Source organism: Ambystoma mexicanum, chromosome 10 (assembly GCF_040938575.1).
Source record: "Ambystoma mexicanum isolate Mex_15411 chromosome 10, UKY_AmexF1_1, whole genome shotgun sequence".
Classification (NCBI taxonomy): Eukaryota; Metazoa; Chordata; class Amphibia; order Caudata; family Ambystomatidae; genus Ambystoma; species Ambystoma mexicanum.
In genome coordinates this window covers 1,218,370,071-1,218,658,428 of record NC_090932.1, presented here as the reverse complement: position 1 = coordinate 1,218,658,428, position 288,358 = coordinate 1,218,370,071, and positions in this window count along the sequence as shown.

Genomic DNA, 288,358 nt, shown 5'->3' with positions numbered 1-288,358 from the left:
GACACATTAAGACGGGAGCATTGTTACCAAATGGGATGGGCCCACTGATGAGGTCTTGCTGGGGAGCCTGACTTGCGGGCTGAACTCCCTACATGGAACCATAACAGCTTAGGTCCATGCCTCCCCAAATGTGTTGGGTTATAAACAAAGTGCCTGCAAAATTGTGCCTTGGAAACCAAAGAGATTGAGGTACGCCCCGGAATCCTCAATCTCCATCCACTCGAACCGCAGGACTACAGGGACATATAGGCCAAAGATGACCTCGGAAGCCATCCAAGGGCGGGACTTATTTCAGAAGGGCCCAATTGAATCAGAGGATGTCAACCGAAACACACCATATGATCATGAAGGCACTCGGCTGTTAGGAGAAAACATGATGGCCAAGTGCACAAACAGCTCTCTATCAAACATCCTTGAGAGTCTGCCCACTGACCGGATAAATCCAACTTGGAGACTCGAAGCTAACCCCCAGGCAAAACTGACTGCCCTGGAATACATGGAAGACTTGGCTTCAGCGGCAAGACTCACCAAAGATATTGCACATTTGGTCTTGAGCCTTTCCAAGGACTTGAATACAAAAAAATGAAAAGATTGAATGTGGCTGTAAATGAAGATTTGGATCTGATGACCGGGATTCCAGCTAAAAAAGCTAAACTAAGCAAGCCTCAAGATGCCCTGACACTATTACGTCACAGGGAGGGCCTCAAAAGCCCAAATATAATCAAGAGATCAGAAGAGAATCTACTAGTGAAGATGCACAAAGGAGTGAAACTTTGAGTGCCGAATCCTCCACAGACTCTACCCAGGCCGACATATTGACCTGGGATCAGAGAGAGTGATTGCCCGGAAGGCAGTCACCATACTTGAAAAAAAGCGAAGGCAGTATGAAGCAGTCCGACACCTGGAACCAACTAGAAGCAAATATTCTCTCCACGGTTACAATTACCCTAGCTCCCTACTTCAAACTGTACGAGTCCCTAAGTGATAACCTTACAGACCAGATTATACTACTTGCACTCATGAACTCCAAGTTGGTTTATGTAGAATATTTCATTGAGTCGATTAGAGAGAGAAAAAAGCAAGAGAAAAGAAAATGGAGGGGTAATACTAAAAAGCACTAGTGGCCCTGATGCAAAATGCAAAAATTGATAAAAGGATCTTTCGAGAAGGGGTTTGTGAAATAGCGGCTTGTTCCTCCAAATGAAACTTAGTGCAGAGGGATAAAGGATCACCACAGGAACATTCCCCTGACAGAGGAAATATTTGTGATTGAGCCCAAAAGTCAGATTATGAACTCTACTGAAATTTTGGCCAGGGATTTACCCAGGCCTGATTGATGATCTATTTCAAAAGAAGGGCCAACTGAACCGAGAACAGTGAGAACCTCTAACCCAGCGGTCATGGCTGATACTTTAAACACCATAACAGTGGAGACCTCTGAAGCCCCAAGTGCATACTGTCACCGACATGGAAGCTAGAGTCCCTCCTCTTGCAAACTAGGGGAGTTCACTCGAATCTGATCCAGATAAACTGAACTCCTTCTCCATATTCGAGCAAAGAAAAACAAAGGGAACAGACCTGACATCATAGAAAAAAGGTGCGTGTGTGATGAAGTAAAAAAACATGATGAAACCAAGGAGGGTGAAACCCTGTGGATCAAGACGCTTTCTGAGAAATCTTAAAACCATTCTCCTGGGCCTGCCTTCAACAGTGGAGATGAACAAGGCACATACCCCCCTTATTACAGTGGTTGAGACGTCCGTGGCATCTCTGATGACTTCAAAAACCCCAATACAACAAAGAGAACACTTAGCAACAGTCGCTGTAGACGACTCGTTGCTCGAGCTTTCGGTCTATGGAGACGAGGACCATATAGACCCCACGGATTGGTCGAAGATTTAGAATCCAATGCCATGGGAGAGGTTGATTGTGATTCTAGTTGTCATGTTGTTGACTGTCCCTCGCCTCCATTTCTTACTATGGCTGATAAAGGAGATAAAATTGGCAGAAGAAAAGGTCAAGGAAATTCTCTGCAAAGTAGCTCATTAAAAACTGGTCAAATTATGAATAAACTACTTCTAAAATCACAACAATTGCCCAGCTGCAAAAGTGGGGGAAGATCAATAAGAAGCTGTAAGGATATATTTGGGGATTATATTGACAGTATGCAATATGCAATATCTAAATGCAGTCATTTCAAAATAGGTGCACAATAGGTACAAAGTAGTTTTCAGTAACAGCCAGCAAGCAATTTTTTAGAGCATTTAGTAAAATGTTTTAGCACAGTGTGCTGTCATTTTAAAATGAAGAGGTGCACATTTTTTACAAATTGGATGTTTTCATGTGTGTGAACTGCATTAGAAATACATAATTAATTAACCTTGTACTAACTGCATTACTAATATATTAACCCCAATCCCTCTAACATTATTAATGCAGTTTCTGTGCACAATGAAATGCATTCTATATTTTTACATGCATGGTTTAAAATCCACTTCATTTTCCATGAAGAGATGCAAACTCTGAAATTCATTCCATGTGATTGTTTTCCGTAGAGAGCAGAAATATGCCACTGGCAGGAAGGCAAAGGGAACAGTTGCTTTGCAGGGCTGAAATCTTAATTGTCTTGAAAAAACGAGGGCTGGCACATTATTTTATTCTGATTGGTAGGGATTGGAGGTGGATGGGCCACGTCAATAGAGGACTTAAGGAATAAGGCAGGGGGAAGAGTTCCGATCAAGCTGGGACGGAGGTACAGACGGTGCTTCCAAGGAAATACTGCTGGACTCCATGTGGGTGTGAGTGCTGGCTACAAACACAAACACCTGGGAGCTCCCCACACAAAGAGGTCAAGTTGCTGGCTTTGATGCAAAGGAGTCCTTAGCACTGGGTCTGCGAAGCAGCAAGGTCGTGCAGATAAGGTCCTGACAACAAGGGTTTCAAACTTCACTGGCCTGGGTGAGTTAGTGAGGAAAGGGAATGAATGGGAGATGACATAATTTGTTGGCAGTGCAGGGAGTTAAATAAAATAATAATACTCCATGTTCATCTTTCTCCATGTTTTAAAGTGCTGAATGCCATATTCGTTTTTTTGCTTTGTGCCTGTGTTTTCTGTTCTCTTTTATATTTTGTAGGCTCGATGCTGTGATATCATGTGGTAAGATGTATTTCTGTTTATAATGCTTATATAATATAGAGTGTACAAAAAACAAAGGCTGGAATTTTGGTGTCATTTCATGCATCCGTGAATCATTTCTACACAGGGGAATCACAAGGGTTTGATGTGTATACCAGAGCGGTAAAGCATTTGCTAGTTTACCACTGTAGCTAAAGTAGCAAGCAAGGAAAAGTGAATAAATACCTGCAAGGTAGGAAGGTGTGTGTAGGTGTTGTGAGTGAGTCCTTCTTTGCATGCGAAAAAGAAGGCAGTGTCAGATGAGACACATATATTACTGGATGTAAATAAGCCAGTAATGCCAGCCACATACAATAGGTGGTGTTTTGAATAAACTCACTGAGTTCTCTAAGGGTGTGATAGGTCTGGGGAGTTCTCTACAGAAAACCAAAAGATATTCTAATAGAGAGGAAAGATTTGTTTTATGATGGGGCTGTAGTACATAAAGCCATGCTCACCATTATACCACAAAAATAAGGTAATTCAGAAAATACCACAAAATAACACTATATTATCACCAAAATAGGGTAATACTAAACTATCTCTAAATGTAAGTCCAGTTTACCACCAATTTACCACTAAGATATCATGGTAAGTAAATATCGACAAATCCCAAATTTGCCCCAATAAGACAACACCTCCTACAAGACTTAACAACACTCAAATGGTGAATGAAAGGGGATCTCAAGGCGTAAACAGGATGACAATTCATGGATCTATTGTGACACTTGAAAGGATTCTAAGAGTGGATGACGGTCTGATTTTAAATCGCTCGAACATCATGAGCCTCCTACATCATGTCCCCAAATTGAGAGTAATTAATACCGATGATATCAAGATCATGGACTTCATTGATGAGAGAGAAAATGACAGGGTCACCCTACATATGGGGTCTGCTTCCTTGAGCGTGTTGCTCTTGGAGGCTAGTGACGAACATTTGCCTTTGTGCTTGGATGTTAAGAGAAATGAGAACATGAGAACACTACAGAGCAAGAAACCAAAAACAACTGTTGTGAAAGCAAATATAAGCAGTGCTGGATTTAAATCTGGTACTATCAGAACAATTGACATGCGTTTTCAAGCTCCATTGCTTGCAGTGGAAGAAGGATCAACCAATACAAATCACATAAAGATCACCATAAAGGGGAAAAATACTGAAGACAAACAAAGAAGGGTGATGTTTCAAGACAGGGAGGGGAAACCATCTGATAAAGAGGTGCAATTGTGGGCTTGGCTTGCCAAAGCCCTGGCCCCGGGTGACAATGAATAGGGCCAGAAGTTATCCAACACTAGGAGCCTGTCGCTTGGGTCATGGAACACTCCTGGCTTCACCCTTCCCTTTCAAAGTATGGATCCAGTCATCACCTCTCTGGACATAATCTGTATACAGGAATCCTGGCTCTAAGAAACACTGCTATTGGATGGTTTTACCCTCCACTTTAACAAAGCAAAAAGGGGTAAGCAGGGCAGATCATCGTCGAGGCTCCTAACAATTTTAAGAAATGGGCTTGAGCTGCAACCACTTTTAACCATCAATACAAACCCTTATATTCAAATCATGATTATCCAACTGGATGCAAATACCAACAAGAGCAGGGACTTGTTGATACTGTTCAATTTGTACTGGAATCCAGAAACTGAAGAGGGTTCTTCCTTTATAGCTTTGGTTTCTGAGTGGGTGGACAAAATGTATACAATACAAGTAGATCCACGAATAATAATCTGTGGCTACCTTAACACTGATTGCCTAAAACTAGGAACAACTGACTCAATTTTAAAAAAAACAAAGAAGCCAACAATGGCTTGACAAGATGGATTAGAGAGTAATTCAGATGCTAAACAGGAACACTAAGGGTGATATCCCAGGAGCAGTAACGTGGAGAAAAGGAAAACAACTTGCATCTCTGGACTATTTTTTTGTCACGAGAAATCTACTCCCCAATGTCTCACCTCTGATAGTGACTCCAGTTATTAGTGACCACGACCCCATTATGATATGATAGGTTATTTATAACACGCTTAATACCCAGAGGTTTCTAAGCGTGGAGCTGGGGATCAAACCTATGATGCTCTGTGTCATCTTGCTTCCATGGCAAGCACGTTGCCACTGAGCTATCCTCCAGAGACCAGTCCTGAGATGTGTCAGAATGTTGACAGAAAATAAAGCGACCTGGAAGGAAGCAGTGGAATTGGAGGGAGGAAGAAATCGATTCCATATACCATCCAATGAAATCCCAAAATGAACAAAGGCCTTATCATTATGGGAGGATTGGGATGGTGAGGGAGTCGAATATGATAGTGGACTGATTGCCTATAAAGAGAGCCGATATAAAGACATGCGACCCATGCATAAGCCGGTCCATACTTACGAGAGGGAAGAGGTAGCCCAAAAAAAACATCTTAATAGGGACCTGCGAAGACTAAATAAATTAAGATCAATAAACAAAGAACTCATAAGGAAAGGAAGCAAAGTTCCAGGAATTGGATTAAATCTCATAAAATTATGATCATCCAAAATGATGTGGAACGCATTCTAAAGGCTCTGACAGCAAATAACAGCAACATCCTGTGGCAGATTGTAAACGAGCAAGAGTAATCCCGAACTTCCTATCAACTAAATCCCATCCCAGCGGATACTTGGGTATACCACTTTAGGAAGCTGTTAAGACACAACACTGTGGAAGACGATCTTGACCAAAATTGGGAAATAGACCTGGACAGAGAGGAAATATTGATGTTAATTAAGAGGGCAAGCAGCTCACGAGCCCCAACCCCAAATGCCTTACCAATGCCATGCTAAAAGCCACCCCGGAAGCATGAGCCGACTTCTGCCTGGTTCTGTTCTGTAGAATTCTTTAGAACTGAAAAATCCCAAAGTCATGGAAGGCAGTACCGATTTTCAAAATGGGAGACAGAATGGCTCCTATAAACTATTGCCCAATAGCCCTCTTGGACATCTTGGGAAAGAGTTTTGCCATGGTGCTCCTAAAGCATTTAATTTAATGGGTGTCAGAAAGGTATGACAGTTGCCAAACTGGCTTTGTAAAGGAGGTGGGCTTTAACTTGAACCTATTTCTGATCAATCTCCTAAAAACGCGAGTAACGAAAGGAGATGGGAAAATCTATCTTGCTTGCATAGACCTGGAACAAGCCTTCGATAGCAATGATGGAAAATCAAGGCTGCCCCAAGGATCTTCTTTTGGCCATTAAAGAGGTTTGCAGGTCATGCTTTCGAAACCAATGAACAAACTATGCCATTTCCCCTTTTTTCAACAATTACCAAAACATTTTTATACTGGAGCTGGCAAAATGTATTGTGGCATCATTCGAACTGCAATTAGTTATTTCAGTTGCTTAGTTTTTATAGTTGTTTGCTTCTGAGTGTGGTGACTGGTAGGGTTCAGCAACGGTACAAAGTGTTGGTGGGGGCAAGATTTTATTCCAGTTATCTAATTCAAGTTGACTGCTTTTCTTTTTATTGATATGCAATATCACACAACTCATTTGTAATATGCAAACAAAGAAAATCTATTTCCGGGTAGATTACAGTCTTCCATATAAGGAACAACACTTACACGGATGTAAAAAAGAGTTACCTTGTTCCATGATATTATGGCAGAATGAATGCGGTTTTGTCCTAGATCCTGTGGAGTGTGGTATGGTATTGTTTATTTATAAAGCGCCTATACACAGGCAACTGTTTCAAAGTGCTCAATTTGTTGAATATGTAATGAAACACGCTGGTTTGTGGCTGTGAAAATAAGTTGCAGACAGTAGTGTTCTTCCACGAAAAATACGTTATTTAATAAATTACAGCACATCTATTTTCAGGGACCCTTACCGATGGTTAATATCATCTGAAGACGTAGCATAAAGACCTGCAACAGATATGAGGAACAATTTCTTCGGATTCATACTGTGTCAATTTCACGTATCCATCACTGCTGTGCTTCTGTCTCCTCTGTCCAGCCAAGTGTACTACTCCAAGATAATGCAAACAAGCAAAGTAGTGAGAACATTGGCTTGGCCTATTTCACATTAGGAGCTCACGGCAAATGGCCCAGTTATACGGTCAATTTAACAGTTTGCTTAAATAGCCTTGTCAGAAGCAGCCCTCCGTGTTTTACTTTCTATACTCTGCTGTATTTCATGGGCTAACCGGAGGCTTGCTTCTGACACAATGACAACCATAACAAAAAGGGTTTTCACAGCCACACCATTCGTTTAAATAGCACGCATGGTGTGCAGTCACAGCATAACAGAGCAATACTGCTTCCAGTTTTAGGGGTGGGAGATTGGTTAGTAGTACAAACTGGCATTGTATGAAATAAGATCATCTTCTGCAGCAGAGAACATGTGTGAGAGTGTGTAATGTGTCTGTGTCATACGTTTGTGCGCCCTAAGTGTTTGTGGCATAAGAACGTGTGATGTATAAACATTTCGTTTAAGAGAATGTGCCATAGGTGTGTATGCAGTGTAAGTGTGTGTGTCTTAAGTGTCAGTGACGTGAGTGTCATCAGTGTTTGTGTCATAGGTATGTGTGTGTTAAGCATGTGTCATAAGAGTGTATGGTGTAGTAACGTGTGCTGTGTGTCTCATAAGTGTTTGTGCCATACGTGCATGTGTCATAAGCGTCTATAGTGTGGGAATGTGTATTGCAAGTGTGTGTCATATGTGTATGTACCATACAAGTGTGGTTTGTAAGATTAGTGTAAGGCGTATGACTGTTTAGTTTGTAAGTGTGCTCTCCTGCTCCTCTATAACTATCAAGGACAGCATTGTCTCCCTTGCTCCAGTCGTGACTGATTTCTGAAATCACTCATTTGCCACTGGATGCTTCCCCTCTCTCCTCAAGCACTCCCTTGCGCATCCTCTCCTCAAAAAGCCTTCTGCCAAATCTTCTTGTCTGGCTAACTACCTGTTAGGGAGAATTCTCCAGAATGGCTAATTTCCCTTACCTACTGAGTCCCTCAGCAGCTTTGCTGGATTTCTAGTATTTTTTTTTCACCTGGTAAGAGTGTGAGAAATGTTTCCCACTCTTACATGTGTTTTGCTGTGTGTTTTATATTTCTGTGTTCATACACTATGGAGTCTCACCTACTCCATAGGCATCGTCTTTTTACTGTGTGTCACACAGCACCTTTAGTGCAGTGACACAGGGTTGTCTTTTTCAGACTTCCCAATCTAAACTCCATTTTCTGAGGCTGACTACCGTCCCCCAGAACATGTAAAGTTGCCATTGACTTTATTAGTCTTTTTAAATTCACAGACCCAGTACAACCTATCTTACATAGAGTACTGGAAAGGGTTAATAGTTATCCCTTTTTGTCTGCCTCTCATGGAACATTATTTTGTTCCCCTTTCTTTAAGATTTGGCTGGTGGCAGTGGTATCTACCCTATTTTTCCTACCACGGTCTATGTAAATTACCTTGGTACTGTTTTAGACTAAGTTAGTAGCCTCAAACTTAAATCCGCTGGACCCCATTTACTTTTATTTGGTTCCGGCTGGGTTTATTCGCCATTTCTTTTTGTAAAGGTCTTTCTCGTGTTTTACTCTGTGCGCCAAACCAGGTTTGGTTCCTTTGTTCACCGTCCTTTGGCGGGCTTCTGCTCAGAAGCCCTCCTTGGGTGCCTGAATGTCTGAATCCCCCCGGAAGACCTATTGTTTCAGGGTACGGATCTATATTGGAACCTTTATGTAAGTTTGTGGATTATTTCATTAAACCCATCAGTATTACCACAGAGTCATACATCAGTGATACGATGCCCACGGTTCAAGTGTTCGAAACCCTGGATTTTGATCGACAAAAGCATCTACTAGTGACTTTAGATATCAAGTCACTTTACACAAGTATTCCCCAACAAGCCGCTATTGATTGTGTATATGAATATCTTACTGCAACCAATAGGAGGACCAAAGCTCCACCTGAATTCATCATTGAAGTCATGACACTAGCCCACTGCAAGAATTTTTTTTGAATTTGACAAACAGTTTTATCTACAGATCAAGGGAACTGCTATGGGGGCTGCATTTGCCCCGAGTTTGGCAATCCTTTTCATGGCTAAATTTGAACAGAATTTCATATTTAATCAAATCAATATGTGGAAGGACAACATTAAACAGTGGTGTAGATACATCGATGACGTCATATGCCTATGGGAAGGACCAGAAGACATTGCAAAACGTCTTTGTCTGGCTGAACACCTGCAGCACAGACATACAATTTACAATGGAATACAGTAAGACCACTATTAACTTTTTGGACTTGACGATCGGACACAATCAGGGCAAATTAGTTTGCAATACTTTTCGCAAACCGACTGATAGGAACACCCTATTGGATTCCAGAGTGATCTCCCGAAACACATCAAAGAGAACCTATCATATGGGCAATTTCTGCGGATATGCATAAACTGCACCTCTTTAGATGATTTCTACCATGACGCCGACTTGCTTAGTAACAGATTGTACAAAAGAGGTTACCCAAAGAAGTTGGTGTCCTGGTCATTGAAAAGGGCACAATTCACATGCCAGGACTCACTCCTCACTCCCAAAACTCGAGAGGAACCTCAAGACCAAATTACATGTGTGATCACCCATGGCCAACATGCCTTCCAAATCAAACAAATTGTTCACAAATACTGGCCCATTGTCAGACTGTGCCTCCCGGACCAACAGAAACCTTGATTTGCATACAAAAGGGCACAGAACATCAGAGAGCACTTAGTGCACTCCATGTACATCAAAAAATCCTTGCAAAGCAATCTTTGGAACTTACGACCATTAAAAGGACATTACCCATGTGGGTCCTGCTCGGTCTGCCAATTTACATGCAAAATACAGCAATTCCGATTTGGACAAAAAACCTGGATCCTTAATGACATTTCCAATTGTAAAACCAACCAAGTGGTTTATTGCATAGAGTGCCCCTGCAATCTACGTTATGTTGGGCAAACTATGCGCAACATTGGTACACGGATCTCCGAGCATCGGTCATGGATCAGGTGTAAAAATTTCACGTCCCCTCTGGTTCAACATTATTTGGACAAAAAACATACCACACAAGACATCAGATGGTGGGTCATTGAAAGAGTCCGTAATGGGCCTAACATTCAAGGTCGACTCCTGGACCTAGAATGCAGGTGGATACATAGATTGGACTCTATAGAACACGGGCTCAATGAACAACAAATCTTCCCGCATTAATGGATTCGACTAGCTCAGCTGGGATACTCAGACTAACAATCTATCAGTGGGCTTCCATTTTGCCTTTAATGAGTTTTAGCCCACGAATGAGGTACCCCGACCCAGGAGATACCTCTTAGCCGCAATCTTTCCTGAAACGCTACTCCTTTGAAAGAGCATGTAGCCCATTCAACTCTTTTAATACACATGGGAAAGCCATAACTCAGCATTAGCACTCCCCTGTGCATCGCACCGCAGGCATTTTCTGCCTGCTGTCTATGAACACAATGCCGACAGCAGCAGGACTTGATTTTGGGTGTGTGGCACTGCCTCCAATCAGAGCACAGCCCCTGCTGTTCACTGTGTGGAGAGCTGCCACACCCATTTTTTCTGATTCAAGACCGGGCCCATGCTCACACACATAGTCTCCTCTACAGGAGCAAACTCTCACGGCACACATTCTTCAGCCTGGTGCCTTCCAGCGACCCTTACACCTTGTTGACTCTGCTCGCTGGTTGGGCTGGCTTCATCCTGAGTGGTTACTCCGCCCCCAGGGCCTTCTCCAGTAACATCAAGTTGGTTCCGCATTCCTGATGCAAGAACCAAGCAGGCCATTACACTCCCTACGTTTCCATTGGCTGTGAGACATACACACCTTCCTTATCTACAGACGCCAGTATTGCAGACGCCCTCAGCCTGCAGCAGAGCGTCGGCTTGGAACTTGAAACCGAAGCCCGGATTTTTCCACTGCAGACCAGACCAACAAACGTGTGCTCAAGAGCATATATGAGCAACGTTAGGCACAAATTTGAACTACTCCCCAGGTAATGCTTATAGCTTGTGTCTTGTGATATGGTCACCACAAGCATCCTCTTATACCCTTCAATGAAGGCCTTTGTCTCCTCTATTTTTCTCCGCACATATAGGAGCATCCAGGCACCAGCACTTTAGCTGCCAGAGTTTTACCTCATTACGGCGACGCTTTCAAGAGAGGCACGCTCGGACCTCTCTAGCTGTTCTCCTACAAAAAGACTCAGGGAGCAACCCAAGAAAAAACCCAGGTATCTCTCTATCTGCATTCTCAATTTATATATAATGCATGGGTACTCCAGACAATTCCTAACAGCTTCCCACCCATTCCCGGTGGGCACACATTTTTAAACAAATTCAACATGTCACTCCATGTTTGACTTGCACTACTGTTCTATGTGTGCAGCACGCAGCTCTATAAAGGCTCTTTTTAAATATAAGTCTTTAACCATTTTTTTCCAGAGCACGCCGTTCCTGTGCTGCCCATTTTTGGGGTCTTGCTGCACTCTCTCACTGCCCGCAGAAATATCACAGTTTGACTGGTTGGGCCTGTTTGGGGAGCCTGCCCCACAGAGAGATTCATTACAAGGCTACAGTGGTGAGTCAGGCATTCTTTACCCCCACCACTCTCATACTATAGGTGCAATTATTTCCACCTTTTCCTGGTTTCAGCCCCTTATTTTACTCAATTGATTTTAAACGCCTGGACAACATTGTGTCCTTTGAATAATATGTTTGTTGTTACTAATTAACCCAGTTATGTCGAGAAGGGATTAAGTTTCTGACCAATAAGAATTTTATACTTATTTCTTCCTTTCTTTTCCTTTTTTTCTTGTCGTTTCTTGCTATAGGGGCCACCCATCTGCCCTGATGAAGGCGGTTCTCGTATAATAATACACATCCCTCTGATGTATTCTCAAGTTGGATGACTTTACCGCCGAAACGTGTACTATGTGCAAGGGGGTTGTATAAACCCATGTCTTTGGGGTTTTGTTATTATATATTGTGTATATAATGTCCACTTTTGTTTGCTGGCTAGAATCTAATATCTAATCCTGGCCCCGTTCCCCCTGCCACGTTGGCACCTGAAAGACTAGATGCTTTGACACCTGAAAGATTAAATACTTTCTGCATTTAAGCTACTTTGGCACCTGTAAGACTAGATGCTTTGACACCTGAAGGATTAAATACTTTCGGGTTATGCCACATATTGCAAACTAATAATGTACTGAAGACGATTTGAAATTCAGTTTTCACCATTTGTCTATGCTCAGAATATTGAATTCTGTTATATTTATGCGTTCACAATTGCCGTTTGATGTTTTTGTCACAATTGCGTTTTGATGTTTTTGTCTCAATACAAACTATGTATATTCCCAGTCTTTGATGTGTGTAAGTTTCTGTTTCTCTTCTGGACAATTTCATGGGTTATGAACTAAGGGATTCAATCCATTAGTACTAGCATACCAGGTTCCCCAATGTAAATTACTTGTTTTGCTTCATTTATTGACAACAATTGGTGATGAACCTTGGCAGTAGCAGTTCTACCTCCTTTTTGGTTCTGTAGTCTTATGCCCGAGTCTGCTACTAATCACCATGGGCATACCAAAGTCCTCAGTATATAATGAATGTCTGAGGGGGGACACGATTTGAGGGAGGGGTTTGAGACTCCCTACACATGGTCTCCTTGGAGAACCATGTTGCACTCTGTATGATTGGCTATGGTGACTGTCCCGCCAGGACAGCCACCCTGCTGTGTGATTGACAGCCAGGCTGTGTGAATGGGGTAAAACTGCATAAAAAGCAGGTCTCTGGGACATGGAAGGCAGAGTCGCCACTGGATCGAGAGAACCGAAGAGAAGCTGAAGGAAGAGGATCACTGCCATGACTGAACCTCCCGGTGAAGCCCTGCTGCGGGTCCAAATCTCCAAACTTCGACGACAGAGAAGATCTGCAAGGAATGTTCTTCCCTTGAGCTGGTGGGACAAACCAGTTTGCCAAACTCCAAGCCAGGCCTCCCTCCTCTGGTCGAATTTGCTGTGCACAGCTACAGTGAATCGGATAGCCAGGATGACCAGACCCGACTTGGGTTATAAGGAGTGCACCTTTTATTTGTCGCTTATCTCTGCTGCTAGCTGTTAGGCAGAAACCTGTGCAGTTCCCTCAGGGACCACTGCAAAGGATTTAGGACTACAGGTGTTTGGCAGTAAACCCACTTGGTAGCAGTCTGTACCACACAGATTCACTTGGTAGCTGTGGCTGAGCAGTCACACTTCCCTCAAGAAGAGTTAGGCAGTACACAGAGTATTCACAATAGGTCAAGAGCACACAATAGAACAAGTAAACACTGAACAGGGCTTGGTGTAAAAGAGATATAATTATTTATTTAAAACCACATCTAGAAAAACACACAGGCACTAATATTAAGCAATTCAAAAACACGGTCACTAAAAGATATACACTCCCTTAAAAGAATATTAGACAAGTCTTAAGAAAAGCCCCACTTATTTTCAGACAGCGGTGAGCGCTTAACGTAGATGGCACTCTAATAATTTGTTTTTAAAAAGGGAGAGAAAAGCAGAGAACAACTTGAAACAGATCCCAACACTTTTACAAGAACAGAACAGGAGGGGAAGGCAACGTAAAACCGTGAATTCAAAGTCAGTAGGCCGGATCCGCTTTAAGAGGATCGAAACGAAATGTGTCCAAGGTCACACGGTTGCAGTGCACAAAAGTCTTGTAATGGTTCAAAAAGGAGTTGGATCAAAGAAAGGGACCGGTTAGAAGGTCAAGGCGGCCAACCCAGTCCAGAAGGTTGAGGAGTTATTATTACCTTGTTGCAATCTTTAGAAAGGGAGGCCTGGCGGACACGGTACCTTAAAGTGCTGAGAACGCTCCAGCGGTGGCATTTGTTCCTCGCAGCGGATGCAAGTCGGTGCTTCGTCCGGGGGAAGAGAGGATCTCGTCGTGGAAGAAGACAGGAGTCTGTTGCACTGCCAGGGAAGAAACCAGCCGCGGAGTTTCTCAGGTACAAGGAGCGGTCCGTGATTCACGGTTCAGTGTTGAGTGGCTATCCGGCTGCTGGGGTGCTTGGCACGGGCAGTTCGACCACAAACCGGGCTGGGGTGCGAAGAAAGAAAGGTAAACTGGTTGTGCCCACCAGTCAGGGGAAGAAGCCTCTCCAGCCGGGAGATCTTCTCTGTCGTCGGGAAGTGGTGAGTCGGTTCTGCAGGGCTCCACCGGTGGTGTCGTCGTGGTAGGTTGGCTCAGGTTCTCCCTCGTCGGATTCTCAGGTCCTGCGGCGACTTCTGAAGTTCCAGTCCCCAAAGCCCTGCTTTTATGCAGCATACCCCATTCACTCAGCCTAGCTGTCAATCAAACATGCTAAGTGGTGAGCCGGCCGGCTCACCACTTGGGCCAATCACACAGGAGTGCGACTTGAGTTACCAAGGTAACTCAGTCCAGGGTGCCTAAACCCCCTCCCACACCCCCTGTGGTACCCAGACAGAGTGGCACCACTTTTGGAGGCTTCTGTGCAGAAGCCCGCCAAAAAGTGGAACAAAAGGGCTCGACTTGGGTTGGAGTCACAGAAGAGAACACAAACGCCATTTTAGAATCGAGTCGTGGCAAAAAATACCAACCGGAGAATTAATATTATTAAATAAACCGGCGGTATGTTTGAGGCTATGAGAATTAAATAATTAAAGGTGGTAGCCTCGAACAATGGAAAAATCACATAGGGAAATATTCACGGTCGAATATAAAATGTAGTTTCCACTGCCACCAGCCAAAACTCGATCAGGGGGGACGGAGACGTGCCCCCTCGACTAACAGACCCCGGGGCAATCGAATTGCCCCGACCAGTACGTCCACAATATGATGGTTTGTACTGGTTTATGTTAATAATTTGGGACTAGTAAAGCCAATGGTGACTTTACATGCCCTGGGAGACAGTAGTCAGTCCCAGGGTATGGAGTCTATGGTGGGGTGTCACTATGACACCCCTGTGTTACTGCACGGATGGTGCTGTGTAACACACATAGGAAAAACACATGAGACCCTATGGAGTAAAGAACCCCATAGCCCATAAAACACATTACCAGTCAAAGGAATGCCATAAATCATGTCCAAGAGTGGGAGAAAAAGAGTCTCACTCTTGGCAGGAGTAAAAAACAAACTCCAGAAATCCAGCAAAGCTGCTGGGGGACTCACTAGGTTAGGAAATTCAGCCTAAAGAGAGAATTCTCCCTAACACTAGCTTCTTCCCTGGGCAGTGCAGGACCCTCCAGTCTTCCTCCTTTGTGTCAGTCCGACAGTCGCTTCAGGAACCGTGAGCCTGCAGGTTCTGCCAGGAACTTCTGCTTCAGCTACAGAATTCTTCTGCTCTAAAGGTACTGTGCAAACCCGGTTGTTTGTTCCATCCACCCGCGGTGAATGTGTTTGAAATCTTTCACCAATCCGAGGGCTTGTCCTTCTCTACTCTTTTAAGTAACTTTTCTTCTGACCAACTTCGTTTCGAACTCTTGGCAAAGACTTAACCGCAAACTACTCTGAACTGTGTGATCCTCTGCAAAGACTCTGAACCATAAACATTGGCCCAGGCCTATTGAATTGAATCCTCATTGTAGCAAGCCTTTTCTAGATTGCCCTGCCTACTTACTTGTTGGTGCTGCTTAATTGTGAATAACCTTGTCTTTCCCTCCCTTTTAAATTACTGGAGTGCCATTTTGCACACACTTCATTTTGAGCTTAACTTGTCCAGAATTCATTGGGTGTTGTGTTGTACAGAAAGTGTACTCTTGAACACCTCTGAAGACTTGCTCTCTAATCTTGATTCCAACTCTCCTTCCATTCTGATCCGTCTTGACCTTTGCCTCTGCCTTTGATATGGGCAATAATGCCACCCATTTAATTCAGCTCTAAGGTACCCTTGGCATCACGGACCTGGCTCATAACTGGTTGACCTCATTCCTCTCTGACTGACCTTCCCATGTTCAAATGGGCCCTTTTCTCTCCTCCATCTCACTCTCCAGCTGCGGTGTCCCTCAGGGCTCTATCCTCTCGCCTTGGCTTTTCAGCATCTATCAAGCCCCTCTAACCCACTTGATCTCCTCCTTCTCTCCTAACATCCAGTGTTATGCAGGGGACATGCAGCTCTCCTTCCCCTCCTCCGCCTCCTCCTCTTCCTCTCTCCTTCCCGACTGCCTGTCTGCTATTCAGGCATGGTGCACAGCAAACAATCTCTGCCTTAATCCCAGTAAGAAAGAGATCCTCCTCATTGGGACCCTTGCTCCCTCCTTGCCTCCCAGACTCTGGCCACCCTCCTGTGAGGCAAACAAATTGGGGTCATCTTTGACTCCTCTCTCTCCTTCTCTCCTCACATCACAGACCTTGCGAAGAAGGCCCACTTTCAGCTGCACCTCCTCAGAGGCATTCTCCCTGTCCTCACCTTCCCCCAGAAACTCAATGGGCCTCATTACGACTTCGGCAGTAGCCATGCCACTATTGACGGCATGGCTTGCTGCTGAAATCATGTCCGGGTCTGGGTTCCCAGAATGGGGAATTACCGGGCCATTCCCAGTTTGGAGGGCCCAGTAATTCCTCCCTCCAGGAACCCGGGCCCGGACCTTCCCCATTCCCATTTGAGCCCCCATAGGGCTGAATGGGAATGGGAGAGGGAGCAAACAACGGGCTGATTACGAGTGGCCCGTTGTTTGCTTCCTCTTCCCCTCGCGGGACCCCGTAACGATGTCTGGTTTTACCAGGCGTCCTTACTGGGTCCCGTGAGGGGACCTCGTAATGTGGCGGAACGGGTTTAACGGGTCCGCCTCCTTTTGCGGAGCCCGTTAACCCGTTCCGCCAGGGTCGTAATGAGGCCCAATGTCTCCAGAGCTCTGGTCCTTTTCAGTCTGGACTACTGCAACAGCCTCTTACTCAATCTGTCCAACTCCTTCCTTCACCCCCTTCAACTAATCCAGAATAGGACTGTGAGACTTATCTCACCTTCCCCCAGAGACTCAATGTTACCCATGATCTGGTTCTCTCCAGGCGAGACTATTGCAACAGTCTCCTCCTTAATCTTCCTTTGTCCACTCTGCAACCCCTCCAGCTAACCCAGAATAGGTCAGTGAAATGTATCCTTGGCCTCATGTCCAGGGACCACATCTCTGCTGCCCATCAAAGCCTTCACTGGCTGCCCGTCTCAGCACGGATTAAATTGAAATCTCTCTGTATCATCCACAAGGCTATCTGGGGACGGGGACCACTCTATCTTCAATGCTTTCTGACCAAATACCCCCCTTCATGATTCCTGCATTCCTCTGGCACCAACTCCCTGAGTGTGAAGTGGTTTTCCAAACTGAGAGCTGGTGGTCGATCACTTTCCTCGGTGTGCTCCCTCCTGTGGAATAGCCTCCCACTCCATCTGCGTCTTGAGCAGGACCTCCCTAAGCTCTGAAAAAGTCTCAAGACCTTTCTCTTTACCTCTTTCTTCTCATCCTCTCTTCACTTCTAATCATACAGTAGCATGACTGATGTCCAGGGCCCTTTAGTATCTTTGTGGCCTGAACCCCCACATCTCTCATTCACGCTGCTGTCTATTTACTACATTTACTTAGACTAACCCTCCATATGGGAAGTTGCACTGATGTTCTTCTCTTCTAAGCACTTCACTCTTAGCAGATCGCCATGAGCAACACAGGACCTATACCTTACCCCCCTCGCCTCTGCACTTGCACGTTTTGAACACTCAAAAGGGATAGTAGATTTGTCTCCCCTGTTTACCTTCCCCTGTCCCCACCCTGTTGCCCAGTGAGCGCTTCGAAACAGTTTTCGCTAATGGTATAACCGCCTAACAAATGACCAATAAATAAATAAATCATTGGCCTCAAGCCCAGGGACCATATCTCTCAGGCTCTAAAATCTCTCCACTGGCTCTCTTGACTGGCATCAAGTTCAAAACCCTCTGCATCATCCATAAGGCTTTCTGGGGCCTGGGACCCAGCTACATCCAACTCTCGGCCCCTAAATATCTTCCTGCTAGAGCCCACTGGTCTTCCATCTCAAACTCTCTGCAGATCAGAAGCTTCTCAAACAGAGTCAGGGCAGATCTCCCTCCTCCGCAGGTGCCTCCCATCGGGAATTGTCTCCCTTCCCCTCTTTGAATTGAGCTGGATATGGAAGCTTCTCAAGACTTTTCTTTTCTGTTCCTCCTTCCCCGTCCCACTCCTCTGCTAATGTCCCTGTCTTCTGCTTGATTGCTGCCTGGTTCCTCAGATTCTTACAGGGCATCCAACTTTCCTCGTCCAGTCTACCCATGCACTTAGTCTCCCATGACTCCCCATCCCCCAACCTGCACTTTCCCCATCTGGGCCCCCTCCCCCTGCACTAGCCTGGCTGGACCTGCACCCCTTGACCCCCTCCAGCCCCTTACCTCGCACTTAGCACGTGGACCGGACCTTCCTTCCCTGCACTCTCTGGCTCTGTCCACCTGGCCTACCCTGGAACTCGCCTTCCCACAGGCCCTTCCGCTTTGACCTTCACTTCCTCCCTCCCCTCCCCCCGCACTTCTTTTTCTATACTTGCATGATCCGAATGTCACAAGGCCTAGTAGGGCAGTTTTTTGTTGTTGCCATCCCTGCCCTCCCCACCCCCTGTCTTGTTGTGCCTTGAAACACTTGTGTATAGGCGCATTGTAAATACACAATAAAAATAAATAAATAAAATATGTGTCTGGCATGTGCACAAATGGCTTATAGGTTGCGTATGAGTGTCTGATATAAAGTAATGAAATGCACATGTCCTATATGACTCCCATACCTAGGAAAACTCACATTAAAGCAGGTTTAACAGTGATGCGAATTTGTATAAGCATTGGAGGCACATAAGAGTTGTATAGTTCATAAATGTACATCTCTAATAAGTGACATCAAAGTCAATCCTGACTTAGATGTGAGATGGTATATGTATATAAGGGTACATGTACGAAATGTGCATCTCACACGCACATGTACAGTTCACACATAAGATATGCATTAATACTTTTCACATCTTACATGCTTCCTGCACATATAAAAGCTCCCATTCATTTGAGGGTATATCTTTGATATGACTTCTCAATATGTTTATTGAAAACGTAGTGTAGCAGAGTGTCCTGGTGTCACTGGTGTCACTGGTGCAAGTTTTTGGAGCAGAAGTCTTTCCCCCATTACCTTTGTTTGAGGAGGCGGACCTTTCATTCACTACATATTCTACCACTCCAGCGAAGCACTTCAGAGTGTAGCAGAGTGTCACTGGTGCAAGTTATTGGAGTGGATGTTTTTCCATCATTACCTTCCTTTGAGGAGGTAGACCCTTCATTCACTACATGCTCTACCACTCCAGTGAAGAACAGCAGAGTGTAAAAGAGCGTCCTGTTGTCTGGGGGTCGAGGAGAGCAGATCACAGCCTTATTGACATTCCTGGAGAAAGTAAGAAAAAGGCAAAGTAAAACTTCCCATACGGACTGTAGGATACATGGCAGCAGTCCTGGAAATGGTAAGTGCCACAGTCCTTGTGAGTTACTTTTTTTTTTATCCTCCAATGGGACGTGGGAAAATCTCTGATAGCCTTGAAAGGAGTTAACCTGCAGGAGGAGGCCAAAGAGTAAATTAACAGGGTGATTTTCTTACTGTGGATACTTTGTAACACGAAAATAGGGCAAACACATCTGTACCATGATTAGTTACAGCCCAGTTTGTCCAGTTTTCAATAAAACAGTTTGCAACAAAACCGTTTTTAGGAAAACCACTGTGGTTATGGCAAAAACAATTGTGAAGGAACAAGGCAGTGAAGAAGGACAGAAAGAATATGGTGATTTTCTAAATGTCCTTTCCTCCTATCCACACCTCAACCTAGGAAGCGCTGATGGAACGCTTATCAAAAAGGGATAGGAAAAGAAGGTAAACTACTTAATTCTATCTGTAGTAATACATTCAACCTTGTTGATGTTTTTGCCCATAAACCATTCTCTTCCACTATTTGTACGTGTTGGAAGAGACAAGTAGCCAAAAAGCAAAAAACAGTGCATCAGTGGTCTTGGATACAGCCATCCACTAGGATATTCATGTGTTTAATGACCCAGGGATTGCTTGTTAACCCTGGTGCACTGAGATTTAAAAGACACAAACTACAAACAACCCAAGTTTGTATGACAAAACAACATGAAGACAATACATGCTCCACTCTGCGTTTTAGAAATGTTAATGATTAACCAAGGATGGGGTGAGGTAAAAAGATTGCTTACACATACAGTAGGTCAGATTAATGTCTCTACAGTGTATCACTCACAGTCTACCGGTTTCAGTGGCGTAATTCTTATTGGGGCCACTTTCATCAGGACAGTCTTCTGGTTCCCTTAATCTTGGTGGGTCAGTTCAGTACCTGCCAAGTATCGGAACCTATAAGAGGGCGGGAGTATACTTTACCACCTTCTTAATTGTGCCATGGGACTGGATCAGTCAAGAGGTGAACCTGTGGGCAAAGAGAATACACCACAGTCACCTATAGGCTAGTAACCACCAAAAAATGGCTTTGAATTAGCAACTCAGTTATTGCCATTCATTTCTACCACAACGAACGAAATTAGTACCACATTTACCAACAATCACAGATATAAAGGACAGTGTGTCCACTCTGATTGAGTATTTACTTATTTACATATGTAGTTCCTTTGAAATCAGGTTTTTACAATTTGACTTGTTCAAGTACCTATTCAAGTGCCTCATAAATAGGCTATGATTGCACTGTGACTAACTTTCTTTCTAACAGAAATCATGACCAACTGTCCTTGCCAGAAGGGGAAGAGCCTCTCCTCACCCCCATAGGGAGAAGGACATTGGCCCGCAAACATACGGTCCCTCTCCCAACTCATGTGCAATTGAACCAAATAATAGTCAATTCCTCAGAATCAGGTACTAGGAGACAGGATACGAGGGGTGATGAGCCCATTTGGAAATGGTTGGCTAAGCTAGTGGAAAAGAGGGGGGCATGAAATTTCTAACCCTAATAATGGTCACCTTGTGTTGTGCCTATGTTGGAATTTTAGGGGTTGCACACGTTTGTTTTAAAAATAAAGTATTTTTGAATACGTTGACAGGCTGAGCACTGTAATTCTTCAGGAAACTTGGTTAATGGCCACTCTGACTGTAGATGGGTGGATTTTTCTAGCGCGAGAAGTGGAGACGGGCCCTAGGGGGTGACATAAGGGAGGTCTTGCCCCAGGGGTAAACAGCATTATGGGGATGAAGGAGTATAGCTGTGCCTCACCCAATATCCTGATGGGATGTATCACTAGCCAAACTTCAGGAAGGGGTGGGGCCCCTCTAGAGGTATTAACCATTGTAATCTGTGTCCACCCCTCCTCCCTACGAGGAAGACATTACTAAAATGCTTAGGGAAATGGAAAGCATCTTGAGTGGGCTGAAGACCACTAGGCCCATTCTCCTCTGTGGGGTTTTAATGCCACCACACCACTTTATTATATCTCCCCAGAGGAAGACTTCCAGAGAAGAGGAAGGATAGCAGGTAGTGAATCCAGGCTGAGTACACATAGTTGGGGTTTAAGATGGGCCAGCCTGCTAGCAAGATATGGATTTGTGGTGCTAAATTGAGCTCGCCCATCCAATAACCCAGCAAACTTCACGCAGGTGGGTAATGGCAAAAGTAGGATCCTAAACTACATGTTTATAGCTAATAGTCCTACACTTGTACTGGATATATGTGTCCATTCATGCAGGCAACGTGACAATTATCCGATTATCGCACACCTTGACCTGTTGTTGAAGGGGGCGACTGAGGGAGCTACAGCACAACTATACATCAACGAGGCCCAGAATCACATTTCCTGGAACAATGCTAACTTAACCAGGGCAATACCTGTGGCACACAATTCTCTGCATGCGTCCATCAGTGTGGAAGAAAACAATTACCCAGTGCTGGTGTCTCTCTTTAAGAAAGTCTTGAAGGAAATCTAGGAGTGTTCCATTACCAAAACTAGACACCTGGGGAGGGTGCGCGTAGGCTGGACAAATTCCCACTCTCATAAATTTGACAGAGCCATACAAGAAAGAAAGGAAGCTGCAAAAGAATTGTGATTAATTACAAAAGCTGTAACCTCCTTGGCTTCACATAGTGAAGAGACCAAAACCGCTAAAACAAGGAACCTAAAATGGCTAAAAAGCCACAAATATTCCAAAGAATGTCATCTATGGTGGGATTTAGTACTGTCCTCGTTAACAAATGACATAACAAACTACTGACAAATAGTAAACGCAAAAGAGCACAGTGGGGAACTACTTAACGCTGTGCCAGAGCAGGTCTGGATACGCCATATTATGCAGGTTCTGGGTGGAGAACTGCCAGTTAATGAAAGGTGGACAGCACCGGCAGCCAATTGGTCATACGGCCTGGAATCTAATGACATCTTGGGGCTGATTGAGATCAGTAAGGCCTCTAGAGCACCGGGCCCTGACAGGATATGCAGTTCCCTTGTTAAATTTGAACCAGATCGTTGGTCCCTGGTACTACACCACCTGTTTAAATGAATAGAGATGTTACATATGGTACCCAGCTCATGGTGGGACAGTTTATTATTATAATTATTATTATAATAATTATTATTATTATTATTGTGCCCATACTAAAAAAGGGAAGGCATGAGGATCCCAATAATTATCGCCAGAGGATTAAACACGGCAGCTGGGTCAGTGACTTCGTGGGACACCCGCCCTTGCGCACCCAGGCCCACACTTCATGCATTTCCTCCATGCAGGTGCACCTCAAACACCTTCAGGCTGGCTGCAAAGGCCCCAGGGGGAGGGGGGCAAGTAGCTCACCAATCCAGCAGAGAGTATTACCCGGTGCTAAATCATTTGTAGATTGACTGATTCCTGGTCAGTGTTTCGTAAGTAGCAGAGAAGCTACATCAATGCAATCTACTGAAATTCATCTTCGGAGCCAAGCTTTTGTCAAAGGCACCGCTGCAAGTGTCTCCGTCCTTCCTCCTGTGCCACGAGGCCGACAGGAATCTCCTACACATCATGGGTGCACCCAAGGGGGTGTGGCTGGGCGGGGAGGGCTCTTCTTTCTGTCCAGTCAGCCTAGCAGACCAGATGGCCTTGGCCCAGCCAACAGAGGCAGAGTGGCTCGACCCAGCCCTTGGGAGGCAGTGAAGAGAGACTGGGCCTTGGTTCATGGATGGCAGTTTAAGCCCTGGATCCTAGGCAGTGGCCTTAAGGCAGGCACAACCTCAGGGCCGCCCAGCCATCTGGTCAGGGGGTCAGAGAAGATGGCCTGAGTCGCAGCTAGCTTGGCTTTTGTATGCAGCCGGGTTCATGAGCCCCCACATTTTGCAGGCTTAATAGTCATTAGGAAGTGTCTTCCTGTGGGATGGACATGTTGCACAGGAGCCGGACTGGCTCCTCTGCACTTGGTCCAGGATCCCAGAGCAGGCTGGGCCCAACCAGCCTGGCCGCAGAGGCAGAGGCCACACAAGCCCAGCATCTTAAGTCCCAGGCATGACCTGGGGTCTGATAGGAGTCCCAGGGAAGAGCTACTGGGGCTCCCCAAGTCAGTCAGGGTTCCCAGGATGGAGACCTCTCTGGAGTCATCTGGGTTGAAGGAGGTGGAAGAGGAGGCAGATGCCATAGCAGCCCAGCCCAATTCTCCACATTCTAGCGAGGTCGTATTATCAATTTTAAACTTCTCTATCATGACCAACACCACAATACTGCACTAACCCTAACCAGACTAATCCCCTTCCCTATATAGAGCTTTGTGATTCGCCCTGGCTCTTCAAATGCCACTGCCACCTGTCTTGAGTTCTACAAATGTTCATTATTATGGATAGAATGGCAGTGGGCCATTGACACATGATAGGGAAAATTCCATTGTGCCTGTATTAGAAACATACTTGAAGATAACACCTGTGATGAGATTCATAGAATACACTTTAGTATTGTAGGTGGTGTGAAGCATAGTATACAAAACCTTGAAATTCAGTGAAAGAACTTTAGAAAGAGAGAGTCGAGTTCAAAAAGTTCAATGCAACAAAATCTTGACATTTGTTTAAAAAAGCTTTAGGTGAAGTGATATTAAGGTGATGCTCTACCACAACAACATCCATTGAAAATTAGCACTGAGGCTCCTTGTGTGCAGCCCATGAGCACTCTGACATCAGTTTTGACATATATGATGGCATCACAAATGGCTTCACTTATGGCATCACTTACAATATTGTTGATGACATCACTGGAAGCAAGAGCAAAGGTAAGCATTGTTAATGAGTACTAAAGGTGTCATTATATTCAAAGCAAACACCTGTGTGTTTTACATATGCTGTATTTTGACCAGATGCTGTAATGAAACCTGTATGGTTTATTATGCCAACCGTGGCAAATGTTTGTCACTAAATGGGACGTGTCCATACGCAACATTGGTCAACTTACATTTGTTTTAGTTCTCTCTGCCCCATATCTGAGAAGAATAGTGCAACATGTTGGGCATGTTTGTATATTTTATAGTTTATAGTTCATTGCAAAGTGAACACAGCATGCTATTAGTTGCATTATTTAAAAGTTGCTAAAATGGGTCACTATCACTGCACACATCATTAGTTTGGAACATCTGCAGGGGAAACATGGTAACACAGACTGCATGCACACTTCCAAATGTATCCAATGTCCAGATTTTTTTTTACAAGAATGTGTTTTCTCTGTATACCTGTAAATAATTGCATAAGGGACTCTGTGTTTATGGTGAATTTAGCAATTCTTGCACATTGATCAACTATCAATCTTATCCCTGTGTGGCAAGGTCAGTAACCTGGCCTTGTCAAGAGGTGACGGTAGCCCCTCTCAGCAAGAGGTGTGAGGCATATGGAGAAATACAGGATCAATCCTAACATTGAGGAATAGGGCAGCAAAGAGGGCCTCAATTATTTATCCCTTCTCATATGCCAATGTGTATCTGTGCAGAACACTTGATGGTTGGCAGTATGTTTCTCTATATTGTAGAGTCAACCAGCAGGAGAGGAGCCGGGACTGCCAACATGAAAGAGACAACAATCCTCCAGAGCTAGGGATGAAATGCAGCAGATCAGGAGAGGCTGTGACCCAAAATTCCAGAGAACCCACTCCACAACCAGTGCCACTGGCTTTGCATCACCCAAGCCAGTAAGCGTCAAGAAGTAAGAGAACCGGTAAGCTCACAGCTGCACGGCAGTGAAGAAAGATGCAGAAACTCTTTCACGCTCAGACCACTATTTGTTGCAGTTGGCGGTGAACGCCCTAGACCCCCAGCAACCAAACAGCTGGGTTATATCCCAGAGAGGAACTTTACTTATCATGAAGGGGTGCTCGGTCATCAGCCCCATAAGATTTTCCAGGCTGCTATTGATTCACTACGACAGGCCCCTATGTATGCCCTAGATGGGAAAGACAGAGTCATATTGGCCACAGGGATTCATCCCGTCCCAGCAGAGCGAGGTAGGATTTAAGCAGGGGACAGGAAGCAGGAAGTGAGGGTTATTCAGGTGAAGTCATCATTGAAAGTGGAGGAGGACCTAGAGACCACCAGGAGGAAGAAAGGAGTGGTGGAGTGTAGAGGCATTTATTGGTGAAGGTGAGGTTTTGGCTTAGTGAATGCAAGGATACTGTGGTGTGAGTGTTAGTGTGGTGCGAGCAATTAGGAAAGTTAGCATAAGGAATGTTTGTAAAGCGTATGGTTACAGAGTGAAAGGAGGGTGTTTGAGTAGGAGTAATGTTTGAAGGGTGGAGTATTTGATGGAGGTTGGAGGAGTAGTTTGAAGGGAGAGCAGTACAGGGAGGAGGAGAGTAGTAGATGGAGGAGGGAGCTGTAGTTGGTAGTTAGAGGTGGAAGCAGTAGTTGTGCAGAGGTGGGCGGAGGTAGAAGTAGTTTGGGGGAGGGGAGGAGTAGTAGTAGTGCGGAGGTGTGAGTAGTAGTGGGGAGGTGGGAGTAGTAATAGTGTGGAAAACATGAGTAGTATTAGTGTTGAGTAGTAGTGTTAAGGATGGAGTAGAAATGTGACGAAAAGAACAAGAAGGAGGGGTAACATAAAAGGATAAAGGGATAGAAGCGTGGTGGGATAAGGAAGGAGAAAGGGGGAAGAGTAAGAAGCATGGTGATGGTGGGTTTGACTAAACTAGGTGAATTCTAACAGAGTACATGCAAGGCACTGTCCAATCTCCCATTAGACTACTTAACATTTGCTAGAGTAGGTGAGTCCAGACAGGCGGCCTTGAAGAGGGATATCTCAGGGGCAATGCTTTTGTCTTGGGAGCAAGACAATGTAGCACAGCACAGGTTTGAATCCCGATTCTGCGCTTCAAAACCAATATCTGGTATTAAGCACATTATAAAAGAACAATTATAACAATTATAATTAGATCAACATCTGTAGTCCAATTCAAGTTGAGAAAGTAGGGGTGAAAACTAGACCTAATCAGGGTTACGGACGCCTGGGTTAGGGAAGAAAAATTTAAACCAGTGAACTGTCATTGTCAGTCATTCCTTGCCATCTGTTACACCTGATACAGTGCAGTTTGTGTCAGGAATATTTGTTACATTTTTTAAATTTTATTTATAAAGCGCACTCGCAGCCCAGAGTCATCGCGGTGCTGGTCCAAGGAAATGTCTTAGTTACATGGTACAAAGAATGCTACTGGTTACAATAAGCTTAGCAGTTAAGAGCAGACAGAACAATACTTTCTATTAGTTACATAAGTTATTTATAGATACAGTGAGCGGAGAATGAGCACCCGGTCATGGAGGGTGATTGCAGGTTCATACGAAAAGTATGGTCTGTGTCTAAATGTCTGTGCCAGAAGAGGTGTTGCAAACATGGCTATTCATGCATGTAAATATTGTTCACATTTAATGACAATTGAAACAGCAGCTTGAATGGAATATTTAAATGGTGATTATAAACATGTCTATTGTGGTTTCATTTTGTAGTAGTTCTATTTTCCAATTTTCTTTTCTGGGTTCAAGAAACATTTCTAAGTTTGCAGTGTACAATGTACACAGTCTATTATATTCAAGAATGCAAGAGATGTCTGCTTTTACTTTGCTTGCATGGAAGTTCAGTACATTTAGACCTGTGAGTGTGCCAACATGTGAGTGATTCACACATCCTAGCCTCTTTAACGACTTTATTGCCAAACTCTACACATACATGGTTGAGGGTTAGACCTTGTGATTTGTGACTTGTGACAGCTCCTCTTACATACATTTCTTGAAAAAGAAGAAACTGTGCTGCTTTGTAGAGAATCTTCTGGAATTTCTTCTTGTTTGTAAAATGTGACAAGGGCAAACTGGATAATATTTTCATTTGAATATGTCTTTAAACCAAACACTGTACACGTTGTTCCAGCGACCAAACATTGGTCAATGCCAAGGTTGCATCTTAGAATGACTATGAAGTTGAGGCAGAAAGTCAATACTGTTTCTATTACAGAAGTGTTGGGCACAGATTTCTCTAGTTGTTTTATGTATGCAGTGGCTTGTTCTCACATATGGAGTGTCATGCCATGTACCTCTAATTTGTCTATGCATTTGATAAGGACTATGCACCTCTTTTCATTCTGAAGCATGTTGCATTAAATTGCGCAGAGCCTTCAGGGTTTCAATGAAGGACTTGAATTGTACATTTTGGTTTCTTTGTTGGTCAGTCAGTTGAGGAAATGATGTATCTTGTCTCTATAGTTAATTTAAAAGTCTAATTGTTAAGGATGTTTTAGCCTCTAAGTAAGAAGTACACCAAGTATGTTGTTCTGTATTATTTGAGCATATGTTGATTCTGCTAACTGACACACATTTTGTAAGATTTTTCTGTATCAAAAGTGATGCTAGATGTTTACATTACAGGTGCTTCAGTGTGCAGTCTGACAAGCCTCATAACATTATGTTTTGAATATAGGCTAACCTTTGACTGTTGTTAACTGTCAGAGATAACCAAATACAGTGATATGTTTTCTTCAAACAAGTTCTTCACATGCAGTTTTAAGGGCTTCTTGCATTCTGACATGAATTATGGCTAACATAAAGTTAGAAACCATGTTTACCTCATCTATTAGGAGAACTATAATGTGAAGTAGAATACTGCCTACTTGAAATACAGCCTTTTCGTACATTTTGTGATAATCTAGTTTATTTTGATGCTCAACTGGGAGGAGCAGAAGTCTCTGTAAATGTACACTGCCTATGATGTAAGGAGCTGGACCTGATTGGTCCATAACAGAATATCAGAGGTTGTTGTCTGTGTATTATTTCAAATACAAGTGTTTTGCCAGAACCAGCTTCACCATTAATATATAAGAGAGGAAGTTTATAATTTCTACAATTTCATGTTTGGTATTATTATGTCTTCCATGTTCTGTTAGTTCAATAACATCCAGGAAAATGCTGAGTTGTTCAACATTTAACTATGATATGAGCACTGCTATATCTTTTTCAAATTGTTTGGCTTATTCAACAGCGCTTTCAACCTTGTAGTCCGCATTTGTTGCTTCATTTTGAATAAGTGGGTTGCCAAGTGGTTATTAGCTACATAGAGGAGATTGCTAAATCCCTTGAGGAATTTCTTAACACATTTCAGTATTAATGTGTTCTCCTAGTAAAGTTCATATACCAACATGTGTGTACTTTTTATATTAATTGTTTCAAAAGCTACATTCATTTGCTTGAAAGACAGCTTGAAAAGTATCATAGTGATCCAAAAAGTGTTTAAGAGTGTGTTGCCTGCGCTTGTGCCTACGAAGGTCTCTGCTGTACTGCTGTGCCGTGAGCAGTCTTTCCTTGCAGTCTGTTGAGAAAGGAGGAGTCAACACTACAAAGACTCTGACCCAACGCAGAGAGTCTGGAGTTTCAGATTGTGTTGCCGGTGCTACCTGGGGCTGCCGGGGGTCTGAATTAAATCCATGCGTTTGTGATTCTGCCTGCAACAGATCTGCTGCCACAACATGTAAACCCACAACTCTCTGCTTTGTATGCAATTAGCTCGAACGTGTAGCCAAACCCACCTATTACTGCTGTCCGAAGCCTACGTGTGGAATACTGCCTACAACGAGATGACTGCTGACCCGCTCAAGATGCATCTGGCAAGTGAACAAGGTATGTGCTTGGATGATGTGACCACACTTGTTGCCCGAAGCAAGCAGCCGCAACTTGCAAATGTAATTCCACCATTATCAGTTAGTGTGGGAGGGGCGGTTATATGGAGTCCTTGGGTTTGTTGTGCGAGAGCACAGGGGTTGGGCACATTGTGCATGGTGCGGCCACTCCTCTACCAATTCCAGCCAGGATGCACCCAGCCAACCCAGTCATCTTGATATTGAGGGTAACTTTGGCCATAAGACACCGCCACCTTTCTCAGATGGACAAAATATGGTTCGAGACATTGCCCCGATCTTTAAAATTGCCGGCCATTCATACACCACGGCACAGGAAATAAAATTGCCATTTTCTGGTCTAAAGTGTTTCCCTGCAAAGCGAACAAAATCTTTATCCATCGTTGAGCCCGGCAAAAACAAAAACTTAATTCTTCGCACAACCAGTGACAATCAGGCAAGTTAGATTTCTGACGCTGATATTCTATCAGGAGTCAGCGTTATAAATAACCCCCTCCCTCATGACAATCCTTTCACCACTCCTTAGTAGTGTTGGTACCTTGGACATGCAAACACAATTAAGTTGTGAAACACAACTACAGTGTGTAGAAGATACTCCCTCACAAGGAGTTAAGGATGGGGATGAGAGGGCTGACATAGGCCTCCAGGTAGATTCATCTTACCCCTGCTGTCAGTTGTGGGGCCTGAATGTAAACTGGACAACCATGCTAAACCTGCTGCATGTTCCACCCTGCCTGTCTTACCTCCCTTGGTAGGCTGTGACAATAATTCAGGGGCTGCATGTAACCACTCGGCTCTGGAAGTGCATGCTTTGATCCACAAAGACGTAATCTTGTCAGAAACTGTTGTACTTTCACTTCTTGAGATTATCACCTTGTCCACCGATGTCATTAAAGTAGAGGCCCATGTAGAGGAAACAATGATGTGCAATAATGTGGGTTTGACCCCTCCACATGGAGATGAATTTCAAGCTGAGTATGATGTGGGTCCACTCTCCAAATCTGTCCATATCCCTGCAAAAGATCTCCATGTCACCAATAAAGCATACAGATTGTATGCCTGAAATCGGATCCTGAAAGCTAAGCCATGTAGCAACCCCCAGTAATCCAATCATCATCAGACTCTTACGAGAGTACTACCAAGGGGGCTGAGGAGGCAAGGCATCGATAGCATGATTATGGTATTAAATCCACATGTGCGCCGAGAGCTGAAAGCCTGGGACAGTTTGATCAAGCTACATCCCAAGCCATTCTCATGTCAGCCATTAACATCCCCCTGGCACGATTTTTAAAACTGTATGAAGCTTTAAACGACAACTTCAGAGATCAATCGACTCTAACAGCGATGATGAATTCTAAATTGATTTATGTCAAATCATCAATTAACACAATCAAGAGTGATTGGGAACAGAATATGGTGGCCGAGATTAACATCCGAAACAACATCATGACCTTGTTAAAAGAAGTGAGAGAGGAAAACAAATTGATATTAAATCTATCAAGAGCCATTTTGAAAGCCATCATCCAGATAAATGGCCATGGCACTATGCAACATCAGCAACAGATAACTGGATCTAACAGAAAAACCCAAAGTGTCATGGTCGGTATCCTGCAAAATCACAGAGACCCAACTTGGGTTGCCATACCTCACGATAATGGAGCTCAGGAAATTGAGACCCTCGAAGTGTCCGGTGTACAGGAGGAGGGCACAAATATGCAAAGGCAACCAAAAGGGGTGATTTGCAACAGAGTCGACTCTGTTCCTAAAGGAGCCAAAATAGGAGTGGAAAGGTCTGGCAGGTAGACAATATCGATAACTTCTAAAGCTGGCCAAGTATAAATTGAGGCAATTGTTCTGAAATTGAAGCTAACATAGAATCAACGAATGACACATACTAACACACAAACAGCTTCCAATTTTGCAATCTTTGGTGCAAAGCCGAAACTGAAAAATCCTAAAAAAAATAATAATTATAGTTCAGAAGAATAAAACAAAAAACATCAAAACAACTAGACACCCTAAATCAAACAATGCCAAGACCTTTTTGAGAAATGTACATGTGGAAGAGATAAATAACCCACAAAAGGATGTTACTAAAAAGAGGACCCTCGAGAATGAACAAAACAAGAGGATGATAGAAATCTCCCTAAATAAGGATACAAGTTACGTAGATCAAGAAATGTTCATGCAAGATGGAGACATCTCAATTACTGAGACAGATTTGATGGTCCTCTCCGTCTATAAGAGTGAAGACAGTGCATCTGATACCAATGGTAATATAGGGGCATTAGGGGGTGTCCCTAAGATGATTAGTTCACCGCCCTCCCCAAATGTGCAATCATCAATGGGTGATAATTAGCCGAGTCCATGTTTCTTTCTTATGGCTGATAGAAGAGAAAGAGCAGAGAAAAAACATTGAAATGCACCCAAATCTAACGAGATCCAACTCATAGACAAGTTTCATTTAAAGGAGGTGCTTTTGATATTATGCAACCAACAGATCAATCTCTCAAAATACAGCCCCATAAACAATCCCAATTGAAATAAAAAGAAATTGACATCAAAACAAATCAACACATTTCTCAAAAAACTAGTAATTGCAAAGGAAGCATCTGTAATGTTTTAGAGCTTGAACGTATGTTGAGCATTGATGATGGTTTAATTCTCAACAGACATAACATCCTTCGGCTGTTCCATCACATTCCAAACCTCAAATCTTTCTCCTCACAGGAAATTAAAATAGTTGAATTCCAATGCGAGGAAAAACTAGTGAATATACACATTCCTTCAAACATGGTGTATAATCACATCCTCCTGGCTAAGCAGGAGTTATGATACTTTAGTCTTTGGTCTGTGGGAACTAAATACGCTAAAACATACTTCAGAGACAGGGGCGAACTCCAGTGCAGTAAAGAAAGTTAAGGAACGAAACCCTGGATAGCAAACTGCAGCACCTAGACATGTTAGTCAACACGAGTCGGAAGCTGAGTGAGAAGGAGTAGACATCCCATTTTGCCATTACAAGAACCGTCTAAAGATCAAGCTAAATACAACAAATGGGGTGAGAAGTATGCTCTGAGAAGCAAAATTAATAAAAAATGAAGATGGAGGTAAATCAGATCGGCACTCGTGGGACTTGGTTGGTAAAAAGTCTGATTTGCGGTTCCATGAAATAATGCCCAGAGAAGCAGCAAACATTGAATATCACATTGAAATCATGGAATTCTAGAGGTTTTGCACATCTTTTTAACATTTCAGAGTAGAACTGGATGATATCAGACATTATTTGCCTCCAGGAGACTTGGGTGAGAGAAAAACCAGTGATAGATGTATTCTCAATATTTCTCAACCCAGCCATTATAGGCCAAAAAGGTTGTCCAAAATCTGGGCTTTTGGTGATCATAAAAAAACAGTGTAAATTGGACAGTAACAGATAGCTCTGACCCCAGCACATATATTCAAAGCTTGCCAATTGCATTAGGCGATAGATGGTCACCTTCTTGTGAATGGAAGTTAGTCATAAACATTTATTGGACGTAAGAACTTCAACATTCCTAGATCAATTGATCATTCGATAAATGCGGTGAAAATGAAATTCAAAAACCTAAAGATCATCATATGTGGAGACCTGAATATTGACTGTTTGAAATACATGAGCTCTATGCTACTTAGTTTGGTCAAATAAGTTGCCGGTGTGCGACTGATCCATCCCTGCCGAGACAAATCCTGATTCCAAGATTTCATGTGGAGGTTATCCACGTTCTTAGATATAGCCCAATTTCTTGCTTTCTTCTTTATTTTAACCTCATAGTTGGGGTCTTGTTTTAGTATATCTGATTCTAAATTGAGCTGTTCGATAAAAGTTACTGCAGACCTTTTGAGTTCAGCCATAAAACAATTTTTATGTTGATTATCAATTCTTACGCCCATTATAAAAAGCAGGAAATTGGACTCCTGGTTACTATTAATGAACTTGGCATAAAGTAGCATTTGTTGAACATACCACAATGTCTTTAATGATCTCACACCATACTCCAAACGTAATGCCTCCACAGGTACAGAATTCCTCCACAGGTACATCTTTCAGTACATATATGATTGATCGTAAAATGTTACCTTCTAGCTGTTCTGACCATGTGATTTGTTCATGATTCAATGCCACCATACCATAAAGTATTGTGGATATTATGCTAACCCTGTATATCTTCAGCAACCCTTCTATATTATAACCACCACGGTAAACTATAGTCTTTTATTGCCAACCACTTTCTTCAAACTTTATCCATCACCTTTTAATGGTAAAATTTCCCACTAGGATTGGCCATTATGAAAAAGCCCAGATAGTTATATTCCATAACTCTGATCAGTGGAGTGTCCACCATATGCCAGACACCATTTTCTCTGCCAATGTTGCTTACTGTTTTAGCTATATTGATGACCATAGCGTTGCCCTCTGCGTATTTAATGCATTTTAACCATCTTTGTAAACCAGTTTGCATATGATCGAATATGATCATATCATCAGCCAATGACAGCCATGGTACTTGAACCCCATTAATCCTTGGTGGGACATTATTTGTTTGTTCAAACATTATTTTCATGTCTGCAGTAAACAAATTGTATACAATTGGCCCTAAAACAAAACCTTGTTTTAGGCCACAATTGGTATCTTGGAATTGTGTACAATGTCCTGCAAGGTTCAGTCATATGGCAATGGATGTATTTGTGTAAAGTAATTGTATATAGTACAACACGTTCTTGTCTATACCCCATTCTGTTTGTTTTTTCCAAAGAATAGCACAGGGGATGAGGTCAAAAGCCTTAGAAAAGTCAACACAACAGCTATAGAGGTATGAGCTATTTGTATTCTCTGTTTCTGCCCTCAAATATTGTACCACACTTATGTTAGTCATTGTGTTATGATTTATTCTAAAACCTGTCTGCTAGGGGCTAAATATCCCTTTTCCTCTGCCCATTAATACGTTTCCTAAGCAGTATACCAGCGAAGATCTTTTGGCTCGTATTAATTTATAGTTTTGGGGGTCGTTTCTATTCTCTTTACTAAAAATAGGTACTAGAATGGCTTTACCCCAACTTTCTGAAATAATACAATTTTTGTTCTATATGTTTATATAACAATACGAGTATAAGGGCCCATAAATGTGGTTGTGCTTTTAGCACAATATTGGGTATTCCGTATGGTCCCGGTGCCCAGGAACTCTTCAGTCTCGATATCATGTTACTCAATAGTTCCTCATCTATCTCAAAAGCTGTCATGCTGAATTCAGTTTCCTCAGTCTTAATTTGAGGATTGATGGCATGTATATCATAATATTGCTTGGCTATATGTTCTATCCATCTTATTTCCGGGATGGGGTTCAACTCAACAGGTGATGTATTCTTCATATAGTTGTTACATTTTGACCAGAAGGTTTTACTGTCATGGGCCCGTAACCACCCAAACAGAAGTAACCAATTAGAATTAGTCATACCCAGTTTGTGTTGTTTGTGGCAATTTTTATATATTGTAGCTAGAATCCTTATTTATAGCTGCTTTTCCATATTATCAATTCCTACGTTTTTTTTATTAGGTTTCTCTCTATTCGATATGCCTTCTTTTTATCGGCAAACTTGGCATCGTATGGATGCCTACATTTATTTCTAATGTTATTACAGGCGCATTCTCCACTGGCCATTATACCATGAGTCTTACTGTGAATTTGTATCAATTGAGTAATGTCTCTTTTCATGCTAGCTAAGTCCTGACGAATACCCTCTTTTTTTTCAAATGATCTCATTAATGATCTTAATTATACTAGCTGACCAATTTAAATGTAGGCCTTTCGAGTCGCTGCCCACATCTTCAATAATGTGTCTAATTCTTTTTTTAACATATCTTGCATTTTCCAATCCAAAGTAACATGATCAATCAGCTTGTTTGTAATGATCACTACCTCATCACATTTTGTCTTTGTGCCCGGGTGGTAATAAAGTAATCGATATGCGACCTAACCCTACCATTTGACCACGTATATGTGTTTTTGTCCCCTTTATGACTTTACACTGCAGCAAGACCAAATCATGCCATGACAGGAATTTTACCCAGTCATCTTCACGACTTTCTGTCCGGGTACTATGATAATGCACATTTTTAATATTCAAGTCACCAGCTATAAAAATAGTACACTTTTTGAACTGAACAAACCTCTGTAGTATTATGTCTTCTACAAACTGAATAATCTACTTTGTATAATGACCCCCAGGGGGATCATATATGTTCATTAAAAAAATATGTCTTAAATGATGCTCTTTTAATCTAAGGATAGTCAGTAAGACATATGAAAGTGGAGTCTCCACTTTGACAACTTCAGGGAATGCTCCTGTCCAATAGCAAGACCTCCACTGGGTCGGCCATGTATAGATTTCTTCGCCAAATTTTGTTCTATCTGATAGCCGTCTAAATACAAGGGCGCTGTACACCAGGTCTATTGAAACAAAAACACATCACTTGATCGAACACTATTGAGACCTTCTGGGTGAAAAGGAAATGAGTTATAACCTCGGGTATTACAAGATACCCAAGATAGTAAATCAGTTGTGGTCGAATATCAGTTGGCTCCATTTCTAATGCCGGTAGGCTGTCAATGTTCTTCTTTGCAAATGTTTGTAATAGCTGAATCTTTTTTCTTTCTGCAAGGAACGTAAAGAACCTTATCTCTGTAGAAAGCTCCTGTAAGATCTTAATACTGCTCTTTTTCACATATCTTCCAGCATTAATTTGTTTCATCCTTTTCTTATGACAAAGAATCAGTGACAAACCCACATGAGTCAAAAGTTGAGCGTGTGTCATGAGAAGTGCATTGATAACAACTGATGAGAACTCAATCAGTGCCCAATTAGTAAGGCTACCCACCCTAGGTAGTTCAACACATTTCATATCTGATGAGACAATCAAACTTAATTCTGGTATTTCCAGAAAAATTGCCAACATTTGTGTTCGGTTTAGAAAAGGGCTGGCAGTAACAGGATTGTTTTCCTCGAACAACGCCCACGTACCCAGGTCCTTATGTGAATTACTGTTCATTTCCCTCTATACACTCTTCAGCATTTCCACTTTACCATTATCAATTGTGGCAAGAGATGTTATATCTATGAGTGATTTTTGTGAAGGGCCAAAATTATGTTTACCATTTTCCTTCTCCGAGGTTTCTAACTTTAGAGGTGCCTTTTTCCTGAGACCCTTTTAGTGTAGTACTGCATACAGTTCCGTCTGACAACGTGTTTATTACCTTTGTCAGTCCTGGTCGAATGGGCACTGTTTTAATACTTGATGTATCTCTGTGTTTATGTGTTGCCAGTGCTTTTCCGGCTTTATTGGAAGTAGCCTTATGTCTTCTCTTCTGTAACATGTCATCTGGAGGTACTATCATTGACCTATCTATGTCAATTATCTCTGTAGGGGAGACAAATATTTCCTCATAGTCCCGAGAGGCTCTGCAGCAGTTACTTTTTCTGTGGATGAATAAAAGGGCAAGGGTCTAAGTCCGGAGAAGCTTCATCATCGGACATAAAAGTTGAGGATGTCCACATGGTTTGACCAATTTCCTTTTAGGTGTGCGTTTAGGTGACTCCCTCATTAATGCAATTGCATCCAGTCTTTTCAAAGACCGTAATAGGGCTGTCTTAATGTCCACTTGATCTTTAAGTAAGGTGGATGTCAGTAGAGACAAAGCTTCCACATTTGCCATAATGCCGTCCAAGCCTCTAAGTATCATCGCTTCGCAACTTATATTGAGTGTTTCCCTATTTCCATCATTTTGCGTTTCTGAGTCACTACTAGTTTCAAAGGACATTTCTTCTGACTTCGACGAGACCAGAGCCTTGAGGTCAGGTGAGTTTGAGAGATTTATCTCTATTACATTGTCATCCTGTGCTGTTGATTGTGCACTCTGTGTGCCTCCCAAGGATGCACACCTCAAACCGACAACCAACTTGAGAAGTGAGTTATTATTATCATTGACCCAAATTGATGAAATTCCACCGAGTCATTGGGTGACAAATGCTGCACTGTGATGTCTGGTGTTATTTTTTCTTTTCCACAGAGAAAAACATAGAAATAGCCTTTTGTTGATTTGCAGTAAAGTTATTTTGAGGTAAGTGACATTGCTTTTGTTTATTAGAGATATTAGATAAATGATCTCTTACCTCATGTTTGGCACTAACAACTGCACTACATACGGTAGCCCAATATCAGTCTTACCTGTCTACTTAGATGAATCAGGTGTCTTGTTGAGTAACAAGCAACAAGCGACAAGGGCACAAGACACTGGACACTCCTGAACACTCAAGAGCACGCCACGCACCGTGACGCACTTGTGCCCTGCTTTTGTGTTCCGTCCTTCAATAGGGAAGATAGCTGCTTCTCGAGCACTTCAGGCTGATCCAGTTGGTTTTCCGGATTGCAGATTGCCAGATTGCAGCTGTTGATTCACACAGATTCCTAACCACAATTATCTCCAAGGAAAAGGTGATCAGCACACCGGTTCACAACCTGTTCTAATATATCACAGCAAACCGCCACAGTAACACAGGAAACCCCTGAACACTCATGAGCATGACGCACCATACATAGTTTACAGTTCATCAACTGCAGCAGAGCACAGTTGAAGACTAATCCCAACAAAACTAAACAGAAACTGTGGTGTGCAGACTAGAATCGCACTGAAAAGCAAACCGAATTGTCTAAATTGGGGCTACTAGCAAAAACAAATGGTAGGCTGTTAAACATAGTACCAACATATTTGACAAAATTCCCGACTCCCGCACAGAGAACTTTATTTCTCATGTTCAGGATGAATGTAATACACACGAGAGAAGTCCTCACTACAAGGAGAAAGGGAAGCATATTAGATTCAAAGTACAGATTATGTCATGAGCACACAGAAAACTTGAAAATTTACTTTTAAGTTGTGAGTCTCTCAAAACACAGAGAACAAAACATTTGGGAGGCTTCATACTAAACGCCCCATGGATTGATTCGGAGGAATGGTGGGAGCATTTTTATTGTGAAAATTTCAAACTAATTTTTATGGCCTAGGAAACATCTGAACAGACATTTTGCCAGATGCAAGGCCTGAAAGAGAGGAGAAGTACATAATTGATGAAAGAATATAAACTTGTCTTGTGTACTCCCCATAGTTTGAAAGTGATTGTAATCATTATTTATTTTGTGGATATCTTTTTGTGTTTGGTAAAAGTTTGTAATAAACTATGTACCAATACAATAATAAATAAAAAAAAAAACAGTTTTATGTCTTTTCTCCAAGGTTTGAATAACTGCAATAGAGCCACGCATTATATTTACTTCTGGTCAGTATATTTGAATTATAGTTTCACATGCTTAATTAGATTGGGTTTTGAAAGTCTCATTAGACATCTTTCACAATGTAAAACTCCATATCTGCAAGCTTTTTTTATTTGGTGAGGTATTTATTTTATGTGTAATTTCATGCTTTCCAAAGATGGACTCCTATGTGGATAGTATGTGCCAATGAGATTATTGTTTAGGATGTCTTGACTGTTGGTATTTTCATTGGCTAGATATTCAATTTCTTATAATGGTTTTAGTGTGCTTTTATGCAATGAAGGCAGACAATGGTTTTGCCAGAGACATTTTCATGATTTTTGTGACCGTTAAAAAATCTGGTGCTTCTTACAATTCATATTCTCACTGTGACAGCATATTTATGATAAAGCTGTGTATTTTTTAAGAAAGGATTTTTTCAGATGATAAGTTGTGATGAATTGACTTTTGACCTGCAGGAGTACAAGGATGAATAGAGGCTAATGCGTATACTCAGCCCTGACCCTTCTAAAAACCAAGACCCAACACAAACATAAAGGAAAAACAGGCGCAGTTAAGAGAAATACCTTCTTTGCCTGGAACAGAGGGAAGGCTATAGTCTGAAGAGTGGTGTGAATGTGCTTCAGTAGCAGTAGTAATACACACGGCATAGATTAGTAGTCCAAAATAAAGAAATGACCAATTAAGATTCTATAAAAATATAGATACTTTATGTAAGCACACCATGAACAATGATGACTAACAAGAAAAACAATACCCAAAACTCACCCTTGTGGAAAGACCACAGAAAAGCAAATACAGCGAGATGCAGCACTTGACAAATTAATCAGGGTTTTAAGGCAATTAATAACCACAGTCTCCTCCTCCCCTCTTCCTTTCCAGGCCATCTGCAAAACACTGGCCACCCATTTCACCACAACAACTCTGGACATCCTGAACAACTTTGCTACCCACTTCCCCAATTCCTCCTCCACCCCCTTGACTCCATCCCTCCTCCTTCCCCTCTCTCCTGCTCCCCTGTCACACCTGATGAGGTTACCAGATGAGTCCACTTCATGAAGGTCTCCTCAAAACAGGTTTCCCCTTGCTCCTCCAGAACCATGAAGGACATTGTCTCTCTTGCCCCCGCCCTATTTCTATTACCCCCTTGTTGGGAACTCGTGGAAAAGTTGGCCTTCCCCCAACTTACCTCACACGCTGAACTTGTTGGCGGTCTCAACAACCATAATTCTGGATTCCAAGCATCCAGAGGCACAGGAACTGCTTGTCTGAACACCTGTGAAGAATTGCTTGCATCTCTGGACTCTAAATCTCCAGCTGTCCTTACTCTACTTGATCTCTCCTCTGCATTTGACACGGTCAAACACTTGATTCTCATAAAACAGCTCCATGATACAATGGTTATCTCGGAGCAGGCACTGGACTGGCTGACCTCCTTCCTAACTGACTGTCCATACGAGGTTATTTTGGGCACCTTCTCTTCGCCTACCTGCTTCTCCACCTTTGGTGTCCCCCAGGGCTCCAACCTCTCCCTCTGGATCTTTACCACTTACCTTGCTCCACTGGCATTTCCTTCTTCTGGCACAACTTCCAGTGCTACGCAGATGACACTCAACTCTTCTTCAAACTTCCTGCTGACCCTCTTGCTTCTTCTATCAACCCAGAATGCCTTTCTGCTATTCAGTCCTGGTGCTCTTCCAATGATCTCTGGCTCAATGCCAGCAAGAACGAGATCCTTCCTATTGGGACCGTTGCTCCCTCTTTTGTCCACTCACTCTGGCCATCCTCCTCCTTCATCTGAAGCCAAAAACCTTGGAGTCCTCTTCGACTCCTCTCTCTCCTTCCTCCCTCACATTCAGGACATTGCCATGAAGTCCAACTTTCAACTCTTCCTTCTCAAGCGAGTTCTCCCTTTCCTCACTTTCCTCCCGAAGCTCAATGTTACCAGAGCTCTGGATCTTGCCAGGGTTGACTACAGCAATAACCAACTCTTGAATCTACCATCTTCCTCTCTACAACCCCTCCAGCTAATCCAGAATAGGGCAGCAAGATTTATCATTGGCCTCAAGGCCAGTGACTGCATTTATCCTGCCCTAAAAACTCTTCACTGTCTGCACAAATTAAATTCATATATTTCTGCATCATCAACAAGGCTGTCTGGGGCTGGGGACAATGCTATCTGCAACTTGCTATCAAAAAATATTTTACCTCTACCTGCAGATGTCTAGGTGTATCTGGTACCAGCTCTCTGTATGTGAAGCGTTTTGCTAAAAAGAGCCTGGATGCCAATCTCTTGCTGCATCAGGCTTTCTCTTGTGGAACAGCCTCCCCCTTCCTCTTCATCTTCAGTCAGACCTCCTCAAATTGCAGACGCTCTTCAAGACTTTCTTCTTCACTTCCTCCTTCCCTTCTTCCATTCTCTGCTAACCTCACAGTCGCTATGATTGGTGACCAGGGCTCTTATGCCTCCTCGGGGCCCTGGCCTCCAACACTCACTCTCCTCAGCTTCTCCCTACAAACAGCACTTGCCTCATCACCCACTGGCCTACCCCCACTGTAGGCCTGCACTTACATATTTATTGCAGCTCACCGCTCCCTAGCACATACTATACTTGCAACTTACATCTGCTGCTCACCCATGAGCATGGACATTCCATTACTTACCACCCTCCCTCCCCCCTCTACTCTCTTTGTACTTGCATGTTCTGAATACTCATAAGGCTTAGTAGGTTTGTCTTTATTCCCCAGTGTATGTATTGTTTTAAATCCCATGTCACCTCCCTGTTGCCATGTGGGTGCTTTCAAACACAATGGCCCTCATTACAAGTTTGGCATTTTAGGTTAGCAACACTTCGTTTCCTGGTCCCTCGAACACACGGAATGACTCAGAAATCCATGTTTATCTCTGCAGCACCTTGTCAGCTACTCGCGGCCCGCGAGTGCCGCTTGCGATTGAATTAACAAGGACATTTTTCCTGCCGTGAGACCAAGCCAGTGCACTGACCACAGCCTCCACTTTTAGGAGCAATCCGGGACCACTACTACAAGAGACGGTCGCCCATACATGTGCCTAGGGTCAATTACCCCCTTAGCACTCTACGAATTTTCATCTCTTACAGCCCCCGTCCTGATGAAGGCCGTGTCAGATACGAGCCTCATTTATCCCACACCGACAGCTGAAACACCCCGGTGTAGACAAACCTTTTAAACCACAGTGTACTGTCACTGTTCTCTGAAAGAACATTCTGTTATTTGTTTTGTTGTCTTTGTTACAAATGTTCATTTGTTCACTCCATTACACTGTCTACTAGATCTTTGCAGCGAACGATTCATTTCATGTTCTGATACACAATCAATTGGACTAATTAGTGTTTATGTTATTGTGTTCTATCAACCTGTATGCTTGTTATGAAAAACGTGAACTTCTTTGACTAAATGCAACTTGCCTAATTATAAAAAATCAAGAAATTTCCCTTACTGGGTACCACACATAGAGTGTTGTGTATATTCATTATGGTCACAGGACTAAAGGAGAGTGCAAAAAGGGATTTTTCTTGACCTATTCAAGTGTATACTTGCTAAAGCATAAATGTGACCTAACCAGTCTCTAGGGCCAAATATAGACCAAGGGGCAAATTAGCAGCCAAGAGTACATTTTTGCGGGTAGTCCAGCAGCACAAACCAGACTTCTTGGCCTTGTACTAGCAATTCGAAGCTCAGGAGAGTGCAAAAGGCAGCAAGGGAGGATCCTGGCAGTTCAAATGTGTCGAGCAGTTCATGAAAACTGCATGGCTCCAAGGAGTTCAATGGTGAAAGAAACACTAGGATCCCCAAATTCTTGGGTCTCTGGGTGCTGTGACTCCCAATCGAGGGGCACAAGGACAAGTTGAGTCATTTTATTGTGCTCCTAAACATGGAAAAGGCTGGCACACAACTGCAGAGGACCTTCAACATGGTATGGTCCCGGGTACCACTGTGTTTCTCAGAGGGGCAGTTCTTGCTCCAGCAGCAGGTCACTCCTCAGGTTGCTGTGAGTCCCACTCCAGGAACTCAAGGGCAGTATGATTTCTTGTTCTCGGGCTGCTAAACAAAGGGGAGGCTGGCACACAACTTCAGTGGCCCTTCAATACAATGAGGTCCTGGGTAATGCTGGGCTCGCAGATGGGCAGGTCTTGTTTCAGCAGCAGGTTCACCCCCAATCATCCATTGGGATGGTAAGGGGACAAGGCTTGCCTCTGTTTTGGACACTTCATTACGAGGTAGGAGGTAGCCATGGTGCTATCAGCCCCATGGCTACCCCTTACCGCATTCAGAGTCCGGGTTCCCAAAGTAAGGCTTACCGGGTCATTCCAACCTTGGAGGACCCAGTAAATCCCCATTCCGGGAACCATTCCCTAATAATTTGTGGTACTGTTATTAGCTCTGAAGTCCCTTAACAGGTCCCTTCCATAACGCCTGCTAAAACCAGGTGTTAAGGAAGGGACCCGCTAAGGGACCTCGGAATAGGGTGGTAAGGGATTGCCGACACCGGTGTCCTTACCGGTGCCGGTAATCCCTAACCACCTACCTCGTAATGAGGCCCCTACTAGTCTTAACCTCACTGGCGGAGGACGTTGGAGAGATCCACTCTCCCAACAGAGATCCAATAAAATCTTCTGGAAATGTTGGAGCACAAAGGATGATTCAAACATATGGTGTAAGCCCCCTTCCTTTAATGGCATATGGCTAGAGGTGATTGTACTAAATCTAGCCTGCTTTAAGGGTCCAGTCCTTGTTCCTGAAAAAAGTTGACTTTGCTCTTTTGACATCACAGTTTACTGCTAAAAGCACAGGCAGAGAGAAACAAGAAGGTGGAACCTACCTCAAATGTGCGAAGATCTCTGTGTCTACACTAACCAAGTCCCCTACCTTATCAATAGGATCAAAGGCCTTTAGATATGCAGCACCATGGTGTGAGGCCATGCCTTTTGTTAATGGGTGTGCCATTTGATTCCTATTCATATTCCAGGTTTCTGTGGAGTCGCTGACCATGAGGAAGGGTGTTATTTTCCCTTACAAATAAATACATAGTGGCAATCGCCCATGCTAAATTCCAGCCAGTAAGGCAAGGTCCAGGTTGTCTGATGGCGAATAACCATAACCCTTCTACAGCTGAACTGGGCCTACAGAGTTGATGCATGTGTGACATCAATTTCATTTGGCTGCAATGATTATGAACAGAGCCACATATCACGCCCTATCTCAGGCATGGCTTACATGTAGTGTCACCCTACTACCAGCATGGTTCACTGACAATCATAATGCTCTGGAACAGGGGTGCATATATTAAATGCTGCCTCTTTGGAGCAATGACTTTGGCTGTCACCTTAACTTTCAAGAGAGCACTTGTGACCTGAACCTGTTCTGTGCCACTGTAGGGCAGGTGCTGCAATCAGGCTACTGATATAGCAGGACACAGGTGTACACTATGTTTTTGTTGTGAAGCTTATGAAAGCAGAATCTGATCAGCAGATTATCCTTTTTTGTATTGTTGGTTAAAATAAACCTTAAACACATTTTTATAATGCACATTGTATGAGAAGTCTAAAGTGCCTATATTAAAATACAATGTACAAAATACAATATCAATAAAATATAACTATAGGTTAAAATTAATTGCTGAATACTAGTCAATATTCGTTATAAAATCTTAAAAAACCTACATTTGTTACATATACCCCGATTTCATAGATATACAAGAATCAGGGAAGGTCAGAGATACAATTGTTAATACATTTCCAAGTATAAAACACAGCGGCCATATTTACAACAGATTTCGTGCCCATAATGGTGCTCCAGAATTGATCTCCCTCTCTCTATTGCGGGTTTGACAGAAATGGAGCGTAGCCCTTATCATAATAGTTAAACATATTTGGGCACTGAGTTAATACATGATGGGACGTCTCCATTTCGCTTCCACACATATGACACATTCGTTTTTCACCGGGGACCTTTTTCCAACTCCCTGTAGGCTCCAGCGTGGGTCATATATTAAATCAGAGGTAAGTAATGAATTTACGGATCGGGATGGAGCAATACTTTACCAGATAGCTGTTGGGATGGAGCCCCCTGAATGCTTGCTTACAGTATTCCACATACATTGATTTAGCCGCCAAAGAATTCAAAGTGTTTCGAGACAGCTAGGTGTTTGGTTCTCTTTTTTATACTGTTAACCAATAAGGGTGGTCTCTTAATTCATCCAGTGGTAAATCTATCTTTATCATATGCCCTATTGCAGTTTGTCTCAGCCCTTATAGAAATGCTTTACTACAGCTTACGTTATCTAACCGGGCCAGATGGTAATAAAGGGAATCCAAGGATTCAGCCACTAGACAGATAGAAATATAGAGTTGGCACCGTTGAGTCAGCTAATACATTCTCAACGATTGTAGGCCCAACTCGCGTCTGGGGGCTTGCACCGGTGCTGATTGGGGGACTTCTAGGATTTATCTGAGTATTTTACCCTCAAGTATGTCGAGCCATGTTATCTTATTTTCACGGAGAATGGCCAGGCCGTTAAGTATAGCTGGAACAATTATGTTTTCTGTATAGGGCTGCTTGGCCCTCTAAGATGTTTCTGCCCTTTGTCTGCATGATCATTTTACAGAAAATCCATTTTTTCATTGCCTTAGTAGTCACAATGTTGCAATAATAATCACTAGAAGGTGGAAACCCAGATAAATGTATTTATCCACCACCTCCAGGGGAGTTCCATTCAGGTACCATTTATAATTATTTTATTGGTTACCTAAAACTATTTTAGTTTTTCCAATGTTTATCTTTAAGTTATTAATCTCATTGTAGTTTTCAATAGCTAAAATGGAGCGTTAGAGACTGATGGCCGTTTTTGCCCATTAGGAGTGTATCATCAGCATAGCTGAGCCATTGTATCTTTATGGGGCCAAGCTTGGGCGGAAAACTTTGCGCAGTTGAGATAGCCTCCCCCATATCACTCACATACAAATTATGATATTATATGATATTATGTGGAATGTATAACGTGCCTGTACACAAGTGTGTAAGTATAAAAGGAGGTGCAAGTGCACTGTCTTGTCTCACACATACATTTGTTTGAATGTCACCAGTAGTCACCCCTTCATAGTTTAGTCGAAAAGCAACACTTTTCTCAGAATACAGAAGAGACAGGGTAAGACTGGGACAAGAAATAGGCCCGGACACCCAAAAATAAGTGTACCACCCCAGACCTCAAAACAGTGGCCCACCCCTCGCCTCAGAAAAAGTGGCCCTCAACCCATCATCTGTGAATCGCGTCAATTCACAACTTTACAGTGATGATGGGGGGGGGACCCTGGTCTCATGCTATGTGCCATGCTGCTGCAGAGCTTGTGGTTGCATGTGGGTAGTAGCCTGCATGTGTTATGTGCTGGAGAGTGATATTTTGGGATTACATGGTGGGTAGTCGACTGCATGTACAGGTGGCTGGGGGCTTGGCCGACAGCTGTGGTGTAATAAATGCACAGGTGGGGTCAGCCCGAGTCAGGACACTACGGTACAACTTAAGTGACGCCTGGGCTGTGAGGGAGTCAGCCCTGCAGCCAGGGCTTTTTAAAGCACCACACCTGGGATGCTACACCGATTCTCACAGTTTACCACTCTCCCGCTGTTGCCAGATTTCCCTCTGATTAACTTTCATGGCACTGAAGATATGGTTGAGAGTGGGTACAAGGTGGGTTTCTGTAGGCTCTAATACTCGACAAAAAAGGCACAGAGCGTCTACTAGAATTGAGCTGAGCCTGTGGGTTGCATGCACCTAGCATGCACCTGCAGCATCCATGCCCAAATCTGGTGCCGACCCAGGGAGCAGGCACCAGCTGCTGCCTGCTCCGGCTCTAACATCAGGCAGACACCTCCCATCCTTCTCACGCAGTAAGCGGTACTCACCCTCTCCTCTCCTCTGGTCTTGCATGGCTGTGGGTGTTTGGGCTCAGCAGCTGCTTCCTGGAAGGTCTGTACCACCGCACACAGTAACGCGGTGGAGGGCAGAGCTTACACCGTGCATGCATGCAGCTGTGTCGAGAAGGCAACGGCGGCAGCTCTAGTGAGCTGAAGGTAGGGTAAGCGACTGAGGCTAGACAGGGTGGAGATCCAGCAGGATCTGGCCCGCCCATACCTTACAACCTGCCGCTTGTACAGGAGCCAAGGCGCAGGGCAGCAACGGTACCCTTCCCCTTCTCTCAGGCGCGTCACTGGCACAGATCCCTCCGCAACACAGATAGCCATCCCCTGCATCTGCATGGGCAGTGTGTGGGGAGAGAAGTGGGTTGCGGATCACCTACAGCACCTGTGCGCCTCCTGCACATGTGTCCATATCGCTGCAGAACCTGCATTGTCAAAGAGTCCACAGCAGATAAGCGTGGCCCTAGAATGGTGCTGAAGACTCGGGCGACACTGGTGGCATGAATGCGGCAGAGAGCAGCTTCTGCGCTTAGAGTGAGTGCGACAGACAATCTGTAATACAAATCACTGGGAGGGAGCAAGTCGGGCTGAGGCAGCCCCGCCCAACACTGCTGCTCCCTGGCAGTGTTTTGTAACAATGTCTGCTGCTGGTGCTATGGTGTTGCAGGCCGCTGCAATTGGCTGCTGGTGCAGCCGCATTCATCAAAGAAAGGTAACACTTCGGTGTTATCTTTCTTTGATGAATGCGGCGGGCTGACACCGGCAGGACCGCAAAGGATCTGTAAGTTACAGATCCTTTACTTATGTGTCCGGCGAGACCCTGGGGGCCGGTTCCTGAAGCCCACTCCTGAGCTGGCACAGTCATGATTTTGGCCCGGCCATGGCTGAGGGGCTAATCCGACCCTGAAAAGAGAGATTAAAAACAGCAGAGTGCCATTCATGCCCCAGCCATCAAGTTTTTCCCAGAGCTTCTGGTGAGGGACTATGTCAAACAATCTACAATAATAAGAAACGTGTATAATTTTTCATTGCACTTTTTCTATTACTCTCAGAAATGAGATATTGAAGAATACTCATATTTTACAAAGTATTAAAGACACTTCTAAATCCGGATTGAAAAGGAGAAAGGCGGCCTGTTTCTATGGACCATTTTGTTGCCTTCCTCAATAGGATACTGGCAAAAAAGCTTCTGACTTGCATAAAGCATTGCAAGCAGATGATAATTATGAGGGCCAGCTCGAAAGCCCTTTTTGAAGACTGGTATGAAGATTGCCCTCTTCCATGACTGTGGGATTTTGCCCTCATCTAAGATTTTGCTGAACAATTGTTCCAGTATATGGGTCCAGAATTGCCGATCTGGGGCCCGTACGTTTTTTTAAACATTTGATGATTAATAAGATATTTTCCCACCCAAAATCAGCATTGAATTTAGGGCAGGGTACATACTCAAAGCGGATCTTGTCCTGGACTGACAGATAATAGAAAATGTTCGCAATAGTCACTTGCCATACTGACTCGCCAATCGGGCATGGTTCAACTATAGATGAGTTGTTTAGAAATCTTCAAGCCATTCCCCAAAGCATATTGTCATCCCCCGTTCAAATTAGTTTATAAAGGGCAAGCCATTTAGTCGATTTAACTGATGATTTATGGTTTTTTAGCCAGTTTGTGTACTTCGTTTTCATCACATTCTTAAGCTGTTTTTTGTCCCATCCGAAGATGCTGTTATTCTTATTGACAGCTCTTTGGAGTTTTCGCTGTTTATTGTTTTCCACTAGGATCTCAGGATCAAAGACATTTTCATGTTGTTTCAAGGACTTAAACACTTTTGGAAATATCTGTACTTGTGAGTTGAGCCAGTTCATAATTAGCTGCAAGTCCCAGTCATTATTTCTAAGCCAGTTGGCCGTGGATGATTTATGATTATTTATTAAATTGCTCATTTTAAGAATGCTCTGGTCATTCCAAGAGATACGATTAACTGTAGAATTGACATTAACTTGGTAATTCCTTTTTTTGATCCTATAAGGGATCGGGAGCGTATTAGTCCATATCATGACTGAATGGTCACTTAGTGCGGTGGAAGTGATCTCAACGTTATTACAAACCTCTAATGTCCCTCTGTCAATAAACACGTAGTCACACCAAGACCAACTGGCACCGTTTGTCCAGGTTTGATATCTTGTGCCACCAGCATGCATTGTCCTATTAAGACAGACCAAATCATTTTTTCAAAGAATAGCCTAGCCCAAGCACTGCCCTTGTCCTTGGCAGTGGTCGGGTGTTCGCCAGCCTGATCCTCGTTAACAAGTTCACATTCATCAATCAATCTCGGAGCATTCATATCACCGGTTTCAATAATCCTCCCAGTAGGATGTTTTTCATACAAATTGTTAAGTACAGTTTGCACTGTAATAATGTACTAAATATATCCCACTGTACCTGAAGGAGAATATACATTTACAATCAGTGTTAAAAAATGTTATGACCTCAGGCCAACAATGGCCGCTAAAACTAATTTGGACGCTACTTCACGCATGAAAGAATCCAGATCCATATAGGTTTTTGCAGCAATGCTTATCCTACCCAAAGTATACCCTTGTTTGCCTCCTACAACGTGAACTTAAATGAAAGTGCACCTGTCGATAAGGAGATCATCAATCAGCCAGGTCTCTTGTAGTAAGAATATATCACTCGATTTGATGATCTCCTTTCCATGAGGATGGGAAAGGAAGGACCTATGTCCTCTAGTATTCCAGCAAGCAAGATACAACTTCTCAATGTCAAGAGCAGGTCAGTCATTTTTCAATGTTTGCCAATAGCCAGCACATTTAGCTGAGAGGCAGTTGGTTTGGACACAGACATATTATGGCTTGCAGCATATAATCACCTTCCTTCCCCAGCTCAGACAAACTGTCAATTTTAAATCCATTTCTGCTAATTAATTTGAACAAATGTTTAATAGTGACGCAATTGCCAGTGTTTTAAATTGTATGATGGCCCAGTTGTCCTGGCTATTCCACATAGGCAGTTCCACACCACAGATATCATTTGAGTAATGGTAGTCGGATGTGGTATTTTCCCCCAAAGCTCCAATAATCTTGACTGGATTAAAAAAGAGTTGTCCCGCTTGAGGTGCAATTCTTCAATTTTGACCATTTGCTCTAAACCTGCAAATTCATTTCACCTTTTCCTACCGTCGTTCATCATTCGAGTGTGGGAGACCCCTTGGTCAGGAGATCCTCACTATGGGATATTGATCTTTAGATGAAGGCTTGCTTTGGCAATCTCCCTGCAGGACTTTTCCTGACTGCTTTCGGCACCAACATTTGATGGTATCGGTTGCTCAAGGATGGCCCGCGTTAGACCTGCTTTGATCATGCAGTAAATCCACAGGGATGTGGGTAGCCATTGATGATTTTTCACCTGAGGGATCATTCGTAGGGTGCGCGCATTTATCCATGGGGCCCCTCAATTCAACCTTTCTGCATATCGCATCACCCAGATCATTAGAAAACGACACAGTTTTAGCCCCCTTAGATCTATTTGGGTTTTTAGTTAGGCCATGTATCATATTGCCTTCAGGATTAATGGTGGTTTCTTCCCGTGGAAGACAGGTTGTCAGGAGTTTTACCTGGCTCAACTTTCTATTTATCTTTTTGATCTTAGGGGAACTATTGAGTAGTGAGATTTCATTGCAGTACTTCCAACGCGTCTTCCTCATTTTCAGCCATGATCCTCCAAGATTCGTTGTTTGTGAAGTTCACCGACTCAGGCTCATGTGTAGTTGAGAGGGGGTTTTCAGTTTCCCCCACCTAAGCGCCTTTGGAGATGATTGTCTGTTCAATTAGTGGCATTTCCCTTATTTGGAGACCTCTTCCTTAGGGACCCTTGACTTCTAGCTGTGTATCAGTACCAGTAGCTTTAGCTAGGCTACATTTTTCTACCGTACCTTCATGATTAATCATTTCAGTGACTCTAAGCATGTCTACTCTGATCACCAAGGAGGTCGGTATAGTAGAGAGTTCTGACTGTGCCCTTGGCGAAGACGGCGAAGCTCGACTTCTGTTTGTTACCTGCTTAGTGTCGCTTGCTGTTGTTCTCTCCGAGCACGATACCAGTGCCTCCAAGTTAGGAGTTGCTAACAGGTTGGGGCTCTTTACTTGTTCCAGAAGGGTTGATAGAGGGCCTAATGAGTTCCTCTTTATTTTGTAGCATAAGTTCAGCAATGATCCGTTATTGTCCAATCCTCCAGAATTGTTGAAATTGGACATGTCAAAGTTGGTCACTTGTTCTACCTCAGATGTCTCCAATAATACAGGATCAATCGTGCTCGGGCCATATCAACTTCTCTTGAAGAAATGAGGGATGCAATAACTACATTAGAGAAAAAGAACGGTATCTTAGGCTGTTTTGTGACATTTTTGTGGGGATGGTAATCTCTTGCACTCATCTTTTCTTGTGGGGACCCTTTGACGGCACCTTTCTTTCCTGTTGGGCTGCAAGCTCTTTTTCCCATCTTCAGAACTGCGATACAAGGCCATTTACCTGGTGCCCCGCATCTTCATCATTAGCCTATCTAGCAGACTAGAGTGAGTTAGGGCTAGTTGTACTTCCAGTAAGTTTTAATTCAGAGGTGTATCCAAACCAGCAAGCTGGTAGTTCAGCTATGGGTAGATTTCTATATCGATCTCTTAGCCGCATTGTTTCTCATGCAATTTCTCCTTGATATCACTGATCGCCAAGCTATTGATTTCCTTAAATCCCTCAGTGGATGTGATAGCCAATCAGTGTCCTCCAAACCTCAGCTAAATCTAACTAACCCAGATTGAAAGCAAGCTGTCAGCTGTTCACGCCACCCTCTTCACAGCACTACCACTTGCTCCAACCACCATTCCTCTGTCTACCTCCACCAACCACACCAACCCCTTCCTCCCAACTTAAAATTGTGAAAGGCTAAGTGTTCTCCTCACACTTCTCTCACCAAGGCCACAAAGGAAATGAAAAACAAGCTCCGCTGAAACTTTATCCTTCCATCTCTATGGCAAAAACCTCAACACAAAGCCAGCACAGAGCATCAGCTCACCTCAACCAATTTTTTTTAATTTTATAATTGCTCTTAATTCCTAGAGGATTTGTCACATATTGCTAATTCAGAAATATACCCCAATCTCTGCGATTCACAAGCTGGCAAAAGCACCAGAGTGCAGCAATAAGACCCAGTGTTGAGCTAGTGGTGCTCCCAGGACAGGCCCAATAAGTAGGGCAAGCAATCCAAAGAACTCAAAAAAGGAGTGCACCACTTGCAAAACAAAATAAAGAAAAATGTATTCATACATCACGGCCGGAAGATGAACTGAATATAGCCAACTTCAACACGCACCCACAGCCTGAACATTTTATAGCCAGAAACAAAAATTAGCATAAGCAAAAAGGAATGTAACAAAAATATCATCCTAACATTATTGTTGGCTGTTAAACACCAGTGACCAGAAAAAACCTATATATTGCAAAAGACAGCTTCGCAAAAATGAACACCACCCACCGAACATGATCTCACCCACCATGGTCAGCAGACAATGCACCAGTCCCATCTCAGGGAATAGTTTGATAAAGAGCTTCATTCTCATTGGACCGTGCCACTTCAGACAATTGGATCTGCAACGTCCCACCAAGATGGACCAATGAGCAACAAACCAACATAGCTCACAACTCCTCTATTCATTTCCCTATGTTCGCTATCCACACAGGCTCACTATGTAGCGCCCTATCTTGATACATGTTGCCAATCCTGGTACACCATCTTCTAGTAACCTCTCTGCAAGGAATGGCCTTCTAGAAAAACATGACAGGTTCACTGCTGAACACCACTCCTGGAACATAATTTCACATAATATCTCCATATTATTTAGCCCATTTCACACTGTGGCTGCCTGAGAACTAATCCCACCCCTCATTGTGGCCTTCACAAGCATTATGTATTCTTTCTCTATCTAGTGAGACAGCATTTGCTGTCTGGGACTGCACTTTCATCCCTTGAGAAACACTTCCCTTGCAATAATATGCTGCCAACTGTCTCATAGCCCTTCCCACCTGCCCTTGAGCACTCAGCCTGTTTGCAGGACAGGATGAATTTCAATCAACTAGTCCCAACTAACAACTATGGCCTACTATACTATAATGGTAGCTCTGCCCCTCTGACTGAGGCCTCCTGAAACATGGCAAAGCTCTTGTTCATTATAACTAATACCCCTATAGGCATAATGCATGGTAATGCAGTGCTATGTGTACCAAACTATGTGCTCTGAAAACTGCAGGGGTCAGAATGGTATACCTTGATGATCTGTATGTGCATTTGTGTTCAGTGGTGAGTGTGTAACTGTACGTGTTATGCACCTTGTGCCCAGCTGTCATGCTACCCAAAAATGTAGTGCCATGAGCTTTATGGTGGGCAGGTGTGCTATGCAATGTGCTATGGGTTTTCTCTAAAGTTTGTTGCAAGCAGGAATGCAGTGCCATGCACCATGTATTTCCTGAACTTTATTGTGCATGCAAAGTGTATTAAGTATGGTGCCATGCAGTGTGCTGCGTGCCATTCACAGATGTGGGGCAATGTGCTACACGAAAAAAATAATATACTCCATCCTCTCTGTGAGGTGCAGTGCATGCAATAAATACAATGTTATGTGCTGCAATTCTGGCAAAAAGCAATGCAAAGCTACAGCGCAACAATTTCCTGTGATATGTAAAAACAAAATGTACTATTATGTGCCACATTTTAGCTACTAACCTAAAGTTATCAGCACTGCTACTCTCCCTGTGGTGGGGTCCTGGTGCCCCGTTAGAAGACCTTCAGACAATATCTGTGTTCATGATGTGGATGGTGCACCTGCACCTGAACAACACCCTTTTCTTGGGCCTAGATTGTTAGCCTTGTACCATTACCAGCAGGTACAACCTGTATTAATATTATTAATCCAGTATTAATCTTTATTTATATTTAGAATATCACTGAATACCTTTTAAGTGGAATATATCTCTGTAGGCAAATATTGCCAAATTCTTATGTTAAATGTCTGCCACTGTTGCTATTAAAGCAATAGTCCTCCATATGGTGTGCATTACAAGTCAGGGGATAACCTTGTAACCAATGTACATGCCCTCGCCAAGCAATGGCTGCTGTCAGCCTAGAGCCATTACCTGAATGCCTATGACTCCAGTGTGGAATCCAGGAAGATCATCCCCTCTCCGCAAGGGATAGCCAACCTGTTTGGGACTAGGGAGATGAGTTTGCTAAGCTTAACACCCCCTATGGGACAGGGCAAACTGTATATCACTCGGGGCAACCCCACCTTTGAGGACTCAAAATCACCTGAAAGGGTTATCAGCAACTCTCCCTATACCAAGGATTCCAATGGTTGTGTAGTTTATATCAGACCTACTTTGTGTAATAACCGGTAACTTCCTGTCAGCATGGTTGGTGTGGCTTCTCACACTTGACGTGCACAACATTCACCTGGACCAAAGGAACACGAACCCAGGCCACCCCATTTCAGAGAGAGGATCAATCCCACCTAGAGGGAGAGAATGCACCCGGGGGAGCCAGAAAGTGAGAAGGATCTCCTCCTGGGAGGTGTGGCGGGTTACACATGAGCGTGTACCAGTCTGGGTGAGAAGGTCCATTACAGAGCCTACAGAGTGCTTCGCATTCAGCCAGATCTGGAACTGGAAGAGGCCGGCTACACCCAACAACACAGAACAGTCACCTCAAGGAAAGGGGAACACTGGCATACGAGACGCCAGAATCCCTAGCCTGAAAAGTGGCAGCCCATTCCCAGAGTCTCTTGTGGAGCATTGCTCATCTGAAGAAGGTACACAGTAGCTCAAGGAGCTAGGGAGAGGGAATGACAATAGCCCAAGGTGGACTAACAGAGATGGAACTCCAAAGTGGGGTATAGCAGACAAATGCCCACGGTGGTATGAGCAAATTAAAATAACAGAGCGGGGTAAAAACACCAAACAACCAAGGCAGGCTAAGGAAGACACAAGGTGGCAGGGAGCACCTGAAAGCCCATGATGGGCTGTGCAAAGGCGAATCACAGAGCAGGGTAAAATTACCAACAGCCAAAGGTGGACTGAGAGCAATCAAGCTGGACTGAGGAAAGTCGAATCCCAGATCAGGGTGAGAAAATGGAATACTGAGAGTAGACTAATCAAAGCAGACGAGCCAGCAGGCGAACAAGTGCCTAATTTAAGCCGCAGAAAGGAATGCCAAAACCTGATGTGTGGTGGGCAGCTGGAGATCTGGTCCAGAGATCCACAAGTAAGAGACACTGAATATATTGATATGAACTTTATAGTATAAAAGACATAAGGCCTCATCAGGATTCTGGCGGTATTCCGGCAGAAATTAACATTACTGCCAGAACCTGCTTCTCAATTTTCTGCATCACAACCTGGCATAAACACACACACCACTTTGACGGTAACATAATTTCGTCCGGTGGAACTAGCGGCAAAACAAGGCGCTCCACTGAAACCCTGGTGCAAATAGCACTACTGCTGGCCTTCCATCGGCGCTAATAGTGCTGTCGCAATTAGGGTCGACAGCAATAGCTGGAATGGGAAGCATGGTGGTGGCCATCTTTAAAAACAGAATTCACCCTGAATGTACCACTTCCTTCTGCCATCTGACTCCAAAAGGCACTGGGAACATGTCACAGGAGCGGACCTGAGGAAAGGTGCCCGGAAGACCGGCTCTGGAAACCAAAATTTAGTGAGAGGGAGCTAATAGTACTCACAGATGAGGTGGTTGGACATTGCGAGGAGCTATACAACAGCAGGCAGAGGAAGGCCTCGAGCCAGTGTAAAACCACCATCTGGCTGGCAATTAGCCAGAAGTTTACAGTGGTGGCCATGGTCCCCCGGGACACAGAAGGCTGCCGCAAAAGATGGAATACCCTTAAGTTCAGGGTGCAGGGACTCTTCTCCCAACACCGGCAGGGGACCATGGCCACAGGAGGTGGATCCACCAAACCCCTTGTTCTCACACCATGGAAGGAGAATAGCAGCAGCATCCTTGACATGGGGAGTATTGAGGAAGTCGGCAAACCGGAGGCAGGTGCCAGCAGCCAGGAGACAGGAAGTAAGTCACCAACCCCAATTCACACAGCAAACGACCATCCATAAATGTTATCCTTAGCATAAAATGCAATAATGGACATGGATACATTCTAGCAGGCCCAGCAGCTGGCCTGGGCATTCAGGGTAAACTGATGGGGCACCACATCAGCCCCCCACCACATCAGCCTGGGGTAGGGCACAAAGTGCACCCCTGAGCAGTTGTGGAGTGTGAAGGTGGGGCAAGTGGCCAATCCAAGTGCAATGCACCCCACTCTCCTGCTGGCGCTCTCCATGCAAGCAGGTGTGTGGGATGTGAGTATCCATGACACTGTGCAGTTGTCACACCAACATATTGTGTGCCGAGATGGCCAGCCTGATGCTGGCATGGCAGACAAGCCCCATAGCAGTGTATGACTCCCTGCACCTACATGGGTGCAGCAATCCAAACACAACACAAGACAGAGCACCGGTGCTGGCTGCACAGTAGCGTTCCATTGAGACATGGCAGTGCCATAGGTAAAACCATTGAATCCACTCCCACAAGACATGCATTGCTAGGGAAGGGCTTTGGGAGCATGAACACATAGGATTGTCTCATGTGCTGAAACAACAAATTCTGTGTCTGTATAAGAGCACATGACCGTAAAATGCATGAGCATGCAAGAGCCCTCACTTGCATGGTATACCCAGTCAGCTGCCCCTGCATGGACAGCCCGCCTTGACCACCTGGACATGAATCACACACACATAGCTGCAACCATTCCCCCCCTCAGACTTGAGCCCGATCTTCTTAAGTTCCGGAAACTTCCCAAGACTTTCCTTTTCTTCTCTTCCTTCCATCTCCTCCTCCCTTGCTAACTCTCCATCTTCTGCTGTGATTTTAACCTGATCCCTTCAAAGTCATACAGGGGCCAGACCACACCCTACAAGTCCAACCAGCACCCTTTGCCAGTACTTGCCCTTGGGCTCCGTTCCCCAGACTAACCCAACTTGGTCCTCCCTGTCCACTGCACTTATCCTCCCCCCCTTCCCCTGACACTATCCACTTTGGCATGCCCATTGCTTGCCCACTTCTACCCTTGCCCCCCCACTTCCTCACTTCTACCTCTACCCCCTCCCCCTTGCACTTACCACCTTGTTATGCACTTGCACGGTAGGATTGGCACAAGGCTAATATAACCGTTGTTGAGGTTCTACTTGTTTGATTCCCATGTCCCCCTCCCCCATCTTGTCTTGTGGTGACTGGAAACACCTGTGTATAGGTACCATACAAATGTCCAATAAATACATAAATAAATAAGTAAATAAATAAATACGAACCTTTTAATAAATTAAGAAAACAAAAAACAATGATAGAAGTGAATTAATCACAGAACATTTTTGAAAACCTACCAGTTGAAATGAAATTCTATTTGTCACAAGTATCCATCCTCAGAGCCTGAGGTTGAGCCTCTCCTATGGTGAATGTATTACAATAAGACACAATTGCTCCAATTTGGAGCAGAATAACAGATTTGAGTTTTCTACATCAGAGATATCCAAGGAAAGTAATTGAGCAAGCTCACATGAAAGTTTGCAACCTAAATACAGATTCCTTTTTGATTTTCGTCTCCAGCTGATATTAGTCCTGAAAGTAATGATGCAACACGATTGGTTTTAACACATAGTACACAGGCCAAGTCAAGTCGACAAATTTTACATCACCATTGTCATGTTTTAAGGTTGGATGAGAACCTTGTGGCAATACTTGGAGAGATAGTCAGCAGCATCTTTCGCAAGACCATTTCTTTGAAAGACTGATTGGTGTTCAGCTTTATGCACACAGAAAAATGATGTCATGACGAGAATTGACTCAGTGAAACCAACAAATGTTTTTTCAAGTGTTCAAGGTGGAAAGCCTGCCAAAATGCAAAAAACTGTTCAAGTTACATACATCCAATCCCGCGACATGAAATATTTTTAAATGCCAGGATTACTTTCAATTCTGAATTTGTGGCCTATGTGTTAAACTGTCTCTGTGGAAAATGGTATGTTGGCGGCACAATTGAGAAATTAAAATTGCACATCTTACACATATTAGAGCCATCACAAATGTAGATCCATCGTGTCCAATAGCTATGCTTTTCCAGGACAAGCATGAGGGCCAAATGCAAGGCTTTAGCTTTTTTGGCATTCATACTATTGAAAGATCATCCAGGGGTGATGATTGCGAGTTACTGGTGTGCCAGCTAAAAATAAATGTATTTTAGACTTTGAGATAAAAAATCCAATCCAATACTTCAAAGGTGCACTGGATCCCATAGAAAAAGAATTACCTCCACAAGTGAACTAGCCCCAATGGGCATATGAAAGGCCCAAAGTGTGGAAGTTTGCAGCCTCTTCAGACTGGCCAGATCCCTACAAAAAGGAACAAAGGACCCAAGAGGAACTAGCATTTTCACCAATAAGTGTGATTTCCTTTGAAATCCCACTCCAGCCCCAACTACATGGCTTCAAAGGGTGTAATGGAAACCCTTTGTTCAGACTGACCCAGAAGAAGACAATTTGGCTGTAGGGGTTTGCCACACATGTGACTAATCCAGCCCATTGACTTTAAATATCTTTCTACATTAAGACATTTCTCCCAATGCTCTGAATAAGCAGCAATGTTATATTATGCCAGCATTTTATGTGAGTTATGGACAAACCCAAAGCGACTAAGCACATGTTCCTAGCACCTGGGGAACTGGAATGGCAGGAACAAAGCATTTGTGGGTGAAGACACAGACATAATACTTCGTAAAATATGTGAAATAGTAGTGGGCATATGTGTAGCCATTTGCAGAATTTTAAATAATATGTTTCTCCTAAAAATGGCAAAATTGTGCCCAAAGGCAATGCTACCTCGCACAGAGTTGGCGATCGGACTGTCCGATTCCCTGTGAAATATGGAATCTGCTTTTCTGTTTCTTATGGAGGTGACTAGTATAGATTTGAAGTTTTGCTCCATAACTTATTTTTGTAAAAAGTAACTCTGGGGAAACAAAGGAAGTCATAAATGCACACACATAAAATTATGTAATTTCCCCTGAACCAATCATCCCAGAGGGAGGAGGGAACACCAGTAGCCTGCCCTATCCCAGTAGAGGGGTAAATCCAGAGTACAGATTGTAAAATTCTATGATGTCACTCTGGCTATATAAGCGGGAGACAGGGAGACACAAGGGATATTGAAGATATTCAAAAACTCAAAAACCAGATCCAGAGGTAGCTGATTCCATCCAGGCAGGACTATCCAGATTTAGGCGGAACTACTCCTCCAGATCCAGCCATACCCAAGCATCCAGGGAGAAAGGAGGAAATGCAGCTGATCCCATTTAGGAGAGCCCAGTGACCAGACCTTGCCAAGTTGATCCCATTCAGGAGAGCCCAGCTGTCCTGTGACCAGATCTCTTGGCCCCTGCTGTCCCAGTGACCAGATTCCTTGGCCCCACAGTCCAGAGACCTCACTGGCTGTCCAAATATCCAAATGTATTGTGCTTTTCTCTAAATTCCGATTTGCCCTTTTCCCATAAAAAACCCAAACATAATCCCATTAAGAATATTCCCTTTCCCTCAGAATCCTGTCTGTTATGTGCCTTTGTTTCTCATCCAAAAAACAACTTTTGACAGCTAAGCCCCTTTTCTTAGCTGCTTGTCATTTTAAAGCCTTTGTAAAATAAGAGTTACAACTCTGCCGCGTTTGTTTCCTTCTGCATCATTTTCCTCCCAAAATTGATTTTCTTACCTGTGTCACGTTGCCTTGATGCGCTGCTCAGTAGTCTGTAAGCTCCTTGTCTCTTAAGTGCAGCCACACACATTTTTGTCATAGTTATCCTACCGCAATTGGAAAGTGAAATAAAAGTAACAAATAAAATCTGGATATGCCATTTTGCTCATTTTGAAGGTTTTCAGTTTCTTCTTTTGCCTAAATATACAATCAGATTTTTCCCTTTTCATTCTGCCTCCTCACCACTACTTTCCATCCACAAAGAATTTAGCTAGCAGGTGTTTGGGGGAAGTGTTGCAGGGGAGGTGCTTAACCTGTGTGCTATCTCTCATTTTGAAGAAAAGTAGTTTTGTTTCTGTTTCTATTAAAGGTTTATGTATTTTATGTTAGGGGTGTGAAGTAACTGTATAGTTGGGTTTTTGCATGTATACTACCACACAGTGGTGGCTGCCACCCTAATTTTAATTTGCTTGATTTTCTTTAAATTCTAAAAATGTATAAATATTTCAATGTTACATACCCGCATGATTCATACTTAATTGTGACACAGGGTATTTGTTAAGGTGGGTGTGAGACGGGTTGGGAGCCTACTCAAACCAAGAACCCAGCGTTCAAATAAAAATAAAGCATTTTTATTGTGCGCCACATTCATTGTCAGTGGAAGATTTAATATGTAAGAAGAGTGGTGCTCCTGCCAGTGGGTGGACAGCAGTGATTGAAGGCTGTGGTGTCACTTGTTTCTGGTCCATCATATTTTTGGGGTCTGTTCAAGTTGGATCTGTTTGTATCCTGACTCAAATCGCAACTCACAGGGTACTTCAGTTGGCACCTGGATCCATTTGCCAAGGTTTCCAATGCTTTCTTCAAACAGTGGGTTCAAGGGAGACATGGTGCTTTCCCTCACAAGCGCTCTTCCGCAGGCTCACTTGCAGGGCACAGTCCTGTCATTGATCATCCCCCATTGGCAAGACGAACATATGTTCCCTCTTCTCTTGCGCATGACCATGGCATCTATATTATTTATTGCTGTAACCCGGGAACTCTTGCTAGTTCCAACCCTCAATCCTAATCAGTTGCTACTGCAGGGCCCTCTTCAGTTGTTGGCATGACTCATTTCAGGAGTCATTGGTCCCCAGGCGGACTTTCACAATCAACTGAGACACTTGTTCAGTGTTCCTGGGCTCCCAGTACAATTAGATCTTATGATGCGGCATAGAAGACCTGGGTGTGCTTGTGCAATTCATGGCATGTCGATCTAGATCAAGCAGGGGTTCATCAGGTGGTAAATCTTCTTGTCGTACTGTCATGGTTTTATTGCAAGGCACACTCCAGCCAGGGACTCCATCCCTGACAATGAGTGTGGCGTACAATAAAGTACTTTTTATTTTTAATGAACCACTGTTTTTTTTTTATTTCAGTAGGCCTCCAATCCGTCTCGCATCCAACCTGCAGAAACACTCCATGTCACAATGGACCAGGAATCCGGCCGGTGTGTATCAAAGAGATATTTATTAATTTATTATTTAATGGAAACGGAAAATCAAACAATTTTACAGCCACTACTGTTGTGGTACATAATTGCACTAATCTCTACAAAATAATTCAGTGAAAATATACTGTTTACAATTCTCACAATCTTTAATGGCAACACAGAAAAAGAGCAATTTTAGAAAGAGATAACCCTAATGGTTTAGCACTCCCCCCTGCAACACTCACACCCAAACATTAGCTAACTAGATTCCTTTGAATGGAAGGCAGCGGAAAGGAGTAGGGAGAGTGAGAGGACATTGGATTTTGAGTAAATCCCACCACCCTAGGGTGGGAGGCCTGCTAAGAAAGTGAAAACCCATTTTTGAAGCAAAATGGCAGAATTGGATTTTGATTATTACTCACACGGCTACTCACAACTGTTGTGGGACAGAATAACAGGAAATTCGTGTTGCTACACTTGAGGGGATAGGAATGCTTAGAGACTGCTAATCAGCACACCAAGGCAATGTGGAAATAAAGTAGGAAATTCCATTTTGGGGAGAAAGCAAATGAAAAAGGAAAAATGCAAACAGCAAATGGAAATTTGATTTACACAGAATTTACAATGACAGGCAGCTCAGGGAAGGGGTGTAGCTAAGAATACAAAAATGGGTTTTCATTGACACGGACAGAGCCACATGACAGATAGATTTGTAGCCAAAAGGAATTGCTCTCAATGTGACTACAGTGTAGGGTTTTAATAGAACAGATGCAACTAGGAATTTGTGGGGCAAGGAACACAATACACAGGAACATTTGGTTTTCAGTTACAAGGAGACTAATTCTTTTGAGGCAATACTTTAATGACTATAATTATTAAAGAAAGACACTAGGGACAAGGGGGTTAATTTCGAATTTGATCCAACTTGTATGTGAATTTCAATGGGGAATTAATTGATTACCTTAAGGAAATGCTAAAGATTTAAACAGACACTGAGAGGTTTACCAAAGGGAATATGCTAACATACACGGGCTAAACACAGGTTCTTCTGTGGGGGGCGACTGAATTACTCTAGCAATGTGAGGTTTTCAATTGGGTTTTCAATGGTGTTTTCAATGGGGTTTCAATGGGGTTTTCAATGGGGTTTCAATGCTACAAAAAGGAAGGGATTATGCAATCTAGGGCTGAGGTTATTTGCTACTTACAAAGTAACCTTTGGTTTGCGATTCTAGAAAGTCAGTTGGATCTCGGGACACTCTGGACAGCTAGGCAAGGGGTCTGGTCACTGCACTCTCCTTGGTTTGGTTCAGCTGCCTCCTCTCCATCGTCCTTCTCCTGTCTCCCTGAATTGTTGTGTGTCCCCTGACTTAGTACAGTCCCCCTTATATAGCCCAAATGACATCATTCACTTTACAATCTAGGGGGTAGTCTATAATTACCCCTTCCCCTCAGATAGGACAGTTTTACCATGCCTCTCCCTGCCCCCTGGCATGATTGGTACTAGGTAAGAGAGCACCCTCTGTCTATTGACATTTTATTACCCTTCTTGTTCTCTTGGCCACTATTTGACAAAAACCCAGTTATGCCTCATAACTTCATATTTCTACTATTGGTTTGTAGGTTGCTGATAGGCATCAGAGCACCCAGGCCTCCCCCAACACCAAGGTTTGAAATTGAGGGGAGCTATTAAGGTCCTGCTTCCAGCACAGTAGATTCTGGTTAACTTGAAACCAACAGCTCCCAAGAGCTACGTGTGGCTCCTAAGGTCACAGTACCTTCCAAACATGTAAATGTTACATTAACTTATAATTAACTTATAATGCTATTGAAGAATTAGAACACATCCAATATACATTTAAACACAATGGTTGATGCAAAATGGACAAAAAGTTAAAGTCTCTGGTAACTCCGGGTTCCCCTGTGCTAGCTCCTGCCTACAGGGTGATGCACGAAACCCAGGAGCTGGTTTTAGCTCCTGCTCATCGAATCTCAATTTCGAACCCTACAGCACCTAGGTATGTCTGTTTATGGAATGTTGTATTTGTTCTAGGGATTGCTGGTGAATGAGGCATTGTCTCTTCAGGAGCTCTCAGACAAATTGACTTATGTCAATGTGTCTGGTGTGCTTTATGTTGGTGGGGAATGTGATGCCAATGAACCTTTCAGGTAAGCTTGTTTGTGCTGACGGGGATAGATGTATTGTTTACACACAGGCTAAATATGGTTCTGCCACAGGCTAACTTGTACGTCCAGGAAGGTAGGGTTACCGTTCTTCCCTAGAGACTTACTGGGGGCAAAGGTTTTGTGCTCATTAAACATCTGCCCCAAACGGGAGGTTGCATGTCTCTCTAAATGCGAACAGTGGATTGTCTATATCAGCTTGGTACATAGTTTGACAGAAGGCAGAGGACCTGCTTCAACATTTGTACTCAGTGATAATGCAACATCCTGCAACAATTATTTATACCAGGCCCATAGGATGCTCTCCTCACACATGTACCTGTCATAATCTTCTGAACAAACAGTAAATTAGCAATGTTTATTACTCAGTTAGCAGCCAGCCACTTTTCTGTTCGATTTATCTAATGCGCACATGGAAAGTGGGAGAACAGAACATGCATCCAATATACAGTATGGTTACTCAATAAAAGTACCTCCCTGGCTGCATCATGAAGGCAGGAAGAACGAGTCAAACTGTACCTAAAATAGGTTTTATGTGCATCATCTCCTTGGTTAGTACCGCTAGGACATATACTCTCAGTCATACAATTCACCAATATCAGATATCAAATTCCCACTTACCATGGGTTCCTTCAATCCACAGTTGGACATAAACCACCTGGAAACATTCATCAACATGTGTTGGTCACTCTGTCACAATACCACAATTTCCATTCTCAATAGTTCAACTCCTAAACCCCTCCATTGTGCAGGGCTCAATGTAATGCAGTTCAAAGCATGTCAATTAACCAACACTTCATGAGACAAGTTTGCATGACAATGCACACAATTGGTAATGCTAAAGGTTTTGCAGGCATTGGATGTATTGCCTCTGAGAGGCCTGCTACATATCGTCTTTTTTCAAAAATGTCTTCTTAGCCATCAGATAAACCTCTTGTTGGCAATGGAGACTTCATTACTAGGACAGGACGTGAGCAGTTGGTCAAACCCTCAATCAGAACCTACTGTTCCCAAATCCCTTTACTCTAAAATAAAACACCTAAGGTTGATCCTTTTTACTCCTATGTCCCATCCCCTCTGTTTCCACCATACTTGTAGGATACTCTGTCCTTTGGAATGGGACTGAAGCACTTTTGATAGAATCAAACAAATTGTCCCTTTTTTATGTTTACACTAGGGCAGCCCATGTGGCTTTAGCCCCACCTTCAGGAGCCCCACCCAAGTGCATCACCCTTCAGTTCTTATCTCTGCACTGTTGGGATTTAACGCATTTAGCATCATAGGGGGTTCTCTTGCAGTGCTTTGTTTCCTTAAATCTGTCTTCCTTAAATCGGCACACTCCAGCCAGGGACTCCATCCCTGACAATGAATGTGGCGTACAATAAAGTACTTTTTATTTTTAATAAACCACTTTTTTTTAATTTCAGTAGGCCCCCAATCTGTCTTGCACCCAACCTGCACAAACCCCTGTGTTACAGTGGATCAGGAATCCGGCCGGTGTGTATCAAAGAGATATTTATTAATTTCACTCTATCACAATACCACAATTTCCATTCTCAATAGTTCAACTCCTAAACCCCTCCATTGAGCAGCGCTCAATGTAATGCAGTTCAAAGCATGTCAATGAACCAACACTTCATGAGACAATTTTGCATGACAATGCATACATTTGGTAATGTCAAAGGCTTTGCCGGAATTGCATGTATTGTAGCGCATCACCCTTCAGAACTTGTCTCTGCACGGTCGGGATTGAATGCATTTAGCATCATAGGGGGTTCTCTTACGTGCTTTGTTTCCTTAGATCTGTCTTCTTACCTCGGGTCTGTGGTCTTTTTCTTTTCCTCCACCTATGGTGGAACATTAGGGCATTGCCTCGTGTCCCCTGCGGATGTCATTACGCAATAACAGACCCTCACAATCGTTGCATTGAGTGTCTACACATAGACCATCACTGAGATATGTGCTTCTACTGTGACTCCCACTCAGTCTGCGCACTTGAAAGGAGGCTCATAAGGTGGGAGCAGATCATCCACTGCGCTATTCTATTGAATTGAATAGATATTTTATTTCTATCGCACTCGTACGCAAGTTGTCCACTTAAGAGAATTAATTGAGGAAAAAAGAAACAGCCCAGTGAGTACCTTCCAATTCAGGGTGCTCTGTCCATTTTACTCCTTCTTGGGGTTATCCAGTTCAGGAAGGAGTTGTATGGACTGTAATGCCTCCTCTATTCAGGATTCTCAAACTTAGGTGGGTTTTCCTCCTGTTTAAAAATGTGCATTGTATCAGTACTTAAAATTGCTCCTGTTTTATAATTTTCATTGTATCATTATTTAAAAAGTGCATTGTGAAACCTAGGCCTTTCTCCCTCTATTCAGGATTCTCAAATTTAGGTGGGTTTTCCTCCTGTTTTAACATTTGCATTGTATCAGTATTTAAAATTGCTCCTGTTTTAAAAATTGCATTGTGATTGTTCCTTAATTCTGATTGTCGTCTGCTTGTCCAATTGCTCAACCATCTCACTTATCGCGGACTTGTTTCATCTGCTTGCACCCTACCCTGTGTCTTTCCCTAGTGTTCTCCCCTTCTCGCTCCATTCCCCCTCCCTCCTCTCCCCTTCTACTCCATGGTGCTCTCTGTCTCTCCTATTTTTTTTTACTGCTTCTCTATTGACTATCCTGCTCTTCTCACTAAATCTGGTAGGAAGAAGTTTAAAAAGGACATCCTGGTCTCCAACCCAGGACTCTCTATCACTGACACCTATACCATTGCCTCCGCTAGGCAAACCCTCACTGACATCCACTTTGTCGTTCCCTTGCCAGGCCTTTGGACGCTTCATCATGGTTTCCGTGCTTTCTCCTTTCTCTTCTTCTCCCATTAATGGTGGCTCCCGGTGGGATGCCCTCCTGGCCTCCTTCCACTCCTCTAAGGTCATCATTAATATATATGTGAATGGCACCATCCTGGTCCAAGGCCCCCAGGCCAACCTTCTCCTCTTCGATAGACACTTCACGTGCCTTATCAATTTCCTTTATTCTCCTGCTTTCCCCTCTCCCCCCTCCATGGCTTCCTCGCCTCCCTCTGCTGCCTCCTCCTCGGCTACCTTGACGTCTCCTTCACTTTATGCCCCCCTCAGGCTCCTTCTTCACCTCCGCAGGGAGTACCTCGGACTTGTACCCCTCCCCAGAAGTCCTTCAAGGACGGCAACCTTCTCCATATTGCCACTCTTAATTCTTGCGTGGCTGTCAAACACTCCTCCAACATCTGCCGCCTCATGGAGGAACTTGATCTCAATGTCCTCGGTCTCACTGAGACAAGGTCCACGGCCAGCTCTGTCACAAGCTTTGATACGCTCCTCCCCGATGGCTACAAGATCCTCTCTGCCCCAAGATCCAACCGTTCCACAGGGGGTGTAGCCTTGATCTTCCCTCAGTGGATTCCTGTCATTCTTACGCAGGCCTACTCTTCTTTCGAATACCTTGTCTGCAGGCTCTCTCTCTCCCCTAGCCATTCCCTTACTGTGGCTACCATCTATCGGCCACCTGGTCAGATCTCCTCCTTCCTCTCTGATTGGGCAGAACTCTCCTCTTCCCTCCTTGTCTCAACCACTCAACTCCTCCTTCTTGGAGACTTCAACATCCACCTGGATGCCTCCTGTCCTCCGTTTGGACTCTTCTGCGACCTCTGCGGCTTTTTCTCTCTATATTCTCCCCTCTGGCCCTACTCACTCTGCGGTCACACCCTGGATGTTCTGATCTCCTCCGACATTCCCCTTTCTGTCCCTCTCAGCACTCCTCTCTCCTGGAGTGATCACTTTCTCATTACCTCCCATCTTATCCTCTCTACCCCCCAGGCCAAGCCACTTCCATCATTGCCACTCACCTTCCCGGTCATCCAATCCATGAAGTGCGTGTCAGTTGAGGCTTTTGCTGCCACTTTCTCACACCCCCCACCCCCCTTTGGCTGACTTTCACCCTGGCACAGCCCTTTCCATGCTCCACTCTTCTATATCGGATACTCTTGATATTCTTGCCCCTGTCATGAGAATCCGCTTGAAGCCCAAAGCCAAGTGCAACTCCTGGTGCAACTCAGATCTCGTCACTCCTAAACGCAAGTGCAGGGTGGCCGAGAGGAAATGGCGTGCTTTTTCTACATCCTCTGACAAACTGGCCTGCCGTCTGCTCCAAAGGCAATACTGTTAGGCAGAATCATATGCATTACGCTTTAGGAACACTACACACAATTAAGACTACAAGTGCAAGTACAATTTCACCTTTGGTACAACCCTGTACTACACAGTAAAGTCGTAGCAATGGCTGAGCAGCCAGACGTATCTCAAGAGTAAAGTGAGCAGTAGAACAAGCTACACAAAGGAGCAACAAAGGGTATTATAAATAATATAAGGGGAATATAAGGGGGTTGGGTGGGGGGTTGCAGGGGGTTTTGGATTGGGTGGGGCTTTGGGGGGGGTTTCCCCTGCATATATTTCCCAATTGACCTTCTAAATTAGGTCAATTCTCCCGAGGTCAATTCTTCTGAGGTCAATTATGAAAAGGTCAATTAGTATACATCCCCACAAATACAATGATTCAAACAAACACTTACTCAAGATTTCTTGGTAAAAGAATATACATTTATTTACACAATCATTTTGTAAACATTACACTAGCAAGAGTAGCTCAATATCATCTACTAATATAGTACAAATACACAAGCAATAAGTTACTGAACAAGTTCAGCTCCCCTGAAGTGGGAGCAAACTGGCACTTTAGATACTTTAAAAAGGAGGAAAACGACCAGGTTAAAAGAATCAACAGCACAAATAATTGCATAGGCAGGGCAAAAGTTTTCAGTGAACTACAACCAGCAATTCAGTTCATAGGCCTTGGCCAAAGTCAATGGTTAAGAGTCTTTGTGTAGGACAGCACAGTTCTGGTAGTAAACGGTTAAGTCTTTGCCGCGGATCTTGGAAGAATTTGGTCAGACAAAAAGTTAGATGTTGGCTTAGGGTAGGAGAAGCCTTCAAAGTTGGGAAAGTTTAAAAAACTTCCACCATGACCGAAAAGATTTCCAGACTGCATTTGCACAGTACCTTTAAAGTGAAGAAGAGCTGTAGCTGAGGCAGTTGTTCCTAGCAGTTCGAGCAGATCTTGCTGTTCCTGTGCTTCAGTCATGAGGAAAAGAAGGAGGACGTTGGGAGGTTCCTGAACTGCCCAGAGAAGAGGTCAGAAGCTTGGCAAAACATCGGTTTAAGGTGTGAGTGCCTTAAAGACCACAAGCTAGTATCCTTCCCACTGGCTATCCGGTTTTCCACAGCACTCTGCAGAAAATTCGACCAGTATGGGGACGGTGTCCAGGCGACTTACGAGTTGGTTGTTTTCACCAAACTCAAGGGAAGAAGTTAACCTTGAACGGCTTCTCTGTCAATGGAGTTTCAGGAAATTCGGACCTGCAGCAGAGCATCACCGGTCATCCAGGAGTTGCAGCAGTCGTCTTCCTTCAGCTTGTCTTTGGTTCTTTCATTCCAGTGGTTGACTCTGCTTTCCAAGTCCCAGAGACCTGCTTTTAAACAGTTTTCCCCCATTAATTCCAGTCTGGCTGTCACTCACACAGCAGGGTGGCTGTCCTTGCCGGACAGCTAGTCGGCCAATCACACCAGAGTGAATTCAGGTCTCCTAGAAGACTAAGCACAGGGAGATTCGGAAACCCCCCTCACATCATGTCCACCCCAGACACTCAGGCGCGCCAGAGCAGGGTTTCAGCACTGAAGCCCGCCAAACGCCAATGAACAAAGGGTCCAAACCAGGTTTGGCACGCAGAGACAAACACACGAAGGATCTTTCCAAAAAGAAATGGCGAAAAAAGATGATCAGAGTCTGTTTTTACAGATAGGTCTGGGGCGTCATATTGAAAAACATGGCTGAACCGATTTTTAGCTACCAGTGTTCGCGGTCGGGAAAAATCATGGTAGTTTGTTTAAAACCACTGCCACAAGCCATTTCAAGTGAGAAAGGGTAACATTTAACTGTTACATGAGTATTTAGACAATTTAACTTTACATGCTCTTGGAGACAGTAGTCAGTCCCAGAGAAGGTATTTAAACCTTGGGGAGTCTGAAAGACACCCCTGTGCCACAGCACTGAGAGTGCTGTGTGACACACAGAAAAAGATGATGCCTAGGGAGTTATTTTAAAACTCCATAACCAAAGAACACAAAAGTAAACCACACACAAAATACATGGAAGAGTGGGAAAAAAGGCTCACACTTTTCCGAGGTAAAAAAATCAAATCCTAGAAATCCAGCAAAGTTGCTGGGGGTCTCAAAAGGTAAGGGAAATTAGCACATACTTGAGAATTCTGCCTAACAAATATCAGCTCTCTGTCCTCACCAAGAAGTGAGTTCATATCCAAGTCTGCGTCTCTGCAGCATCTAACAACTCGGCTGAACTCTTCAATATCTGCAAGGAACTGGCCAATCCTGCTGCAGTCTCTACCTCTCCTGTCCCTTCCCAGGCCCTCTGCACGGCACTGGCTTCTCACTTCATCTCTAAAACTCAGGACATCCTGTCCTTTCTCTCCTCCTCTCCCCTCCCTCCCTCTACCTCCTGCTCTTCCTCAGGCCCTTCTGCGGCCACCTCTCCTCCCTCCTTCTCTGCCTTTCCCCTGTTCTCCGCATACAAGGTTTCTAGGCTAGTATGATCTATGAAAGTCTCGTCAAAACCGATTCACCTCTGCTCCTCCAAAACCCTCAAGGACCACATAGACTCCCTGGCTCCTGCCCTGGCCGACTTTTGCAATCACTCCTTCGCCACTGGAGTCTTCCCATCCCCCCTGAAGTACTCCCTTGTGCACTCTCTTCTTAAATAAATCCTCGGCCGACCCCTCCTGCCTGGCTAACTATCGCCCAATCTCCATCACTCCCTTCCTGGGCAAACGCCTGGAAGAGCTGGCCATCTCCCAGCTTAATCTTCACACTGAATCTGTTGGTTGCCTTCATGACCATCAGTTTGGGTTCAGAGCTGCCAGAAGCACAGAAACTTCTTTCCTGAACATCCATGAAGACCTGCTCTCCAACCTCAATTCTAACACGCCATGTGTCCTCATCTTGCTTGATCTTTCTTCTGCCTTTGACACGGTCAACCATGCCATCCTGCTCAAATGTCTCTGTGATAACCTGGGTATCACTGGTCAGGGCCTGGCATGGCTGACTTCTTTCCTCTCTGACTGACCCTCCCAGGCAGGTCCAACTCGGGTCCTTCCTATCTGCTATCTTTTTCCCTACGTGTGGTGTCCTCCAAGGGTCTAACCTATCTCCTTGGCTGTTCAACCAAAACCTGGCACTTCTTGCCCACCACATCCTGCCCTCTGCCCCAACTTTCAGTGCTATGCGGATGGCACTCAGCTCACTTTCAGGCTACTTTCAGCCACCTCTTACCCATCTCTCATCACTGACTGTCTGTCTGCTATCCGGGAGTGGTGTGCCACCAATGACCTCTGCCTTAATGCCAGTAAGACTGAGATTCTCCTCATCAGCACCCCACTCCCTCCTTTCCTGTCACTCTCTGGCCGGCCTCTCTTGGCCCTCTTCCTGCTCCCACCTTCGAGGCTAAAAACCTTGGGGTCATCTTTGACTCCACACTCTCCTTTTCTCCTCACATCTCTGACATCTCTAAGAAATCACACTACCAGTTGCACATCCTCAGAGGTATTCTTCATTCCCTCTCCTTCCCCCAGAAGCTCACTGTCTCCAGAGCTCTGGTTCTCTCTAGGCTGGACTATTGCAACAGCCTCTTTCTTATTTTGCCTGCCTCTACTCTCCACCTTATGCAACTCATCCAGAACAGGACTGCAAGACTCGTCCTTGGCCTCAAGCCCAGTGATCGTATCTCTCCAGGACTGAAATCTCTGCACTGGCTCCCAGTGGCTGCGAGGATTAAGTTCAAAACACTTTGCATTGTCCACAAGGCCTTCTGGGGCCTGGGGCCTCAATTCCTTCAACTCTCTCTTCCTAAATATCATCCTTGTCGAGCTCTTCACTCATCCGCCTGCATCTCCCTCAGGGTCAGTCGCGTCTCCAAGGAAGGAGTTGGTGGTAGATTTCTTTCTCCGGCTGGTACCTCCATCTGGAATAGCCTCCCTGCCTCCCTGAATCTTGAGGAGAACCATCCCCGGTTCAAGCAGCACCTCAAAACCCTTCTCTTTGCTTCTGCTTTTTCTCCTTCTCTCCCCTACTGACCTCCTGGCTGAAACTGAAACTGCACCGGGTTACCTGGTCACCCTCTGATCTCGGGCTGAGGTCCCTCCCCCGCCAGTCTCATACACCGTCACTGCCTTTCTGGCAACCCTTGCACTTGAGGACTGTTTCTGTATCCCAACAGTCCCACTACCAACACTTACACCTGATTTCTGCACTTACTTTTGCACTGCCACTTGATGGCCGTTACTACTTATAGTTGTTATTCTATTCCCATGTACTGCACTCTCCCTTCCCCCTCCCCACTGCTTTCTCCTATTCCCCCATCCCATGCACTTGCGCAATCTGAATGACACTTGGCCTAGTAGGATCGTTGTCTGTCCTCCCTTCGTTCCCCCTCCCTTGCCTCGTCGCGCCTTGAAACACTTGTTCATAGGCGCGTTACAAATGCCATATCATTTCATATCATACCAGGGCTTGCCCGCAGATGCCCCACTCAGGGCCTAAGCTGGATAGCTGAATTTCCTATGAGGTTCCCTCTTTGGGGGCTAAAGGTATCATGTCATTCCTGGGTTTCCATAGAAAGGGGCTAAAAAGTCTATCAGCAGGCAGAGGATCCTGTTACAGGGTTAATGAAACCAGATTGATATAAGAGGTTCCCATCAAAGGGGCTAAACATTGTGCTGGCCAATCTGAGGGAGCAAAACAGATGTAGGCTCATCCATAGTTCACATCTACCAGCTCATCTGAGAATCCCCCTAAAAGGGCTAATGAACCATAGAAAACCCTTAAATTAATAACCAAACCAACCATGGCCTCTGACAGATCTCTGACACATGTCACCACACAGAGTCTCAAATTGTGGCCCCTCCAGTGTCAACGTTGTTAGCCATGTTGCCTGCACATTAAGCTGTATCAGGTACAGATGGCAGGTCCAAATCCTTGCTGTCTGAATCCTTGGGGAAGAACCTGGACAGTCCGAGAATGGATTGGAACCCGAGAATTAAATAAAATAAGAATACCCCTACCACTGATAATCACTGTTCCTCTGACTTCGGTGCCTTCACACTATGGGGACTCATGGATGGGAGGACCCTCTTGGCAAACAGTGTCAACAGAATCATGGAGGCATAATCCGTTTGACAGACTGGTCCGAACTCAACCGCCAAGGCCATCTTCAGAAGAGGCATTTTTCTGCCATTTCAAAACCTATGCACTCAGACTCGAAGGCCTACGTTAATGACCTCTTTAGGGGCGATATTCCTCAACCTTCAAAACCAATGGAAGTACTGCCTCCTACTCCGAGGCCAGTAGAGATTCCACCTCTGCTCCTCCCTCTTCTGGCAGAGTGCCCTCCTGATCCTAAAGAGGCCGAACCTGTGCCAATGACGTTGGTAGATACCATTGAGCGGCAACCAAAGACTCACATCAGAGGCATTGTCAAAGCGGCTGACTTACTCACCCATTCCCCCCTTCCTGCTACTCCAATATAACCAACACCAATATACATGACTGGGGGTTAGCCAAATTAACATAAACACAAGAGAATTCATCTGATGTTTGAACTCTACCAACCGTGAGCCTCTAGAAACAAGACTAGAGGGAACCCCCTTACACATAGTCCAGAAATCCATCAACACCACAGAAATGCAAACCAAAACAATATACATACACCTAAGAGACATCCTTGACCGTGGACCCCTTATGGACACAACTAACAATTTTGCGCAACCACAAACCCCACCCTAACATCACATGACACACACACCCAACACAAATACTAGCCCATATCCGAGGCACTGATATGATATGGTATTTATAAAGTGCCTGTAGACAGTGTTTCTCGGGGCAACTGAGTCCTACCCATACGGTTACAGTACACAGGGCCTCCAGAACCAACTACCACATGCAACACAATGCTCACAGACCCCAGTTCCTCCTGATTCTGAACCTATCCTATGTTCCTATCCCCACTAACACACCCAGTCCTCTTTTCTTGTAGATCCACGTGAGCGCCTGGAGACTGCCCTTGGATTTTAGCCATGCGTGGTATAAATCAACATAACATAAAATAACAACACATAACTCATTGCACATCTCCCTTCTTAAACGTTCCAACTCATAGGCAGCTAAATCTGTTCATAAATCACATTTGCATGGTATGAATGAAAAGAGAAATGAAAAATGTCTTGCAATGGCATTTGAAGTATGCATGTCTATACGCACTTGCATGAACCTATAAGAAGAGCACAAAAACATACAATCAATTAGAAGTATTAGAGAATAATGGAATACTGATCAATCAAAGCACACATTCTGTGTGTGGGACCCAATTGCATGCACAGAGCCTGGTGCTGTGAACATGCAATCCACACATGCATACGTATGTCCAGCGTCAACAGCCTTCTCTTGATAAGCCACGCGTTTATAAATATTAGTCATAATGGACTTCTATTGTAAGTGATTTCAATCCAGCACTCAAACTAAGTCAATGCCTAGTATGGTATGCCCAATGGAAACCCTTATTTATATATTTTTATGTCAAAATTATTTTAATTCTGGATGATGTACCCTTATATAACGCCCCTCTATTTGAATTTCCCAGGTCTCACTGAACGAAGAAATAGGATTGCTTTGCAAATTAAAAGATTTATTTAAAGAATTGAACAATATATATATCACACTTTTATGAATATGAATAATATCTGAATATCACACTTATGAATATTTATGCAATGAGCAGCAATGGGTAATATGACAATATCAACAATATCTTTAATCAATCTGGAGTAGTAATAGGAAGAATAATGGAGCAGAGAATAATTTTGTGTGGTTCAAGGAAATGCAATGATAGGAAAGAATGCAACACAGAAATAAGACTTGATATGACTTCAATCAAAAGACAATATGATCCCTCTTTCCCCTGTTACTACTCACTCCCCCCATATGCAATATGAAGATATGGAATTAGGGCACACAGGTATCTGGAATAACAATCAACAATTGCATTAAATCCCGATTCCCCCTCAGCAAGCTTAGAGAGAACAGGAATGATTTTAAAACAGGTCAATTGCTTTTAAATGTGGTTTGAATTGAATGGGAAAAATGCCAAAATTATTTTAATTTGCTAAATTGAATTCAGAACTAGTGAGAGTTGCTTTGGATTGGTTCAGGTTAACACTAGCAATGATTATAGAATGATTAGCAGTTGGAAAACGAAGGTCAGAAGTTGAAAGCAAGAGATAGCTGTTTTACATGGGGTGAAATTGAGGCAAATTGCAAATTTGCAGAAACTTTTCTGCGTGGAAACACGATTGCGGAAAAACTGTAAGGAACTGGAATGTCGTTTTGGATTTGCTTGAAAGCTGAGGATGTTAACTTCAAAATGACATTTAAATTTCTAGGACTTACGGTTCAAAATTTACAGAGGTTTTTGTGAAGGTAGATTTTTCTGAAACAGAGTCAAGATTCAAAATGAAAGATGCGCTTTAAAGATTAGGAACCAAGATGGACTTATACTAAGGAGCTATGAAAGTACAAGATACCCAACGGGACAGCGACCAGAACAGGGTACCTTCCGCTCTGATTGCTGTGCACCAGGACACTTGACTTTCTTCAGAAAATATCAGCGCACAGATGATTATTGCTACAATTATCACAGACTATATAATGAGAAGAATTCAGGATGGACACAAGATTCTAGAATGCAGTTCTGGATAGGTTGAAATGGATTGAATAGGATTATTTTAAACTCAGAGATGGCTATGGACAGTTCTAGACTAAATAATCACTCCTATGGCTTTGGAATAGAATGGGCCTGTCAAAGATGTGGTCAAGGGTTTGGACTTCACTCGCCACCGGATAGGGCTCAGGCACTGGGTTCTGCTCTCAGTAAGGCCCTCTGGTCTGCGCGGCCTCTTGGACTGAATCTGAGGAGTTGGTTCTGGGTAAAGCTCTGCTCTATGGGTCTGGATCTTGGTTCTAGCACAAGGTTCTTAGCTAGAACAGCAAAACAGCTCAGCTAGGCTGTTGGATTTTGTGGTGCCTCTTGGAAGTTTAGGGGTTAAAATCAGGTGTGCAGTGTTTATTTAAAGACCTGCTGAAAAGGGTTCAGCTTTTTGGATTAGACCTCTGCTTCAGGATTCTAGAGTCTGGTTCTAGAGTCTGGATCTGGAGTCTGGTTCTTCCTGCAGGGTGCTTCGCCGGGGATCAGTTGATGAGTGAGAAAGTGTGTGTCTGTGGGTCCTCAACAGTCCCTATTTATCCATTTTCAAAAGTAGGTGGGGAGGCTGATTGTCTATGCCCAACCCTCTAATGATCTGATAGGTCAGAGAATTCCCTGCCCCCTGATTTGAGAAGGGAACAGTGTGTCATCATGTGTCAGAGTGATGCTGCCATTTATAATCTAGAGAATAGCCTCTCCTTTGCTTTTACTTAGAAAATCTATTTTTCCGAAAAAAACATATTTCACATATGCACAACTTGTTAATGTTACATATTCACATCAAAGATTAATTAAGGCACGTCTCTGTTCAAGTCCCATGTTCCCACGAGTTTCGTTTAAAAAATGACCGTTTTTACACGCTTTTGGTTGGTTACACATTTGCGGATCTGTATATTTTTTTACATATACATGCACATACCACCTGGTCATACTTCTGTAATTTTTCATGTTCCTAGCACAACCACAATAACCGCAATATTAAAAACTTTTGTGGTTCAGTCTCAGAACATCACTCAGATTCCAGATTAGTTTTAAACTGTGAGCAAATTTTTCATTTTAATAATCTCTAAATTTCATTTTTTTGTCAGTACGGTACAATATTTTATAAGTATTTTCCTTAAACATATATTTAATCCAATGTCAAATCCACATTTTAAGTCTGGCCCGCCTCCAAAGCTTGGCTGAGTCAGAGAGTCACATGGCTTGTCTTCCTGCCAGGGCAGTTTCTGTTGATGCCCCAAATTGGCATTTCCATTCAGCTCAAGGGAGCCCTTTGTCTACACTCAGAGCAACAGGCCAGGGTGCCCCTCCCAGTTCCTTTTCACACCAGCCTGCCAGTTTCTTAGCAGAGCGCAGGAGAACAGGTTTCTTTGTTTAGGGAGGAGGTGTGGAATGTGTTTGAAGACCAGTGTGGGAAACTTTAACTTTTAAACCCAATGTCTGAACTTGATTTGTCTTAAAATATAACTTACATTTTTAACAAATACATCAATCAATTTCTTACTTCAAGCCTTTTTAGAATATAGTTTTGAATTGTATCCACCTCTTAGGCTTCTGATAGCAAGTCTTTCTTTGGAATAGTTTGAGTTCAATGTACAACCTTACACATGACAGGTTTTAAATCGCCAGCTTCTGACAGAGGTGAGTAACGGTACTACACCCATTTTTGAGAGAATTCCTCCAGCTCAACCATCCTCAAAAGTGGACTTTTTTCAGATAATATATATTTCTGTGGACATTGTATTTATGCGGATTCTCGAAATAGAATGATGTTCACCACCCAACAAGGAGGTTGGATCTTTTTGTGTGGTTTGTGAGCCATGATTTTTGCAATTTTGACAGCCAGGGAAAAAACAGATTTTTAAAACAGCTCTGTGTTTCTTTTGCAATGATTTTGCTCTGTCGGCAGCCAAATGATGGGTTTTGGCAGTGGTCTCTGGTGTTACCACTGACATATGCAAATGTGGATGGCGGCCTATTTTTCAGATTTTTACTGCGCACTTTCTGGTGATTTTTAGCGAACAGCATGCTTTCCATCGGCCATTCTGATGTTTCTGCTGCAAGCAATGCACAGAAATGTTGCAGGGCTTGGACTAGTGGGTTGAAACATCCCACACTATGTATGATTTTTAACACACTCCATAATGTAAATGCAAACTAGAGAACTTCAGCAGTAAGTAAACAAAGGTTTAGTACTTTTGGGGGAATTCCCCCTACCTATTCTAGCTAGATTTCCCTGGGCACCGCTAGCTCTACTTTTGGCATTGGGGTGCTCGTCTTCATTATTTTCTTTTAAAAAGTCTCAGAGCTCACAGGAAAGTCCACAAAAAGCTCCAAGCAGGTTCAAAAGTCAACAACATGCATGTTTCTTCGGCTTTACCAAAACATGATCTGTGCTGCTCTGTCTGGGGCGAATGTCACTAGAGACAAATCTTATGCGGACTGCTGAACGTTGCGTTTGCGCAAATAACTGGCAATAGATTGCATATTATTAAAGAGGGTTTTGCTACACAACAATCTTACATTTGCAACAGGCTACATAGCACCTTAGTCCACTATCGTCTTGGAGCTATGGGAATTAATTGATATATGCTAGCCCATAAAGTATGATATGATATGGCATTTGTAACGCGCCTATACACAAGTGTTTCAAGGCACGACGAGGCAGGGAGGGGGAACAAGAGGAAGACAGACAATGATCCTACTAGGCCAGGTGTCATTCAGATCGCGCAAGTGCAGGGGTAGGGGGAAGGCAGAAAGTGCATGGGGAAGGGGAAGGGGGGAAGTGCAGTACAAGGTAAATAGAATACAATAAAATAAATAAGTAAGATGGCCAGCTGGTGGCAAATGCAAGGTAAGTGCAGACAAGTGCTGGGAAGGGGGGGCTGTAGGAATACAGAGACAGTCCCGCAGTGCAGGGGTTGCCAGAGAGGCAGTGCAAGTGGAGAGTGCTGGGCCCAGGACCGGGGTCGGTGAGAGTGGCCCAGTTGCAGATTCAGTGCAGTTTCAGCGAAGAATTGGCAGAGGAGAGGGAGAGAGAAAGCAGAAGCAAAGAGGAAGGTTTTGAGGTGCTTCCGGAACCGGAGATGGTTCTCCTCAAGTTTCAGGGAGGCAGGAAGGATGTTCCAGAAGGAGGCCCCACCGCGGAGAGAGATCTACCCCCAGCTCGTTGCGTCGAGAAGCGGCTGACCCTGAGGGAGTTGGAGACGGATGAGCGAAGGGCTCGGGAAGGAAGATATTTAGGAAGAGAGAGTTGAAGGTAGTTAGGCCCCAGGCCCCAGAAGGCCTTGTGGACAATGCAGAGGGTTTTGAACTTTATCCTCGCAGCCACTGGGAGCCAGTGTAGAGATTTCAGTCCTGGAGAGATACGGTCCCTGGGCTTGAGGCCAAGGACAAGTCTCGCAGTTCTGTTCTGGATGAGTTGCAGAGGGCGGAGAGTGGAGGCAGGAAGATTAAGATAGAGGCTGTTACAGTAGTCCAGCTTAGAGAGAACCAGGGCTCGGGAGACAGTGAGCTTCTGGGGGAAGGAGAGGAAGGGAAGAATACCTCTGAGGAGGTGCAGCTGGTAGTGTGACTTCTTAGAGACGTCAGATATATGAGGAGAGAAGGAGAGTGTGGAGTCGAAGATAACCCCAAGGTTTTTTGCCTTGCAGGTAGGAGCGGGAAGAGGGCCAAGAGAGGCCGGCCAGAGAGCTGCTGGGAAGGAGGGGGTGGGTGTGCCGATGAGTAGAATCTCAGACTTACTGGCATTAAGGCAGAGGTCATTGGCGGCACACCATTCCTGAATAGCAGACAGACAGTCAGAGATGAGGGAAGGAGTGGAGGAGGCCGAGGGTAGCCTGAAAATGAGCTGGGTATCGTCGGCATAGCACTGAAAGTTGGGGCAGAGAGCGGCGATGCGGTGGGCAAGGAGTGCCAGATACTGGTTGAACAGCCAGGGGGAGAGATTTGATCCCTGGGGGACACCACAGGTGGAGAAAAAGATGTCAGAGAGGAAGGACCCCAGTTGGACCTGGGAGGGTCGATTGGAGAGGAAAGAGGTCAGCCACGCCAGAGCCTTGACCAGTGATACCCAGGTTATCACGGAGACGGTTGAGCAGGATGGCGTGGTTAACAGTGTCAAAGGCAGAAGATAGATCGAACAGGATGAGAACACACGGAGTGTTGGAGTCGAGTTTCAAGAGCAGGTCCTCACGGATGTTCAGGAGAGCAGTTTCCGTGCTTCTGGCAGCTCTGAAGCCAGATTGATGGTCATGAAGACTTCCAACAGATTCAGCATGGAGGTTAAGCTGGGAGATGGCCAGTTTCTCCAGGAGCTTGACCAGGAAGGGAGCGATGGAAATTGGGCGATAGTTAGCCGGGCAGGAGGGGTCAGAAGAGGGTTTCTTAAGAAGAGGGTGCACAAAGGAGTGCTTAAGGGGGGAAGGGAAGACCCCAGAGGCGAAGGCGTGGTTGCAAAAATCAGCCAGGGCCGGAGCCAGGGAATCAATGTGATCCTTGATAGTTTTGAAGGAACAGGGGTGAATCTGTTTAGACGAGACTTTCATAGATCGGACTTGTCTGGAAACCTCGACAGCAGAAAAAAGGGGAAAGGCAGAGAAGGAGGGAGGAGGGGTGGCTGCAGAAGGGCCAGAGGAAGAGCCGGTGAAGAGAGGGAGGGAGGTGAAAGGAGGAGAGTGAGGACAGGATGTCCTGAGTTTTAGAGATGAAGTGAGAGGCCAGTGCCGTGCAGAGGGCCTGGGGGGGGAAAGGAGAGGTAGAGACAGCAGCAGGGTTGGCAAGCTCCTTGGAGATTTTAAAGAGTTCGGCCGAGTTGTTAGATGCCGCAGAGATGCAGGCTTGGATAAGGGCTCTCTTCTTGATGAGAACGGAGAGACGGTATTGCCTTTGGAACAGGCGGCAGACCAGTTTGTCAGAGGATGAACATGAGGCACGCCATTTCCTCTCTGCCACCCTGCACTTGCGTTTAAGGGTGACGAGATCTGAGTCATACCAGGAGTTACATTTGACTTTGGGGATCAGGTGGATTCTCATGACAGGGGCAAGGATATCAAGAGTATCAGATATAGCAGAGTGGAGCATGGAGAGGGCTGTGTCAGGGTGGGAGTCAGCCGAAAGGGGAGATGGGGGCGAGAAGGTGGCAGCGAAAGCCTCAACTGACACGCGCTTCATGAGTCGGATGACCGAGAAGGTGGGTGGCAGCGATCAGGGTGGCTTTGCCTGTGGGGTAGGGAGGGTGAGGTGGGAGGATAGGAGAAAGTGATCACTCCAGGAGAGAGGAGTGGAGAGAGGGACGGAGAGAGGAAGGTCGGAAGAGATCAGAGCATCAAGAGTGTGCCCTGCAGAATGAGTAGGTCCAGAAGGGAGAATAGAGAGTGAGAGAGAGTCGCAGAGATCACGAAAGAGTCCCGTGGGGGGACAGGAGGCATCCAAGTGGATGTTGAAGTCACCAAGAAAGAGGAGTTGAGTGCTTGAGGACAGGAGTGAGGAGGAGAGGTCAGCCCACTCAGAGAGGAAGGAGGAGATTTGACCAGGTGGCCGATAGATAGTAGCCACGGTAAGGAAATGGCTAGGAGAGAGAGAGAGACGGCACACAAGGCATTCAAAAGAGGAGTAGGTCTGCGTAGGACTGACAGTTGCAGGAATCCACTCAGGGAAGATAAGGGCTACACGCCCCCGCACGGTTGGGTCTGGGCACGGAGAGGATCTTGTAACCATCAGGTAGGAGTGTGTCAAAGCTGGTGACAGAGCTGGCCGTGAACCATGTCTCAGTGAGACCGAGGATGACAAGGTAATCATTCCTCAAGCAGGTGACAGATATCAGAAGAATGCTTGATGGCAGAGTGAGAGTTAAGAGTGGCAATGTGGAGAAGGTTGCCATCCTTGAAGGACTTCCGGGGAGGGGTACAGATCAGAGGTACACCCTGCGGAGGTGTAGAAGAGGGAGGTGAAGAAGGAGCACGAGAGGGGGCAGGGAGGGAGGGTAGAGGCAAGGTAGCCGAGGACAGAGGAGGGGGGACAGCAGGAGAGGAAAGGAAGTTGATGAGGCGTGGGAAGCCTCTATCAAAGAGGTGAAGGTTGGCCTGAGGACCTTGGACCAAGACGGTCCCATTAGTGTAGACATTAATGATGGCCTTAGAGGAGTGGAAGGAGGCCAAGAGGACATCCCAACGGGTGCCACCTTTAATGGGAGAAGAGGAGAAAGGAGAGAGCACAGAGACCATATGTGTTGAGACCTGGGTAAGCCCAGTGATGGCATGCGGGCCCCCTAGGGTCTGAGCACCAGCGCGCGCGGGCGGGCGCGGAAGAACGCACGCCGGAGACGTCTGGGTGTTCCGGTGCTCCGGCGCGAACTGCCCGGGCACCGCCTTTATTAAACCAGCACGCATGTGCCGGCCTGGCGGGCGTCCGCATGCGCACTTCGTGTACTACGTACACAACATCCCTCCTTTTCCCCCCAAACAACAAACACATTAAACAGGGGAGCCAACATGGCTCAAATCAAACTGTACTTAACAGGGCTTGTTACTCATGCCGCTGAGTCCATGATGAAATCCTGGAATCTTTGCGGTAGACGACGTCCTTCCCTGCGTGGGTACCTGGGTGAACCTCCCTCGGGGTTCTCTGGTCCCCCGGGGTCCTCTGGCGGTTCACCGCCTCCACGCGGCGCCTCCGCTGCTTGTCCTTGGTCAGGATTGGTTTCCTCTTCCGCTGCCACAGGTCCTATGCGCTTGAAGAAGGATACGTTTCTGGTTACTGTACCCCGCGCATTCGCAGCTGTGACCATTGACCCTTTGACATGAGTGACTCCCATTGGTTGGGTTTTGTAAGTCATCGAGAGTTTTCCTTCCGGTTTCCTATTCCGGACTAGGACGGTGTCTCCTACCGCTATCTCTCTTTCTGGCAGCCTCCGCCTTGTTGTTTTGTTCTCGTTTCTCGCTGCTCTTTCTGCTGTCACCCGTGCGCTATCGATCACACCTGGGTGTCTGTCTCCCGCTTCGGGTATCAGCCCTCTGGGTATTCGCCTGAACAGCGCCTCGGCGGGTGCGATTCCGGTGGATCGATGTGAGGTGGACCGGTATTCACGAAGAAAGTCAATTAGATTGTGTCGTAGGTCCTCCCCTCCATTGACAGAAATTCGAAAAATCTTGTTCAGTGTCCGCATAAATCGCTCAACCTCTCCATTGGCCCTTGGCCATAGCAGGGTTACCTTCCGGTGCTTTATGCCTCGTTCTTCGCAGTACCTAGCAAACCGCTGCCCTTGGAACGGGCCTCTGTTGTCTGAGCAGATCTCAAAGGGGAACCCATGTGTGGCGAAAATTTTGTCCATTGCCAGGATGGTGTGATCACTGGCGGTGGATTCCACGAGCTCCACCTCTGGATACCTCGACCACTGGTCCGTGACCACCACGAAGTATAGGCCCCTTCCGGTCGAGCCGAAGTCTGCGTGCACCGTTCCCCATGGTACGTCACTCCGCTCCATGGCCTGAATGGGTGGGCCCCTTTCCACAGGACTCGTGGCTTGGAAGGGAATGCAGGTCCTCACAAACTCGGCCACCCTGTGCTCCAGATCGGGGAACCAGACCTTCAGCCTGAGGCATGCCTTCATCTTGGCTATGCCTTGGTGCCCTGTGTGGGCCAACTGGAGGACTCTCATAACCAATGACCTGGGGATCACAATCTGGTGCCCTCGCAGTAACAGACCGTCCATGGACACCGAGAGCTCGTGTCAAGCTTTCCACAGCAGTTGCAGGTCCCTTTGCACCTCCGGGTTCCTCCTGGCGTTGTTCAAATGGATGTCCCGCCATTCTCCTGTGGCCACTGCCCTTTTCACCCTCAGGAACGCCTCATCGGAGTTCGAGTCGTCAGCAATGTCCTGTCTCGATAAGGCCACGGGCAGGGCCGGTTCAATGACGAGGTGTACGGCGTCCCCAGTGTCAGTCATCTCCACGGGACTCTGGGTATCCCTCGTGCCTGGATGACGAGAAAGATAGTCGGCTGGGTTGTGTGTACCTGGGCGGTATACTACCTTGACGCCGTATTCCATGAGGGATAGCATCCATCTCTCGATGCGGGGTGGCGGCTTGGATGATGTTCCTGACAAGATAGGAATCAGGGGTTTATGGTCCGTTATCACGATGACAGGTTTGCCGAGGATGTAGATTCTGAAGTGTTTGCACCCCCACAGGATGGCGAGGGCCTCCCTTTCTATCTGGGAATATCTCCTCTCCGTGTCAGTGAGGGCTTTGCTGGCACATGCTATGGGCCTCATGACCCCTAGTTTGTCTGCCTGCATGAGGACTGCCCCCAGTCCCACCAGGCTGGCATCGACCACAATCTCCGATTCCCGGCTGGGATTGAAATAGGCCATTGTTTCCTGCTCTGACATGGCTTCTTTGATAGCCTTGAAAGATTGTTGTTCATTCTCAGTCCACTGCCAGGCTACGTTGTTCCTGGTGAGTGCCCTCAGAGGATCCGACAGAGAAGCTAAGTCCTTAATAAAACGGCCGCAGTAGTTGACCATCCCTAAGAAGCTCCGAACTTCGGCCGGTGATGTGGGTGGAGGTGCATCTCTAATGTCCTTCACTTTTCCAGGATCCGGGGATATGCCCCCAGCATGGAAGGTGAACTCAAAGAATTCCAGTCGGTCTTTTATGAATTCACACTTTTCTTGGTGCAGGGTTAAACCCACCGCCTGTAGCCTCTCAAAACTGTTTTCTAGCCATTTAAGATGTTCAATTTCGGACCTGGCAAAGACTAAGACGTCGTCGGACATGTTTATGACTCCTTTCAGTCCGGACAGGGCTCCTCTGATGGCGTTTTGGAAAACCTCTGCTGCGGACGATATTCCGAAGTTTAGTCTTTTGTACTGGTACAGCCCCTCGTGAGTAGTGAATGTCGTAATGTACCTCGACTCGGAGTGTAGCTCTAGCTGGTGATACCCAGACCTGAGGACCAGTTTAGAGAAGACTTTGGCACCTTCGAGTTCTCCGACGATGTCATCTAGAGTGGGTGTGAGGTGACGCTCCCTTTTGATGGCGGCATTTGGGAGTCTCATGTCCACGCAAATGCGTACTGCCCCTGGTTGCTTCGGCTTTGGGGCCACAACGATAGGCGAATCCCAAGGGGTGGGGCCTTCCACTCTTTCAATGATGTCCCGGTCGACCAGCTGCTGCAATTCCTCCTCCACTTGGGCCCTTAAGTGGAAAGGAATCCGGCGATGTTTGAGGGCCGTCGGCCTCACGGACTTGTCGATATGTAAGCGTATGGGCTCTGCTTTCAGCTTTCCAATGCCCTTGAAGAGAGTTTCGAATCTGTGTAGCATGCTTTTCAGATCGGCATGGTATACTCCAAACGAGAAGTGGACAATGTCGAGTGCTTCTGATGCCGCAGGGAATGTGGGCCGACGCTGGTGACAAAGAACCTTGCTTTGATAGTGTTCTGTCCATGAGAAACCGGGGCTACAAACACGCCTTGGATGGGTAGAGGTGTTTCCCCTCCGAAAGCATATATTCGCGCCATGGACGCTGACAGCTCCGGTGGGCCCGGCGGTGCCTCGTAATGTTTGGTGGCCAACACACAGACCGAAGCCCCAGTGTCTATGAGAATGGGAGTGGGGACGTCATCGATGTTAACAGTGCATGTGGGTTGGTGTCTCGTGCCAGGACCTTTCACAATGCTGGAAATGAAGAAAATCTCTTCCTCCTCCTCTTCTGCGATGTCCAGGTCCTGCAGACCCTGATCGATCGATGAGATGCCTCTCACTCTGCGAGTGCCTCCACGTCCCACTCTCTCCGGTCCTCTTCCTGCCGCTACAGGGGCGGCAGCCCAGCACATCCTTGCATAGTTCCCCGGTGTGCCACACCGGCCGCAAGTTCTCGACTTAGCTGGGCATTCTCCTCCGTGGGGGAGATCATATCCACAGTGGGAGCAAAATGAGGCGTTGCCTGGAGTGGGCGGGGCATCAGGCCTTCTCGGCGCCCATTTCGACCTTCCCGTTGCTGACCGTCCCACAGCAAATGCGTCTTCATCATTCTTTGGTTGCGTGGCAGCGTCCATTTTCGCACCTCTGGCTTCTGCCAGCTCATGTGCTCTTCCCAGGTCCAAAATTTGCTGGAGGGTCAGACCAGATTCTCTCAGTACTTGCCTTCTAAGTTTGCCGGAGCTGCACCCCTGCAATAGCTGGTTGCGGACCATTTCTTCCTCATCGACCCATCTGCAGGAGGTCGCCAGGTGCCTCAGACGGGCACAGAATTTGTCCAGAGGTTCGTCGTCTAGTTGTCTTTCGGCACCCATGACAAATCTATCAAAGTCCACACTTGCCATAGGGAGAAAATGGTCTTTTAGTGCCTGCTTGACTGCGTCATACGTGACCACGGGGATGACGAGGGAATCGTAGATTTTGTGGACTTCCGCGCCTGCCGAGTAGATCATAGTCGCTATTTTGGTGTCATCATCGTTCACCCCCGATGCCCTGAAGAACATATCTAGCCTCTTGACCCACAGCAGCCACTTCGGGCCTAGTTTGGAAGGGGGGCCAGTAGTATCAAATTCAGGCATGGGGGCCAGGGAGCTGCGAGATCTGCGCGGGATTGGGGCTATGGCACCCTCATCATCAGTCTCTTCGCCCATTTCTGCGTCACGTACTCACAGTTATCTTTTCCTAGAATGATGGGCGGCTTGTCCTGGGCTTGTAGTAGTGCTGGGGTGTAGAAACCCACTTCTTTCTTCTTAGGTGTCACAGCCCTGCGCCTGCAGGACTGTGGGAGTTCCAAAAATTAAGTAGTATTCCCCCAAAACACAGCTGGCAGGTGGCGCACGAGCACCCTCTCGGGCCGCAACCAGTGCAGCTGTGTGTGAAGAGGGGAGCGAGCGAAAACAAAATGGCCGCCGGCACTCCGCGGGTCTGTGATACGGAAGAGCTTTCCGTCTCTCTGTGGCTGTCGGAGCAGGGAAGTTATCCGTACCACCCTCGTCGCCAGTGTTGAGACCTGGGTAAGCCCAGTGATGGCGTGCGGGTCCCCTAGGGTCTGAGCACCAGCGCGCGCGGGCGGGCGCGCAAGAACGCACGCCAGAGACGTCTGGGTGTTCCGGTGCTCCGGCGCGAACTGCCCGGGCACCGCCTTTATTAAACCAGCGCGCATGCGCCGGCCTGGCGGGCGGCGCATGCGCACTTCGTGTACTATGTACACAACAATATGGAGGGTCCATGGGTCAGGCGAAGGCACGAAAAAGAGGATGTCAGTAAGAGTTTCCTTGGAGCAGGCACTAGTGTAGGTGTCAGCGATAGGGAGGCCTGGGTTGGAGACCAGGATGTTCTTTTTAAACTTCTTCCTACCAGATTTAGTGAGGAGAGCAGGATAGTCAATAGAGAAGCAGTTAGAGAAGATAGGCGAGATAGAGAGCACCATAAAGTACAACACTTCCAAACGGCATTTGCATTCAAAGAGATGTTGTATATATCACTTCACATCTAATGCCTAGCTCTGAGGCAAGTTAAATGGCATGTGATTCCAGGTGTTGCGAGTTGAATATGACATCAAGCAACGAGCACTTGGGTCTGCATGCTCTGATCAATCAAGACATGAGAATCAAACACTGCAGGATGCATGTCTTCTATCTGATTCATGTTAGGCGTCAAACAGTTAACATGCTTTACTCATGGTCTATGAGCCTGCAGAAGGCTTGACGGTGCAGCTTTCCTGCATTCACTGCTTCATTGGTAGCCACATGTAGGGTATTCTCGGTAAACATAAATGTCAGTTCCAGGGTTATTTCTTGTTTGTGGTTCTTTGCGGGAGTATGCATCCAGGACGGCTGCCATCAGGGGGTCTTCGCACCCGCTCTTTATGTCTTTTTCGATGGGTTAGATGTGTAATGGAGGGGCACCTGCAGGCTTTTCTTGTTTTGGGGCCCATTCTGCAGGAAGGGCTATGGAATCAGAAGCTTCTTGGTTAGGGGCATGCCTGCAGGACATTCTCCAGTCAGTTCAATTCATAGACCTTTTATCATTTCTGTTGCAAACCTATTGTGTACGCTTTGAGAGTTGGCCAGGATGGGCTTTCAATGTGCAGAACAGGAAGCCTCTCTGCCATGTCCTAGAATATTAATTGCAAATAGCCTGTAACGGATAGTAGTAATTCTATTAATGACACATAGGTGAGTAATATCCGACCCTTTCCTGTGCAATCGTCTACTGACTTGGAGTCTGGAGGGTTAAATTGGTGGCAATGGATTTGGTCTGTGTTGATATAACTTCTGCTTCTCGCACATGGATCACCTCTGGGTCACTGGATTTCACAGTGGGCAGATGTGCTGGGGAAGGACTGTATACCCGTTTCTACTATGATGTTATAAGGGTATTATGGGGGTTGTAGTCCTCCAATGTATTTCTTTTGGTCCTTACTACTTTGGAGCAAATTAAAAAATGAAAAAGAGTTTCATGCAAAATGCTCACCTTTGTGTCACAGGATAGGAGCGATCGACATTGTGCACCACCCACAGACCTGTTACCCCACCAGTAGTACACTTTATGAGGGAATATTTACCTTCAGAAGCGGGGTTCAGAATCTTCGGTACCAAATTTTGCTGGCAAGTAGGGACCTGAAATGTAGGCATTACTCCGTTTTTTGGGCAGAAACCACAGATTGACCAATTGACAGCTGTTGAACCTCATTTACAGGGTGTGCGCAGGCGTCCCGCATTTGAAGAGCCTGACTCGTGCGTGTGGCAGCGCTCAAACTCTTCCTCTAGGATTGTGCCCCAAACGGTGCACCCAGAAATAATTGTGAAGGTGGTCAGAACTGACACTAGGCACCACTCCTTAATATTCCGACTTTTATTTTTACAAGAATATAGCTTGAGCAGCGACAAAAACACTGAAAATAGGTCGTTTTTATCTTCCACTCTGAAAGTGATATTGCTTTATGATAATATAATAATACATATAACACTGCCTCTTAAAAATAAATAACACTGCTTATTGATTTTCACTTGGCAATCATGTCTATTGTTTAACACAATGTTTTCTTTAAAAAAAAAACAAAGTGGGAAAATGGCATTTATTTGTAATTAAATCAAATTAAATCAAAACCCTGTAAAAAAAATAAAAAAAAAATCACTATTATTTAGACATGCTATCAGGTGGGTGGGAATGTGGGCCTGTTCGCGTTGTGTGGTTCGTGCTCATGCCACAGGGGGCGAAAATTGATAAACAGACTTGCCATTAGCAGATGGCTCTACAGCGTGCACAGAACAGGTGAGCCCATCAGGCGCTTTTGTTTTGAACTCTCCTCGCCTAATGATGTGGGAAGGATGCATCTAACCTTGCCACGACCACCTGGCATCTCCGCCAGGGCAGTACCGCTCTCTATAATAGAAATGTGTAAGCAAGCTTTGGCACTTTAGACAAAGGGACACTCATCCTACACGTGCTTTTTGAAGACCTTCAGGGTGTGCCAAGAACTCATACATCAGAAAAAAATTAATACATTAGCCTTTCAGCAGTGGTGAAAATTATTAATGTTAGGCTCTTTAGGAATACGGAGATGGATCTTTGTACATTATATGTAATGTAATACAATATATCTAATGCTGATAAAAAGAAATGTAATCAAGGTTATTTCATAGTTAACATTTTATTTTATGCTCGGTATTAAGATAGTGTCAGAAATGCAGAAGTTCGTTCTATCTTGTAATGGTTACATTCCTAAGGAAAATAAGAGAGAACGCACATAATAATGGAATATTGCGAGTTTAGAAAATTAAACAGGTGACTGGAAATACCGCAATCATACATGTTATGGTTTGAGGAGTTCCATTTACAGTCCTTTAAAATCTTGGTGGATTTAAAACACATATTAGCGTAAATCTACATATAAGCCGTTCAGAATCATTAATCCCATCACAATATAATACACTCATATTTTTTAAAGCTCGTAGTCCGTCCAATTGAAAGAGAAATATGTGGTGTGTTCTAAAAATTGCACAATCTGGATAACTACATCCTCTGATGAACAATCATTGTCTAATACGTGTCTTTTGCCTTAACACCAAGGAGGTATATACATAGCATGCGTGCTCATGCACCAGCAAGGCACTTGTGTGTAATATTGAACTATTATTGTGAGCAACATTAGATGTGTTAATATTTCACCTTATTTTTTGTAATAACGGAAATTATGTTAAAAAAAAGCAATGAATACAAATGCAAGTATTCATTTAATTGTGACTCGTAATGTGCCAATTGTAAACAGGTCTCTTCGAGGCACCCCAAGTGCAAAGGGATGAGGGTTGAGAAACACTGATCTTTCAAAGTTTTGGAATATTCGCATCAGGTAAGCGAGAGATGTGGACTGGGGATACATGCAGTCTCTTAGAGAAGTAAACAATACGAATAAGGAGAATATATTAAGAGGTCACACATCCAAAACAGCAAGATAAAAAAAAAAAAACAGCAAGTCAAAGAGTACACAGTAGTCCTCAGAAGATACAGGGAAAGGCCTCATAACCAAAGACGCTTTTCTAAAACTGAGACGGTCCTCTTCCAATCTGTTGTGGGTTGACTGCTCATTCCGTAGGCTAGCTCCCTCAGTCCCCAATGCCCTCTGACTGATCCTCCTTTGCTTTGGCGCCAGACAATGAGCGGGCTGGACAAAACATCTCTGAAGGCCCTGCTGGGATGATACTTGTATATAAGGCCTGAAAACCAGTTGCCCTGATGAATGAGGCAAAATGGTTTGTAGGATATCCGGATTCCGTATGGAAGCCAGTAGAGGGATTTCATGGCCAACTTCATGGTGTGTTATGCTTTAGTGCAAGTTATATATGTGCAAATGTCTAAACAATGGACCCACTGACCTCTTGAATCTTATAGGCAATATTTGTCCATTTCTGTATTTAAAGGAGGGGTATTGAAGTGAATGAATACCAGGTCACACTTTTTGCAGAGTACCTAGTACTACGCCTGCGAAATGACCCAAGAGGACGTCGAGCTCCTTCAACGCAGCTATGCATCTTTGCGCCTGATGCACCCCCAATCAGATCATGCCGTGCGGCTCTGCGCCTTCACGTAACTTCTATCCGCATCAACTAACCGTCCAATCACATGTTAAGATGTATTGACGCGGTTATGCCCATGCTGTTTGAGGACATCCACACGTGCAACATTGTCCAATCAGGGTGCGCAGCAGTGTGTAGCCACGAATTAACACCCCACCCAATTAAACATTAAAAATTTAAAAAATTAAAAATGTTGTAAAAGGTTTTCATATAACCAAATACAAATAAAAAATAAAAATAAATTATCACCCAACCCACAAAAAAATAAGTTTATATTGATCATTGCTATCAGTGCTTGTTAGCGAAAGGTTATCCAAGTAACTGCAAGAACGTCTGACACTTTAACCTCTTAACCATTCTTCCTTGTTCCCACTTTTCATCTAATCCTCTTGTCCCTTGTGTTGTGATTTGTTCAGTTTGTCCATTTTCTGTTTTACTTTTTTTTTAAAGTGTTCATTTTTTGTGGCATTGTCTTATTAGTTTTGCCATTTTTGTTGTTTTACATGTTCCTCCCCAGTTGGACATTCCAACATGTCCAGCCATGATAGCAGCAGCAGCAATGATGATGCCACCTGAGTCCCCAATCCGTCGCCACTCAGGAAGGGCAGACAGTTGGCGATACTTCAAGGTGAAAGAACACGGTTCTAAAAAAGAGGTGGAGGACATACTATGCAAATTGTGCAAAAAAACACTAAGACGTGGCCCTTCTAATGTTCTGCCACAAAGCCTGGGGACATCAATCATGATAAATCATCTGATGCGAGTCCACTGGGTTGATGTGGATGATGCGTATCAGATATCGCTTGTGCACCACAAAATAATAATGCATGGATTTCATGCATTGCGTGCACGAAAATCAGCACCACTCCCAGCACCTGCATTCACGAGTGTGACATTACTGACACTGAATGAATCCTCAAATTCTGCAGACGTGTCAACTACACTTCTTACAATTTCACTGTATCCCAATATCTCAGTTATGAGAGTCCTGTATCAACTATGCCACAAATGGGTAGCCATGGGAGGTGCCACAACTAAGGATTGGGAAAAGTTAATATCTCAACACCAGAATACCTCTCATCCTTAGGTTGTTTTTTTAAGTGGCAATTTTGAAAATACCCCAAAACATATATCTTCCTTTTTTATTTTAATTCCCTTTGTTATATGTTTCATCCATTTGTATTTTCTTCCACTGCCCCCCCACTTTGCTTACCCCAAAACGGCCCTTTTAAGGGACACCCTTTAAGTTACAAAAATAGATGAAATTGAACACAGACTGCAAATATATATTACAATATCTATTGTAATTTATGTTATGCAGTTGAGAGTCTAAAATACCCCAAAATGTTTAATTGTAACCACAGTTACAATGTTAACATGGGGGGGGTGTAGCCACGGAAAGAACCACTCTAGCCATTGTTCACCTTAGCAGTGCCTACATATACCTGCACCTGATGCTGTAGCCCCAACTAGAAATTATAATATTAAAAGAAAATATACAAATCTGTGTGTGTACACATGTGCATTGTACTCATATATATATATATCAAATGTCTTACCTAATACCATTCTATGTGTCTTCTTCTTTCTTGAACAATAAAATAAAAACAAGAATATTGATGTTTTTTTCATAATGGTACTGATTGAAAACTGAATGTATTCCTAGTACGCAACCAATAAAAAGGCTGTATTCATTAAACATAGAATACAGGAAAAAAAAACTTCTTGTTGGAGGGAGAAGAAAAACTCTATTCACTTCTTTAAAATATTGAACAATATATATATGTATATTCACTGAAAATACTTTGTTAAAGGGACATTATGGTTAGGTAAAGCCAAAAAAACCCTTGAAATTCTCCAGTTATGGTATGCTAAGCAACAATAACTCATGCTACCTCCGTGCACTGCTAAGATTAACACCCAAGACATCAAAGATGACACCACAAATGTCATGGATTTACCTTGTAAACATAATGTCCCTTTAACAAAGGTTTTTCATTGAATTTCATAGGTTTTTATAGTTTTTTATTAGTGCAACTTAACCAGAACATCCCTTTAACAAAGTTTTTAGTGAATTTCTTAGGTTTTTATTAGTGCAACTTAACCATAATGTCCCTTGAACAAAGTTTTTTCAGTGGATTTCATGGGTTTTTACCAGTGCATTCTAATTCCTACAACTTAATAATATCATAATTACCCCAATATAGCAATGTTTTTGTCCAATTTACAAAATGTCACCTTAAAACTCTGCCCCACCTTCTAGCATAATGTGTAACACTTCTAAAGACTTTTTGCAACTTTTTCCACTGCTTTTGCGTCCATCGACGTTTGTGAATGTCTGTCGTCATCGCAGACTTTCTGGACAGTGTCACATGACCACACAGGTACGCTTAGCATGATGACGTGTTCGAAAGCATGTCCACACTTCGCGATCATGTCCGTGCTTCGTGGATAATTCGGAACTGCATTTTCTGCTGATCTAGCAACTTTCAAACTCAAAATGGACCCTTGCACAGCTCCTACACTTATTCTTACTCATTATCCATTAATAATCTAGTACATAGCACATACTTAGAAGAACATTAGCAAAACTGCTATTTATTTTAAAAATAGCATCAGCTATTGCCATCTCTCCTCTCTAAAAGCTGCCACCAACTCCACCAGCTCAAGGACCTACACAAGAAAAAAAGCACAGTACTTCTAAAGACAATGAAGACCAAGAAGATGAGGTAGAGGAAGTGTCTACCTCTAGAACCCAGACAGGATCATGGGTGTGGCAGTTCTTTACTACTGTTAGGAATGTGCCAAAGGCTAAAGCTGCCAAAGTGAAGTACTCAGTCGCGGACTACTCCTATGGGACAACCTCAATGCGCCACCACACCCAATCCAACCAACGCAATGCTCTCAGAAGGGTTGTTCCGTTCTTAACAAGTAGTAGGCTGTCTTCCTCCACCTCATCTTCCTCAACCAATAGTGTAACCACACAGCCTACTTGCCATGATCTCTGCTTCCAAAAGGTCAGGGTTTTCCCAACTCCCTTGGAAGCAGATCCATAACCCAGGTTCCGAGTGCCAACCAGTCCCAATTGGGACCTTTTGGACCCAGTCCTGGCGCCAGTGGCACCAGGCTCATAAATATGCCCAGTCCCAGCGCTGGAAGCGCCGGGCTCATAATGCTTGGGTGGACTTACCTGCAGCAGACCATGCTGCTTACTTGCCTCCCAGTTGAGCCTCTGATCCTCTTCTGTTTGGAACTACTTTTCCTGTTGGGTGGGGCTGGAGCCACTCCCTAGATTCAGAACACTGGAACTCTTCTGGAAGGCAGGAACTCTTTTCTTACCAGGAACTCTTTTCTTACTTAGGCGTGGCTGTGGAAGGAGAAACCTAAGCACTACAGGAGGCTATTTAAACCACACCCGGTGGATGAATCTTGCTTTGCGTTATTCTGCACCCTCTGCAGCAGAACGCTCATCGTGTCTTCTGCATCCGATCCTGGGCCTAAGGAAAAAGGCTTACCATCCTGAATCCAGTCTTCAGCAACACCTATAAAGACAAGAAAGAACAGGTTAGCATTCCGGCATCTGAAAGGCAAAGGCTTACCTAATCTTCGTGCGCTCCGGAGGTCTTCACACTGCATTCCGGCATCTGAAAGACAAAAGCTTACCAACTCTTCGCACGCTCCGGAGGCCGTCGGCGCTGCATCCCGCATCTGAAAGACAAAACAAGGTGCGTTTAAAGACATTGGGGAACTTTAATACTCACGTGCCATTACTCCTTTCCACATCTAACCCAGTGGGTATCCCGGCACCCTGCAGCCGCTCCGAACTTGTACCTGCAAAATAAAAAGACAGTTAGAGCGCATCGTGAAGCTGGCAACAAGCGCTTACTTACGTGCTTCCAGGCGCTTCTATCCATCACACGGGCTCCATCTTCAACTCACTTCAGCCCGTCATCCGCCATCGCCGGAACCCTGCAAAACAAGAGACATCATTATTAAAGACTTTAAAGACATTTGAGTTACTCGAAACTTACCGTTCGTGCAGTAAACGACGGACAGCAGTCCTCTGAAGTCAAGAGGCCTGCGCTACCTATCCAGTGAAGAAACTGGTTACAGCACCCTGCCCCGAGGCAGATGGAGAGCTCGGCATTCACTTACCTAAGACATCTTACTCTGCACGTCAGGCATACAGGGCACAGAGGTCCAGCCCAAAGAGCCAACCGGGTGCTGCACATCACCTTTGAAGATACGGTAGTCGCCCAGTCAAGACCGGCGCCTCTGCGAGAATCAGGTGAGCGTTACAGAACGCAAAGCCTACCGCAAAACTCTCGCCCAGGCGCTATGGAAACCTCGGATACTGACCACCTAGCCCGGTTACTTGGGGAACTAAGGGCAGAAGTGCATGCAGCTCGTCAGGAAACGAACGCTCTAAGAAGGGAACTAATTATTTCCAAGGAGAGAACAGATGATCTTGCTAGACAATTGCTACAGTCACAAGCCGGACAGACCCCGCTACCTGCATCAGGGGCAAATCTTCCTTCAACATCCTCTATGAATCCAGTGCCGATCAACCTACCTGGGGATGTACCTCTGGCTCCGCCCGAACGATTTTCTGGTGACCCAAAGAGGTTTGCGATATTTATCAATCAGTGCCGGTTGCACTTCTTATGCCGGCCAGCAGCCTTTCCAACTGATCAAGCTAAAGTAGCTTTTGTACTTTCGTACCTTAGTGGCAATGCGGCAGACTGGTCGATCCCTCTAGTTAATCAAGATGATCCGGTTCTCCATGATTTTCAAGCCTTTCAGCTTAGTATGGAAAAACTGTTCGCAAGACATGCACAGGGGCAGGCCTTGGACAATGAGCTTCTTTCGTTGCGACAGGGTAATCAAGACCTTTTGGCTTATATTGCATCTTTCAATAGACTAATAGTGGAAACTCAATGGCCTGAGGACAAAAGGATTACGCTGTTTTATAGAGGTCTACGTGGAGAGCTCAAAGACGTTTTAGCCCAAGTAGTGAATCCCCCACAAGACTGTTCGGATTATATAGACTTGGTTGTTCAAATAGATCACAGACTGCAGAACAGGAAGGCCGATCGTTCCAAGTTTGATGCTCGAGTATTTTCCAAACCGCCAACTCCTTCCAAAGGAGTAGACTCCGGGGAACCCATGCAAATAGGGGGTCTGAAAGGTCCTCTAACACAAAGGGAGCGGGAAAGGAGAAAACAGTTGCAATTATGCCTATATTGCGGAAACTGAGGGCACTTTCTTCGAGACTGTCCGGTGAAACCTGCCAAGAAGGCAGTAGGAGCTGCAGTTACCACAGTTACAAACTCTGAGCAGGGAAACGACCTCGCCCGACAAGAATAGAGGTCCTCTTGCCGAGCGTGAAAACCAGTTCCGTAACCTCGCATTTCGTGATACCTATGGTCCTCATTGGCCCTGATAATCCGGATCGATTACATGCAATTGAAGCTTACGTCGACAGCGGTGCCATCGGCAATTATGTGGATCATGAAATGGTTTTGAGGATGAATCTAACTCTTTGTCCCAAGGCTGTAAAGGGCGTCATTACTACGGTGGATGGTACGGAGATAGCCTCCGGGCCAGTAACGCATACCACTCAAGAGGTGACGCTAGTAAGTCAAGATGGACACCATGAGAAGATCGTGTTCGATGTGATCAAGGCCCCTCAGTTCCAGATTATTCTAGGAATACCTTGGTTAGAGAAACACAATCCTCTGATCGATTGGCGAGCAAGAACGGTCCAGTTTCCAGAATGTGTCTCTACTTGTCACCCTCCACCTGGTGTTGCACTGGCAGCAATTTCTTCAGAGACTCCCCAGTTACCTCCCGAATACCTAGAATACCAAGATGTTTTCCGGAAGGAGCAGGCTAACTCTCTACCTCCTCATAGGTCTTATGACTGCCAGATAGACCTGATACCTGGATCTACTCCTCCTTGTAGTAGAATTTATGCCCTCACCGAGCCTGAGAACCTTCACCTTCGACAATACCTGGATCAATACCTGGCAAATGGGTTTATTCGTCCTTCCAAGTCCCCTGCCTCTTCAGCTTTGTTCTTCGTTCCAAAAAAGGAAGGAGACCTTAGAACTTGTATCGATTATCGCTCCCTGAACCAGATCACCGTTAAGAATAGATATCTGTTACCTTTGATCCCTGAACTCCTGGACCAAGTCAGAAAAGCATGCATATATACAAAGCTGGATCTTAGAGGAGCTTACCACTTGGTACGAGTAAAAGAGGGCGATGAATGGAAGACGGCCTTCCGCACCAAGTATGGGCTATTTGAATATCAGGTCATGCCCTTCGGACTTTGCAATGCCCCGGCTGCCTTTCAATATTTTATGAACGATGTCCTCAGAGAGCTCATAGATGTGTGTGTTGTTGTTTACATCGACGACATTCTCGTTTATTCTTCATCGGAATCTGAACATCGGAAACACGTGAAAATGGTCCTCGAAAGATTGCGTCAACACAAACTTTTCGCTAAGTTGGAAAAATGTGTTTTCAACGTGACTGAAGTTGAATTCTTGGGATTCATATTATCACCTGGCGGAGTGCGTATGGATTCAAAGAAGGTCGATGCAGTTCTCAAATGGCCATCACCATCCTCCGTAAAAGGTGTACAAAGCATGTTAGGCTTCGCTAACTTTTACCGCAGGTTTATCCCCGAGTTCTCTCGAATAGTCCAGCCCATCACTGCCTTGTTAAAGAAAAACAAACGTTTTGAATGGTCTACCGAGGCGGAACAAGCTTTCCAGGATTTGAAGACTAAATTTATCTCTGCACCAATCTTAAAACACCCTCGCCCCAAACTCCCCTACATCGTGGAAACTGATGCTTCAAGCCTTGCCATGGGGGCAGTTCTATCACAAAAGGACCCGGTAACCAATCAGTTGCATCCCGTGGCATTTTGGTCCCGCAAATTCTCGCCTCCTGAAGTCAATTACACGATTACTGACAAGGAACTTCTGGCTATCAAGTCTGCCTTTAAGGCTTGGCGGCATTATCTGCTGGGGGCCCGACACACCGTTACTGTGATTACGGATCACCGAAACCTGCAATATTTGAAAACCGCAAAAGCCCAATCCTCTAGACAACTCTGTTGGGCATTATTCTTTGCCGAGTTTGACTTCATAATTACCTATCGACCTGGTACAAAGAACGGTAAAGCCGATGCCCTTTCTCGGATGGGAGTGGAAGAACACTTGATCAACCCTAAACCTGTACCAATCATTCCCGAACAAAGAATTCTGGGTGTAATCGCCACAGAATCCATAGAGGAAGTTAAGGATAAAGCCAGGCAACTTGTAACTCCAGCAGACATACAGAATTGGCATCTGCAGGGAAAGGACTTTGCAGTAAAGGACAACTTATTGTATTTCCAAGAACGATTATACCTACCCAGCACAGATTTACAGAAAAAAGTAATCTCTTGTTATCACGACTCTTTAATGGAAGGTCATCCCGGTATAGCCAAGACCTCAGAAAAGATCAAGCGCTACTTCTGGTGGCCGTCTTGGAAAAAAGATATCAGAGACTTTATAATGTCCTGTGGAGTATGCGCCCAAAACAAGAGTCAAAAGGAAAGACCAGCAGGCCTCTTACGCCCTATTGACATCCCACCTCGCCCTTGGCATACGCTTTCTATGGACTTCATCACCGATCTACCTCCATGCTCCGGATACAATACGATTCTAGTAATCGTGGACTTATTCTCCAAGATGGCGCATTTCATTCCGCTCAAAGGCTTGCCAACAGCAGCAACTCTGGCCCGAGAATTTCTCGAAAACATCGTCCGACTGCACGGTTTTCCTTCGGTTCTAATTTTGGATCGAGGTAGTCAATTTATTTCTCATTTTTGGCGAAGTTGCTGTCGGTCGGCTCAAATTGATGTGAGACTATCGACCAGTCACCACCCTCAGACCGACGGACAAACCGAGAGGACCAATCAAACTCTGGAACAGTATTTACGCTGCATGCTGCAACAAACTGAAAAAACTTGGAAAGACATCCTTTGGATAGCCGAATATGCCTACAATAACTCTGTCCATTCGGGAACTGGGAAAACCCCGTTTTTTCTTTTGTACGGCAGTCACCCTCGAACCTCGGAGTTGGATCCCCTCCAAGATCTTGAAACACCAGCAGTAGACTACCTGCATTCTACAATCACCCAAGCCTTTAAGGAAGCTGTTTCTCACCTTCAAAGGGCTAAAGAACAATACAAGAAAGGAGCAGATCAACATCGGAAGGAAGCCCCTCACTATCAAGTAGGGGATCAAGTCTGGTTATCCACCAAATATCTATCTCTAAAAGGGCCACGCACATTCAACCCAAGATACCTTGGTCCCTATTCCATCACTACCATAGTAAACCCAGTAGCGGTCAAGTTGGACTTGCCCCCGCACATGAAGATACATCCGGTCTTCCACGTCTCTCTATTAAAACCCGTGCAACCTCAAACCCGACTAACCAAATCTCCAAAACCTATCCTAGTTGATGGAGAACTCGAGTTTGAAGTCAAAAGCATTCTTGACTCCAAGATCTCCAAATCTAAACTATTCTACCTAATTGACTGGAAAGGCTACGGCCCCCAAGAGAGATCCTGGGAACCTGCTGAATATGTCCACGCTCCTCGCCTAATCAAAAGATTTCACCGAACATTTCCTGACAAGCCAAAACCCCCGGAGAACCCCGTTTTGGGAGGGGCCTTGAGGGGGGGTACTGTCATGATCTCTGCTTCCAAAAGGTCAGGGTTTTCCCAACTCCCTTGGAAGCAGATCCATAACCCAGGTTCCGAGTGCCAACCAGTCCCAATTGGGACCTTTTGGACCCAGTCCTGGCGCCAGTGGCACCAGGCTCATAAATATGCCCAGTCCCAGCGCTGGAAGCGCCGGGCTCATAATGCTTGGGTGGACTTACCTGCAGCAGACGATGCTGCTTACTTGACTGCCAGTTGAGCCTCTGATCCCCTTCTGTTTGGAACTACTTTTCCTGTTGGGTGGGGCTGGAGCCACTCCCTAGATTCAGAACACTGGAACTCTTCTGGAAGGCAGGAACTCTTTTCTTACCAGGAACTCTTTTCTTACTTAGGCGTGGCTGTGGAAGGAGACACCTAAGCACTACAGGAGGCTATTTAAACCACACCCGGTGGATGAATCTTGCTTTGCGTTATTCTGCACCCTCTGCAGCAGAACGCTCATCGTGTCTTCTGCATCCGATCCTGGGCCTAAGGAAAAAGGCTTACCATCCTGAATCCAGTCTTCAGCAACACCTATAAAGACAAGAAAGAACAGGTTAGCATTCCGGCATCTGAAAGGCAAAGGCTTACCTAATCTTCGTGCGCTCCGGAGGTCTTCACACTGCATTCCGGCATCTGAAAGACAAAAGCTTACCAACTCTTTGCACGCTCCGGAGGCCGTCGGCGCTGCATCCCGCATCTGAAAGACAAAACAAGGTGCGTTTAAAGACATTGGGGAACTTTAATACTCACGTGCCATTACTCCTTTCCACATCTAACCCAGTGGGTATCCCGGCACCCTGCAGCCGCTCCGAACTTGTACCTGCAAAATAAAAAGACAGTTAGAGCGCATCGTGAAGCTGGCAACAAGCGCTTACTTACGTGCTTCCAGGCGCTTCTATCCATCACACGGGCTCCATCTTCAACTCACTTCAGCCCGTCATCCGCCATCGCCGGAACCCTGCAAAACAAGAGACATCATTATTAAAGACTTTAAAGACATTTGAGTTACTCGAAACTTACCGTTCGTGCAGTAAACGACGGACAGCAGTCCTCTGAAGTCAAGAGGCCTGCGCTACCTATCCAGTGAAGAAACTGGTTACAGCACCCTGCCCCGAGGCAGATGGAGAGCTCGGCATTCACTTACCTAAGACATCTTACTCTGCACGTCAGGCATACAGGGCACAGAGGTCCAGCCCAAAGAGCCAACCGGGTGCTGCACATCACCTTTGAAGATACGGTAGTCGCCCAGTCAAGACGGGCGCCTCTGCGAGAATCAGGTGAGCGTTACACTACTTCTGTGGGGCACAAAACCCACCAGCTACTTGACAAGCAATAATGGAGGCTGTTGATCCATCTATTTCGAAGACAACAGTCCTCTGGATACACTGCAACATACTACTCTGCAGGGGGGAGCAATTTCAAAGTGCTTTTGAAGCTGTAATCAAAGAGTATGAGAAACAGTTCCCCCTACCATAGAAGTAACACCCAAGCAATATCTTTCCCTGTCCACCTGCCCCTCCATATTAGTGGTTGGTGCCTCTTCCCTCATTTCTCTCACCACTTTACTTTCTGACCTCTCCTGCAAAAAACAAATACATTTAAAAAAAGGATCCTTTAGGAACCACCTTTCACAGTTAAAAAATAGAACTAAAAGAAATAATCTTATAGCCTCCATCTACTTTACATTTCTCAATAAAGTAGATACACTCAATAAGATTCTCCAACATTTCCATTAGCATTTTGTATTATACTAATGGAAATAATGGAGCATTTATTGCCCTGTTCGAGAGGATGGAATGGGGGATAATGGCCCAGCATCCCATGTTCTTGGCCAAAGTGAAGGAAGGGTGGATAACGAGGGCTCCGGGCCGTTATCTTCCATTTCAGTCCCTGCAACAGGGGATGAAGGCCATTAGCAACCCGGGTTGCCAAGCGGTAAACCAGGGTGCACAAAAAAAAGATTTTCCGTCCTGCAGCCGGATGTACGCATCGTCCGACTGTAGGAAGGAAAATCCTTTTCGAAGATGGCCCCCATGGAAAGGGAAGAGGGACTTCATACAGAGCCCCTCTTCCCTTTCGATGGCAGACTGTGGGAGGCGAAGAGAAGGAGCAAATGTGGCAGCAGGGGGAAAATAAGTTGGGGGTTGAGGGGTTAAAAACATAAATGGAATGGAAGGTTGGGGGTGGCGGTGGGGAAAGATGGCCGTCAGGCGGCTTGGAATGCGGCTTGTACCTGCGGTTCGAGCCCAGGTTCCTAGTCACCTGATTGGCTGGCTCCCCCGTCCAGGGTGCTAATGGACAATTGTATACTAGAGAAAAATATAAAAGGACAGAAACAATTTTCTGTCGCAAATACCTTTCTCTAGCATGCAATAAGGACCATAATTGATGGACCTTTATAATTGTCCACTGTCTCCACAGTCCCCTTTTCAGGCCATGGATCATTAAAAGACCTGGATGGCACATGCACACTATCGCACAGGGCATCCCTTCTACCCTTTTTAAATAAATATTTGTAACACTCCCTCAATGTCTGGTTTCAAACAGTCACGCATCCATCCACTAATCACTTCGAAAAACTGCACTTTTATCCCTATGACCATATTAAGATTTCACACACCAACTGCCACTTAACAATCTTCTTCAAATCTTTTGCAATCCTCATCGCACAAGTAAACGCAAGCAGATTATTTTATTTCCATTCAAACCTACCGCTTTGCCCATGCTGCATGCCCCAATAAACAAATTACAGTACACATGTTTCCTTGCTGACGGCCAGACACCTATTATTATTATTATATCACTGTTTTGCCTAAAGTATAAGCCATCCAAAAATGAATTTTCACCTAACCTGCAATGCAAAAATAGGCATGGATCTCCCTGATCATCTCAGATGTTCAGGAACATCACAGGACTGCCCCGGACATCAGGACTGTTCGCAGACGAGTTGAAAAAGCACCCGTTTTTGGGGCTTCTTAAGGCCATATCCCATCCCATCCTTATCACACCTCACCTCGCCAGAGGTAGTTTCATAGTTTGACAAGTGCAATGTGGGGATTTTTTTGGGGAGTTTAAAAAAATTCCAAAGTCATACAAAACATATCTGTGTGCAGTATTTCCGTCCCTAAAAGAAAAAATGAGGAAACGACTTATACTTTCATCAGAAAAAAAACTTTCCCTTTTTCATCCCTCCTGCCCTCCTCCCACCAAAAACATTCTATCCCCACCTTCAAACAATTAACTTATATATTCAAGGGATAGAGAGTGGATACTTGTTTGGTATTCATTATGACATATTTGGTCTTTACACTGGGCCTCATTACGACCCTTGCGGAAATGGAAAAATGATGGCGGAAATGCAATACCGCCATCGAACACCGCTCGTTGCGATCATGACCCGTCACCGTAAAGTACGATGCCATTAGCGACACCGCAGTGAACGGCAACGCTAACTGCACCAAGTACGCGCACGCGCGCCTTGCAAAACCGGAATCACCGCCATGGCGCAACGGTACGCGAATTCTGACCCTAGCGGACATGTACTGAACGCCATCAAGCACGTCGTAAAGTACCATTCCGCCATGGCGAGAAATACGGCAACGCGAACCAACCGTAAATGGCCCACTGAGTGCCTGTACTCCACTCCCTGGCCTCATTGCACAACTCCTGGCAGGCGCAATGTACTCACACTATGCAACCAGTGAAATCCACGATTCACCCATGCATGCCAACGTAGAAAAGCATGCAGGGGCTCAAAGCGCCCCGTGAGTGGGCATCCATGTACGGCATGTCACCATAGCCGTACTGACGCAGCACAGGCATGTGAAGGTACAACACATCAAAATGAAAATCAAGAACACATGACACAAAACAACAGTAGTCCCCCATCGCTTGCCACCAGCGCAAGGCAACATCCACAACAGCATCCTGAGGGGGATTGCACCAGCCCTGTACTCATGCCAGTAAACAAACCAACCATCAGCAGAAGCATGTACCACACAAGTCGGCAGAGTGACTGAGCAGCCAGGCTCATCCCAAGAGGGGCCGATGGGAGCTGCAGGGCACAGATGGCATCAATACAGAAGCTATTCCAATGGACATGACCCCAGTCCCCCTCCAACAAACGCACGCAAACACAGTCACCTGTGACCAGCCACATTCTGAACATCCCATCATTCCACCAATCGACCTGGCTGACAGGCACCAGTCGGCCAAAAGCCAATCCCCCGCCCCTGAACAGCACATCATGTAAACAGACACAATGGCAGCCTCTATCCGTGACCATACTGTGCTACGTAGGCAAACGCGGCCAGTACTGTACCACACAACTCAACTCAGAAGGCGGAACACAAAGCAGATCAACACGCAATACATACCGCCACAAAGCGAAAATCGCCACATCACCTGCAAAGAACAACGCAACACGACAAATATCGGAATACAATTTAAATGCACATCCAAATGACAAAGGCCCCACATCAATTTGCAAAATCCCACCAAAACAACCATCATCACCGAGGGCTGCATCTGCAATAATTGACCGGCTTCCACTTGTGTGACGCCCTGTACCATCATGGCACACAGGGCTTACATCAACGTTCCAAAAGGCAACATGGAAGCGGCAAGAACCGCAGGTCCGTCCCATGAGGCAGGCACTAGTCGAGCTGAAAGGCCGAAATGTTGCACCTAGCCACCAGTACAGCGTAAGGGCATGTGGCCCATTGGCGATCGTCCCATATGATCGAAATGGTGCTCCACTGATTCACCCGAAGCTGCAGGAGTCGAGAGTAAAAACCATCTGGAGGAGTGGCGTAGAGATGGCATCTGCAATAGGGCAGGAGATACCTGTCACCCAAAAGAAACACAAATCAACCGATTGCATTACGGGACTCATGATGCATTACAATCTTCATTCAACACACCAAATCCACACCCATATGCATGCTAGCCCACTCCAAAGGAATATACACACCCCTAATCCAGTATTGAATCACAACGAAACCAATCGAGCTAAATACACCATTGGCAACGTCGGTTACTGTGCATGCGTCCGTCAAGATAGAACCCATGACATGGGATTAGTAACGTGCCTAGACACAAGTGTATGAAGGCGCGTCGAGACAGGGAGGATCCGACAAGGGCAGAGAGACGTATGTCCCACTATGGCAGCCTTGCATCACATAACGCAGGGCAAGGGGAGTGAACCAAAAAACCCATGTACATGGCAGACCCTAAACGGATTCATCAGTCCATGCATCCACACATCATTCCCTCATCCCGCAATGAAAACGCATGAATATTCACTCACATAATATGTGAAACTTCCATCGCGTCTGTGCGTAATGCAGTCCGCAAAAACCACTGTGCCCCTGGCCGGATCTGTAGTGTTGTGAAGCAAGATGGATTTGGGAACGTCCTGCCTCATCGTCCACTACGCTATTGCGCATCCCCTACAATTCATATCATTCATTGCCTGCTCGTTATGGGCCATGTCCCAAGGACATTCTACAATAGAACGTTACATTTCCAGCCAGACCTGTGGGCGTATCCTCGCCGCTACTTCAAAACCCAAAATGCTGGCCTTCGAATTCCTCACTTGCAACATTACGTCGAAAAGGCTTCTGTGAACGCTTGCATTCACAATTACATCAATGTAGTGCGGCTGTGTGTCATGATGCTAACTGGCTGCAATCACAAATGGGACGCCACGCCCGTCGGTGAAGTACGTTACTGTGCTGCATGAGGGTCGCCCATCGATCGAGCCCTACATACCACTGACTCTTCACAGGTATGTAAGCGGCTGCAATCATAGCATGTGTAACAATGGGAGCATAGCATGAAAATCAGTCAAAGTACATCACACTGCCATCGGGATTTGATACATGATTCCAATCCCAAGATGCCATGCGGCCAAATGCAGCCTTACGTGCGGGCCGTGCTCGACCAGAAGGGATTGCATCTGCCACAGATTCATTCAATCAGCACAGGTGGAGGCCATACAGGCCGACAGCACATATATTGCAGACCCAAACCCCTCCCACAACCACTCCCACTCCAAAATGCTACCGGCAGGACTAGCGATGTTGGGCCTGGGGTACCAGATAGCACTGCAAGTGCTACAACTACAAGAAGACGACGAACAACAACAGGTACAACAACCGGGCGCACAGGGGAGACGGAGGAGGAGGAGGAGGAGGAGGGCAAGGCAGGGTCAGCAAGGCCCACAAGCACTGCCACTACCACCACGCAGGCGGCCCGCAATCCCACGCCTCCGAGCCGATCCGTTCAACCTCACTGCTGAGCAGATCCACACCCTCTACCGTTTGGACCGGGACACCATAATCGCCATTGTGGACATGACACATGCTGACCTCGTGAGCATGATAGATAGCCCAACCGCCATCCCACCCCTACTGAAGGTGGTGTCTGCACTCCACTTCCTGGCCACAGGCACCTACCAGCACACAGTGGGACAGTTGCATGGCATTTCACAGCCACTGTTCTCACGGACACTCTTCCAAGTGCACGATGCCCTCCTGAAGCACGCCGACGACCACATCACACTACCACGCACGTACCAGGAGATTACCAACGCAAAAGTGGGATTCCATGCACTTGGCGGCATCCCGGGTTGCATTGGTGCCATCGACTGCACCCATGTTGAATTGGTTGTCCCACATGCCATGGAGGTCCAGTACCGCAACCGGAAACAATTTCATTCAATCAATGTGCAAATGGTGTGTGACTCCAACAAGATATTTACGCATTGTTGTGCCAGATTTCCAGGATCTACCCATGATTCTATGGTCCTGAGGAACACAAGAATACCACGCTACATGGAGCGACACGCAGGGCACAGATCCTGGCTACTCGGTGAGTCTCATTCCATGCATGACATCGTGGCCCATTTGATGCGTCAATGACCTTGCAGGGGGGGGGGGGGCTACTTAGCACTATCATTCCACTGACACCCTTTATTCGTCTCATACAGGTGATGCCGGGTATCCACTGAAGAGATGGCTCCTTACACCAATCCGGAACCCACAGAACGAGCATGAGGAGGACTACAACCATGCCCACTCACGTACCCGTGTGGTCATTGAACAGGCATTCGGCCTACTGAAGGCTCGTTTCCGCAGCCTCAGCAGGTCTGGCGGGGCACTCATATACAGCCATGAGAAGGTTTCTAAGATGGTCATGGCATGTGTCATGCTGCACAACATGTGCATACGTAGGAATGTGCCCATGCCCCCTGACGCTGTACTGCATGCACCTGAAGATGATGATGATGATGAGGGTGGGGATGTGGAGGCACCTCAAGGAGTCCATGAGGCACAGGATGCACGTGCAATCCGACAGAGCATCATAGATGCATGCTTCTAGCAACCACGCATGGTGCCTATTACACGGAAAGGGGACCTGTGGCACTGTGTGTGTGTAGTACAGGCACATTGTGGACTGTACGCCTATGAAGGCCTCGTACGCAAATATCAATGTCCACACATGTCATTGGATGATAATGAGGTGCTGTATTGTTGATGTGATTTGATTTATACACCCTATGGACCCGCCACCCAGTGAAGCCCAACACACCCCCTCCACCCTACTACCTCCCCCCCCAACACCAGTGTCCAAATATGCATGCTGTCCGTGGGTAGACGCTATTGCAAGCCCCCTCTACGGGTATCAGGGGCACCCCTGCCCGTGGAGCGCAGGTTCCTGCCAGATCTGCGTTGGGGGCTGCCCTGGACGGAACTTGCCACGGATGAGGTCTCTGCCTGCTCGCGTCCATGCATGTCTCTGAGGGTTTGTGAGAGCTCCGAGAGCACACGGCGCACAGCAGCAAGTTCAGCACAGACGTCTTTGGACGTCGCATGCAGTTCCCCCCTCAGGCTCTCGGTGCTTTTCTCCATTTGTGCTCTCAGGCTCTCGGTGCTTCTCTCCATTTCTCCCCTGAGGCTCTCACTACTTTTCTCTATTTGTGCCCTGAGTGTCTCGGTGGATGTTTCCATGGCTGCCCTGGAACCCCCGCATTCATTTGCATGGTCCTTGAGTAGCGTGGACGCTTCCTGCTGTTGCTCGATCAGCAGGTCGAGGGACTGTTGCCTCTGCTGGGCCATGGACATTTGCGGTGGTGTGACAGGGGGGCTGCTCAACACATGTTGCCTTGGCACAGGACTTGTGGGGGTTGGCCAGTCGTCGTCTTCAGGGTGCCCCTGCGTGGTTTCGTCATGGTGTAGGGGATGGAACATGCAGGGGGATTGGGAAAGGTCATGGATGGTACCTACGTCGCCAGCACTGTTTTCCGTGTCGGAGCATGCTGGCATGACAGCTGTGTCACCTATGGTGCTGCTACCACCAGAGGCAGTGCCATCAGATACGTTCTTTGGGGGGACCTGTGGTGCTGGGGTTGTGGACTTGCTGGCTGCTGGGGTGCCTGTTGCAGTCCCCTCCAGTGTGCTGCCACTTGATTCCTGCTGCTGCCGTGTCTTGATCCTTGCACCTGAGGTGGAGGCTCTTGGGACGTTGGTCCTGGCCCTCTTTGCAGGCGTGCTGGTAGGGGTGTCCTGCAGCTCGTCGTTGGTATCGGACCCTGTGGTGGAGTAAAGAGGGGCGAGCGTTAGTTATGGGTCTGTCGGATTCGGAATGGCAACGTATCAAATGCATTGGGGTGGTACATGAGGCTGATTTGGGACTGGGCCTTGGAGGTGGTCTCATTTTCGTGTGGATTGAGGATGCATTCATTTGGCTGCCTGCAGTTAGGGGGTGCATGCTGCACATGTAGGGGTTGTTTATGGCTTCTTAATTGATTTGTTTGTTCATTCTGACTTTTAGAGGGCGCTGTCAGGGCTAAGTATGTATTGCACTATGGGGTCACATGGTACTGCACATGTTCGTGGTTTGTGGATTTCGCATTGTTTCTCTTGGCCAACCTACCTGATTCTCCGGATGTCGGCACTCCTTTCTCCATCCCTCCGACTCCCTCTATGCTCTCCATTCCTATGGTGGAGGCGCAGATTTCCTCCCAGGGGGTCAACTTGATGGGCGACTCTGAACCCCCCCCGGTAGCTGTGGCGATGTTCCTGTTCGCAGAAAGTATGCTGCGTACGCGGATCCGCAGGTCGTCCCACCGCTTGCGACATTGCTGTGGCGTGCGGGGTGTTGTCCCCACCGCACTTACGCGCTGTGCCACCAGGACCCATATGGCCTTCTTGTTGGCAAGGGCCGTCCTGGTCATTTGACTGGAGAAGACGACGGCGGAATTTTCCTGTAGGGTCTCGGTGAGCACGGTCAGTTCCTCTCGGGAGAAGTGTACCTGCCGCTTGCGGTCACACGCTTTCTTGGCTACCTTTCCCATATTTATTTTTTTAACTGGGGTTGCTGACGGGTTGGGATGTGTGTCAGGGTCGGATTTTTTATGGTTGTGTTGGGATTCGGATTTTATAGTTGTGCGGCGTGCTGTTTCCCGTTCCGGCCACATGCTTTTACTTCCGTTTCCGTATATTTACGGTGGCCGTAATTTGCGGTGCACGCTCGTTACGGTGACCGCTCATTACGGTGACCGCTAAGATGGGTGGCGGTATTGCACCTGGTGCAGCGTACGGCGGCGGTAAGGGCCGTTTTGGGGTCATTTCCGCCATCGCAGCCTTTCGGATTCCGCCATGGCGTAATGCTCGTGCCCGATGGGTCGTGATTGGCCGCACTTTGCTCCTTCGTGCTATGGCGGAAACGCTATTTACGCTGTTGCGGTCCGGTCAGTCAATTTCCGCCAGGGTCGTAATGAGGGCCACTGACATGGGTTGTATTAATCATGAAGTTCTCTGGTTCTTGTTGTATGTCTTTCCCAGAAAAACAAGGTAGGGTATTCTCCCCAAGAGCAGGGAAGCAATTTTCCACTTGCAGTACAAAGTTTACTGATTGGTTCCCAGCATGTACTTGGTTACAAAGTCTCCCCACATTATGTCGCATTGGGTCGATTTTCCATGTAGGCTTGGAGTGATCTTTTCCATCATACATCTGTTTTATGCAACATTAATCCATTCACCCTTGCTCCGGTTTGTTCGGACTTCCATTTAGTGACTAAGATGGCGTGGGTCGCTAATAGCAGGTGGGCCGCTAGGCCCTTGATTTTCTCTCTTTCGTCTTTGCCTTGCTCAAACCCAAAGATAAATAAAAGGGATCTACAGACCTCGGGATTCCGTTGAGGTCCTTGATCCATCCCAAGACCTCACTCCAATAGATGTTAATTCTGGGGAAGTTCCCCCACATGTGCCAGTAGTCAGCTATTCCCCCACACTTATGCCAGCATAGTGGGCTTAGTGATTGAAACATTCTGGAGAGCCTGAGGGGGTCATATTGCCATCTATGTAGTAATTTTATTGCATGAAGTTTGTATTGACAGGCTATTGAGACCTGGGGGGCCGCCCTGCACATCCTAGCCCACATGTTTGGGTCAATCTCTTCTCCAAGATCCCTCTCCCATCTGTTCTTCAGATTTGACGCGGAACCCCCTCCCACCTCAACTAGGTTCCTATACATAGTAGATATTAAGCCCTTCATTTCTGTTCTCGAGTTCAAGAGGTTCTCGAAGCCGGTGAGTTCTCTATCGACTTTGTCTTTCCATTTGACCCTTGTCAGAACTCCCTTGATCTGCAAAAAGGGGAAGACAGGGAGGGGGCCCAACCCAAGGTTCCCACCTAGTTCAACAATGGTAAGAAAGGACCCCTGCTTCCAAAGCTGACCTGCCCTCTCCAGCCCTTCTTCAAACCAGGGTTGAAATCTGTCTAAATTAGGAATTTTCTCTCTGATGCGATGCGCCCATTAATGACTCAGGGGGGACGGCCATGAAGTTATACCCACCATATCCCTTCTTGCCCTCCATATCTCCCAAATGGTCCCCAGTATTGGATGGTCTCTTAGTCTCCGTACTAATTTATTTCTCGGGACACATAGCCACTCAGAGACCATTGCCGGTGACAGGTAGTGATTGTCCATTGCCACCCATTTAGCTTCTTTACAGTTTCGTATATGGGGGGATCAAAATTCGGAGTTGGGCCGCTATATAATATTTTTTCAGGTCCAGTAGTCCTGTTCCTCCCTTATCTTTACGTAATGTTAAGGTGGCATAAGCTACCCTCGCTCTCTTGCTATCCCATAGGAATTTCACTATGGCCCCTTTGGCCTCTTAGAAGAAGGTGTTCGGTATTCTTATGGGGAGCATTTGTAAGGAATAAAGGAAGCGAGGGAGACATACCATTTTTATCGCATTAAGTCATTAAGTCTACCCATCCATGATATTGTGAGTTTCCTCAATTTGGTTAGATCTGCATGGAATTCTAGGAGGAGGGGTGCAAAATTGGCTTCATAAAGTTTAGTTATGCCTCTTGTGACCTGAATGCACAGGTATTTAAATTTGACGTTTTCGAGGATAAGGCCCAGAGGGGAGAGTCTGTCTACATCTGCTTGTGTGGTTTCATGCAGGGGGAATAAGATTGATTTGGCCTCATTGATTTTGAAACCTGAGAGGATACCGTACTCTTTAATCAGCTGGATTGCTCTGGAGATCGAGGATATAGGGTTTGAGACATGCAATAGCAAGTCGTCTGCACATAAAGTGAATATATACTCTGTGGTTCCCAGTTTGAATCCTTCGACCCGAGGGTCATCTCTGAGTTTCTGGGCTAGGGGTTCCACAGAGAGAGCAAAGAGAAATGCTCAGAGAGAGCATCCCTGTCTTGTCCTTCTACCTAATACAAACCAGTGAGAGTATTCGCCGTTGACAAAGACAGAGGCCTTGGGTGATGTGCAGACTGCCTGGATCCCCCTCTACATTTTGGACCTATTCCCACTTTGCGGAGGACTGTCTTCAGAAAGCCCCATTCCACCCTGTCGAAAGCTTTCTCTGCATCGACTGAGAGAAGAGCTGGGTCGTCTTGCATGGTTTGAGACTTGTTAATTAAGTGCAGGGTCTTCCTCATAGTGTCAGCACCTTGTCTGCCAAGTATAAACCCAACCTGGTCCGAATGTATCAGACGTGGCATATACATCTCTAGCCGGGCAGCCAGGATTATGGTATAGATTTTAGCATCAATGTTCAATAGGGATATTGGACGATACGAACCACGTTGCTTAGGGTCCCGATCTTCTTTGGGGATCAGTGAGACCAGAGCTTGGACAAAAGAGTCCGGGTCTCTTCCAGTGTCCAGGATCTCATTAAATAGTTCTACCATAAAAGGAAGAAGGGGGGAGAGAAAGGATTTATAGAATTCAACAGAGAAGCCATCTTTGCTGGGGGATTTGCCCAAGGACAGTCTCTTGACGGCATTTCTGACCTCTTCTTCCGATATCGGACCGTGTAGTGCCTGGCGTTCTTCATGTGTCATTTCCAGAATTTTCACAGAGGATAGGTACTGATCAGTATCAGACTCATCAAGGTGGGTTTCGGATCTATACAGAGCCTCAGGGATATCGAAGGAGAAGGCCTCAGGGATATCTGCGCCAGTCGCGATGGGCATCCTGGTTTTGTATATCCAGGATCTTCCACTCTGTCCGTTGTGCATTTAACCTGGCCGCCAGTAGAGAATCCACCTTGTCCCCTTTCTCATAGAACTTCTGTCTTAGAAGCTGCAGTTTACGGGTTATCATTCCGTGTTCTAGAAGGTAAAGTTCTTCCCTCTTTTTCTTTGCCTCCACAATTTTGTCTGTTTTCCCAGATTCGTCTTCCCTCGCCTCCCTGTCCAGGTGATAGATTTCCTTCCTGAGTTTGTTTTCGATTAAGTGTCTCTCCCTTTTCTTCCTACCACCCTCTCTAATCAGGACTCCCCACCAGGTCGCCTTCCCCACTTTCCATACTATTAGTTTGGAGACTTGCCCGGTGTTATTCGTCTTTATGTATTCAGTAATTTCAGTTTCCATTTCCGTTTTAAAAACTGGGTCTTTCCAGAGCGTTTCATTGCACCACCACCGACCGCCTTTACTGGGCAACATCTCCCAGTCAATGTCAGCTGTGACCATGTCATGATCTGACCAGGAGACTGGTATAATATCAGACCTTTCCGCGGCATTGAACATTTCTCCCGTTAAATATATGGGGTCAATCCTAGTAAGGATGTTATGTGGCACAGAGTATAAGGTATACCCTTGATCAACTGGGTGGAGTTGCCGCCATGTGTCTCTTAGGTCATATATAACAAACATACTTGTAACTTCCCTGCGCCCTTCTTCGGTGGGATCCCTGATTTCCTTTTTATCCGTTTTCCTGTCCAATTTGTGATCTGCCCACAGGTTGAAGTCACCTCCCAAGAGGACATGTCCATTCACTTCTAGCATAATTGTCCAATTGTCCCCTGCGGAATTCACAATTTACTAGGGATCTCTTTGTCGGGGAGTTAATGCCTTTAACGTTTAATGTCCCCACCCTGAGGAGATCTCCCGCCCTTTGGTCTATATTAACTGCCATTTGTTTTCATACTTTTTAGAGGACCCTTCATCAGTGATTGACACCTTGTCAGGATGCCTGTGAACCATGTGTGTATCCGTGCAAGTCTCAGTGTAAGATCTCTTCTCGACCAACCCCTCTCCCCCCTCCCTCCCCACTACATCTTCCATTCCTAGGTGATGGCGTCCGGTCTGGATCGATTGGGAAAGTCGATCCAACATTGAACCACCAGTGGGAACCGTTACCTCACAGTCCGTATTCAAAGAACATTCACAATAAGATTTGAGCCCCCTTCCCGTCTCCACCTGACACCCCCTGAAACCAAATATCAACTCTCTAAAAGGATATGTGATGTCCCATGCAACTTCGCTGCTTGTTAGCAGCAGGTTGTCCACTCTCCTTTCAGAGAGGAGTACCCAGACCGAATGTCTACACTTTCCATTCAAGCTCGAAGCGGTTCGGGACATTCAAGTCTCCTTGATCTACCTGTTCTCGTCGCTTGGTGCTCGGTGTGTAGGTTACATTCTAGCAGGCCGTCTTCTTCATTTATCGCTGTCTGGTGTGGCATTGCCTTGTCTGTATTTCCTTGATCCCTTGACTCTTTTCCTCTGTGGCCTTTGGAGTTCCCAACGTCTCGTACTCTGTCCTGCCCCTTCCCGTTGACCACTTTCTGGATGTGTTTCCAAAAGATCAGCGGTGCAGTCACAAATCTCCCTCTACGATTTCATTCGTATTTTCCTACCTTCATGTTCAAATGATAGAGAGAAGGGATAACCCCATCTGTATCAAGTTCCTCATTCCTTGAGCCATTTTGTGGACGGGACACACATTCACCTCAGTGCCAAGATCAGTGACGATAGGTCCTGAAAGATGGTAATCTGTGCTCCCCTGAGGGTGAGCGGGCCTCCATTCCTGGCTTTCTCAAGAATCCTCGCTTTATCCTGATACCTGTGGAACTTGGCAAGGGCAGATCTTGCGCCACCCGTGGGTCCACCAGCCCTGTGTACCCTCTCTGTTTTGGGTTCATCAATGTCTTCATCTGCTACCAATGTTTTGATGATGTCATGGATTGTTTTCCTGAGGTCCCCATCTGTCTCGCCCTCGTGTTCGGGGATGCCAAAAAAGCATAGGTTGTTTCTCCTCTCTTGCTTTTCCAAGTCATCAATTTTTTGTCGGAATTCCTCCTCCCTTTGTTCAATCTCTCTCATTCAGAAGTCCATCTGGGTTTCAGCGGTATCTATGGAAGCTTGATTGCTTTTGACCCCTTTGAGTCTCTCCTCAATCTTATCTATTTGTTGTGTTATCTTGTCTATCTGGCCACCTATGTTGGCTCCCATCATCTTTATCTTATTCAGGAGGGCAGCAATGTCCCCTTTTGTTGCCGCTGCCTCTGATGCGGATGTATCCATGGTCACTTTATTCGTGCAGTCTGTGGCTGGTGATGGTAGGGAGTAAGCGTAGGCGTATTTGGCTAATTTTCCTTTAGGGTCTATATAGTGTCTGCTGTAGTGGAGGAGGCACTCGCCTCGTTAGTGGGGGCCCAACCCTCCGTATCAGAACTCATCTCTTGCGACTTCAGTATGGTTCCACAAGTGAGTAGTCTCTCAGCGTCTCTATGAGGGTGGAAGGCTGATACACAATGTATGGGTTCCTCTGGTTCACTTTGTGCAGCCTTTAGTACTCTGGCAATGCAGGATGACCGTTTTGCTTCCCTTTGCTATGGTTGTCTATCATATGTTCTCACTCTGTTTGGGATCTGATGCTTTTGGATTGATTTGAGGAGGAGGAATCTCCTAGAGTTTAGCAGATACAAAAAAGTGGGGTTCTGATGGGTCCAAGGGATGTTTTATGAGTACCGGAAGGGCAGGAGGAGCGTTCAGCATATTGGGGTATTCTGCCAGCTTCCGGAGCCAGGTCACTGTTTGTCCGCAAGTGTTTTGAGAGTACACCGCTCCACCTCTGTATGTGGGCATTTATTAGAGGGCCTTCAGGGTGGCGCCTTGGATATAGCGTATTGTTGTGCACACTTCTGTACTTATTTTCCTTCCTACTAATGTAGGGGTGGTAGTCCGGGTGTACTTTCTTCTCCGAGAGCGGCAGGCATGCCCTCAACCAAAATCCAGGTCTGCAGGGAGATGCTTGTGTGTTAGGAGTCTAGGGGTGTCTCTATTGCTTGCGTTTCGTGAGTAAAGCATGTGAGGTCCGTTATTATTGTGGAAGGTACATAGGGAGTCCACACATCGATAGCAATGGATCACCTCACTGGCCGTTAATGAATCAGTATGCCCGGGGCCATGGCGGGCATGTGGGCATGGAGTTGCTTAGGTCGTACTCGTGGCAAAGTTTAGGGTTCACAGTTTAGGGTTCATGCTGGGTTGGGATCTCAGTCACTTCTTTCTTCTCCCCTCTTTGGACCGGAGTGATGTGGCCCACTGTGTTTATTCAAGGATCCTTATGGGACTACCCATGTGAAGAATCCCGTATTAGAGCAATGTGTTTCATTAAAATTTGCAATGTAAGTATGATCAGGCCCAGATCTTCTCAGGAGGTGTAACGCTCACCTGGCTCCCACGGAGGCGCTGGTCTGGGTTGCTGTGGCCTCTTCAAGCGTGATGCGCAGAATTCGGACCACCGATTGAACAGGGCCCCCAAATCTTGCTTGTCGGGCCCGTGGGATTATCCTTCTGCAGATGAGAAAGGGGATTAATTGTCTGCCTAATAGTGTGCTTGCTCCTCCCTTCCCCCTTAGTTCTTCTCTGATTCCTCCAAAACCCCCGGTTTAAGCTCACCTTATGGTTTGGAAGGATGAACTCTCCATCCTGCTTCTGGTGCAGGGGCGCGCGTTCGTCCAGTTACTTCACTGGTTTTCAGAATGGCGCTGGCACATCCACTTGACTTTTCTGAGCAATACGCCGTAAGTATGAAGATGCAAAAGTTCAAGTGTGAGCCTCCTTTTATGTTGTCTTTTCTGTCCTTTATTTCAGGTGCAGAACAAAGGCGATGCATTGAGGGGTTAAATTGCCGGTGGTAAAATCAGGTGAGTTAGTGATGAGGGCGACCCCTCTAAATGTCTTTATAATTCCCCAGTAATGTCTTTTGTCCTTTCCCCATAGGGGCCGGGGTGCGGTACGTGCCAAAGATGCGGCGCCGACCCGAGATGTGGAATGATTCACCAAGAAAAGCCGGTAAGTAATATGGCTGAAAATTCGGCTTTCCTCTTGTGTTCCCTTGCTCACCTTTTGTCTCTTCTTCTCTCCCCTAGGTGCAGAGATGTGGCGACCGGTGCTGAGAGCCGCGATGGAGCAGGGCGGCATCTCGGCAACAGGTGAGTGAAGCGCGGCGCTGCAGCGAGCAACGCGGTGCTTTTAAATGGAAGTCTTCCTTCAGGAATGCTGGCATGAAGATTCCGGATGCAGGTAAGAAGGTTGAATAAGTTCTTGGTTTTCACCTTTCTCTTCTCTTATTCCCTTACAGGTGTTCCAGGTTCGAGGCGGGCGTGGCTGGAGTCCAGGTGCAGGAGCAGACACGGTGAGCGTTCAGCTGCTGGGATGCAGAACAACGCGAAGCACGTGTGGCTGTCCGGGCTTGGCTTAAATAGCTTTGGAAGAAGTTCCAGGTGAGTATTCTTCCACAGCCCCACCCAAGTAACAAAATAGTTCCTTCAGAAAAATAGTCCCTCCTAAGCCTCATTTGGCTTGGTTCTTCATGCAGCATGGTCTGCATCAGGTGAGTGTGCAGCATGGTCTGCTTCAGGTAAGTGCATCAAACACTTCCCCTTATAAGCCTGGCGCCTATGGCGCCAGGACTGATGTCCAACATGAGCCTGGCACCAACGGCGCCAGGACAGAGTCCAAAGAGCCCCAATAAAGGGCCGCTGGGCTTTTACCCGGGGGCGTGATGCCTGCTCCCGGGGGTGCTGGGCCTGGCCTGGTGCTCCGGGGGTAGGCATCATGACAGGAGGTAACCGTGACCGGTGCCCTTAGTGGTGTTTATTGGCAGAAGGGGTCGGTGGGATCCACTCACGGTGTGGTGCGAGAAGTCACGACTGAGTCGTGTTAAGTTGAGCCCGCAGTCCGGTGTTCTCTTTTCGCTGTCAGCACTCTTTGTGGCGCCTGCTTGGATCCTGGACGTTGCATTGTGCTCTGTCCCCGGGGCTGCTGGACCATGCCAGGGGGCCCTCTGAGGCGGCGGGAATGGTTAAACGCCTGCCTCTATTGTCTTGTGGGCACAGTGGGCTCTAGTGTATGCACGTCTGGGTAGAGTCCTTGGACATGCTAGGGTGCAGGCTACAATTTCGTCAGGGGCACCTCCTATGGTGTCACCTTGCTGTCATTTTCGCTGCACCCGGTGATGACGATGGTTAATTAGTGGAGTCGGGCCTCATGTAGTTGTCGGTGATATCTGCAACACAGCAGGATGCTTCACAGATTCTTCGAGAGACAAAGCCGGTGTCAGTTGAGAGAGAAAGCTAGTGTCAGTTTTCATTTTGTTTTCAATTGAGTGCACCAAACGGTGTTGTCACCTTTCCTTGACGATATTAGCGCCTTCGCATGTGCGATTCCCTCAGGTATTTCTTCCGTTGGGTCGGACCTTTGCAAATCTCCAACTCGATTTTCTTCCAGTTGGGGGTCCAGAAACAGGGGCTCAGACCATTTCTCAGACCTCTGGGCCGGAGCTCACATAGAGGGAGAACTCATCCGTGCACCCCTTGGTGGCCAGTTCACAATGTTGTGTTTTTTAATATGGTTTTACAGCGATGTTTGTGAACACCGGCGGATGTCCACAAATCCAACATGGTGGGTGTTTTCAAAAATCTGACACACCTCACATTTTGTATTATATTATTATATATCAGTGGGCCTAGCCAATGTCCACAGACTTCATGTCACCCTCTGGACCAATCAAATGCCCGTCTGAGGACCTCACGTCACCTTCTGGACAAATCGAATGCCCGTCCGCAGACCGAATAGGAAAATGACTCTGCAGACTGAACCCAGATATCACACATTTTTTTGTACCTACTTTTTGGTTGTTTCTAAAGAAAACTACTGGATGGATTTACACCCAATTAAAAAAAAAACACTTTCAGGGGCAATCCACCACTCCTGCCACATATTTGGTGAAAATACATCCAGCAGTTTGGGCTGTAGGCGTGAGCAACATTCTTTTTCCATTGGGTCTATGGGAAAAACCACACATTTGGGACTTCCCCTAAAACTTTACCCACCCTTGACGAAACCTCACCAAACTTCAAAAGACCAATTTGATGGGGCACTACACTGTTTTTGCAATGTTTTGTGAGGATTCGTTCAGGGGGGGGAGTTTTAAGCCGGCCAGAAAGTGCTCATCCTATGGGTTAAGCAACTTAACCATAACAACAGGACCGCTACCGCAGGACCTGTAATATATAAAATGTATAAACTATTTCACTGTCTACAGGTATATCTATATAACAGGTTAAATAAATGTTACCAATTGTATAAAATGAACATTGTGTTGAAGAAAAACTTAAAAGAATAACACTTTCAAACAGAAGTGGTATCTAAAATGAAGTATAGAAAAAATAAATGCGGTATGATTACCTCAACTACACTAACAATTTAGGGAACTACAAACTTGGTTTTACATCAGCAAATTCTAAATAGAATTGCCCACAATGTCAATAGTTTGTGTACCTACAAAGTCATTTCACTACAATGAACATATTCTACAGTACTGTACAGATATTATTTAATATTAAATTATGACAAATTTGCAGATTCATTCATGCAACCTTAACCAGGAAACCAAGACATATAACCTAACTATGCTATATTTCAAATTTTTTAAAAGTGGAAATTGTTATTTAAACTTCCATTTGCACACATAGTTGTAAGCAGTGTGAAATATGTTTTGTATGAAATAAAACTTCATTTTAAAATATAATAATTATGTCTACATTGCAATTACAATACTTCATTTTTTATTTGGTGTGTGTCCTTTTTTTGCCCACCAACACACATAAGAAGCTAAATGACAATTTTGTATAAAATGCTATAAAGAAAACAAAAAACGCCCTCAGATTAATGACTCAATGCATCGTACGTCTTTTCTGAAACCATCCACACTGCAAACAGAACACATTTAAATATAACAAACAAACACCTAAAGTAAGCTGTTTTCCTTGTTTAATAGAATTGAAAAACATTTTTTTTTAAATTGTGTGTGTCCTTATTTTGACCACCTTTACACATAACAAGTACTTCTAAATCCTTCCCTAAAACTCTTATTAGTAGTTAGATGTTATTTATTTTACAAACATTGTACTTTATTGTTTTTGTATATACATCCTACGGGTTTCTTGTTTCAAATGTAAACAGGCATGCCCTTCTACACCCCATAACACGCAAAATAATGTACAGGGAACCATTTATGTAGCCTAACACTTATAGGGAACACCTGGACAATTTAAAATATACACTGTTTTACACAATAACGCAGAAGTAGAAGATTGCCCGAATGCTGTTTTCTATTCTGATTTATTTAATCTTAAAAGCATTATCTTTACATTTATTTCATATTAATGTTAAAATACATCCTAGTAACAATCCATCTTCTAATTTACATAAAACCTGTATTACCCTATTCTTCCATTTCAAACTTTTATTTTACATGTTTATATTCACAAAGAATATAAAAGATTTTTTAACAGGTTCGCTCTAACAACATTAAATAAGCATTGGCGTGTGACTACAGAGTCATTACAAACAAGCCAATCTACTGCTGTACGCCCGCATGTTGTGAAATGTCCACAGTGAATGGATGCCCCCTCAAGAAAAATAATTGAACACATCTTAAAAGTTTTCTTACTAATAGAAGCTTGACTACAAAATGAATTACTGATGTGTTAATGTTCCAACCATATGCACTGAATCTTTGAAATCAATACACACTTATTTAAAACTTGATTTTGCAGTGTTAATTATACATTACAACCAAATACACTGCATTGCATGTCATAAAATGCTTTAGATAGAAGATCAGAAACATTTACACTTTTCTGATCATGAATATGAACATATACTCATCTTTTAAACATTTCTTGAGTAGTGTAATAATTCTTACATTGTGGACACATGTGACTCCACTCATAACTAATTCCTACATACCTATCTACACTTACAGTTTCCAGCACTAAGAAATCAAAGACAGTCATTAAAAATTCTTGGCCATCTTCCTTTGTATTCTGAGAAGATTGTTGATTTCCTCTTGCAACAGCTACTACATTTCAGCTTGACATTGCCAAATGTGTACTCTGTGGTTTTTCATCTACAGATATTATAAGAAACGAAGGTCCACACATAGCTGCTTATCTGCCGTGCAATCTATTTCTTTCATCAATTGTGTCATTTGAAACAACATACACAAAGCTGCATTAGAATAACATTCAACTCCTATTTCATTACTAAATCTGCAATGAGATTATGTCATAGTTGAACAACTCTCCAACTCTGGTAGATGCTGTTGTTTGTTAGTCTTAAGTGGAATGATTTTATTTGAATTTTTCACTGACTCCTTATGTTTTCTGGCTAAGTGCTTAGCAGGTACGGATATAAGCTTCATTTGAGGAGCATACAGTATGCGTAACCTATTAAACATGCCCTCCAGGATATTACGGCATGAAATGGAAACTTTTGTGGCATGAAATGGAAAATATTGCAGCACAAACCTTTATTTTTTGCAGCATTTTTCAGGACATTTTGTATTAGCTGGAGGGTGTAAGAATTCCACATTGCCGCAAAGAGGCAGAGTGCAAGACTACAAGAGAGCCAGGGTATCTTTATTATGTATCTGTTGTATTACATTAATAGGAAGAGTCCCAGAAGTCTCTTGGTGGGCAGAACAGTGTCTGTTTGGCAAGTCACAATGTGCACTCCCCAGTCCCGCCACACTCCAAATCATACTCCCAACTCACACCTTACACTCTCCAATTACTCCTGCAGTATACAGTCCTTCATTCTTTTGTGCAGCTTCTGAATAATGCATCCTTCTCCTATTCTATTGCACTCTTTCCACATCCTTTTTCTCAATCGGCAGCGCACTGTCTCTTTCCGGCCAACCGCTCCCTCAACTTTCTGTACCTATGCTGGCTGTCAGATTTCTGGCCCACCACCCCACTGCTTCCTCTGCTCTCTTGTGCACTGTTTCCTTCTCTGACCCGCTGCTCTTCCTCTGCTTTCTTTCAGACCAGTTTGAAACATTTTTAAATATAGATTTTTACCCAGATCCTCCAAAAATGGGGCCTTTAGAAATAGCACAGAGGATATGGTATTGTTAGATAACCCATTTTTGGAAATGAGCAGGTCATCTTATTCTCAATGGTGACCTGCGCATTTCCACTTTGCTGAGCTGTAGTGCAAATTGTGCACTGGCCAGCTACCTTGAATAGAAGTGCTCTCCCAACAATGTTCTGCAGGCTCCCAGCGTATTGTACCATGATGGGCCCTTCAGGGGCCTGCCACTGCACAATGCGACCCAAAAAACACATTACTATCCTGTTTGAGGAACAGAAATGCAAGTGGCACATCAGCGGTCCATAACTTTAATAAAAATCATGACCAGGTCTGGAAAGACCCTGTCATGCAGTGGCACCCCCTGACCACCATGCGCGTAGGGTAGCCTACAATTTCTGCACATTTAAAAGGTCATCTTGCTTGGAAATTTGGGATGTGCTTTTAAATTGGCAGGAACATCGCCCGATTGGGCAAGGAGGTGAAAAAGTCCATCTGATTGGGCATATATATAAAATGTGCCCATTCAGGTGTACTTTCTGGAGTTGTAGCTGGTCTTTTTTTGTTGCAAGTGATAAGATGTGTTTGCGCATTTCACTCCGGATATTTAATTTTTTAAACGGTAGTTTGTGCAGGTGTTTCTGCAAAAATGGTTGTTTTTGTGCAAAACGGCCATTTTCACTGCATTTCGCAGGATTGTAAAATCGATATAAACTGAATAGTCTGATTATATTCTTCAATGCAAGAAATGCCAGCTGTCACTTTTCTTTCATCACAGTTTATTAAAAATAAACCTTCAATATTGTTCACACATGACAGAGCTACATATGAATTTACTGCTTTAACACTGTATGAACAATGCCATTAAGTGCTGCTTCTAAAGTCAAACTTTGTAATTTGTGAATAGTAATTTCAATGCAGAACAAAAGGTATGCTTAAAAAGCATGAAATATGCAGAGGTCCAAGAAATCAAATAAGTTTCTTGTACACGATCAACTTCTACTTCAACATGTTCAATATATGTACTGTGAGGAAAAGTGTTCAATACAATCACTCTTCCCATCGTTCCATTGACTAGAACAATTCCAACATTCAAGTTCCCATTTAAAATTACTTGTATATTGATGCAGTTTCAAAACTGCTTCTAGACCTGCTGTTTAAGAAATTGAATTCTCTACTTGAACTAATCAAGCTTTTGCTCTCTCATCGATCTCTAATGGCATAACAAGGCCATCTAAAATATCACACAATTCTATCTCCACAATATTTTGCTTCTCTGACACGAGCATTGTTGAGTTAAACTTGTTAAACTCTGCAAGTGTGCACATCAAAGCAACACAAGAAATCTCTCTTGCCTGAAGAGTTAACATGACATCAGACTGACTGCAATATGTATGAAACTTGTTAGAAAACAGTCTTCCCATTGAGACTGCTTTCACATTCTCCTCAAAAACACCTATACAAATCTCATGAAGCATTTCTGCATACTCTAGGTCTGCAGAGTGCATCATATTGATGGTAAGGGTCTTGGAACACTCGCGGCCATCGTCATCTAATTAATAATACACAAGACCCTCTCACAAAGTTTGATGTAATTCTTCTGCAAGAAACCTGGTTCTTATCTGCCCCTTTATGGGATAACCATGGTTTACATTTTTTACCTGCAATTAAACGTGTTTTGGGTCGGCCGATGTCTGGCCTTGTGACTGCCGCCAAAATATCTTCAGAAATCAGAATTATCTTCACATTTGCTCCAAATTCCTTCCTACAATTGACAATTATATCCGTTGCAAAGACCTTGTATGCGATTATTAACTTGTACTGGAACCCCAAAGGCATTGAGATGCAAAATTTTTTACTTGATATATCTGCCATGTTAGACTTCATCACATTAATACCTAACATCAAGCACACCATTGTTGCTGGAGATCTAAATTTGCATTGTTTACATGGCGATAAATTGCAAGAAAATAGCAGGCAAAGGTTGTGGGAGAACCTAATGTGCTCTAGTGGGCTTTGTATGCTGAATGGAAGTAAATATGATACTGGTGAAATAGCCTATACGTGGCAGCAGGGCCGGAAAAAAGCTACTATTGATTATATCTATGTTGACGATAGGTTGTTTTCCAAAATCAAATTTTTCAAAATTCAGCAGAACTTGAATAGTGATCATTGCATTCTCTCTTTTGAATGGGCAGTTGATGGTACTCCTTTAAAGATTCCTTCCAAAATCGATCAGGGGCACTTAATGGTATCAAACTCTTTAAATCGCCTTAATTGGAATGAAACCAGTCTTGGGAAATTTGATGACGCTTTGCGTACTTCTTTGTGTCACTCACGAAACAGCTCCAAAGCTAACTGTGTCCCCTATTATGACCTTATGCAATATTACACCAACACTAAATTGTGCAAACCAAAAGCAGCTAAGCATATACATATGTTTGACTTGGAAATCAGAAATAATAAAACTGAATATCGTCGTCAAACTAGAGAGGCACTAAAACTACCTTTGGACAGGAGATTAGAAGCGCTAAAAAAAGTAAAGACTACATATAGAAATTGGCGGCGACAGAATCGTAGTAAATTATATCAGCGTGATGGCGAGCAAATGCTAATGCTGACTCGTAACAGTAATGTGTCGGAAATTTGGAAAGTAATGGCTAACACCTTATTTCCGATTCAAACATATTCACAAACTCAGTTTGTGCCGGAGGTAATCTGGCTTAGTTATTTTTCCCAAATGTATGCACTTCCGCTTAATTCCGTGAAATTGGACACACTCCCTTATCAATCCTTTCATATCAATATTTCGAAAGCCGATATATTTTATTTTATTAATAAAATTAGCCAATCTAGAGCTCCTGGACCTGATGGGTTATCGAACAAAACTTTCAAGCAACACCCAGTTTTGTGGACATCGATTTTATATCAGATATTCGTGAACATTAATGTCACTCAGGAAATCCCTTTGTCATGGAAACACTCTCTTATTGTACCGATACATAAGAAAGGTGATCGCTCTCTCCCTGAGAACTATAGACCAATTGCATTGTTAGATGCGCCTGGTAAATTATACAGCCGCATTATTTTACAAGAATTAAACAGATGGTCAGTGATCTCCTTTAAAAGAGATCCTTTTCAAACTGGGTTTGTGGCAGGCCTAGGAACCTCGGTAAATTTGATAATGTTGAACATGATCAAATCTAAATATGCCCACTTAAACAACCATTATATATGGCCTTTGTGGATTTTCGGTCTGCCTTTGACTCCGTAGACAGAGCACTGTTATTCCAAAAGCTGCAAAACTATGGCTGCCCGTCGTCTGTGCTAACAGTAATTAAGATGTTACATTCAAATACATCTTTGCAAGTGAGGTTGTCTATCGAGGGCTTCCTGTCTGCAAATATTGACACCTTAAGGGGCCTTAAGCAAGGGTGCATTTTGGCATCTACCTTATTTAACCTCTTCCTGCTAGATATCGGTGGTGCTTTTGAAGAAACAGTCTCTGATGCTCCTAAACTAGGCATGCAAAAAATCACATGGCTGCTTTATGCCGACGAACTGGTTCTAATATCGCGAACACCGCGAGGGCTTCAGAATTTGTTAATTAAGCTGGAGACGTATGTTGACAAGAATAATCTCATAATCAATGTCAACAAAACACAAATAGTGATCTGCCAAAAAAGTAAAGACAACAAAATGGCCAAGTACAAATGGATTCTGAAGAATTTGCCCCTAAAACTTGTCCACAGTTACAAATATCTGGGTTTACCCTTTTCTGGTACCGTGAAAAATCAAATCTATCTTGACACATTAAGAACAAGAATCCTGATGCTAACATCGCAGGCAAGAATAATTCTGCACAGATATGGCAAATTCACTACAACTCACATAGTTACATTTTATAATCAGAAAGTTGTGCCGATTGTTTCCTATGGAGCTGAAACTTTTCAGCCAAGGCGTAGGGACATTTGGGATTTATTAGAGGGCACATTTTGGAAAGCTATCTTTTCTTTGCCCAAGTGCACTCCGATGTGCCTCTTAAGGTACGAGTTGGGCTTAATTTCATTGTCTGCAGTGGTGGCGTGGAAAATGTGTAACTTTTATCGAAAATGCCTTCTTGGTTTTGACAATACAAATATCTTGTGCACGCTAGCAATTTATATGCGTTCATCGCATGATGCCTTTCCGAAGGAGTGGGTAAAGAGCATTTTGGGATGGCTGGTAGAAGCTGACGTCTCAATTGAGTTGTTGTTAAATAACCCTGACAAAGCTAAGAAAAAAAATCTATTGGCATGACTGGATCATAACTTATCAATTATGCTCTAAATATATGGATTATGATGCAAGCCTTTTTCCACCAAAAAAGTATAAGCAAATGGCTTGTTATCTTTTGAAGTGTCCATCAAACATCGTTCGCGTCGAAATGCTACGAACACGTTTAAATTTGCATTTAACAAATCAAATCCTTGTTAGACGAGGCATAATCGCTAAAGAACACCGGCATTGTCGATTTTGCCTAAACAAAAAACAAACAGAAACCCTGATGCATTTAGTAGTAAGTTGTCCAGCCTTAAATGGATTGCGTGAATGCTATTTTAGCAATGTATTGCAATTGACTTGTAACTATCTTGAATCTGAAATTTGGACTATTTTAGTGACGAGTAATCGAACTGCAATCCACATTGCACTCACACAGTTTATAAAAACAATTTTGCCATGTAACTAGGCAGTCTGTTGTTAGATGTTAAATGTGGATTGGCTCTGTTTTACTTGTTTTTATTCATTTATTTTTATGATTATGATGACTTCTTGTCATCTTATGTTTGTTAACTGGTTATGTAATTAGTGAGTGAAATTTTCATTCTTCCTGTCCTTTGATGTGAATATTCGTAAGTTAGTAAATGTAAGTGTAATCCAACTTATTGTTTTATTATATAACTGTTATATGTTAAGAATTGTTATGTAATTTAAGAGCTTCCTTTTGAAAGGTTGATTAAATCAGCCAACCAAAATAAAAAAAAAATAAAAAGATGGTAAGTTCTTGGAATTCAAAACAATTCCAAAGGTAGAAATGCCTAATATTTCCTATCGTTTTTGACTATTCTTAGATTGCTGCAGTTTGAAAACTTGTTGACCTTTCACAGGAATTAATTGTAACAAGTCTCCAAAAACAAGTAATGTTTACCTCCAAACAAAACATTGTAGTCAGTCTTCAAATTCTATTGCATTCAAAAATGTATGAAAGCTAGCATAAAATTAGACACTATGCTCACTTCATCTACAATAAAGGTATTTTATTTTCTAAGAGCTTTTCCTACTTCTTGTGCTGCTCATGATACATGTTTTCAATACTCTGTTGTCACATTCCACTTGTAGCATCAACAGTCGATGTAGAGTAACACCTCCTACATTGAATGCTGTTGGAGCAGTTGCAATACATGACAAAGAGCAATCAGTTACATTTTGGATCATAGCTCGTATTGCATGAATTAAAAAGGATTAACCTGTTCCTGCTTGTCCACTAACATACAACAATACAGGTTTGTATTGGACACAATTCATGCTCATCATGCTGTAAACCATTTAAGAACCTATCTTTGATTTTATAATACACGTTTTGCTCTATATAACCTTTACTAACTATTTCATCATAATTTGCATATACAACTTTAGTTTGTTGCATTGCACTTTCTACTTCTTCAATGCCAGCTCAACATCAGTTTCAAATAATTGGCTGACTAAGCACATTTTGACTTGCTGCTGCAGAATCTTGACTTCCCTCAGTAGTCTCTTTTGCCAATTCAGCTGCCAAAAATTCTTCTTGATGTAGTTCTTTTTCCAGTAATTCTAAGTACTGCTAACATTTGGGATATGTAATGAAGCTTTTCTTTTGCAAAAAATGATTCTTCAAAAGTTTCAAAACTTCCAAGCAAATCACTCCCTGCAACTCCTGCATGCCATGAGAAGAACAACTGCAAAAGACAAAAATTAAATAATTCAGTTTTCTCTGCAGTTTGGCAATACAGTTTCATGTGGTTGATGAGACGTGTCTTCTCATGTCTCACTATACAAGCAGTACAACAATGTAATTTAATCTGTCCTCTGTAACTCTCTGCTTTAATATTACGATATGACTAACGTTCTGCTACTTCATATAAACAAAGATCCTCTAACTCTACAGATCAATTTGGATAATATGTATCCATCAAGTTAGTTTTTAGAATCTTTGTACAATCAGATACTGTTTCAGCTAACTGATGAATTTCATTCAAAGGCTTAATTTCCCGATTTCTAATACTTGCTGGGCCAAGACTTAACCAAAGTACATTAATGCTATGTCCATACAGAGGCACGCTGGTTAGCCGATATACAGCTTCATTGCTACCACACTCTCTATGTGAGAGCATCTTCAGTCCAACACTTAGAAGTTTCTGACTAATACTTTATCTGCCAATACATCTGCCCATACTACAGCTGCATTGCTCTTTTCAGCTTTTGTCATGTATGCTATAACAAAATGAGCAACCGCTTGATGCATCATCAGCAATATATTAGACATCAGTATTTGCATTCCAAAGCTGAGCGATGACAGGAGTGTAATCATTAATGATAGGTATTTCTTGGTGACTTACCAGTAACATGGTGTTGAACAGTTGACATCAAACTATTCACTTGGCCAAATGGTGTCACAGGCCTTGGAAAGACAAATCTGCACTGAGTGTAATAGTTGTCTTTACTTTTGTATTTTCTCTGACAGTACTTTCCACATGAGTGCTTTGAAATCTGTCCACCTTGTTCATAGATCAGCATTCACATGGTGAGCAGGAATGGAACAAGTAACATATTGTTCTATGAACTCCATCAAACAGCTATCACTTTCTTTCCCAAACTGGGGACCACATTTAACCCACAACAGCAAATGTATATGTGGAGCCTTACGTGCCTGTTACACTTTCCTTCAAAAGAAACGTTACACAGCACCTATTGGACCATTTTCTTTGTTGCATATAAAGTGTAACATGGCTAGAAATATGTGGTGAAACAATCTCTATATTCTTAAAGGCTCCATGGGACACAATTCTCCTGGTGTCATGTGTTCCATGTCTTCTTTCTGTCGACTACTTACATGAATCGAATCTGCAAGAGCATCCCAACCATACTCAGAGTAACTTAAAGTCACACACTAAGTTTCTGATCATGCATCTAACCTCAGAGTTTGTCCTATACAAATATGTCTTGGTTCTTCTCATTGTACCAAGAATATTGGTAAGTTTACCTTCTAAAACTTCATTTTTTATTTCACCTTTTGCAGCATCTCACATGCAGAAAGATTTTGAAATCTTGTCCGGGTCTGAAGTGTATGAGCAACAGCATAACATAATGTTAAACTTCACTTTCATACAATAAGTGAAAAATATATTCTTCAAGAACAATATTCTGAAGAAGAGATTCAAACCTTCCAATCTGCCTCTTGCACCAGACAGAAAAAGCATGGGGAAAAAACAAGCTTCTAACGTCTCTTCCCTGACACTGATTGGTGTACCTTGCATTGCTTTCATTTAATACAATTATGAACTGTTGCCATGAATTCACGTGATTGTAGAGGATGAGTAGTGTAACGTTCATACAAACTATTCCCTTCTGCAACAGACAGATGTTGCTTCCTTCACTGCTTTTGTTTTGTGACTCAACATCAAGCATAGACAAGTCTGGTACAGTCTGACACCTTTGTATAAATCATTTTGCTCCATTAGAAACGCCAATGTGTTGTACACCTTTCCAATATCTATAAGCTGTTGCAAATATTCTTATCTTTAGTGGTAACACCATTTACTTAAACAGATAAAGAATCTGAAATGGCATGCTTCATTCCTAGAGTGTTGCAATTTTCTACCAAATTAAGAGGTAAATACACAACTTTGCCTCCCACACCTTGCACTAATGATTTTGTAGGCCGGTTTGACATCTTTTTTTACAATCTAACAATAACTTGGAAAGGATAAGCAGTTTGCAATGCAACCACTTAAAACATGTGCATTTTTTGGAGCACATCAGGGATATCAGGCACTACCATTTCATTCAAGACACTTCTTGGAGCAATACATGCCCATAGGGCTCAATGGGAATGGGGAAGTAGCTAATAATGGTACCGTTATTAGCTCTGAAGTCCCTTAACGGGTCCCGTCCATAAAGCATGGTCAGACCAGGCGTTAAAGGAGGGACCCGCTAAGGGAACTCGTAGTAGGGCGGTAAGGGATTACCAGAACCGGTGCCCGGTATCCCTTACCGCCCTTCTCGTAATGAGGCCCACTGTCAGGTCTTTCAGTAGAAGATAACTCAAACATTGCAACACTTTATTTATATTACTCAAAAATGTGATCCCTTGAAAGCATAAAATCAGCATTTGTTTCATCTACGCACACAGAGGGCCTCATTACGAGTAGGGCGGTAAGGGATACCGGACAACGGTAAGGAGACTGGTGCCGGTAATCCCTTACGGCCCTACTACGAGTTCCCTTAGCCGTTCCCTCCTTTAATGCCTGGTCTGACCTGAAAGAGTGTCTCACTTGCTAGTCCCCGGGGATCTCTCTCTCAGGTGGCCAGGGCCCAGCCATCACCTTTGGATCCAGACCCTGGGGGCGGACCAGTGCGGGAGGATCACCTCGGTGAGGGATCTTTGGGGTATGGGGGTAAGGCTACCGATGGTGAGATGCAGTACTACCCCCTTTCGCATGCCCCTACCCTATCCTATTTTATAGTGTCATCCAACTCCCACCTATCTATACAAACACTGGACCGAGGAAGAGGACAACTGAGAGTAAAGAGGCTAACACTTACACATCTCATTGGACATGTCCCATTAGTCAGGTCAGGCAACGTCAGGCACTTGACCTTAATCACATTCATCTGATACCCATTAGCTCCCCACACACGGATAAAAGGCAGAACATAGAGACACAATCTGAGCAATGTGAGACACTAAAAGAAGCAGATCTGCCAGGGCAAAGGCAAACCCACTGGAGCAGGATGACCAAACGAGGGACCAGACCGAAGGGTAGGGAAACCCTGAAGATCCCTGTTGGAGGTCATTGCCTCCGGGAAACCATGAAGGATACACAGAGAAAGCCAAAACCCAGACAAGAAGGCATCTACATTATGTGTCATGGATGCCAGCGACCCTCCTGGGTGAACAACAGATTTGGGGATGTGAGTCGAAGCCTGTAGTATCAACCTTGACTCGTGAATCAAAGCCACATAGACAAGAAAGGAATGCACACACCTGGTAAGTTAGTGAAAGACATGCAAGGCCGATTTGTGTCAATGACAGATTGAAGTCGTAACAGTGTATTTCACAGTTGAAGGTTCCAATGATGAGACGTGAAAGAAAGCAAACCAGCAGCAAACTTTAAAGTTGCTGATAACTATGAAGCCACCGATACAGAGTAGCAGAGTGGTCCGGTGAAAGGAAGTAGCCCACTCGAAAGTCTCAGTGTAATGAGCAATGGTCAAGATTCAGCCGGTCAAAAGGGGAAGATAAAATGTGATTGCTTTAAGAGAAAGATCTCTTTGAACTTTGCTGATTGTGTTACCAACACCAAGAGACACTGGGGCAAATAACATAAGGGAGAGCTGAAGTGAAAGTCGAAGTGGTCCTGCATAGGTCTATGGAAAAAGCTTTGCACGCTCGAAAGTCTTCGACATCAGATAGGTCCGAGCCCGACTAAGGGAGACTGGGAACATGAAATAAGTTAGAGCAAGGGAACCCCTAACAAATGTGAATGAAGCTTCGGGAAGGGAACCCCTGCAAGTGCTGTGATTGTGAGGTCCGAGCCTGGCTGATGGAGATCTACGTGCAATCAGGTACTTTATGTTAAGAGGTGCAAGCCTGACAGAGGGAGACCTCCGTGAACTATTGATGCCTTGGGAGGTCTGAGCCCAAAAGAGGGATGATTATAATAATATAATATAATAATATTTGAACGTGCCTATGCACAAGTGTTTCAAGGCACGGCACAGCAAGCAAGGCGGAACAGAGGGAGGACAGAGACAACGATCTTACTAGGCCAAGTGACATTGAGCTTGCGCAAGTACAGGGGAGCGGGGAGGGCAAAAGTGCCAGGGGAAAGGGGAGGGGGCAGTGCTGTACATGGGATCAAAACAATAACAAGAAGTGCGCACAGCAGCTGGCAGATGCAAGGATAAGTGCAGACAACAGGTATCCAAAAGTGCAGGTAGGGGGACTCTAGGGTTACAGATACAGACCCAAGTGCAAGGCTTGTCAGGAGTCAGTGCGGGTGTGCAACTGGGCGAGCAGGAACCTGGGTCTGAAATCAGAGGGTAGCCAGGTGACCAGTGCAGTATCAGACAGGAAATCAGACAAGAAATCAGCATGGTAGAGGAAGATAGCAGACAGAAGCAAAGAGGAAGGTCTTGGGGTGCTTCCGGAATCAGAGATGGTTCCCCTCAAGTTTCAAAGAAGCAGAGAGGCTGTTCCAGAGGGAGGCCCCAACCAAAGAAAGAGATCTACCACCAACTTGTTGCTTGGAGAAACGACTGACCCTGAGGGAGTTGGAGGTGAAGGAGCGAAGTGCTAGAGTAGGAAGTTATTTACGAAGAGAGAGTAGGAGGTATTGAGGACCAAGGCCCCAGAAGGCCTTTTGAACAATGCAGAGTGTCTTGAACTTAATCCTTGCAACCACAGGGATCCAATGCAGAGATGTCAGTGCTGGCGAGATATGATTCCTGGGGTTGAGGACAAGTACAAATCTCATGGTCCTGTTCTGGATGAGTTGCAGGGGGCGGGGAGTAAAACCAGGCACATTTAGAAATAGTTTGTTGCAGTAGTCCAGCCTAGAGCAAACCAGAGCTCTAGAGACAGTAGCCTCTGAGGGAAGGAGAGGAAAGTAAGAATACCTCTAAGGAGGTGCAGTTGGCAGTTTGACTTCTTAGATACGTCAGAGATGTGAGGAGAAAAGGAGAGTGCGGAGTCGAAGATGACCCTGAGGTTCTTAGCCTCACAGCTGGGAGCAGGAAGAGGGCCAAGGGAGACCAGTCAGGAGAGACAGGAAAGGAGGGTGCAGGTGTGCCGATGAGGAGAATCTCTGTCTTACTGGCATTAAGGCAGATATCGATGGTGGCACACCACTCCTGGATAGGAGATAGAAAGTCAGAGATGAGAGAAGGAGAAGAGGGAGACTATGTGAACTTTTGTTGAACTGTGAAATAACCTTTGGAAAACTGGAATAACTGACTTTAACGTGCCTCAACCCACATTTTGAACTGACTTTTTTTAATAACCTATGCCAGAGTGTGTCATACTGCTTACAAGGCCACCTTACTCTGTGCTGTTTAATGTGGGGAGGATAGCTGACTTAGCGACCTTGATGCTGAATGTTATAGCACTGACTTTACTTTCCATACACATACTTGTTGTATAAGAGATAGGGCAGGCATTAGGTTTGTATTTGTATTTGTATTTATTAAGTTTATATAGCGCTTTACACCAAAGCACTGCACATTTTAACAACAACAGGATACATTTAACAATAACAAAATAACAGTAACAGTATAAGCAAATTAAATATTTTTAATCAGACCAACAAAACAGTATGTTGAGCAATTAGACAGAAGGGAAGGGGGATAGTAGTGGAGTAAAGCTCGGAGGAAGAGGGAGGGTGTGTAGGAGGAGGAGGAGGGAAATGGAAGGGGTGAAGGGGTGAGGATGGGGGTGGAGGGGGAAGACGAGGGAGAGGATTAAGGGGAAGAGGTAAAGGGTGGGAGAGGGGGAGCGAGAAGGGGAGGGGTATCATGGCGGGGAATGGAGGAGGAGAGATTTAAGGGACATGCAGAATGAGGAAAAGGTAGGAATAGAGCGGATTGAGAGAGGTAAGGAGTTCCAGTGGAGGGGGGCTAGGAGTTGGAAGGAGCGGAAACGGGAGGAGGCACAAGGGGAGGGAGGAACAGTGAGGAGGAAGTGGTCAGTGGAACAAAGGGAGCGAGAGGGAGTGTAGAAAGAGAGAAGGAAAGAGAGATAAGGGGGAGCAAGATCATGCAGAGATTTGAAGACTAGGCAAAGAAAATGAAATTTAAGTTGGGAGTGAAAGGGAAGCCAGCCAATGGAGGATAGGGAAGCTGAGATGGAGTCTCGGGAGGTGAGGAAACAGAGAGTATGGATGGCAGAGTGGTAGATAGATTTGAGGGGGATGAGATGTGAAATAGGTAGACCAAAGAGTAAGGAGGAGCAGTAGAAGAGGCAAGAGAAGATAAGAGAGGAGATTAAAAGTTTAGTGGCATGGAAAGTAAGAGAGTCGCGGACTTTGCAAATATTATAGAGGTGGTAGCGACAAGCACGAGAGGTGAGAGATATATGATGGGGAAAAGTGAGAGAGGAGTCAAAGTGAATGCCTAGGTTGCGAGCGTGGGGGGAGAAAGTAAGATTAGAGGGAGGAAAACGAATGAAAGGAGGAGGAGAGGGAGGGGGAAGGGAGTTGGAGGGGAAGAAAACTACTTAAGTTTTGTCAGGGTTAAGGGAAAGAAAGCGAGAAGACATCCAGTATGGCAGTAAGACAGGAAGAAAGGTTAGATCAGGAGAGAAGGAAGAGAAGGAAAGAAAGAGCTGCTTATCATCGGCATATAAATGGTGCGAGATGCCAAATGGGGAGATAACAGGGGCAAGGAGGGAGGTGTAGAGAGAGAATAGGAAAGGGCCAAGCACTGAGCCTTGTTGACTCTTGAGCCTTGTGAACACTTGAGGTTGTGTTAGCATCGGCCATTTTGATTTGACATATACTGACTAGACTGTGTTTTCTTCATTATTTGATGCTACAGACTACTCCCATCATAGTTATAGGGCAAAGTAGGAGTTTTTCCAAAAACCAATAATTTTTTTTTTGAAACGTGTTGCTCTTGTGTCAGTGTTATATTTTTGATATCATGCTTCCCTTCCAATGTCCATACACCACGTTGCTTTTTAGGGTTTTATTTTATTTTAGACTGACCTAAACTTTCCATTTCTGAATGAGCAGACCTTAGGATTTCTTCTTTTTTAGAAATCACAGCATGCATAGCCAGAGGCCTTGCACCCAAGAGTCTGCCCACTGGCTGCAAGTAGTGTAATAGTATGTGTACAGAAGTGGACAGGGTATGTGGCTGGTGGCTTATTGGACTGAACTGAGAATCTTGGGTGTAGGATAGTCTGTGCAGTGGGTGCTAGTAATGTAATAGTATGTGGACTGAAGTGGACAGGCCTGTAGCTGGATGCCTTATGTGTGTGGGTTGTGACCACTGGCCAGATTCTTGCTTACTTCATTGTATTATGCTGTATTGGCTGTGTGTAGAATCTGTCCATTGGCTGGAAGTACTGTAAAAGTATGTGAACTGAAGTGGATAGGGGCTCAGGCGGCTGCGTTATGTGTGTGGGTTGTGGCCAGTGGGCAGATGTTTGGGTACATGGCTGTATTATGCTGCAGTGGTTGTGGCCAGGTCCTAGACTCTTGGGTGCATGGCTGGAGGCCGTAGGCCATACACTCAAGAGTCTAAGCCCGGACACAACCACCGCAGCATAATACGGCATGCACTCAAGATTGTGACACTGGCTTATGAATTGTACAAATATGTGTATAAAATGCAATTTGCAGATTACAAAGAAGCAGAACATCAATAATCGTATACTCACTGTATGTATTGTTGAGGCACTGAACATCTTTTTTTAATGCAGTGCAGAATACTGTTGCAGTGGCAATAGTAGATGCGGAAATGCAGGAGAAATCTTTGTTTCATTGTCTGTGATAAAAGAAAACATAACATGTTAGGATAGGTACCTCATAATATCGTATTGCATTCGCAGACATGTGTGTACTTTGTGGACCCTCATAATTAGTACTTCAAAAGTACTATGCTTTAAACAAGTGTACTGTGCAATGTGCTCAGTTCCTGTGTTTGTGTGATTGCTCACATAATCATTTGGTCTGTGGGAAAAGAAATCCATGAATTATTAAAAAAAATGTTTACATTCATTTGTTGTTATGTGACACACTCTGTTTCATTGAAGTGTGCACTACTTACAGGAATGTTTAAGGTGCATATCTATGTGGTCTTCTGGTTGTAAGCACTGTTCCAGTAGGAGGAATTGAAATGGTGTATGATTTTCATTTTGGAAGTGGTGGTACTATGATTGCAGTTAGATACCAGTTGGCGTATTTAACTGTTTATTTGTTTATGCATTTGCTTGCTGTTGGTGTTTTCTAAGTAGTGTAGTATTGCAATGGATATTGCAGTATAGTGGGGGCAGATAGATACTTTTTGGCATATTCTAACTGCTGCTAGTTTGAAAGTTGTTGAGGGTATGTTTGTAGCACTGTGATTGCTGAAGGTTCATTTTGGCTGTTTAACCGCTGGATGTAATATTGTAGTTCTGCGGGTGCAGTGAGATACCAGTTGGTGTATTCTGGTTGTTTGTACTTAATAATTGTTGAAGGGTTTCTTCAGAAGCACTTTAATTTTTGCTGGTGGATTTAAAATGTAGTAATGGGAGGTAATATTGTAGTATTATGGTTGCAGTTAGATACCAGTTGGCATATTCTAACTGTTTATAGTTTCTCCGTTTTGGAGGGTATGTCTTCAAGCACGTTCATTCTTGTTGGTGGATTTACATTTTTCACTGTTGTGAAGTGCCTTTGGAGTACTATGGGTGTAGTTACATGCAGTTGCATATTTCTTGCATTGGTATGGGCATTGTTAGACAGCGGTTCTACTTATTCTACCAGTTGGTTATTTCGCAGGTCATTGAGGACAGTTTATAGCCCCACATACTCAGTACTTTTATTTGTAAGTACTATGTGAGGGACAATATTAGTGAGTCCATTGTACAGTTGTTGTTTCTGTGACTATAATTATTGGGTAATTGGGGAATAAACTGGATTGCAGCACAACTGATGTCTTCCTGGATCAGCTGGTGTATACTAAGTTGTTCCAGTTTCACATGGTAGAAGGATATTTTTGTTTTGCAACTACATATGTGGTGGTGGGTATTGGGCAGTAGGCTATGCTACTTTTGTAGATCAGTGAGTACATTTTGGCGTCAAGAATATTAAGTAGGCATTTGCAAGATTTGCTGTTAATCTCTGCTTCAGAGTAATGGAAGTATCATTGCATTCAAACCACCCACATTTCTTTTTAATGTATGCAGTATAGTGACCTACACTGGTTGTGGCGCCCATGTGGTAGATTATGCCTACTGTTGTGAAGGCTTTCTTGCTAAGTGATACTTGCCCGTGTGTGAAGCTAGTAAGCTTGCAGTTGTTTTTCGTGCAATCTACATTATATCGTAAAAAGCATTAATATTAGGTATTGGCTATGTTATTGCATGTGTAAAGAGGAACGATTGTCTGAATTACAAGTAGTAGATAATATGCCATGGCTTGCATTTTTGTACCAGATGTTGAAATGGAATGGATTCACAGTTAGGTATAGATACATTCAAAAAGCGCTCGTTATTGACTTCTTCCTGCACCACATGGCTGCAGTGAGTGCATGTATGTTTCCACATGTATAAAATCTGGAAAATTTAATTTATTGGTATGCTTTTGCTTTCCAGTACTTGCAGTAAGTACATTGAAATTCTTGTGGATCTTCTTGTGTGTTTATAGTGAATCTCACCATACCTGCAGAGTAGTCCAATTACTGCCTTATTCCTGAGACTCTGTAAGTGTTGTCAGTATTGTTTGTTGTATTTCTATGACGGAGTAGCATTTTCAAACACAACTGGTCCGCGCCATTTAAGTAAATGTTACATCAGTTGTGTTGGAAAATTCAAATGGACCAGACATTTCTGTGTCTGAGTCATTCGATGGAGGTCCACTTGCTTTTTTGAAGAGGTAGTTCTATTAGTTTTTGCAGTTGGGTATGTATTTGCCTTTTCAGTACATCCCTCTGCGCTTGATGTAATTGATGGAGTACCAGATGCTTGTAATTTCTTCCGTGGTACTGTTGGGAGATCATGTATAATTTGTGTTTGTACTAGTTTTCTTTTACAAAGTTTGTCTTTTTGAGGAACAGGGTACATTTTGAGATGGGGTGTGTAGAGTGCACATAGTTTGTTGTACTCTACGAATGCAAGGAATGTCAGCCTTGACTTTGCTTGCATCAAAATTGACTAGAAATAGTCCTTCAAGTGTACATAGGCGTGACAATGCTACGTAATTCATGCCTTCTTTAAAGACTGTGCTGCCAATGTCAATCACTGCTTGATCTAGGGTTAGACCTTGCGATTTATGAATAGTGACTGCCTATGCAAGAGATAGAGAAAACTGTTCTCTGTGTACATACATGTCGTTGAAAAGAAGGAATCGGGCTGTTGAGCGTCCTATCCTTTCAACTTCTGGAAGTTTGTCAAAGTGGATGTTGACAAACTGAATGCTATTGTCACGTGGGTATGTCTACCAACAACTGTATCAAGTGCTCAATTAACTAAACCTTGCTCCATGTCAAGGTTACGCTTTAGCATTGCTCCACAGTTTAAATACAATGTCAACATTTTATCCAAACCAGCTGTGTTGAAGATAGAGTTTTCTAAGGTATTTAGTTGTGTTGTGGCCTGTTGACACATAGGTACTGTCATAAAGTGCATGTCCAGTTTGTCTGTGGAGTAAATTAGCACTATTGTTTGCAATTCTTTTTTCAACATATTTTCATTGAATTGTGCACAGCATGCTAGCGTTGGCATTAAGGACATACAGTTTACAGTTTTGTGTGCTAGGTGTTCTATGACATCAGTAGCACATGTGTTATGCCCGTATAGCTCATGGATGCGTCTGCTATGCAAGGTAGACTGTGCTTCCTTGGAAAGCACAACAATCCAAATGCTTTTCAAAATATTACCATAGGTGAGGTCTGCAAACTGACACATATTTTCAGTTAGTTCTCTGTATTGTAAATGTTACCAGAGTTTTCCATTTCCTATGCTGTCAAGTGTCTTATGGCACAGTTTTTGTCCTAAGGTTTTAAAAATAGGGTGACCTTTCACTGGTCTTAATTCAAGAAGATCTCTGAAAACAATAATGTGTTTATCTCCAAAGAGTTCTTCGTAGTCTGTTTTAAGGACCTCTTGCAATCTGAGGTAAATCAAAGCCAACATTAGGTTTGAGACCATGCTCACCTCATCTATTAGGAGCACTTTATTTTTTTTCAAAACTCTGACTAGCTCCATAGCAGCTTCTTCTGAAAGTTTGTAGTAGTCTAATTTGTTTTGGTGTTCTACTGGAAGGAGTAGCAATCGGTGTGAAGTAACACCTCCTATGTTGTAGGCAGCTAAACCTGTGGTGGCAGTTAAAACAGCTGAAAGCTTGTTGTTTGTCAATTGTTGGAGGAACTTGCTGAGGATTTTTATTGAAACTGTTTTGCTTGAACCAGCTTGACCACTTACATAAAGGAGTACAGGTGTACAGTTTTGACAGCTACACATTTTAGTTTCGTGCTGCACACCATCTTTAATTTCTTCAGTTACTTCTAGGAAAATGCTACGCTGCTCATTGTTCAGTTGTCATTTCAGTAGAGCAAGGTTTTCTTCAGATTTCTCATACTGACACATGGGGCCTCATTACACGTTGTGCAGTAAAAATCTCCAATTACCGGCATGGCGCTCTTAACGTGTCCGCCCTCACAAGAGGGCACTAATAGCGTACCATTACGAGTACGCGGACACGAGCATAGTGCCATGCCGGTAATGACCCTACCGCCATGCCGCTAAAGACCCTAAAAAGTCACTTACCGCCCTCAACGAAAGTGCAGATAGCACCTCCGCCCTCACGCTGCATGCAAATAGCGGTCACCGATATTAGCGGTGACCGTTAAATTGCGGAACCGGAAATATCGTCATCGCACAGGAACAGGAAACAGCACGGCGGCCATCTTTAAAAACACAATCCATTGCCATCCTCTGCCCCTTGGACCTGTTTGGAGTAGGTTGCAGTTGCAAATCATCAGGGACACCCTCAACATGCCCAAGGCATTGAAAAAAAGCACCGACAGGCAGCGCAAAGAAAAATTTACATCAGAGGAGCTGATCATGCTGACCCAGACCCTGGCTGACAATGCCGCCGTTGTCTTTGCCAACGACAAGCGGCGGGAGACACTTATAAAAAAAAAGGCCATCTGGGATGAAGTTGCAGTGAGCACCACCACCCGCAATATGCATGAGTGCAGGAAAAGGTGGGACGACCTCAGACTGCGGGTGAGGAGCATCCTTGCTGAAAACCACAGAATAGCCACTGCAGGCGGATCCGGTTCACCCATCAAACTAAAGGAATGGGAGGAGACCTGTGCAAACCTAATCGGAGTGGAATGCATTGAGGGAGTCGGCACTATGGAGCATGCCGTGGCAACCACTTCAGATGGAGGTGAGTGTACACATGACAGGATGCTATGTGAATGTACTTGTCTCCCCAAATGTGAGCCCAGAATCATCTCATGGATGGACAAACATCCACACATGCATCCATCCCTGCCCATGTCAGTGTCAGACCCAAACACACACACATGCACACATCACCAGAGACAAGTGCCAAACACAACCATGCATGGATGAGGCACTGAACTGACACATCACCTGCATCCCCAACAATGAAGTCCCAATGGCCACGACTGCATTATTGATGTATTCTGCATAAAGTACATAGAAACGTAACCAATGCCATCCCCCTTCTTGTCCCTGACAGGCTCACATGCAGATGGTGAGGATGTAAGAGACCAAGGGCCCAGGACTCTGAGGACACCCCCACGACATCAAGGGGCAAGGGGGGAAGGTTCCACATGATGAGTGTCAAGCATCGGAGGAGTGCCACTGCCAGGATAGAATAAGCCACACCACTAACTACAGCCCCACCACCGGAGGTGAACCCACAACCACCAATCCCAGCCACAGAGGGCCCACCATCAGCTGCGCCAAGCTCCGCAGGAGAGGCAGCAGCCGCTGCCCCACTATCTGATGTTGAGGACACAACAGATGTCACAATGGAGATGCACAACCCAACCCCCCTGGAATCCCTGAGCCATCACCACTCCAGACACCTGGGTCTGATGCCACTGGCGAGGACAACATTCTAGGCTCAATGTACCCCATGGTAGCTTCACCTGCTGACATGGATGCATTTGAGGGCACAGCAGCCACTCCACCAGCACCCAGCACTGCCCTCGACCTGGCCACCATCAGCCAGCGTCAACAGGAACTAACTGTGCTGGTTGGCCAGCATGTGGAGGAGGCTGCCCATCTCAGGGAGGAGATTGTGGAGACGGCAAGGCACTCCAGGGAGAGGATGGAGGCCTGTACAGACAGGCTGTGTGAGGAGATAGGCAGACTCAGGGAGGTCCTCACTCGAATAGCAGACACAATGGACCGCTACTTCACACCACCGGACAGTCAGCCACATCGTCATCCGCCGGTTCAACGCAGACAAGCCCCCTCCGCCGCTCCACACACACCACCAGGCGCATGTCTAGCTAGCCTCCAAATGCTGGCACAGACAATGGCCAATAGGGAGTTTATGGCAAAGCTTCTCTGTGCATGGCCCAACGCAAACATAGTGGCAGACACATGAGGAACTGTTGTGGCGGGTGGGGGAAAGGGTGTTATGGGTCTGTTGTGGGGGGTGGGTGGAAGGGTGTTATGGGTCTGTTGTGGGGGGTGGGTGGAAGGGTGTTATGGGTCTGTTGTGGGGGGTGGGTGGAAAGGTGTTATGGGTCTGTTGTGGGGGTGGGTGGAAGGGTGGTGGGATGTTTGGGGACATGCACTTTTTCATCTTTCCATTACTTAATACACTGGTGTCATATCAAAACACAAGCTTGGACATCTTCATTGTGTTTGTGTACTTTATTGGCGACAGGGTCCATTGCATGCTTCCAAACATACACCAGTGCATTCATACCCATATCCATGTGATAGTAAAAAACCACGTTACTCAGAATATTTGGTTGATCAGATGTTGTCTCAAAGCACGTCCCTCTTGACCATCCCCTCTTGCATGTCCTGCATCCCCTTCACCTTCGTCCTCATCACCATCATCATCCTCATCAGGTGCTTCCATTTCAACGTCAGTGGGCAGTGGCACATTCCGTCTGATACACATATTGTGCAGCATGACACGTGCCATGGTGATCTTGGCCACCTTCTCATGGCCGTACAGGAGAGCGCCACCCGACCTGCTTATGCACCTAAACCGTGTCTTCAAAAGGCCAAATGTCTGCTCAATCACGACACGGGTACGGGTATGTGCTCGATTGTAGTCCTCTTCGTGCCTGTTCTGTGTGTTCCGTACAGGGGTAAGGAGCCACCTCTTCAGGGGATAGCCAGCATCACCTGTATGAGGGGACAAATGGGGACCTGTTACTGTTCAGCACAAGTGCGGCCAGTTCATTTCAGGCTTTTTTATTTTGCATTGTGATTGAAGTGCACAATTAACAGCATACATGCAGACTGTCTGTGTGACTGGAATGTGCAAAGGTAAGGGTGACCCTGCAAGTACACATGCCCTGTCAATGCCTACAACAGTAATGAACATGGCCTGGCTGAAGCCGTGTGTTAGGGGTTCCTTGGTCCTAAGCAAATTTGGTATCACACTGCTGGTGTACTGCCATTCCAACATTGATGTTGCCATGCTGAGAGGCATCACTTGAGTTGTGCTATAAGTGCGTGGTGTAATGCTATGGCTGGGGGTGATCCCTTCGCATGCATTCAAGGCCACAATGCATTATTGCTGTTGTGCTGCGCTCATTTTGTAGGACTATGTTGGTGGCATGTATGAGATTCGTGTATTTTGAGGTGTGGAATGTTGTGCAATGTGGATGTTGATGGATGTTTGATTTTTCTAGACCTGGATTGTCATCTATGTTATGTAGCTCGCACTTGCATGTCCATTCATCTCTGGTACATTTTGGCCCGACCCAGATGGATGTTGGCGTACATCTGTATGTGCATTTGTCCAACGGACAACAAGCTACACTCAATCGGAGTATTTCCCCCCCCCAATCACACTGCCATCTGTTTGCCCTGCTACTCACCAAGTAGCCACGAACGTTGTCTGGCTTGTCGCTCCATGTAGCGTGGGATAGTTGAGTTCCACAGGACCATGGAATCATGGGTTGATCCAGGAAATTGGGCACAGCAATGAGTGATTATCTTGTTGGCGTCACATACCATTTGGACATTGATGGAGTGGAATTGCTTCCTGTTTTGGTACACTACTTCATTGTGATGTGGGACCACCAATTCCACATGGGTACAGTCGATTGCCCCGATGCAACTTGGGATGCCTGCCAGTGCATAGAAGCCAACTTTGGTGTTTGCAAACTCCTGGGCAGTCCTTGGCATGAATATGTGTTCAGGTGCATGCTTCAGGAGGGCATCGAGTACCTGGGTCAGCGTGCGTGAGAATACTGGTTGTGAGATGCCATGCATCTGCCCCACCGTATGCTGGTAAGTGCTTGTGGCCAGGAAGTGGAGCACAGTCACCACCTTGAGTAGAGGGGGGATGACAGTTCGGATGTCTATGAGGCTCACAATGTTGTTGTGTATCATGTCTACAATGCTGGTTATGGTATCCCGGTCCAGACGGTACAGGGTGTGTATCTGCTCCGGGGTTAGGTTAAATGGATTGGCTCTGTTCCTGGGGATTGGTGGGTGCCTCTGTGGTATGATTAGGTGCAGTGGTGGTGCTTGCTGTGCTTGTCTTTCCCTCATCCTCCTCCTCCTCCTCCTGCGTCTCCTCTGTGCTGCCTGCTGCTGCTGCTGTGCTGCGATCATGTCCTCCAGCCCATGTAATGTTGCTAGTATTGGAACCATCTTGGTGTGGGAAGGGGTGTGGTGTGCTCCTTTTGTGCTGCCTGAGTCTTCATTGCCTCCACCTGTGCTGATTGTGTCCACCTGTGGCAGGTGGGAACACTGCTCAGTTCTCTTAACGGGTGGTTCGCGATGGCGGTATTAGCGCCATGGCAGTAAGGGGTTTTGGGTGCTTTTCCATGCCGCTATTGGCACGTCCGCCTGGCTTGTGATGATGTGCTAATAGCGGCATGGCGTAAATTACGGACTCGAGGGTTGCACACCCGCGTACTGGCCGCCATTAGTGGCACCATACTTAGCGGTGCCGCAAATAGCGGTGAGCCAGGTCATAATTTGGATGGGGATTTAACGTTAACGGTATTCCATTACCGGTAACATTAAGTCCCTACCGCCTACCGTGTAATGAGGCCCATGGTGTTTTCTACTTCAGTCAGGGATAATTCTGCCTCATTTGCTATGAGTGGCTGTACAAGTGGTTCTTGGCGTCCTGTAAGAGAAGGGTGACTGCTCTCAGGAGTGTCTACATTTAGTTGAGTTTGAAGTTCTTCTTGTTGGCGTTCATTGTCAAACATGTTTTTGTACTGTGTAACATTTATATCTGTTATAGTGCTTTCACTTGCATTGAAAGCATCTTCATAGGAGGCATGGGTGTCCAATATATCTTCTTCTTTTCTGCATGGTTTAAAAGGTTGCAGTGGGGACATGTAGTAAAGGTCTCTATGTTGTGGAGTTTTTAATGAAAGCTTCATATCAGGCTGCGTTTGGTAAGTTTAACCAGGCTGCCCGCACAACATTTGAATATGTATTTAACTTTTCAATCATCTGGTTTAATATGATTTATGAATGAGAAGTTTTGGGATATGTGGTATAGGCACATGGTTTCCAAAGAAGTACTCCTGTTTTGGGAGTATGTGTCCAATAAGCTGACTTTCAAAATGTCATGGCTGTTGGAATCATTTTTGGCTTTTGTTTCTATTTCTTGATATGATTTGAGAACTATGTTTCTGGATGCTGCAGGACCAAGGCTTAGCCATGAAAACAACAGCGAAATATATCACTAGCTACCCACCTCTACCACACACTTGCAGTGGGGGAACCTGCTCACAAGATGATTGTTTTGATCATCAAATTATATTCAACCAAAGGCATTGTATCAAAAAAAGACATATTTTAAATTACATATATCAAACGATGTGCTCACATGTAACATATAAAACACTAATATATGCTGATGTAGCTTGAAGATCAACACCAAATACAAGTGGAGCTGTTTCTGCATGCACTGTCAATGTTGCTCATTTAAATGTCAGAGTGGCATGATGTTAGTAACAGTGGCTTCAAATGGGTATAGATGTTTTATCCAGTCTAAATTAGAGCAGTCTCAAATACAGATGTTTATCCAACATGGATTAACCAGCGTCTACATTTAGATGTGTTTCTGGGGAAGGGAACTGCACTTCCGTGCTCTGGCTTTGGTTAGTGGAGTTTTGAGACACGTCTAACAAGAGTTAGTGTGCTTGTGCAATTGTACAGCATTGCATACGAGTGGACACTTGGAAGTATTAGCATTGTTGGCATGGAGGCCAGTGCTGCAGTGATAACTATGCCCTATGGGGCTGCAATTTTGAAGTGTGTGAGATGTGTTTGCAGTATTTGTATTGGAAATGAATGAGTGGAAGTCATAGTAGAGTGAGAAAAAGGGAGAAAGATGTAGAGATTGGAAAGGAGAATGTTATTGTGTGTGGAATTTTGTTACGTTTCTCACACTTAGATGCTTGCTACATGAGTGCAGAAATTATTTTCAGTTGTTGCATTTATGTATCCAAATTTACAGATAGCACAGTTTCCAATGTACACATGAATTTGTTAGATTTCTTCCCAATGGTGCATTGTGTCAATTGTGCAATGCATGTGCTTGGCATGCTTTCCTAATATACATGCATTTTCCCTTTTTTGTGTCCATTCTGGGCATTTCACATAGGATCTGGCACTTGCATGTGATGTGCAAATGTTCCCTATGTGGTTTATTATGAAACAATCACAGGCAGTGGTGCTGAAATTGAAATATGTGGTTTGCAGCTTTTATGCTAGTGGGCAGTACAAGAACACTGTGAAAGCAAACAGCATTGTAAGTAACTGTCAGTTGATGTGAGGAGATACAACTGACAGTATGATTATTTGGTAGGTTATGCGTGGCAAGTGGCAGGCACCCTTTTCATATGCATGCAATCTATGTACTTGCTATGCTTTGGTAACATACATTCAGTTTTCATTTTCTATGTGCATTACAAAATATATGCATATCTGTAGTTTGCGTTGATGGATGTAGATGTGGATGAATCTGGAAGTAGAAATCTTGGAGAGTTTTACAGTACTTTTGGATACAGGTGTTTGGGAATCACAGGAGACCTGTGCTCTGAGTGTTGAACAGTACATCTGCATTGTTGTACTGAGTTGCTAGAGTTAGATGTAGAGATCTTGGATGTGATTGGTAGATGGTTGTGGGGCTGCTTGCCAGTAACCAATGAGAGGGTGCTACCTAGTGTGAAGTGGAAAGGGAAGAATGGCAGCCCCTGTGTGACGGGGTCTGCGGACATCACGGTAGTTTGCGGATAACACATGCTACATCCGGGGCTTCTCAGCATTCCTGGCATGGAAATGGGAGTGTACTGTGGGGATTAGCCAATCAGGTGTTAAAGGTGTGCTTTACAGGAAGGGGGTAATAGTTTTTTTCATTGCTGCATTAGTTGTGGAGTGAAGATGGCTGGAGTTATTGTATGTATACTGGAGGATTCCTTTGTTTGTAATCTAGAGAGGTATGCAAAGGTAAGAGGTGTTTCTGCAGATCTTGGTTTTCCAGGCCTGGAGGCTTTATGGTGCAGTGTGCCTGGCTGCAATTTGCAGGCACTGCTTGCTCTTTGTAGAAACATGGCTACTTTTGGTAGTCCTGATGTATTGGTGGTGCACTGTAGAGGAGAGTATTTGGGGTACATCAGTGCCCCAAGGTTGATTCCTGTATTGAGGTTGTTGGTGTAGGAACTCATGCTGCTTTTCCCAAGTGCAAAGGTGTTTTTCTTTCTGAAATACTACCAAGAGCACAATGGAATAACCCCAATGTCTTTAATCCCCAGCAAAATGTTGGGAGGTGCATTGTTAATAGAGGGGTGGGTATCGTTTTGTGGCGTGCTTAGATGTCTGTTTTCTCCAATGACAACATTGACTCCCTTAGTGTGCACTATTTTACCACAGATGGTGTTTTGTTGTCCATTCTTGGAAATGCTTGTTTCCTTCGGGAATCTAAGGGATGCTTTGCAGAGGTTGATGTAAGGCAGTAAGGAGGAAAAGAAGAGAAAACAATTCCCCCAAAAATACAAAATAAAAGATGTTTGTTTACAAGCACCTTTACAAAAAATAAAAAAAGGCTCTTTTAAGAGGCACCACTAAAGAGGACAATTCCTACCCTGCTTAAAATGTTTTTACCCACCCCGTGAAGTTTATGATATGTCTGCGAACACTGCGGTAGTCCATGGATCGCACATGCCACATCCAGGGCTTTTGATGATGGCAGGCATGGAAATGGGACTGTGGAGGCCATGGGATTGGTCAATAAGGTTTCCTGGGTGGGGTGTGCAAGGAGAGACTGTGGCAGAAGGTCTGTTTGTTGAGAGGAGTGCAGATGGCTATGGCTATGGCTGTGACTTTCAGGAGGCAGAGTGTGTGGATTTTGGGGGACTTGTGGATACATTGGTTGCAGGTGTATACAGAGAACTGTGGAGTGGCTGAACATCTTGGATTCCCTCATGTGGATGTGCACTGGTAAGGAGTGCGTGGCATGAAGTTACATTTTGTAGCACCACCCTTTTGCGTTGGGAGATGGCGTCGATATTACTGATGCTGGCAATCGCCTTTCTTTGCGCAGTATACAAAATGCTTTGCAGCCATTCTTGCAAGTATAGAAAGCATGTGTGAACAAGAACAAAAAATAAATTAAAAAAGGCTCTTTTCAGAGCTAACACTTTGTCCCGGAAAAGAATGGAATGGTTTTCATGCTGTCACAACCTGCAGCCTTGGAAGTCTGCAGACTACCGCGCTGTCCGCGGACTTCTGGGACTGCGCAGGGACTGCTCCATTTTATTGGCACATCTATTTTTAAACTGTGAAAGGCAGCACTGAAAAGAGCCTTTTTTGTTGATGTTTTTGTTTTGTGAATTATTTTGTATTTTTTAAACATGTCACAGAAGGTAGGGAAGGGCAGGGTGGGTAGGTAAGGGGCACCAACCACAGAGATAAGAAAGGGCAGATGGATGGAGAGAGGAAGATGTTGGGTGTGCCTCATTGAGGTAGGGGGCACTTTCTTTTGTGGTCCCGGACCACTGCCTCAAAACCACTCCAGAACTGCTCATCCCTGCAGAGTACTTTGTTGCAGTACACACACAAAACAGTAACCTTTGCAAGGTAAAGATCTACTGCCTGTGTATGGTCTGAAAGGCTTTTGGAGGAATCCTCTGCCCCACAGGAGTGTCCCATGTGGTCACAGGAGTAGATGTCGAGGATGCTGCAGTGGAGCTGAACCTACTACACTGTACCAAGAGGACGACCTTCCGAACTGCTGCTTTGTGGCTGGATCTTAGGTGTCAACCCATGGAGGTAGTCCCATAACTGTACAGCCCAGGTTTGCGGTGACTGAGTACCATGCCACACTCATTGCAGCGAACCATGGCCGCACTAGCCTTGGGCCTTCCACCAGCGGTGGTAGAAAGCCTCTACACCCAAGACTCATGTCGGCAGCATGTAGCAGGGACTTCCACTACCTCATTCTCGTCTTCCTCTTCTTCCTCCTCTGCATTGTCATGCCTGTTCCCTTCCCCAGGCCCTTGGGAAGGTTGTGGTGGAGGTGGTGGGGTGGTCCTGAGGAAGAGGCAGCAGATACACAGCAGTGGATGCCATTATGCAGGTCATCCAGTTAATCAAGTAACTCAACAGACCAGCAATCCAGCAATCCAGCAATGAAACAATGTGGAGCAGTAGTCCAGCAATCCAGCAATGTGGAGCAGTGATGCAGCAATCTAGCAATGTGGAGCAGTGTCTGTCGTGGATGTCTGTCCTGGAAATCCAAAAACAGAATGAGGAGCAGCACTGGGGTGTGGCCTTTTATAGGGCTGCAGGGGAGCGCTCTGTGAAAAGTTGTGCACTCTGCAGAAAATTCGAACACCAAGCTGGGCTAAAAAAAGTTCAAAAAAATGTCTAGATGTTTAGGAGCATGGTCTTGGACCTTTGCAAGGGTGAAGTTTCGCAGTAAAACACCTTGCATTGCTCAAAAAAGCACTTTTTTGCTGTTCGGAGGCCCAAACCCTGTACCCAGATAAGGACCGATGCTCAGTGTGGGTGCAGTCACATGGTGACATTGCGTACGTTCGTGATTGGGGCAGCCACAGGACACCCATAGCACCCATTAGGACACCCATAAGGACACCCATAGCGCAGGACCCATTGTGCGCAAACGCACATAGGTTAGGGTTGGGATCTCCAAACAAATTAAAAGTGCGACACACGTGCAGCGAACAGGCACAGTGTTCGTAGGACCCAGGGGATGAGAAGCGCATGCCCCCGGATGTCCGCCAGACATGGATGGGGTCCCCAAACAAATTAAGGTACGCCACTGATTTGCGGACATGCCGGATAGGCGCAATATTTGTAGGACTCAGGAGGGGGGATGCACAAGTGTCCGCTGGGCAGGGCTGGGGTCCCCAAAGTAATTCAAGGTACTCCACAACTTTGTGGACATGCTGGACATGCCAGTTGTTTGTAGGACACAGGGAATGAGGTGGGCATGTGCCCAGGTGTCCGCCCAAAATGGTCGGGGTCCCCGAATTAATGAAAGCATGTCACCGCAATGTGTACATGCCAGACAGGCCCGATGTTCATAGGACTCGGGCGAGAGATGTGCATGCCTCCAATTGTCCGCCAGACAGGGGTGGGGTTCCTGAAATAAAGGTATGTCAAAGCTTTGCGGACATGCCGAACAGATGCGGAGTCCTACGGACACCTCCATTTTGAATGCAGAACCCCCAGACAGGCACGGTGTCCACAGGACACCTCCATTTTGATTAATAGTGGACATCTCAGACAGTTGCGTACTCCGCAAACTCCTAACACAGCTTTAAGAAAAGAAAACACACATACACACAGCAACATTATAAACATAGAACTTTATTAACACACATAAATACACACAATTAGGAAAGGGAACAGGTAGCAGAAATGGAGACATATACAGGGGAATTGGGGTTTTCCACAGGTTGGGCATTAGGGGAGGAAGGACTTGAGGTCTCATCATAATGTCTTTGCTTACAGGGAATTTGTGGAATTGGTCGGCTGGGACAGGGGGAAAGGGTACAGGTGCAGGTGGGGCAGTGGTATTTAATATTGTCCATTATATGTCTCTGTATAAAATCTTTGAAGTCACCAAAACTGTTCATTAATTGGTCCATTTTTGTCTCCAGGCTCACTAGTTGATTTTGTACACCGTTAGTTTGGTTGTCTATGTGCCCATGAACTTGTGGAGGAGCTGCTACTTCTGGCCCATTCCCTTCATGTCCTGTATGTACTGTTAAAGAAAAAAATATGTCTCAGGTACATGTAAAGCAATGTGTATTATCTTACTTTTCAAACTGCACTGTGTACCAATGGAGTTACTGTCTTCACTCTTTTCATCACAAGGGAAATTTTCTTCAAGTCACTCCAGGGTGCTTGCCATTTCTGTGTAAAAAAAAAGAGAAATCATTTCTACTAGTATTGTGCACAGAACAAACTGTGCAGTTATAGGGAAAAATGTAGTGCACATAGCACTTTGTAGTACAGTTCTACTGTCAGTCCTGTTGACAGCTGCTTCTCAGTTTGTATGTAATGCAGCATTGAGGTAATACTGTTGAAAGCACAGGTTATTTTCCCGCATGGTGCATTCCATTATGTTCCACACTCTATGCAATTGCATTGCTGCTTTTATAAGTACAGAGTGTGTAGACCTATTCTATTTTCCGTACAATTGACTTATGTGTTGCTCTTGAAAGATGTTCAGTTTCTTTGCTGTATGTTACCATAATGTGAAACGACCCCAGCGCTATTGGGCAGTGTGGATGCTACCCGATATCCGTGAACAGTCGCACAGTCCACGGACCCTGAAGTTATCAGCATGGGGTGATGGGGTTCACTATGTTGTATGGTACATCTATACAAATTACGGGTAGACTGGTAAAAACCTATGAAATTCAGAGAAACACTGTTAAAGAGATGTTATGGTTAAGTTGTGCTAATAAAAACCTATCAAATTTAACATCCTAGAGAGACCACCAGCGTTTTGGTGGTGACATCTTGCTCTGTGCTCAATGTGAAATCAAACCCTTGCAGGCAGATTGACCATCTCAGAAGTTTTGGGTTTTCCCCTTTCATTTGCATTAACCATCTCAAGGGTTGGTGGTCTGTCTGAATCACAAAAGTAGATCCATACAAGTATGGTCTAAACTTCTTCAGAGACCACACAATGGCAAAGCATTCACGCTCTATGGTTCCCCACCTTGTTTCTGGTTCCTTCAGTTTCCTACTGACGAAACAAATGGGGTGTTCCCTACGTGGATGTATTATGTTTTTGGGTTGTGGTCATTTGGTAGGTGTTTGTTTCTATGGGTGTGTCATACTGCGGTGGTTGTGGCCAAGACCTAGAGGCTTGGATGCATGGCCTATGGCCTACGGCCTTTGGCCATTAACCCAAGACTCTAGGCCCTGGCCACAACCACCGCAGCATAACCCTACAATGCTACCAAACATTTGGATTGTGGTATGTGGGCTGTTTAGGGGATATGTTTTCAAAAATGTGAGTACTGATTGGTAGTAGTGTAATAGTCTTTATAGGATAGTGAGATGCTGTGTGTTTGTTTGTTTGTTGGATTGTGTTCAGATTGTTGGAATTCAAGACTCTAGGCATTTTGGTTTGTATTTATTGGAGAGCCTGTACGACACAGTAAAGTGGTAGCAATAGCTGAGCAGCCAGACTTATCTCAAGAGCAAGTGAGCAGTATCAATAGTTACACAAAGAACAGCAATTACTATGATTCAAACAAACACTGACTCAAGGTTTCTGAGTAAAAGAACATACATTTATTTACACTTCAGTTGTATACACAATTACTATGATTCAAACAAACACTGACTCAAGGTTTCTGAGTAAAAGAACATACATTTATTTACACATCAGTTGTATAACATCTCACTAAAGTAAAGCAGTCGAAAATGCACTCTTAATACACCATACCACTCTCAATAGATTCTGGACAAGTTAAGCTCAAAAATGAAGTGTGACCAAAATGGCACTCCAAAAATTTAAAAGGGAGGGAAAGACAAAGTTAGATACAAATTGAGCAGCACCAACAGGTAAGTGAGCAGGTCAATCAAGAAAGAGGAACTACAGTGATGGAATCAAATCAAAAAGGCTTAGGGCCAAAATAAATAGGACAAAAGTCTTTTGCTCAAGATCACACAGTTCAGGATAGTTCGCGGTTAATTCTTTGCCTAGAGTTCCGGACGAAGTTGGTTGGCAGAAAAGTTAGTTTAAAGAGTAGAGAAGGACAAGCCCTCGGATTGGCGAAAGGTTTCACACACCTTCACCGTGGCTGGACAAAACGAACAACCGAATTTGCACAGTACCTTTAAATGGAGAAGAAGCTGTAGCTGAGGCGTACGTTCCTGGCAGGTCCTGCAGGCTCACGGTTCCTGAAGCGACTGTCAGACTGACATGAAGTAGGAAAACTGGAGGGTCCTGCACTGCCCAGGGAAGAAACCAGCAGCAGAGCATAGCAACTAATAAAAGGTGCACTCCTTAAAACCCAAGCACGGTCAGACCTTCCTGGCTATCCGGTTCACTGTAGCTCTGTACAGCAAATTCGACCAGAGGAGGGAGTCCTGGCTTGCGGTTTGGGCATACTGGTTGGTCCCACCAGCTCAGGGGAAGAAGATTCCTGGTTGATCTTCTCTGTCGTTGGAGTCTGAAGATTCGGACCTGCAGCAGGGCTTCATCGGATGGTTCAGTCGTTGTAGGGGTCCTCTTCTGTCAGATCCTCATCGGTTCTTTCAATCCAGTGCCGACTTTGTCTTTCCAATCCCAGAGACCTGCTTTTTATGCAGTTTTCCCCCATTCACACAGCCTGGCTGGCAATCACACAGCAGGGTGGCTGTCCTGGCGGGACAGTCACCTAGCCAATCAAACAGGAGTGTGACTTGAGTTACCAAGAGAACCCATGGCAGGGGTCCTAAAACCCCTCCCTCACATCCTGCCTACCCAGACTTTCAGGTGCCTATGGATGGCTTCTGCAGAGAACCCTGTGAAAAGACGGTGAACAAAGGAACCAAACCTGGTTTGGCGTGCAGAGTAAAACACGAGAAAGACATTTTCAAAAAGAAATTGTGAATAAACCTAGCAGGAACTGTATAAAAATGTATATGGTCAAGCGGGTTTAAGTTCGAGGCTACCAAGATAGCCTAAAACAATAATAAGGTTATTTACGATAACCACAGTAGGAAAAATAGGGTAGTTACCACTGCCACCAGCCAAGTCTTGATGAAAAGGGAGCAAAACAATGCTCCAAGAGAAACAGACAAAAAGGGATACCCTTTCCAGTACTCTATGTAAGATAGTTTGCTCTAGGTCTGTGGATTTTAAAGAGACAAATAAAGTCAATGGCAACTTTACATGTTCTGGGAGACACTAGTCAGTCCCAGAAAATGGAGCCTGAGTTGGGAAGTCTAAAAGACAACCCTGTGTCACTGTTGGGAAGTCTAAAAGACAACCCTGTGTCACTGCACTGAAGGTGCTTTGTAACACACAGTAAAACAATGATGCCTATGGAGTAGGTGAGGCTCCACAGTCTATGAACTCAAGAATGCTAAAACACACACAGCAAAACACATGTAAGAGTGGGAAAACAGGCTCACACTTTTAACAGGTGAAAAAATAAATCCTAGAAATCCAGCAAAGCTGCTGAGGAACTCAGTAGATAAGGGAAATTAGCCATTCTGGAGAATTCTCCATAACAATAAGAGCATAAAAACATAAAACATAAAAGTGTGGCACAAATAATACAATCAAATAATAATACCAGGAGGTACTGAGCAGAATACCCATCCGCCACTCAGGGCGGCATCAATTACAGGGAATAGCCTTCCTAATCCTATTCCACTCCAGGCTCTATTGTATATGGCTGCTTCAATAGCATACTTTTAACTTTGGTCCATACCCTATATAGTGCCAGCTGTGTCCCAATAGAGTCTGAATTTAAGCAGTAGTACCAAAAGGACTCTCCCATGATAGAGGCATAATTGCATACCCGTTTACCCAACAGACACATATACAGTGGACCCAGTTGAGGACATTGGGCCTCATTACGAGTTGCCCGGTAAAACCGGGTTCATTACCGGCATGCCGGAATGAGCGGGTCCGTGCTCGTATGAACCTGCTAATAGCGGGTGATTACGAGTGTGCGAGCACACGCATCCCCCCATGCCGGTAGTGGCAATACCGCCATGCCGCTAAAGGGCCTCCAACTCCCCTATACCGGCATCGCGGGACCCGCCCATAGCGGTACCGCCTCATACCAACCCCTAAATACCGGCATGGTAATACCGGCATGGTAATACTGGCATGGTAATACCGTGTTCATCAAAAAACAGACCCGTAAATTACGTCATCGCACAGGAACGGGAAATGGGCCGGCGGCCATCTTCAAAAACACAATCCATTGCCATCCTCTATAACCACCAGCCGATACTCGGAGAGCACAGTGGAAATCCATAGAGGATGTCAAAGGATACCAGGAAGACTACCCCCCGGCTGCGTAAACAACGTTACTCAGACGCAGAGCTCACCATATTAGCAGACACTCTAGCTGCACATGCAGACACAATACAATCCCACGGCAAGAAGCGGGAGGTGCAGCAACAAAAGAGGCAAATCTGGCAGGAGGTAGCCCGCAGGGTATCAGCCGAAGGTCCCACCCCACGCAGTGTGAGGGACTGCAGGAAGCGGTGGGATGACCTCCAGTTGAGGGTACGCAATATCATGGCCACGAATCGGAGGGAGGCCATGGCCACAGGCGGGGATGCCCACCCCCCTGCCAAATTGATGCCCTGGGAGGAGACGGCCAGCAGATTCATCAGTCTTGAGTCCATCGAGGGATTATGCGAGATGGAGACGGGTGCTGCATCAACCGCGGAAGGAGGTGAGTGACACGCAGATCCCTGTAGGGGAGACCATGAAGTAGCACAAGTGAAGTGGTAGAGAGTCTAGGCAAGGCAATGCATGTCCCAACACCCACATGACCATACCCAAATACAGATGGCGGGCCAAACGCTGCCACACTGAAATGCATGACTGTGACCTACCCACCTCTGAGGAGTCCAGTCGCGAAAATGCCATCCACGTGACTGCGCAACCCACCACTCCAGCCTCCTCCAGAACCCTGGAGACACGATTGTCGATGATGGAGACCCAACAGGAGGCCATGTTAGACCTACTCCGCCAGTACGGGGAGGAAACCAGACGGGGTATTGCCACAGCAATTGCAGGGACCACAGCGGCCATCAAAGCAAACACAGCCGCTGTCAATGCATCGGCTCGGCTAATGAGGGACTGCCTGGGTCGGTGACACAGGTGCTGACCTCAATGCTGCTTCGTATGCAGCGGCCACAGCTTGCAGGAGGTGTGGAACCTGCCAGCGAATCACCTACTACCTCCACACCAGCTACATCTGTCCCCAGCAGCCTAGTGCGCCACACACGTAGGGGTGCAAGGCACACTGAAATGCCGCCTCTGGACAGGAAGAAGTCCCGGAAGTAGTGTGGGGGGACAATGGTAGTGGGACACAAGGTTGGGGGTGAAGGGGTGCATCTTGTGGAGTCTATTGGGGGTGTTGGTGTTTGTTGGGGGGTCAGGGAGTTTATTGGAGGGGGTCAGGGAGTTTGTTGGGGGAGTCTGGGAGGGGGGAGTGGGCATATTTTTGCTGTTGTAAATAATACACACATTGTGATAAGAAAAATCAATGGCTGGACATTGTTATTTTTGTGTGCATCCATTTAATGTGGTACGGTGTTCAGTGCCCAACTCCCAACATTCCCTGTGTGCATGTCCACATTGGCCCAGTGTCTGACTGACACAAGTCTTTCATAATCCCTGTGTTTCAGAGGTATTCGTGAATAAGTGCTTGGCGTACAGCATGGCCATCCCGTGCATCACGTACTGCCAGGGGGGCTACTTCATCTCGTCTCCATCCTCATCATCCTCACCTGGCCGATGCATGTCAATGTCAGGGGGCAGTGGTACATTTCTCCGGACGCACATGTTGTGCAGCATGACACAGGTCATGGTGATCTTTCCCACCTTCTCAGGCCTATATAGGAGTGCCCCACCAGACCTGCTGAGGCAACAGAACTGCCCCTTCAACAGGCCAAAGGTCTGCTCAATCACAACACGGGTACGGGTGTGCACACGATTGTACTCATCCTCATGTCTGTTATGTGGGTTACGCACAGGGGTGAGTAGCCACGGCCTGAAGGGATATCCTCCATCACCTGCAAGCAGATTCAAATAGGTGTGTTTCACTCTGAACTGCCACATTCAGGGAGCACAGTCATGGCGGCAGCTATTTGGTGTGGCCATGCACATGTCCCTGTAAGCATGAAAAAATGTTATCTAGGTGCAATCTATACTGTCATGAGGTTTGGTAGTCTGGATGTCGTTCAATAGATGATGCAGGGTGTAATCATGCATGCTGAGGCAGATATGCTGTGGTAGTGCAACAATGTTATGACTCCAATTCATGCTGTTCATTATTTACTATGCATGGTCACACTGCCCTCATTGCCACACTGCCATCCTGTTCATTCATGCATTGCTCGCCATCACCATGGTGGCCTGGTTGTGCCTCTTACTTGTTCTCATCGATATGCATTATTTGTGATATGTGGCCCAGTGAAGTGTCATGTACCGTTTGACGGGTTCAGGTCAGGAGTCTTTGGCTCTACATGCATTCTCCAATCACCGGCTATTCCCACCCAGGTGCAGTATCCCCCCACCCCCTTATGCATCCCCACACATCAGTACCCCAAAGCACTGCCATGGGACGGTTGTGCAACTCGCCAAGCAGCCAGGCACGTGGTCCGGGATGTCGCTCCATGTGACGGGGTAGCGTGGAGTTGCGCAGTACCATGGCATCATGTGTGGATCCAGGAAATCGGGCGCAGCAATGGGTGATGATCTTGCTGGAGTCACATACCATTTGCACATTGATGGAGTGGTATTGCTTGCGATTGCGGTACACCACCTCTATGGCATGGGGGACTACCAATTCCACATGGGTGCAGTCGATGGCACCAACACAATTGGGCATGCCTGCCAGTGCATGGAAGCCTACTTTGGTTTCAGCTATCTCCTGGGCAGTCCGTGGTAGGGATATGTGGGTGCTTGCGTGCTTCAGGAGGGCACCCAGCACTTGGTTCAGCATGCGTGAGAATAGTGGTTGTGAAATGCCATGCAGCTGGCCCACTGTGTGTTGGTAGGTGCCTGTGGCCAGGAAGTGTAGCACAGACACCACCTTTAGTAGTGGGGGGATGGCAGTGCGTATTTGTATGTGGCTGGCAATGTCGTTCTGTATCATGTCCACTATGGTGGTGATGGTGTCACGGTCCAACCGGTACAGGGTGTGGATCTGCTCAGGGGTTAGGTTGAATGGGCTGGGTCTGGTGCGAGGGATTGGTGGCTGCCTACGAGGCACTGCTGGCTGCGCTGGTGGTAATTGCTGGGCCTGTCTCACCCTCCTTCTCCTGCGTCTCCTCTGTGCTGCCTGTTCTTGCTGCTGTAGTTGTTGTTGTTGTTGCTGTTGTTGCTGTAGTTGTAGCAGTATAGGCATGTCCTCCTGCGCCATGATTGCAAATGCTAGTGGTAGCATTTTGGTGTAGGAAGGGGTGTGGTGTGTACTGGGCCACTCTACATTGCCTACACCTGTAGGGGGGGTTGTGGTGTGTGGGTGTGCTCAGTTCATACTGGCACAGCCTCCTTTGACTCCACCTGTGGGGATTGTGTGCACCTGTGGCAGCTGCCTTGTATCTTGGTTGCTGTTTTTGGGTGGTCCGCGATGCCTGTTTTGCCAGCATCATGCAGGCCGTTATTACCGCGTTCGCGATGCCGGTATTTGCATGTTTGCCTTGGTTGTAATTGGCACCTATTACCGGCATGCCGGTATTTCCTGCCTGAAGAAGCGCGTGTACGCGCCTATGCCGCTATTTTCAGCACAGTAAATAACGGTGCCGTTAATACCGGGTTTGTGAGTCAGAATGCTAGGGAATGTTAAATGATGCCGGTATTTACATACTGGCATCATTTTTCCCTTACCAGCATACCTCGTAATGAGGCCCATTGTGTTAAAATGTGCCTAGTTGTCTACAGATTGTCCCCCGTCCCACAGATGCGACAATACCTATCTTTAGGCAAAATGCCCAGCCACGGACCAACAACAGTTAATACCTGTAATTGGTTAAAACGCAACCTCAACATAAATTGTCGCACCTCTGTGTCAGGGCAAAGCATCAGATAGTGTTGGGTCTTCCTATATCTGTGGATGACATGTGTAACAGCCTCGTACCCCTTCAGAGTAGACAACTGGGTATAGTTCTGGTTCCAATCCCATCTATTCATTTTGTGAATAAAAGATCTTTTCAAATGCACAAATGACATTGGGGGTCATTCCGAGGTTGGAGGTAAGGGATTACCGGCGCCTGTAAGGGCACCGATGGTGGTAATCCCTTACCTCCGTATTCCGAGTTCCCTTTGCGGGTCCCTCTTTACCTCCTGCTTTTAGCAGGAGTAAATTACGGGACCCGCAAAGTGACCTTGGAGTAAATTACGGCACCGTAATTTACGGTGTCGTAATTACCTCCTTCCCCATTCCCATTGAGCCCTATGGGTGCAGAAATGGGGATAGGGAAGGGCTATGGTGAATGGGGAATAACCGGTCCATCCAACCTTGGAATGTACCGGAAATTACTCCATTCACCATGCCGGTATTCCATGGAGTAAATAGCTCCATGGTTGCCAACCATGGTGTAGTCCTAACTCGGAATGAGGGCCATTGTTCTCTTCTTGTCATAGCAAATATATCAGCAAATAGAGACTCATTTAAATGTTTATAGCTACGACCATAGGGGGCCGTTTCGGGATCAAAATGATTGCCTGCCAGACTTAGAAAGTTACAAATTAGGGTAGTGAGAGCTTACAGATAAAACACTCCTTGTGCCCGCAAAGCCATGCCTTTAAGTGGCTAATAACAGGAAGAATCTGCAAGCACATTGCTGTGATAAATCTCATCAGTCCTGGGGCACCCATCTTTGTCAGGTAATGGATCCAATTTTTTAAAAGTCTGGCTAAATAGTCTAGATACACCCATGTCTAGGCGGCTTAATTTCAGCTTAATTTCAGCTCTATGTCTCCGGGATGCACATCTTTAGTAGGGAAGAGAGACCCAACTTCAGCCAAAGGGCCTCCACCGGCATGCACCCAGGCATTCCAAATAGAGAATGAAGCATTTTAGCCTCTAACTTGTGGAGCCAGGCTAATAACCTTTAATGAAACACCTCAAGAGCAGAGAGGATACTTGGAACCACAGAAACCCTGTTAGCCATAATCATGGCCTCTAGGGATCCCCCTCCCTGGGCGTCAATAACCCTTTTAAGAGACAACCATTTTGCCCAAGCCCTGTGTGCTATCCCCCTGCCAAAGTCTTCAGGGGACAATGAGGGTCTAATGGATACTCCCAAATATCAGTATTCCATAACCTGTTCCAGCTTCACTCACCCCAGTCTCCACACAATCAAGGGCACCCTATATGCTCCTTTACAGCAGCACATTATTTTTGTTTTTGATGTGTTAGGAACCAGGCCATGATCTGAAGCAAAAATGTGAAGAGCCTTTTATGGATTGTTGTAAAAGGGGGTGCGATCTAAGTTCATTGTGTCGTCTGCGTAAAGTAGACAGGGCATGGGGATTTCCCATATCTCGGGGGTAATTCCTGATTTTGTTCAAAAAGGAGGGGAGCTCAAAAGTGTATAAATTGTATAATAGGAGAGGAAATAGACATCCCTGTTTCAAACCCTGAGATGTGTTAATCGAGTTTGAAAGAATCCCCCCTGAGAGAGTCTGATCCGGACCTTTTGTCCCCATAAATAGGCCTGATGAAATAAAGAAGTGATGGGTCTTTACATATCCTTCCAGCTTTCCCCAAAGTTTAGTTCTAATTACACTATCGAAAGCTGCTGCATAGTCGATAAAGCACAGGTATAAGAGCACTGTAGGGTAGCTTTTGTGTCTGAAATAAGGGTAAAAACATCAAGGACCACATTGACACCCTGGCCCCTGCTCTGACTGCAACTACTCCTTCATCACATGAGTCTTTCCATCCCCTCTGAAGCACTCCCTTGTGCACCCTCTTCTTAAGAAACCCAGTGCCGACCCCTCTTGCCCGGCTATCTATCGCTCAATCTCCATCACTCCCTCCCTGGGCAAACTCCTGGAAAAACTGGCCATCTCCCAGCTTAATCTTCACACTGAATCTGTTGGTTGTCTCCATGACCTTCAGTCTGGCTTCAGAGCCAGAAGCACGGAAACTGCTCTCCTGAACATCCGGGAAGAACTGTTCTCCAACCTCGATTCCAACAGCCCCTGCGTCCCCATCTTACTTGATTTCTCTTCTGCCTTTGACACGGTCAACAATGCCATCCTGCTCAACCTTCTCCGTGATAACCTGGGTATCACTGATCAGGCCCTGCCTTGGCTGACCTCTTCACGCTCCAATCGACCCTCCCAAGTCCAATTTGGGTCCTTCTTTTGCTCTATCTCCATCTGTACCTGTGGTGTTCCCCAGGGGTCTAACCTCTCTCCCTGGCTGTTCAACCAATACCTGGCACTCGTTGCCCACTGCATTGCCGCTCTCTGTCCCAATTTTCAGTGCTGTGCGGATGACACTCAACTCATTTTCAGGCTCCCTTCAGCCACTTCTTCTCCTACACTCATCTCTGACTGTCTGCTATCCAGGGGTGGTGTGCCAATGATCTCTGCTTTAATGGCAGTAAGACCGAGATTCTCCTCATCGGCAGACCTGCTCCCTCCTTTCCTGTCACTCTCTGGCCGGCCTGGCCCTCTTCCTGCTTCCACCTGTGAGGCTAAAAACCTAGGGGTCATCTTTGACTCCAAACTCTCCTGCTCTTCTCACATCTCTGAAGTCTTTAAGAAGTCTCACTACCAGCTGCACCTCCTCAGAGGTATTATTCCTTTCCTATCCTTCCCCCAGAAGCTCACTGGGCCTCATCTGGGTCTGGCACCTGTGAATGGGCAATTATCGGGTTATTCCAGCCCGACTGGACCTGGTTATTGCCCTTTCAGGGGTGCCGGGCCTGGTACATCCCATTCCCATTGAGCCCAATAGGTACATAGGTCAGACCTGGTGGCTGCAAGGGCACCCGCAAGCAGAACTCGTAGTATGGCGGTACAGTAGCAACAGTGCCGGTAGTGCAACCGGCACCATTGTTGCCTTACCACCATACTTGTAATGGGGCCCACTGTCTCCAGAGCAGTGGTTTTCTCTAGGCTGGACTGCTACAACAGCATCTTTCTAAATCTGCCTGCTTCTACTCTCCACCCTCTGCAACTCATCCAGAACAGGACAGCGTGACCTGTCCTTGGCCTCAAGCCCAGGGATCGTATCTCTCCAGGACCGAAATCTCAGCACTGGCTCTGAGTGGCTGAGAGGATTAAGTTCAAAACGCTCTGCATTGTCCACAAGGCCTTCTGGCGCCTGGGGCCTCAATACCTTCAACTCTCTCTTCCTAAATATTTTCCTTCTCAAGTACTTCGCTCATCCGCCTCCCTCAGGCTCAGTCGCTTCTCCAAGCAATGAGTTGGCGGTAGATCTCTTTCTTCCACTGGGGCCTCCCACTGGAAGAGCCTCCCTGCCTCTGTGAAACTTGAGGAGAACCATCTCTGGTTGAGGAAGAACCTCAAAACCTTCCTCTTTGTTTCTGCTTTCTCTCCTCCTCTCCCCTGCTGAACTCCTGGATGAAACTGAAACTGCACTGTCCACCAGGCTACCCTCTGATTTTGGGCCCAGGTCCCCTCCTCTCCAGGATCTCTGAAGAATGGGTACAGGGGTCCTCTTCCTATCATAAAAGCCAGGTAAGAGCTGCAACTCCCACTAGCCAATAGCAGGACTAGCCCACACACACCCCAGCAGTGGTCCAATGAGGACCACTGGTGGGAACATTCATGCATACCGCTCAGACACACTGATACCAGTCAGACCCAGCCAAATCCGGCCAGCAAACACACACAGCCCTCCAGTAGCCCGCCAAAAGCTCCTGCCTTCCCCAGCACTGGAAGTCCTTACAAGGATTTTCCTAACCTCTTAAGCCAGGACAAAGGATATAGGCAAGATAGCAAAAGAACAGGCGAAAGGTCTCCTGGCATGGGCATGTTTGACCAGTAGCCACAGTTAGGAGCCAAACACGATAAACACATTAAAGCTAAAACAAAAAAAAAAAACAAAAGTGGGGAAAAGTCACTGCTGCCACCAGCCTATTATTTTGGCACACCTAGAGTAACCAAAAATCTTGAGTGTTAGTCTAGCACAAAACAAAAATGCACCCCATTGTACTTCAGTGTAAGCTGCTGTGCACGATGATAAAAAGTTGCCAGAAGTGATACAAAAGTAACCAAAAGTAGTAACAGTACCACAACTAAGGGAACCAAGGTTTCCCAGTACTGACAGCCTGAAAGACATATCAGTTTCCCCATAACATATGAGCAAAGGCCAGTTTAGTGAAGCTTAATGCTTCACTGTCCTACAAAAGTACAGGTCAGATTAAAAAATAAAAGCAAAAAGTTTGGGGGTTCCATAACGAAGGAAGGAAAGGTCCAGTAAAGAGAAATCTTTCCTAACAGGCGGGAAGTTATTGACATTACAAACCTGGAGAGAGGCACACAAGGGTACGTAAACCCACATAAAAACTACAGATTGAGGGCAGTGGTGCAAAAATGATGGGAATGCTAGTCGATAGGCCTATAGAAAATAAATTCTTGCCCTGGTATCCAATTCATATGGTTGTCAGAGAATACTAGCCACCCTGTATAAAGGGATTTTTGAGAGGAGAGGTGAACAATGTAATTAGAGCTAGACATACCAGATGGGCTGTTGCAGACTATTCACCAAATCAGTGTCAATGAATATGAGGTTGACGTTTATTCAATATAATATACTTCATATGCTGCATTATACACCATGCACACTGAGGAAAATGTACCATGATCATGAAGGACATTGTGCTGTATGTGATTATGAAAATGCAGAGCACATACATATGCTATGGAGCTGCCCTAGGCTCGAGCACTTTTGGGTACGGATTCATACAGTACTAGCTAATGCAGTGGCTAAGCAACTGGAGAAATCGCTGCAGAGTGTATTATTTGGAGAGTGGGATGATGTCCCATAAAAACGTCTGAGAGCGTTCCTGAAAATTGGATATATACTGTCAAAACAATGTATTCTACTGAAATGAAAGATCAACAACTTCCAAATGAGCGTAAATGGTTAAGAGAATTGACGTGGGTTTAAAATTGTGAAGAGACGTATGTTACAATGCAGCCGATCTTGGCGTGCCCTAGGAATATATGGGGTGAATTCTGAGCATTTCTTGCTAAAGACCAGCCATGATGTAAGCCTATCATGCCAATAACTCAAGATATATACTGTCACATGGATATAATGTGGATTGCAATGTAATGGCGATAATATGTTACAATGTCATGATGATATGCTTAATATGTGCTTACCAAATTAAATGAAGATTTTTTTTAAAAAAAAGAAAATATCTGCCACATTGACAGAGGTAATTGTTGAACTTGACTTTAGTAATATGAAGGAATTAAAAGATAGTTCTATACATAAGAGTTGAATAAGCATGTTCACTGAAATATGCACAATGGAAGAAAATCAATCACTTTCTGCAGCATCGAATGCTAACAATCTTCTGTTTCGACCAATTGAAAAGTTGGTTTTAATTCAACAAGACACAAACCACAGCTGCCATGTGAATAGATCTAAAACGATGTAAGCTGCCTTTAAAAAAAAAAAGATTTTGAGCAACTGGAGTCACCACAAGACAATTTCATTTCAACAACTAACTTGACCCCTGCATTTGTCCCAGCTAATTTTAAAAATGTGTAATCTTGTTTTACAATATGTGGTCTGACCCTATGCCACGATTGCAGAGGAAGGCAAGTCTCGCAGCACTTGGTAAATCAAACATGCAATAATAAATCAAAAAGAAAAAAAATAGTCATAGTATAGTCTGGTAAGAGAAATGTGACACTAATTTAGAGTTATCAAGGACACCAAGCCGTGTTATATATTCAAAGATTCACACTGATGCATTACTATTGCATGGATATAAGAAAGCTGGAGAGAGAAAAAAACACTACGCATAGTACTGAAAACATGGATGTGGATAGTAACATAGGCAACAAATCCCCATCTGCCATCAGCTTACAAGAGATAAGTAAACATCTTTCCAGCACTATGATAGCCACAAGGTCTACTCACTTGAAACAAACTAGAAGGCAAAGCAGAATAATCACGAAAAAGCCTCTAAAAACAATTTCAGCTGAAAAGATAAAAATAAAACAAAGAAAACATTTTCAGCGAAAACCTAAGCATAACCAACAGTGGAAACACATTCAAATTAGTGGCGTGGCGTAAGAAGAAAATGTTGGAATTAAACCAGGAGAGTACTTGTATGTATCAATAGGAATTTGGCCAAAGATTCTTTAAGCAAGAAGCAACAGGGCTTTGGTGAAATATGTCTTTCTTCTCTGTGAACGAAGAGGGCTATTTTGAGGATCCGATTTGCCACATCTTGTTATTTAGTCAAATATAATATCATGACCATGAAAGGCGCAATATTTCAAGACTGTGTAGATGAAATGAAAGTAAGCTCTTTAGAGAGATTGACTTAACAAGTTGTTAGGCGTACAAGGTTATATGTGATTTTACTGACTGAAAATTTGGAGTGGCACATTTAATTGCGGCCAAAATAAAATATATATATTTTTTGATTTGGTGGGCCCCAACCCCCCCCAAGCATCACGATGTTCTTTCCTTATAAGGTCACCCTAACCCCATCTTGACACATTTTAACCCCTTACCCCACTACCCTATACACATTTATTTCATATTTTCAGTATTTTCCAGTATTATGGTTTTCGGTGAAATGTACCACTCTGAATAATTTTCGGTAAATGGACTGGCAAGACATGTTTACAAGACAAATTATCACACTCAAAAATCACATTTTACAACTGTTTCAAAAAATGTGCAGCCTAAGATTTTTAAAATTGCAAGATATTAATTTCACTGCTTTTTGTAATCATGAGAAGCAAACTAGTTATTTTATTCATTCGAAATTACCTTGTACTGACAAGATGATTTTCAAAGAAATGGACGCTTTCCTGAAGTTGGATTTTGATATTTCTCAGATTGATTTTCCTGGGAATGGTATAAGAGCCGCGTCCACTACTCAATGGGCACTATGTATAATGCACCACAAAAGCCAAGCTGACATTGTAAGTCCAAAGGCAAATTTGATTATAAGGCGTGCAGGGAGTCAAAGGGCAGTCCAAAATATATATTCAATTCATGCCTTTAACCACCACTTAGACTATTTAAGATGATTGCTCCACATATACTATAAATGTTCAATAGTTTCTTGGCAAATAAGTTTGCAAGAGGACCTTTTTCACAAAATTATATATTCAGCAGGAAATTGGGTTAATTGAACCTCCTAGTGCACATGGATTTGAATGCCTTTTGGCTCTGGTCAATAAAGATGTGCCTGAAGGGAAGTCTTAAAATTGGGTTCGGAATTGCATTCAGAAAAACTAGTGCAAGAGAATATCATGCCAGTAATTATACTACAGCAAAACTGACATTGTTGAGAGTAATGGTTGTTGATGAACATCCAATTCACTACCAATGGTCCAGGGATGTCAAGAAGTATTACTGAAGTACTGATTGTACTTGAACAATGGCTTGTGTCTTAGCTGATAGAACAAGTCATTCTTGCAGGTGACATGAATGCCAAATGCCCCAACCTATGCTATGAAGAAAAAGCATGATGACGCTTTTAAAACGTATGCTTTACTGGATGCCATACTAAAGTAAACAAGACATTATGAAAAAGATGCCATTTGGATGGAAAGCTTTTAACAGTGGGGCATGATCATGTTGAATGGTTGAGTCAAGGGAGATTTTCGTGGTGGCCCAACAGGGACAAGTGGCAATAATAAAGGCAATGTTAGATTACATCTTTATATCGCCCAATAGTTATGGTTATGTCACATGGCATATTATAGTCAATTTTAGGCTGAGAGATCATTTTACCTTATATTGACAGAGAAATATGCATCTGATACCTCTATTCACCACACTATGCTGGCGATTTGACAGTAGGTATTACTAAGAAAGCACATATTATTTGAACTAGCAAAAATTGTGCCATAAAAAAAAATACTACTCAATCTATTGAGTCCGTTAAAGACAAAACACAAGAGGGTCTTACATGTACTAATCATTTATTGTCTTCAGATCTATAACCAAATTGTCCAACAGGTTATGAAGAAAGGGGAGAGGTTAAATACCATAAAGTTGTATGTTGATATCGTTAATAAAAATATCAAAGACGTTTAAGACCTCGAGAATAGTCGCAGAGATGAGTGTGCATCTTAAGGCTACCAGTAAACAGCGAGCTATAACTTGGGATGAGCTAAATAAAACAGAACCTCGCTAAAATAACTAACATTATAAACATTGGTGAAAAGGTAATTAAAAAGAACTATACATGGACAATGGACATTATGCTTAAAATAAAAGGAACAAAGGAAAGCAATCAGTTTTGAGAACTAGTGAAAGAATGAGGATCAACATAATGTGCTGTCTAGTCAGCTCAATTTCAGAATCGATGTAAGGATCGTTTCTGGAGAGAAATCTTTAGACAGAGCCAAAGCAATTTAATATTTATTTATTTATTATTTAACATTTATAAAGCGCACAACAGCCCAGAGGCATTGTGGCGCTGTTACAGACAGGGAGCTTGATTGCATATGAATTCCGGCATCATATGAAGGCATAATACAGACTTAGTTACATTTTGGAGTAGTTAAGCAAGCGAGTTAGTTGAACAAAGTGGTCTTCAGTGTTTTTCAAAATGCTGGGTGGGAGGTCTCCGCTCTGAGTGTATTAGGAAGGGAGTTCAATGGTGCAATGTGAGGAAAACCAATGCCACCTGCTCAGGATCTAAGAATGTGTGGGAAGCGCATTTTGTTGGCATGGCATGTTCTTTTAGGGTGGAGTGAAGTGTCTCTGGCAATGATTGCTGAAAGGTATGGCGGGGTTGAAAGGCTAAGACATTTGTGCGTCAAGGTGAGAGCTTTAAATGTGATCCTTTCCCTTACAGGGAACCAGTGTGCATTTTCCCTGGCCTGCGAGATGTGGTCTCTTTTGGGGATTCTGGGTGGTGCTCTGGCACGTTGTTTTGGACTGTTTGAAGCCTGTTTAGATTTTTAGTGGAAGTGCCGGCTAAGAGGACATTGCAGTAGTCTAATTTCACCCCTATGGTGGCTCTAGCTATCGATAAGCAGTTCTGCTTACACAGGAAAGGGTGTTACTGCATTTATGAGTTTAGTGGTGTGTGCAGAGTCAATGGCGCTAGCCTTGCTTGTCTTGAATAGAGTGGAGTCTAAATTAACCCCTAGGGCTTTGACTAAGGAGGAGACAGTGATGGGGGAGTTGTCAATGGTGAAGTTGCAATATTGTTGGTTGTGTTTAGCTAGTGTTTCTTTGGGGCCCATGATGATAATCTTAGTTGTATCCCCATTTAGGCACAGTCCATTGGTTGCCATCCATGCTTGGATGGTGGAATAGATCCTTTGAGGGCTGCGTTGTCTTGGTCATACGAACCTGAGAGTGGCAGGAGTGCCTGCGTATCATCGGCATAGTTGATGTACGCTATGCCGAAGGAATCTAGTTTGTGAAAGACTGGTTTAGTGAAACAGTTGTAGAGGGTTGGGACTGTGCAGAATCCTTGTGGGACTCCAGTGAATGGTAGATGGTTCTGCATTATCTTTCACAGAGAAAACCTTCATGGCTCTTCCTTCCAGGAAGGATGTGATCCATGAGGAGGCCTTGTTAGAGAAGTGAGCTGCCTTAGTGAGGTGTGCAGTGAGGGTTTTATGATCAAAGAGATTGAAGGTGGCCGAAAGGTCCAAAAGTAAGAGGAGAGCCGGTTTGCCTTTGTCCATAATTGTAGTTATTTGATAATTTAAGGTCAAGGAGGGTGGTTTCTGTGCCGTGGCCTTTACAGAATCCTGATTGCCTTTTACCCAGGATGGCGTTTGTTTCCAGGAAATGCTGGATCTAATTATGGGCTGCTTTATCTAAGATTTTGAGGAGGAATGGGACGGTGGTGATAGGTTGGTAGTTGTTGGGGGATAAGGGATCTAAAGTGTGTTTTTTTAGAAGTGGGCATACCCAGGCTTCTTTGAGGCTTGAGGGGACAATGCCTGTCAAAAAAGATACATTAATGAATGCTGTGAGTAGGGAAGATAAGGAGTCAGCACATTCTTTGATGATGGCCAGGGGACAGATGTCTCCTTTGCAGGTGAAGGCTTGAGGTATTGGAGGAGTTTGTGGACGTCCGTTTCTGTGACATCGCGGAAAGAGAAGAGTGAATCTGTGTGGAGATGGGAGGGGATTTTTGACTGGGGAGGTTGGTCAGGCTTAGGTATGGCGTTGAATTGTGCTTGTATTTTTCTTGGAGACGTTTTTGAGCAGTGTGGCCTGAATGCTAGAGCACCAGGCTTTATCTTTAATGTTATCACCGGGCTGGTAGAAGGTGTAATGAGGTCTCTGAAAACGGTGAACATTTCTTTAGATTGTGAGTTAGCCTTAGTGATTTGTGAGTTAAGCGAGTTGGACTTGGCTAGGAATAGGCATGTTTGTAATGGTTAGATATATTTTTAATTCTGGATTGGTGGATTCATTGGGCTTGGAGTGCCAGTTCGCTAAGGCGTTGTGGTTGCTGGTCCGTAGGGCCTGCAGTTCTTCAGTGAACCAGCAATTTATGTGCATGGATTTTTTTAATTTTTTGCTTTCAATGGGGGCTAAGGCATTGACAGCTCTGGTGGGAATGCCAGAGTAAATATCTGCGAGGGTGCTTGGGTAACTTGAGAACGGGTGCTTAAATTCAGAGACTTCAAAGAAAGTCTTAGTTTTTTGGAACTTCTAACCTGAGCTTAAGGAGCATAGGTGAGCGTTTTAGTGGTCGGCATGGTCGGGATGGTGAATTGGATGCAGTTGTGGTCAGTCCATGGGTCAGCAATGTTGGAGGTGATGGATGTGGAGCAGTTATGGTCTGCCGCCCGGTCTGGGTGCGACCTTTGCAGTGCTTTGGGCTGTTAACTTTTTGTTTGAACCCAAGGTATTATAATTCCTTTGTTAGGGCAGATGCTGCTTTGTCTTTGGCATCACTCAGACCTAAGTTTAGGTAGCCGAGCAGGATAGTTTTGGTAAAGTTTTTTTAGGTTATTGCTTAGTATGTGAAGGAGCTGCCGATGGAAGTCTGGTGCTGAGCCAGGAGGCCTGTACGTGAGGTGAATATTGATGGTGCAGTTGGGGGATATTGAAAATTTAGCTGAGAGAAGGTCCGTATTGCCATCCCATGGGTCGTGGTGGCATGGCCTGATGGACAGTGTGTCTTTGGTGATGAGAGCTACTCCCCCTCCTTTAGATAGTTGTCTGTCAACTCAGCGAATGGAGTAACCATGTGGCAGGGCTAAGGAGATAGCTGGGCCAGATGCTTCATGGAGCCAAGTTTCCGAGATAGCGAGTAAGTCTAAATTGTGCTTGGAGATGAGGTCATTAATTTCCAGCGCATGGGCGGAGAGCGATTGTGCATTTATGAAAGCCCATTTGAGGGCGGGCGCAAGTGTGTTTATCGCTGGGGGCTTGGTGTGAGGAAGGGCAGTGGGGTGGATGGTGGGCATGGCTAGATGGGACTGCGGGTGGACTGGGTTCTTGGTGAGTAAGTTGTGCTTGTGGTGTAGTTTGGTGGGTGGGACGGTGGTGTTTTGTTGTGTAGTGAGTGAGTTGCACTTGTGGTGTAATTTGGTGGGTGGGACAGGGGTGTTTTGTTGTGTAGTGACAGCTGTTATTACTTGTGTTAGGTGAAGGGTTTTGATTGTGATAGTATGGGGGGGTGTGAGCCTAGCCTAAGGTTCCTCTTATTTATGGGGCTGGGGAAGCTGTGTGTCAGAGTGGGTTCAGTACGTGACCTGAGCCTGGTAAGCCTGGACTCTAGATTGACTGGGAGGCTGTGTGTGGGAGTGGGGCAGAATGGGGGGGCACAGCTTTCTGGAAGAGTGGGTAGGTGGTGAGAGTGAGGTATGTCTGTTATGTTGGTAGATGGTATTAGAGATTGCATGGAGATGGATGCAATAAGCATTAAAGAAAGCAGGGTGTGTCCCGTCAGGGTGGAATAGTGTGTTTACTACTGTGAGGGTGTGTGAGTGAAGAGGTGCGTGATATTATACTTTGGTAATATATTCAGTGTACGTGCTTGGTGAGCGATTGTGGCTAGTCTGTGATAGCTGAGTGAGAGTGTGTGATGGAACAGGGGGAACTATACTTTATGGGTAGCATGTGGCTGGTGGACGTGGGTTATAAAGGCAGTGCAGAGAGGTGAGACCAATCAGTGGGGCATAATACAGTGGCTAATGATCAGTGTGGCCAGAAACGGCGGCTGATGCAGTGGATAGTAATGAATAGGGTAGCAGGCAGCAGCTAGTGCTTTAGCTAACAATCAATTGCAATCAATGGGGCCTCATACGGCGGCAAATACAGTGGCAGCAATCAATGGGGCAGCAAACAGTGGCAAGCACGGTGTCTAACAGTCAATTGCAATTAATGGGGCCTCATACAGCGGCAATTACAGTGGCAGCAATCAATGGCTAACAATCCATTGCAATTCATAGGGTGGCAAAGCCGGCTGATACAGTACATAGTAGTAACCAATATGGCAATTATGCATTACCTCGGGCATGCGATGCAGATAAGAGTGATAAGATATATTGACAACGCAATGTGCGTAAACAGGTGGGGTGCCCCTGAGGGAAGTGCTATGGCATTAGAGCCCGTTGTGCGGATAAAGTCTTGGTGCTAGTACTGCTGACATGAAGTTGTCGGCATCAGGGTGTGTCTGGGCTGCATGGTTTTGAGTTGGCGGGTCATTTACTTGGCTGGGGTGGTACTAGGTGTCAGGTGTCACGGACTACACTGGGAGCAGGAAGATAACTTTGAAGTGAAAGTTCACGGTGGCGGGATGAAAGGTAGGAGTACTCACACAGTGGATGCTAGTCATGGCATCCAGGAGGACTGGCCACTGGCCCATACGGTCATGTCAGGCACTGATAGGCCCTTTTACGCAGCCCTTCTACGGAAGGCTGGCTTCCGCCTACCAGTGGAGGCTGTGGGCAGAAGTAGTGTCAGGCAGCCAATCGCAGGGTATAGGGTGATCTTTTCATAACGATCCTCGTTGTTGGATAATGCCTGGCACGGCCATTGAACATGATGCAGGCAATGGCATCCTATGAACGAGATGACCACTGCGGCGGCTGTGTGTGGTAGAAGACAGTAAAACTCTTTGTTTTCTGCATCGGCGTGCATCAGTGCACTAATAAAGAACTAAGGTGCAATATATAGCGAAAAGTGGCCGAGCTCCAGCCTGTGTTGCTGCTGGGGCTTCGTACTGATGCACTGGTGGAGAATAGGGAGAGAAGGCTCCTGCCCTCTTCTCCCGCGTCATTGCTGATGTGAAGTCTCTCGGGCACAGACAGGCCCTTTTATGCGGCCTTTCTACAGAAAGCTGGCTTCCGCCTACCGGCGCTTGTTCTTCTTCTTGCTGATAGATTTTTATCCATCAGCTGTGATTTTTTGGATACCGAGGCTTGAGCCTCATTACTGAGTATTCTCGATGTGGCTTTCCCAGTTGAGTTTGCTGTCCAGGGTCACACCGAGGTAGCGGCTGCTGCTCTCCCATTTGATGGTCTCCCCGTTGAGGCTGATGTGTGGGTGCTCCTTGATCTTCTTTCTGGTGAACAGCGTTGCAGTTGTCTTGCTGGTGTTGAGTTCTATCCGCCAGTCGCTGTACCACTTTGCAATGGTATCCAATGAAGCTTGCAGGTTCTTCGCCACTTCCTTTTCGCTGATTGGCTGGGAGATGACTGCAACATTGTCTGCATACAGCGCCAGGTTCGTCTTGTGGAGATCTGTTGGGATGTCGTTGGTGAAGAGGTTGAACAGGAAGGGTCCAAGGTTCGATCCCTGTGGCACGCCTGCTCGGATGGGATGTGAAGAGGACATCTCAGACCGCATGGCGACATGGAAGGTGCGGCCTCCCAGGTAGCTTGCAATCGTCTTCACCAGGTAGTTTGGAAATCCCAGGCCAATCATCTTGTGCAGCAGTCCCTTGTGCCAGACTCGGTCGAATGCTTTGGCGACATCCAGGAAGACGATTCCTGTGGACTTCTTGATGTTGAATCCGTGGCTGATGGTGTCCACCACTCTCAGTAGCTGATGAGTCGTTGGAGGCTGTGGGCAGAAGTAGTGTCAGGCAGCCAATCAAAACCTGCATGACGATCTTTTCATAAAGATCCTTGTTGTTGGAGAATGCCTGGCGCGGCCATTGAACACGCTGTAGGCAATGGCGTCCTATGAACGAGATGACCACTGCGGCGGCTGTATGTGGTAGGAGGCAGTAAAACTCTTAGTTTTCTGCATCTGCGAGCTATTAGTGCACTAATAAAGAATTATGGTGCAATATATAGCGGAAAGTGGGAGACCTCCAGCCAAAGCTTGCTATCTCACTGTGTTGCTGATGGGGCTTCTCACTATGCACTGGGTGGAGAATAGGGAGAAAAGGCTCCTGGCCTCTTTTCCCAGCATCGTTGCAGACTGTACCATTTTTATCACATCGAATTGTAATTTGGATAAACAGATATATTTCAGAATGTCAAAGAGCTAAAACATACCAACACGATTGTGGCATAAGGACATTCAGAAACTCCCCCATTCTCTATTTTTTCATGTGTTCACCATGCTGTAGAATTGTTTAGAGAAGATAGCCGCACATATGAAGTAACTTGAACACTTGTGGTACTGACTGGGGGCATTTAAAATTGAGCATGTAATTATATTGAAAATAAAGCTACTAGGATTAGGCTAAATACAGAAGGACTCCTCTGAAATGGCGTGAAACCCAATAGAAGATTGAAACAAGGTTGTGTCTTGAATCATGTTTGTTACATCTGTATATGGAGAACATGGGCTTGGCCCCAAAATCACCTAAGAATGTCCAGCCTAACATTGGGCATGATCACATACATTGGCTAGCCTAAGCCCAGGATGTGATCACGTTGACCTTACTCCAATTGGCATAAAAAAGAGTTGGACTAGTTTAACAAGTTATGTAATAAAGAGTGATTTACAGATCAATACTGAAAAGACAGACATAATGTTTGTTTGTTTGTTTGGTTATTCATGTATTTGTATGGCACACCTAACCCAGAGGTAACTGGGCACCTGTCAATGTTAATGTCAATGACAATGTCAATCAAAATAATTAATTCGGGGATAGTCTATAAACATATGTAAAATATGACATTTAAAAAAATGCAATAAAATTTCATGAATATAAATATCACGTCTAAAACATAAATATTTAAAATTGTAGGAGTTTGAAATGCAATATCAACAATATTCCTGAATAGAAATAATCCAGACAAAATGCCTAGAATAAGGCACAATTTAACATACAGAATCTATTCTCAGTAAGGACTATTCCATAACCTAAAATCAACTATCAAATTGCATTCAAGACACCAGCATAGATAAATAGTTTTGGCTTCTAAGAGTACTTGCAGTGCAAACATGATATTGAGTATAACCATGTATCTTCAAAAGCAGCTTCTCAAATTTCGATTTCTCAAATCTCGACCTTAAGTTATTGTAAGATGGGCAAAATAACATAAAATGCATCATGCTTTCATCCTGAAGGAATTCATAATGGCAGCATATCCTGCTTACCATTTTCTGTTGTTAGCAGCCAGGGTTAGATTCAATTAGAACATCTCAATCTACCTGAGTAAGCCATGCTACTTGATTAATCGGCTACAGCTACTGCAGAACGCGGGGCTGGAGCTATTCTTCATCCTCCATTTGGAGTGCATATATCTCCTTTGCTCAAGAAACTGCACTGGGTTTCTTGAGCAGATCGGATGTGTATGGTACACCAAGCCTTTTACGGCATCGGAGCGGAATAGCTTCAAACTAAATTTCCGCACTATGTGCCTACTCGATCCTTGCGCTCCCACTCAGCTCTTCTTGTAGCTGTTCCCCGCTACCGACTTGCTCGAACAGGAGGATGTGCCTTTTCAGTGGCAGCTGCAAAGGCTTCGAATGACCTACCTCTTGTGCTACATGGTACTGCTGATCCCCTCTCATTTCGACAGCTATTAAAAACGACTCTATTTAAAAAAATGTATCTCCTTTATTTAGACCTCCTCTCACGCTACAAGGGCCAAGATGCCTTAGGGTGTACGTGCGATATCCAAGTTCTGTTAACATAACATAACATAACATAACATAACATAACATAACATAACATAACATAACATAACGTGATGTAAAGTCTGGCCACTGGATTTGATACAACATTCTTGTAATTGGTCAGGTCCTCCCTGACATAATACTGTGGAATGAAGGATCTACAGTAGTGTTTACGCTGACAACAATCCATTTGTAAGGCATAATTATATTCCGTATAGGTTCTTTTCAATAAGCTTTTTACTAGTGTAGTAATAGAAGAAAAAGTACTTAACCAAGCCTACAGTTGAAGATAGTTTTTTAACAGTACTCAGCCAGTTGATTACCTTGGGGTTGTCAGGTGCCAGAGTATCCAATAAAATGTCTTTATATACCTTGGCTTTGTCATTTAACCATATTGAACACCACACACGTGCTGGTGTTAATAGAAGATTATTTGAAAAGGGTGTTACTTTGGCTTCGAAATATAAAGCTTCATCAGCTGTTAACGGGCCTACCCCTAAAGGTTTCCAAAGACAGTGTTGCTCAGCTACATATACTTGTTTTAGTGGCAATAGAGCCCACACACCACTAGCATAGCATACAATACCACATAATTTTGCCTCATATACTTTTAGAGCCAGGCCTATTGCACCTCCACCAGAATAATTAGTAAAACATAGAACCCCTCCTGCTGCCTGGTTCATTTTGGTGGCAACCCTAACAATGCGAGCATTCCAGTTGTTTTTACATGAAAATCTTACCCCAGTTAATCGACATTTTCTATGTTTTCCAATTCATTGTTGTTAATGTAAACATTTACTGGTTTCGATATCTTGTTAGTATAAACCATACCCCTAGATATAGTGGCGTTAATTGTCCATAAAATGGAACAGAATTAGGCTGTACACATATTTTAATAATGAACAATTGATTAAGGAATGCATGAACATACGTCCACATTATAACATACTACGAAATATAGTTTTTCTAAATACATTTGAATCTCTTGAAATTTTGAAACCACGAAAATCCCCAAAGCTAATAGGGTTTGTAGAGCTTCTGAGTACCCATCCATTGTAAAAATTGTGAATCACATTTCTGTGGAATGTAGCAGTTCAGTGTCTGCAAGAACATCATTTTAGTCGATTTGTACATTAATGCCAAAAGGACACAAGGAGAGGTTTTCAGTGAGAATTCTGTTCAGGGGACATTTCTCATTAGTGTTGGCTGCCTTGGCATATTGGAAGGACATCCTGCTTGGTTATTAGCTGAAAATAATGATTATGTTCTATAGGAAATATGGTTAAGTATTTTGTGTTTAAAATTGTTGATGTTAGATTGTTTTACACGTTTATTTTGTAACATACAATGATTTTAAAGGTTTATTTGAAATGTGATAAACTAGATTTAAAAAGAAATAATTGATGCGGTACAATTCACAAGCAGGATGTGCTTTGAAATGCCTTGAAATCAGTGTCACCATTTGAAACAGGCACATTAAGAGGTGTAAATCGTGACAGGGTCATTTTTGAGCCTGTCATGATTTTTTTTTTTAAAGTCTGACAGCCATGGTTTAAACTGTGACTGCGACACTTGCATTTCCATCCCTCAAACTGGAAGGGAAATGTGCTCCCGAGCAACCAAATGTTTGCTTTTTACACTTTCATAAATTAGTGTTGGGGACACTCTCCCTAATGTAGTCAAGCGGGCTGGAGAGCACATCTTGTGCAATTTTCCAGCTCTACCTGGAATGTTCAGGTGAACTTTGAGAAGATGGTGACCTGAGTATTTCTAAAAGCAGTGTAAATTAAAACAACACATGCTCTGTACTCACTATTAGATTCTGCTTTTTGAGAATCTTGTCCAATGAGTTCTATGTATTTTAGCACTTGGGCAAATGTACATTGTTGTCTGATGCAAACATGTATTGAAAGAATATGCTTTTAGTAAACACCTATTGCTGAATTGCATATGCACCTGTTCCCAGTATCTATCATACCCCCTAGAAATGAGATCACTGTCATTTTGTCACCACCGACCTGATCCATAATGAGATGTTACACTCATGCTCCCGCACATGAGATTACTAATTTGCACATATATGAGCAAGCGGCAGATCATGGTACCATTAGGACCACAATGGTCCACTTTTAGCTTACAGGTGCTGAACTTGCATGAAACAGGAACATGTGAACGGGCACGTTTTCTGCTGTGATAAGAGGAATATTTTAATGATGTGCAGTAAAGATAATTAAGAAGTCAAGAAAGTAAATAACATCACAGTTTCTTCCACTTTTTTAGTGGGAGAAATGAAAGTCATTTTTTATTATGAATTAATTGCACTAAGAATGCTGGAGTTGATGTGAATATGTGATCGTGAGTGCTCTTATATGTGTCAAGTATTCTGGTAATTAAGATTTGAATGATTATTACATGTCTTTATGGGGCATTTGTGTATTCTTTTAATGCGGCTTGGTGGAAAGATTAAAGCCTAGCGTCCCAAACATTTGCATATCGTGCATTATATTAACTTCCATATTTGAAATGTGCTCTAAGGTATGAAAGAAATTATTAATACTATAATTTTCATTTGCATTTTCCTCACAAGAGTTGTAGTAATGAAACTGCAGAATAGCCGTGCTTTCTCTAAATAAGAAAACATCAGAAAGGCTGTGAGATATTTAAATGATAAAATGGTTCCTGGAGCCATTAGGTTATTTTTGCTGTTGGTCTGTGCTCTGCAAAGCAGAGACTCACTTTGAGCCTGATTATGTGGTTGCTGATAAAAGGGCCAAACAAATCAGTCCAGTAATACTTATACTGCATGTGGCAAACAGAGCCATAGCAGATGATTAGGCATTTGCCACCATGCATTTAGTCATGGTAATTAACCAATGAGCAAATTCAATGAATTTGCATCCTGATTAATCAGAGACTGCAGTACCATATCTGGTACACCCAGAAGTCGAACCATAGGGGAAGTGAATATCTCACAACGCCGCCAGCACAGGAGTTACTTTCTATCACATATCAAAGCCATCCCTCACTAATGACCAGCAACCAGCAAACACGGCACCACGGAGTTTGTCAAGTACCTGATTTGAGGCAGAGGAAACTAAAGTTTACTGAGAGGAGAAAACCGCATTAGCCCAGGAAGTGTCCGAGGAGTCACACAGTATAGAGGTAAACCAGATGTTGAAAACAACCCCAACCGAACATGCTCAGATATGGGACACAGTGCGGGACAGAGTCACCACATCCACGCACATTGAGAACTAAACAAGAGATGGGGTGATCTGACGAGGCAGGTACACAAAATAATGTCATACCACATGAAGGAGTACGGTTCAACGTTAATACTGGAGATGATGACATAGGAGGAGATGGAGGATGCGTCCTAATACGCTGGGCAGGGCCCCCCCTCGTTAAGGGGGATGTGTGCTAAAGGCAGCCTGAGGGGCGGGAAGCGCGCCAAAACCAGGGAAATGCAACGGGATATAGGAGGAGGCGTGCCAGGCTGCTTATAAGCCGGCCGGCTTCCTGCTGCAGGAGAATCCAGCTCGAGCAGAAGGACGCCCGCCGCACCGAAAGACATGTTTTTCATTTACCACCCACCCACCCTGCTCAGAGAGTGGCATAATGGCAATGCCTGGCCGTTGATGTCGCAGAATGGCAAGGCAGTGTTTTGGCGACCAGTGGCAAGATACAGATTCCGAATGAGCCAGGGGAAAGCCGGAAGGGTCTTTGCTCTTCTCGGGACCAGTGCTTCTTGGGGGCCTAAGCGGCAGGGGCGCTGGTGGTAGCAATGAGGGCTCAGCTTCCCCCAGATAAACGGCACTCCCCCAGCCCTTCAACACCTACAAGGGCAGACAGGGCTCCGACAAGAATGGTTGGGGATGGCTTTGGCCTACTGTGGACTTGGTTGGGAAAGGAGGAAGCAAGTTTTGGACAAGCAGCACCTTCAGAACTATTTTCACAAAGTGTGTTTGCAGTGTTCTGAGTTTGTTATATTGTGAAAATAAATCTGCTGCCTTTTTATGCCAACAAGGAAGACATGTGGGTGGGTGGGATATCAAAACGGGCAAAGAGAATGAGCAAATGTGTTGGTACAGAGATGGACAAATGCTCAGGATATGTTCAGGGGGAAACATTGCATACGATTAAAACGAGTTCCAAAAAAGCGAAATTATAAACTTGGCATACATATGCAGCTCCTCTACCCCATTCACGTATGCAGGGGACAATGCCACAACCCTCCTACTTCCCACCATGGCACTGCCCCATGCCACTCTGCGTCACGTTATCTCCTACAACTTAAACACTGGGATCATCTTTTACGTCCTAAATTGACAACCAAGCGAACCCGCGTGTCGGCTTTCATTGGCCCATGTGCCGCAATTATAAGCATGGGGACAACAGTCGAAATGGAGAGAAACAACGCATCCATCACATTCAGGTGAGCACTTCAAGCGGATTATATGTCATGTTTTCGGCAAAAAGCTACCATACGTTGTTTTGGTATGGCAAAGAGATGCTGTAAAACTTTATTTGAAAATAAAAATACTATGTGTTCAACGTATTCCAAGGAGTACATGGTCGCTGGTTGAGGAACTGTTTCAGACTCTTTTATGCAACTGTGGGAAGAAAAGGAAGCAACAGTAATTGAAATCACTGGTGTACAGAAAGTGTCAAGTCTGGGGTTGAGGCAGGAACACAGATTAGTGGCAGTGCATACCCTCTCTGTATAGTGTTATCAGTACTTTGTGTAGGAATGGACAGACCTAAGTGGTGAAATTGCCATGTAGGGTGAAGTGGTGAACTTGAATATAGCATACCAGGGTTGCCATGAGCATGCACCACAGTAAGGCCACAAGCATATGTAACCTACACAATGTAAACACAGAAAGTATACTTCAATATAGCGCTTACACAGGCTGCATGACTCCCATATAGCCAAAAGGATGAACCATAGACTTGCCAAGACATAATGGACCACCAGGCTCTCATTCCATTGAACATGACTGTGGCTAGATACGAGATGCTACATGCCACCCTCATGGATGTGTCGAATGCATGAGTAGCACAGAACAGTCATTTGTGGAGGGCGACCAATTGTATATACGATGGCAGCAATTTTCTGCTCAAGAACTGACCACATGTCACTCCTGTTTATCACCAGAAGACACCAACACTATTGAAAGGGCCCATTGTGATCAAGATAAGTTGGCACCACAGCTCCATCAGCAAGCATCAGCGTTCCAGGTATAGCCAGTGCCAATGCAACCTCTGCAACCACCAGGTAAAAGGCCAATACAAATGATGCAGCCCCCATGTCACCAAAGGGAAGAAGGGTAAGGCACCGTCCCATGAACAGGCAGTACAGGCTGCTTTACCTGGTCAGGCAGGACAGGTCCCCAGGTGTGGCAATCCTGGACAAGCATGCCAGGGAGAAGACCAGCCAGACATCCTCTATAGTGGAGACATGCTCTGTGTCATAGAAGGTTGGAGAGGATGGCCTTCAGCTCACCTCCCTTGAAATTGGTTTAGATGGATATAGGTGACGATATAGCCACCTCGATAGCCACAGGTACCAGTTCACTATTATACACTAGAGAAGGGGGCATAGATGTTTTAGGTGTGTGAGCCCCACATTACCTGCCCCCTGATTACATCCACACTCACACAAGTGAGAGAAAGCTGACAACACGATTCATGGCATCACATAGTGCATGAAGTGGGGTAGGGGCAGCACAGACATACATGATGATGTCAGAGAGGGACAAAACCTGTCCATTACCAGCCTCCTCTACCAGATGGAGAGACAAGACTCCAACATCAGGCGGACCTATCAAATCATCAGCTGTCGGTGCTGAAGGACATATGCCATGCCATCATTGGCCATACAGGATTTGTGGTGTGGCAGTTATCATAGCTTTGGTGGGTGCAATTACAATTCAGAACTAGAGAACGGGGGAGGGTATAGACAACACTACCCTGGGCGTCCAAATAATGTCTTCCATACTGTAGAAGAATGGAACACTCACTGGTCCACATGCAGTCCATGATGTCCTGCAGCCTACACCTTCCAGCTCACTGAACATGACTAATACGTTTGTTGCTCACAGGCCTCAATGACACATGAGCATAGTCTCCTATACTCTTTCTAGTCTACCAGGGAGAGTTAAGAGACAATGATATCACTGATGACTTGACATTACTTTAGCCACAGCAATGATTGGATGTGTGGTGTGCTAGGCAGTGTTTGGGGAGGTGGTTCATTTGGAGGAGTAGGTTAGGGAGTGTTTAGGGAGGGGAGAGGTAAAATGATATAGTAGAGAGTGTTTGGGGAGCAGCAGATCTTGGGGTTGAGGTGTATTTTAGGCAGAGTAAGAAGAGGGGGTTTGGGTATAGGTCTTAGAACACATATTCGCTTCTGTGCCATCATGTGTGAGAAGTAACCTCTTTATTGATGTTGGTGATCAATCATATTCCTGGAACACAGTATGTGGCAGGTTGATTGTCCATGTACTGCATGTCCTACCAGACTGACACATTTGTGGAAGCACATGCAAGAGCCAAAGATTTCTATATCTTGTCCTGTTCTCATTAGTGCTTTGCATTTCATCAAGTTGTCATTTGATCAAACAATGTTTATTAATGCACACAAAACCAGTCCATTAACAACAAAATGAAAGTGCACCAGGTGCAAGAAAAAACTGCTTCATTCACTTTATTAACACACAAAGTGTCAGCTGGGAGTCAAGCAAGATACAAAAAATTCAACAAGCCCACTTCGGGGTGACAGTTATAAGGCATGAAACCTCAGGATTTGCATAGTTAACAAAAATAATACCTGTGACATTTTGTAACATAAAAATTGGCTACACTAATCAAAACTCCTACAGAACCCTATACATTGTAATCTTCCATTGGCTTTTCCATTGTCTATAACCCCACCCAGGCCCATCCCTCCAACTATAGTCATCAAAACAATCACATCACTACCACACAATTCAGTTGGTTGGTACCCTACATACTGATACTGATAACAATACTTCAATGACATTAGCTGGCACCTCCTAAGGTCGCCTCAGATGTCTAGACAGTCCTAGTCCTAGACAATCTAATTATTATTTGACTTACTGGCTGGGAATAGAGAGATCAAACCTCTGCTTCCAGAAGAAAAATATTCTCCCATTTTGTCTCCCGAAGCCAGGGATCCATTTGTCTCTGACAGTTTCCCCAACCTTGAATGTTCCAGTTAGCAACTGTTAGCTCAATACTCGCTGCCAACGCAGGTGCATAATCTTTTAATTGGGTCACAGGATGGATAACAGTCTTTCTGGGCTCTGTCTGACTGGGATATTGGGCCTCATTCCGAGTCCGGCATCAACCCTGCCCGTGCTACCAGCGGAATGAATTACCAGCACCTGACTTCCCAGTTTCTATGGGCTATCTATGGGAATGGGGACAATGGAGCACCGGCACCATTGAGAATGGTGCCGGTGCTCCGGTGACAAGTCTGCCTACCGTGGCCACTGCGCCCGACAGGGTCAGACCTGTTGAGCACAGCAGCTCCGGCAGGCAGACTTGTAGTTTGCTGGTCTGGAAACAACGGTGCCGGTAGGCTTAACAGCACTGTTGTTTCTGGACCAGAAAACTTATAATGAGGTTCATTGCCTTCTATTTTACTGCATTTAGTACAGGGTGTAGTGGCACTAGTTGGCCAAAGGGAGCACGGTGTACACAACTTAGTTTAGCGTCTTTGGCAAATTTCTTCTTGGCGCACCATGCAACTGGCAATCAAAGCTTTTGTGTGTTTATTTAATTATAGTTTAGGCCAGAAATATTTGCTACAAATCTGCTCTTGTGTTATGGGAACAATATCTTCTCTCTACTCTGTTGAGCACCATCGTGTACTCTGTTTCACTGTAGCCTTGGCTGTCTCATACTTTTCGTCAAAAAAGGGCTTCTCGTAAAGTTGGTCAAATCTAAGCAGTGTGGCACTACAGCTCTAAACTAACACATTGTGTAATTTTAAATAAGACCTTTGCTGCAAAATGCTCAACAATACATTTAGAGTTCATCAGGAATAATGTTTTCTATGCATCTCCTAGTAATCCTCTCAGTGTATTCATCACCCTAAATTTCTCATTGATCAGCTCAGTGGATCCTGCAACCTAACACTCTCAATGTGGCACAAATACATATAGTATTGCAACTAATTCTAATCTACTTGTGTTTATATTCTAACAGAAGACCCTTGTCCCTATTCTACTTGTGTTAGTGTGTTGCTTCTGTTCAAGATACTTGAAAACAGTCTGAGTGGATAAAAGGGCCTAAAGCCATTCATTTATGTGCACTCCCTTATCTTGTATTTACAGCAGCTTGTGCCTATTGTTGCACATATGTCTCCTTCCATAGCGGTAAGGAGGTCAAGGACATACTTCTTCTGGAGAGTAATCTGAGTGCACTAAGTTCCTCTTTTATCAAGTTCAGTCTTTTTTCTGTAGTATTGGCAAGCTGTAGCAGCTCCCACCTGGTTATCTGCATCCACTTTTCAGCAAGACAGCGACCTTGCTGAAAAGCCAGTACTTTGTGGAAATCACTGCCAAACTGTCAGAAGAGGATTGTAAAAAGTAGTTTTCACTCTTAATCCTTTTCAATGTCAAAGAGCTACTACCTTTTTGTTGCAATAGTTCAGTTAGGGTGCAGTGCTCAGCAATTGAGACATCATGGCTTTTCGGCACCACCATTGCCAGTGAGTGAAGAGTTGTTAATGTGCAAGAGCAGCTCCAATTCAATGGGGGATGTATGTACACCAGAGTGCCATCAATAATAGTCCACAAGGGCTGCTCTCCCTAATATAAATGCTGGCATGTCCATTATTCTTTTACACCAAGTATTCATTCCCACTTTGATAGTTTCCCTCTATGAAAGGCATCCCCAATTATGTGCAGTGGGGGTCTCTGTGTGCCCCAAGGCAGTATCTTCACTTGTGCATCTGTGCATTTCTTTGCACTCATAGTCCTACACGTTACTTTCCCTGTGTTTGGTCCTTCCAGGGTATAATACATTACAATATTCTTTGATCCCAATCTATCTGCCATTGTCTTCATTTGTATAAAGTTGTCAACAAATACTGATTTTTCTTGCCATTTTACATGCACCTTATGTCCCTAGTTAACCCTCTCATCTTACATAGGGCAAGATGAACTGGGCAGTGTGCTGTTTCTGGTTTTACTTGCAGGACTAGGAACAGTCTGGGGGCACCTGCAACATGAGAAATGAGTGAGTTCACATATCAGGTCTCGTTTGATCTCTCCCTTTCCACTACTTGCATATGGCAATAACCCATGTTTTCAATCTCAGTAGAAAATCCATGAGTGGTACCTCCTTCCAATCTTTCAGGTTCAAAAACATATCTCCTTCTGGTTATTTTTCCAGTTTTTCATATATTGTTAAATTAGTATTCTCTTGTGCTATAAACCATTTACAATATATCCAAAGAAAACAAAGGAAGAAACAAAAACGAATGGTAAATGCTATACAAGGCACATTTTCCATGAATCCTTTGCATCTCATATGCTGTCTAATAATACTTTCCAAGCTCCTGTTGAAAAACAGATGCATAGAGTTTGACACAGTGATATATCTTATGATGCTTCGCTTTTGCTGCGATCCTTGACTTGGAAAGGAGGGTGTTGCTCTTGTCTCTCTTGAAGTCAGAAATATGAACCAATTGTTTATGTCCCTGGAGTGTCACTGTAGTCACTGTGGTATACTCCACAATGGAAGGACCTGCAAAGCAAGCATTATTTTACTTCCTCACAAAGTTCTGAAACAACATCCAATCTCCCGGGTATGGCTACACTAGTGGTCCTGGTAAAGCTACACTAGTGGTAGCAGCGCTGAATCTTCTTGTGGGGTTTCTTCTTCTCCAGAAGCTGTAGCCAGCCATTGTTGTCAAGGCGGTATCTAGTTCGAGATGGACTTAAGAGAATAAGAGAATCAATCATACCCTTAATATATTCATGAAATTCATCACCTGAAACAGTCACAGCACTTTCAGCATTTCAACATGCATGTGAAGGTATTAGTGGAGCATGCATTCTCTGTCAGTTATTACTTCATGCAGTGTGAGATGCATGCCAGAGCTTGATTGATTCTGCAATTGAAAGAGGGCAATTGGCAAGCAGTGCAGACAATTTTTATTCAGGTAACACATAATTTCCCAAGACACTCTTTGAGCAGACAGTTAAGGGCGCTCCACAATTCCATTGGCCTGTAGGTGATAAACTAAACATAATGTGTGTGTTATACCCAATATGGATGTTATCTCTTTGAATAAATCATTGACAAAATGCTGGCCATTATCTGATTTCAGTTGTTCACAGATACCCCAGTGGGGGAATACCTCATGTACGGGGAATGTTGCTGCTGATTTTTCATCACAGTGGGACCAAGGACCTGCTTCAAGCCAACGGAAGAAGGGACATACCACAACAATCACATAGAGATATGTCTTACACCTGTTTTCCATTTTGACATAGTTGATATGCACATGGTGAAAGGGCCCAAATGGGCAAGGTAATTTGCTTTCACTGTTTTAGTGTATATCCTGCAGTATATTGTTGGCACACTGCACAATTTATTATACATTCTGACACTCAATCCTTTAAATTAGGAACAAATCAATCCTCTCTCAAATCTGCTGCTATATATTCCTATGATGTGTGTGTGTAGGCTAGTGAAGCTGCTCGAGGGAAACTATCAGTAGTTCTGGTGGCATAACTGTTTCCCTTTAATACTTTGTCTCCCCACTTGTTCAGTGGGTGACAAAATGCACCCTCTCCTAGTCCACAGCTTCTTTTCTTGTTGGGGGTGCATCCCTACAACTCTATGATTTGTATTAGGGGTAGAGTTTTGTAGGGTTCAGTTAGCTGTACTTGCTATTGTGTTACATTTGGGGGTAGCACATCCATCTCCAATATGTTGTGCATGTATGATGCTTTTTTTACTGCAGAATCTGCTACACTAATACTACAAAGTATCATGTTTGTTCCATTAGTGTCAGTGGTGCATTTTGTCAAGCCTACTGCTGCAGGGCCCGACAATTAATCAGGATGATAATTGGGCATGTTGCACTGGTGTACCATCGGATATTCTGAAACCTCTCCTTTTCCATCAGGACATTCCTGAAGGTACTGTGGAGGTTACTTAGACAGAATCAGAATAAATTGTTATAGTGGCATCTGGATACATTTCTAATGCCGAAATTAGAGCTTTCAATTCTGATGCTGATGATACACACTCTATCTCAAAATCTCCTCTGTTTCTGTGTCCGTGTCGGAGGCGGCTTCAGTGACTGCAGTACGAAGTGCAGCTTGTCACATAACCACGTTGAGAGGTTCTTTCCTCTACTGTTCCCAGACTGTGCAACATGAGCAGTGAGGCACACTTCAAGAAAAAGCTGCACAGAAGTGAGGGCTAGCAAAGAAGCGGGTAGAAGTGGGCAGAAGTGGGCAGAAAATAATGGGGGGCCGACCGCATGCCACCCCCCTTCCTAAGTCTGCAGCCTTGAATTTCTGCAGAATTCCACTGCCCTGCTGCCCTGCTGCCCTGCGGTCCAAGCAGAGAAAGTAAGGTAGTGCGAGCGCCAGCATTATTCAAAGTTATGGCTGATGGTCATTCTATATGGCTCTGTACGTCTTTATCTAGGGTGTTGCAACCATGGGGCAGGGCAAACCAGGGCTAGGGGCTGAGGTCTGAATGGCTTCTTGGAGCTTTTGCCACTCATTACCCACTCACTAATCACTCTAAGCCCACTCGCTGCTATCATTGCAAGGATGGCAGCTGGGTAGATGGAGGGTGAGAGATCATTGATCATTGATCTCATGCCTCTAATGTCTCCCATGTCTCCTATGGAGGGAAGCCCCAGTCTGTGCCCCAGGCTTCCGTACATACACCCCCCCACAAATAATTGGCAGCCAGGATGTGAGGGTTCCTCCGACTGGCATTATGGCAGACAGATTTGACAACAACAAGTCTGACATCAGGACAACACCCATCACGCCCATCACGCCTCAGCCTAAACCTAAGCAAGTGCTTAACAAGGTTAGTCTAGGAGGTGGGGGGAACACCTGTGAAACCTGTGCTACATGTGACACCTGTGTTAACCCTATAGGCACAATGAGCCATCAGTTCTGCAAGAAAAGTAGCCGGGTTGACAATGTGGCATCTCACAATTCTAATTGGAGAATTTGACAGAATTACCTCATAATCTGAGGCACGCTGTGTTGTGGGTGGGAATTTCATTTTTTGAAGAATTGCAAACAGTGCATGCACTACATAAAGAGTCACCCATAGTTATCGTTGATGAATTTTAAATTGCAAATACAGCTGCTGCCAATGCTTGTTCACATGGGAAATGTCCTAGCATTATTGCATCTAAAAAACTACTGTAAAATGCTAGAGGTTTGTGCCCCATTGTAGTTATCTGAGTGAGTACAGCTGTTGGTCCCTACCAAGTGCTGAGTGCCTGAGACAGACTTGCATATTTACGAGGAGGCAGCGCAGAACAATGTTGGTAGAGACTGCGTGAGTGAGCAGTGTGGCTTGATGGCATTTTGGATGGTGTAAGGTGCTGTTCTCACAATAGGCTAGTGCAAAGGATGTAGCGGATCAGGCATTAAGCACTGGGGACGTGTGGACAGACAGCAAGCGCACTGTTCATAAGTGTGGTTAAGTCATTGATTTTACAACTCCCTTACCCGCTGGACTTACAGAGGATTGTAAGTGATTACTTAGTGTTGGGTTGCCAGTTACTCAGTGGTTCCACTGCAATAGTAGTGTCGGTCCATGTGCTGGCCGAGCAGAATTGGTAAGTCACATGCATATGTAAGCAGGCCACTTATTACCACTCTATCCCCACCGGGAAGTGTTGTAGGGACTGTAGTGTAGACCATGGCAAGTGGCCCACCACAGTTCAGGCCTTAGCTTGTTACAGTCTGGCAGGCCAGCTGTTGTTCCTGCTGTTGATTAAGTTGTCATTTCTGTCTTAAATCTAAATCTGGCCAGATTAATGACAAAACATTATTAAAACATTATTAAAGAGTGTATCGGTTGGGGGTTGTTTGGAGTTTATCCTACAATGAGTGAAAAAGGGAGCAACATCTAGGTCCCAGCATGAAGAGGGGCAAAGGTGCAAGTAGGTGGGCTTCACTCCACTCTGTACACTTGGCCCACTCAGTCCAGACAGCAGCAACATTTATCAGTCAACTATGAAGTCGAGTCACTCTAGAGCTCGCCAGAGGCTACAGCGTCTTGGATGAGAGAGTGACTGGCACAACTTCAGTGGTTACACCACAACATCAAGGGCTCACAAATTCCCAAATGGGCCTTTCCCCTACATTGCAAAAAATGCCAACAGTTCTACTCCATTCATCTGCAATGCCTAATTCAGTCAAGTCTCCTTAGGACTCCGAAGCTGCCAAGGGATACACCATGAGGGGCATTGAGCGAGACTGTGGAGGTGGAAGTGGAGGTGGAAGTTCATCCCCCCTTTGCCTAGGGACACATCTTTTGTCCTCTATCTTCCATGTACGCCAGGCAGGGCAGGTGGGGTTAAGTCTTGGAGATATTGGGCCATCTAATAGATCTTTATTGGAAGCCTTGGAGAGATCCATTGACAGATATTACACAGAGGGTTGTGTAAACTGTGTGATACCTGCACCATCTCATGTAGAGCCTTGTGCGAGGACCATGGGAATTCGATGGGAATGGGAACCGATTTTCCGTCCATTTGAGGCAATCAAATGGTGAGTATGCACAATGTAGATCCTAATATAGAGCCTGATCCTGTCTCTCAAATCTGTTAAAATCAGAAAATTACCAATGCGCAGTCCCATTGTTCAGTGGAGTGTTTATTGATCAGAAGGACCCAGCTACATATAGAGAGGAGTCTGCAGAGGATAATGAGCAATTGTGGCTGACTTTATACCTAGAGAGAAGAAGACCACTCTCTCCATTTCAATAGTAGCTGATGGAGGAACCCTTCCAGTAGTGTATGTTCTGATGGACTTGCCAGACTCCCCAATGGCCTGCAGCTCACAGAGGTTGATGGCATCTACTTGCAACAACTGCAATTCAGTCGAATAGATGGGGATGAAGAACAGGAGGCAAAGGAACATGTTATTGGAGATAAGCAACCTTCAATTGGAAGTAATGGAACATTCGAGTTATGGCTGAATAATATCAATTCGTGCATTGATAATATAAAGGATGAGATTCATGAATTACAAGTCTCAAGAGTCAGGGCTGAACAGCGCCTGCACAAGTGTTTAGAAATTATCTTGAAGCTGATTGAGGGCAGTAACTCTAAAGTGCTTCTTGGTGCTGACACAGCTAATACAAAATGTGTACGGGCTCATGGGGGAACTCAGACAGAACGTACCCACATCCAATTCCCTATTCAAAGGCCCACCACTGAGGCTAACAATCCTCATTCTGAAGACAGTGTTTGTCCCTTGACTCCTACGTTGCCTCTAGCCTCAATAAAAGATTTCAGGCATCTCAGGCATTCAAACATCAAAGTACTTTGTGCAGGGAAGTGCCATTGAAAGTGAATAAGGGAGTGGGTTCTTCTCTATTGGTCATTCTAACAAACTCCACTGTGAGCAAACAGAGGTTCTTTAACATTGTGAGACCATTTGATATAAATCAAAATGGAACCCAGCCACCGTTGTCCCTCCTGATACACCCAAAGGTATCTTCTAGTTTAGGAAGAGAATGCCTGAATGACCAATCATTGATGGATCTTTTGGCAGGTTGGAGGGAAGACAACACCAGCTGCTGCTTTAAGGGTCTTAATCATGGTAATACAAATTCATACAATAGAGCACTTATTAAGGCAGTGGCAGAAACTTATCTTTCAGGATCTTTTCAGTTCGAAAATTCTTTTGGACTGTATGTCCTGCAGTGTTTGTGAAGTTAAGTTTGGGATGGCAAACCAGTACCTGTGAGCAGCTATATGCGACATACCATCTACTACTTACATGACACCTGCTATGTACCTGTTTTTGATAACATGATGAAAACATCTACACAGCGACCTGTGCAATTAAGGGCCACTACTGCCAATGGCCCAGAGTTTCAAATGGACATGATGGACCTAAACCAAGCTCGCTAGAAGATGTATTGTCCAGATCCCCTTCATCTATGTTAATGAACATAGTGAAAGATGCCATTTATGGATGTGTTATCCAGGCTTCCCTGTCCAAGCCTTAACAAAGATAACAACTGTAGAAGTTTCATGAACATGGTTTCATGGAACTTTGCTGGACTTAGAACCAAACTGAGCCAAGATTCATATAGATAATTTTGAAGCCTTTAATGTGAACGCTCACCAGCTACAAGGTGCAGGAATTGTGGTGACTGGCAACATATGTGTCAAGCACCCTGAAGACCAAAAATACTTGATTATTTTTCAGTTTGTTGACGTTACTGATTATAGATATAGAGTTAGCTAATGTCATTTTGTGGCATGTCACGCATTCTTATTTTTATCTTGTGCCAATGACAGCGGTGTACCTCTGTCAGAGCTGGTGGACTTGATGCATGTTGCAATGGATCGAGTAGAAGCTTCGCTGTGAGCGTCAAGGAGGAACTCCTTCGGTCAGGGGATGAGGAGGGTGAGGGGGTTGATTTGGGTGTGTATAAAAGATTACAATGGGAACATGTAAACAAATTGACAGCTAAGGTCATACATGCGACCATATATAACTTGGAGACATATCTACATGCTGCCACTTCTGAGGAAGCCAAAGTGCTAGTCTGGGAAAACATAACATCAATAAATAGTCCGGCATTTAGGAGAAAGCCTTCTAGAATAAAAAATGAGTCAGGGAGACCATTGTGGTTTAAAGCAAAATGTAAGTTTGCTAAGCAGCTGCTTCAGTTTGTATTGAGAGAGCAAAGCCGAAATCAGGAGGACATAGCCGAAGCCAGGGCATTTTTATCAAATGACATTAAAAACCAGGAAAATGGAACTAGCAAATCAAGTGTGGCTGAAATTAGAGAGGGCGGTGATTTTAGGCAATCTAAAAACATACTGACAGGAACTCACTGTTGGATTTAGCACAAATGACAAACCCTTAACCGATCATAAAGAACTGGTGGGTGAGGTCAAATGGATCCAACATTTCTCAGCATTACATAATGAACCAAGAGATGAGATGGGGACAAGCCTCTTACATACTAATCAGCAACATTCTCTTGCTTATGACTTTTGGCAGGGTAAATTATGGCCTAGTGATTTCAATGAGCGAAGCAGCCAAAGCTCTCATGGGGAAGGCCAACGGAATATCTGGAGGACCAGATTCAATCCCGAATGAGTTTTCAAGCATGAAATGGCAGCATGGGTGCCAAGAGCCCCCTTCATATTTAACATTCTAAGAGAGAAGATAGGTGCAATCATTCATTTTACTGCCAAATCTCCCTAATTGATACCTCTGTGAAGTGGTTCAGTTGGGTGTTACTTGGAAAGATCTTGGGTTGGGTAGGGGAAATCAAATCCTCTCAGAGTACCAGTATAGCTTTCCGGAGGGCATAGGTACAATAGATTAAACATTGCATTTGAGTATAGTCATGGATAAATATGTGGGTGGCCATAAATGCCTGGTATATCAGGGTTTTATATATCCCTCAACCGCATTTGACTATATCAGTCACAGAAAGCTTTGGGAAGTCTTGCGCTCACTAGGCATGCCAAGGGAGATTTTACAGGTTTTAGTCAAAATGCATTCAAATCTATTATCAAGGCAAAGCAATGCAAACATGTTGAATCCTCCAAGGAGTAAAGCAGGGGTGCATTATAGCACTGCTGCTTTTTAATCTTCACATAAACTCACTAGCAAAAGCATAGTCTGATTTGATGAGTGATGTTGCCAGGATGGCTGGCCAAAAGACATGCGTATTCTTGTATGCCGAAGACGCAGTCTTGGTGGTTAGAACAAAGCATGCCCTCCAAATATTGATCAATGGATTCAGTGACACTATGGGACAAAAAGATCTAAAAATGAATATAGGAAAGTCAAAGGTAATGTGCATTGATAGCAGTAAACCTATGGGTAACGCAATCATTATTAACAATGAAAACAATGAAAAACTGGATTGGGTAACTACTTTTTTTCGCTACCTGGTTGTAACAATTTCTCGTGACCTGAGGAGGTCCACACATATAGAACAACAATCATCGAAGGTCTCGCAAAACAACGGCTCAATTTTGAGATATGGCAGGCAGTTAGGCGGTTTACCATTGGACGACACAGTCGAGGTTTACCAGGCAAAATCAGTACCATTGTTGACCGATGGTGCAGCCGTTGAGGGTATTATCCTACTTCCCCCTTTTCCCTTTTCCATGCACTTGTGCTTTTTTAAATGTCACTGGGCCTAGTAAGATCGCTGTTTTATTTTTTTGTACTTGATCCCCTCCCTTTTTGCCTGGTCGCTCTCTGAAACACTTGTGTACAAGTGCGATATAAATAAAATATTTCATTTCACATCCTCCTTGTGTATTCTTTAGTGAAGAACTACTTGTTAGTAATATCGAAAGAAGGCAGGTTGTGGATGGCTTCCTTTCTCTTAAAGCAAATGTTAGGACTAAGAAATAATGTCAAAAACAAAATGGTCAATTCTACCATAAAAATATTGCTGTTGTTGCCAATAAATCAGACTATGCACAGTGGTTCATAAATCCAAGAAAAAAAGCAATTATTCTTTGTTTTAGAACTAATTTACTGTTTGCAAAAGTTAACGTGCCTTTTCCTCATGGTGACAGTGTTATCACATGCAAATGTTTTTGCACTTGAAATAACGCAGATGATTTGCAACACTTTATGTTTTTCTGCACTGCCTTTGTGGCATTATTGAGAGCTTGTGGATTGAGACATGTTCTAGCAGCCCTTTGGTTTCTTTTATCAGACCCGCATTTGTTTATGGCGCAGTGTGTTTATTTGTATATTGAAAGAGCCCTTAGATTGCACAGTTGGTTATATTAAATTAATTAGTTTATGATTTTAAAAAACTAATTTAATGTCTTATTAATGATATGTCATTTTATCTATCCTATGTATGCTTCTTTGATGATTTATCGTGTTTTATCTATTATACTCTTTGATGGAAATGAACTTTTCCAAATAAGTAAAGTAAAAGAAAAAAAAAGAAAGAAAAAAGAGGACAACCATCATCACGTAACCATTGGAATTGGAGAACAAGAAAACCAATCTTTAGTAATCTGCTGCTGCTAGCAATGGGTTGGTGTGAATTGTATTGCTTAGTTCATTGAATGCTTCGGCATCTCTACTGACTAGACACATTACTTTCCTGTTCTTCTTTTAATCCTTGTAAGAGGGGCTTGGTGTATAAAGTGCATCCAGGATCGGCAGTAATTGCACTAGAAACATTTCTTTTACTGTAGCTGGGTGTGGTGTGTTGTGTATTCCTTCTGCTCTCTATGGTGTCACTCGTCTTCCTTCTGCTCTGCTGATATTACTTTGTCCAAATATATTACTTCCTTTTGACAATATTACAGTTTGTCTTTATCTACTTTGTACTCCTTCTCTACTATAATAGCATCAGGAGCAGCACAGAATCATTCCTGTATTCATCTTCTGTGTTGCTGCACACCAAGCTGATATCAACATATTGTATCCAAGTCCATTTGTAGTACTCTGTTAAACACACTGGGTGATTCAGAGTGCCCATGAGGTAAATGGATATGTTGCAGTCTTTGACTGCAGTAAGTAAATGGGGTCAAATATTGTGAGTCTGGGTGCAATGGTATGTAAATTAAAGCATTTTTTTAATCTATTACCGTAAAATACACTGCATTTGTGGGTATGTTACATTGTATGGTTTCCGGATTTGAAACTATTGGAAATTCTGCTTCCACTATGTTATTTAGGGGCTGTGGATCTTGTATTAATCTCCAAGACCCTCCTTTTGCTTTTTCTCACAGGGTACACAGCCATGTTACATGGGCAGTCTGATGGTACTTTAATACCTTGCTGCAACAATGCTGCAATTGTATCATATATCCCCTCCTCTGTGTCTCTAGACACTATGCATTGTCTCACTCAGAGTAATAAAGCTCCTTGTTTTAGTTTGAGTCTTACTGCACCTACTCCTTTTTTTAAAAAAACACACCATTGGGGTTGCTGGTCCATAGCTATTAAGGCACTGTGTGCAGATCTGCCTGAACCTGTTGGAAAATGTTTTGGCTAACAGTACCTTCTGTGGTACTTCCCTATGCACGTCTATTAACTGATTTGTTATGCAACCTCGAGCATTGCCTCTCTGTCCTTATCATCATCTGGAAAATGTTCTTTGTCAGATAAATCAGTCAAACGTAATGTTGGATGAATGCACAAGACTGAGCGCCATTCAATACCCTCCACATTTACACCATGTAATATGGTTGCTACTTCTTTTATCATCACTGTTTCTAAATGTACAGTAATTAATGTCCCATGTGCAATCTCTCTAGGCCCTCCTGGTCTAAACATATATTTTGTAGATAAGCATAATACTGTGTCCTCTATTCTAGGCACCCATCCCAGTATTATCTGTACTCCATAACAAATAAATGGGGGTCTAGTGGCACTCCTCAATAAACATTGTTGCTAAAAATGCCTGTAACACTACCGCTGCTCATGCATCGTGTATACCTGGAGTGGAACACACTATTCCATTTTCAGTAGATGAAATGGTCATGTTTAATTTGCTCATGACGTCCCTACCCAATATGTTCACTGGCATACTGTTATTCCTACTGTTATTGGTAAATATTCTGTGAAAGGAACCATCATCATTGCCATAGAAAATCCCTGTGTGTCCATTACGATGTCTGATAAATAAAACCCTTCTTTCTGATACAGGGTTTGGTTGCTCCTCGGTCCGCCAGAAACGAAAATGTCCTTTCTCCTGTTGTCACTGAAACCTGTGGTTCCTCTTCTAAATCTGGGGTTACTGAAAGTATCAGGCACATCACATTTGTTTTATATGTACTGGCCTTTGTGGGTTGTACAACACCTTGCAGTAACAAGTTCTTGTTCCACTGCTGTGGGATGTTCTGAGCATGTGCTTGCAGAGGATTTGGTGTTTGTTGCTGCAATGGCGCATTATGATGTGTCGTAGCAGTGTATTGTGTTTGCTGTGGTTGCATTGTGTCCATGTTGTTTGCCATGGGATATGGCATCTGTTGTAGCTGCATTTCACTCTGTGCATTTGGAAAGGGGTATTGGTTGGTGCATAGTATTCTGCTGGTCGGGGTTGTGCTTTATCTGATACTGTGGATGGTATTGGAATGTATTTTAAGCAGGCACTGCTGCTAATACACCTACTCCATAGGGAGCAAAACCATAAAATGCTGCCTCCCTGCTTCTACATGTTCGTGCATAGTGTCCTGTTTTCCCAGATGTCAAACATTGCATTCCAAATCCTCCAAACCCACCAAATCTAGGGCCTGCTCCATCACCACCACATCCACTAAAAAATCCATTTCCATGTCCACCTCTAAATGCACTTCCAAATTTTCCTCTCCCCCTCTGAAAACCCCTTCCTCTGGGGTAGTACATTCCTTCTGCCCTTACCAGCTACATAACCGGTTGGCCCTGTTTGTGACCAATTCTGTTCAAAGTTACCTTGCACAGCGTTAGTGATTACAGTTGTTTCCATTGTTACTTTTGCTTTTTTCTTTGTGCCAACATGTCTTCATTCCTCTCTCTTTGTTCAATTGTTTTCTTCTCCCTTTCTTCCCTCAATCTGCAAAAATGAACTGTAATTGTTTGGATTTCAGCCCATGGTTTCATTTCCATACCTACTATTTTCCTCAATTCTGATTGGATCGCTTTCGGTAACCTCCTACTCAAACTGTGATAAAATATTGGAATGTTTTGGTTCCATGTCATTTCATCGCAGGATGACATTTCACAGGGTTTTTTCTCAGCGGAAATGTTCATGAAAAAACTCATCACATTTTTATTTTTTTATATTGGGGTTCCCGCGCCCAAGCTACATCCCCTTTAATTTTGTATCTAGTCCTGAACACCCACACCCAATATATATATATATATGAAAGGATGTCATACCAATTTTTTTATCCCAGGGTTCCCATGTTTCCAAACATGATTTATCTTGCAGTTCCTGTATCTATTTTGCTGCATCTTCATCTTTCATTGTCCGTTTTCATGATAGTGCTCATGTCCGATCCGTTTGGATAGTGTACCCTTAATGCTAATAAAAGATGCTCTGTCATGAGGTTTATAGTGATTGCATCAAATGCCAAAGCATCGAATGCCTTAGCATCTAAAAAAGAACAATGAAAAAAAAGCATCAAATGCATGTTTTTTTAATTTTTTTTAATGGGGGGATCGCCCCAACCCCATTCTTTTGCCCCTTAAAACCCACAGTTAGGATATGTTGTTCGGTGGGCCATGTGTCAGGGCCTGCTGGCAGGTGCATGTCACTGCTGGGTGGGAGGTGGGTGGGGGACATGAGTCGGGGCCTGCTGGCAGGTGCCGTCAATGGTGGGTAGGTGGGAGGGAGTGCAGGGGGACATGAGTCGGGGCCCGTCTTGGGGTGCAGGGGGACATGAGTCGGGGCCTGTTGGCAGGTGCCCATCACTACTGGGTGGGTGGGAGTGCAGGGGGACATGAGTCGGGGCCTGCTGGCAGGTGATCACTCTTTGATGTTCCGGGCCAGGGCATCATTGAACTCCCTTTGGCCTTGAGGTCCTGCAGGGATGCAGTCATTGCGGCCTCCAAATCCCTGCAAGTTGCCTCGAGGCACTCAGCCTGCCTCACCGCCCTGCGCATGGAGTTCTCTGCCCTGACCATAGTGAGCAATGCCTCCTCCGCCCGCCGCAACTCTGCATGTATCCGCTGGCCCAACTGCTGCCACATGGAAGGCACTCCCAATCCAGGGTCCTCCTGCCCTCCGGCCGATGCCTGTCCCTCTGATTTTGATGGCCCTGAGCCATGATGCCTCCCATGCTGAGCCTGCCGCTGCCTCCGATGCAACTGCCTCTGCCACCACGACGACATCTGGGATGATGGAATCCACCGGCACCGTCGTGCACGTGCCCTGCCCTATGATGCTGGCACATCCTCCATCCGCTGGGGTCCAGTTGTTGGGGTGTCCACCCCTGCTGGACCTCAGACTCCTGACTGTGGGAGGGATGGGATCTCCACCAGGCTGGCAGCGTTGGTTGGGGCAGATCCAGAGGGGGCCCTGGTGGCATCTGGGCCAGAAGACGGCATGGAGAACGACTGGCATATGGTGTGCACAGAGGAAGAGATGGCTGCAAGACTGGCCGACACATGGATGAAACCCCCGACCATGGACCCTCCCAACTGGGCCACGTTGGCACACAGCTCTTTGTGATGATGTGTGTGGTCCCCCCAGGGAGCACGCACGTCATCACGAATGTCATGTGTGCGCAACGTGAAACCAATCAGGATGGATTCCATCCGGTCACGGGTCCCCTCGTCTGCAGGTAATGGAGTGCCAGATGACATGGACCTCCCCCCTATATGCGGACGGGCCTCGGACGGGGCATCCCTGATGGTGCATGGTGATGCAGTCACAGTGTCAGGGACAGAGACATGCACAGGCACCTCCGCGGCAACCTGTGCTGTCTCCTGCCCCTGGACTGCACCACTTGCACCAGTGGTACCACCCTCACCAGCCCCCATGTGCGGCTATGTAGCGGCCTCCTCCTCCTCTATACCCACCACCAACCTGGATGGCTCTGCACCGTCTTATGCCGTTGCAAGCCCCTGTGGGGCCCATCCGCCCCTTCCGCTGCAGCCATAGTGACAGACGCGGCACCAGTCCCCTCGCTCCCGGATGATGCTATTTCCTGGGAGGGTGACTGGGCGTTGCATCGCTGGCCGGTGGAGGCATCCCTGCCGATTTCCCCCACAGCACCGTCTCCGCCCTCTTCTTCACTCACCGCTGTGTAAAGGGAGACATTGAACACAGGCATCAGGGTACTGAACTATAGTCCCCTAGACACAAAGCAATGGCACATGATTGGCACTGTCAAACGTCACTTCCATCATGTCCCTCCACAACGCATGGCTCAGTGCAGGCAACACACATGCAGGAACAGGCATGGCACATGCAACATACATTGGCATCCATTTCCAAGGCACAGTAGTTGCATCCAATGGGGGGTTAATTCTCACATGCACCATGGGACATGCTGGTCACATACACACACATCACCGGAGGGTCATGCATTTGGCCTGGGATACCCCCAGACAAAGTGGATACAGGGATGGCTAGGCTGTATCAGTGAATCAGCACATTATCACCAACATGTGTCATGCATCCATGGCGCACACACTACTCAGACACACAGACATGTACATCATGCATGTCCATGACAACAGTATACATCTCTCACACCCCAAACATGTCAAATTACAGACAAAGGCATGCATACAAGTGTGCATTCCGCATGCTGCTCTGCATTGTGCATTGTTACACATGCACCATCCATGTGGGTCATGCCTGACTGGACTCACATGTGGCACCATCATGTCCCTGCACACACACATCCAAACATGACCCATTTCACACATGCAGCCAAGTAGCTAACTACCAGCACACTGCAACATGCCCTTTTTTAAACGTGAGTGCATGGCCACTTACCGCTGAACTCCAGACAGGCCTGCATCCTGAGGATCTGCTGGTGAAGCACTGAGCGATTACGCTCCAGGACCCTCATCTGCTGGGTGATAAGCTGGCCCTACTGCATCTACTGCTTCCAAGAGGCGCCGGGCCTTCTTGAGGGTCCTGCACTTGTAGTCCTCCCAGTACTTCTGGACATGTTTCGTGTTGCGGGGTGCCACCGCCTCCGCGTTGATGGCACGCACTATGTCCTTTCAGATCCCCTTCCGTCCTACCTTGTCGGTGCACGATGGTGTAAAGAGGGCATCATAATGCCCCAGAACTTGCTCCACCAGGATACCAACTTCCTTTTCACTGAAGCTGGTAGCCCTCTGCCTCTCTGGCTGGGGGTTGCCACTGGTGCCGGAAGGTGTTGTGTCGGACATGGCAACCCCCGAGGAAGGTGTGGGTGGACAACTGGGTCCTGGGGCTGGGCTGTGGAGTGATGGTACAGTCGGGGTCACTGCAACTGGACCCCTGCAGATAGCAGATGTGCAGGCACCAAATGGCAGGGTACGGTGGCAGCAGGCAGGCAGGCAGCAGCAGATGGCTTGTGGGAGGCTGCTCGGGCGACTGGGGGGCAGTAATTCGGCCTTCTGGGCAGGAGCGTGGTTGTCCGTGTTTTGTCGCGTGGCCAGCTTGATACGGAGTGATTTGCCAGGTGAATGGACTTTTCCACGTGTTTTCAATAGCGTGAGCAGGGTACATGTATTCCGAGGGGTGCGCGGGGAGATTTCCACGCGTTTTCGATAGCGCAAGAGTGGTATGTGTATTTTGAGGGGTGCGCGTGGACTTTTACATGCGTTTTTGTGCTTGGGGGGGCTGTATGCTGGTCCCCTGGGATTTGCGCCTTTAGGGGATTTGTGCGATGTTCCTGGCGCATGGGGAGGGATTGGGGGCATTACTGGCGCTGCTGCATGGTCGCTGCGGCGCTTTGTGCCACGGCTGGTCATGGATGTCGAAATCCATGAATACGCTGTGCGTTGAAATGGGTTTTGGCGCATGCGGCTGGCGCAGACTGCTGCACACGCACTCTGTGTGCCAGCCACGTGCGTCACTTGTGCGCCGAATTCTATGAATTACCCCCTGTGTAAAGACAACAGACAACAAGTTGATTGAACTTGTAATTAAATCCCATTGGATGTTATTTTCTAAAAGCATATACAGTGCATGGAGAAGTCCTTTTATGCTGCATTGAAGTGGAAATAAAATCCCCTTCATGCATGTTTTTTCATTTGCACTTCAAAGTGTAAACAGAAGGAGTAAAAACGGCCAAATTGCCTTGACTCCTGTTTCCACTTTGTTTTGCAAACTGTGTAAATGCTGCCTACCATTTCCTCATGCCGGGCAACATTTACAATGGACTCCTTTGGAATCTGTCTGCTTTTAGAAGGTATTAGAGAAAGAAAGGGTTTGCTCTCAAACTGCGCACACACATAGAATAATAAGCAATTACAAATTAAATGAGTGGTTTTAATCAGAATTGGTGCAGCCTAAAGAGGGTGTTAGATGCAGATTAACGCCATAGAAATTGAATGCATTCTTGTCAGCATCAAAATCAGGTGGTTATGATAATGCACGTGGATTTGTACTTCCCATAATTATAAATGTTCTTTTATAACGTGCTTAATACCAGCGAGTGGTTTCTAAGTGCAGGATCAAGATTCAAAACTGTGTTGCGCTGCTGCACTGTTTGTTTCTGAGACAAACGCGTTGACCCTGTGCTATCCTTCCTCACCAAGGGTATGCGGGTGGCAAAAGCCATATTCCACTCAGTGGAATTGTGCTCAGCTTTACAGATAAAATCTGGAGAACATGAAGAGCATGTGTAAAGTTGTAGGGATTCTTGCAATGCATGCGTTCCCATTACACCGAACATTAACTCCCATGTGTTTAAAGGGTGAAAAGGTGATTTCTTTATTGTTACAAACTGTTTTATGGTCATGTTGTACTAATATAGGGATTTACAATTATAATATATTGTGTGACACATTTGACATTTTTATCAGATGGAGTACATCATTAATTTAAGTTAAACTCCTTCAAGAAAGGCCATTGAAGCTGGTAACACTAATACGAAGAAGTACCTTTCATGGAAAAAGAAATACATACATGTATTCATATAATTCATAATATATAAGACAACAGGATACACAAATTGAGCAACATAGATTCAATTCTGTCTTCGAGTTTATTTTTGAAGATTATATATATATATAGGGCGTACCGAACCCGGAGGTAACTGGGCGCAACAAATACAAGAATACTTTAAGCTTGAGTTACATAGTACATCATATTGCGAAAAGGATTATACAGGCAGGAGTGCAAAATTATATAGTAGGAGAAAAATAGTAAAGTGAATGATACATACAAAAGCAATAGGGAACAGCAGAGTCAAATGTTGTTGGATCGCAACCAGTTCAGGGTATTGCGTCTAAAGCTGAGGTAGGACTGTTCCACTCTGAGTGAGAGTGGAAGTGCGTTCCAGGTCTGTGCAGCTTTAACTGGGAAACTATTACCACAAGATTTTTTTAGCTTACATCTAGGTATTTTAAGTCAAATGAGTTTGCAGTTCTAGAGGGGTGGGTGGAGGATTTCCTGACTATTCTCTCGGTTAGATAAGGGGTTGCTGCTGTGTTAAGGCACTTGAAGGAAAGGAAAACTGTTTTAAATGGGATTCTGTCAATTATCTTCAGACAATGATATTCTCTCCTTAGCTCTGATACATGTTCTCTATTGGGAATATTCAGAGCAGTTCTTAGAGCATTATTCTGTAAGATTTGTATTTTGTCCAGAATTTACTTATTTGCACCTAGGTAGAGGGCGTTACAATAATCCAATTTCGAGAGTATCAAGGCGTTGGCCAGGATGATGCAGCTAGATTTGTATAAGAATGCCCGCAGGCCCTGATTAATTTACACCTGCAGATGCCATAGAGTTTACTTGTTTATTCAAGGTTAGTGTGGAGTTGAGGTAGAAGCCTAAGGTTTTTACTTCTTGTACTTCCTTAATTGAATTTCTGTTGATATTAAAGGCAGAGTAGTTGGTATTCATTTTTTTTTAGGTTGGCAGCTGTTCCAAGAACCAAGAGCTCCGTTTTGTCGTCATTCAGGCAGAGTCTATGGGCTGTTTGTTTGTTTGTTTGTTTTATTATTTATAAGGCGCACCAGACCCGAGGGTATTAGGGTGCAACAGTTACAAGAATGTACGAAGCTTAGTTACATACAGACATAGAACAAAGTATATTAATTACAACAGGGGTGCACAGATATATTCAGTGCTAGCTGGAATGGTGCAGTCCGGAAGTGAAATTATTTACATATTTACAGATTTTATTGGCAGTTTACAGGGACGTGTGAATGTCACTGAGTGTGGTCGGTGAATATTCTTACTAGTATTGAATGTGCAGGCAGGCATCCTGCAAAGTGCAAGTTAGTGGTCCGTAGATTTTAACCAGAGGATGGTGTTTGATCTGAAGTTCTGATACGACTGGTCAACTCTCAATGTGGGGAATGGGGAGTTCCAGAGTTTGGCCATTTTGACGGGGAAACTGTTGCCTCCTACCATAGATAATTTGAATCTGGGGATGGACAAGCAGTCTCGGTTTACTAATCTGGTTGGCCTTAAGGATGTCCTTTTATGGAATCTCTCCGAAAGGTATAGCAGTGCGGCATTGTTGAGAGATTTGTGGGTGAGTGAGGCACTTTTGAGGAGGATTTTGTCGTTTATCCGTAGTCAATTGTTCAATCGTCTACTCTCAGCAATGTGCTCTCTTTTAGAGATACATAGGGCAGCTCTAAGGGCATTATTCTGTAGGGTTTCTATTCTAGTAATGATAGATTTATTGGCTCCTATGTACAAGGCATTGCAATAGTCCAGCCGTGACAGGTTAAGGGCTCTGGCAAGAATAATACAGCTATTGTATGAGAGAAATGGTCTACCTGTTCTGATAAGTTTGCACGTGTACGCCGTGGAAGACGCCAGCGTGTTAACTTGTTTGGAGAAGGATAGGGTAGAGTCAAGGTAGAAGCCTAAAGTTTTTACCTCTTGGGTCACCTTCATGAGGTTTCCATAGATTATGAAGGATGAGTAACTGGATTCTATTTTGGTTGGTTGAGGTACCCAAGGCGATGAGTTCTGTTTTGTCATCATTCAGGCATAGACCATGCATAGCCATCCATGCCTGGATGATGATGGACAATCTGAGGAGGTACATTTTATTCACCAAAGCCGTGCCCTTATGGCAGTTGCCCGAAAGGGGTATGAGGATCTGGGTGTCATCTGAATAGTTAGTGTAGGTCACACCCAGACTGTTCAATTTGTCAAACAGAGGCTTTGTAAATATATTGTACATTGTTGGCAATACACAAGATCCTTATAGAACGCTGCAGGTAGTCTGGGTAAGGTCTGCTGATGCTGACAGTGAGAAAACTCTCATGGTTCTGTTATTTAAAAAGGATTGGACCCATGCTATTGTGTCCTTAGAGAAGTGGGCAGCCGAAGCCATGTGTTTGCACAGAACTTTGTGATCCACCAGGTCAAAGGCGGCTGACAGGTCAAGGAGGAGTAGCATGGCAGTTTTCCCTTTGTCCTTGAGCTCATCAATTTGAGTTTTTGAATAAACTAGTGCCGTTTCAGTGCCGTATTGTGGCCGGAAGCCAGATTGGCGGGCAACTCAGAGATAGTTAGTTTTGAGTTATTTCTGTATTTGAAGATAAGATACTTTGTTGAGTATTTTAAGAAGGAAGGGCACCATAGTAATGGGCCTATAGTTAGTTGGGATGGAGGGGTACATATATATAAATTATAAGGTGAGTCGGAGACACATAGGAACCCCTCAGAATTCTATTTAACTTTTGATTCGAATAACGAATTTGGCTGAAATTCCGGAAGTGATTATAAGACTGCAGGCCCCCTCGGACTGCAAAGTTTAGTAAAGAATTGTTACAAAATCAAAGTGTTATTAAGCGTAAACAACATTTTGTTTTTCCAAAAGTGCCACCTACTTCGCATTCATTTTCCCATAGACAAAAAGTAACACTTTTGCCAAAGAGCACAGCCCAAACCGATGTACAGATTTGGACCAGGCCCAAAACACCTTCGGCATGAAGTGGTGATCCATGTGTGGTTTGGGGTTATTCCGTGCTGTAGTTATTTTAAAATATTTTTTGGGAGAAAAGAGTGGAGTCAGCAGCTACCCTGGTCATTGACGCTTTTTTAGGATTCTTTTTTGGGGGAGGCAGTGGAGCTAAATTAGCACATATCTGTTAGCTCTTAACATAAACACAAAGAAGTTAGATTCTTTTTCAAACATAAAAGGTTGAGATTTATTAAATATTCAAGAGTAAAACACCTTTTCAAGAGTAAAAAAGCGAAATATGCCATCCTTGGCACTGAAAAACATTTTTTACACAAGGTTATACAATGGTTGTGCATATAGGTGGGTTAGTACATCAATAGTGACTGTAATTACATATACTGCTAGTGTTGCGGCAGTATGTAAAACTTGTCGACACACATAGAGTTCAGGTGTTTCTAGTTCAGTGAGTAGATGGAGCGGCCAGCGATTGAGAACGTGGAACCTGCTGGTGTATGCACCGGACTGTCTTCAGGACTGGGGGAGCTTTTGAGCACAGAGGTGTTTGTTAAGTGCCAGGCACCTGAAATTGGTGAGACAAAGGATGGAGTGTTATAGGGGAAGATTTAAAAACAAAGGGTATTCGGAGGGAGACACTGCAGAAAATAAACCGTCGGTCCATTTTTGGACTCAACTAATCGCCAGCGACTTACCCAGATTCTGGCCCATATCAAACCACGCTAACCATGATGCTCCAACTACCCTAGGTAGGTTCCTTTTCCGCAGTGTCTCCCTCCGAATACCCTTTGTTTTTAAATCTTCAGTGTTTATGTTAAGAGCTAACAGATATGTGCTAATTTAGCTCCACTGCCTTCCCCAAAAAAGAATCCTACCGAAGTGTCAATGACCAGGGTAGCTGCTGACTCCACTCTTTTCTCAAAACTTTCGCCTTACTCTCTGGAGTCAAGCCCCCTTATAAAAAAAAAAGGGTTCCTTGCCTTACCTTATACACCCGTTATTTTAAAATAACCACTTCTCCAAAAATTATAGTTATATCTCCGATGGTGAATTGCAGGTTCATGGTTTTCAGAAATGAAAGGACTGCCAACTTGTTTTCTCTCGATGCGAGAGATAATTACGGTTGTAGCCGAGGTTATGGGAAAATGAAATGCAGTAAAAAGCTATGTGCTGGTAAAGAAAAATACAAAAGCCGTCAGGGTAGAGGTGGGGGATGGCTAGAAAGCACTGAGTGAAATTTGGGAGTTGGAGGGAGTTCAGGGACCAAGCAGCCTTCTTTAGCCTCGGCTGTACCCACGAGTAGCCGGCATCTGAAAGCAAACTGCACCACAGAAGCAGCGTGTGCTCTGAGGTGAAAGGCAGAGGGCTGGGCAGGTGAGGAGGCCATCTGGGGAGTGGAGGAGCTGGCACAGATGAGGGGGGCACATTGTGAGGTGCAGGGGGGGAGGAAAGCATTTTTCTTCAACTGTTTGCCGATATTCGCTCTTATATCAGAGACTACAAAAGACAATACACAGCCCAGGGTATGTGTACTACGATAGTCGCAGCTACATAGTTTGGGGTTTCATTGTTTTATATTTGTTTGAAAGTACTTTGTTTTGGTATATTGACGTAGGCAGTGAAAAATCACTGCCCATAGTCAAAGGCCATGGCGTTATTAGAGAGTCTTTTTTACTTTGGTTGTGTCTTTTCAGAAGTTTAAGTATGTGTGTGAGACTTTGGAGAAAGATAGAAGAAAAAGGTTTAACAACATGAATATAAAAGGAGAAATTGTAGTCCAGTTTTAGATGTGCCATACAATGTATTGTAGGTTGTGTATTTTCACGTATGGTATTATGTTGTGTTGGTATGCAATGTTTTCCTACCTAGTTTACTGTTATGTATTTTGCAGTCACTTAACACAAGTACATCAGTAGTGTTCTGTATTTATCATTGAAGTTGGATTGTACTATGAAACTTGAAGTCCGTCCCCCATTTAACTGACTTTTTGTAGCCATGGCTATTGTAAAAGTGAATGAACTGTAGTTGCGGCTATAATAAAAAATGCTTTTGGGTTATTATTTTTTGTATTTGTGTATTTATGAATGATGAGTAGTCCTTAAAAGGACTATTTTGCGGTACCCTGATTGTAGAACCTTAGCACATCAGGAGTACTGTTTTGATGTTCTCAAGGAACACTGCATTTCCTTCATCAGTTAGGTGTACTCTGTCATTTCTATAGAAATTGGCCATGTAGAACTGTATGTTCGCAATCCATAATTGGTTGTGGTCTGTCATGAATGCTGAAACTGCTTTATTAACATTTCTATGGGATTTCTCAATTTTACTATTAAATCTAGTGGTCCATTTCCATTTTTGCCTCTGCATGAGATTGGAAAAGAAAAAGATGGTGTGAGGAAATAGTTCCATTAGTTTTCCCATGTCTTGTTTCATCACTAAAGTAAGGGACATCCCTCGTACATTCCCCAAATCATTGCCTCCACAATGAATTATTATGATGTCTGGGTGCCCTGTACTTCTCAGACTTAACAATTTTGGAAAAACCTGGAAACAACGCATTACCCACAATCCAAACCATTTAATGGTACAATCTCTAAAACATAGGTCAATTTTAATATTTCCACAGAAAGCCAGCAACCAAACAGGCAACTGTCTCCAATCAGCCACCCAGTTTTCAAACCAGCCATGATATCTGCAGTATTTCTCTGTTTCCAGTAAAATGATTCCTAGTTTGAATTTCTAGTAGTTTGTATGAGCAGGGTATGTATGATGTGTGTGTGTGTTGTACTTTCTAATTGGTCGATGGTGCTACACCTCCGCCATGGTAGCCACTGCTATGTTATGTTATGTTATATGGATTTATAGAGCGGCATCTTGGTGCTGAACAGGAGAAGACGAATGATGGAGCAGACACGCATTTAAAAGAGAAGGGTCTTCAGGGACCATCACAATGCCAAATGGTTGGGGATTGCATGAAGTTACCATGGCAGCTGATTTCACGCTTTTGCGGCTACCCCGGAAAAGGCACAGCTGCCAGTCCGAATCCCTCTAACTTGGGGGACAGATAGTAATAGGGCAGTCTGGGACTAAAGAGAATGAGCAGGAACATAGTGAACAAACCTTTCCTGAAGATATTCTGCTCCTATCTTGTAAAATGCTCGGTGCACCAGGCACATTGATTTAAACAGGATACATTTTTCAATCGGAAGTCAGTGCAGTTGTTTCAGGGCGGTGACATGTGTGTTCGTGCCATAGGTCGCAAAACTACTGTGGCCGCTGCAGTCTGGAGCATTTGAATGTGATTTATCAGATAGCGTGGTTGGCCATAGTAAAGTAAATTACAATAATCGGCTGTACTAAGAAGCAGGGCTGCTACCACAGGGGCATGAAAGTGACAGGGAATTAAGGGAAGAACCTTCTGCAGAGTGTGCAGTTTAAAATGGCTGGATTTGCAGACTGCACCAACCTACTCAGCCATAGAGAGAGAGGATGACAACTTTATCCCCAGATTCCTCACTAAAGGGGACGGAGAAGGAAAAGGGCCAAGTGAGACAGGCCAGAAATCATGAGTGCAGTAAGAGAGAGGACTAGTTGTGCCTACCACGAGGACCTCAGTTTTACTACCATTAAGTTTTAGTGAATTATTTGCCATCCAGGCACCCATATCCTCTAGGCAGCTCATGAGCCGGGAAACCAGAATCTGTGTGTCGTCCTGTTAAGGATTTCAATCAGGCAATACACCCTGGTCTCAGCCTAGTATGCAGTGCGCAAGTGAAATACTTATTTTATTGTGTATATAGGTTCAATATTTTGAGTGATATACCACTCATATCACACCCCTTCTCAAAATATCCCCAGGTCACAATGGACCAGGAATCGGGCTGGTTTGTAAAGATAATATTAAAGATAATATTTATTTATTTATTTAAAATTCAAATCAAACATATGTTTTAATATATGGGGCAGCAATCACCAATGTGGAGACAATACAAATAAGAAATTAAGTAAGGCAGTTGAGTTCACGTTTTAAAACACAGAAGGAAAATACAGAGAAAAGAACAGTTTTGGCTTGTTTGAAAGATAGTGCTTGAATTACGATTTCCACCTGCTAAATGTCTTAACCCACTAATAAGCAATTCTAAACAGATGTGACTAAGCAGCAGGTATTCAGGAGTAAAGATCAGTGTACAGGATTTGAATACAACCTTCCCTCCCCAAACAAGAGAGAACAAAGCTTTGCAAATCTTGCACTTTTAAAATGACATTTGAAAATGGCTTAGCAAAACAATGAAAAGTGTGCACAAATCCTTAAATCTATATAAATTCCTATGGGAGCAACACAGAAAATATGCTGACAAACATAAGCTTTAGTATGAGCAATAGTAAACACTTTGAATCTTTATGGAAGTTTAGAAATAAATTAAATTGAAAATCACATGTGTAAACTTTTGCAGAAATGCAAATTCCCCCCTAAAATTCACTAAACGGTTTTTAAGACAAACGGATGAAATACACTGTATTGGGATGCAGTTTTTGTGTTGGGATATAGCTACAGGTCTTATGTTTAAGTAAGAGTGAATGAAGTCTCTAGCTATTAAATTGAGGAAGTTATGCTAGTTTGAATGAAAGGTGTTTTTAGAAAATAGAGCAGAGAAAAACAGAAAATCGGTTTTAAAATCACAGGTTGATTTTACTTAAACTAGATTTAATGGCTAAGAAAAAGAGAATTCCACCCTTTAACCTCCACAGTTACACGGCCACTTGTAGCCCTTCATGTGGCGGATACCTCGTTTTCTTTATGGGAATTACTTTATTTAATCAAAATCACTAATGGCTTATGGTCTAGTAAAACTAAAATAAAGAGAACAATCGGCGCTAGGAATTACAGACAGGGTTGCAAGAATGATTCAAACAATATTACAGGTTCTTAAGGAAAATATAGGGTGGTTGAGAGATTGGGATAGGACAAGGCAATGCAAAATATGCTATAGTTTACTGTGATTCCTATTAATACTTACAGTCAACTTTAATTTAAGATGTTGGACCGTCAGGGTCTCTGGGCGTCACATGGATCAGTCTAAAGGGCAGCAGGGCACATTTGGCAGAATTAGGTCAGCAGGGCGGTTCTGGCCACCTGGATTGGCATCTCGGACCGGACTGCACTGGACTGCGCTGGTTACTGGAGACCGGAGATCAGTGGGATGGCGAGTTTGGAGCAGGCAAGCAATTAGTGGTAGCAAGCCAGATTGGATCAAAATTCTTCCCTTCGGTTTTGGGATCGCTTCAGAATTTGGGGCTAGCTGAAAAGGAGTTCAGCAATACAGAGGCCTTGGCTTTGTAAAGAAATCTGGAATCAGGAACAAAGATGGAGAATTCAGGAACAGGGTGCCACGCAGAAATCAGGATGAAGTCTGGAATCAGTGTGAGTCTGTGTGTTGTGAGGTTTGCTTATTTATCATGCCAAATGACATCACTCAAGTTTATGGTAGGGGCAGACTTACTACCCACACCCACAAGGCTATGATTGGGCAAGAGCACAGTTCCCGCCTTGCTCTTTGCTGGTTGGATGACAGAAAGGTGTGTCATGTTTTATGAGATGATCTGTAAACCTCCCATGGTTATTGCGACCAAAATCTAACTTTCCCACAAATACATATTAATGCAGTTATGCCCTCTAAGAAAATCAGATACATAAATTACATATTTTGTGTGTCCCATTTAAATCCTACTCCCAAGTCGGTGGGACTTGGTTTAGCCTTTCTGTTGAATTTTGGCAATTTCGACCAGGAAAGGTTTGGCCTAACATTTCCCAATCCTGTACATATATGTGGATTTACCCATAAAATATGGGTACACAATATTATATTTGCAAAATTAATAGTTTCTGCACAATTGCCCATTCTTTATAAATTCTGTTCCTTACGGAGTAAGAAATTCTACCAAGTTTTCAAATGGATAACATACATTCAGATTTAGATGTATGTAATTTTCACTCTTTTTCTTATTCTTGCTGCCAAGTTAAATGTCTTGAAGTTCAGTGGCAAAATAAGCATTTTAAACCCAAAAGTCACGTGTTTTTTTTCTTTCTTCCCAAGTGGGAGCACATGGCAAATCCTTTGAAGTTGAATGAGGAGCCTCTCCCTGGAGAGTGGAGCTTCCTGCCCCTCCCGTGAAAGGGTGAGTGTCCAAGCCTGCCATTGTCTTCGCCTGGGGCACAGACGAATGTATAATGAAGTAACTTTGTCATGAGTATGCAAGGCCTCCCAGCAGCAATTAAACTTTCCTGCCAGCAGTGGAGGTGTCAACCTTTCTCAGGCTAAGAACTGTCAGAGCAGGGCTGTTTTTTTATATAGTTGATTTAACTCAGACTGGGTTTAGCTCTAAATTTCATCTTATAAATCTTTCTCTTAAACATATAAAATTAAAACAGTTAATAGGTGGACTTTTAACCTTAGCAATCCTTTGACATTCTTAAAGAATTAATCCTTTACACAAGAACATACTTTAAAAACAGGTGATTTTTTCTCTTCATTGCTGAAAAAGCACATTAAACTTATTTCTTTAATCCGATTTTTATCTGCAGCAAATACACATTTTAGTCAGCACTAATTCTTCCCTTGAGTGCTGGAGTTGTTTGCAGCCTGGGTACATGTACCATGCCTTTGTTTAGATTTTCTTTCTGCACAACTGATTCTGATACTTGTTGCAAAGTTTTAGCTGCGTTTCCCATGGAAAAATGAAAACACAGTTCAGGTTTGCTTTTACAAAGATACTGTTGCCAGGAGCTGTCATTCCATGAGGCCCGGTCCCTCTGAGCCACAAAGGATGATCCTGGGCATTGCAGGGCCCTTTTAATCTCAATGATTCAGTAGAAATGCATGGATCTAGCGATAAAACACACTTTTTATGGTTGAAAAGCTGACATTTTAAAGAGGCATTTTGGGTTTACAGCAAAGTACTGCTCCTTCTTTCCTTTGCTCCATGTTGAATGTTGCAGAGCACACTGGCACATTCCTGTAGTGATTACTCTTGTTTTACCCCACCTGAAATTGGGTTGGCAGGGTGGTGCAGCCATTTTCTGGTTATTACAAAATGCAGTTTCAAGATGTTGGCATGCACAGGAGTTAGCGCATCCATTTTGGGCTGTTTCCTTCACCATTGTAGTAAAGTGATGTAGTGGGGCACATTGTAAAGGGTCAAAATATCTCACAGAACCCCCCCCCCCCGATTTCGGCTTGACTTCCGGTCACGGGGAAGTCGGGCAAGTGGGATTTTTCTTTCTTTTTGTGAAACGCCGGTTTATTCAGGTGTAAGTTCTTCTTCCATCAGCGAATGATGCGACACACTCTCCTCGCCGGCTCTGGTTGTAATAGGAACGATACCTCCGACTTCTTTTCGGGTGTGGAGCGACACTCCGGATTTCTTTGGGTTTCTCCTTCCAGGTCCCAGACGAGGTCCTCCTTGGTTGTTAGGTATAATCAGGGTAAATCTATAAAACAGAACACAAACCAGTTATGGCAATTTTCCCCCCTACTATCCTCCAATTGGGATTTCAGCAGTGGGATATACGCATGCATTCAGTAACAATTTGAAATATTCCATGCATGCATTCAGTGACAATTTTAAATATTCCTATGTTTCAGAATTCTCTCTCAATGTGTTTTCTTTGGACTCCTCTATTTGCTGCAAATTGGGCCTGGGGTGGCAACTCTTTAGCTGATTGATGTGGACCCACTTTTCTTCTTCTGTCAAGTCGCCCTTAGGGATGCAGATTCTGTAGGCGACTGGTGAGATTTTGTCCACAATTTCAAAAGATCCCCTCCAGCTCGGCAAACATATGCACTCTTTGGCTGTGGTTCCTTTGGATATTGTACAGGTAGACCCTGTCTCCTACTTGATATTCCTTTTTGGTTGTCTTAAGGTCATAGTGGGTCTTCATGCTGTCTGCAGATTTTTCTATATTCCACTTAGCATACTCAATAGCATGTTGACGGCGTTTTATCAGTTTCTCAACATACTCATGAATTGTGGAGGCATTTATCAATGTCTGCTTTTGGGTTCTATAAAGCAGATGCTGGGGTAGCACCATCCTTCGTCCAGTCATCAGCTGAAATAGAGACATTTTAATTGCAGAACAAGGGGTAGATCCGATGGCAATTAGGACAAGGGGTAATCGAATATCCCAACTTGGTCCAGAGTCTGACACAAACTTTTTCAGTATGCTCACAATGGTTTTATTGTACCTCTCAACTCCACCACTAGAAGCCTACCGGTAGGCAATGTGTAGTTTCCTTTTTACCCCAAGTATCTCCCACATCTTTGTCATCACTTCGCTGGTGAAGTGACTAACTCGGTCTGACTCAATCCTTTGGGGTAGTTAAAAGCGCAAGAAGATGTGATTGATCATCAGGGCAGCTGCTGTTTCTGCCTTGCAATTTGGGGCCGGGAGACATTCCACCCCTTTAGTAAACAAGCATGTTACGGTTAACATGTACTTTTTCCCCCAAGAGGAGCGAATCACGGGCCCGATGAAATCTACTTGTAAATCAATCTGACCAAGGCAGTGTCACCCCCCTCTTTTGGAGGGGAGCACAGTGTGTGAGTGATGTTGGCTGAAATTGTGCACATACAAGACACACGTTCAAGTATTGGTCGAGGTCCTGCCCCATGTGTGGCCAGTATGCAACCTCTCGCACGATTTATAATGTAGTGTGAAACCCCCGATGAACGGCTGTGGCCGCATCATGGGCATGACTTAGCATCAGGCTTCGGAATGAGGTCGGGACCATCCACTGGTCACAGCCAGATATGGATCTCCTTACCAACAAACTGTCTTGGATTCGGAACCTTTTTGGACATTTCATCAACACTCTGAGGCCCTCTTTCCTAATGCAATCGGTATCCGTCAGGGGAAAGTTCTCAAGCTACTCAATGTGTTGATAAAACTTACCAATGATTGGATACCCTTTTTTGAGCCGTGATTAAATCAGCATCTGGGGTCTCTTTACTCCACTGGGCAGTTGAGAGTTCATTATGAGCTTTTGTTTGGGACCTAGTGATAGCAGTGACCGGGAATTCCCCCAACAGGTGCGAGTCTCAAGGAGATCCCCTTGGATGGCTCCAGTTTTGGCCAGCTGATCAGCTAAGTCAGTTCCAGTTTTGTTTGGTCCCTCTATTCTGGAATGACCCTTGATCTTTTTCCAGTAGATGGTCATCCCACTAGAGGTGACCAGATCATCAATATTTTGTATTAGCTTGCAATGTTTGAGTGGTTTGTTGTTAGCACATAGCATGCCTCTAGTTTTCCAGTTAACCAGGTGCTCCACGACCCCGTTCTGGAAATAATCATAATTAGTGATTATGACCAGTTTGTGGAGTTGGTGTTGGACAGCAGTGAGGATAGCTTGATGAACTGCCATCATCTCTGCCACCTGACTACTACGGGGACAGATTTTGTACCCAGCGGAGGGTTCTGGGGCATCATTCACCCAGGCATTCCCCACACCGGCCACTAGTTCCTTTTCCCCATTGTTATCAACATTGTAGGAGCACCCATCCACATAGACAGTGGGCATTCCCTCACACTTGTCTTCTTCATAGACCTTGTGCAGGGAATTCAGGTACGCCTCCACGTTGTCCTGGACTTTAATACTTCCGTCCTCAAGACAGTTTTCTCTAGCACAATCATGCAAGTCAGCCAGACCTTGTGCGAGGGGACTCTTCTTGTTTTGGCCACATCTGACCTCCACAGGAAAGTCTTGCATTGACAGAATCCAGGAAGTAATTCTGGAATTACTCACATTTCTGGCCCGGATTCTGTCACTTTGAAGATATTACAGAGGCTGGTCTGAAGTCTCCCCTATGATGTGTTCCCCCTGGATGAACGGGCTGTAATTGGTCAATGCCCACACCGTTGCCAGGAGTGCCTTATCACAATCATTGAATTTTTCCTCATCAGAGGATAAAGTCTTACTTGCACAGGAGATTACCTTATTGACCTTGTCATGCTTTTGGTATGATACTGCGGTCAAGCATGTATTTGAGAACCCTGTCTCCAAGAAGAACTCCTTCTTTTTGACAGGCTAAGCTAGGCAAGGTGCTTGTGAGAGGCTTCTTTTGAGTTGCTTTACTGCCTTGGCTTGTTCTAGACCCCACGCCCTCTTGACCCCTCCCCCCTTCAAGAGATGGATCAGGGGTCTTGTGATCTCTGCGTAGGCCTCAATGAACTTTCTACTGTAATTAGTCAGTCCAAGGAGGCTCCTTAACTCATGCAGAGTTGTGGGGTCTTTTAGTTTCAGGAGTGCTTCCACTTTCTTTTCCTGGGGACAGAGACCCTCAGGAGTTATCTCATGCCCCAAGAAATTGACACAGGTCCTACCCCAGTGTGCCTTTTGGAAAGATAGTTTTGCTCCATCAACCCTCAACTGCGTCAGAACATAACGGATTTCCACTATGTGTTCCTCCACAGTTGAGCTTTTGATCAGAACATCATCTACATAGGCCAGGTTACCCCTTTCACCCAGATCGGGCATGGCCTTGTGTAAGAAGATATTAAATTAATTGCCAGAGTTGATGTATACAAAGGGAGTCCGGGTCCATGTGTACTGCTGCCCCCGAAGGTAAAGGCCAGCTTGTATTGGTCCTCCCTACTGACAGGTACGGTCCAGTACCCATTGGTCAGGTCAATGGCAGTGTATACCTTTGACCCCTGGATCTGGGCCATCCCCTGGTCAATGTAGGGGAGGGGCCATCAGAACGTATGGACCCGTTTGTTTAGATCCCTTAGATCAGCACAGAGTCTCCACTGGCCATTCGGTTTTAAAATCCCCAGCACCGGATTATAAAAGGTGCTGTGGAATGGACGAATTATCCCACGGGGCTCAAGGTTTTTAAATATTTCTATGAGAGACTAGATGGATGCGAGAGGCAAGCGATATTGCTTAACAAACACTGGAGTCATGCCAGGGTCTGTGGGAATTGTTGTTGTATGGATTTCAGTGCGACCACAGTCATATGTGTCCACCACAAAAAGATCCTGAAAATCTAAGAAAACTTGTTTCAACTTTTGCTTTCGCTCCAGAGTCTCCCAGGCATCTGCTAGGTTGACTCTCTCGTCAACCATTTGCCTGAAGCCCGGAAATACGTCCGGTTTGGCTATCTCAGTGGCCTCCTCCAGCTGGGTGGAGCAGTCCCTGGTTAAAGTATTGACCTGGACAGAGGGTTTTAGGCAGAGAAGGCAGTCCTGGTGGACTTGGAATATCACTTCATCCCTCATGAAGTCACAGGTCACCTCTTCCTTACCATGAGGGCAGGAAGAGTACACCAGGAAATTCCCCCCATGCTGGGTCAAGATCCCGTCCGGTGTTATGTCATTGTTGCTATCACTGTCAAAACAGTCATTGGGGATTGGTCATATCAGTTCAAATCTATGGAAAAAGGTCGGTCATTAACCACCATTCCAATAATGGTGCCTGCACCCAGAGTGATACTCCTACTCCTAAGGTCGCTGTTATCCACCAATATTTGAATGGTGTTGTGTTCTATATTGACTAATGGTGTTGGGTGTAACCTCAACCCTTGCTGTTGGAAATGGGCATTGAGGTGAACATATGCGTCAGGATTTTGCAGTTTCTGTCCTCTTCCAATTTTTACTTTAAGTGAGAATAATCGTGTCCATCCTGGGATGGTGACTTCCTCTCCAATTTGAACTTCAACTGCACACGGCAGCAATTGAGCTTACCGAAATGCTTTTTCTGAATCATCAAAGTCCATGGGATTACCCCCTAATAGAGAACAGTGCTTTGTAGTTTATCAGGTTCAAATTAATGGCAAAGTGATTTAGAATGTCACTGCCAAACTAAAATGCAGCAGGGACATCTCGCACAACCCAACAGTTATGTACTATGCTTTTGTTGCCTATAGATATTTTGAGCATACACCTGCTAGGCAGGAGATGTTTGGAATTGGGAGTTTCCCGGTCCATTTCCCATTTGTCTATCAATTTAAATGTGGGAATGGCTGGATCTTTTGGGAGTTTTCAGAACATGGGTTCGCTGATGAATCTCTTACCGTTGTTCACGCACACTTGGGTGAGAAAAGAGTCCTTCCCCTCATTTAACTAAATAGGGATAAATAACTGTTCTCTAATTTTCTGTTTGTCAGCTAAACTTTGAGCTGGTTTCTCATCATTTTGGACTATGGACGTGGGATTTTCTGATTGTGAATTAGTATAGAATGTTAGAGTATTTCCTTCCAGTGTGGAATGCCTCATGAACCTGGAAGGAAGGTTGATTTTCAGAAATAGAGAGAAATTCGCATGACCTGTTTTTTTGTCCTACAGAAATGACTGTCATGTCAGGGATTTGGTTGATTTGAAAATGTAACTTAATATGATCCTGTTTTTGTTCAACCATGTGGCATGTGCCATTTAAACTAACATGGTTGACTCTATGTTTTAATTTTATTAGCCGGTTAGTCTGGGTCCAGAGGACTTTGTTCAGCAGTCTATTAGGGGACACAAACTTTGCAGGATCTCATTCCCTAGTAGACAGGGTGTGCCCTCCGGCGTCACGATTATTTCACCTTGTTTCACCCAATTTTTATTTCCAAATCCGCAGTCCCCTCGACAGGAATTTCATTCCCATCAAAGTTCTGAAGTCGTCCATTAAGAGGAGTGAGAGGGATCTGGTATCTCTCACCCTTCCTGAATTCAGCTGATCAAAGGCTCTCTTTGACAGAAGAGTGGCTTTGGATCCAGTGTCCACCAGTGCCGAAAATGTGCATTGCCTTTGTACTTGGACCAGGGCATAAAATATTCCCTCCTTCCCCTCAAGGGGGCAAAGATAATGTGCATTTTGGGCCAGTTGGTGGGTTAGTTTCTCGATTCTTGATTCCGACCCAGGGGTAGTTGTGGCAGGATTCTGTGTGGGATCTTCGGGATCTGCAAGAAAAATATGGCGGTTGGATATTGGGGGAATTTTGGGCTCCCCTGGTTCTGATTCTGGGCTGCTCACCCCTTTTTGGTGGCAGTCACCAGAATAGGTTTGGGTAATGTGGTTTTCTGGATTATCATTCTGGGGTTCAATGATGGGGAATCCTAACTCAGTCACCACATTCACCCAGTCTTCATTAGGATCTCTCGGGATTGATTTTTCTTTGGGAGGAGTTCCCCCATCCCTGAAGGAGAAGATCTTTTTCCCAGAATCCTCTGAGGACCCCTCTCCTTCAATTTGAAGGATACTAACCTGTTCCACAAAATGGGTCTTTTTAGGTCCTTTATTTCTCCTACCCGCCCTCTGTTCCTTGGGTTGCAGACTTTCGGGGGCAGGAGATTTTGGTTCCGGTTCCTGGGTTTCCAGGGGCTTTTCTCAACTGGGGAAGGAAGCTTCCTCCTTTGGAACCGGTGAGTTGTCTGGGTTCTCTCACTGTCATTGTTCTGGAGTACCTGACCCTTGGTTTGTGGAGTTCTAAGCTGCCATGTTCATCTGAGGGTTCTGCTGAGCCCTCAACCTGCAACCCAGATCCAGGGACAAGTTCTGGACCTGGCGCTCCAGTTGGGACACCCCTTCTGGCTGGTACGGGGGTCTCTGGTCCATCCTAGGTGGATCACAGGAAGGGTAACTGTCCCTTCTCCCATAGTACCCTGGGGTGGGATAGTTTGGATAACCCTCCACCCATGGCCTCCCCTCTCCTGGATTGGGCTGTCTGGGCTCAGGAAAGTAGGGAAAGAAAGGGGGGTTGTTTTATAGGTTGAAGTTTTGAGGGTACCAGGGAAAGATACTCAACCAGACATTTGGGGGATTACTGCCCTCCTGAGGAAAGTTAGGAGGGAAGTTTCCTGGATTGGTACCTACCTGGTTGGATCCCCCCTTGGGCTGGGGGAGTCCTCACATACCCCAGGATGGGTTTGTTACCCTTGTATCGTGGGCTAATGTAATCAGGGGAGTTAGGGGTCCCATTTGTGGGATTACCTCCCTGTCTTCCTGTCTGGAATTGGCCCGAGGGCCTTATGGTTCTTTGGCTGGATGGAATCGGTACAGGTATACTTTTAGTCCCCCCATCTCCAGATCTAAAATGGGGGCAACCTTCACCTTCGCCACCTTAGCAGCAGCAGGGGTGTTGGCTGGTTTGGGGGTTTTATTGGTGTTCTTGTTATCTACAGGTTTCTGCATCTCATAAATACAGGTCGCCTGTTCTATGACCCAGTCCAGTGATCTCTTCTTGCGAAAGTCCCTCACCAGCTGGGTCATTATATATTTGGGCAGGGCATGGAAGAAGGTGTTGATGAACTCCCTACTCTCTGTGCGCACCCTCCTGGTGGTCTGTGCAAAGGCACGTTTGCGTTCCTGCACAAATTCTTGTGTGGTCTGATCTTCGCCACACTGCAGATTGTAGGCGGCGTTGCGGGCCTCTTGGGGGTTTCTATGGACAGAGAAGTGTTTTAAGATGGCTGTCCTGTAGGTGGACCATCTTGAGTGGTTCTGATCCTCCAGTCCCGCAAAGAAACTGGAGTACTCAGGGGAGAATGCCTATTTCACATAATGGATGCAATTCTGACTATCTTTCAGATGAGAAGTGTCCATCATCTCTTCATATAATTCAAGGTGTTCCCAGACCGAATACTTTGCAATTTTATGATAGGGAGTTATAACACTCTTTATGGCCTTGATCTGCTTCCGGGGATCTTTTTGCATAGCTTTCTTGATTTTGTTTGCCTTTTTGGTTTTAGTCACCTGAGTCCACTCGTCCTCTGACTACTTGAGGTGGCTTCCTGATCCTCTAGGCACTCACTGATTCTGCGAGCTTGCAGAATGTGGGGGCCTCATTTCCTTATGCCTGTGGTGCTCAGAAGAGTCTTCTGACTCTCCCTGCTCCCAGGATTGTCAGAGTACCCCCCCACTGACCGACGTCGGAAGAGGTCTTGAGGATACTCTTTTTGGGCTTCATTTCCTGGAGTTCCCCCCCGAATTTAACAAACAGATCTTTTGGAAGGCGGTAGTTTTGTAGATCCAGTTCCCTGACTCTATCCTCATAGGAGTCTTCCTGATCATAGATGTTAGCCCTAACATTTGGGGATCTGTACAGAGTGACACCCTTCCATCAAATTCTGGGAGGCGCTGATCTGTCAGTCCGTTCTTACCAATTCTGTAGAATTCTACCATCCAATTTTCCCTCATGATATGCAAAAATCTGAGTCTTTTGTTCCTCTATCAAAGCCTTACTGGTCTCAATGATTCACTCTTGCATTGCTACTTGTTGGTAGAGACTATCATTCTTTTCACAGAGAGCCCCATTGTCTCTCTGTGCTTCCTGCCTGGTCTGGGAGTACTGGGCCAGTTTCTGCTGCAGGAGACTCACCTCCTGAGTTTCAGCATCATTGGTCCGGGTGTTCTTTTGCAGCGCATCCTCCACCCATCTGGTGTGCTCTAGTAACTTCTCATATTCTGTTTTTAATTCATTGGGCTCCTAGATGGCCAGCGCTCTTCCCTCTAACTCCATTTTTAATTGTCTTACTTCCTGGCCTAAGGCATCCCTCTCCTGATTTAGGGTGCCCCTCTGGTCAGCCAGGTCGTCCCTTTGTTTTTTTAAATGCATTGGATTTCTGGCACTCCTCATCAAATTCCTCTTGAGATTGAAGGTCTTTAATAATGAATTTATTATTTTCCTCTTTTAATTTGTCTATCTGGTCTTGTAGGATAACCATCTGTTCTGCACAGACTCTATCAAAAAGTTAATTGTTGCGCCGGTTTCTGTTGACTCTGTTGCAGAGAGTCCACCCTTTCCTCTTTTAGGGGCCGATTCATGGAACAAACGTGCGCCGAAAATCTACGCGCAAGCCTGCGCAAGCAGGCGCAAGCAGGCGCAAGCGGAAAAAAAGAGGCGCACACGCACACGTGCGATTCATGGAAGTCCCTGCGCGTGTTCACCGCGGGATGTGCGCCAAACCCGTGCATGGCGCACAAGTCACTGCAACATCACGAAAGGCGTGCGCGACGCGCACAGTGAAAGCGCACAACCTCAGCGCACACACCAGAAAGTGGGCGGGACATGGGGCGTAACGCGCGGAATGGGGAACAACACGCGAAAATAAGGGCGTAACTGGGGATGTACTGCACGGAAGCAGAGGGAACGCCCACACGCACTCGAACCACATGTATTCATGGAATGGAATAGGGCAAAGCCACGCACAGCCAAAGCCACGCACAAGCTGAAACACGGCCGCCACACGAAGGCAGGCGGTAGAGTCCCAGCGCATCAAAAAAGTGGCGCCGCGGGAAGTTAAATACGCGATTGAGCGGGGTACGTGTATTCCGGGGGTGCGCGGGACGTTACACACGCGATTGAGCGAGGTACGTGTATTCCGGGGGTGCGCGGGAAGTTACACACGCGATTGAGCGGAGTACGTGTATTTCGGGGGTGCGCGGGAAGTCAAATATGCGATTGAGCGGGGTACGTGTATTTCGGGGGTGCGCGGGAAGTTACACACGCGATTTGGCCGGGTACGTGGATTTCAGGGGTGCGCGGGAAGTTCCACACGCGATTTGGCCGGGTACATGGATTTCAGGGGTGCGCGGGAAGTTCCACACGTGATTGAGCGGGGTACGTGTATTCCGGGAGTGCGTGGGAAGTTACACACGCGATTGAGCGAGGTACGTGTATTCCGGGGGTGCGCGGGAAGTTACACACGCGATTGAGCGGGGTACGTGTATTTCGGGGGTGCGCGGGAAGTCAAATATGCGATTGAGCGAGGTACGTGTATTCCGGGGGTGCGCGGGAAGTTACACACGCGAATGAGCGGGGTACGTGTATTTCGAGGGTGCGCGGGAAGTTCCACACGCGATTTGGCTGGGTACGTGGATTTCAGGGGTGCGCGGGAAGTTCCACACGCGATTTGGCCGGGTACGTGGATTTCAGGGGTGCGCGGGAAGTTCCACACGCGATTGAGCGGGGTACGTGTATTCCGGGAGTGCGCGGGAAGTTACACACGCGAATGAGCGGGGTACGTGTATTTCGGGGGTGCGCGGGAAGTTCCACACGCGATTTGGCCGGGTACGTGGATTTCAGGGGTGCGCGGGAAGTTCCACACGCGATTTGGCCGGGTACGTGGATTTCAGGGGTGCGCGGGAAGTTCCACACGCGATTGAGCGGGGTACGTGTATTCCGGGAGTGCGCGGGAAGTTACACACGCGAATGAGCGGGGTACGTGTATTTCTGGGGTGCGCGGGAAGTTCCACACGTGATTTGGCCGGGTACGTGGATTTCAGGGGTGCGCGGGAAGTTCCACACGCGATTTGGCCGGGTACGTGGATTTCAGTGGTGCGCGGGAAGTTCCACACGCGATTGAGCGGGGTAAGTGTATTTCGGGGGTGCGCGGGAAGTCAAATATGCGATTGAGCGGGGTACGTGTATTTCAGGGGTGCGCGGGAAGTTACACACGCGATATTATCAGGGTATGTGTATTACAGGGGTGCGCGGGGAGCAGCACACGTGAATTGCACGTGTGGGTCCTCCCAGGTGTACCCTCTACACCCTCCACGGCCCCTGCAGGTGGCTCACACCACAGGGGCCTACCCAGCACATGTCCTGCAGGCACCCCATCCACCTTGGCCATGCCCACCAGCCAACCCACATATCAACTAGCACTACTGCCCACCAACGCATGTCCCCTTGCACCCCCAGCCACCAGGGGCAGCCTCCACCAGGCCCCCACCCATGTCTCCCAGCACCCCCACCCCCCAGCACTGTGGGGCACCTGCCAGCAGGCCCCCACCCATGTCCAACCCATGTCTCCCAGCACCCCCACCCCCCAGCAGTGCAGGGGCAGCCTCCACCAGGCCCCCACCCATGTCTCCCACCACCCCCACCCCCCCAGTCACCAGGGACAGCCTCCACCAGGCCCCCACCCATGTCTCCCAGCACCCCCGCCCCCCAGCAGTGCAGGGGCAGCCTCCACCAGGCCCCCACCCATGTCTCCCAGCACCCCCACCCCCCAGCAGTGCAGGGGCAGCCTCCACCAGGCCCCCACCCATGTCTCCCACCACCCCCACCCCCCAGCACTGTGGGGCACCTGCCAGCAGGCCCCCACCCATGTCCAACCCATGTCTCCCAGCACCCCCACCCCCCAGCAGTGCAGGGGCAGCCTCCACCAGGCCCCCACCCATGTCTCCCACCACCCCCACCCCCCAGCACTGTGGGGCACCTGCCAGCAGGCCCCCACCCATGTCCAACCCATGTCTCCCAGCACCCCCACCCCACAGCAGTGCAGGGGCAGCCTCCACCAGGCCCCCACCCATGTCTCCCACCACCCCCACCCCCCAGTCACCAGGGGCAGCCTCCACCAGGCCCCCACCCATGTCTCCCACCACCCCCACCCCCCAGCAGTGCAGGGGCAGCCTCCACCAGGCCCCCACCCATGTATCCCACCACCACCACACCCCAGCAGTGCAGGGGCAGCCTCCACCAGGCCGCCACCCATGTCTCCCACCACCCCCACCCCCCAGCACTGTGGGGCACCTGCCAGCAGGCCCCCACCCATGTCCAACCCATGTCTCCCAGCACCCCCACCCCACAGCAGTGCAGGGGCAGCCTCCACCAGGCCCCCACCCATGTCTCCCACCACCCCCACCCCCCAGTCACCAGGGGCAGCCTCCACCAGGCCCCCACCCATGTCTCCCAGCACCCCCACCCCCCAGCAGTGCAGGGGCAGCCTCCACCAGGCCCCCACCCATGTCTCCCACCACCCCCACCCCCCAGTCACCAGGGGCAGCCTCCACCAGGCCCCCACCCATGTCTCCCACCACCCCCACCCCCCAGCAGTGCAGGGGCAGTCTCCACCAGGCCCCCACCCATGTCTCCCAGCCCCCCCGCCCCCAGCAGTGCAGGGGCAGCCTCCACCAGGCCCCCACCCATGTCTCCCACCACCCCCAACCCCCAGCAGTGCAGGGGCAGTCTCCTGCAGGCCCCCACCCATGTCTCCCACCACCCCCACCCCCAGCACTGTGGGGCACCTGCTAGCAGGCCCCCACCCATGTCCAACCCATGTCTCCCAGCACCCCCACCCCACAGCAGTGCAGGGGCAGCCTCCACCAGGCCCCCACCCATGTCTCCCACCACCCCCACCCCCCAGTCACCAGGGGCAGCCTCCACCAGGCCCCCACCCATGTCTCCCGCCACCCCCACCCCCCAGCAGTGCAGGGGCAGTCTCCACCAGGCCCCCACCCATGTCTCCCAGCACCCCCACCCCCCAGCAGTGCAGGGGCAGCCTCCACCAGGCCCCCACCCATGTCTCCCACCACCCCCACCCCCCAGTCACCAGGGGCAGCCTCCACCAGGCCCCCACCCATGTCCAACCCATGTCTCCCAGCACCCCCACCCCCCAGCAGTGCAGGGGCAGCCTCCACCAGGCCCCCACCCATGTCTCCCACCACCCCCACCCCCCAGCAGTGCAGGGGCAGCCTCCACCAGGCCCCCACCCATGTCTCCCACCACCCCCACCCCCAGCAGTGCAGGGGCAGCCTCCACCAGGCCCCCACCCATGTCTCCCAGCACCCCCACCCCCCAGCAGTGCAGGGGCAGCCTCCACCAGGCCCCCACCCATGTCTCCCAGCACCCCCACCCCCCAGTCACCAGGGGCAGCCTCCACCAGGCCCCCACCCATGTCCAACCCATGTCTCCCAGCACCCCCACCCCCCAGCAGTGCAGGGGCAGCCTCCACCAGGCCCCCACCCATGTCTCCCACCACCCCCACCCCCCAGCAGTGCAGGGGCAGCCTCCACCAGGCCCCCACCCATGTCTCCCACCACCCCCACCCCCCAGCAGTGCAGGGGAAGCCTCCACCAGGCCCCCACCCATGTCTCCCACCACCCCCACCCCCCAGCAGTGCAGGGGCAGTCTCCACCAGGCCCCTACCCATGTCTCCCCGCACCCCCACCCCCCAGCAGTGCAGGGGCAGCCTCCACCAGGCCCCCACCCATGTCTCCCAGCACCCCCACCCCCCAGTCACCAGGGGCAGCCTCCACCAGGCCCCCACCCATGTCCAACCCATGTCTCCCAGCACCCCCACCCCCCAGCAGTGCAGGGGCAGCCTCCACCAGGCCCCCACCCATGTCTCCCACCACCCCCACCCCCAGCAGTGCAGGGGCAGCCTCCACCAGGCCCCCACCCATGTCTCCCACCACCCCCACCCCCCAGCAGTGCAGGGGCAGCCTCCACCAGGCCCCCACCCATGTCTCCCACCACCCCCCAGCAGTGCAGGGGCAGTCTCCACCAGGCCCCCACCCATGTCTCCCAGCACCCCCACCCCCCAGCAGTGCAGGGGCAGCCTCCACCAGGCCCCCACCCATGTCTCCCAGCACCCCCACCCCCCAGTCACCAGGGGCAGCCTCCACCAGGCCCCCACCCATGTCCAACCCATGTCTCCCAGCACCCCCACCCCCCAGCAGTGCAGGGACAGCCTCCACCAGGCCCCCACCCATGTCTCCCACCACCCCCACCCCCCAGCAGTGCAGGGGCAGCCTCCACCAGGCCCCCACCCATGTCTCCCACCACCCCCACCCCCCAGCAGTGCAGGGGCAGCCTCCACCAGGCCCCCACCCATGTCTCCCACCACCCCCACCCCCCAGCAGTGCAGGGGCAGTCTCCACCAGGCCCCCACCCATGTCTCCCAGCACCCCCACCCCCCAGCAGTGCAGGGGCAGCCTCCACCATGCCCCCACCCATGTCTCCCAGCACCCCCACCCCCCAGTCACCAGGGGCAGCCTCCACCAGGCCCCCACCCATGTCCAACCCATGTCTCCCAGCACCCCCACCCCCCAGCAGTGCAGGGGCAGCCTCCACCAGGCCCCCACCCATGTCCAACTCATGTTCCCCACCCAACATGTCATCACAATCCAGAACCCTGGTCTCTATGGTCAGCCCCCAAATGCAAAACACCCACCCGAGTATTGCATCCACCCACTCATAATTTGCAATTACATCACAGAACACCAATTGCAAGTTCCGAAACAAACACATGTCCCTCACATACACCCAATGGGTGTCAGTGAATCTCAAAACACATAACATGAAATGCATGAAAACAATGAGATACCACACATTGAAGTTCAACAAAAAAATAATGTATTAAAGGAAACATGAATAGAATCAAAAATGAAGAAACAGAAATGTGAATGTAAAAAAATGAAAAGAAGCATGTCCGTTCAAAATTCAAAAAAAAAAAGAATATTGAAATCCAAAGTAATGTTGTACAAAGTCAATGTCCACAAAACAAAATCCAATGGGAAATAAAAATAAAAGCCATTGATCCATGGAGAATGTTAAAAAAGAAAGTATGTACAAGTCTACAACTATGTACAATGCAAGAAGCCAGGGTCCATTATCCCAACAAAATAAAGGAAACCTATCTAACTACACTAACTAATAAAAAAAATATATACAAAAATGTGGCCAATGTCCAAAAGGTCCAAATGAAACAAAAACAAAAATGAAACCTAACACTACCTACATAATATGTACAAGGGCAGCGGGCTAGTTCCACGGCTCACTTCTGGATGTGCCGGGCCAGGGCATCATCGAACTCCTCCTCAATATCCCGGAGGCGGTCCTCCTCCATGGCCCCGAGGGTCCGCAGGGCCGTCGACGTTTCCACCTCCAAACCCCTGCGGATTGCCTCGAGGCACTCGGCCCGCCTCAGGGCCCTCTGCATGGAGTTCTCCGCCCTGACCATTGAGAGCCGTGCCTCTTCCGCCCGCTGCCGCTCCGCATCTATGGCGTGGCCCAACCGCTGCCACACGGAAGACACTTTTTGTCCTGGGTCCTCCTGCCCTCCGGCCGATGCCTGCCCCTCCGATGTCGAAGGCCCCGAGCCTTCATGGCTCCCACCATGGTGCTGCTGCTCATGTGCCTCTGCCCCTGCACTGCCTCCTGCTGCCTGCACATCCTCCGCCGGCTGGGGTGCAGTCGTTGACGTGGCCACCCCTGCTGGACGTCCGACTCCCGACTGTGGCAGGGATGCCTCCTCCACCAGCCTGGCCGCACCGTCAGAGGCAGCTCCACAGGGCACCCAGGTGACTGATGGGTGGGAAGATGGCACAGAGTACGACTGGCGCGTAGGGGGCCCAGCTGAGGAGGGGGTCGTGGCAAGCCCCATCAGACGGAGGAATCCGGCCTGGGTGACCTGTCCCAGCAGGCTGACGTGGTCAACGAGCCATTCGAGATGACGTGCAGTCTCTTCATGAAAAGACTGCAGGTCACCTCGCATGGCCCGTTGACGCAACGCCACACCAGCCAGGACAGGCTCAACCCGGGCCTGGATAGCCACGTCCGCAGGCAGAGGAAGGCCAGTTGACGTCAGCTCATCCCCTGCCTGAAAACTGGTCTGGACATAGGCATCCCTGCTGGTGCAAGATGATGCAGGGACAGGATCAGGGACAGGACTGCACACAGGCACCTCCGCGGCGGCCTGTGCTGCCTCCTGTCCCTGGTCCTGCACTGCACCACTAGCACCAGTGGGATCCCCACCCCCAGACCCCGTCTCTGGTGCTTGCACGGCCTCCTCCTCCACCAAACCCCCCACCAACCTGGATGACTCTGTGCCATCTTCCCCCGTTGGGCCCTGTGTGGTCCCAGCTGCCCCTTCTGCTGCCGAGGAGTCCAACTGCAACCTCCGCCTCTTGGACCTCCCCCCGGCAGCTGCGGCCTGGGACGCGGCACCGGACTCCTCACTCCCCGACGAGATGACAACATGGGAGGGGAGCCGGGCCTTGCGTCTCCGGCTGGCGGTGGGATCCCCGCTGCTGTGCTCCACAGCACCTTCTCCGCCCTCTTCATCAGTTGACGCTGCAGACAGGGAGAAACAAAACACACGCATCAGGGCAATGTACAATGGACACATACACACATGACAGTTGTACATGAGTGGCATTGGCAAACCTCAGACATGTCATCACGATCCCCAACACACATGTCATTACAACTCGCACACACGAGCCATACCACAGCCATATCGCAACTGCCAACACCATCCATACACATACAACAGCATGAGCAGCCAAAGGTGAGCCAGACATCACATGCAACACAGGAAGTGCACCACACATGTACACACACCACCACACTTGCATGCATGTGTACACCTCTGGCAAGTGTCGCAGTGTTCAGACGGGCATCCATGTCACATCTGCCCATCAGGCTTCCACATACCGCTGTCACATGCATCCATGTTGCATCACTGTTGCACCCTTGTCAAATACACACACATGCACATGCACACAGCGCTGATACATGCAGCTGAAAACAACATACATGCGTGACATCACGGACATGTCTACTCACATACACATTCATACAAACTTGTGTGCCCACACAACTGCATTTGGCATGCAAGCCCACACACACAGGCACCATCCATGTCTCACACATTACAGCCCTCGCATGTGTCAGCCCCACGGCCCTGTACACCCGCACCCATACTCGACCCCATACAAACAGATGTGCAACCTGCACACTACTGAACAATCACCACACGCACTGCTCACAATCAGGATGCATGTACACTCACCGCTCGACTCCAGACGGGTCTGCCTCTCAAGGACCTGGACGTGGAGCGATGGGGATATGTGTTCCAGGACCCTCATCTGTTCCTCCGACAAGTGGCCCCGGCGCCCCTTGGCATCCGCTGCCTTCAAGAGGCGCCGGGCCTTGTTCAGGGTCCTGGACCTGAAGTCCTCCCAGCGCTTCTTGACATGTTGGAAGTCGCGGACTGCCACCCCCTCCGCGTTGATGGCAGTCACGATGTCAGTCCAGATCCAAGTCCGTCCTTCCTTGTCGGCGCGGCAACTTCCGAAGAGGGCATCATACTGCCCCAGGACTTGCTCCACCAGGACACCAACTTCGGTGGCACTGAAGCTGGTGCCCCTCTGCCTCTCTGGCCGGGGGTTGTCAGTGGTCACAGATGGAGTTTGCCCCGACATGACAACCCCAGAGGCAGGAGTGGGTGGGCAACTGGGTCCTGGGGCTGGGCTGTGGAGCGATGGAATCCCAGTCGGGAGTCTTTGGTTCCAGCAGGGGTGGTCACACCAACAGCACCCCTGGCTGATGTGCAGGCAGCAAATGGCAGGGCACGTGGGCAGCAGGCAGTCAGGCAGCAGCAGATGGCAGGTGGGAGCGTGCTCGGGGCTCTGGGGGGCAGTAGTTCGGCCTTCTGGCAGGAGCGTGGTCTTCCGTGTGCTTACGCGTGGCCAGCTTGATACAGAGTGATTTGGCACGTGAAAATTCTGCACGTCAGCGTGTAATTCGAGGAAAGGCCCTTAGCGCGTAAGCGCGTCTGCACGCATACGCATTTTCATTGGACCAAAGGCCCTCAGCGCGTGAGCGCGTCTGTGACGTGACATGCGAGGGAGTATCCCTCATTGCACGTGATGACAGAACACACGTGGATTTCAACCAATCGCGTGTGAAAGTTCACGGCACCCCGGAACACACGTACCCAGGCCAATGGCGTGTGGAACTACCCGCGCACCCCGAAACACACGTACCCAGGCCAATGGCGTGTGGAACTACCCGCGCACCCCGAAACAAACGTACCCAGGCCAATCGCGTGTACGCTCGCTCCCCTCCGATCACACGCGATGACACCCGAATACGGGAAACCAACGAGTCCGACCACACGGAGGCGTCCCGCGCCCGCGCACAGCATAAAAGTGCACGCAAACAACAAACGCGTATATACAGCGACGATGAATGCCCCATTTGTTGCTGCACTGATTGTGGGACACCGCAGGAGGAGGAGAATAGCCAGGGCACGCATTTTTGCACCACGGACAAGCCTTTTTGGGATGCCTGACGACCAGGTCTACGGCAGGTATAGGTTTCCACCCCATATCATCCTAGACCTGGTCAGGGAGTGGGAAGATGACCTCACATCCCCCACCCTTTGCTCCCAAGCATTGAGCCCCTTGGAGAAGCTGCTCAATGTCTTGCATTTTTTGGCCACTGGGTCGTTTCAGCGGACCACTGCCATAGTGGGGGGGGTCTCACAGGCCACGCAGTCACGCTGCCTACACCAGGTACTGGCAATCATGACAGCGCGCCCCTCAGTCCGCAGGCACATATACATGCCCAGAACACCCGCAGAAAGGCAGGCCGTTGTCCTGGATTTTTTCAGGGTGGCACACTTCCCCAAAGTGCTCGGTGCCATAGATTGCACCCATGTGGCCCTACGTCCACCTAGGGCCACTGAGCACATCTACCGAAACCGCAAGCACTGGCATTCCATCAATGTACAGGTGGTATGCGATGCAAAGGGAATCATCACCTCTGTCTATGCAAACTACCCTGGCTCCACCCATGACAGTTCATATACAGAATGTCCGCCCTGAGCCGGGCCCTGGAAGCTGGGCAGCATGGCGACACATGGCTCCTAGGTGAGTACAAATGCCCTTGCACATGCATGCATGTCACACACACACAAACATCCCAACCCTAATAATCTCAATTATTATCGCCTCCCCAGGGGACAGTGCCTACCCTCTGAGCAACCACATGATGACGCCAATCCGGAACCCCACCACACCACCCCAGGTAAGATACAACGCCGCCCATATTGCAACCAGGGGCATAGTGGAGTGCACATTCGGAGTGCTCAAGTCACGTTTCCGCTCCCTTGACCGCTCTGGTGGGCAACTACTCTATGCACCACCAGTAGTGTGCAGGATCATTGTGGCAGCATGTGTCCTGCACAATGTTGCAACACGGTAGGGCGCCCCGGTGGACATGGTGGTGCCCCCACATCCCCAACCACAGGCACAGGCGCTGCCCATGGGAGGGGACAGGGCACGTGGCGAGGAAGCCCGGACCCAGCTTGTGGCCACATTTTTCACCTAAACTCCCACCCCTGCGGAGTGCACACAGGCCTGGCACATACCAGGTGACAATCGATGATGACAAAGTGACAGTCAACTGTCACAACCCTACCACCCTGAGATAGTTGCCATGGAAGTGCCACATCGTCTGCATCCCTAGCTACTTAAACACAAGCTATCCTGTGCAACCAAAATGCACACATATGACATGTGACATGACATGGGCCATACACAAGTATTCCAAGGCGCAATGAGGCAGGGGGGGGGGAATAAGGGAACACAGAGAACGGTACTACTAGGCCAGGTGTCATTGAGATTGTGCAAGTGCAGGGGTAGGGGGAAGGGAAAAGGGGAAGGGTGGGGGGGAGTCCAGTACAGGGGAAGTAGGCCAAAAGAATAATACATAGGTCGCCTGGTGGCAACTGCAAAGGTAAGTGCAGACAAGTGCTGGGAAGGGAGGGCTGTAGGGATAGAGAGACAGTACTGCAGTGCAGGGTTTGCCAGGGTGGCAGTGCAAGTGGACAGTGGCTGGGCCAGGGAACGAGGTTGGTGAGAGTGTCCCAGTAGCAGCTCCTGTGCAGTTCCAGTGAAGAATTCTGCAAGGGAGAGGCTGAGAGTAAGCAGAAGCAAAGAGGAAGGTCTTGAGGTGCTTCCAGAACTGGAGATGGTTCCCCTCAAGTTCAAGTCAGGCAGGAAGTCTGTTCCAGGGGGAGGGCCCTGCTGCGGAGAGAAACCTACCCCCAGCTAGTTGCTCTGAGAAGCGGATGACCTGGACATGCAAGGTGTGCATCACACACACCTGCAAAACAGGCCATGGCCATCACTGTCATGTCAGTCAAACCCTCCCAAACATCAACATGACAAGGCAAGCAATACCCATACACTGACGCAGTAACAATAAGGTACACATTTACATGTCCTAAATGCACAGTGCCATCGGACAATGATGCCTGTCCCGGAATCAGATGAAAAGACAGACCAACAAAATGTCCCACCCAAAATAAGTCGTTTCCAAATGCATTGCAACAGTCGTAGACGTAACATCACAATGAATGCCTGTCTATATCCACATTATGCATTGCAAAATCAACACTGCTGCTCATGTGTGCAGTGTCCCACTCCTGCATCACACTGCTCAGCGCACAGCACAGTGAACAGCCATTGCTTGTGATGCACACCCTGAGCATCACATCTAAGTGACAGACTACATCAACCATCAAATTTGGCATGTACTGGAACCATAATTGGTCACAGAACATGTGCTGCCGGGACACAGTGGGCACCAGAAGGCAAACAGTGTACACGTGGATATGCAAGGGTGGGAGTACATGGAGTGCATCCGAGTGCAAGTGTGTGGTTCTGCAGGGACATGCACTCCACATATGCATGTGCACTCAAGTGACCATTAGTGTTCCCTACACATCACATGTGAACATCCACCATGTGTACACCCCAGCATGTCAAACCACAACTATCCCCTCGCACCTGAAAGGAAAACACAACACATGAACAGGCATTGATCAGCAGAACACAACATGTACATAGGACAACATGTCAGAGTTCCCATCACACTGCAGGGCAATGCAACTATCAACAACAACCCCCCCCTCCCACGCAAATGACCATACCCACTGAACAACTGCACATGGGTCATGGAGCCTCCAACCCTCATTTCCACCTGGCCACAGGATCAACTTTACCCTTCGTGTCCATCTCCCACCTTGTGTGTAAAAAGATGCCTGAACCCTCAGAATCCACACTCATTTCCAAAATCACAAAATCCAAGGCATGAAAACGAACCCAAACACCCTCCAGTAGATGACTTGACGTAGCAGTACCTCACAAACGCCAAGTACTACCACAATGATGCAACAACCAAGGTAGCACAGCAGAACAATGTCACGACAGGATGTGAGACATGTGTGGTACATGACATAGGATGATGCTACATGAATGGATGTGTACTGTCACAGGTCCCCTGTACAGGCGCGGGAGTCTCAGGAAACAACCACCCACACCATGTCCCGGGTGCCTGCAAGGTCAAACTCACACAGGCCCCTGAGATCATGGTGGGGAATGAGGTTCAGGGATATGCAGTCGGGACAGGTGTAGACACACTGGATGACTGGAATGAGTGGCAGGTGAGGGGAGGAGGAATGACACATGAAACTAGGGAATGCACGAAAATGTTCAACCTGCAAGAACACATACACAATCCAAACAAACTTGGACATCATTGTCATGGCCTTCTGTAGTCCATGATCAGGAGTGGTACGAACCAACCACCCCCTCTAGGGTTTTGGCGCCTGCAAGTTCGGGGCTTACACAGGCATCCGCAACCCCAGTGGGGAAAGAGGGTCAGGGAACGTTGCTTGGATAGGCACGGGAAGCAGGAACACCGGGTAGAGGGTACAGGTTTCATAATTGCATAGGATCACGGGTGATTAGGGAAAAAAACATACCAAATAGGACCACACATACATCCATGCATCAGTACACTCCCCAGCAAGCCTATGCAGGGCAGTTTGTAAGGAAAACAACAAGACACTTAGCTCTGGTTTTGAGTGCTGGCCTCCTGCCTGCGCACTCTCAGGGCCGGTTACAGGAGCACTCCAATGCTGCAAAGAGAGACACAGTCAACAACCTGTATGTGTCAATTACACAAAAACACAACACAAAACATGCCCCATAGCAACAAACTACTCTACAAACAGACAATCAGTGCTCGATGCTTCGTACCCATATATAACATCACCCCTGTGACGGGTCATACACAGTCAATGCAGTAAGTCAGGCGCTGGTGGGTGCGTGGCAAATGGAACACCAATGTGTCACAATTCACACAACATGCAATGTTCCCTGGGTAAGCAGACAGACCCATATGGCAAGCCATGACTACAGAGCAAGTTGCGTACCACCATGACCAAAACAAAGTTGGCAGTGCATTTATCATGAGGTACGTGGAATAGACATGCACTGCACCCAAGTATGTCCCTTGCTGTATGTCCCTGTGAGCTGCCCCTTTCCATGTCTCGGAAGGCTACATGGTTGATACAAGTGCCTCAATGAACCTTGGTGTACCGCAGGGTATGTGCCACTGCCCCTGCATGTGTCCCAGACAACCCTACTATCAACAGCCATCAGTCCACAAACACATCTGAGCTGCATTGTGTGCTTCAACACCAATATTCGTCTAAGATCACTCTCAGTGCTGTGACTAAGCCTGCATGTGCAACTCGCCTGGTGCAAGCTTTGCTGTGTCGTGGCCCCCCTGTGATGCTCACCTTGCCTGGAGTTCCTTGAAACATGTCAGCAGTTCTAGGATGTGGGTCTGCAATCACTGTGGCTCTGCTCGTGCACACATGTGCATGTGGGCACCAACAAACGGGTCAGGAATTCCGTCGTCCAATGGGCCATGTCTGCTGGCAAAGGTGCTCTGGTGCCTCATCCCCCTGCAGAAAGTGCATGAAACAAATGATTAATGCATCAAAGTGATCTGTGTGTGTCTCATCAGGCATCTCATTACTTGACCATGTCAGAGAGTCACATCACAAATCACACCATCAGTCCGTATTTGACTTCCAAAGTGTGGAACACTATCTACAGCATGAATTGCAACAGGCACGTGTACAGGAAAGAAATGAGACATAATACACAATGCATAGCAATCAATGTCCACATTAATCATGACACACCCCATCTAGCTAAAGCTGAACAGTGGACAATTACACCTAAATCATCCCCACTAGGGGTGTCAACACAAGTCACAAAGCACCAGACATGCCACAGATATGACAGTCCAAAGCCCTTGTGTAAAATTCTGTAACACCAAACCATCCTTGCGAGCCCATGGATAAGGGAGGCAGGAGTGGCATATGTGAGTCAAGGAACCCAAGCAGCAAACACATTCACAAGACAACCATGAAGGGCCCAGCTGGAACAGACAGTGGATGCCTTCAAAAACCACAAGGCACCGCACTGTCATGTGAAAGCACAATAGACTACACATTTTAAACTAACTCAACTATTAACTAATTACACTAACTATGGAAAACCTACATTACCTATTTAAACTAACTATCAAACAGAAACTTAACTAACTAAACTAAACTAAACGAAAAATCAAAAATGGCCACATACGACCCGGGGGGGAGGGGAGGCACCCAGGAGGGGGGAGGTACAGGGTGCTGCTCAACATCCACATGCGATGATGCTGAGCCAAAAAAAAATACCTCCATGGGCTCAACGCCTGCACAGCACGACCTATGTGGGAGATAGATGGTCGTCCGAGTCTGGCTCATCCCGGAAAGGAGGACGTGGCACAGTAGCCTGGCCACGCCAAGCCGCAGCTTGCCCCTCGTCGGCAGCAAGTCTGCCGGACAGGTGAGCCTGGTTCTGTGTGGCGATGTTACATAGGTCTGCATGCAGAACCTCACGTGATACACGTGCTTCCTCTTGCAAGGTAGCACGTGTAACACGGAGTTCCTCCTGCAAGGCCTGGCTGGACAACCGCTGCACCTCCCGGCAAGCCTGTAGCTCAGCTGAGATGGTGCGCTCAAGCTGTGCAAACCTCTCCTCTGCCTGCTGCCTCTGGGACATCATGAGGACACCCAGAGTGGATCTGAGGGAGGCATACTCCTCCCTCAGGGCATCCATGTGCGCCTCTGCGTGAGCAGCAATTGCTTGACGCAGAGACGACATTTCAGCCTGGCGTGCCCTGTCTGAGGCCGCCATGCCCAGCCTGAGCGAGCGGGCCGTGGACCGCGCCGCCTGCTGCTGGAGAAGCACCTGCCTAGCAGGGGGGAGCACAGATCGGGCCACACGCTCCATGCTGTCAGCGATGTTCTCCATTGCTGCCCCCTGCCGTTCAGAATTGGCAGTCATGTCTTGCTCCCACTCAGTATACAGCGGTTGCGCGCAGCGACCGCGTTGCCGGGCTTGACCCCTGCGGGACCCAAGGACCGGAGGTCCTCGCTGTGTTGGCACCGCCTGCGGCTGCACGACTACATGCCCCCGTCGACGTGATGTCCCAGGCACATCAGTGACTGGTGTGGAGGGTGACCCTGCGTCCCGATCCACCACGGGCGGAGGAACCAAGACTGTCTGGTCCCTCAGTGCAGGTGTCACAGACAGAGGAGTGTCCACATCAGAATCACTCACCCCTGACACATGGACTTGATGCTTATCCAACTCAACATGGACGTCAGAGTCGTCATCAAGGCTGGACTCATAGGCAGCCAGAGACAGGATGGACTGCAGCACTTGGGGGTTTTCGTAGCCTACCACCCCACGACCCCCACTAGTGCCGGGTTGATGTGGTCTTACCAACCCTGTGTCTGGCATGACAACACCATCCTCTGCATCCATTGCGTCATCACCTGAAAAATAGAGAGGAAAAGGTCACTACACATGTCAGAAGCACACAACACACACACACACCGACAGCAAAGGCATCCGGCAGACATGTGAGACACAACATATGACCTGGCATGCATGCTGGGTCTACTTTGAATAGCTACTGTGATCAGACCTGTTGAAAGGTGGCAGTTTGCATGGAAGTGGGTCTGTGCAGTGCAGAAAATGTGTACGCCACTCACTACCTACATATACAAGCACTCCATGGTGTGTGCCAGGAAATGTGAAGGCAGTGCAATGTCAAATTCAGACACCACGTGCATTGTGTATTCAATGTGTACCATGTCTAGCAGCCAAGCACCCCTCCACCCCAGTACCAAAGCAGGGATGCCTAGCATGGTATCAAAAGGCTGCCCATACACCTGTGTATTGACAAGCAGTGTTGACTGGCATCAACAGCTTAATGTGATTCAAATTGCAACACTGCAAATGATGCTGGGACAGTGGGCAGGACACATGATGGAAGATCCGGAGGCCAGCCACGTGTGAAGAAGACACGACAAGAGTTGGACAGAGTCATTGGCCATTGAACAGGCTGAGGCCTGTGAGCCACACAGATTGTCAGAGCCTAAACATGTGTGCAACGCAGGACTGAGCCACAGTTGACATGGGGAGGCCGATAATATGGCAGGCAATGTATGTAACCAAGGACTCATATTACAGTGATCATCCAGTCAAGGACACATAGGGGCATGCGTGCAATGCACATGGAGCAAGAATGGGCACTCATGTCCCTGCGGGACATCTGACCCATGCACAGTACAAGTGGGATACCCTGCATCGAGTACTAAGGCTGTACCACAAGGCATATGTCTGGCAGTTTCTAAGCTGGAAGTTAGCATCTACACAGGACACATGAACAAGAAACTACACATTGGCAAGAATGTAGCAGACCAGTGCAAAGGTGGAACTGGGGTGCAGAGTGGCGGAGGAGGGGCAAGGGAGCATGCCCACATGGAGTCCCGCATGCAGGCAGAGGAGACATGCATGACGGTAGCATTGCATTACTTACACATCAGAACCATGTACACGTCACATGTAGCAGCAATCATGCACAACACATCCCACAAGTGAAACACACACGTCCTCAACAACTACGCATCAACACTCACTGGACTGGGCATCAAAGTCCAGCATCTCTCCCACACCTTCGACCAATTCTGGTGGTATGAACTCCGCAACGAGAGCCTCATGCGGAGTGAGTTCTTCCTCCTCTGGTGCAGGCCCACCGCCAGTCACCAGAGTCAAGTTGTAATTTGAGGCACGCTTAGCCTTAGTGCTGTGCTTGATGTCATTCCAGCGCTTTTTGCACTCCTGCGCCGTGCGCACCTCATGGCCGAATGAACTGACATGTTCCGCAACATGCTTCCAGTGGGTGTCACGTTGGGCAGCCGTAGTCTGACTATTGGCACCCACTAGCATGTCACGGCTGTGTCCCCGCACGTAGTCCACGAGGAAGTCCAGTTCCTGCTTACAGAAAGGCTTCTTCCTCGACGTGCAGGAGGTCGTGGCTGTGTGTGGGGTCCCAGCCTGTGCTGCAGGTGCAACCTTCCTCCTCTTGGACTGTGGCGCAGACCCTGGCTGGCTAATGCCGCCCTGACCAGTATGGCCAGTGGGTTCGGTGGATTGAGCCGAGGGAGTGGCAGGTGGAGGGATGACCAAAGGCCTGACTTGTGTCAGTGGCAGCTGGGTGCCCACTAATGGACCCTGCGCAGCAACATCAGCTGTGGCAGGGTCATTGACCGCAACGGTCCTGGTTGGTGCTGTTGGGTGCATCTGCCCCTGCACTTGCCAACACCCGGCTGTTCGGGGCAGCAGATGACATGACTGCCCCAGGGACAAATGTCTTGGTCTGAGCAGCCCGGCGTGCCCCTATGGTGTCCCCCCTGGCCTGTTGGAGATCTACCAAGGGCTCTTCAAGTGCCAACGCAGCCTGCGCTGGCAGACCCTGAGCCTGGGTGGCGGTGTCCACAGCTGCACCTGCAGCTACCGCTACCCTTGGGCCCATGGCAGTCGATGGAACGGACTGCCGGGTCATACGGGTGCCAGTGCCAGATGCAGGAGCTGCATCCCCTGGAACCACAGGGGGTGGTGGCATGGCTGCACCAACACATGGCACAACATTGTGCTCAAGTGGCGCACCCCTGCCTCTTCCCCCTCTGTGGCTGCCCTGGACACCCCGGAGTCCCCCTACTCCCTGGTCACCACGGCCACGTCCCCGACCACGGCCGCCACGAGGAGTACGCCCAGCTGAGGCGCCCCTCACCTTTGGTGGCCTCCCAACCATGGCACAGATGTAATAGTGCTGGCACAGATGGAGTGGTGCCAATGGGAGGTGTACAGCACAATTGACCTGGGCAATTGGGGTGAAGGGGGTGGGAAGCAAGATGTTAACAGCCCCCCTGCACCTGCAAGGCTGTATGTGACCCCGGTGATGTGGTGACGGGTCACGCAACGCTCAGGCACCCCAAAACTGCAGTAAAACCGTGCACGCAACCCTGCAGCCTACGTGCGTGGATTTAACCTCCCGCAGTACGCGGTGGCACCCAGTAACACGAATAACGCGTACGTGTGGGACACGCAGGCTACGATGACATCGAAAATGGGTGCAATACACAGGGGCACCCGCAGTGGGAAAAGGAGCGTTTGTGACTCACCGTCTGACTAGCGCGATGCAGAAAAACACGCGTAGCCAATACCCCCGCCAAAAGAAGAGATACGTCCTTGAGAGCTGTGAAGTAAATGGCGCGCGAAACAACTGGAAGCAGCAACACACGTCGGTCTCCACGGAAGGCACGTACAGCGAACTGCTGGGCCCGCTCACCTTTAACCCGTGCTGAGGGAAACGCACGCGCGCGTCACGTCACATGCGGACGTGCAGTTTTTCACGCGCGATTACGCGCGGACGTGCAGTTTTTCACGCGTGATTACGCGCATTACACGCGGACGTGCAGTTTTCCACACGCGATTGGCCTGGGTACGTATATTACAGGGGTGCGCGAGAAAATCTACACGCGATTGGGCTGGGTACATGGATTTCAGGGGTGCGCGAGAAAATCTACACGCGATTGGCCTGGGTACGTGTATTACAGGGGTGCGCGAGAAAATCTACACGCGATTGGGCTGGGTACGTGGATTTCAGGGGTGCGCGAGAAAATCTACACGCGATTGGCCTGGGTACGTGTGTTCCGGGGTGCCGTGAACTTTCACACGCGATAGGTTGAAATCCACGTGTGTTCTGTCATCACGTGCAATGAGGGATACACCCTTGCACGACACGTCACAGACGCGCTCACGCGCTGAGGGCCTTTGGTCCAATGAAAATGCGTATGCGTGCAGACGCGCTTACGCGCTAAGGGCCTTTCCTCGAATTACACGCTGACGTGCAGATTTTTCACGTGCCAAATCACTCCGTATCAAGCTGGCCACGCGAATACACACGGAAGACCACGCTCCTGCCCAGAAGGCCGAATCACTGCCCCCCAGTGCCCCGAGCAGCCTCCCACGTGCCATCTGCTGCTGCCTGCCTGCCTGCCTGCCTGCTGCCACCGTGCCCTGCCATTTGGTGCCTGCACATCAGCCATCTGCAGGGTTCCAGTTGCTGTGTCCACCCCTGCTGGAACAGTAGACTCCCGAATGGGATACCATCTCTCCACAGCCCAGCCCCAGGACCCAGTTGCCCACCCACGCCTGCCTCGGGGGTCGCCATGTCGGGGCAAGCACCATCTGAGACCAGTGGCGACCCCCAGCCAGAGAGGCAGAGGGCCACCAGCTTCAGTGAGAAGGAAGTTGGTGTCCTGGTGGAGCATGTCCTGGGGCATTATGATGCCCTCTTCGGAAGACCACGCGCCAACAAGGAAGGACGGGAGAGGATCTGGGACGATGTAGTGGTTGCCATCAACGCAGAGGGGGTGGCAACCCGCGACATCAAGCACATCAAGAAGCGCTGGGAGGACTTGAGGTCCAGGACCCTCAATAAGGCCCGGCACCTCGCGGAGGGGGGCCGGGCACGCCTGAGTGACATCCAGATGAGGGTCCTGGAACGCATAGACCCAGCGCTCCACGCCCAGATCCTTCGGAGGCAGACCCATCTGGAGTTGGCCGGTAAGTGGCCAAGCATTACTGTGTGAGACAGGGCATGTTGCAGTGTGCTGGTTGTCTGATACCTGCCTGTATGTGTGACATAGGCCATGTACGTATGTGTGTGTGCAGGGACATCATGGTCAGGCATGTGAGTACAGTGATGTGTGAACCACATGGTTGGTGCATGTGTTCTATTGCAACATGGGGGGCTCTGTGCGGAATGGACACATGGAAGCATGGCAGTCTCTGTTACTGGACATGGGTGGGGGTGAGGGATGGGTGCTGGTCCCATGTACACGTATGGTGTCCATGTGTGTGTGTCTGACCTGCGTGTCTGTGACTTGTAACTGCCATGGATGCATGACACATGTCTGTGACAATGTTCAGATTCACTGATGCAGCCTAGTCATCCTTGTATCCACTGCGTCTGTGGTGTACGAGGCCAGATGGATGGAACTACGGTGAGGTGTGTGCATGTGATGGCAAGACCCATGATGCATGTGAGTTTAAAACCAACATTGCATGAATCATGAGTCCCTTGGTCATGTATGCCAATGTCCATGGCATGCGCCGTGCCTGTTACTGTATGTGTTTTGCCTGCACTGACCCATGTGTTGTGGAGGGACATGATGGAAGTGATGTATGACAGTGCCACTCATCTGCTGTTGCTTCCTGTCTAGGGGACCATTGTACAGTACCCTGATGCTTGTGTTCTATGTCTCCCTCTACACAGTGGCAAGTGAAGAAGAGGGCGGAGAAGGCGCTGTGGAGCAGAGCGGCGGGGATGCCGCCACGGCTGCAGCGGAAGGGGTGGGTGAGCCCCCACAGGGGCTTGCACCGGCGGAAGACGGCGTGGAGACATCCAGGTTGGTGGTTTCCACAGAGGGGGAGGAGGCCGCTACTGAGCCACACATGGGGCCTGGTGGGGGCATCCCCGCTGGTGCAAGTGGTGCAGTCCAGGGCCAGGGGCAGGAGGCAGCACAGGTCGCCGTGGTGGTGCCTGTGCATGTCACTGTCCCTGACACTGTGACTGCACCACCATGCACCAGCAGGGATGCCCCATCCCAGGCCCGTCCGCAGGTAGGGGAGATGTCCATGTCATCTGACACTCCTCTACCTGCGGACGAGGGGACCCCTGGCCGTGTGGAGAGGGTCCTGATTGGTGTCGCGTTGCGCACGGCTGGCATTCGTGATGAGGTGCATGCTTCCCGGGAGGAGCATGCACATCATCACGAAGAGCACCGTGCGTACGTGAACCATTTGGGAGCCGCCATGGTCGGGGGTTTCCTACATGTGTGTGGCCTTCTGGCGACCCTCTCCTCCTCTGTGGAGGCTATGCGCCAGTCGTGCTCCATGCCGTCTTCCGGCCCAGATGCCACCAGGGCCCCCTGTGGACCTGCCCCGACCAATGCAGCCAGCTCGGTGGGGACCCCATCCCTGCCACAGTCGGGAGTCGAAGGTCCAGCAGGGGTGGACACACCAGCAACTGTCCCCCTGCAGATGGAGGATGTGCCGGCATCATCTGGCAGGGCACGTGCACGACGGCATCGGTGGATTCCATCAGCCTGGATGCTGTCGTGCTGGCAGAGGCAGTGGCGTCGGAGGCAGCAGCAGGCTCGACGTGGGAGGCATCATGGCTCGGGGCCATCAAGATCAGAGGGGCAGGCATCGGCCGGAGGGCAGGAGAACCCTGGGATGGCAGTGTCTTCCGTGTGGGAGCAGTTGGTCCAGCGGATAGGTGCGGAGCGGCAGCGGGCGGAAGAGGAGCGGCTCACCATGGTCAGGGAGGAGTTCTCCATGCGTCGGGCGTTGAGGCGGGCAGAGTGCCTCGAGGAAGCTCGCAGGGAGTTTGAGGTGGACACGGGGTTGTCCCTGCGAGACCTCGGGGCCAGGACAGAGTCCCGCCTCCGGGACATCGACATGGAGTTCGATGATTCCCTGGCCGGCAACATCACAGAGTGAGCCGCAGGACTTGCCCGCTGCCATTGTATATAGTTCTTTAGTTAGTGTTAGGTTTCCTTTATTTTTAAAGTTTTTTTTGGACCGCTCGGACAATGGGCACTTTTCTGTATATATATTTTTTATTAGTTAGTAGTAGTAGGTTTCATTTATGGTGTTGGGCTCATGGACCCTGGGTTATTCTTGTACATAGTTTGATGTTTGGAAAACATTTGTTGGATTTATATTTGTGTTCACCATGAGGCAATGGTTTTTCCTTATTTTTTCCCCCCATTATTTTGCTTTGGACTAAGTTAGTTTTTGGATTCCTTTGTTTTTTGATTTTTTCTATTAGTTCTCGGACATGGACCATTTGTTTTGTCATCCCCATTGTTGTGTGTTTTATTTCTTTACTTCATTTTCATCTTTAATACATATATTTATTACTTACATTTGTGGTATTTTCTCATTGGTTTCATGCATGTCATGATATGGGTTTTGACATTCACTTGCACCCATTGTGTATGTGTGTGTGAGGGACATGTGTTCATTTACACACTTGCCATTGGGGTTGTATCATGTAATTGCATCTACTATGTGGGTGGATGCAATCCTTGGCTGGGTGTTTGTGCTGGGTATGCTGCCCATTACTGCCATGATTGCGTTTCGTCAGGACCTGGGGGCAGGGGGACATGAGTGGGGGCCTGCAGGGGGGTGGGGGTGCAAGGGGACATGAGTGGGGGCCTGCTGGGGGGTGGGGGTGGTGGGAGACATGGGTGGGGGCCTGGTGGAGGCTGCCCCTGGTGACTGGAGGGGTGGGGGTGGTGGGAGACATGGGTGGGGGCCTGGTGGAGGCTGCCCCTGGTGACTGGAGGGGTGGGGGTGGTGTGAGACATGGGTGGGGGCCTGGTGGAGGCTGCCCCTGGTGACTGGAGGGGTGGGGGTGGTGTGAGACATGGGTGGGGGCCTTGTGGAGGCTGCCCCTGGTGACTGGGGGGTGGGGGTGCAGGGGGACATGAGTGGGGGCCTGCTGGGGGGTGGGGGTGCAAGGGGACATGGTTGGGGGCCTGCTGGCAGGTGCCCCACAGTGCTGGGGGGTGGGGGTGCAAGGGGACATGAGTGGGACATGGTTGGGGGCCTGCTGGCAGGTGCCCCACAGTGCTGGGGGGTGGGGGTGCAAGGTGACATGAGTGGGACATGGTTGGGGGCCTGCTGGCAGGTGCCCCACAGTGCTGGGGGGTGGGGGTGCAAGGGGACATGAGTGGGACATGGTTGGGGGCCTGCTGGCAGGTGCCCCACAGTGCTGGGGGGTGGGGGTGCAAGGGGACATGAGTGGGACATGGTTGGGGGCCTGCTGGCAGGTGCCCCACAGTGCTGGGGGGTGGGGGTGCAAGGGGACATGAGTGGGACATGGTTGGGGGCCTGCTGGCAGGTGCCCCACAGTGCTGGGGGGTGGGGGTGCAAGGGGACATGAGTGGGACATGGTTGGGGGCCTGCTGGCAGGTGCCCCACAGTGCTGGGGGGTGGGGGTGCAAGGGGACATGAGTGGGACATGGTTGGGGGCCTGCTGGCAGGTGCCCCACAGTGCTGGGGGTGGGGGTGCAGGGGGACATGAGTGGGGGCCTGCTGGGGGGTGGGGGTGCAAGGGGACATGGTTGGGGGCCTGCTGGCAGGTGCCCCACAGTGCTGGGGGGTGGGGGTGCAGGGGGACATGAGTGGGGGCCTGCTGGGGGGTGGGGGTGCAAGGGGACATGGTTGGGGGCCTGCTGGCAGGTGCCCCACAGTGCTGGGGGGTGGGGGTGCAAGGGGACATGAGTGGGACATGGTTGGGGGCCTGCTGGCAGGTGCCCCACAGTGCTGGGGGGTGGGGGTGCAGGGGGACATGAGTGGGGGCCTGCTGGGGGGTGGGGGTGCAAGGGGACATGGTTGGGGGCCTGCTGGCAGGTGCCCCACAGTGCTGGGGGGTGGGGGTGCAGGGGGACATGAGTGGGGGCCTGCTGGGGGGTGGGGGTGCAAGGGGACATGGTTGGGGGCCTGCTGGCAGGTGCCCCACAGTGCTGGGGGGTGGGGGTGCAGGGGGACATGAGTGGGGGCCTGCTGGGGGGTGGGGGTGCAAGGGGACATGAGTGGGACATGGTTGGGGGCCTGCTGGCAGGTGCCCCACAGTGCTGGGGGGTGGGGGTGCAAGGGGACATGAGTGGGACATGGTTGGGGGCCTGCTGGCAGGTGCCCCACAGTGCTGGGGGGTGGGGGTGCAAGGGGACATGAGTGGGACATGGTTGGGGGCCTGCTGGCAGGTGCCCCACAGTGCTGGGGGTGGGGGTGCAGGGGGACATGAGTGGGGGCCTGCTGGGGGGTGGGGGTGCAAGGGGACATGGTTGGGGGCCTGCTGGCAGGTGCCCCACAGTGCTGGGGGGTGGGGGTGCAGGGGGACATGAGTGGGGGCCTGCTGGGGGGTGGGGGTGCAAGGGGACATGGTTGGCGGCCTGCTGGCAGGTGCCCCACAGTGCTGGGGGGTGGGGGTGCAAGGGGACATGAGTGGGACATGGTTGGGGGCCTGCTGGCAGGTGCCCCACAGTGCTGGGGGGTGGGGGTGCAGGGGGACATGAGTGGGGGCCTGCTGGGGGGTGGGGGTGCAAGGGGACATGGTTGGGGGCCTGCTGGCAGGTGCCCCACAGTGCTGGGGGGTGGGGGTGCAGGGGGACATGAGTGGGGGCCTGCTGGGGGGTGGGGGTGCAAGGGGACATGGTTGGGGGCCTGCTGGCAGGTGCCCCACAGTGCTGGGGGTGGGGGTGCAAGGGGACATGAGTGGGACATGGTTGGGGGCCTGCTGGCAGGTGCCCCACAGTGCTGGGGGGTGGGGGTGCAAGGGGACATGAGTGGGACATGGTTGGGGGCCTGCTGGCAGGTGCCCCACAGTGCTGGGGGGTGGGGGTGCAAGGGGACATGAGTGGGACATGGTTGGGGGCCTGCTGGCAGGTGCCCCACAGTGCTGGGGGGTGGGGGTGCAAGGGGACATGAGTGGGACATGGTTGGGGGCCTGCTGGCAGGTGCCCCACAGTGCTGGGGGGTGGGGGTGCAAGGGGACATGAGTGGGACATGGTTGGGGGCCTGCTGGCAGGTGCCCCACAGTGCTGGGGGGTGGGGGTGCAAGGGGACATGAGTGGGACATGGTTGGGGGCCTGCTGGCAGGTGCCCCACAGTGCTGGGGGGTGGGGGTGCAGGGGGACATGAGTGGGGGCCTGCTGGGGGGTGGGGGTGCAAGGGGACATGGTTGGGGGCCTGCTGGCAGGTGCCCCACAGTGCTGGGGGGTGGGGGTGCAAGGGGACATGAGTGGGACATGGTTGGGGGCCTGCTGGCAGGTGCCCCACAGTGCTGGGGGGTGGGGGTGCAAGGGGACATGAGTGGGACATGGTTGGGGGCCTGCTGGCAGGTGCCCCACAGTGCTGGGGGGTGGGGGTGCAGGGGGACATGAGTGGGGGCCTGCTGGGGGGTGGGGGTGCAAGGGGACATGGTTGGGGGCCTGCTGGCAGGTGCCCCACAGTGCTGGGGGGTGGGGGTGCAGGGGGGCATGAGTGGGGGCCTGCTGGGGGGTGGGGGTGCAAGGGGACATGGTTGGGGGCCTGCTGGCAGGTGCCCCATAGTGCTGGGGGGTGGGGGTGCAAGGGGACATGAGTGGGACATGGTTGGGGGCCTGCTGGCAGGTGCCCCACAGTGCTGGGGGGTGGGGGTGCAAGGGGACATGAGTGGGACATGGTTGGGGGCCTGCTGGCAGGTGCCCCACAGTGCTGGGGGGTGGGGGTGCAAGGGGACATGAGTGGGACATGGGGGCCTGCTGGCAGGTGCCCCACAGTGCTGGGGGGTGGGGGTGTAGGGGGACATGAGTGGGGGCCTGCTGGGGGGTGGGGGTGCAAGGGGACATGAGTGGGACATGGTTGGGGGCCTGCTGGCAGGTGCCCCACAGTGCTGGGGGTGGGGGTGCAAGGGGACATGAGTGGGACATGGTTGGGGGCCTGCTGGCAGGTGCCCCACAGTGCTGGGGGTTGGGGGTGCAGGGGGACATGAGTGGGGGCCTGCTGGGGGGTGGGGGTGCAAGGGGACATGGTTGGGGGCCTGCTGGCAGGTGCCCCACAGTGCTGGGGGGTGGGGGTGCAGGGGGACATGAGTGGGGGCCTGCTGGGGGGTGGGGGTGCAAGGGGACATGGTTGGGGGCCTGCTGGCAGGTGCCCCACAGTGCTGGGGGGTGGGGGTGCAAGGGGACATGAGTGGGACATGGTTGGGGGCCTGCTGGCAGGTGCCCCACAGTGCTGGGGGGTGGGGGTGCAAGGGGACATGAGTGGGACATGGTTGGGGGCCTGCTGGCAGGTGCCCCTGGTGACTGGGGGGTGGGGGTGCAAGGGGACATGAGTGGGACATGGTTGGGGGCCTGCTGGCAGGTGCCCCACGGTGCTGGGGGGTGGGGGTGCAAGGGGACATGTGGCTTGGCTGGGGGGCATGCCCATGGTGGATGGGCTGCCTGTGGGACATGACCAGGGGTGCAGGGTAGTCCCCTGTGGTGTGGGCTGCCTGCAGAGGTCGTGGAGGGGGTAGAGGGGAGACCTGGGAGGACCCACACTGGCAATTCACCTCTTCAACTTCCCGCACACCCACGTAATACACTGCCCCACTCGCACAGGCCCAATCGCGTGTAGGATTTCTCGTGCACCCCTGTAATACACGTACCCAGGCCAATCGCGTGTAGATTTTCTCACGCACCCCTGAAATCCACGTACCCAGGCCAATCGCGTGTAGAATTTCTCGCGCACCCCTGAAATCCATGTACCCAGGCCAATCGCGTGTAGAATTTCTCGCGCACCCCTGAAATCCACGTACCCAGCCCAATCGCGTGTAGATTTTCTCGCGCACCCCTGAAATCCACGTACCCAGGCCAATCGCGTGTAGAATTTCTCGTGCACCTCTGAAATCCACGTACCCCGCCCAATCGCGTGTAGAATTTCTCGCGCACCCCTGAAATCCACGTACCCAGCCCAATCGCGTGTAGATTTTCTCGCGCACCCCTGAAATCCACGTACCCAGGCCAATCGCGTGTAGAATTTCTCGCGCACCCCTGAAATCCACGTACCCAGGCCAATCGCGTGTAGAATTTCTCGCGCACCCCTGAAATCCACGTACCCAGCCCAATCGCGTGTAGAATTTCTCGCGCACCCCTGAAATCCACGTACCCAGCCCAATCGCGTGTAGATTTTCTCGCGCACCCCTGAAATCCACGTACCCAGGCCAATCGCGTGTAGAATTTCTCGCGCACCCCTGAAATCCACGTACCCAGGCCAATCGCGTGTAGAATTTCTCGCGCACCCCGGAAATCCACGTACCCAGGCCAATCGCGTGTAGATTTTCTCGCGCACCCCTGAAATCCACGTACCCAGCCCAATCGCGTGTAGATTTTCTCGCGCACCCCTGTAATACATGTACCCAGGCCAATCGCGTGTAGATTTTCTCGCGCACCCCTGAAATCCACGTACCCAGCCCAATCGCGTGTAGATTTTCTCGCGCACCCCTGTAATACACGTACCCAGGCCTATCGCGTGTGGGGACACCCGCACACCCCTGAAATACACGCTCCCCGCTCTGCGTTTGCTGCTGCCCTTTGCGCTGGATTGGGGATTTTGATGGCTTTTCCCTGCGCAAGGGGCGTTCTTGGGGGCGTAACTGACGCTGCTGCAGGGTCGCTGCGCCATTCTGCGCCACGGCTGGTTGTGGATGTTGGAATCCATGAATACGTTGTGCGCCTGAATGTGTTTCGGCGCACGCGGCTGGCGAAGACTACCGCACGCGCACACTGTGCGCCAGCCGCGTGCGCCACTTGTGCGCCGAATTCTATGAATTGGCCCCTAAATATGGTCAAAAATGCTGAAATTGTTATAAATTCCAATGGGAGCCGCTTTGGATAGTTGCACACAAGCACAAGAAATGATTTGGTCAGCAGAAAACAATTTAAATCTTAAGGCTCCAAGTCAGAAGCAGTTTAGAGCTATTTTACACATGTAAAACTTTCAGATTTTAAAAATCGTGGCAAACTTTTCATTGCGCGATATTCGCAAAAACTGAGGGAGTTATAGAGGTTTTAGTAAAGGTGATTTTATTTGAGATAGGCGCGAGAATGGAAAACGGGAATGCACTTTGAATTGACAGATAGGTCTTCCTATGCTATATTAAAGACTACCAAAAAGTAAAATGCCACACAGGAAGGTCATTCATGGCCGCTCATAACAGTTCAGGTGTGATACTCTACTTTCTGTTTGGTTTGGGAATTACTTTCTTAATCAATCAATAGGAAGTTAGGGTTTAGGAACACATATGAGAGAAGAGTCAGTGCCAAGATCGTTCTAACAATACTGGTTCTGAATGAAAGATAGGCTGGTTATAAGCTAGGGACAAGACTATGCAAAGTACGTACGGTATGGGAGACAATTCTTCCTATTTATACTCGCTGGATACGTTTTAAATGAGACCGTCAGCTCTGGTCAGGATTGGGTCTGGTCTAGGAAAGGCAGCACCTCAGGCACAAGACTGGATCCTCTAGGCCGGTCTCCAGATTGGCACAGGATCTGCTCTCCTAGTCTTTGGGTATTTGGATCAGCTGGATGGTGAGTTCCTCAGGCAAGCCTAGTGGTGGCAAGCCAGAGAATTTCTGGATACTGGTTCAAAAGGCCTTCTCATACCACACAGCGCTTTTTCTGAGTGGAGAGAATAAATTTAAAGATTTGGGGCCTTGCTGGAAATCAATAGTCTCTAATGCTGGCAAGAGGTTTTGCATCTGGATCTGGAAGAATATTTAAAGCTGGATGTAGAAAGCTGGTCCAGAGTGCTTTGCCTGAATCAGGAAGTGGCTGGATCAGCGAGTCCCTATGTGCTCTCAGCTGTCTCTATTTATGCCTTAAAAGGGACATCACAAAGGGGTGTATGGGCCGGTTTAGCTAAGCTTGCCCCTGTGAAAGGTGATTGGGTCAGAGTCTACTCTCTGCCTTGATAGGAGGAGAGAAACAGAGTGTCATCTTTGTGGTGTCATTTTATGATGCTGAGAATCCACCCCTATCCACTGGAACACAAAGTCTAATTTTCGCAAAAAACATATTTACACATGTGCAACCTCTATGAAAATCACATATACAGATTGCATATTTTACATAGCAGGTATAACACAAAACCCCATAGCTGTGGGATCTTGTCTCTGCTTTCTACAGAATTTTGCCCTTTTCACTATGAACCCACTTTGTCATGTTTCTGTAAATTTCCACAAGTGTGCATGTTTAACATAGGCATATGCATGTACATTTTCACAATTCTAACAGTAATACATTTTGCGTAAAATCAAATATCTTGCCATACCTGTCCAGAACATGTCACACCATTCTGCCGCCTCTTCACACGTGCAGCCAGAAATTAAAAGAACAACTGTCATTTTTATATTTTTCACCATGCTGAATATCAAGTTATAAGACTTTTAAAAAGTGTTCTTTGTTCATGTTTAGTAACAGATAGTCACTTGGCTCTGCCTCTTTTTGTCTCCATGCAGTCCAGGAGTATGTTCCTCCTTGTTTGTTCCTCCCAGAGGCCATTTACAACCCTCTTCACACTTCCAGTTTCCTGCGCTGCAGCTTGTCATTGTTCCTTTGCTCTCTGTAGACAAGATTCTGTCCCAACCTTGCAATTAACACCTCCCCATGAGTTTCTGCTGAGGGGAAGGCCCTCCTTCTGGGAAGAAACCTGCTTTCCCAGTTTTTTCAACTTCAACCAAGCTAATTACTTCTTAAACTTAACAAACCCCACATTTGTTGTATCACATACAAATACATTTCTTCCTTGACCTTAAAATCTGTGGAATCAAAAACAACTAAAATCTGTATTCCTTTTTGGCAACAATCCTGTTTATGTTTGTTAATTCACCAGACTTTTGAGTTTTAGGTCATTTTAAAGCTGCCTTAGTACTCCTCTGACAACTATCATTCAGGTCGCCCCAGGTACTGCACCCAGATTTTGGCATAGAGGCTGTCAGTTTCCAGACTTTGCATGTTTCACAATGTTTCATTTGATACATAGATTTAGGCACCAGGCAAGATTGTGAATGTTGAAAAGTGTTGTGTTATAGGCATTTTGGAGTTTTTGGCAACAAAGCCAATGTCATTTGTAGGCACATTGTTGGGTTTCATAACCCACTGGTTATGGAATCCACTTCTTGCAGTCTCTTTGTCCATGTGCAATATCATTTTTTCCATGTCATCCAAATTCAGTGGTCTACAACTGTCACGTGTGTGGGGGCCTCACTGTGTGTGTCATGTTGTTTCTGTGATGTTCGCTGTGGGACATGTGCACATGTTCCCTTGTACATGATGGATGTTTCATCCATGCTCAGTGACCATAGGTGATCTCTTGTAAATATGGGGAGGTGATGTTCTTTGGTATTGCATATTTTGACAGCTTTGGCATTCTCATGTATTGCTGGCCTACTTGCAGGCTTTGCTTGTTGTTGAATTGTGTACATGGTGTGGATGTGTGTGTAATAGTTGTATGCTGAGGCTGAGTATGTACTCCATTGCTGCATGTGCATTTGGTGATAGTGTGTGTTATATATGCTCGACATGGTGGCATTATATGGATTGGTTTGAACATGTGCACATGTGTCTCATATGTAGGAGTGGGGCCATCAGATGGCTGGAGGTGGCAATGGCTGTTTATCTGACTCCAAACCTTGTGTAGAGGTCCTGTGTGTTTGTTGTCAGTGTGCCTGTGTTGTGGTATTTGCAAAGTGTCGCTTTTCTCTCTGCACTCTTTTTGCTGGTTATGGAACCCACTGGCACATTTCTGCAGGGTGTGATCTATTCCACCGCACATGCACCATGGGTGGCAGGTTGTACATCCTTCTTTTTGTGTGCTAAAGCACACAGTTTTTGTAGGTTTTGGGCATGCACAAGGGTTTTGCCGCCATTGTTGTTGTTTCTTTCCCCACAACTGGAAGGGTGATGCTGCATAGCATAGTGGAGTGGGTCAATACATCCCACAGGTATGAGGAATAGGGTGGAAAAAGGGTTCTGCGTGGACCTCTCAGGGAGTGCAGCTACTGGATTAGACAACATACCTTTTTTGTTGTGGGTTGTATGTGATAAATATGGTTTAGTTGTGTGTTCTTTGTGGTGACAGCTCATACACCTCTGCACATTCGCTAATGAAGGTTGAGTTCACTGTACTTTGAGTGATAAACTGATGTTTAGTTATTCCTTTGGCACTTGCTTGTCAATGTGTATGGGGTCACACTTCATTCAATGGTATGGGAATTTAGCATTGTGGTTGTTGAGGAGGAATGTGGCCTCACTGTGGATGTGTGGGCAACACTCATCATGTGTGCATTCAACATTCAGTAGCTGCATCCCTCCGAAAGCATGACCACCCACCCACACACATCTGCAATCACTCACTACCTGCACTCATATTGTGCTGCACATCTGCCCCTCAAATGTTACATATTCACATGTTTGATTAATCTGTCTGACTGTTCACATTATCCATCTCCTTGACTCACTCTCTGACAGCCTTCACATCACACAACCACAAGTATGTTATACTTGTGTCACTTGCAGGGACTTTGCCACCCCTGCCTACCTACCCAACTACCTTCTTCCCTTCCTTCTTTTATACAGGCTACAATACACAGACACATTCCAAATTACTCAGAACATTCTCTGGCAGTTTGTACTTGGGACCTCCAAGGGCATTCATCTACAGCATTTGAGGCCATTGCAATGGCACACAGGCACAATAATGTGCAGGATTGCATTACTATGTCACAATTACATGGAGCGGTATCTCGTTGATGTGCAACTAAGTGTGATGTACCAGGGAGACCTTTAGGCAGCTACAGACATGGATTCAACAGCATTGCTCCCAGTTGTTCATTTTTAAGGAGGATATGTGGCAGGTGTACTTCATGTTGGAGGCTGGTCTGAGGAGCTGAGGTAGGTTGTTGTTAAAGATTGGACTAGTAGGGATGTAAACTAGCTGGGGCTGGCCGGGGTAGTGGGACGAGTTGAGTGGGGGTGTTGGGAGGAAGGTGGTCTAGCAGGGGGCTTGCTGGGGTAGTGGGCCGAGGTGAGTGGGGGTGGTGGGAGGTGTGAGGACTTGACTGTGCAGCCTGTGGTAGTGGGTATAGGTGAGTGGGGGTGATGGGAGGTCTGAAAACGTAAGAGGGCAGCCCAGGATAGTGGGCTGAGGTGAGAGGGGATTTTGGAATGTGTGAGGATCCTAGGGGGCAGCCTGGGGCAGTGGGCCGAGGTGATTGGGGGTGTTGGGAGGAGAGTGGACTAGCAAGGGAAATCCTGGGGTAGTGAACCAAGGCAAGTGGGGGTGGAGGGAGGTGGGAGGATTTGAGGGGTGAGCCTGGGTTGTAACCCAAGGTTGGTGGGGTGGTGGAAGGTGTAAGAACTTGAGGGCTATCCTAGGGTAGTGGGGCAAGGTGAGCGTGTTGGGAGGAGGGAAGACTAGAAGGGGGCTTCCTGGGGCAGTGGGCTGAGGTGAGTGGGGGTGGTGGGAGGTGTGAGTACTTGAGGGGCGGCCCATGGTAGTGGTATATGTGGGTGGGCATGGTGGGAGGTCTGAGGAGTTGAGAGGGCAGCCTGGGGTACTTTCCGAGGTCAGTAGGGGTGGTGACAGGTGTGAGGACTTGAGGGGGCAGCCCAAAGTGGCGGGATGAGGTAAATGGGGGTGGTGGGATGTGTGAGGACTTGAGGGGGCAGCCCGGTATAGTAGGCCAAGGTGAGTCGTGGTGGTGGGAGGTGTGAGTACTTGAGGCGGCAGCCAGGGGTAGTGGACAAAGGTCAGTGGGGTTGGTGCAAGGTGTGAGGACTTCAGTGGGCTAATATATGAATAAGGAGGTGGGCCCGCATTTTATGCACCTTAAACTTGGAATAAGGTGATGGTCTGCAGTTTCTCTGGGGTACTGCTGGCTTGTAATGCAGGAGATGGTTTACAGATTCGCCATGGTGCTGACTTGCATTGCAGGGGATGGTTCGCAGTTTCATCAGAGTGCTGGCTTGCATTGCGGGGGACGGGTTGTGGTTTCACCTGGGTGCTCGCTTGCGCTGCAGGGGATGAATTGCAGTTCCACCAGGGTGTTGTCTTGCCTTGCGGAGAATGGTCAGGGTTTTTGCAGGGGTGTTGGATTGTGATGCAAAGGCAGGCACAAAAGTTGTTTGCTGGTGCTAGTTTTTGTTTGCGTGGAGGCGTGCTGTGAGCGTTCTGTGTGCAATTCATTGTTGTTTGCGCTGTCGGTTACTTTGCTCTTTAGAATCCATGAATCAGCAAACAGGACTAAGCTTTTCGCACGCACAAGTAGGTGCAATTATATTTATAGTGCAAAGTAGTTTGGGTGGATTTAGCACATTTTCTATGAATTTGGTCCTCTGTATTTAAAAGGTTGTAAATTCTCTTTTCCTTGGGAGTGTTCCACTTGCAAGTAAAGTTATATATTTTGCATATACATATATGTGCCAGATCCATAGAAGGTTTTGTGTGCCTCAAAGGCCCTTTGTGTGAAAAAGTGCACTTTGCTGCATGCAAAACTCATGTTGCTGATTCATGGATCTGCACTCGCTTTGCACGTGTCCTTGCCTACATTGAAAGACACACTGCTCAAAATGGAGAAAGGGCCAGCGCAAAGAAACAAATAGAGGGTGGAACATGCAATTCCCCATTTTTTGCACAAAATGAGGAATAATGTGGGCATGCTGACTGACACGCCACATAAAAATCCATCACACCCAATGAAGCGTAAACATAAACCAATTCATGGATTACTAATGACAACTTCAAAGAGCAAAAAAGGACACGCAAACCTTGTGATGTCACCATCACATGATACACAACGTAACATACAATGCACAAAGGCCATGTATAAAAGCATGTAATCACAAAATTGCACTTCCAGGACGGATTCCGCTGTAGTGTCATTGATTGTTTCTTTTAATGGAAGAAGGAGGAGGTTTGTGAGGGATGGGATTTTCCATCCTAGCACAACGCTTTCAGGAATGCCAGATGACGAGGTGTACGCAAGGTACAGATTCCCTCTCCATGTCACCCTAAACCTGGTCAGGGAGTGGGAGGAAGACCTTGCATCACCCACCTTCTCCTTGCATGCACACACACCCATGGATCAGGTGCTAACAGTCCTACATTTTTTGGCCACAGGCTCATTCCAGCACACCTCCACACATCTGCCATTGCCACGCAATCCTTGAGCCTACACCAGGTCTTACACTGCATAACATCACGTGTGCGTAGGCGCAAATACATGCCATGCACACCTCAGGCAAGACGGAGAGTACCCCCCAATCCCCAAATGACCGAGCACATGTACCAGGACCGGCAGCATTAGCATTCAATCAATAGAAAGGTTATCTGTGATGAGAAGGGAGTTATCATGCATGTGAATGCAAATATGCCCAGAAGAACACATGATAGCATCATTTAGCACTGTTCTCCAGTATACCAGGCCCTTGCATTGGGAACCTTTGGCAACACCTTGCTCATCAATGAGCATCAACTATCACAAACATGCAAGCAATCACATGACACACAGAAAAACAGCCCCTGACAATCAGTGCTAACAACAACCATTTCCACATTTGCAGGGGACAGAGCCTGCACTCTTTCACCATTCTTGCTCACACCATTCAGGAATCCTGCCACCCCAGAAGAGGTAAGGTATAATGCTGTACACATAGCCACTAGGGGCATATTGGAACACCTGTTTGGGGTGCTTAAGTCATGCTTCTGCTCTCTTGACCACTCATAAAGCAAATTGCTTTATGCCCCACCAGTAGTATGCAAGATCATCGTGTCATCTTGTGTCCAGTACAATTTTGTTACACTGTGTGGGAGGCAAGAGGGCACTCAGACAGGAGGCACACAATCAGGTCATGAAAACCCACTTCACCTGTATAGCAGCCACGGTGGAGCACACACAGTGAAGCCACATCCGTGGTACCATTCAAGGATGATTCAGGGCTAATCCACCATGCCACCCTAAAAATATGTTTCTGGGAGAGGCAGACGGTGTGTGTGTCCATAGCCATAAAATCAAGTGTTCAAACCACAGCCACATTCACAGCAAGTGGAAACAACATGATCCTTGTCACTCACACAAAAACACACAACACAATCAATGACATCTATTAACACTTTCACATACTCACCACAAATAATTATGCACTAATACACTCAACAACACACAGGAGAGCACAAGTAGAAAGACACATCAGATATTGTAAGCAAGAACAAACACCTGTGAGGACTGCTCTGGCCACCTGTTAGGACTGATTTTGTATACTCTGGCCTGGGGGACAGATGTACAGAAAGCCAACCTATATTGTGACAGGGACAATACTGGGATCTGTAGCCAAACCAGTTCAAGGTAGCAGTGATGAGAGGTCTAGGCTAAGTCTTAAGAGGTGGTGAGTTTGTGAAGGGTCACACAATGGGAATCACAAATTACACTTATACAGTTATGTATTAATGGCCAACAACAATATGAAAAATTACTGCTTACAGGTAGAGGTATCACACATGTGAGAAACCTGAAGTTGTCTCCCAGGCTAGTCCCTGGGGATCTGTCATCCAGGTGGCCAGGAAACGTCCATTGCTATTGGATCCAGTTCCTGGCTGTCGAGCAGTGCAGGAGGATCACCTGGATGAGGGGTTCTCGGGGTTGGAAGCGGGACACTGACAGGTGAGATGTGGTACCCCCTTTCATATAAAACCTTTTCCCTATCTCTGAAGTTCTACTGCCCTTTTCCAACACAAACACTCTCCTACACCGAGGCAGACAACGGACCAACACCTGGGCCGTTTAACTGACATGTCCCAACACAAGGCTCAGGCAGAGTCAGGCAATTAACAATAATTATGCACACCTGACGGCCTTTTCCCTTCCCCACAGAGATAAAAGAAGGAGCACAAACGCACACTCTGAGCAAGGCTAAAGGCAGGAGGAAGCAGCCATACCAGACCAGCAGGGAATTGCCCTTCACTGTTTCAACCCAGACCAACAAAGCCTCTGTGAAAGCAAACGTAAGACCGCGAGTCGCAGCTGGCGAGTGGCCTATCAGATGTCCGCGGTACATGGAAACCTCCCGCACTGATTGCCAGGGCAGAGAGAGTTGGATCTCATCATGGTACTGCCCTTGATTCTAGCGACAAAGGGAAATTCCAACTAGTTCAATCCAGCCGGTGAGTCGGAAGCAAGCAATAGCTAATCGGACTGTGTTGAGCCCAAGGTTGCAGAGGCAACATTGTATATACAGAAAGAAGATAATAGACAGAGGGCTTTTGTGACTGAAGTTGGAACCAAACATAGAGTGGTCCTGCACCATGTGGGTGATCATTCAAAGGACTCTGTATGGTATTCCATTGCTGAAAGAAAGAAAATATTGAACTGAGAAAAACATTTTGCAAAAAAAAGCTACAAAGACCAAGGGACCTTAAGGGTGGCTGTGTGTAGTGTCAACGTGGTCATAGGAGGGTCAAGTCTTTGACACACGGTGAACACCAAGTGAGTTGTAAAAACTGTGGCAAGTGTGAACCCGACTGAGAGATACTGAATGAAAGCTAGGGGAAGGGAACCCCTGCTTTCTGATGAGAATCAGCAAATCAAGAACTGTATAAGAATGGCGAAGTGAACTCGACGGAGGGATGTCCACAGTGAATGGTTGTTTAAAAAGACGTTGAGACTGTGGAATGTTACATTGTGATTGAAAGGGCATAGTGAACCCGACGGAGGGAGGCCCATGTTGTACGAGGGATTGGAGCCCGGCAGAGGGGGATCCTAAGGCAAAGAGTAATCGCCTCATGAGGATCTATTGAAGGAACTTTCTTTTTGTTGATTGTAACAGATCAGGTCCTCTAAGGCAAGAGACTTTGGGTGAAAGAACCTTGTCCACGGAATACCCTGATATTTTGGAAACAAACTCTAACCTCATGCTGGAGAAGCCCCAGAGTATGCTGTGCTCAAAGGTCCTGCATTGTCCCATGCTAAAAATGTGGGTAAGGGAGAACCCCGGCTATAACATCCTGAGTTACAATTTGTGAACACTTCTTAATTTCTCTTGTGAATTATTATCCCACACTCCATTTGTATTTAGCTGTAAGGCTAAACCTATATGCATTGACATCTAAAAAGATTGAAGGTGGTTAAAATGGTTAACTAATATCACAGGTAAATGTAAACGTAAGAGTTTTTGACCATGACCAGGAAAGTACACATACATGGCTATGACCCAGAGATAAATAGGGCAAAAATATTACTGAGAGGAAAACTACGGGCTGTCAACTGCCTAAATATCTCCCCTGTTAAGGTTAGCTATGAAAGAACCTGTTTTAAGACCAAATTCCGCAATTGGGTACGAAGAAGATCCTGGGAGGGGAAGGGGGGCAATTGGGAACAACTGATTCAGACCTTGAGGACTTGTAAGGTGGGGGCCATTTGGAGGATTCTGACGGGGGCTAGGACGCCCGCCATACACCAGATCTTGAACCCCATTGCTTAGGGGGTTGCATCGGTCATGTGAAGAAAAAGAATGTTCATAGGTATGGAGTCTATGTTGAGAAATCTGAGACAAGCTGGCCCATTTACTTTATAAGGCATAACATCAGCCAAAATGTATGTGTCCTAAAAGATTCTAGAGTGCCGGGCCGAATTTCCTCTCTTCAGCGGTATTAAAGAGCGACCCCCTAGCTTGGGCTGAAGTCTTGCACCCATTGTTTCTTAAGGTCTGCAGAACAAAAATATCCCAGACTCGTGGAAAGAGGCCATTCTGGTACCGGTGTTTAAGGCATAGGACCGCCTGGGCACGGATTATTATAGATTACTGTTAATCGATGTAACCGGGAAGGTTTTTGCGACTTACCTATTGGAGCATCTCCAGGCATGGGTTGACGCGGCTGAGTTCTTTCACCCCTGCCAGACCCGGTTCAAGTACAGTTCACAATCCCTGAGTTTAAGATATGCTTATTTGTCAGGTTTATATCGCGGCCAGCCCTTCCATGGATATCACTTTTGTTGATTTTAGATCAGCGTTTGATCATGTGGATCGTTACATCTGGCGGGGTAAACTGCGTCAGCTGGGTTGTCCTAGTGGCTCCTAGAGGTCATCAGGGCACTGCATGAGGACACCTCTGCTCCGATTAGATTGAATGACCAGTAGACTTTATCAGATAAAACATCTATTAATAAGGGGGTCAGGCAAGGGGGTGTGCTGGCCTCCTTACTTTTTAACACCTATGTAGCAGATGTATTGGCCAGGTTGCTAGCAAGAGCAGGTTGTGCACCCAATATCGGTAGAATTAGGATCAAAGGCATGGTATATGCTGATGATCTGGTCATATTTGATCATTTGATGACAGGTCTGAAGATGATGCTGTAGGCACTGGCTTCATATGCAAATGAGTTTAAATTATCCGTTAACCTTGGCACAACCAAGGGGATTCTGGTGTCCTCCAGGAAAATCTGTAAGGTGAAACTGGAATCCTCTTTGGGGACAATCGAGGATGTGGACAGCTACAAGTATCTGGGGTTGGAGATGTCCAGAGTGCAAGGCTATTCTGACATTATTGCTACCAAGGTTGCTAAGGCAAGACAGATCACAGGGGTGTTAATGCTATATGATTAATGGTTATGCCCTACGGTACTATATGGGTTTGAGGCCATAGCTATGAAAGACCTGAAATGGCTAAATGGGGTGGAAGCTAGATTCTGGAGAGCTGTACTACAACTTTCTAGGGCAACCTCTATAGAATATATTTGTCTGGAAGTGGGGCGCATGTCCCTCAAAGCCCAGATACTAATACAAAGAGGTTGTTGAAGTTAAAAGCGATAACCTCTTCTTCCTGCCCTCTATTAGGTATATTGGGATCTAGCTATGAGTCAGGGCTGGAGGGAGGGAAGGGCTCTCAGCATGCTCAGCTATTTGATGAGCTATGCAACAAAGTAGGATAGATCTCTGATTATGATCTCTGTTCCACTTTTGAAGTGTTGAAAGGGGCTCTCAAGCAAAGGGTTCAGAAATATGATTGGGTGCGAAACTATGATCACCTTAGGACCCTAAAAATCTACTTGAGAGTGGTGATCCATCAATTCCCGAAGCCTGAGAGTTACCTAAAATTATGCCCTGACCCGCGGGCTAGAGATTGTTATCTTAGGCTCTGTGTGAATCAACTGCCGGTGCTTGCCATCTATGGTGCACAGAAAATGATCCTCTACGAGGCTAGATTCTGCAGGATCTGTCAAGTACCTTCCAATCTTTGTGTATGGTGACATTGGATCATCTAGTCCACAATTTAGATAATATTAAAAGCGAATATTAAAAGTGAAGCAATCTGGTTTCTATGTGTCAACTCTACATCAATAAATGTTTTGAGACATTTCCAGTACGAGAAGTGTTTCCTAGATAGGTTATATGTGAAGTATTGAGATCAGATAATGGCCCTCATTTTGTCAATGAAGTCTTTGAACAAATAAACATTTTGCTTAGCATAAAGCAAACTTTTTCATCGGCGTATTACCCACAAGCAAATGGTGTCTGTGAGAGGCTCAATGGCCTACTTAGAGAGAATAGCTAAATTAAAGTTGACCCTGAAGAAAGGATGGTTGCGTTGTCTACCACTGGAATTGTATGCGTTAAGGAATCAGTCAGGTTCAGACCACCATCTTACCCCTCACGAGAAAGTGACAGGTAGGCAGACGAGTACACCCCTCACACCTCCATCTAGACCTAGAAGTGATGCCCAGCCAACTGCAGAATTGTTAGGAAAGGAGCTATGTGACTACCTTACATGTATGACCTTAAGTATCTCTGTCATTTTAGCTCAGCTCAAATGAAAGGGGTGTAGGACAACACAGAACACAGAAGGAGATGCTACAACAAAAGGAGCTGATCAACTGTGTCTTCCTAAACTTTTTTACTGGAGATGCAGTTCTAATCCGCAATTTCACTCGAAGGTGGCACGCACCTCGCTCAAACAGCCCCTTCATAGAGGAAGATGTGACACTGTCTGCAGTCAAAGTACAAGGCAGACGTGCTTGAATATTCCTCAGCGATGTAAAGATCTACACTGGAGAGCCCACATCACCCTCATCCCCACCCGAAGAGAGCATCGGGGAAGAACCACAGCACATGCAGACTTGCTCTATGATGAGGAAGAAGGACACAGAAGCTGTTGCCAAGTAAAACAAAGAGTTCCTTGCACTGTGGCTTATTTTGGGACACTCCTTTAAGTCACTAAAAAGGGGTTAAGGAAAAATAATTGTTCTTGAGCCACAGAAATGTGTTGACATTGGACTGAGGCAAGAACATGCCAGATTTTGAGTTTCTTTCCCAACAACGGGAAGAGGAATAAGTTCCCCTATTCCTGTCTTATTGAACATTTCTTTCTAGGGTGCCTATGGTGAGCCCAACAACAAAGCTTTCTGGATCATTCTTGCAATCTTCATGTTCATCTTATGTGCTTACCCTACACTGGTGCAGAGAACTACTAATGTTCACTTGTTCTGGCAAGATCCTAAAAATGGCCTAATTATGCAGATTGCTTATAGCCATCATCAAGCAGATCCTTCAGCTTCCCGAGTTCAGTGTGAAGAACACAAATGCCCCTCTTACCGGATAATGCTCATAGACTGGCCAGCACGGTATGTCTTTATCTGATAGAGGAATGCCCGCATCTTGTTGGGAGACAAACCGACATCCAAACTTTCCTGAGAGATCTGAGAAACAATGCAGCGCTCATTGAAAGACGACCTTAAGGACTGAGTGAGACTTTCGGGGAAGAAGATCAAAAAAGGTTTACCAAGTGAGGAACTTTTGTTTCATGCTGAAAGAAAACCTTCATGTCATCTGGTCAGAGGCCAATTTGTGGCATTCATTGGGAATTTGAGTATATTATTGTATACTCAGCCTGCTAAACTGATGGAGGAACTTTTTGAGCCGATTCTGCAGATTCCAAAAAAGTGCATGATGTTGCCCCATTAAAATTATTTTTTCTTTCCGTAAACCTAACCTGGGCAGCATCAGTAGCAACTTTGTCACATTTGTCATGGCAGATAATGAGAGACGTCCATGATGTATTCAAGAGGTTGTGTTTGTACACCATTTACACCTGCATTTTGTTCATAGTAATACTGCTCTCACTCACAGTACGAACGTCTTATTATGTAGACATAAGTAAAGTGAAAATTCCTGTGCATCCTCCTGTGCAAGAAAAGAAGGATACAGAAGTGGCAACTACTAGGCAGCCAAGACCTTGTGTGATTGTTCCTACTCTAGAGATACCCACAAACGCACCTAGTCCTGAGCCAGGGTTAGTTTCTAAAATGAAGTCACACATGGAGATTTTGTGAGACATGTATATGCCTAAAGATTATGCTGAGAGGATGAAACACATAGAAATTTCTCCTACTCATGTAGCACATGTAAATGCACCCAGTCTACTGACAAATGGTTTTATATTGTTCCAGTAAGGAGAAACTATGCTGATGTACTTCTTTATGAAAGAACGAGATCCAAGAGAAATGCTAGGGTGGATGATCATAAGCTAAATGATTACCTGGGCAGTACAGCACACTTGGGGAACAACATTTTGGTATCAGCATAGGGAAGGAGTGCCTCGAAGGAGGAATGCTGTGTATGTGCACTCCTGCCTTATAGCATGGGGAAGTCTGAAATCTTCATAGTTATTGAAATAGACGTCCAGGCAGCACACTGCCTGTCACACATAGCACTCTGCCGAACAAGAGGACAATGTATCAGTCGAGATGCCTATCTCAAATGGGCAAATGAAAAGACAGACCCAGATGAAGATGACTATGTACAAAACACAAAGACAAGAAACCAAGCTCCCACCAAGAATCATGTGATCATATTTGTAAAGCCTGGAATGAAAGGAGCTGGAATCAGATGGGAAGTAAACAAAAGACTTGAGAGGTAAACATCTGGCACAGGAAGAATAGAGGCCAGATGCAGATCTGGGGATCAGTATTATCACCCAATGGATGGGAAGAAGGAGTGGATATCTGCAGAGCCTGGATGATATATCATTGTCCTGAATCAACTGTTTGGAATGCCCATTGTGGCCGAAACTCAATAAACTATTCACCTGGGTCAAAGACAGAGGAGGACCCTTGTAGATAGTACCGTCGGAAAGTTCAAAGTTGTGCTTCAGAAATAATGGCACAAGAAAAGTCAGAGAGAATCAGAACTGCAGTCAGATCTTTGATGCACCAAAAATTCATCTTGGGACAGCAGTGATCATGGATCATTATTGGGCTTGTGGATCAAAAACATATATGAAGCTACCCAAGGATTGTGGAGGAATATGCACCTTGGTGAAGTTCATGTTTCTGCTTTGGTGATTCCTAAAAGTGATTTGAAAAATGTCAGTTTCCCGAAAGCAGATGCTCATCTGAGAAAGAGGAGGTCTGTGGAGCTGATAGATTGAATGAAGATGGAAAACTACTTCTCTGCCAAGTAAATAGAAGCTTTTGACTCCATCCTGTATAAAAACAGACTGTTTAGCCAGAATATGTCCATATTCAGGTTAATCTTCATGCCGAGAATCCAGGTTGGAGCATATACCAAATGGTTACAGATGGGAATGGCTGCAGACGATCAACACAACCATAAAGAGATTCAATGCGATCAGAGAGGAGCTGAGAGCCATACGACGATTGACTCTTCAGAATAGATATGTTCTTGACATGATCACAGCTATGGATGGAGGTGTTTATGCAGGAATTGGTGTTCATACCTTCTCACAGTGACCAGAATGGAACCTTGACAGAGGCCATAGAAATGCTAACGGAGCTACACATCCAGCTCCAATTCACAAGCAACACATTCCAAACCTAAAATGACAAATGGCCATATTGCAGAAAAACAGAATAATCCCTTATAAATTGCAGACCAGAAGAGCTTGGTTTCATGATCCTCAACCACGAGATGTAGCCGAGCTAGACAATGGTTATTCACCCGTGGTGGGAAGACGAGCGGTTCTCAGCAACACAGACATGAAGGAAACATGGACTTGTTAACAACGTTGCAACGTTGAGGGTACTCTCATAGGCAAAAGTGGTATTGCTAACAGTTACATTGGGAGGACATGGACCCTCATTACAAGTTTTCCGGTCCGGAATGAACAGTGCAAGTAGAACCATACCAGCACCGTTTTTCTGGACCAGCACATTCTAAACCGCGATGACGAAAACACCATCTCCACAAAGCGACCCCCACAATGCTACCACACCCGGTAGCACCGTGAATGGAAACAGTTGGTCGACTCGCCCGAGCTCCCTCATTTACTGGCAAGGCACAATACCGAGTACATTACGAGTACCATGTACATGGAAACACTGCCATAAAAATGGCGGTCACACCGTGAACACCACGCCTGTAACACTGGCACCACGGACTAGGCGTTAAACTGTGGCAGGTGAGCTGCAACAAGTACCCATGTGTGAACAATTAGGCCAGCTTCACATCACAGGCCACTGGGAGCTTACAAAAGGGCCACATCCACACCCAAGCCACCTTTCAACACAGCCATGCTGTCATTCGCCCTAGCAGCAATTGGGATAGGGAACCTGCAAGCAGCAGGGGAGATAGAAGCAGAACTGAGGAAGAGGAGGAGGTGACGTAGGCGCAGTAGGCAATTGAGGAAGCTGGGGGCCATCCCAAACATCAATGTACAGCAGGTACCACCCCACAGGCAGCCAGCAATACCCTGCTTCAGGGCCTCACCCTGGAACCTTTCCCCAAGTCAACTACATACATCTTGTGTCTCACCCACCCTCTACAATATCTTTACCAAGCCCATTTTCGATGAGCTGGACCTTCTGGTTGTCACCTACACTAACTATGCAGATAACACACAGATTCTCCTACCGCTTACCGGTGATTACGACAAGGATTTGGCCTTGGTGAACAGGATATATCTCATCATCCAGGCATGGATGGCCACCCACGGTCTATGCCTGAATGATGACTCAGAAGCCTGCTACAAGAATCACTGGACTTGCCAATACCAACTACCTCTGGGTCCCCAGATACAAGCTTGCCAAAATCGGAGGCAACAGCTTAAAGGTCAAGGCAGCCCTCCTGTGGAACTCGCTACCATCCCCTCTAAGAATCGATCAAACCTATCAAAAGTTAAACTAGAGAATTAAAAGTTGGCTCAAAGAGGCTGACATCTAGGCCTGTCCCTCTGCCAAACGATCGCAAAACCAACAGACTCTTCTGCACACATTCACCCACCAGACATCTTGCTGAATATGCCCGGCACCTCTCTCTACAATACATGTACAACCTACCTTGTGAAATTATGCATGTACACATCTTCTGCTTTCAATGCGCCAGCCTGTATATATCTTAATCTCAATGTGCCTGCATGTAACCAATTGGCACCTGCACCTAAATGTATTTTACATGTTGTATCCAAGCTGTGAGTATCCTTATGACTTGCGCCTGAATACCCTCGGGTCTGGGGCGCAATACAAGTAATAAACAAACAAACAAACAAAACACAGCAAAACACATGTAAGAGTGGGAAAAAAAGGTTCACACTCTTACCAGGTGAAAAAATTAATCCTAGAAATCGAGCAAAGCAGCTGAGGGACTCAACAGGTAAGGGAAATTAGCCATTCTGGAGAATTCTCCCTAAAAAGCCCCTAGATGAATCACATGGCGGCATAGACCACCATACCCTTTTCACCCACAAAGGCCTGTGTCAAGAATGGTTAAATACTTGCCCACAATGTATAGGCGACCCCTCAGTCAGGTATAAATTCTACATGTAACATGATTCTTATGCATGTCAATGGTTATTGTGCAGTTTAGCTTAGACAGAACAATCGCGTCTTGTGGACCTAACCTAACCTTCATACCGCGGAGATGAGCCCAGCTGACCCACGTGCCTGCAGGCCGTCTCCCAGCCACAACAACCAATCAGAGCCAGATGCTGCATATTGCTACATATTAGGCCATAGGTGCCTACCAATGGACAATGTTATGTTTCACTGTATGTTATGACGCGTTTCGGTTTTATATTGTACTGTCCATGTATTGTTTGGCAGAGCACTCTCAGAGCAGCAGAGTCCTCTGCATGCATCAATTTGCTTCATAAACCTTTACTTAACTTGCAATCGCTCTCCTGGTCTCATTCCCTACTCAGGTGTATCCTTTTTGTTCTGAATTTGGGATTGTACTTTGGGGAATGACCACCTTCACATCCTTCAAAGTAAGTACATTAGTTTAGAATGTACATCGCTATAATTGTAACAATGTACTTTTACTATATATTAGCCTAGAATATTCTATTCTACTCATCAACATTGTATTTCACTCTTACTCATTATATTGCAACATTCACACTCTTTTGATTTCCATCTAAATAGTGTTCTTTATTCAAACCTCCTCCTTCTTTATAACCCAACAACACATCTATCTCTCAACAACTTCTATACCAAAATCTACTTCCTTCATATACCATACCCCTATGCACTTACAGTCTTAATTACAATACAACAACTTTCATACTCACTGCATTATAAATCACTACCACACATCAGCACACACAGACACACCTCTTCAACTCTTTTGCATTACACTTGCACAACCCTCAGTAAATCACACCATTATAACAACCTCTGTATTCCTCAAAACATCATAATGTGCCTACTTATTCCATCGCACCACTACTCCCTTACTCACAAACCCAACCTATCACAACTGTACAGCCTCTTACTCTAACAACCTTCCCAACCACATCTATCATCCCACTGCACAATCACAGACACACACACACACACACACACACACCCATGCATAATACATGCATAGGCATTCCACAACTTTCAAACACAACATGTCTTTTTTTTCCCCAAAAGGCAAAACACAATACCTACTAAAAAGCAACTCTGTAGGAAAAAAGAGAAAATAGAGCAGATACACATAATAACAAGCCATATAGTCATCCTCCTCTAAAACAATGTATAGAAAACATTAAAACAAAGCAGTTAATAACCTCACTCAACAAAAGTAAACCAGCCACCACTAATAAAACTGGGGACCCTCTTGCTAAATCTAAAAGTACAAAAAATGTACAAACAAACGCATACTGAGTAAATAACCTAACACTTTATCTACCAATTTTAACCTGGCCACAGTAAAGCAATCCAAAAAATGTATTGTACAAAAAATGTTCCACCGTAGAGTTCTTAACAATCTTATGAAGACAGCTAAAAAGTCACAATCTGCCATTAAAAATTACTGCAGAAATAGAATCCTCGAAGCTCTAATTCACAGCTAATTTCTACTAAAGAGAAAGGTGTTTATATTAATATTAAACAGAATGAAACCACTAACTAAATTAATTAATACATTATGAAAAGTACTTCTAAATATGTGCTGTGCCAACTTAGATACATATTCAAATTTCTGTGAAAGTGAATGGATTTACACAAGCAGCACCAAAACATATTTCAATGAAGATGCGTATAAACAAGAACAAAAAAAAAATAACAATTGCAATAGACAATAATGGTTGAGGTTATGAAATGGTAGGACACTGAATTATGGCAAAAGAAACTACTATAGACAAAACATCCACAAAAAACTTTCAAACCAATATTCCCTTTGCCCAAAAAAACCATACAGTGTACAAATTGACGTGCAGCTCAATATGTAATATACAACAACAATCCTTCAAATCTTCATGACAATTCCTGAATCACTATGTGAAATTAAAAGACAAAAGTTGAATAAAAACTTTACAAACCATGGACTCCTGCCCAGTGCGCATCCACACAGGACTGCAAGGACATTCATTAGCCTGCATTTCAGGAACTGATTGCAAATGCACGTTCCATTACCCCAAAATGTTAGCAGCAAACCATTCTGTTATACAAAATCTTGTGCAAAAACTATACCATTCAAAAAGTCCTGCTTGAGACCTGCACAATTTAAATAATATTCTTCATCATGGCACTGAGAAATAGAACAGATCCAAAGTAAATATTTTGCAGCTGAAGTTGACTTAAAAAATTCAGTAACTTTTGAAAATCGCAGCAGAAACCTCACAAACACCAGCCACCTTGGATACACATAAAAAAAGAAATTGCTAAGTTTCAAAACACATCTGCTGAAATACCAGATAAAATGTCTGTTGTCGTAGATCTCTTTATAAAAGGATAATCAAAATAGTAGCTATGGCCTTCAAAATAGAAGACAATGAGGAATCGCAATGGTTCCAATTAGCTGTACATATAACAGCAGAAAATAAATACAAAATAACTGACCCCTCAATAGTTTGCACATACTGCAATACAAAGCTTGACAATAACCAAATGCCATCACATGCAATCACTAATAACTCAGAAATATTCCCACTTCCAAAGACTCTCCAACAACGTACCTTGCATGAGAGCATTATAATCCAAATAATACACCCATTTCAAGCTCTAAAATGCCTTTAAAAGAAAACAGACAAATTGCCTCTATCGGAGTTATTGCAAGCCATCCGTCAAAGTAGTATATTTGCCAATAGATCTTAAAGAAAATGTAGAATCTCTATGAGTACACTGGCAAATAGATCAATCATTGATTTTACTAGTAAATGGTGAACCAATAAAAGATAAAAGTATTTAGAGAAACCACCCAAATACTTCAAGATTTACCAGCAACTGCCCAATTTGAATGTGTAGATCCTGTTACTGCAGCCAACATCTTAGTCCAGTATACAATTCACCCACTACACTCTAAAGGCACCATTGAAGAAGCATTAGAAACATATTATATGGGAAACATGTGTAAAGGCACATATTTTTCCTCTACTCTTTCCTACAGGATAAGGAGGAAGATATGATGAAAGATCACACAAATTAGTGAATCAGAATAACACTCTTTACGAATGTATGCAAAAGACCCCAGATTCAGACAAAATGTACAATACATTTTCCACCTCCTGTTCGAAAGTGAACTAGCAACTACATGTTACACAGGCGCACACACATTAGAAACAGGCTCTTAATTTTTACACATATCCGCTACCCAACTGCTTCAAAAGATAAAAAGTATCACAAATCTCTTGCCAAACATGCATGTCACAAAAGAAAACTGGTTCTGAAATCACGCTGATGTAGGTTGCATGCTAAAAACGTAGGTCCACCCACATGGTGTGTTACTTGAAGTTGTGCAGAGTACGCACGGGATGACTTGCACGACTTATTACGCACCGCAAAGCAAAATAAAGATGGAGTACATATAAAAACACCAGGAGAACTCTCTTTTCCCTATCAATGTATCAAGGTCTTTCACCAGTGCTTCATTGCCATGCTACACTTCATCTGCAATAAAACGACCCCTCCGCTAGGAGAAGTGCAACAGTTCTTTTGGAGACAAGAATATCAATCCAGAGGAACACCAAACACCCACATGCTTTGGTGGATAAAATATGGCCCCAAATGTGGTCATGACAGTAATGGCACTGTTTCATAGTTTATTGAAAAACACATTCCCTGCAACATCCATTCAGAAACCACACATAGTGGCCTACGTACACAAATCCTACACTTCCAAAAACATAAGTGCGGCAAATACTGCTGATGTAGATATATAAACAAAGGTAAATACTATACGAAATGTCCCTTTGGCTTACTCTAGACCAGTTTGCAAAAAAAGACAAGTAAATAGCTTGATGTCATCTGTTAGACACAGTGCAAATAGTAAATCCTGTAAAAACACATACACCTTTAAAAGGGGCAAAGCGTCCAAGTACATCAATGATTACAATGCAATCATTGCCCTCTTGTGGAATTCAACCATAGACATACATCTATTTCCGTCAGTAAAGTTGTTAGTTCTTCTTTGGTCATGTAATTTGCTAAAGACTTTTTGGTACTTTCCAGATCAACTTCTATGGACGTAAGTGATTTTGACAGTTCTTCAATAGTTAGTATTATCAAATCTAATGTGAATTTATTCAAAATAAGTCTCCATCTTTTCACGAATTCAGGATTCTCTTTGCATAGGGTGGGCTCGAGATCGATCCGTAATCCTCTGGGGATACGTTGGGCTTTATAGTATTGGAATACAGTTGTTGCGTGAAGTCTTTGACTTATTTTGCATCTAATTAGCCTTTCCAATTGGTACACCAATTCTTCCGGTTTAGCTGTCGAACTGAGCTCCTGTTCAGTACTTTTAATACATTTTAGGATTTTTGTTGCTTCTTCTTCCGTAAACTCTAACGTTTCTGCTTTGTGGGTTGTTAAGGATCCAATTTTAGAAAATGACATATTTCCTAGGATGGTGCATCCTCCAGATTTGGTGTAGCAACAATCTAGAATAGATACTGGATATGTGGAGGCGCACTGAATGTTATAAAGTTAATTGTAATAGTATATTGCAATTAAATAGTTCTTGAGTTTATCTTGTGGGTGCTCCCAAGTAGTAGAGTGCTACCTCTACTTGAACACTAATTGCCCGAAACGCATAGTTGAAAGATAGGAAACTTCATTGGGAGACCTATCAGGATTATTGGATCATGGGAACAAACAATAGTTGGAAACATATGAAAAATCTGTAAATGATGTAATTGTAACTTGTTTTGTAAAAACATATGGATTAATATGTCAATTCCTTGTTTATGATGTATAACTTTGATTTGTATTACTAGGAAATGTGTGAAATACAAAAATAAATGTTTTCTTTCATATAAAGGATGTGGAATATGAATGAATGTGAATGAATTTGCACAAAATGAATAACTAATTGAACCGGGATATTCTAAAAATGTTTTATTGATTTGAGTAGCAAAATTTGTTTTGCCCTGTGCTGTGCCCCAGTTTGCACAATGAGGTTATCGGTGTACCATTCGTTTTTCACATTTGTTCAAGTAGAGGTAGCACTCTACTAACTGGGAGCACCCATAAGATAAACTTTAGAACTATTTAATTGCAATATACTATTACAATTAACTTTATAACATTGAGTGCGCCTCCACATATCCAGTATCTTTTCACAACTGATTCCAACAGCCAGGACATTTTAAAAAACAATGTAATTGACACATACTACCCACACAGAAGTACTGCTTTGGAACACTTGTGCCTGTACTACAAATCCCAAAACGACTCCTACAAAAACAATTTCACATCAGATGAGACAACTGGCAAATATACCGTCTCAACTTGTGAAGGAATCCTTGTAAAACTTACCAAACTCAGCCTAATTGATCATATAAAGTTATCATGTAAATCTCTGCAACATAAATAACTTTATTACATGGCCCTATTGGAACTTTTTAAACTTTGGAGAAAAGAAGAAGAATTAGGTGACTTTGAATCATTTGAAGCTGCATTCAAAGGGAATGAAAACAGTATAACAAAAATATCAATTTCAAACAATACAGAGAAATGTTGGAAAATAAATGCCAGCAAGAGGAAGAAATCGAAGCTCAACTAAACAAACACTCCCGAGGGCAGTCAACCTTCCCTTTAAGCAAGCCAAGAACCACTTGGAGAACCACACATTCAAAATGAAGCAGAAATAGCCATGACAGAGGTAGAAAATACCATGTATCAATCTAAACAATCTGAAGAAAACTTGTCAGTGCTGAAATCACAGCTAAATAATTAACAACTCACCATTCATCTGAAAGTCACTGAAGCAATTGAACATGGTTTTGAACATGAAACTAAAACTTTTAGCTGCAAAAATTATAAACCTCTGCTCCGGTATGTAAGTGGTGAACCTGGTTGTGGTAAAACATTCTTAATTCAACTAATCAGCACATGTCTACAAAACTTAACAAACAACATACTTTCGGCTGTTGTAACAGCCCCCACAGGTATAGCTGCCTACAACATAGGAGGTGTAACTTTACACTGACTACTGCTCCTCCTAGTAGAACACCAAAACAAATTAGAATACTGCAAATTATCAGCAGAAGCTGCTACTGAATTATGGAGAATTCTAAAACTAATGAAAGTGCTCCTGATAGATTGAGTAAGCATGGTTTCCAACCTCATGTTGGCTTGACTTCACCTCAGAATACAAGAAGTCCTAAAAAACTACTACAAACAATTATTTGGAAGAAAACACGTTATTATTTTTTGGAATCCTCCTTCAGTTAACACCAGTAAAAGGTCAACCTATTTTCAAAACATTAGGACACAAATAATGCCGTAACTAGCTCTGCGGCATTAGAAATTTGCATTTCTGGCAACATGTTCACTACAGAGAACTAACTAAAAAAAAATGTGTCAGTCTGCAGACCGCACCTATGCTAAAGTTTTAAGAAGCATTAGAACTGGTCGACTTACTAAAGATGCAAAATGCATCTTAAATAGAGATTAATCCATGCTATATGGGAAAAACACATTTGCTACTGATGTCATGTAACAATTAACATGAACAAACTATAAAATGCATGTCATTAATGCCAACGCTTGCATGCTGTATTCAATTCACCAAGACAATGTAAAAAAAAGAAATGCAACCCATTTTGCATATCAGCTCCACAGACAAACTAGAAGTGCATGGCATGCCACTCCCTATGTGTCAACTAGCAACAGCACAACTAAATAGCTTAGAAAAATGAATCTCCAACACAGCTGGATTAGAAAAGGTATTAACTTTGTGTCTTAAAAGCAAAGTAATTCTTAAATTTAACATTGATATAGAACAAGGTTTAGACAATGGAGCAATTGGCTTCCAAACATATCCACTTGACAACAACATACAGTCTGTCATCATCCACTTTGACAAACTTGCAAAAGTTCAAACAATTGGCCAAACAATAGCATGTTTCCTTCTTTTAAATGACATGTATATATTCAGGGAACAATTCTCTCTATCTCATCCATATGCTGTCACTATTCACAAATTGCAAGCTCTTACCTTAGATCAGACAATGATTGACATTGGCAGTGCAGTATTTAAAGAAGGTATGAGTTACGTAGCACTTTCCTGTCTGTGTAATCCGATTGGTCTATTCTTAGTTTACTTTGATGCAAACAAAGTAAATGCTGACATTCCTTGCATCCTACAATACAGCAGGCTATGTGCACTGTACACCCACATCTAGATATGTACCCTGTACCTCAAAAAGAAAACCTTTAAAAAAGAAAACTAAAGTAAACAGAAGCTACAACAGATCTCCCAACAATACCACTACAGAAACAACAACCTACTGCTTCTCCAACAAATAATACAACCACATAACTGTCTAGAACAAACTCAACTACACATCCATCAGAAGACCAAAATACAACTATCTCTTCTCAAAAAACAACTTCACACCCATCAAAGGATGCAGAGTTACAACACTCAGATCCATATAAATTCAGCAACTCCACTGGAGTTAATTGACATGCAAATATAACAATCAATCTTCTCTTCCAATTGCCACCAATTGTTAGTAACATTTACCTAAATGGTCAGACCAGTTGTGCTTGCAAATGCCCGTCCTTCAGAGAAATGACGAGGATAATCCTGACAGCACTTACAGTGTCTCAGGTATAAGGCAAGAATTGGACTAGTACTTACTACAAGTACTGGAAACCAAAAACATCTCTATGAATAATATTTTCCAGATCTCGTACACATGGAATCATGCATGCACTCTCTGCAACCCCGTTTTGCCTAAAGCACATCCCTAATGAACGATTTGTTTATGTAGTATAAATTATAGGGCTTCTGGCAATTCGCTGATCTGCACAGGTGAATGGAGTGATAATGTACACAATTGACCATGGCATCCCGAATGGACGAAAACTATCTTGATTCAGAAATGTTTTATAAAATGCTTTACTCATTTCTAGATGTGTTTAACAAAACAAAATGAGTTGCCTAGTGCAAAATAAATTTTCCTAGTTACACAAGACACAACAAAATATTATGCATATATGATCTGATGGAATCGGCAAAGAGATCAATGCACATACAGGAAAAAACTGAAACATTTTTCACAAAACATGTTGTATTGAACAGATGGCTCAGATGTTCAGTACAACATGTTTTGTAAAAATGTTTTCTTGTTTTTCCTTGTATATACATTTAATAACCTAAACTGAACATTGTCCTTATTTTGGATTGTCGTATTTGGCTGTTTGGGTTGCTACTACTGAATCACATTCACATCCCTCTTTAAAGTATATCGTTCTATGGTCCCACATTACCATAAACAGTGAAGGAGGCATATCTCTTAACTGTAACTATTTTACCTTTATGATTGGGTTCACTCTTGGTTTGTAAAAGTGTAATGGCTGTGTGGGTGCTTTAGCATGTACTCATCCTTCTACTCCTGCAGGGCATAAGCCAATTCGTCACACACACAGCCTAACAAATTCAGGAGATTTTAGGTGCTCGGGAACCATGGATTTTCTCAGGAGATACCAGTGCCCAATAGACAAACAAGGCTTTGTCCATTATACCTTTTAAAATATCTTTATGTATCACTGGCTTAGAGATGCCCCCGTCCATGAATGTTCAGTGGATTTTGTGGCTGTGCCTCACTGAACAGGTGCTTCCCTTTCCTAAATGCCATTGTGTTAAACTCTTCAAATGTGATCTATGTTTCAGAAGTGAAGGGAATGTTTTTGAAGTCCTGACCTATCTAGATCCAGTGGATTGTTTGCAATAGCTGATTCTCTGTGCTACCTTCATGGATCATAATTGGTGGTTACAGCTTTCCAAAAATATGGAATGTTAATGTTTAGAGCCAAGTTACCTTTAAGACATTTGGTGGTGGAGTACATATACTTCTACTGAGCAAAGAGTTATTGTGAGAGTGATGGTGGGAGAATATGTGGCTTCTAAAATCCAGACCTAGTAAGAAGGGAACTCTGGGTGATGCAGGCTGATTAACACGTGCCATATTTATCAACATGGTGTTAACTGTGATTATTGAGAATACTATCTGACATTTAAAGAGATTTAATTTTTTCTTTTTTTTAATTTGCGTATCTTCTTTATATGGGGCAGTTTGGTATGCATGCAATACAGTGGATACAATTGTGCAATTTACGTGTATGTTACAGACGCTATGCCACATATGATGTTATCAGCAAATATGCCATTGGAAAGGCAGCATTACCACGAGTGTGAATCCAGGTATTCCAAAAAGCAATGTTGATCCATAGTAAAACAAACATATATGATTTCTAAAAACTCTGTGGGCCTCATTACATGTGTGCCAGTCCGGAAACAATGGTGCCGGTAAGCCTACCGGCACCAGTGTTTCCAGACTGGCACACTAAGGGTTTGCCTGCCGGAGCTGCTCTGCTAGACAGGGCAGACCCTCCCAGACACAGAGGCCATGGTAAGCAAGCCGTAATGGAAGTACCAAAACCGTTATTAACGTTGCCAGTGCTTCTGTGTTCCCCATTCCCATTGAGTCCTATGGGACTCAATGGGAATGGGGAATTACAATTTACCAAAACCTGACTTTCCAGAACGCTGAAGTTGTAATACCCCAGTGTTACTGGCAAGCCAGGTGCCGGTAAATCTTACAAGTCGAGCGGCAGCACTGGCAGGGTTACCGCCAGACTTGTAATGAGCCACAGTATCTTATTTCAAGGCCATTGGGGGTGAATTTGGTAAGACCAAAAGACAGAAAACTACAAGCAACTATAGGGGAAAAAAGAAGAGATGAAGTGGCTCACATGTGGCTAAGATGTGTGAAGTGGAGGGTTGTTGTGGAGGGCTGTTGGAGGGTTGTTGGCACAGATAGCTAGCACCTGTTTTGATCAAAAGACATGTGGCAGTCACCGACATTACATTTAGGCTCTGTTCCCCACTAGCAATGCCCCCAAACAAGATAGTATTATCCCACAGATCTTTCTTCATTGAGGATATGCTTGCTAGTCCTGCTGTTCATGTTAGGTCTGAATATCCCTTTACATCTATTCTAGTCCTAGTCTTTTAGGGTCTCAATATCACTTACTTGGCACATGTCACCCTTCAGAGGATACATTTGTTTCATTACCTACCATTATGCTCATGAAGCAGAAGGAGATAAGTAAGGCCATCTTCGGTTCATGATTAGTGATTAGTTCATTGGAAGGTGTTGCCCAGAGTTCGAAGGAGCGTTCATGACCACTGGAAGCCGATTGCAGTGAAGTGCCCAGAAGACGTGGAACCCTGGCATAGTGCTGCTTGACATCCTGAGCTGCAAAAGTTCAAAACTGCTGAAGAATACTTCAAGAGACATCCTTGCCATAATCACTGACCACTTTCCCATGCCCGAGAGCGTCCAAAGTTGCTGGGTGCATAGGAGTGTCCACTGGTGGCTTTTGAGCCACCAGAATCCAACAAATATGTCCCAAGGGTCCAGACTTACTGGGGGTCCTTGGTCCAGTCCAGTGGTTGAGTACAGATCAAACAAAGCCATTCAAATTTCCATGCTACAGCTTCAGCACTGAATGTCCAAAGGACTGTGTACCACAAATTCCTGCAACCCAACACCTGCTTCAGGTATTGCACCCGTCTCAGCCAAAAGTCATCCAAGGTCCCCAAGGGTCTTATCTTCACCTGCCAAGTGTTTTGGAATTCACTGCAAGTTTCACCTTCCTAGGACATCCACAGTCAGTGAAATCATCTACCAAGGGAGACCACTGCGAAGCCTGAAACTGCTGAACTTCAGAGAGTGTTTGGTTCCCTTAATTTTCTTGGACCAACCATCCCCATCACTCCTTCTTGCAAAGGGGGAGTCCATCCTTCAGGGGTCCCAGAGTAATCTTGGATCCTGTTCTACTGAGGCATCTCAGGTACATTGGAGTGGTAGAACATGTAAACAGAAAGCAGAGCATAATTGAACATGTTTAGACAGGCTGTAAGGTACTCCCTAACATTTCCATTACAGGTTGCCAGGTGGAGGATCCTCACACAGTATTACTATGCCAGTCTCACTAAAGTATACTGCCTATGTTCTAAAATGAACCTGCCGTTCTTCCTTAATCAATTTTTAAAACTGTCCTCAGTTGGTACATTATTACTGAATTTAAGTCTAGCATGGTACCACATAGAGTGTGTTGTTGCCAGTCAAAGGATCGAATCAAAAGGGTCGACAGGTCAAAGGATCGAATTTTTTTTTTCACATATTTTTTTTTTTGGGGGGTCCCCCTTTGGGGGGTCCCCCCCAACCGCTTTTTTTGCTAAAAAAACACTTTTTTTGTCTAAACGAAAACCTAAAAAAATATATATAATTAAAAAAATAAATTCGATCCTTTGACCTGTCGACCCTTTGGTGTCGATCCTTTGACCTGTCAACCCTTTTGATTCGATCCTTTGACTAGACACCAGAGTGTGTATATATTTGCCATTATTTGAGGAGAGCTACCTGAATACAAAGTATTATTATTTATGTGTATGTATTTTGCTGAATCTTATATTATATAAATAAGCTGTGTTATCACCTAACATAGCGTGTGGACATTCCTGTTTGGGGTCTTGTGGGAGCACTGTCCTTAATAACCAGCCTGCCTCACCTCCTGAGAGATCAAGCTTTGGTTGTTCGTCCAGCTACCATATAGATAACCTTGGCTGGGGTGCTCTGTGCCTCTGTCCCAACCATATGGAGGGCAGAAGTACAGATACCCCCCTCCAGTCTTTACACCTTCCCATTGATATTCCATTTTAGAGCTGAGTGGAGCTGAAGTGAAATAAATTTGCTGAATGCTGAAAAAAGTGATAAATTGGGGCAATGCAATGTTGGCGTTACGGTTTGTCCCATGTTTATGTCATGCAACATGGCCACAGCTATATGGGGTTTTCTCCTCCTGCAATTAGAAGTACAAGAATATGACAAATCATGTTTTAACTTTACACCTCTACGTATACTCATTAATTTTTTTTTATTTCAACCTTCCCATTAACTAACATTTTTCATAATGTTCTGCCTATCCTTTAACATAATACTGTATTAATGTTCTAACTCTCAATGTAATCCTACTTTAAATGTCCATGTCACCCTCAAATAATTTAGGTAAATGTTCTAATAACATACTCTGGGCTGTAGGTCCCAAAACACATCACACAAACCCCTTAAAGCTTAGGAAAACTTGCTTACACCAGAATAACACATGTTTGCGTGATTCCTAATGCAGTGAAATAGGTTTACCCAAGGTGAGTTGGAAGACTATCATCCAAAAACAATGTAATCTCTAACAGGGTGAGAGTCTAAGTTTTTCTCATCTGTTCACTATAACTGTTAGGTCTTCAAGAATTTTATCGAGGTTTGCCTTTGCTGTATTTTTTAGATGTTGTTTGATGAAAACTCCAAGATATTTAGGGGGTAATTCATAGAATTTGGTGCACAAGTGGCGCACGCAGCTGGCATACAGTGTGCCAAAATCCATTTCCGCGCACAGGGTATTCATGGATTCTAACATCCATAACGATCCGTGGCGCAGAGTGGCGCAGCGAACCTGCAGCAGTGCCAGTTAAACCCCCAACCCCGCCCCGTGCGCCATGAACAGCACACAAATCCCGTACATGGCGCACAGGCCAGTGGACCAGCATAGAGCCCCACCAACCATGAAAATGTCTATAAAACTCCCCGCGCACCCCTCCGAATACACGAACCCTGCATGCAGCAGGGTGCGCATGGAGAATCGCACGAGACAGGCCTTGTGCGAGCGGGGTATGTATATTTTGGGGGTGCACGTGGACAATCACACACGACAGGCCTTGTGCGAGCGGGGTATGTGTATTTCGGGGGTGAGCATGGAGAATCACACGCGACAAGCCCTGTGCGAGCAGGATACGTGTATTTCGGGGGTGCGCTTGGACAATCACACGAGAAAGGCCCTGTGCGAGCGGGGTACATGTATTTTGGGGGTGTGCAGGGGTGCGTGTATTCTGAGGGGTGCACAGGGAGTTCCAAACGTGATTTTGCAGTGTGTGTCCTCCCAGGTGTGCCCTGTACCCCCTCCCTAGCCCCTGCAGCCAGCCCACACCACAGGGGACTACCCTGCACCACTGGTCATGTCCCATAGACAGCCCATCCACCCTGGCCATGCCCCCCAGCCAGCCCACATGTCACCATACACCAGTGAGCACTGCGTCATGTCCCCCTGCACCTCCACCCATCCTGCATTGATGGGCACCTGCCAGCAGGCCCCGACTCATGTCCCTCTGCACCCTCACCCACCCTGCATTGACGGGCACCTGCCAGCAGGCCCCGACACATGTCCCCCTGCACCCCCACCCACCCTGCATTGAAGGGCACCTGCCAGCAGGCTCCGACTCATGTCCCCACCCAACATGTCATAAAGATGCACATTCATGGGCCTCATGTCCACCAAAATCCCATTGCATGCCACCCCAGTCCTGAGACACAATCAAGTTTCCAATCCACCCCACACTGAAAGGCCTATTTCTTGTCACAAACCAAAAGTCAACTATGCACATCAACACATGTCCATCACACACCTTTTCAGGGTGGCAGGGAAGCAGTTCCAAAGGGAGGCCGCAGCAGAAGACAGAGATCTGCCCCCCACTCGTTTCTTTGAAAAGCGACTGACCCTGAGGGAGTTAGAAGTAGAAGAGCGAAGGGCTCGAGTCGGGAGGTATTTACGGAGGGATAGTTGAAGATATTTTGGACCCAGGCCCCAGAAAGCCTTGTGGACAATGCAAAGGGTTTTAAATGTAATCCTTGCATCCACTGTGAGCCAATGAAGGGATTTCAGAGCTGGAGAGATACGATCCCAGGCCTGGAGGCCAAGGACAAGTCTCACAGTCCTATTGTAAAGGGCGGAGGGTGGAGGCAGGTAGATTTAGAAAGAGGCTGTTACAGTAGTCCAACCTAGAGAGGATCAGAGCTTGGGAGACAGTGAGCTTCTGAGGGAAGGATAGGAAAGGAAAAGTACCTCTGAGGTGCCAGTGATTGTGCAAACCCACATCGTGACATGCAGTAAACCAATGAGCGAATACCACACATGGAAGTAAGAAATCAAAATGTATTGTGCAGAAAATTAAGCAAATGGAATCAAAGTATGAAAATAATATTAATAAAAAAGGAAGAATGCATGTCCCAAAAATAAAATGAAAATAATGAAGTCACAATCCAAAGTCATCCAAAATAAAGTCAGTGAAAACTTCTTGTCCACCAAAGCAAATACAAAGGGAACAGAAATTTCAAAATCCATTGATCCATGGCGAAGTAAAATAAAATTGTTGCAGAAATCCACAGTCCAACTATGTTCAGAGATCGAAACCAGGGCCCATGTGCCCAACTAATGAAATGAAACCTATAAAAAAAACGACCTAACTAAGAACTATATAATGTGTGGCATTGTCCAAGCGTCCCAAAATAAAAAAAGAAGAGAAAGGAAACCTAATACTAACTAACTAACTATATACAATGGCTAAGTCCTACGGCTCACTCTGTGATGTTGTGGGCCAGGGCATCATCGAACTCCATGTCTATCTCCTGGAGGCGGGCCTCTGCCCTGGCCCCGAGATCTCGCAGGGATGCATCCATGGCCTGTTCCAACTCCCTGCGAGTTGCCTCGAGACATTCAGCCCACCTCAACGCCCGACGCATGGAGAACTCCACCCTGACCATGGTGAGCCGCGCCTCTTCTGCCCGCCACCGCTCCGCATCTATACGCTGGCCCAACCGCAGCCAAATGGAAGACACACCCATTTCAGGATCCTCCTGCCCTCTGGCTGATGCCTGCCCCTCTGATGTTGATGGCCCTGAGCCATCATTGCTCCCACCTAGAGCCTGCTGCTGCTATCCATGTTCACTGTCCGATGATGCCTGCACATTCTCTATCTGCTGGTCTCCAGTTGTTGGGGTGTCCACCCCTGCTGGACCGCCGACTCCCGACTGTGGCAGGGATGGGATCGCCACCAAGCTGGCTGTGTTGATCAGACCAGGTACACAGGGGGCCCTGGTGGAATCTGGGCCGGAAGACGGCAGGGAGACCGACTGGCGCATAGTCTCCACAGAGGAGGAGAGGTCCGTCAGAGTGCGCGACACATGTAGGAACCCACTGACCATGGCTCCTCCCAACTGTGCCATGTTGCCACGCAGCTCTTCGTGATGGCATGTGTGCTCCCCCCAGGAAGCATGCACGCCATCGGGAATGACACGCGTGCGCAACGGAACACCAATCAGGACGGAGCCCATATAGTCATGGGACTCCTCGTCCGCAGGTAATGGAGAGCCAGATGACGTGGGCCTCCCCCCTACATGCGGACGGGGAATCCCTGCGTGTGCATGGTGTTGCAGTCACAGGGTCAGGGACAGCAACATGCACAGTCTCCTCTGTGGTGACCCGTGCTGCCTCCTGACCCTGGCCCTGGACTCCACCACTTTCACCAGTGGTACTACCCCCACCAGGCCCCATGTGTGGCTCAGTAGTGGGCTCCTCCTCCTCTGTGGAGACCACCAACCTGGATGTATCTGCACCATCTTCTGCCATTGCAAGCCCCTGTGGGGGCTCACCCGGCCCTTCCGCTACAGCCAAAGTGGCAGACGCGGCACCAGTCCCCTCGCTCCCAGATGATGGCAATTCCTGGGAGGGTGGCTGGGCCTTGCGTTGCCGCCCGGTGGAGGCATCCCCGCCGCTTAGCTCCAAAGCACCGTCTCCACCCTCTTCTTCACTCAACGATGCATAGAGGGAGACATAGAACACAAGCATCAGGGTACTGTACAATAGTCCCCTAGACAGGAAGCAATAACACATGAGTGGCACTGTCAAACGTCACTTCCATCCTGTCCCTCCACAACACATGGGTCAATGCACGCAACACACATGCAGAAACAGGCATGGCCCATGCAATCAACATCAGCATCCATGTACAAGGCCCTCTATGGACATAAATGTTGCCTTTAAACTCACATGCATCATGGCTCATACTGATCCCATGCACACACATCACCGGAGGGTCATGCATCATGGCTCGTACAACACAGACACAGTGGATACAAGGGTGACCAGACTGCATAAATGAATCTACACATCGTCAGAGACATTTGTCATGCATCCATGGCATTTCAAAGTCACACACAAGCTTCTCCGACACACAGACATGTACAGCAGACATGTACATGAGAGTAGCACCCATCTCTCACCCCCCACACATGTCCAAGAACAGGGACAGGCATGCATTCATGTGTGCATTCTGCATGCTGCTCCCCATGTTGCATTGGAACACATGCACCATCCATGTGGTTCACGCATTACTGGTCTCACATGCATTACCATGATGTCCCTGCACACACACATCCATACATGGCCTATATCACGCATACAGCCAAGTAGCTGACTACCGGCACATTGCAACATGCCCTGTTTCACACAGCAATGCATGGCCACTTACCGCTCAACTCCAGACGGGTCTTCCTCCGAAGGATCTGGGCATGGAGCGCTGGGTTTATGCATTCCAGGACCCTCATCTGGATGTTGCTCAGGCTGACCCCGCACCCCTCTGCATCCTCTGCCTTCACGAAGTGCCGGGCCTTGTTGAGGGTCCTGGACCTGAAGTCCTCCCCACACTTCCGGACGTGCTTGATGTCGGGGGTTGCCACCCCCTCTGCGTTGGTGGCAACCACTACGTCCTCCCAGATCCTCTCCCGTCCTTCCTTGTTGGCATGCAATGGTGTGAAGAGGGCATCATAATGCCTCAGAACTTGCTCCACCAGGACACCAACTTCCTTCTCACTGAAGCTGGTGGCCCTCTGCCTCTCTGGCTGGGGGTCGCAAGTTGTCTCGGATGGTGTTTGCCCCGACATGGCGACCCCCGAAGCAGGTGTGGGTGGGCAACTGGGTCCTGGGGCTGGGCTGTGGAGCAATGGTATCCCAGTCAGGAGTCTTCTGTTCCAGCAGGGGTGGACACAGCAACTTGACCCCTGCAGATGGCTGACATGCAGGCACCAAATAGCAGGGCACGTGGGCAGCAGGCAGTCAGCAACAGATGGCAGGTGGGAGTGTGCTATGGGCTCTTGGGGGCAGGAAAATGGCCTTTTGGGAAGGAGTGTGGTCTTCCGTGTGTTTTCACGTGGCCAGCTTGATACGGACTGATTTGGCATGTGAGAAAAGAGTATGTCAGCGTGAAATTCGTAAGGGTGTTTCCCTCGTGATGGGTGCATAGTGATTCAGCATGTGAAAAAACAGCAGTCTACGTGTTAATGCGTGTAATCCGAGGAAAGGGCCTAAGCGCGTAAGTGATGTGATGCGCGCGGGCGTTTCCCTCAACATGGGTTAAAGGTGAGCGGGTCCCGGCAGTTCGCTGTAGGTGCCTTTCGTGGAGACCGACGTGTGTGTTGCTACTTCGTGTTGTTTCGCGCACCATCACTACTTCACAGCTATCAAGGACATATCTCTTCTTTTGGCAGGGGTATTGGCTATGTTTGTTTTTCATTATCACACTAGTCTGACGGTGAGTCGCGCAAGCAAAATTTCCCACTTTGGGTGCCCCTGTGTATCGCATACTCATTTTCAAGGTCATAGTAGCCTGCGTGTCCCACGCGTATGTGTTTTTCGTTTCCCTGGGTGCCACCGCGTACTGCGGGAGGTTAATTCCACACACATGGGCTACCGGGGTACGTGCACAGTTTTACTGTAGTTTTGGGGTTCCTGAGCATTGCGTGACCCGTCACTTCATCACCGGGTCACAATCAGCCTTGCAGGTGCAGGGATGCTTATAACATCTTGTATCCCACTCCCATGACCGCAATTGCCCAGGACATTTGTGGTGTACATCGCCATTGGCACTTCTCCATCTGTGCCATGGTTGGGAGGCCACCAAAGGTGAGGGGCGCCTCAGCTGGGCGTACTCCTCGTGGCGGGCATGGTCAGGGACATGGCCGGGGCGACCAGGGAGTAGGGGGACTCCAGGGTGTCCAGGGTGGCCGCAGAGGGCAAAGAGGCAGGGGTGCGCCACTTGAGCACAATGATGTGCCATGTGTTGGTGCAGTCATGCCACCACCCCCTGCGGCTCCGGGAGATGCAGCTCTTGCAGCTGGCACTGGCGCCCGTGTGACCCGAAAGTCAATTTCATCGACTGCCATGGGCCCAAGGGGAGTGGTAGCTGCAGGTGCAGCTGTGGACACCACCACCCAAGCTCAGGGTCTGCCAGCACGCATGGGTGCCCTGACTGAGACACATGTCCCTGGGGCAGCAAAGTCATCTGCTGCCCCAACCAGCCGGGTGTTGGCAAGTGCAGGGGCAGATGCAGCCAACAACACCCCGGTTGTGAGTCTACCAACCAGGACAGTCGCAGTCAATGACCGGGGCACAGCGGATGTTGCTGCGCAGGGTCCATTCCAGGGCACCCAGCAGCCACTGACGCAAGTCAGGCCTTCGGTCGTCCTTCAACCTGCCACTCCCTTGGTTCAATCCACCGGTCCCACTGGCCATACTGATCAGGGCGCCATTCGCCAGCCAGGGTCTGCACCACCATCCAAGAGGAGGAAGGTTGCATCTGCAGCACAGGCTGGCACCCCAGACACAGCCATGGCCTCCTGCACATCAAGGAAGAAGCTGTGTCTTGTATGAGCAACATTTCATGGGATTTCTTCAGCCATCCCATGCCCACTCTGGCCCTGTCCTGCATCACACACATGTTTAGGGAGTCACAGTCTGTGTGAGGCACAGTCCTCCCTCAGTTTCAGGCCCACTTACTCTGTCCAACTGGTGTAGTGGCTTTTGCACACTTGGGTGTACTACTGAGGGTTCGTCATGTGTCCTGCTTACTGTCCCATCATCATCTGCTGTGTTGTCAGTTGACTCAGATGATGCCATTGATGTTAGTCAACACTGTGTGCTAATACACAGGTCTCTGGTCAGCCTTTTGCTACCATGCAAGGCATACCTGCATTTTCACTGAGGGGGGGGGGGGTTGCTTGTAGCCATGCAACCTATTGCCCTTCCACTGGCTTCACGATTTTTGATACACATCATGAAGCACTTGTTCATGTAGATAGTGAGTAACGTACACATGTTCTGCACTGCATCAACCCCCTTCTGAGCCAAGTAACACCGTTCTACATGCCTACTCACTAATGCAATGTCAAATTGACCAGGCATGCCTGGCAGGTTCTCTTTTGTGTGTGACATGTCTGCTTCATGTGTTGGCTGTCTGTGTGATGTCTATGTGTATGTGTGTCATGTGCTTCTAACATGTGTACTAATGTTTTTTTCTCTCCACTTTTCAGATGATGACGCAATGGAGCCAGAGGATGGTGTTGTCATGCCAGGCACAGGGTTGTTATCACAACCACAACCCGGCACAAGTGGGGGTCGTAGGGTGGTAGACCACGAGAACCCACGTGTGCTTCAGGCCATCTTGTCTTTGGCTGGCAATGAGTCCAGCCCAGATGACCACTCTGACAGCCATGTCAAGTTGGATGTGCATCAGGTACATACGTCAGGGGTGAGTGATTCTGATGTGGACACTGAGTGATTCTGATCGGGACACAGGGTCACCCTCCACACCAGTCGCTGATGTGCCTGGGCCATCACATAGACATGGGCATGTAGTCGTGCAGCTGTGAGTGGTGCCAACCCAACGAGGTTGACCGGTCCTTGGGTCCCGCAGGTGTCAAGCCCAGCAATGCGGTGGCCGTGCGCAACCGAGGTATACTGAGTGGGAGAAAGACATGACTGCCAATTCAGAACATCAGGGGGCAGCGCTTGATAACATTGCTGCGAGCATGGAACGTGTGGCCCAAACCGTGCTCCCCCCTGCTAGGCAGGTGCTTCTCCAGCGGCAGGCAGCGCAGTCCACTGCCCGCTCGCTCAGGCTGGGCATGACGGCCTCAGACAGGGCAATTGCTGCTCACACAGAGGCACACATGAAGGCCATAGAGGGGGAGTGTGCTTCCCTCCGATCCACTCTGGGTGTCCTCTTTATGTCCCAGAGGGAGCGGTCAGAGGAGAGGTTTGAGCAGCTTGAGCGTACCATCTCGGCTGAGCTACATGCTTGTCGGGAGACGCATCAGTTGTCCAGCCAGACCACGCAGGAAGAACTCTGTGTTACACGTGTTACCTTGCAAGAGGAAGCATGTGTATCATGGGAGGTGCGGCATGCAGACTTGAGTGTCATTGCTGCACAGAACCAGGCTCACCCGTCTGGCAGACTTGCTGCCAACGAAGGGCAAGCTGCGCCTAGGCGTGGTCAGGCTCCTGTGCCACGTCTTCCTTTACAGAATGAGGCAGACTCGGACGACGAATTATCTTCCACTCAGGTCGTGGTGTGCAGGCGTGGAGCCCATGGAGGTTTTTTTTTGTCTCAACATCGTCGCATGTGGGTGTTGAGGTGCAACCTGTACCTCCCCCCTCCTGGTTGCCTCCCCCCCTGGGTCGTATGTGGCCATTTTTGATTTTTGCTTTTAGTTTAGTTAGTTAATAGTGACTATTTGATAGTTATTTTAATTAGGTTATGTAGGTAGTTCATTGTTAGTTTAATTAGTTAATATAGTTAAATATTGTTTGTCTATTGTGCATTCATGTGACAGTGTGGTGCTTTGTGGCTTTTGAAGGCATCCACTGTCTGTTCCAGCTGGGCCCTTCAAGCTTGTCTCATGTATGTGTTTGCAGATTGGGATCCTGACTCACATAGGCCACTCCTGCTTCCTTTCTCCATTGGCTTGCTAGGATGGTTTGGTGTTACAAAATATTACACAAGGGCTTTGGACTTTCCTCCTAACTGTGGCCTGTCTGCTGATGTACTACTTGTGTTAACACCCCTAGTGGGGATTTGTTGCGTTTTATCCACCCCATGTCTGTGATCAATTTGGGTGAGTACGTGATTGATGTCTCCATTAATTGATATGGATTGTGATGTATGTTCTTTTTTCGTGCCTGTATATGTGCTTGATGCACTTCATGCTGTAGACAGTAGCCTGCACACTTGGCCTGTCAAAGTGACACTGAAGGTGGGAGGAGTTTGGATGGAGGTCTGTGACCTGGACCGGTGACAACCAGCATGAAGACACACACAGGGAACTTTCATGTCTTATTCATTTATTTTATGCCCTTTCTGCAGGAAGATGAGCCTCCAGACTACCTTTGCCAGCAGACACAGGGACGACTAATCCAGAGAACTGGGCACATTCGGTGGTGCAGACGTGTGGATGTGTGTGCAAGCAGAGGCACAGTGCTTTTGCGAAGACGTCCAACAGAAGCAGACATGTTTCCAGGATCTCCAGCCAAGGTAAGCAGCACAAGGGCCGACACCGCAGCCAACCTTCCACCAGGCCACTTGCACATGCATGCTAAGTAGCACCAGTGCTGGGGAGCTTTGCCAGGCATTGTTGGAGAAGCACAGAGTACAGCTGGCATGCGTTGAGGGCCAAATGCCAAGTGGCTTTACAAGTTTTCAGGGGCACACGCAGAGGCCATCAAACATATCCTGGAGTACCCCCTGCTCCATTGAAGCATAGTTATTAGGGTAGTAGCATTCCTAGCTAGATACTGATACAACGCACAGGGACACCCAGCGAGGCACAGATTCGTGGGCAGTGCATGTCATTGCATGTGCTAATTGCCAGGTGCACTACCTATTGAAATATGCGGCTGCCAGAACACAACTTGTACTGAAGTTGCACCTTGCTATACGCATCTAGCAGCTCACCCAGGGACCATTGTATCATGTGTGATTCTTGACCCATTGGTCTTCCATTTCCCGCACGGCCACATGCACCTGCCTTACTGCATTGACAGTGTATGAACCATTGGTGGGCCAATCTAACGTATGGGTACAATGCAGGGGTGTTTTTTGTGGATAAGTCACTTACTTTGGAGCATGGATGGAGTTGTGTGTGTGTGTTGTCATCACACATTCAGATTAGTAACTCACACTCTCTTTGCAGCATTGAAGTGCTCCTGTTACCAGACCTGAGAGTGCGCAGGCAGGAGGCCAGCACTCACCCCAGAGATAAGTCCCTCTTTGGCTTGCATTTGACTATTTTGGTACAATGTTCATGATGAGCATGTTTTCCCAAATTGAGTATGTGTTTTTGTGAATAGTTGTATTTTGCCTACTTTCCCAAATCCACATCTTTCTCCTGATTACCAATGCCTGTCCATGCTACATATCCCTGACCCTCCTTCCCCGCCGGGGTCTCAGAGGCCTGTGTAAGTTTGACCTTGCAGGCGCACAGACAACAGAGGTGGTGGTTGGTTCGTGCCACTCCTGCACCTGGACACCAGAGCTGTGACAGTACCCATCAGTTGTTGCATCATCATTGTATGTTATGTACCGTAAATGGTACCCATTCTGTTGGACCATTGTTCAACTGTGCTACCTTGGTTGTTCTATCATTGTGCTTGTACATGTGCTTTGACAGTTCCTGCTACTTCAAGTCATCTACTGGAGACTCTTCATGGGTTTTTGGTGCCTTCAGGCTTGTTCCCTGGTTTGGGGGTTTGGCTACTTGGAGTTCTCTGCGATTTGGTATTTTTACCAGTCAAGGTGGCCTCTGAGGGGGCTGGACCCTATTTACACACAAGCTGGAACATGGAGGGCAAGGGGTAGGGTGATCCTGTAGCCAGGTAGACTTGAAGGAAGAAGGCTACATGCCCCAGAGACAGTTGTTCAGAAGGTCAAGGTGATGTGTAAGGGAGGGCCTTTTGTTGTTGGACAGTTGGCTTTGCCTACAGTGTCTTGGGCACTCTGACATTGTAACTGTGGGGTACTATGTACATGATGTGTTGTGCTGGTCAATGCCTGTTCCTGTGTTGTTTTTGATTTTCAGGTGTCAGGAGATTGGTGTGGTTTGACATGCTGGGGTGTTCACATGGCCAATGTTCACATGTGATGTGTACAGGACACTGATGGTCACTTGATTTCACGTGCATATATTGAGTGCATGTCCCTAATGACACACACAGTTGCACAATGATCCACCACACGTACAACCACCCTTCCATGGCCAGATTGCATTCTCATGCCCGCTGTGTCCATGCAGCACATGATCTATTACCATTTGGGTATCCTGTACATGCGTCATTTGGTTGTAGATTTGATTAGTCTTTTTCGCGCATATTTATTCCATGAATCGGCCCCTCAAAGCGCTCTTCAATTAAATAACGTTTTAGAACGTGCTTAGCAAACTCGGATTGACACTTGTGTTGCTCTGTGTTGTCATGCCTCCAAGACAAACGCGTTGCCCCAGATTTATCCTCCCAACTTGTCCATTCATCTAAATGTGCTTGAAGCATCCTCTTGACAAGGGGAGGACCATAAGTGTGCCTTGGATGACTTTTAAGCCAGATACTATCCTGGATCAGCGCAGGGTCACTTATAGCACTGGTATGGTGAAAGTCAGTATATTTTTTTATAAGGCTAAATTATATTCACTGTTTCTAACTTCCTTCATGCCCCTGATATTTGAGTTTGACCTGATTGCCTCCAACAGTGGTTCTAATTCCAAATGAGACCAATATGTGTTGCATACTGTCTCCTGCCAACAATGCAAAAGCCTTGTATCATATGCCCAAGATTCTTGTATATGCCATTGTGGGATGTATTTACCCATGCATCCTAGCCCTACCTCAAAACTGTGCAGTACTGACATGAAAACATCATGATGGCCAGAGCTTCCCAGAAAATGCACAGGGAAATGCAGGAAGAATAGGCTGCCACCCATTTTTGCCGATGTTATGGGCACAGAAGGACGCTGCCTAAAACCACCATTGGACTACCCGCACAGTAGTCTGAAACCATTGGGAATGGCAATGCTGATTGCCAAATGCAACCTAGAATTGTGGGGAATTCATTTCTTAAATCCCAAAAATGGGTGCAGTACCAGTACTCACCACTATCCAAAAGCCGGCGTTTTAAAACCACTCTGTTTCCCTGAAGGCAAGTCAAAATGCCTATTTTCAAACATTGCAATATGTGCAAAATATTTACTGAACACCAGCAGACATTTGGCAGAATGGAGTTTTGTGTGCCTACAAAATCTGGGAAATGAAGATCATAAGACAAGGTTTATAACAAGACTGGCTGCGCTGTGGATTTCAGCAGTTTAAGTTGCACTGGATTTAAAGACACTAAAATCGAAAATGTTTAAATTGACTGAGTGACCTACCTTTGAGTGTCACATAGGTTGCAATTGTTTAAATGTCATAGTTTTGCACTTAGAATCAGCATTCTAGCTGCATGTGTAAAATTGCAAGTTAATTTAAAAAGCAACAAATAACATGACAGTAGCTGAAAGTCTGGCTTAAGGAACTTGATTCTGCCTGGCAACTACCCCCATCAGCAGTGAAACTTGAGTCACCACTGTGTTCCCAGGCCAACCTTCCTTTTGCTGCCCACACTAAGGATATGCCATCTATCTGATAATTGAATTACCTGGGCTCTGCAGGAGAGTGAACAAAGCCCTCTTCACTCAGGCAAAGGTTTTTATTACCGCAGTCGTAAAATGTAGCTTCCTCTTGGCAAGAGCTGGGAGGGGCACTGCCTGTGAGAGCAAGCTGGCTTGGCAGAAACTGGAAAGACTGGTTTCTATACCATGTGACCTGGGAAACCACACCCCTTTGGAGCCAGAACATAACTTTAAAAAGATGAATAACTCATAGAGCGGACATGTGAAAATTTTATAAATGATACCATAATTCTTGTGATTTTTCTGCCCACATTTTAAGAGGTTTTTCGACCCGGTGGCATGTTCAGGGGGGTTTTAGCGGAAAAATGGATATTACTCTAACTGTATGCATGTTAAAAATCTGAAACTTCTTCAGTCAATGTCCATACTCCCTGCACACATGTATGTAAAGTTGGGTCAATGTCAGAAATTGAAAAATCAGTTAAAAAGTGAAATATCTGCCATTTCTGAATACAAGCTCTTAGAAACAGCAGATTTGGACAGAGACATGGCTAAATTCAGCCACACCATGTATATGTAATTTCAAACAACTGTGTAACTCTGAAATATGTCTTTTATTATCAAATATAGAATGTGTGCAATCTGACAGAGGAGTGTCCTATCTGCAAGCCATAAAATGACATCCCTCTGACTCACAGTTCATTCCCCAATCAAATGATAAATGGAAGTTTGACCAATTAGAAGCTGAGAGAGAGGTAGGGTCAGTGATGCTAGAACACACCCACATTCTAAACACATAAAAGCAGACAGACAGGACAGATAGGGAACTTCCAAATCCATCTGCAGCGGGACGCTCTGCCGGAAAAATCCATACTTTACCTCCATCAACCTTCAGAGAGCCACATAGAGACTTCAAATCCAGAACTAGAGACCAGACCAGACCAGAGTCCAGTTTAAAACCCTGACCAGATCCATGGCGAGGCCCATTTCACTCAAGAATATAGTGTGAGTACCTAGAAAACTGTGCAGAACCAATCTCTTAGTTAAAATAATATAATTCAATCTAGCTTAATCTAAGTAAAACTGTCTCCTAACTGTCACCTGTCATTTGTAAAGCTGTCACTTGTCATTTTCTAGTCGCAAGCTGCACTTGTCGTTTTGAACTTTAAAATTGCAAAAACCAAAAACGACCTCTAGTAAATCGGTCATATCTCCGCAACCGTTTAGGCTAGAGACTTGCAGTAACTTTCCTCTGACAGCTTAGAATCGTGGCTTTCCTACGAACCTAGAACCGCATTCCTACCCCCTATAGTTTTACCGCAATAGCATTCGCGAATTTTACCGCGATTTGCAATTTCTTCACGTGTAAAAAGACAGCAGTTTTGCCTTCCATTTGCCAGAAATTCGTTTAACCTGCTAACTATCCCTGCATCATTGCTAGTGTGAGCCTGGACTAATATTAACTAGATACCACTCACCCTGAACCTCTGAAAGGGAATTAACAGCATTTCCAGCATATTTCTCATCCATTGCTAACACATATCAAAGCAATTTGGGCCTGTGATTTCAAAACTCCTATCTGTTTTCTGTT